The following is a 265860-nucleotide window of genomic DNA, read 5'->3' as shown; positions in this document are numbered from 1 at the left end:
AGCGACATTGCCGCCGAGAGTGACCTCGACGGGGTTGGTCTTGCAAAGGCAGCGGAGCTTGCCTCCAGCGAAGTTGGGGTCGCCCTTGGTGAGGCCGTTGTCGATGAGGGGGTGGAGAGAGGGCGCCATGATGGATGGATCAGGTGTGGATGATTAATCGGAGTATTGAATGGATCGTTTACGGAATAGTGTAATGGAGGACCTTGATGAACTAGAACCTTGATGGCGTGCTGAAGATTATATAAAAAGCGAAGGCCATTCACTTTTAACATCGACTGATGCCCGGCCGGGACGGTGACATCTACCGACAGCTTGGCGGCACGGCTTCCCGAAGGATCCCCGAAAGCGCCGGCTCTGATTCGAAACTCCACGCGTTGCCTTACTTGATTCGACGACTTCCCCGCATTCCGATCTCGTCACTGCGCCGGGCCAAACGTTGATTCCGATCACGCAACGGGGATAAACTTGCCATTTCCGCCTAATTTACTCGACTGCACCAGTTCTGTTGCTGTTGTGAGGGCGCCCAGCCCATCGGGTGTGCACCCGATTTGAGCGTGATGGCGATGATACCCCGCAAAGTTTCAGTCGAAGTAAGTTGCTTCGCCGCAACGCCAACCCCGCCCGCCCGACATATCCCCTTACCCCTCTCCGGGACCAACGGATTGGCATATCGGCGATAGGTTCTTCAAGGACTTGGATTGCTGGCTGGAAAAGCAAATCGGCGTTTAGATTATCGGCCGGACGTTTACGAGTTTTCCGGGACGGTGAAACTGAGAGGAATAGATAGCCTATCGCGTCATTTTAGCGCGGCGGTGTGCAAATGAGTTGACCTACGGGTCGGCGATAAGCCTGCCGGCATTGCGGTGAGAGAAGCCGACGAACGACAACGGTAAGTCTCTCCAGCTGAAATGATGCGATGAAAGCATTCGTGTCAGCTCGAGAAACTACAGACATTCCGAACAAGGCCCGAGGGCTTTGAACTGTCTTCCTTGACACCAGTCATATGACTGTCAGCTCATCACATCTGTTGACAACAATCCGAATATATTGGTGCATTGGCCTATGGCTCGTGTCTGAGAGACCGTCCGCAAGAAGTACAAATTACTTGTCAATCAAGTTATGGCTTTTATTCCCAAAGCATGTAACTGCCATCGCACAAGTTGCTAGAGGGGATGTGAGAATCATGTGACACCATGCAGGCAAGGCAGATCACATTCATCTCAAATATAGGAATTGAAAATGGCTCTTACATCAATGTTAGCTGGAACTCACTTTCGTCTCAATCCTTTAAACAATGTTAGGGTGTCTTTACTCCATCAGCGAACTAAGTCAAAGACACGATGAAAATTGGCTAAACAGACATCCATATCGCAAGCAAGGCTAGAAACTAACTTCCAATTGAGACATACCATCCTGTCTGTTGGTTTTCTTAGGTGACTCTGTAAGAGTAAGGCGCAGTGCTCAGCTACATACGCATCCGTCTGAAGTGTAGTAGTAACTGTACCAATTGGCAATAGTGGAGTGGATCTATTCTCAACCTTTGGGTTCTTGAAACCACATTTAACGTTCTAGGCAAGATAAAAAGGGCTCACAGAGTTTCAGCAGGTAATGCCTTAGTATAACGAGGCACATTGAACACCTGGCTCACTGGACTGGTTAGAACCCGGCCAACCTTGCGGCTTTCTATCCCTCTACAAATGTGGGGGACATTGCTGTAATTACTGGGCAAAAGGAAACCCAAGCTACGTGCAAGCAGGAGGTGGTAAAGGCCTATCGTAATTAGTCACTTATCAATCTAAACCGATGCTTGATTACGCATTGTATGAGCATTGTATGAGAATAGACGATAACTCTGCGAGTATTGCTGTTAAAACAGTAAAGATGATACGTGCTCTACCACTATTATCTTGGTGAAAACATTGTTTTTCACTCTTTGAGTCTATGAAACTCTGGTTAGTCGAGCAAATGTCGAGCAAATGGCAAGCCAATGGCAAGCCAATGCTTTGTGTGTCTCCTTGCAATTGTTCAGAGCCGAGCAGGCGTGCGACAAGTAGTAAGTTGCTGCGAAATCTAGCTGTTCAACTCTGAACTTCAACACTGAAAATGAAGGCGAAAATAATTATGATTTCGTCAGAGATCAATCAATGCAGGAGTTTTACACAGCTGAACGTTGATATGCCCTAAACTTCAGCATAAGGTAGAGCGTACAGCCAAGGTTAGATATCGAGTTGAGATGCGAACTAGAGCGACGCGTCTGCGCATCAATCATTCATGCAAACAAAATGATGGATGACACTAGAACCATCTGCCAATACGTCTTGAAAGTTTAGGTATCAATATCTTCAGGAAATCACATGCTGGTCTGACGGGTTCGGTGCCGTATAAGCTTGATCCCGGCTCCGACGGCGCCCCGGACGGATAGTTGTGGGGTTTTGCCAACGGAAACACGTTGCCAGGCCGCCAAGAGAGTGCGACGGGCCAACTGTCAACCGAGATGTCTTCACCGATTTAGCCCGTGCATCATCACCGATACTAGAACACCATGGTAGTATCCAATAGCGTTGCTAGTGGTAGCGATCGTCTGTGCCATACGATTTGCAACAACAGCAACGATGGCCACCCACGGTGCCACGTAAAGCCATGCATAACCCGATTGGTGACCGCCACTGATCATACCGAGGTTAGAGATCTTCCATAGTTCGGGCGATGGTCTAATGCTGTGCGCGCGGCGTGGTAGATGCACAGAATTTGATAGTGTTGCCCTTCTAGAATGATCGTCGGAACTCTTAGTTGAGGGCTCGCCCAATGAGAACAGCTCCAGCAAGAGTATGAACCCTCCCGACCGAGGCACTCTTCTTTCGCTGACGTTTGCCGTTCGCACTCGCATAAGTTAGTTCCTTGATGTGTGGCTCGATTTCATGTTTCGACAGCTCACTGTCAGTCCGGTGTGACCAACCAGCCGCCGAGATGAATGAGGAAGAAATTGTTAAGACATGCAAGCCCCTGCATGGCATCCCTACGCCAGCTGCAAGATCTACGCCCGTGGCGCGCACGTCCCACCAGAAATGCCTCGGCAGCAAGCCTCCTCAACAGAAAAAATCCTCTGATCGCATCAACGCAGGCAAGACATAAGAGCTTCAAGTCAGCCGGCCTGACCACGCTAGACGCAAACTAGTAAGAAGAAGTATTCTGTCGTGAACATGGCCGAAGAACTCGACATTCTGATCTTGGGCGCTGGCATCTCCGGCGTCAACGCGGCGTACCGCGTGCGGACGGAGCTGCCAGACAGCAGCTTCGCCGTACTCGAAGCTCGTGACGTCGTCGGTGGCACGTGGTCCTACTGGAAGTACCCTGGCTTCCGCTCCGACTCCAACATGACCAACTTTGGGTTCGGGTGGCACCCGTGGCCTCACGACAAGAAGATCATTGAAGGCGCGCCAATCGCTGCGTACATTGAGGATGCGGTCAAGGCACATGGCCTCGACAACCACATCCGCTACCGCCACAAAGTCAAGTCGTCCAGCTGGGACAGCGATGAAGCGAAATGGACGGTGACCTGCGAGACCCCAGAGGGCGAGAAGCAGATCAAGGCCAAGTTCTTGTTCGTATGCTCTGGCTACTACTCGTACGAGAAGGCACTTGAGACACACATTCCTGGCATCGACAACTTCAAGGGCCAAGTCATCCACCCGCAGTGGTGGCCCGAAGACCTCGACTACACCGGCAAGAGAGTTATTATTATTGGCTCCGGCGCGACAACAATGACATTGTTCCCGAACATTGCGAAGACAGCGGGTTCTACCACGATCCTCCAGCGAAGTCCGTCCTATGTGTTCGCACTTGCGGCTGAGTCAGGCTTCGACAAGTCGCTGAAGAGGTTTTTGCCTCTCTTCCTCGCCAACTGGATGGTTTTGTTGAAGGACCTCATTCTCGAGACATTCTTCATCCAGTTTGTCCTAAACTTCCCCGAAGCGGCTAAGAAGTTTCTGAGAATGGATGCGAAGCGTCGCTTACCGAAGGGCTATCCAGTCGACATCCACTTCAAGCCTCGCTATAACCCCTTCCAGCAACGTCTCAATATGTGTCCCGACGGCGATGTCTTCAAGACACTACACCAGCCAAACACCGAGATCGTAACCGACCATATCGACACCGTCACAGCCGACGGCATCCGCACCAAGTCTGGTCGCCATCTCCCTGCCGACATTATCATCACCGCCACGGGTCTGCACGTACAGCTCTTTGGCGGCACCGAAGTCACCGTCGATGGTGTTCCTGTGAAGGTTGGCGAGAAGTACTGCTGGCGAGGATGCATGCTGGACGGAGTGCCCAACGCGGCTGCCATTATTGGCTACGTCACCCAGACCTGGACACCCGGTGCTGACACCGTTACGAGAATCTGTATCCGTGTGATCAAGCAGATGCAAAAGACAGGTGCTGTCTCAGCCACACCGGTACTGTCTGAGGAGGAGAAACGCGACGCCCCCCGACTGCCATGCGTGGACGCTACGTCCAATTACTTCAAGAAGGCACATGGCCGGATGCCTGTGGTGACGAACCAGGGTCCTTGGTATGGACGGAAGAATCTTATTGTGGACAAGCTTGCTCTGTGGTTTGGTAGTGTGACAGTAGGCATGGATTACCGGGTGGCGACGAAGTCCAAAGACATCTAATGTATACACCAATGATGATAAATTCGACGCGTTGTTCAGGGTGGCTACTATTAGGTTGAGCGTAGAACATTCGAGTTAGCTTGACAATGAGGCTCAGTTAACCTTCTTACATCAGACCTTGCAGTGCCTCTTGTTCTAGCGTGCTTTTTGTGTCGATCGTGGGGCTGCGCAATACGACTCTCGATCCTTTTGCGGCAATTCGATGTTGACCCCTGGCCTCCGGATGAGCCGTGGTCTTACCCACAGGTGGGTGCTGGCACCCAACCCTACCCTGGAGGTTTGTTTTGTCGTCAGCACTGGTGTTACCGCAGATCAAGTAAGAATCTGGAACATCTGGGACTTTGGTTGACTTTACTGTGGATGCAGGGACTGTACTGCGGGAGATCTAACCACTTTGGATCCAACGAGGCTGGCTATCCAGGGCAGAGACAAAGTTCTGCCAAGCTTGACGGACAAACCTTCAACGGGTTCTCCAGCATGGGAATTGTGTTCCGTTGCTTGGCTTTCGCAGTTCGATGGCAGACGGAATGGCTTTGGGACAGGAGGAACATCCCGTGCACAGTCACGTTGGCCTGGCTAATTTTGGGACAAGCCCAGACATAAAACGAAACGTAGCAACGGGATCGCGGCAAAAACTCCCGACCAAACCAGTCTCAGGAAGTTTCCAGCACTAGCGACGGGATCGACAGTATCCCGGCGGGAGTTCTCCTGCAAAGAGACCCATTCAATGCAATGTTATGTAGTAAGCCTATTAATTCTCCGATGAACATCTCAACTACAACCACTGGTGAGGCACTGGTGAAGATGGTCGTCCTGCCATCCTGCCGCGTTGCCGTCCTCATCCAAACACAGCTGAACACCGCCTCAACCTTTGTCCTGGACCTGGCAGTCTCGTCTATCTTGAGCCAAATCTGACTTTGGACATGTGACAGCCTCCAACCATGTTGCGTCCGAGCATGCAATGCAAGACATGAGGCTCAGGGCACGGAACTGCCAACCCCCGACAAGTATCGCCTCACCCGATCTTTCCTCCTCACATCATTCCCGTTCCGTGCGGGGGATTCCCACTTTCCGTCCGCCCTACGCGTCCCGCTTAAACCAAACGAGCCTCTTCTCCTCGTTGTTTTCCTGAGCCTCAAAAGCCGAGAGCTTTGCCCCTGACCCCGCCGTTCCACCCCCACGCGAAGCCGTGGTTGCGATTCGTCGCCCACATGAAACTGCAACACAGCAATACTCCCAACCAGGTAAGCCTCGAAGCGTTCGCCAGACCGTGATGTTTCGGATGAAAAGGCTTGCGTTGCCAAGAGACGTCAGTCGACGCCTGCCATTCGATATCCGCTGAGTCGGCTCTCGCGGCACCAGTGCGGCAAACCCGCCTGGTAAACTTTGCCAGAACCCTCCCACCCCATCCGTCCCGATGCGTCTATCTGGCCTGCCCAGACATTGAAATACCCATGCCTCCTCGATAGCTATCTTCTCATCTCGTGCGAACTCCTATCCTGTAGTGTCCAAACTCCGTGTGTGCCGGTCCACTCGATAATCTTCAAATCTTAACTTCCAGAGCTGTGCTCACATCGTTCAACCTACTATCCTTTAATCCTTACGATCACTTACAACCGCCAATATGCGTTTCACCGTCGCCCTCACTACCCTGGCCGCCGCCGCCATCGCCGCGCCCCTCGACTCTCTCGTTGCCCGCCAGGACGACGTCAACGCTATCCTCAACGCCCTCGCTGCCGAGAACCCCGAGGATGCCGAGACTGCAAGGAAGGGTCTGAAGGCTCGCGAGCTTCAGCTCACCCAAGATGCCGAAGAGGAGGAGATCTTTAAGCGCGAGCTCCAGCTTACTCAGGATGCTGAGGAGGAAGAGATCTTCAAGCGCCAGGATGACGTCAACTCCATCCTCAACGCTCTCGCCGCCGAGAACCCTGAGGACGCCGAGACCGCTAGGAAGGGCCTGAAGGCTCGTGAGCTCCAGCTCACCAACGACGAGGAGCAAGAGGAAATTTTCAAGCGCGACGTTCAGCTCACCAACGATGACGAGCAAGAGGAGATCTTTCAGCGTGACGTCCAACTCACGAATGATGATGAGCAGGAGGAAATTTTCAAGCGCGACGTCCAGCTTACCAACGACGATGAGCAGGAGGAGATCTTCAAGCGCGACGTTCAGCTTACCAACGATGACGAGCAGGAGGAGATCTTTAAGCGTGATATTCAGCTCACCAACGACGCAGAGGAGGAGGAGATCTTCTAAATACTTGACTTGGCGAGAAGCCCTGCACTAGAGTGTAGCTTCGCAGTGTGACAGTTTGCATACGCGGTGGAGTCTGTGCCTTTATTCGTAACTATCAGATACGTTAGGATCTGGCAACACGTGTTAATTGAGGACCTCAACATTATGCAATGAAGCATGCTACGCTGTGTTATGCCATGAGGATGTGTCAAGTCGTCTAAGTCGAACCCGGGGAGTCTGACTGAAAATATCGGGCGGTACCGAACACAAGCTGCGGCTAATATCGCAGCCTTCAATATTATTTAAGAATTGGGAAAAGACATATCGAGATTGGGTATCAGTCCATCCACCAACGGTCGCGTCTTCTTGCTAAACGTAAATACAAATATGCATCATCAATCGCTACATCAGGTAGTGGTAGTCATTACAAACAACGTGCTCACCATGTCTCGGCGGAGCGACGCGTGAGCCGTACCCAAAAGTCTCGAGCGACAAAGAAAATCGCACTGAGCGTCTTGATGGGCTTCTCGGGGTTCATAACAGTAAAGTCGTATCTCCGTAGCAGCTAAAGTCATGTGAGCCACCGTTGATCAAAGTCCTTGTATCGAGAGCTTACCTCAACGAAAACCTTGTTCAGTTCCATCATGGCAATCGACTTTCCCAGGCATGAGTACTTGCCGTGGCCAAAGTGCGTGTCAACGGCGGCATTCATTTGCTTCAGCTCCTCTTCACTCGCCGAAAGCCACCGCTCAGGGCGGAAGACATCGGCGTCAGGGCCCCAAACCCACTGTGACCGACCAACACCGAAAAAGTTCTGCCCGATTTGTGTGCCGGCGGGAACGTAGTAGCCGTTGAGCACGTCGCCGCCTTCAGGTGCCTGCTTGAACCCCAAGCCTGTAACAGGGGGATAAAATCGCAGCCCTTCGCGAATGACGGCTTGGAGGTACGGAAGCTTAAGAGCTTCGGAGTTGGTGATGGGAGAGCTGATTGAGCCCGCCGCTATGGCGCCGTCGATTTCCCGCTGAAGTCTGCGGTAGGCGACGGGATTATTTACCAAGCATAGTAAAGTCATGCGCATCGCTTGTGCGGCAGAATTGGTGCCGGCAATCCTTTGGAGATGTTAGTTAAGATGCCCCGGATGTCTTTGTGGGTTTGCATTACATATGGATGTAGACGATCTGAATGAGCTCGTCCAGGTTGAGGCCCTGATTGATGAAGGCCTGCATCATGTCCTTCTGGGGCTTCGCTCCAGGCTGTAGTCTCATTTCGGCATAGTTCTTAGCGAAACTGCAGCACGTCAGTCAGTGTCCAGTCTACGTGAACATGGAGGTTGTGCGACTCACCCCATCAAACGCCCAAACCCGATTTGATCATTCTCTGTAGGCAACATCAAACGGAATGGCCACTTGTGAACAAGTCGACCGAGCCATGGAAGCACAGAGACGACGTTCATGATGGGTAGTGACGACTCGTTGATCTCGATGTACCGAAACAGATCCCTGTCCTCTGCAAGGAACCCGAACGCGCCGCCAAAAGAAATGTCCCCAATAGCGTCTAACGCAAAGTACTGCGTCTTCTCAGCGAGATCCAGCGGTCGGAACTCGGCATCGGTAGAGACATAATGCTGGTCAATCAATTGTACGAAATTCATGAGCTGGCGGTCGATGCCTGTCTCGAAGCCAAAACCCTCGTTTTCCTTTGCAGCATACTATCGATCTCGAGAGTCAGCTACTGACATAACTAGCAGTAGGGTGAGGTGCAGCGCCCCCGCTTCGCTTCGCTGTAGCATGTTTGAGAGACATCGATAGAAGAGGATGACTTACGGCCGGTGCCATGCGCGCCCTCATGGCCTTATGTTCCTCTTCATCCCGCATGGAGACGACATTATCAACGCCGGGGGTGATGCGGCCGGAATCGTAGAAATCGCCTTTGGTGTACGGCGAGCGGACGGCCGACATCTTGCGCAGTGAGTCGGGGTCAGTGCATAACAGCTCGTTTGGGCCGATGCGCGCTAGGGGTCCTGCGATGGTGTTGATCAGCGTCTGTTGTTGGCATGGTCTTTTTGCTTGTGTACGTTCCAAGCCATTGAATCCGAGGTCCCGTCCTTCGCAAAAGGTGTCCATGAAATGGAAACTTGGACATAATGCTTACCATATTTCCTAGCAACATCATTCAAGTGCTCGTGGTAAGTCCCTCCAACTGCCTTCTTCAACTGCCACAAGACCGAAACCGATGCCAGGAAAGGGCCGGGGATCTTTCTCAGCCGATACCATGATCGGAACTCCCACACCAGAAATGCGACGAATATTGGCAGTCCAATCAATTTGATCAGCAACCCCGAGGAGTCGGGATACCACGCGCGGCCAACGGTGGAGGACAGGATGCCGGTCATCTTTCCTCGCGACCCGCCCGACTTCAATCTACCCGCCCTGGTCGTTTCGCCCGTAAGACTCGCTGTGCCGCTTGCTGGCGGGCTTGGCTCGCCGCCGTGGCACGTCGCACAGGGTTCAGCGACACGAAGGAGGCAAGAAGCAAGTGTTTCTGTTGGTGCTGTCAAAAACGCATGTCGCTCTTTCGATCCGCCCCGGATGTTCTCGCTTCGACTCGCCTCGTTCCGCTCCCGTTCTCGATTACCGTCCGGCTGGGAATTGATGTCTCGAAAGCCAATGATGCCGGTCGTCAGTTTGCGTCTCTCGGTGTTGTGTCTCTTTCGATATGATCGAGCTGTTGTTTCGTCGCGGCGTTATTCCCCGGTTCTATTTTGTCATTTCTCGTTGTTTCGTTGACCCGACAGGTTGGTAACGAAACGGGGAATGTGAGGCACAGTAGGGCGGCGGTGAAGAATGGTCCCAGTCCCAGAGCCTCGGGATCAGAAAGCAAACACAAGAAATTGGCCCGTGAGCGAGCTGAAGATGACAGCATCAAGGCACAAGCTAATGGAAGGTTTTGGGGACGAGCTTCATTTATGACCGCGCACGCAAGATTAACTGTACTCTCAAGACGCAGAATCATGGCTGAGCCGGGGACAAGCCTGGTCCGGCTGGGGATGCCGCTAGGTAACGCTAGGTGAAGGACGTGGTTGTGTGGATGACAGGATGTAGTGCTGGCTAAGGGTCTTCTACCACCTCGGCCTGGTGACTGACTTATTACTGCGTCTAACGCACGCAAGGAAGCTAACATCCTGGAGGTTTAGGTGGTGGTCGGCCGAAGCCAGCTCATGGTTAGGGGAAGGATGAGACGGGACGGCGGCCTGGACCGGCCTGGTCCAAGGGTGGCTTTACAGACAGGATATGTTTGGATCAAGCACTGAAATGGTGACTTCACGCCAGTCATTCCCACCACGTTCTTTGTTCAAGATGATGACTGTCCTGCTGCTCAAAACCAATCATCTGGAACAGAACAGCCAAGTGAGAGAAAGCTAGCCCCAAGTAATCACACAGCCACCAGTCCTTCGTATGCACGTTGACAATGCAATCCATCGGAGAGAGCTCCCATCTACGGCGCCACTTTTCGCTCACCGGCCGTCCCATCTCGTCCCAAAAGGTGAATAGGATTTCCCAAAGTGCTTCCTCGGGTCTCACCTTCGGGTCCCCCCTCTTCTAGTCACAGAATTACCATGCTTTCTGCAGACCCAAAGGTTGCAGCGACTCGACTAGTTCATCCCGACCCTAGGCTTGTTCCATGCACTGGTGCATTGACGAGTACGCTAACGAGTGCGCCGGCGCGCGTCCCATGTCTGCCACCCTCGACTCTCCAATCACGGCGGTTCGGCCAGCGGATTCAGGTGACGGCCGGTCTTTCAAATGCCACCGTGTGTCCCGCTTTGTCACCGACTGCACGGCGTTGCGCCGTGGGTTGTGGAACCTGTGTCACTGAAAATCAGGAACGCAATTATTTACACTTTGTCCAGCTCAATCTTGTGTGGGCTCGATGTTCGGCAAATGCAGACTTCAGACTGGCTTCTTGATGTTCGCATGACCAATGACGCCGCACTTCCACACGGTCGACAGACAGATCGCAATCGTCTTTTATTGAAATTGCTAAGAACAATCATTAGCTTGGAGGAGTTAGACTGGACAAGGCGAGAATTACAGGAAGCACGAGAAGCATAACCATAGTCTCAGAAACTAGCACTAGCTAAAAATGAAGGTATCACCGCCAACCCGACGACAGCATATCATCAAAAGCTTCAAAACAGCAAAAAGATGGACGAACAGGGAATCGAACCCTGGACCACTCACATGCTAAGCGAGTATTATACCACTAAACCATTCGCCCAAGAGGATGATTTCGCCCGGACTTGAACCGGAGACCTTCAGTGAACCAGGCGAGGATCCAGAGGACCTCGATCTGTTAGACTGACGTGATAACCAACTACACCACGAAACCATGTTATTTGATGACTCATCCGGAGCGGAAACGATAGTTGAAGGTTGCGTGTGGTGAATGAAGGGCATCGTGAAGCGAGGGGCGGAGTGGGACGCTGGGTGGACGATGATGGATCCGGAAACCATCCCGAAGTTGTGGGACTGGGAAATTCTAGACGGGCCCATCTATCCGTAGCAGCGGGTTGCAACCCTGAAACGACACAGGGACCGAGGAGACAAGAAAAGTTCAGAGGCATCGTGTAAATGAATTGAAACTTTTGGCAGTAATCATCCTCCCATATGTACTAAGCAGTCGTAACACATTGTTCATCAAATAACCGGTCTAGTTCCCACGCCATGTAGCCTCGATGATGACGAAGAAGGACAACGGGATCGCCTCCAACCGAGTTACTTCAAATCTCTCATCTGCCCTCTTGAACATACCCTTCCATGCATCAACGTGTCTCTCCTTGGTACCAAAGAGTCCCATCATTCTCAAATCAGTGGAGGTGCCCATCTGTTGAATCGATCTAGGCATCGACGCAGCGACAGCAGCGCTCTCCTCAACGGTGCCCTGCTTGCCGACATAGTCGATGAGAAGGACCTTGGAGCCCGGGCGCAATGCCGGCGTAAGGCCCTGGATGATCTTGATGGACTCGGCATCGGGCCAGTCGTGGAGGATCAGCTTGATCATGTACACGTCCGCCTGGAGGGTTTGAGGCTCAAAGAAGCTGTGGGGCTGGAAGCTCACACGGCCCTTCAGCTCCTCTGGGATGTTCTTATCGAAAGAAGATTGGCACTCTGGGAGATCCTGGACCGTAATCTTGAGGTTGGGGAAAGACTTGGCCAGAACGAAACTGTCGTGACCTCCGGAACCGCCGAGCTAGTGCTATGTTAGTTTACACGGTCAAGATGAAGGTTCAAGAAGGTGACTTACATCAACCACACTGAGGTCGCCAGCGTTACCCCAGTCGTACGCGCCCCTGACCATGCCCTCAAGCTGGAAGATCTCTTTGATGTAGTTCATCCACTTGACGAATGTCCTCATGCGGTATCCCTTCTTCTCGCCCTCGCCGTCCTCCTCCATCATCTCCCAGGAGGTCTTGTAGCCCTTGGAGAACTCGCCTCTCTGCCACATGCCAAAGGCAGTCTCGTTCATGTCTTCCTTGAGCTCTTTCTTGCCCCGCTGGTACTTGTCCAGCGCGTAAGGAAGGAACACCATCGGCGGGCCGGCATCGTTCATGATGTTGAAGACGAGTCCGTGGAGGCCCTCATTCTGGGCAACAGCTGCGGACCGCGAAGTGTGTCTCACCCGAGTGGTGAGAGGCTTGCCTGGTTCCGTCTCCTCAAAGATTCGGAGGGTATAGGCATGCTCCAGAAGGCGGTGGACAACCTCCTCGGGCAGGTCGACATGCTTGGCAATATCGGCGTAGGACGCGTCGCCGTTGAGGGGGACGGCCGACCAAAAGTCGAAGTAGTTAATGGCGTTGAGTGCTGCGCCGTCAGGGCCATACTGTTAAATAATATGTTATTCATGTTGTTTCAATCTTCAGGAATCGTCTCTCAGGGATGGCGTGACTTACGTTGTGGGCAAAGTTGAAAACACTCTCACTAGGACCCTCGACCAGATACGACAGGTCCTTCAAGGTATCAATCAACCTCTGTCGAAGCAAGAAAGCCTCTGACGTCAGACCACTGTAGCTTCGCACACTATCCGCGGCAAGAGTAGGCTCGGGGATCTTGTTGTCGCCCAGGAACTTGGTGAAGTCGGCTGAGAGCTGGCCAATCTGGGCTGCGAGCTCGTTGATAGTAGGCTGTGGTGACGCCATTTTGGGAAAAAGAAGAACAGGAGGGGTATCTGGAAAAGCAGAGAAATCGAGATGGAACGGGAGATAGATCGTTAGTCCACGGCACTTGAACACAGCCGGGGGATCCGTCCCTTATTTACCCGTCTGTCATCTGTCATGATTTGGCCAAGGCGACCTGGCCAAGACGGCCTGCGCCTCTTGTCTACATTGTCTGTACCTGCCCGTAAGGGTTCGCCGCTGTCGGACTGAATCACGCCTTTACCCCTCCAGCTCGTTAGGTAATTCCTCCGAGTCTACATGCGGTGATCGAGTCTCAGGTGCCGGCACGTTGTCTTGTGTGACGGGGAATGCCACGCATCCTGCAGATCAGATAAGATTATCTTATCCATCTTGAAGACATCTTCAGTGAGCTACCCCTCCTCGCCAAGCCTCTAAGTCATTGAGTTGAAGAAAAAGTACCGTCTGACCTTGATGCCATACGAGACACCGAAGTCATCGTATTGGCGGGCCGGCAGGCATCCCGCCGGCTAGCTCCATTTCGGCCCCGTTGGCCCCGTACTGTCTGTATTAGACTCTATGGGGTCGGTGGCCGAGGACCGATGGTCAGTGTTACGTTGGCAATGAACCAGTCGCCTGTTCCGGTTTAGCGAAGGGTAAAGGTGGTCCATAGTAACCTTCCCGTAAGACTGGCTGTTCTTGCAACCTATTGATAGCTTGCGATAGGCTAGGGTGCGTCATTTTCTCCAACGTACTCTATGCAGGTGGCCACCAAAGGATGTAAGATGATGTAGGTATCAGGCGCCGAGTCCCTCTGGATTCGCTGAATTTCGGTAGTTTCCGCGCGCTGTGCGTCTAGCTGGAGGCGGGACAGAAGCCGCCGGCTACCGCCCCAGTCCGACTTTGACGTGAGTCGTATGAATGGCACATCTCGAATTTAAACTTAATCATCAATCTTAACCAGATTGTTGGGTGTTCGTTCGGAATGTGGGAGGTCGATTACCCCAGACAGCCGAATTCCGAACTTAGCAGCCATGCGTCTTCTTTCGTGGTGTAAAGTGGTTGGCTCATTATGAAGTGAAGGGTTCTTTGTCGCATGAGAATCCCGTAAAGCAACGCCAGATCGGAATGGTGGTCAGCGCTGTCAGTCACCATGAAACAGCAAACTTTGGGCGCTCCTCAACCCAATGCTCCACAAATCTTTTCTTGGCTTATTCGTGTGGATGGGAAATCTTGATGTCGGCGGTAAAGTATCCCAAAGAGTGAAAGAGCGAGAGATATATTCGTTCGTTGGGGCCATTCCCCGCTCAACGTTGCTCCGCCCGTCGCACTCTGACAGAAATCTGTCCATCATCGTTCCAGCAATCCTTTCGACAAGAACAGGGCGGACTACGGGGGAAGACAGTTGTCCGCCAAATGCCCGAGAGAAAGCGTAACCGCAGCCGCCAGCCCACCAACTGTCATCCGTCCTAATTCCCCGGCAGCTTTGTTGACGGCGGAGCTCACCTGAAGAACTTCACGACAGGTTCTAGGCGAAAATCTATCGGTGTCACTTTCTACAAGGCAAGTTCTCATCGTGAAAACATGGGGCTGGAATCCGTGATTGTACCAAACCCACCTCAGGCCCCATTAAAATGTAACGACACCACATGGCCTGACCCTAAATCCGGATAGCATGCGGATAGCAACGGCCAAAAGCTGGGGCTAGAGTTGGTTTACATGCTATCTATCCTATCAGGTATTGCGACAGCCAAGTTATTCAGACATGGTAATCCATCAGAATGGAACATGATTGCTTGCTTTACCGCTCAGAGTGCCCACTTGTCAGCAAACATAGCTGGGTCCTTTTGTTATTGCGACATACAAGTTAATTAGACAACAAAACTGTCACGCACACACGCCAAGTACAAGCTGCCTCAACTAGGTTAGTGTGCTTGCCGCTACAGCCCGCGATCACCTCATTCGGCGGCATCATGTACCCCCGGTACGACTGCGCAGTTGAACCCCTCGTCTAGTAAGAGTCAGCAACGCACAATACGAGACTTATGCATTTCACGTAGCAACTGACTGTATTCGTATTTACGATGGAGTGGGGCATTTGTCAAGAACAAAAATGCCATGACAGCGTATATGTACGCAGTCAACTTATTTGAATTTTCTTGTTCGTAATCTTCCTTCGTTGCCTTTTGCGGTCGTCAACTTACGAACGACGCCCAAGGAAGATCCTGCGCCTCGAATTGAAGGACAGGTAGCCCAAGTCACATGACCGTCGCTCACATCCGGTGATGCGGCATGTCTACTCGTGCCAAGTGGGCAGACATTCCTGGTTGGCGGCCTTTGCCGCTGCCCATCACGGCTCCGACACTGAATGTCACCGGCGAACGATGCGAGCGGATCAAGATTGCCGAGCGCTAACCGCGTGGTTAGCATCGAAGCCCGCTGCGACAGCACCGCGTCGGCCCGCACCTCTTCCATGATCGCCCATTTTCGGTATCGCATTTTGGACATATCAAAAAGATGGTGTCGCCGCCACTCGTCCGGTTCTTGCTAATTCTGTACTCCCAGTTTCTGTCATCTTGGACTGAAGATGGCTGCTGAGTGTCAGGTATCGCGGTATCTAGGCCATCCCAGCTTCGGTCAGACAACAATCTGGATAATTTGCCATCTCAATGTTCTGAAACACCCCACGAAACCATGCGAGCTCCAACACGCAGTCTCGCACTCTAATACGAATACCATCCCCCCAATCAGGTGCCCGTGCAGCGAAGCTTTGTGTGCCAGATCCGTCATCTGTGCTGTCGTGGTGATTTGTGTTTGCGTCGTGTCGTTCGCCTCGTATTCTCCTTCGAAGGTGATTCTTAAATCTATCGCAAGACTACCTGCGTTGTCGCGAAAATATCACCTCCAGTAGGACTTGTATCGCAGCACGCATATCGGCACCTCGACGGTTATATCTGGTCTGGAAACCAGACCTTCATTCGTGCTAGCTGCTTCTTTCGACTTCTCTCCAGCCGACGACATACTCGAAACCTCGACATGGCGATCGGTAGCACGGGCAAGGCCCTCATCGGGATAGGAGCGCTTCTAGTAGTTCTCAACACCGTTTTCGTTGGCCTGCGACTCTACACCCGAGTAGCCATCGCAAGGACCTTCAAGCCAAACGATGGGTTGCTATTAACCGCATGGGTGTGTACTCCAATTCTCTTTGCGCAAAGCTGATCTAACCTCGAGCCCGTTCGCAGGCCGCGTTTGGAGCGCTCTACGGTCTAGCGATTATGGGAGTCTTGGGTGGCATCGGTGGATCACTTGCGGACGCTTTCAGCAATGGCACAAGTGGAATCACTCAGGCACTCAAGGCGTTATTCTTCCTGGAAATCATCTATGTCGTCCTCACCTCAGCCATGAAGGGCAGTATTGCGATGACGTTCATCCATCTGTCGCGCTCAAAGGTTCTCAACATTCTCTTCTGGACTTCCATCGGCATGGACGTAGCCATCAGTCTCGCCTTCATCATTTACCTGCTTGTCCAATGCAAGCCGATCGACAAGGCGTGGAATTTGCTCGACCCTTCCGTAAAGGGAGAGTGCTTGCCGCTTGTCGGACAGCTGTACATGGGCTACGCATTGTCCATCGTCACAGCAATCTTGGATATCCTGCTTATGGTGTCCCCGTTCATCATGATGAGAGGCAGAGGCCTGAACTCGAGGCTGAAGATGTACATCTATGGCATCTTTGGTTTGGGAATTCTGTAAGTTCTCCCCAACGTTTATGCTGTTGCGCCTGCTAATATAATGTCCAGCGCGACAATCGCGAACGTCATCCGCTTGATCGCACTTATCAAACTGAAGGGCTCCGATGACCAGCTTCGTATGTGTTCCCCCTTACTCCCCAAGCCCTCTGAATGAAACTCATGAGTATCACAGTGGACGCGGCGCCTGTATTCACCTGGTCTGCCATCGAAGTAAGCATCGGTATCATCATTGCCGGATTGATCGAGCTCGGCCCGCTTGCCGCCAAGTACGGAGTCAAGGGATTCGAGTCATTTGCCCCATCAAAGCCTATCAGTGACGACTATGAAATGTCCACTGGGAAATTGTAACTGCAATGAGACAACCCGGTCGACCGGCAGTAATTTGAGATGCAGGAACGAGTGGGCAACAAAAGAATTTGCCTTGGGTGATGTTCTCTGGAAGGACACCCTATGATGATCACAGTCGCGAAAACACAGGCGCAAGATAGTCAACCTCCTGTTGAGCATGCATTTTTAGCAATACCACATAGTTGCACCAGTTTGTAGATAGTCAGTTGTTGACTGAGTGCAAAAATGTCATTGACGAGCATTGAGAATACCTGCTTACATGTGCCCTCACGAATATGTTTGGAACGCAAGATATTACGGGATTGCCGTTAACAAGATGAACTATGTATGAAAGCAATACACCCTCATCATTTGTGATCAAGTCCACACAGATGGGATTGTAAGTGCAACTCGTCGCGGTAGTATCGTTCTTCACGGTGGACATCTACGGCTGGCTTCGCCCGTTGTTTCCTTCCGCCAAGTTTTCAGTACTCCGGCCTGCCTTCACTTCCTCTCTCCATGTCAATCGCTCCGTCTTGGTCACTCCAGGGCCCTTGTAAACGCTGCCATAAAGTCCGGAAGCCCAGGCAGCACCATCCTTTGCCTTCTGACTCTTGCTGTTCTTGAACTTCCTTCTATACCACTTGCCATACGAGAGAAGGTAGTACAGCCTGAAACAAAGCAATGCGAACTTGTCATGCTCAAGGTCCTCCGGATAGTCAGCACCCATGTCCACAGCGGCAGCAATGCCAGACATGATGGCGATCTCGTGAGCATTGACCAACGTCCATGAACCTGCAAAGCGAATACGCCTCTTGGCCTGAAGGAACATAATCCAGGGCACGACGAAAGCGTAATGGGTCCATGAGTGGCAGAGCTGGTGCCACCAATCGCTGCGGATGATCTTGTCCTTGTTGATCTGGTCGTCGGTCCAGTGCTTCCGGTCGCGGTTCTTGTTCAGATAGATCGTTTGGAAAACGTGCTGCTCAAAAGGAACCTTTTCGGGGAACTGAGACTGATAATTGGTAGTGTCGAAACACATCTCCAGCTTGGAGAGGTCGTCGTCGTACATGCGGATGTAATACATGGGCCTGAAGTCGTCCTTTGCATACTCCAGACGCGAGGATTGATCAACCTCACGCTTGTTTCCGAGAGCCTTGACCGCCTTGGACTCATCGTAGAAGTTTTCATAGTACTTCTTCATGTAATCGGCATCGTTGTGGGTGATGGTGATGTCGTCGGAGAACGTCGCGGCCCCCAAGACCTTGCGTTCGCGCCAGGATGAAGTCTTGCCCAGGATTTTCTTCGCAGTGTCGGCGAGGACGCACATTACGATGTCGTCGTAGTGCTCCTCGGACTCCGGTGCATCTGGATCACCTCCATTGGGGTTATGGCCGTCCTTGACTGGAGTGCGAGGCTTCGTCTTAACCAGCACCCCGCGCTTGTTTCGGTGTACGATCTCGGTGAGTTCAGTTGACAGGCGAACAGTGACTCCACGGCTTTCGAGGTCCTTCTTCCAAGTCTGGTAAAAGTCGCTGAAGTTCGGGAAGACAACCATGGGAGGGAGGTTCGAGGCGACGCTGTGCTTGTCGGGAGGGTACCACATGCCGTAGGTTGGCGAAGTGCAGAGTCGTTCTAACATGATGGCAGGCACCTCCGGCGTAGCATTGCCCGTTCCGAGAAACAAGGCCGTCATTGGCAGACCGATAACATTTGTGAACTCGTCGGAGAACCGGAAGAGCTTGAAGAGGATCTTCAGCGGCATCAAGGCGAAGAAGACCTCGAACCAGCGCATGAACTTGAGCATGAAGGCGAGCCTCTGGACTTCTTTCTGGTGCTTGACCATGAACTCGGTGGGAAAAACGTTCGACCAAAACTTCTCGTCTTTGCCGAAGGAAACCTGGAGCTTCACCGGGTCGGCGTGGTAGCCCTGTCGGGCGAACATGGTCAGCGTGTGGTGGAAGATGTAGCTTCCACCCTGGACTCCTTGATTGAACCAGCTCGCGCCATGTCGCTCCTTGTCGAGAGGGATCGAGAAAGCCTGTCCGCCGCAATAGTCGACCGAGTCGATCAGGGTAACGTCGAACTTGTCGGGGTGGTTCGAAAGATGGTATGCCGTCGACATGCTACACGCTGTGAGCATTCATCCGATCTCGCTCTCGAGCTAATGGTCACCTACCCAGCTGCGCCAGCGCCAACAACAAGGACCCTCTTGCGCCCATCTTTGCCAGTGTTTCCGTTCTGCGCCATGTTTTCGGAACCGTTCTGCTCAAGATCACGGTCGAATGTTTGGGTTGCCATGAAAATGAGGAGAGGAAAGGCTGTGCTCCCTTGCTTTGAAGAGCTCTCTCTTCTGCAGCATGGATGCCCCCCGGAATGCTGGAAGCTCAAATATGGGCTGAGACCCGTGTCACTTCGCGTGTCTATGACGCTGTGACATTGAGTTTTGATGAGGTCATCCCCCGCCGACCCTCTTTGTCCACTAAATTAGCTGATGGCCGCCTACAGATTAGCGATTGGGCCGGGAGATCACCCCTCGATGATCGGAACTAGTGGGGGTTTTTCGTCTTAGTGGGCGAACTAAAGAGCGCGTCTCTGCCACGCGACGCTCGAGACGACTGTTCTCTCGTTCGATGTGGCTGCTTTGCACCGATGAATGACTTCTTGTATCCATATTAATACTTCAATTGTGTTTATCAATGCAATTGGATATTGATTGATACTATCTATCTCCACAAACGAACAACTGACACTCAGGTCAACGAAATGCGGTCCGAGTTCGCTCTGCAGCACTTGTCACGACAGCTAATGCCGATGACAACATCACAACTTGGAAGCCTTCTCGAATCTGACAATTTGACGATTGTCCGTCTTTGTATTCCACCAAGGCCAGAATGGCATGCTCTCACGACTGACCGTGTCCGTAAACGTGGGCTTCCTCTTCTCCAAAAAGCTCTCCACCCCCTCAATGTTGTCGTTCGTTCCAGCCATCTGGACGAATATTCTGGAATCCAAGATGTGCGCCTCCTCGGGTGTTGGAGGACAGTAGACCATCATATCATGCATCATCTTCGTACTAACCAAGGACGTGTTCTCCGCAATGTCCTCCGCCAACTTGAGTGCGTACTCGACTGTGTGTTGAGGCGTGGGAAGCAACTTTGAGAATAGTCCATTGACGAGTGGATCGGTGACTGGATACACATTTCCAGTGGTCGTGACGTGGCTCGCCTTGGACAGTCCGATGAGCTTGGGCAGGAAGAAGGCGCTGCACGACTCGAGGACCAAGCCACGACGAGCAAACGGAAAGCCGACTTTGGCACCCTCCCAAGCAACCCGGATGGCGGCAGGAAGAGACATGGTGAGGCCTACACCCACGGCCGACCCATTGAAAGCCACAATCGTGGGCTTCTTACAGTTTGAGATGGCCAATGCGAGTCGTCCGCCCCTGATGCAAGTTCGTCTTGGTTAACCACGTGTCAGTGCTCATGCCCTGCTGAATACTTACCAGTCTCTAAACTCATTCATGGTGTCCTCGGTCTCCTTCAAAGCGACCATACCCATAAACCCAACATCTAAATCTGCCCCAGCAGAGAAAGCCTTGCCTTCGCCCGTCAGAACTATCGCCCGTACTCTGTCATCTTCGCTGACTGTGTTGAAGAAGGACTCGAGGGTGAGAAACATGTCCAGTGTCATGGCATTGTATTTCTCAGGGCGGTTAAGCATCACCACGACCACTTTCGTTGCCGTTGGTGAGTTGGTTGGAACATGAGAAAATGATATGTTGTCATGGCTGATGGAAGTGTACGAAGTAGGGGGCTGGCTAGCTTTGGTGTCCATGTTGATGAATATTTGCTTGCAAAATACAAGGTGCAGAGGAAAAGAGAGATGCTAAAGATAACGCAAGTTTTGAATGGCATTCCGACCTCAAGCTATTTCTTGATGTTATGCCTGTTGTAGCTGACCTCGGTACCACCGGAATCGGGGTTGAATAATAATCAGTCTGCGCAACCAGTGTCGTCGCATGCCGACGGGACTGAAGACCAACTACCCCGCATCTTGGACTGCATTTCAACGTTCGTTTAACACAGAAGGACTTGCCAGACAATGAATCGGATTTATTCCCGGGATTGTTGGTAGCATAAATTGCCGACTTCCTGTAGTCGAATTCTGTGAATAGTAAACACCCCAGCCCCGTGCCTCGGTCTTCGTCCATCTGGCTGTTGAGCAAGCTACATATTTACCTTATTGCAATAACAGCCTTGAACCCTAAGCATCTGATGAGACACCCAGAGCCTTCTACAATGAAGAATGGAAGTATGCCGTGTCCAAAGTTGCAACTGTGGGAGTTGACTTGGGATTTCGGAAGCGTTGCTCCAACAGCGAGTCTGAAGTTCCTAACCTCGATGCATCTTCGGGGATTGGAAAGTTTGAAAGGCATGCTAATTCAGGACTCACCAAAACGCGACAGGGAGGTGCACATTCCAGTCCTCCTGATCACAAGCCACGGTGGAAGTAGGATGTTGGGAAGGCTGCGGCTGAAGTTCAGCCAAATATCGCCAAGATAAGCATGACGTAGGCAGGCTCTCCCTTACACGGGCACTCTATGAAGCATCAATTACATGACGCAAATAGATCATGTCTCGTAACAAACAATTGAAGGGGATGTAAGCGTGAAGAAAAAGCGTGACAACATGCCTGTCTTAGTCTTACTCGCCTATCCCCCCTTTCCCTCTCGTAACCTATCTAGAACAACAATCTCTTCATCTGCACATCTCCTGGTAGTCATAGGTGCAGGTTCATTATTCTCATTGCCCTGTAGAATGGACGCCGCTCAGCTCTTTCGTCGGGAACCTGCCAACCCGAACTGCGTCAAGGGGTGCCTAGAACCGCCCGATGAACTGGAGCCTAATCCAGATGTCGGGGGTGTTGGGGTAAGTTGTGATCAATGTGAAAGACATCCATGTCCCAAGACTGACGATGGCTCCGTTTTTCAGGTAGTGATTGGATTTCTGGGGACTGCATGGCTTGTGGTGATCCTGGCAACGCTTCGGTACTGCCTTGTCTTTGACCCTGCCACCGATCCACTTGAAAATCCAGACCGAGACTTACAATACGGCAAAAGGCATATTTGGAAATCAAATGTTATTGATGTGAAAACGATTGCCATGTTTGCAGGTCTTAGGAAAAGGCTTGGTCACCACTCGCGTTCACGCTGGACAATGGCTTTCAACAAGGTAGTTTCACTGTTTCGCCATCCGGTCTCCAATAGTGATGTTCAAGATCGGCGCTAAATAAACTTATTGAACAGATATTTCTCAGCATGTGCGACATACAGCTTCTAACCGGCCTGGGGATTCTTCTTAGCGGTTTCTTTCTTCCCTTCTAACTTTTCTTCCGCAGTTTGCCGCCTAGAGGCGCACCTTATTAACTGCCGTATAACTCTCACGGGGAAATATTCGAGGGCTAAGATAGCCTAAGTTAGAGAAACCTCTATAGCTACCTATAGAGGTATATAAAAAGAGCGTGAATTACTAGGGGGTAAGTATTGTTACGAGCGGGTCAGGGCAACCAACTGTGGCACAAAGCAAAAGCTTCGATAATGACAAATCCGTTGTCATTGTCCCCTGTTCTGTACTATATAGTTACGAGCCTACAGTGACCAACTGTAGCGGTCGTAACAAGTATCTCCCTCTTTACGCTACTATAACCTATTACTCTTTTAATATTAAAATATTATTACTATACTATATCGATACTATCTATTACTACTTTAAAAGTAGTAATAGTTTCTTTATAATTGCTTAAAAGAACTAAAATAAAATATATAGATTTTTATATATATAACTTAATCCCCTAGTATAAAACTCAATAATATATTAAATATACTACTACTTTCTACTAGTATACCTTAATAAAATAATATATTATTAAACTAAGGTATAAAGATATTTTAAATATATTAAAATAAACTTTAAGATGAATAAGTTATATAATATTAATTGTATTAAGCGTCTTAATTATTAAAGTATAGTACCTTATTAAAGGAACTTAAAGATATATATATAATCGCTATATGTTACGGTCAGCTATCCGACAGTAGGGTCTGCTAACAGAAGCTGGGGATTGAGACGTAATAACAGTACACTTGGTCGTGGTCTGGGTCGTAGGTTGTAGGCTGTAGTAGATCGGTCTTCAGAGGCTAAGGTGATCAGTCTTAGACTCAACAAGTAATTCGCAGTGAAGGTAAGCTGAGAGTATCCGTGAGGATGAATACTAAGTTGATTGCTGAAGAGCTATGGAAGTCTGACCATGAGCCAGGCTCAGGGTCATACTATATACAAGTCTAATTCCGAACATGTTCCTTTGTACCTTGGGTCGATCTGGATCATTCTGATCCAGAATGATCGTTCGGCCCCCAAGTCGTGTTGGATCATATTGATCCAATATGATCGTTATCTTATCGTCACGTGACTTGGACCATAGTTCTTCCGTTTACCGAGTGAGTCCCTGTTGTTCCCGTGATCCTGCAGTACAAATGTCCTGTCCTAGCCGCCCGACGCCCGAGTGGGTCGGTTAACTGTTATCCATGCATAACGGGTCGTAACACTATAGCGTGGTAGCAGTTAATAGGGGCGGTTAGATATATAGGGGGTAGTTAGAGTAAGGGGGACTTCTTATATATCCTTAACGTTAGTTATACAAAAATTCACAAAAGAATTCTTCACAAAATGATTCTTAGCGGTTTCATCAGTCTCTCATGTTACATGTCGGCGTACCACTGGAAACTGATCAGCTACTTGGCCTGGTTTTCGAATCTAACACACGCGGCTTGCCTGTCAGCTCTTCGGACTCATCTTTATCGTAATAAAACGGAGCGCAACTACAGAATGGTATTGATGGCCGTACTTCTAGCCGCATTGATCACGGCCATGGTACCTACGAGTTATTTCAACTGGGACACTCCCTGGGAAAGTACAGCAAGCGTGCCATCTTCGAATGCCAGGTGCTTTTTCAGCCAAAACAACGCGCAAGCCGTGTGGAATTCTCGTATATGCAAAGATGAACGATACTCAGTTACACTTGCAGATGGCTACAGATGTATTCATCCTAGCGGAGTCGAACCCATCACTGCAACCAACTCGTACGAGTCGTCTATGATATCAATTGGCCTATTGATTTTGAACTCTGTCAGCCGATATATTAAGATGTTCCGCACACTATCGGAGATCACGAAGGACACGATCAGAGGAAGGGTAGCCCGTTGGTCAGCGCACTGTCTCACTGCCACTGCAAAGGCTCACCGACGCTTTGGAAATACGCCGCCCAAAAGAAGACTGCTGGCAATCTTAAGGCCCTTAGACTTGATGATTTCCTCTTACTTGGTGACGAAGCTATATTTGGAGATAATGTGGTCTGAGTTAGCTGACGTGAGTGGCGCTCATGTTTCCCACTCATGTATATCGCCTAACATGTAAGATGTATAGCTGTTCTGGCTTCTAATATCCTTGCTCTGGGGAACAGTCCGCCTATTGATGGCACGCGGTTCAGTTAAGACCAACGACTCAGAAAACCAATGGAGTTTCGGGCAGATCTTACCTGTTTTCCTTCTTTTAGGGCCCTTGGCGACAATCGGCGTGTCCATACTCGTTGCGACACAGACCCAGAAAGAAGTTCAAAAACGAGAACATGGCAGAGGATTAGATCGTCAAGTCATAACCCTGTTAACGGCTTACAGAAATGGTAAGGCCTCACATTTCCTTCTTTCGAGATCACAAGGACAGACGTTGATGAGAACACAGAGATTTTGACAAGGCAAACGACTGGCCCAGACGTTCTAAGTCGAATATCAAGAATAATACGAGAGATCGAATCGAAAGAAACCGCAAGTGAAGAATCCTCAACATCGAACCAGAACAGCCTGCAAGAAGTCCCACTGAACGATTTGTGGCAATCTCGCGGGAAGAGGGGACCTCAACAAGGTAACATCCCATTACCTTGGGACGGATCGTTAACCATAAGCGTGGGAAGTGAAGGCGAGATCGTGACACTTTTGAATCAAGCCACTTACATGAGGTTCGGACATGTGGATGTGCGAAATTCGTTGTCTCTCTACTTTTCGCAGTCGCGTTGGCTGACGAGCGTCATGTGGATCATGTGTCTGCATCTGTTCTTCTTGGTAGTGACGGGTTTTGTGTCGCTGCTCTTCTACAAACCGTCAAATATTCTGAAGCAAGCGGCCATTTGTGCTTTTTTTGTACAGCCTATCAATGCTTTTGTTGCGGTAACCTTGGGCCTCAACATCGACGACCGGCGAATTTCAAAGCTTCCGTCTGAAACTTGTGGGTATCTTGTTGTTCACAACCCTCTCGGCCTGGAGCATCATCACAGTACTTTCCTTTCTGATGCGGTTCGGATGGAGATGGTACTACGCCGCAGCACATTTCGTCGTTATTCTGATGCAATTTGTCTTCCTGGGTTGGAAATAGTCAACGTTGCCAATGACATCCCAGTGGGTTTCATTCTCAAGAATCAAACTAGAATACAACAGTGTTTTGGTTGCTGATCTCTGTCGTCAGAGACGCTCGAGAAATATCGATCAGAGATGCGTGGGGAATATGGAGACACAAACCTCTTTGCCAGTCCCAGGGGTGGGAAAAAGTTCTGAGTAGGGACTTCCTTGGACAACCTCGGAAGAACGATTAATCGAGTCATCTCAAGGCACTGAACTTGGACGCGGAGAGATAAAATCATGTTCCCCGGGAACCAACAGTGTCGCCGACTATTCGAACCCCGTCAAGATGGAGAAAACCCGCAATCATGCGAGACGACATAGTCCCCGCGCAAGTTTTCTCATTCCCAAAGCCTAGAACAGGAAATGATGGACCACGCCCAAAGATAGACACGCACGAATGCAACCTCCTAAGCGAAACATCCGAAAGCGCTCTGCATATGCAACGGAATCCCCGACCAAGCCTGCAGATCCGGTCCAGAATCCCCAAGCAGCAACCCGTATTTCCACGTGCGCTCGCCAAACATGGCCTTCTAGAATCCCATAATCCCAAATATCCGGGTCCAAGCAAGCTCACCGCTAGACGGTTCGTGGAATTCGCTCCAGCATCCCCCAACACCACATGGCGCAGCCCCAACAGCCCCCGACAAACATGTCAACGACCCTGGTGTTTGCTACTCGGGGGCGTCTCAGCCGGCTGGTGAACGGCCATGCACAATGCTTTGCCGAGCCTATTCAATGTTGCTATCCTTCCCGATCGGGAAAATGCACCCAGCAACCACCAAGAGCTGTTACCCACCCCCCATTGGCCGGTGACTTTCACCGAACAGACTGCACGGCATGGCTTGATATCACCTCGCTACACAAACCAATGAAGGCCCCCTGCAGGTTTCTTATTCAACTCCTCGACAATGAGAAGGCTCTCTTCAGCTGTTACACAGCACACTCGGGATACAACGCTGTTGGGTGACGGATCTCCCGCCCGTCCTGGACCCTTGTTTCTGAATGCCTATTTCTTGTGCTTTCAAAGAGTCCAAAATGTCGCGAGCTCCCGTCTTCCGTGGTCGTCCTATCCCATCACCCATCCAACTTGTCCGATAGTCAACCATGGATCATCCCGAGACGAAGAAGCCTCACGACGAGGAAGCCGTCCACGTCCGTGAACATGGGCCCTCCTCCCTCGACTCGGACAGCACCCACCTCGACGAAATCGACCAAGACTGCCTCCCCGATGGCTACTTCCGCAGCAAGTTCTTCCTCGGCTCCATGACGGCCATCGGCCTCGGCCTCCTCGCCGGCGTCTGCGGCTTCGCCTACGCGGCCCCGATCCTCACCGTCATCAACGCAGACATCGGACCGGTACGTCTTCCTCTCCCCCCTTTTGCTCCTATCTTCAACCTCACTAACACCCCATCGCAGGACCCAAACATCGTCTGGGCAGCCCTCGTCTACACCCTCACCTCAGCCGTCTGCCTGACCATCATCGGCCGCGTGACCGACATCTTCGGCCGGCGCCCCGTCTTCATCGCCGGCGCCGCCCTCGGCGTCATCGGCAGCATCGTCGCCGCCACCGCGACCTCGGTCAACATGTTCATCGGCGGCACCACCATCATCGGCATCGCCGCCTCCACCCAGCTCTCCTTCTACTACGTCGTCGGCGAGCTCGTCCCCATGAAGTACCGCCTCGCCGCCAACGCCGTCTGCTACGTCTTCTGCATCCCCGGCTCCGGCTTCGCCCCCGTCATTGCCCAGGCCTTCGTTCAGTACCACCCCCACATCGGCTGGCGCGGCTGCTACTACGTCCTCATCGCCATCAACGCCGCCTCCCTCGCCTGCTGGGTCCTCTTCTACCACCCGCCCACCTTCAAGATGAAGCACGGCGCCCACGCCCGCATCTGGTCCTACGTCCGCGCCTTCGACTACCCGGGCGCCCTGCTCTACACCGGCGGCCTGCTCGTCCTCATGCTCGGCCTCAACTGGGGCGGCGTCGTCTACCCCTGGTCCTCCGCGAGCGTCATCGCCACCATCGTCGTCGGCGTCGCCGCCCTCGCCGCCTTCGTCGGCTGGGAATCCCTCGCCGCCCTCCGCGAGCCCTTCGTGCCCATGCGCTACTTCCGCAACCTCGGCTGGGTCGCCTCCGCCATCCTCTCCGGCCTCGCCGCCAGCGTCTACTTCGCCTTCGCCCTCGTCTGGCCGCAGATGGTCGCCGTCCTCTACGCCGACCCGATCAACCGCCCCTTCTTCGGGCCCCTCCTCTCCTCCTTCGTCGCCCTCTTCACCCTCGTCGGCCAGATCGTCGGCGGCTTCTCCGGGAAGTACATCGGCCGCCTCAAGTGGCAGTGCGTGATCACCGCCTTCCTCGGCGGCGTCTGCTTCGCCTCCGTCGCGACCTGCGGGCCCGACACGCCCACCCGCGCCACCGTCCTCGTCTGCTTCGGCGTCCTCCTCGTCGGCTGGGTCGAGGGCCTCTCCATCTCCATCACCACCCTCGCCGCGCCGGACCAGCTCAACCTCGGCGGCGCGAGCGGCATGGCCGGCAGCATCCGCTTCCTCATCAGCGCCGTGGGTTCGTCCGTCTACAACGTCATCTTGAGCAACCGCCTCGCCGAGACGGTGCCCGCGCGCGTGCCCGCCGCCGTCGTGGGCGCGGGGCTGCCCGAGGCGAGCGTGGCCGACTTCATCGCCGGGTTCGCGACGGGGGAGTTTGGGGGCGTGAAGGGGCTGACGGATGCGATTCAGGCGGTGGGCACGAGAGCGTACCAGGAGGCTAGCGCGGACGCGTTCAGGACTGTGTTCTTTGCGAATATTGGGTTTTCTGTTGTCGCGGTTGCGTGTGCGCTGTGTCTGCCTGATGTGGATAAGTATCTGACGAGCAAGGTTGCGGCGACGCTTCATCAGGGGAGGGATGAGAAGAAGATGGCGGGGGAGAAGGAGGCTTGAGGGAGCTGATTGGATGTTCGTCTTCGTTACATCAAGTAGCCTGCAGTAAACCAACAGATAGTAGAACCGGCATCGAGACTGCGGTATCTATCGTATCCCGGTCTCATCCCGAGTCCGCCTTACATCTCCTTACTCTTGAACTTACTGAACCTAAGCCTTACTGTAGTTCCACTGAACTGTTGTCTCGTCGCCGCCTTGTTGGTTGTCTCCACGATAAGGCTGACCTAGGACGTACAGACACAAAAACCCCATCAGCCACCCCCATAAGCTGACGACGATCCTCCCGCCCCCATACAGGGTCCATCACATGCCGTTGAACCGAAGTCCTGGGTTCCGCCAGATGTCCACTCGGATGAACGCCGATGGCACCCCAAAAGTGCTCGGTACCTGCCTCGTAAGCCGGGAGAGAGAGACGAACCGCAGCCTCAGCAGCTGTCGTAAGCAGGCAGCAGCATGCGAATTGAGTAAGATACCATGTCAGAATGCTCACAAATGAGAATATTCAGAATTTTCAAGCAGTAGTGAGATTTGTGGACATGTCCGACACCGCCACGCTTGGCTGTGATGGAAATCAGTCTCAATCCTCGAGCTGACTCCATCTGATGTAGACGAAGCTGAACATTTGAGACGAAGAGATGTCGAATGACGTGAGTGCCACTCTTTCGATCTATTCCTGATACGAGAAGAATGCAAGTTTGCAAATGCTTGAAACATATTCTGCGATGCGTCCCGCATGCACGTCGGCCCTTGGCAGCGCGGGCTGACCCAGCTTGACCGATGCTCGGATGCTCCGACCTCCACCTCCGGCGACCGATAATCTTGGCCCTCCCCCTCTCAAAGCTCCTCAAACACAGGTCCCGTCTCCGAAGCCAACTTGGCAGCAACGGCATTCAACCAAGCCCCCAGCCTCACGCCCGCGCGCCCGATAACCTCGTCGACGACCTCCCACGTCTGGTCGTAGTACCCCTCGCTCAAGTCGTGCGCCTTGAGCCACTGCAGGCCGGGCTTCAGCACGTGAGAGCAGACGAAGGCGTTGGACTCGGTCGCCCAGCCGAGGGCACAGGTGCCCGTCGCGAGGTCGACGCACTGCCCGGATGTGGCATTAACGCCGGAGGCCGCATGCCGGGAGAAGAGGTCGGCCGCCCAGGAGGCGGCGGCGGCCTTCTCCTGCGGGATGGAGAGGTGCGGGGCCAGGCCGCGGATGCGGTGGGGGATCTGGGTGTCCCAGACGGAGTGGAGGGACATGGGGCCGGTGCAGCGGCCGTTGGAGGGCTGGCGGCGCCAGCAGACGGGGCGGATGTCGTTGCCGCCGCGGAGGAGGCCCGTTGCGTGCAGGGGCTGGTGGATGTCGCCGAGGAAGTGGATGACGAACATTGTGGCGTTTTTGCGGTTGATGAGAGGGAGGGAGGTGTCGAGGATTTGGGCCGTCTGGCGGGTTGATTAGCTACTGAGATACGGTTACATGAGATGGAGACGGACGTAGTTTTGGATGGCGGAGATGACGCAGCCGCTGGAGGGACAGTCTTGGGGGTATTTCATCCCGCATAGGTTGGGAGGATCATCGCGGGGATCTGGTGAGTGTGAGTTGAAGATGTTCAAGCTGGAGCTGGTGATAAGAGGTATCTATCATTGCTCACTGATGTAGTGGTATTTGCTCGCCCAGCCCATGTGGCCTCTTAGGGTATCGGCCCAGGTTGCGGCATCCGAGATGTCGTAGTTGCGGTCGTTGGCGAGGAGCTTGCCGACCAGTGCAGCAGCTTCATCCGTGAGATACTTCTCGGCGAGATAGCCAACTGTGCGGTGGCCAACGTTGCCCCATGAGAGGACCGAGGGAACGGCGCAGGCCAGCAGCGCCGTGGACAGACGCATTTTGATGCAGTGTGAGGATCTGGCCTAGGTGGTGATAGTGTAGACGTTGTTGTTGGTGTTCACGTCGGAGAAGGTGAAGGTGAAGTCGTTGAGGCTGTGAGATTCTTATCAGGAGGCCGTGTTGTACCACGGTTCTGCGACACTCTAACTGTTTGCATCGTGCTTCTGGCGTGTCACTGGCTCACTGGATGAGGCACCTGAGAAAGAGTGGCTGCCATCTGATGTGGCGTCGCGCTCGGGGACTTCCGTAGCTGAGCAACCGCCGAGGCGCTATGATTGGAGGCTGCACGGCAGGGCTGAGACGCCTTGAGCTGGGGGCTTGCTTGAGGCGTGCTGAAGCTCCAGCTGTGGGAGCTCTCTCCTTCTGTAAGGATAGCTGAGCTTCACTCGTGAGCTCCAAGCTGAGGGTGCTGAAATGGCATTGCAGCCCCTTGGTGTGCTTGGTCGAGGTGCCCGCCATTGGGATTTGAGACCACCCACTCACTTACAGCCAGCCAGCCGCTCACCGAGAATGTCGGGATAGACATGACGTCCCGATCGGCGCAGTCGGTGGTAATGATTGTCGGGGTGAGCTCACCGAGCACCTCGAATCTTGATCTTGCCCTGAATTGCCCTGAAACCAACGGCTGCCGACGTCGGATGCCCGCTGATGGATCTTTTCCAACCCTGAGCAATCCCGTACGTAAGGCCAAAACCTGAACGGATTTCGGGGTTTATTTTTTCAAACAAAGATCTTTTGTGCATTGTAGCATCTTGATGAAATGAGGAGGGGTCCAGCTCGACATGGGCTGCTGCAGACCATGTTCATCACATCGGTTGAGCATGATCATGTCTCACAATCCCCATCACGAATGAATCACAAGAGTGAAGCTCGGAATGCGCATGCCGTGCCCTGAGCTGAGAGCTCAGAGCTGCGAGCTGCGAGCTCCCCGCGGGGGGGGAACGGACGGCCGCCGCGCCAGTGGATTTTGGCGGCAGCTTAACGGTGCCGTAGAAGCCTTGGCAGTGCTTAGCTGGGTCCTTGCAGCTTCTCATATGGTTCAGCTGTCCAAAAGTGGCGCTGCTGTTTGGTGGTGACGTGACGATTCAGGGTTGGCGGCCACACTTTTCCAAAAGTACCTGATACTTGAGAGAACATCATGATTGTCGCGATTTCCAGGATTGGCAGCGCCGTGTCTGCTGCTGTAGGGGGTTCCCTGAGTCCATCAACACCTAAAAAAGAAGGCCACACAAACAGCGACTGCCCGAGTCAAGCTGTGTGCTCCCCGTGATGAACCAGCCAGTCAATATTGACGCCCAAATTGCGATGAGATAGTGCATCCGAGCCCTCAGATAGCCCGCTTGAGCCTCTAGGGAAATCCAAGGGCAGATCAACCTCGCTGTAATTTGCGGTCCCCAGGGGCTGGCCTGGCCTGTAGCCATCCACGGACAGCGCGAGATTCCCCTGCTCACCACGTTGTTGTCTGCCGCCCAACGCGGTAGCGAATAGAACCCGGCAAGCTCCCCACTGAGGCAGATACCTGTTGCGATAAATAGCCGAGGCCTGATAAGGACCCAGGATCAGATAAGGCACCTTTGCGATATGGATACCTTGCTGCTGACACAGCTCGCCTTATCGTGAGAGGCCCGTCAACCTTGCATGCGACTCTGCGACAGTTTGCAATCACCAACTCAAATCGGACTTACTGTCACGAGTCGACGGACCCGTCTGCGCGGATTCGACGCCCTAGAGACAGCCCATCGAATCACACCGATCCGCACAGACACCGTGTTTGTCTGCTGAAGAGTGGCTGAAGAAGCCAAGCTGAGTGCAAGCAAGCAACGAGGAAACAAACACGACGCCACCAATATGGCCGAGGAACACTTCAGACCGGCGCTGATTGTCGTTGATTTCCAAGAGGATTTCTGCCCACCTGTAAGTAGACAACTTCAACGAATCCAAACCGTAATCATGGTTCTAGGCCCAGCCGGCAATGATCGTCAAAGAAATGGAGGAATAATCCGCGCACATGACTGACACCATGGAGCATGGCTCACTCGCTGTCACCAACGGTCGCGATATCCATACCGTCGTCAACGCCTTGTTGAAGCTGCCGTTCGTCGCCAAGATAGCCACCAAGGATTGGCACCCCACAGATCACATCTCCTTCGCCTCCAATCACCCAGGAAAGCAGCCGTTTGTTGACTCCATCGCCATTGTCAACCCGCGAAACAGCGCCGAGACGTATCACACCCGTCTGTGGCCGGTGCACTGCGTCCAGGGTACGCCCGGTGCGGAACTGGTACCGGAGCTGGATGCCTCGGCCGTCGACACCGTCATTGAGAAGGGCCAGATGAAGGAGATGGAGATGTACAGCGCCTTCTACGACCCCTTCCAGTCGTCCAGGGTCGCCGACAGCGGGCTTGCGGGGGCACTGAAAGGAAAGGGCGTCACAGACGTATTCGTTGTCGGATTGGCTGGCGACTACTGCGTCAAATTCACAGCGCTGGATGCGAGCAAGGAAGGCTTCCGGACCTTCATCGTCGAGGAGGGAACCAAGCCGGTGGACGCAGAGAAATGGGACGACTGCAAGAGCGAATTGGAGGCCAGCGGGGTGAGGATTGTCAGTGTGGAGGGGCCGGAGGTCCGAAGGGTTGGCACGGCAGGACGGGGATGAGGGGCCGAGAAATTGTCGTTCCTTTGAGCGTCGTCTCATGGGACGAGGCCAGAAGGTGGCATTCCCGCCCCGTCCGTTGGTGCAGGGCGGGCCAAGCGCAATAGTCTCCGTTTCCTGTTCTGCACCTGGAACGCGATCAAAGTATCCTTCCGTACGGGCTCCGTGTGCGGCATCGTGTTTCAAGCACTCTTGTTGGTCTTTGGGTTTCTGACAGTCCGTCAGCATGGTCTGCTAGCGTGTGTTTGCTCTATGCGCTTGCTTGGATGCAGCCCTACCCTGACGAATAGGTGCCTGTAAAGACTCGATCGAGATAGGGTAAACGGCATAGCAAGCTAGTTTGCTGGCCCAAAGATTAACAGTTTCTCCCGCAGTGTGTTTTTGACAGCTGACTCTATGTTCCATGAATACCGTCTCCCAGGTCAGCCCGGCCAGCAGCTCCAGAGCCCCTCCGCGGGAGCATTGGCCATTGATAGTCGCAGCGAGAGCCCAGAGGGTATCCGTTCTGAGGAAAGCAGAAGAGTGGCTTCGACTGGGATTTCACAGCAAACCAGTGACAGCAGACAGGGACCTGCTGCGCCGCAGACGTGGTAAGGTGTGCTTGGGTATCAGCGCATTGCGAGGGTTCCGTGGCCCCGCGACGCTGGAGGTGCGGCAGTGGGAAAGCGAGGGGCCTTTGGCTGGTCCATGCGGTGGATGGAAGAAGACGGGGAAGAAAAATAGGAGATCGCCAGGGGTTGGCTGCAGAGATCTGATGTTGGCGGGCGTCCCATTGGCAGGCGATTGGCAACGGCGACGAATGCAGGCTCACACGGGCTCACCGCCGGGCAGTACCCGCAGTCCCGCAGACGTCGAGAGTCAAGACACTGCTTCATCGGTGATGCCCTGGTGCGTTGTGGTTGAGGAAAAGGGCCGGGCGGAGGGGTACGGCGTCGGATTGAGTGGGCGATGGGCAGCGGAGGTCGACGAAAAGACCAGGGACCCGGCGTGTCAGATCAGGTCTGCGAGGCAAGCGCGGGAGAGCGGGTGAAGCAATCAGTTCTTTTGTGATGTTCCCAGTCCCCAGGTGGATAGATTGGGACAGAGGGCCATGTCGATGAGGGACATCTGGGGGAGACGGGGCAGGGAGGGCATGAAGCAGCAAACCGACCGAAGCAAGTCAGCATGGGACAGCTGGACATGGGTGTAAGCCATGATGGTGCGTGCAGGCAGGTGCTGAAAGAAAGTCAGCGTCTCATTTCTCGGTGGAGGACGGGATTCGACAGAAGGAGTTGGGGGCGGGAGAACCCGAAATCCGGTGATGATGACTTTTGGTTCAGGACGGGAATGAAGAACTGGAAGCGAGACAGCTGCATGTCAGAAATTATTATGGAAGGACGATGGAAGACGGCACGGCACAGCACAGCAATGGATCGTAGTTGCCATTGCTGTTACAGGCAGTTGTGGATACAATCGCACTTGCCAGCAGAAAAGAAAAAGGCACAGCACAGCGGGTCAGTCCAGGCAGGGCCAGACCCACTGCAATTCCACGAAAGGTCGGCTGGGATTGGCTCAATCACGTCAATGTAACCCCGGTGTAAATCCGGGTGCAATGGGTTCCATTGGCTTCGGGCAGTTCATTCCCAGCGTCAGCCAGCACAAGGGAAGAAGCACAGGAAGGAAGGACCCAGAGAACACACCTCAGCAGGGGAATAAGCACTCCACCCGGTACGGACACCAGCTCCTGCAGTCGCAGTTGCAGTTGCAGTTACAGTTGCTGGCAGGCAGGGCAGGCAGTTGCAACTTCACCTCCAACCTATGCTCCTGCTGGTTCGCCTGCCGGAGCCGACACCGAAAAGAACCCAGATCAGAATCTGTTTGGGAAAGAATCGAACCGCCCTTAGTTTCTTTCTCTTCTGCTGCAGAAACGGACCTGCACCCTTGGACCCTTCTCGAAGACCGCCCGTCGTCTCGCCGGATGGGACCCTGCCTTACCGCCGTCCCTGCTGCGTCTGTGGTGTCATGATAACTAACGGACTCCATATCAGATACACGACTGAGAGTTGCCGCACACCGCAGGGCCGCCGACCGACCGCAGCAGGTCCCGTGTCTGTGTCTGTGTCTGTGTTCCGTTACGCGGCGTTGGCGGTGCTCTTGGTATCCGTAGTTAGTTCTTGGTTAAAGCAGGTAGTTCTCGGTGGTTTGAGGCTTTGAGCAGTCCAGTGATGCAGGTGCCGAATCATCGAGGTCCCTTATCGGACTGGCACGAGATAAGATAGACGAGCTATCGCCCACGGGTCACCACCAATCCGGCGCCAATGCTCAGGGACCAAGCTACAAAAACATGGAGGAGGGGCAGACACCATCATCTAAGAGGCCGAGAAGCAAACAAACTACACGATTTAGGCAGGATGCTACAGTGTGGCGGTCCTCGAGCCATTGTGCTAGACCGATTGTTCTTCCACCCACCCGGTACCTAATCCTTTGGTTCGTCCATTTCATAGAGAGGGAGCAATAAAAGTTCATTGGACGAGACGCGACGCGCCATCTGTGCGGCGCTGCAGCTGCGGTAGCCCCCCTGTGACACATGCACTACTGTCTGCCTGTTAGCCCTTTGGGGGCGCTCCAATACCTTATGCTAAGAAGGCACAGTGACGCCTAGCTTCCGCCTGGCCTTTCCAGATAGCGCAAAAGGCACCTTAGCGGGTGACGACAGACATGCCGGGGCAGATGCGACAGCCCAACGTCTGCCCAGCCGCCCCAGCCCGAGCAGAGACATGAAGGACGCAGTAGGTAATACGCAACAGGAACATCGGTGTTGTTATCAGCTTCCTTTGCGCTGACTACCTAGATGCTGACTACCTTGCCAAAGATATTGCAGACTTCTAATGTCAGAAATGGCGGCCAAAGACGAGCTGGGTGGGACCCTTGTTGGCTGAGCTGTTTGCACAGGCTACGGCGTTGGGGGGAAGTTGACACACAGCCCTTCTTACCGAATAAGGTAAGGCGTCGCAGAGGCACCGCGGTACATGAGGGGCGGACCATGATCGGTAAATTTGCCATTGCTGGGCAATCCACGTCAAATTCTTTTTTTTTCTTTTTTTTTTTTTCCCTCTCCTGCGTCTCCTTTTTGGGTGAGAGACGAGGGAAATCATCATCATCGGCCACAAACCTGCCTGCTGCTCCCCCCCAGTGTCCCCGTCCAGCCCAACGCATGTTGCTGGGATTAGCATCACTCAATTTCGTCCCGTGTGGAGCTGCTTGTACTTTGTCTGCCACGGTAAATTCCCGCTGCGAACGGGTACCTCAATTTTGCTCTTCGCGGCCGGTACCAATTCCAGGCCTCTCTCTGGTCCTGGCTCTCGTTCTTGGTTCTCTTTCCCTCTCTTCTTTCGGTGTCTCCTGTCTGTTGCAATACAAAAGTACTTCGTACCTGGATACCTTGGACCTAGAAAGACAAGCATCCGGGTGTCAGCAACTCTGTTTTCTTGCTCTGTCTCCGACTGCCGCCTCCTGGCATCTTTAAACGTGCTGCTCCCGCCCTCCTTCGTGAACGTCTTAGTGCTTGCTCCTTTCCTCCAACATCACGACCTATCCTTCCCGCCACCGACAACAACTGGCCTTTTATCCCTTGGCCTGTAATCTACATATCTGAAGGGTCAGCAGCGGCGTCAGCATCATCACCAACGGCACTAAGAGCCTCTCTTAGTCTCTGTGTGTCCCAGTCCAAGACAACCTAGGACTTGAACAACACCATACACGCACCCTGGCCTCCGACCCCCCCTCTCGACCCGTTCCGACCCAGCAGCAGGCTCCATATCTACAAGTAAAAAGGTACTTGGCCGCCGTTGCATCGCGAGGGTCTTGTTTCGCTCCTCGTCCTCCCTCCCTCAGCTTTCCCCTACGCTACTCGCAGTCAGTCCCGTCCTCTTCAACAGGAAACCGGCGCTGCGCATAGTAACCCACTCCTCCGAATTTGAGCACTTCAACAGCTCCTTGCGACTTCGGCTCTCCGCAACCACCGACCAGCCTCGATCTCCGACCGGATTCTCGACTAATAATTTTTCAAATTTTCGGCCTGCCCTGTAGCCTTCCTTCTTCCTCTCTCAACATCGACTTTTCTCACGAAAAGTTGTTGTGTGCGCGCATAATCCTTGAGGCACTAAGCTGCACGTTTGAACACGAAAGACGTCAACGGCGCCTCTCTGCTCCGTCGACTGGAACAGGTACGTACGATGCGCAACTCTCGACCCCTCCAACCCAATTGGCATTACAGTTGCAATTGCAGCTGCAGTTGCAGCGCATCCCGCACCGCTCCGTACCGTACCGCAGAGCATCCTGTAGTAGTACCTACCTTACCTACACCGCAGGCGATGCTGCACTGGACGAGAGCTTAGCACCACACAATCAATAAGCCGCGCCGCCAAACCTAGCCCAAAATTTCCTCATTCCAATCCAATCGCCCGCTTCCCGCTTCCTCCCCCAAGCCACCCCTTTCGCGACTTTTTCGCGCACTCAACAACGGCCCTGAGCTCCGTTTCCAACTCTCGTCGAGGCGTCAATTGCTAACTGTCCGACCCAGACTCTTGCTTCAGACCCTTTGATCCGATCTTCGAACCCCAAATGACTTCCTAATCGTTACGGCTGCATTCACCGCTCCATTCGCCATGATATCTTCATCGCTTCTCCCCAGCCGATTCCGGGGCGAGCAGCCTGCCGCCCAGGCCGCTGCTCCCTCCTGGCTCAACAAGAAGCTCACGCCCGGCCTCAAGTTCCTCTCAAAGGTCGCCTGCTCCCACCCGATCCACACCGTCGTCATCGTCGCCGTCCTCGCCAGCACTTCCTACGTAGGACTTCTGCAGGAGAGCCTGTTCGATGCTACAATCAGTGTCCGCTCCGCCGACTGGTCCTCCCTCACTGAGGGCAGTCGCCGTCTGCAAGCCGGCCCCGAGACTGCCTGGAAATGGCAAAATGTCGAGCCCGAGGCCACTGTCGCCAAGGACGTCGACCACCTCGCCCTCCTGACCCTTGTCTTCCCCGAGTCTCAGTCTCCCGAGTCCGTCAACACCGCCCCGCGCACCCACGCCGTCCCGATCCCCCAGAACCTGTCCGTCACATCGCTGCCGCAGACCTCCAACTCCCTGACGAGCTACTCCCAGGACAGCGCCCTCGCCTTCGCTGTCCCCTACTCTCAGGCTCCCGAGTTCCTCTCTCTCGCCCAAGAGATCCCCGATGCCTCTAGCGACGAGACCCAGACTACTGTCCACGGGAAGGAGAAGAAGATGTGGATCATGAAGGCCGCCAAGGTCCACACCCGCAACAGCCTCGTCCAGTGGGTTCGCAATGGCTGGACCGAGTTCATCGACCTGCTGAAGAATGCCGAGGCTCTGGACATCATCATCATGGTCCTCGGCTACCTCTCCATGCACCTGACCTTCGTCTCCCTGTTCCTCTCGATGCGTCGCATGGGCTCCAACTTCTGGCTCTTCACCAACGTCCTCTTCTCCTCGGTTTTCGCCTTCCTCTTCGGTCTGTTGGTCACCACCAAGCTCGGCGTTCCCATCACCATGGTTCTGCTGTCCGAGGGTCTGCCTTTCCTGGTTGTCACCATTGGCTTCGAGAAGAACATCGTCCTCACCCGTGCCGTTCTCTCCCACGCCATTGAGCACCGCAAGCCCAAGGACAACAAGGAGGACAAAAAGTCCAAGAAGTCCGAGGTCTCGTCCCCCAACGTTATCCAGTACGCTGTGCAGGCCGCCATCAAGGAGAAGGGCTACGACATTGTCAAGGACTACGCCATTGAGATTGCTGTGCTCATCATCGGCGCCGCCTCTGGTGTCCAGGGCGGTCTCCAGCAGTTCTGCTTCCTCGCTGCCTGGATCTTGTTCTTCGACTGCATCCTGCTCTTCTCCTTCTACACGGCAATTTTGAGCATTAAGCTGGAGATCAACCGCATCAAGCGCCACGTGCAGATGCGCCGCGCCCTCGAGGACGACGGTGTCAGCCGCCGCGTTGCCGAAAACGTGGCCCAGAGCAACGATTGGGCTGATTTCAACGGAAAGGCCCCCAAGGAGGCTTCTTTGTTCGGCAAGCAGATGAAGAGCAGCAATGTCCCCAAGTTCAAGGTCCTCATGGTCACCGGATTCATCCTGATCAACGTCATCAACATCTGCACCATCCCGTTCCGCAGCTCCAGCTCTCTCCCGAGCCTGTCTTCTTTGACCGGTGGTCTTAGCGCCGTTGTGACCGCCCCTCCTGTCGACCCTTTCAAGGTTGCCTCCAATGGTCTTGACGCTATCCTGGAGTCGGCCAAGGCCAATGAGCGCCAGACAGTCGTCACTGTCCTCACCCCCATCAAGTACGAGCTCGAGTACCCCTCAATCCACTACGCCCTGCCTTCTCCCGCCAGCAAGTCCGGCTCCAGAGACGACGACGAGTATGACCACTTTGAGAGCTACGGCGTCGGTGGCCGCATGGTCGGCAGCATCCTGAAGAGTCTGGAGGACCCCGTTCTCTCCAAGTGGATCGTCGTTGCCCTCGCCATGAGTGTTGCTCTGAACGGCTACCTTTTCAACGCCGCTCGCTGGGGTATCAAGGACCCCAATGTCCCCGACCACCAGATCGATCCCAAGGAGCTGGCCAAGGCTGAGAAGTTTAACGATACCGACTCGGCCACCCTGCCCCTTGGCGAGTACATTCCCGAGACGCCCAAGCCCGCAACTCCGGCACTGTCGGACGATGAGTCTGAGCTGTCCATGACCAAGGCCAGCACCCCCGAGCCTCGCACCATTGCCGAGCTGCAGAAGATGATCGACGAGAAGCGTGTCCACGAAATGAGCGACCAGGAGGTCGTCGGCATGTCTCTCCGCGGCAAGATTCCAGGTTACTCTCTCGAGCGCGCTCTCAAGGACCACACCCGTGCCGTCAAGATCCGCCGCAGCATCATCTCCCGTACCAACGCCACTTCCGACCTCACTGGCAGCCTCGAGCGCTCCAAACTTCCCTACGCCGGCTACAACTGGGAGCGTGTCTTCGGTGCCTGCTGTGAGAACGTCATCGGTTACCTGCCCCTCCCTGTCGGTGTCGCTGGTCCTCTCGTTATTGACGGGCAGAGCTACTTCATCCCCATGGCCACCACTGAGGGCGTCTTGGTCGCCAGTACCAGTCGTGGCTGCAAGGCTATCAACTCTGGCGGCGGTGCTGTTACTGTTCTGACCGCCGACGGCATGACCCGCGGACCCTGTGTTGCTTTCGAGACTCTCGAGCGTGCTGGTGCGGCCAAGATCTGGCTTGACTCTGACGCTGGTCAGTCCACCATGAAGAAGGCGTTTAACTCTACCAGTAACTTTGCTCGTCTGCAGTCCATGAAGACTGCTCTTGCTGGCACCAACCTGTACATCCGCTTCAAGACCACCACCGGCGATGCCATGGGCATGAACATGATTTCCAAGGGTGTCGAGCATGCCCTCTCCGTCATGGCTTCCGAGGGTTTTGAGGACATGAGCATCGTTTCTGTTTCTGGTAACTACTGCACGGACAAGAAGGCTGCCGCCATTAACTGGATCGACGGACGTGGAAAGAGCGTCGTCGCCGAGGCTATCATCCCTGGCGATGTCGTCAAGAGCGTGCTGAAGAGCGACGTCGACACCCTGGTCGAGCTCAACGTTAACAAGAACCTCATTGGATCAGCCATGGCCGGTTCCATTGGTGGATTCAACGCCCACGCTGCCAACATTGTCGCCGCCATCTTCCTTGCCACCGGTCAAGATCCCGCCCAGGTTGTCGAGAGTGCCAACTGCATCACTGTCATGAAGAAGTAAGTAAAACAGCCATTGCAATTTATCGCCAGTTGCTAACAGGTCCCTAGCCTCCGCGGATCCCTCCAGATCTCTGTCTCCATGCCCTCTCTCGAAGTCGGTACCCTCGGCGGTGGCACTATCCTTGAGCCCCAGAGCGCCATGCTTGACATGCTTGGTGTCCGTGGCCCCCACCCCACGAGCCCTGGCGAGAACGCCCGCCGCCTCGCCCGTGTTATCGCTGCTGGTGTCTTGGCCGGTGAGCTGTCGCTTTGCAGTGCCTTGGCGGCCGGCCACTTGGTCAGGGCTCACATGCAGCACAACCGTTCCGCTCCTCCGACGAGGACTAACACTCCCGCTCCCAGCGGAACGATGACGCCTGTCGGTCTGGCCATGACCAGCGCCGTCGAGAAGGCCAGCAAAGTGAGCGCCGCCGCCGCCGAGCGATCGCGCCGTTAAACACTTGTCTTGCTGTATATACGCAATTAGCATGATATAATTACGGAGTTTTGGGGATAGAGTAACATCACATGGCGACTGATACACCATTTTCGCATTCGCTGCATTGCGTTTCAGTGATTGGAGGAGGAGGAAGCCCAGCACCCGAGTACGAGGTGCGCTGGTAAGACCAGCATGTATTTAGAGTCAGATACAAAAGAGTTTTTATGTCTCGTAAGCGTGTTTTGCTGCTTGTGATTTCTTCGTTTGCGCCACACTTCTGCCTTGATGTGTGGCTGACGGTTGCTTAGTCATTGTAGCCTTTATACGTCCTTCCACATCACTTCTTCGCACGCTCTGAAGGAGTCTACGAACACCAGGTACGATCAACTTCAATTTGTGGTCGTGCAGCTGCGTACAAACTTCGGCAGGTATGTTCATCTCGACAAGGGTGTTTCCAATGTCGTCAGGGTCCAGACCACCTTCGCTCAGCGGCATCATCCCCCGGCGCCTGAGCCGATCTCCCCGCCCCGGTTCTGCCTAGCGATGTCCTTTTCTCCACGCCCTGATTCGCTGTAGGCATCTTTCGTCCGTTGGCTAGGCCGCCGAAGGTGAGGCTACCGGGCCGCCAGTCTGGGTCGCGGGGAACGGCACGCAGGATTCAAGGCAGCGCAGGCAGCAACAGCCCCGTCTCTGGACCGTGCCGCAGAGGTCAGTCCCCGAAACAGGCAGATTCCCCAAAGAACGATGTCGGATATCGAATTCTGTTGATCCTTCTGATATCATTTTGAGTCACAGCACCCTGGGACATGGCGTATCTGATGCGGTTGCGGCAGCCAGTGACTCTTTGCTCGTCCGAGCGGGGTACGACTGCCTGCATCTAGGACTTTTATGCCTAGCCCCTGAGGCTCAACTTTGTTTACCTTGGTATCTTCCAACTACAAGATCAGAGGGCCGTTTGCTGGTATAAGAATGTCTTCGTCAAACTTCGTTGAGGGAAGGAATTGCACCAACGAATCTATTCCTAGAGAGTACCGAATACCGTTGCGCCATCCTGCAGCACTTCCAATAGAACCAATAGCACGTGGAACAGCATATCCAACAGCACGTCCAGCCATGGCTCGCACCAAGCAAACCGCTCGCAGAAGCACCCAAGATGAGCCCATCGACGAGGAGGATCAGAACGAGATCAACGGCACTCTCACTGAGGAAGAAAAGAAGCGCCGCGAGGAACTCGAGAAGGCTCCCATGCAGATCGAGCTGAAGCATCTCGAGAAGCGATGGACCAAGAAGGGCCGGGCGTATATCGCCGAGCCTAAGGAGGATGAAGATGTCCCTGAGGAGAAGACCAACTGGTATGAAAAGTACGCTCTTTGCGTAAGTATCCATTTCCTTGAATACAGCGGCTTGGTGTTGACGTGGCCAGATCACCCGCGAGTACAACATGCAAAACGAGTTCGTCTGCCGCACATCCCTCGAAGTCAACTCTCCCTCGCTCAAGACCATCCTCAAGGACGTCATCGGTGGCATATACCCGGGCCAGTCCTACATGACGTCCGACATCTCCGTCGCCTTCCCCCCTCGCAGTCTCTACCACTATCGTGACGACCTCGCCGCCGCGGGCAACGACCTCGACCCCGACTCCGAAGGCGCCCGCCACCTCCCCCTCCTCCTCGCCTTCATCGACGAGCACTTCGCCGACACCATCAAGAACACCACCAACCTCCTCGGCCAGCGGCTCATCAGCTACGAGTACCTCTGGACCATCTTCCGCCCGGGATGCCTCGTCTACGCCACCCGCCTCAGCCAGGCCCGCGCCTACAAGCTCCGCTCGTACGACTACGTCTGCGGCCAGTGCCCCGGCCTCCGCCTCGGCGTCGAGTACGTGGACTTCGACGGCGACGACTTCGGTACCCGTTTCGAGTACCTCCAGATCCCCGCGTTCCAGGGCGCCGTCGAGGTCGCCGCGCTCAACGCCATGCCGCTCGCGCACCACCCCTCTCCCGAGGCCGTCACGGCCCTCCTCACGCACCGCGGCCGCCGCTTCGAGGCCCTCGCGGGCCAGAACTTCCGCGAGTACAAGGGCGTCGCGCTCGACGAGCGCATGCGCCGGTACAACATCGACGGCCGCGTCATGGTCGACGCGCAGACGCACCACCGCATCAACGCCGACGCCGCCTTCACCGTCACCGCGTTCCCCAAGACCGCCGGGCAGAAGCGCAAGCAGGCGCTCGACAGCGACGAGATGGACCTCGTCCCGCGCGAGACGCCCGCCGACAAGTTCGCCCCGCTGACGGACGAGCAGGCGCTGCTGGCGGCCCCGACGGTGCGCGGGTTCAGCTTCGCGGAGAAGCGCTTCTTCGACTTCTTTGTCGACAAGATTCGTGACATCGAGTGGAACACGCAGTGCTTCGAGCAGCTCGTCCTGCCAGAGACCCAGAAGGAGCTCGTGCAGGCGCTCGTGGCCGAGCACACGGCGCGCGCGACGGCGGGGGCCGAGTTCGACGACATCGTCAAGGGGAAGGGCAAGGGCCTGATCCTGGTGCTGCACGGCCCGCCAGGCGTGGGCAAGACGCTGACGGCGGAGTGCGTGGCCGAGTTCAGCCGGCGGCCGTTGTACATTGTGTCCTCGGGCGACCTGGGCACGTCGGCGGAGGCGCTGGACGAGAAGCTGGGGCAGACGCTTGATCTGGCGTCGACGTGGAAGGCGGTGCTGCTCATCGACGAGGCGGATGTGTTCCTCGAGCGGCGGTCGCTGCATGATTTGGGAAGGAACAGCCTTGTGTCGATTTTCCTGCGCACGCTGGAGTATTACTCGGGCATCCTGTTCATGACGACGAACCGCGTGCGGACGTTTGACGATGCGTTCAAGAGCCGGATCCACGTGCCGCTCAAGTATGACGATCTGCCCAAGGAGAGCCGGCTGAAGGTGTGGAAGAACTTTCTGGCGGGCGTCGAGGGAGGGGTGGAGGTGGACGAGGAGGGGTACGAGAGGCTTGCGGAGGGAAACCTCAATGGGCGGCAGATTAAGAATGTGGTGCGCACGGCGAAGAGCCTGGCGGCGCATAAGAAGCGGAAGCTGGATGTCGGGCAGCTGTTGCAGGTTGTGGATATCCAGATGACGTTTGAGAGGGAGCTGGGGGATGGGGGTGTCGATGAGGTTGAGCGGTAGATGTGTTTGTGGGTTTTCAAGTCGATGTGATAAAGTAAACGAATGCCATTTGATTTGAACTTGGCCACTCGTAATCAGGTCTGAGAGTTGACCTTACAATATTTGACTTATGCTTCGTGTGTAAGTCGGGCATGAAGAGGCCGTTGACAAGCCCTCCACCCAAGACGCTCGTCTTCACAGCTCCTGTAAAAGCTAAGTGCTCACGTCACCCAGATGAGACGGCCGCCATATCTCTTGTGTTGGGAACGATCTGGATTTCCGGCAATTACCCTGCTGATACCATACGATCGACATTAAAATCTTCCAGGCGAAAAGCATCCGTAGTAACTGACAATGAAGTATCTTTATCTGCCGGGAGTGTTACTTCCAGGCTTCTGGTCACAGTATTTAAATGTCAGACAGTGGAAACGTAGCATGGCCAATTTCAAACGTCAGGTGGACCGGCCCGTCTCCTCATGGTCGATGGTTGCATGTGTGTTGAAGACTCGGCACAGAGCAGACAAAAGAGTTTCATGCATCCCTGATGATCTTGCTGTGGCTCAAATTGGAAGGAACCTATCGCCCCAGCTCGTGTTGGAAGCTACGCCGCAGCACCTGCCCCTTCCTCCAACGTCCATCCCACGGCCCCGCCCCGGCAAAAGCGGGTCTCTCACCCACCACCGCCGCCCGATCGAAACTCATTCAATCAAAATCGTCACCAAACGCATTTCATTGTAAAATGAAGCAAAATGAAAAGAATCAGTCGCCGGATGAGGCAAACGGAACGTGACAAGAGTGGGATTCGAACCCACGCCAATTTCTTGACTAGCACCTGAAGCTAGCGCCTTAGACCGCTCGGCCATCTTGCCTGTTGAGAACTGCAATCAAAAGTCCATACATGAAGCGTAGGTCAATGAGGAAGAGCGACAATGGCTACGTTTCGCCTCCCTGAGTCGTCCGGCTATCTCAATTCAGACCGCTGATTGTAGCTGCTGCGTCTGATATATATTGCGGACATTGCTACTTATGATTGAATAGTGAGCTCGACCCGCGGCGGGTAGTAGAAAACCAGCATGCTGAGCACCCACCTAAGGGCGTCGAAACTCCCCAACCTGCCGGTGCCCCTTTTCCCTTTTCGTTTCTTTCATACTTTCAGTTGAGACTGATGGGCTCTGAATACCGGTTATGAAGATCGTAAACCGCCTTGAACTGTTATAGAAGACATCGGCATGCCCTGAAGGCGTCTGAAGGTTCGAGGCTATCTGTACAAAGAAGCTAGCGTAAACGGACGCAAGTCAAATATGGTGCTCGAAGAAAATAGCTCTCAACCGAGCCATTAAAACTCTGCATCAAAGATATACAATGGGCTTCAAGCTATTCTGCGCCTCCGCTCCCGATATTTCGTTATTTTCCACGACTTTCTACATTTTCCCGAAAGCCAGCTCGGAGTCTGAGATGAGTATTCTCTCCGCTAAAGCCACGCTTTCTGGGCAAGCCTTTGGGATAGGAATTTTCATTCAGATCCATTAACCTGGAGAAGATGACCGCCTTGACTCATCAAAACACATCGGTGATGTGTCATGCTCAAGTAGCGGCCGACGTTCCTCCCGAGAGCCCGCACTTACAGCATGGTAAGCTCGGCTGTTGCGGAATTTAGCTTAGCCACAAGCCTCGCAATACTCCCGGGCTGATCTCAACTGTTCATTGCAATGACCTTGGCTTTCGGCTCAGTTTACCACCTGAATGCATGGGGTATCGGAGTGGCCTCGTTCTCTGGATAGACATGATCGGGCTGGAACTCACGGGAGAGGGCCTGTCAACTCCACGGCCTGGCTACCCGATTGCACTGTGGCACATTCAGCTATGAGCGAATAGGTTTCTTATTTCCGAAGGCCTTTGAGATGGCATGGCTTCGTTGTGAGTTCGAATTGTCAGCTATCGCTTGGACAGGACGATAGTTCAAGCCGCAACACCTTCTACCAGCCAGTCAAGTCAGCTACGGATACCAAGATAGTAACTTCGGAATTTCTCGAATATGTGCAATATTGTCAGGGCAAAATAAGCTACCTATTCAACGTCAGAAGAATATCCTAAAACTCCCCGAGCCAACCAATTACGACGCCATTAAGCCCAGCTCTTCCGACGAAACATTTCCTAAGAGTACGAAATGTACAACCCATTCTCGGCATCATCCTGCATAAACACCCGCCCATCTTGTCCGTTATTGAAGTTGACCGCCAGCTCCACGACGATCCTCTCCTGGCACTTGACACTCGGGCCGCCGTGCGTCGCGGGGGCGGAGAACTCAGGCTGGTCCCAGAAGGTGAAATCCATTCCCGGGACGAACTCGCTGCCCTCCTGGAACGGTGCAATCGTCGTGGGGTTGATCAGCACGTCGCTGCCGGTGGTCCACGTCGGGAAGCCCTCGGACTTGAGCTGGCGCGAGGAGACGAGGCCGTTGCCATCGACGCGGAAGACGCGGTTTTCGATCGGGCCCTGGCGCCAACCGAGCGAGCAAGTCTTGGCTGACGGCGGGATGCCGGTGAAGACGACGACCTGGCGGGTAATATTGGTGTGAAGGTCGAGATGAGGGACGTTGTCCGTGGGGTGGTTGGGTTGGTTGGCGGACTGGTAGACGTTGAAGTGTTGGGGATGGGCGATCAAACCCGGGGTCGCGGTTGACGCGCTGGGCGGGACAGAGGTTTGGGAGCATTCGCGAGGTGCGGAGGGTAGGGACGCAGCAAGAGAGATGATGCCGGCCAGGGCGAGGAGGAGCTTGGAAGACATCTTGAAGCGGTGAAGAAACTTGGAGGAGGTTGCACTAGGCGGGTTGAAGAAGGATATAATGCGGTGAAACTCTGGCGTGGGACAAGGCGGTACCGTAGCGTGTGTAACGATGAGATGCTGGTGATGGAAAATGTGAATACGTGTCGGAAAACAGCTACCACTTTATGTCTACTGGGCATTGACATGAAAATGGCCGAGACATCCATGCTAGCCCCGGGACTGCTGTACCCAGCGGGGCTGGCGCAAGGCTTCTGTTGGCATCAAAATCTCACGATCGGCCTCAGCTCCGGGCCCAGGCTTAGCACTGACAGCTTTCAGCAGGGCTTGAACAGCCTCGACCCATGACAAGCCCGCCAAGGGTTCCGCAGCATTCAAGACTGAACTAAACTCTCAGTCAAATAAGCATAAACATAAGCGTCCGTCAATGTTACTAGACTCCGCCTCGCAGAAGCTCCAGATGAACCGCACGAGAATCCGACGACTCGCAGCTGAACCCGGTTGTGCACGTGTGGGACAGGAAGCTAAAGGCATGTACGGGGCTCAGCGAGAGTGGTAAATGAAGTGCGATCAGGATTGGGGTCTAAATTTAGTCGCTGGCATTTGCGGGGGAAGGATCTACAGGACGGCTTGTTGGGAGGCTGAGGCTTACACAGGTTGGTCAGGGTGGATGCAGTCTTGGCTCGAGTCCGAGGTGCGTAAGCAAGACAAATGTGCATGAGTTATATGAATGATCTAGCCTGATACTATGAGCAATCTAAGCTGGGGACAAAATCTTAAGGCCTGCTCACCCTGCTGATCCCAACCTTCACCTAAGACATCACTTCATGTCCTTAGTTCAACTGACGACCCTCAAATTTGCAATTAAAGTAGACGAGGCACTCGTCAGAAAAATAGAGCGTGCTGTTTCCATATGTGCCCTTCTCCTCAACGCTGGCTAGATTCTGCAGACATCACCGCAAGCACTATATCGGTCCTGTCTCTATTTCCGAGAAGTCATGGTTGGTCCAGGTCTTTTCAGAAACCACACCGACTCGGCACTTGGTGCCATCGGAAAAGAGTGCATCCCTTCCTCTTTCCCAAAGGCCTTCCTTTTGGACATTTCAGAACATACATCAAGATCATAGAGTTAATGAAACCGTTTCAACGTGCCATGGTTTCCAAAGGAGAGGCTCAGCCGTTGAGCCAATCAGTGGTTCTCGGCATGCCGAGCCTCCACCTCGGGGAGTGTTGACTCCCCGATCCACCAGCAGCACCTCGAGTCTGGTAATTGATGAACATACTTCCACAGACAAGAGGCGTCGGCATGCCCCGATGATTTTCAGGGTGTCGGGGAGCTTCTGCACAATGATACTGGCGAGTATTGATCATCACCTTTCCGTGCCGGGAGGCGAAATGCTTGTGCTCCTTAAGTACTAGGTAGTTCCGGTCCTGCGAACAACGAATTTGTTCAAGTCACGCAATAGCTTCTCTCTCTCTTAAAAATCGCATCGTCCATTCTTGTCAACCTCCCTTACGCCCATTCGCTTTGGGTAACGCCACGCAAAAATGAGGCTCCTCTCTCCAAAGACAATACTGCCCAGCCAAGCGGTTGGAACCTTCGTCTTCATTCTTCTCCTCGCATGGCTGGTTGGAAAGTTCGTGAAGGTGATACAGTTCAAGAAGCGATACCGTTTGCCCAACCCGGTTCCCGGATTACCAATCATTGGGAATGCCCATCAAATCCCACGAGACCTTCCATACCTATTTTTCCAAGACTTGGCGAAGAAGTATGGCGAAATGTAAGAAGCTCAAGTGTGACTACTGAGCGATCAGTAACGTCGAAAGCACTTACAAGAAGTTGCCACTGACCATGGACCCTAAATTTAGGTTCACAATCAACATCGGAGGGACGAACTGGCTATGTCTCAACTCCACACGAACTGTCCACGAGCTCCTGGACAAGAGGGCAGCCATCTACTCCTCAAGAATGAATCTCCCAATGGCTTACGACCTCGTATCCCGCGGCAAACGAACCCTGCTAATGCCCTACGGAGACTTGTGGCGTCGAGAGCGCAAGGTGATGCATCAAATCCTCAATGCTACACAGCGCAACATATTCGAGCCATTCCAAGACCTAGAGTCAAAGGCTTTGCTACTCAACTACCTCGAACGTCCAGAAGAATGGTGGAAGAGCCACGGGGCCTTTTCCGGCTCGGTCATTATGAGCGTCGTCTTTGGACGCCGAGCCGGCGTTGATGATGCCAACTTGAGCGACTCTCTTGCCGTGTCTGAAGAGTTTGTCGAGTATCTCATGCCCGGCCGCGCGATCGTCGACCATTTTCCTTTCCTCGCCGACATCCCATGGTTCAAAGCTCTGCAGCCGTGGCGATGGTATGGCGACGACTTGTATAAGCGTACTCGCGCGTGAGACTCCCATCCAGACTCGTTAATTCACAATCACTCATCAACGTACAGGGTATACAAGCGAGAGCTGGATCAACTTCGCGAACGGCGAGCACAGGGCAAGCAGCGGGACTGCTTCATGACGGAATTCCTCGAGAAGGAGCACGATTCGGACTTCACTGAGGACGAGTTTCTGTTCATGGCAGGCGCCCTCATGGAAGCCGGCACGGACACCACTCGCGCATCCTTGGACCAATGTGTGGCCGCCGCCGCATTGTGGCCCGATTGGATTGATCGTGCCCGCGAACAGCTGGATGAAGTATGCGGTGCTAACGCTGAGCGATTGCCGACCGCTCAGGACATGCCGAACTTGCCAATTGTCAAAGGCGCGGTGAAGGAGAGTGTTCGATGGAAGTAAGTAAAGTGCCAAAAATAGTCTCTTGAAGCCTTCGATTGTTACACGAGACGTATTACTGACGGATGTCAATGTCAGGCCGACAATTGCTGAAACGGGAATCCCGCACGCTTTGATGCGGGACGACGAGTTCGAAGGATACAAGATCCCGGCGGGAACGATAGTGACATACAATCAATGGGCGATTGCAAATTCCACGGACGAGTACGAGCAGCCGGAGAGATTTTGGCCAGAACGATTCATCAACGAAGATCTTGACAAGCCCGTCAAGGGACATCTCGGATTCGGCGCGGGTAAGAAGCCATTTTCATCTTGGCAAAGTCCATCGGTTCCGTCTTGGCTAAATCTTAATTGTCATGCAGGGAGACGACTTTGTGTTGGCTATAATGTAGCCATAACCAATCTGCACATCTCATTAGCACGCCTGGTCTACTGTTTCGACATTCTGCCGGTACCTGGCGCGAAGATCGATACCTCACAGTCACCCAAGGTGACGAAGCATGGTCCGTCGTTCCAGGTGAAGATCAAGGTCCGAAGTGAGTCTCATCGAAAACTTATTGAAAGAGAGTGCCGCAGAGCAGCTATTTAGCAGTAAACGGCTATTTAAATTGATAGTAGCACCATTCCGGGTAGCATGGGTAGGCGTCAGTCTTTTGGGAATATCAGTCCAGGAGTCAGAGGCTTTTCTCGGCTGGGGGCTGGGATCTATCATATGTATCGTTAAGTATGATAGATGATGAACACATCCTACATGTGTGTATGGCCTACTACGTTTTCTTTCACATCTAGATATGGCTCCCACCAAAGGCGGAGATCTGGTACGTAACGGAGAGACGGTTATGCAAAAGGCCGTGTTCTCGGGCTTCGTTGCTGCCCGCGAAGCCGCTTACAAGACGCTGATGAGGGGCCGTTCCCCACATCGTTGGTGATCGACAGCGGGCCGCAGTTTCGACTTCGCTTGTCCGTCTGATTCAGCCCCTTTTGTCTATTCGTATGAAAGTCAACTTAGGTACTTCGTTCTAGAGGTACGAATTGTGCCTTTTGGTGCATGTCGCTTAGTTGGACTTATTACAACGGCAACGTCATATCGTGAGTTGTCCCCATGGAGGTCTACCATAAGACGATGGCTTTTCATACCTAATGTTGATTGTCTCAAGGCAATGAGAGTACTCGGGAAGTTCAACGCGAAGATGACGACAACTCACTGACCTGACACAGTGCTGTCTAGTAGAAGGTATTAAACAGGGCATATCGAAAACGGAAAGCATCGTTGTGATGGAAAGCCGAAAGCGGATCCTGCTTGAAAAGGACGTGGATGACGGTGATGGTCGCCCGGTTGCCAAGAGAAGGCAACTATCCCGCCGACCGCCTCGAGCATCACAGGCGTGTGATTCTTGCGCAACATCTAAAGTCAGATGCGACGATCAAAGGAGTTGCCGACGGTGTCTACGGAAAGGCATTGAGTGCATCAGAAGCGCTGGGCCATTTTGCGTTGCCGATGATCGGCGTGAGCTTGCAAAAAATGACGACTATCCTCTCGTCCCTTCGAGAACCGTTTCGCCAGCCACGACCGTCGTGGCTGAAAAATCTGCTTTGGAATTAGACATCGGGCAGGGCTCATGGGTAGACGACTCGTTCCTATTCAATGATTTCCTGACCTCATTTGGAGCGCCTGACGTCTTTGGGATCGATTCATCCATGCTGTCTTCGCTTGCCCCTATGCTGGCCCCAAGTTCTCCGATGAACCTACAAAAAGAAACGCGGCCATCGTTACTCATTGGGTCTAGTGAACAGAGTGTGGTCTCTGATGAGGCGACCAAAGTCTATGACAACACACTGGGTAACTGGAAGCCGGCGCATGGAGCCTCTTCCAGAACAGAGAGTCTTTTCATATCGGTCACGGAACAGGCGTCTATGGTTGGTCAGATGGGGAATTATGATCTGTCGTCATCAAATCATCATCTGACCGCGGAGAAACGAGACCAAATTGTGTATCTGGTTCAGAAGCATTCCGCAAATCCCCCCTGTTTGGTGGCAGAAACTTCGTTCCCGTCAGCAGCAATTCTCGGAGAGATGCTCCAAATATTTCTGTCTAGACAGCAGGACGACATTGTCGGAATGATTCATCTTCCCACCTTCAATGTCGCTAACTGCGACCCTCTGCTCCTCGCTGCCATAATATCGGCCGGCGCTGCCTTTTCAACTCATTCTTTGGCAAACGAATTTGGATTTGCGTTGATGGATGTGGTAAGGGTGGTTCTGATGGATTCTGTGAGTTGGTCCGGTAGCCTCTTCGCTCTCAAGTTTCTCACAGTGTCCCAGGGTGACCGAGACAACGCAATTACCCGCAGCCTGCCATTCATCCAGGCCATGACTTTGGTGTGCGAATCCGCACTCTGGAGTGGAGACCAGCGAAAGACTGAGATGTCTGATGCTACTTCGGCTATTCTTGCGTCGGTACGAAGAAGCTAATGGTGATGGATTGCTCATGACCTTTCGATGCTAATCGACAAACTCTAGATACTACGCCATAGCAAGCGATTGTTTCGTGTATCTTACAAGTCGGTCACGCCATCCGTGAACAGGGACGAAGAAGATTTGCACCTTTCATGGATTGAATGGACGAATCAAGAGTCCTGCAAGAGGTAATTAAATTCCCTTGCTGTAATCTGGCTGTATTGTGATTTGGCTAACCTGATCTAGAGCTGTCCATCGGTTTTACCTGCAATGTATACCACGAAGCGCCTTCAGGAACACACCCTCTCCGGTACCCAGCCACGACATGACCGTTCCACTGCCGCATATCTCCAAGCTCTGGCTTGCAGAATCTGCCGAGAAGTGGAGCATCACATATAGTGAGGTGTTGAATGGAGGCCCGGAAGACCAGAAAGGCTTGAGTCTCTCAAGGTGTCTCTCTGATGTTTCTGTTCTCAAGAGGTTGCCACCGTCATTTGACTTTAACTTTGCGGTCTCGATGGCCTCAGGCTCTGTGATACCGACCTTGGTCGAAGCTCGCACGCGTTACCTTGCTACGAACATCGCGTGCCGGACAGACTGGGCCCGTGGCATTCCAGATACTTGGGAAATCACAACAGCAGACTTGAGAACTTTCAATGATGTTCGCTATATCCTCAAGTCAGAGCCAGACGCAAGCCATGCTCTCGCGTCGTTCTACTTCGAATACAGCGAGTTCTGCGCATCTGCACCCATGCCCATGGTGGATGCTCTGCTAGGAAACGAGAGCTACTGGTCGTCTCGCGAGGCGTTCGAGCAATTGAGAAGCTGGGCAGGAACTCAACAAGCTAGGCGTGCGACTTGGCATTCGGGGCAGATTCTCCGAGTTGTAAGACGGCTTTCGCCGAAGGATAGGGCAGACTTTCACGCCTTTGCATGTTACCAGGCCATGTTGAGCTTGTGGGTCTACAACTTGTATCAGACGTGCCCTGCGTCAATGACAGGTGGCGAAGCACAATCTGCTGAGGACGAGCTGAGGATACAGATTGATGGAGAAGAGACGATCAAATCTCAGCGATGGATCAGTTACGGTAATGGAAAGCCGTACATCTCAAGTGTTGCGGGAATTATCGAGAACGATTGTAGGAGCACCAACAATAACGTTGCAGGAACAAGAAGCTATGAAGGTGAAGAAGGATTACTGGTTTCTGCGTTGGAGAGGGTACGGAGTCTTTTCGCATCGGAAGTCACAGGAAGACAATTCCCAATCTTGAAGCATACATGTAGGATTTTGCAAGCTCTAGGGGCTTTTAAGCGGGACCAAAAATGAACGTTCCTATCCATCGGAACTATATTAGGTAACTGAACTAATATTCTGTCATTTTCTCCTCGTTGTTACTGTCAGTAAATACTTAGAACTATGATGGCTTCCGCAGCGTGAAGCGAGGTGGCGGGGTGAGAATCAAGCTTTCCGCCCAGTCTAAGGCAGGTGGCAATGACATTGGAGTTTCGTACCTCCCGAATTGCACTTGACTATCTGTCGGGCTGAAAGACTGGAGTAGGTGCCTGCTCATCCAGGAGAGGCTCCTGCTTTGTTTCAACCTCCAGACACGGCCTTCTTGTTCTACCTTAAGCAGGAGGAGGTGGGTCGGCGACTGCCTTTTGACAGTATGCGCCTTCCCGTAATGAAAGCTTCAATGCAGAAAGTGCAAGACCGAACAAACGAAGAAGGAAGCAATAGGAAGCCGACTTCTCTGGGTATTTGTTTCAACCTCTTCTCCCCCGGCCACATCCTCAAACCTCCCACTTCCAACATCACCCAACCTCAATCAACACCAAACTTGCCTCATTGCCACCACTTCTTCCCTACTACCCCACACAAACGAACCCCAAGATCCAAGGAATTGCACACAATGGCTGCCACCGACAAGGAAACCATCAAGAACCTCGCCGAGAACGGTCACATCATCACGGCCAAGGAGGTTGCCGACATCGACAAGGCCGAGAAGGCCTTGACCGGCAATGACCACACCGTCAAGAACGGTCTTGCTGGTAAGATGCCTCCCTTTTGTTGCTAATTGCCTTTTCTAGTTCTTTGCTGACGTCTAATCCCAGCCACTGCTCAAAGCATGCACGACAAGCAGCAGACATTCCTGAAGACGGAAGCCGATCTCAAGAGAAAGCCCGAGTCGGACATCACGAAAGACGATGCTAAGGAGCTCCAGACTGCTGAAGTATGTTTGCATCCCCGAACTTGTCGTTTGGGACCTGCTGACGTTGGCTCCAACAGGCTCGCCTTCTTGGCCATCGCCCTCCCGCCGGCTCGGCCGCTGCTACTTTCCAGTCCATCGCGGACAAGAACGAAGCTGCTCATCAACGCGAGGACGCTTCCATCGAAGGCAGGAAGGAGACCGCCGTCAAGGCCGATCAGAATGCCTCGACCAACGAGAAGGAGGATGCCCCTGCCAAGGACTCTGGCGTCTCTGAGAAGAAGGAGGCTGCTACTCCCCATCAGGATGAAGTTGTTTCTGCCAAGTCGGACCCTTCTACTGCTAAGATAACTGACTCCTTCGAGAAGAAAGACGATGCCACTGTCTCCGAGGCTACGGAGATCACCAAGAAGAAGACCGAGATCACCAAGGAGATGGACGAAATCATCAAGAAGAAGGACGAGATCGCCAAGGAGATGAAAGAGGTCGAGAAGAGGATGGACGAGATCCTCGACTCTTAGGAGACCGGCTCGCAGGATTCCCACCCTTGAGGGGTCATGCATGGATGTCAGGACGTGAGCATATAATATTGGTGGGATGTTTACCGCAGTATGTCTTTCGACAATGTCCCCGCTCGTCAGGAGACGCAGAGCCTTTTTAGATGTGCAAACGTGGACACGTTGGCACAGGTAGTCATAATCAGCTCCAAGTTTAGAGAAATGCACTCCCCATGCTAGTGATAGGCGATTCTGACGCACGATGATAGACAGGGTTTCTTCATGCGGTGTTCTAACTTGATACTTGGACCACGAGCTTCTCGCCCTTGACTTCGCCACTTTGCAACATTTCAAGCGCTTTGATGACCCCCTCGAAACCACCACTCACCTCTTTGATGGGCTGCGTCTCCAGCTGTTTGCTTTCCAACAACGACTGCACTTCTCCAGCCCACCGCGCAGCAACATCGTGGAGTTCAAAGTTCGCCTTCCGCGAGTATGTCGGATGGCCCAAGTCAACGTCGTACCCAAGTGCCTCAAACCCCATGACTGCCTTCGACTTGACAGCGCGCCTTGTTCGCCATTGCTCGGGGCAATCTTCAAGGCATGCGTATCTCGCTCCGACCCTGGCCAGCGCGCTGTAACAAATAGCGGCAGACTCGGCATCCGTGATGCAATCAAGTGCGTGCTTAATTGGCATCCCACCAGCAAGGGTCTGGATTGATTTGGCACAGTCTTGCGAGGTGTACGAAGCTGTGCCGATGGCACCGTACTTCTTGACGAGTGGTGCTGATTTATCGGAACAAACAGCGATTGGTGCATAGCCCGATCTGTCTGAGGTGAGTTTCTGCCTATCTGCAAGGGACTGATCTTAACCTACTGCTTCAGCATTTGTATAGCCATGATGCCCGTCGCCGTAGCACCGCCGTAAACCAACACAGGACTCGGCTTCTCTGCGGGACGCGACGGCAGTCCCTTCAGATTCAGTGCCTCTGGGTCTGAGATGGCCAGACATGCCGTACACCATCCGATAGACCCTAATGCCGCCGCCTGCGTATCGCTCCACCCGTCCGGCACTCTGATCGTATGCCGCGAATCCGCGACAACGTATTGCGCAAAGGCACCGTTTGAAGAGTTGTCAGGGCGGTAAGGGAAGTCAGCGCCGCAGACCCGGACACCGGAGGGCACGATGGACGATGAGCCTGCGACTTCGACGATCCCGCTAAAGTCGCACCCTACTGTGTTGCCTTCCATGAAGAAGTGGGTGACCATCTTGTAGTCTGTGGGATTGAGGCCCACGGCGAGGACGCGGATGAGAACATGGTATGGCGTTGGTAGTTCTGGGATGGGCTTGGAGGTGCTGACGGCTAGACGGAGACCGGATTCTCTGGATGCTGCTTGCGACTGGATTACTGCAGTCTGGGTCTTTGGTAGTGCCATCTTGCTGCGGAGGACGTTTGCGTTATGGGTGAGTTCTAGGCTTCGGATTCAAATTGCCAAAATGCCCGTCTAGCCATATAACCTAGTGGCCGGAATCAATCTCGAACGATAAAGAACGCTGTAACATCGAGCAAGGCGACAGATCCCTGCTCCTCAGACTCCCAGTGGTTTCCGAATTAGGAAACCGGCACCGAACCCCGCCTCCGAATGGCGGCTTGCGACTCGGGGCCGGACATCGTCCCACGCAGTAGCCGGAGACGGGTATCTGAAGAATGCGATGCCTGAACCTTAAGGTTCGGATGGACTACTTGGCCTCTGGCGTGTGTTGCAAAGACTGGTGTTGTGGCTAGCAGACCACATTTACTGCCATTTTCTGGAAGTTGCTCCCTCCCAGCACTCTGGATCGGCTTGAACCTTCATGCAGGTCATCATTCGGCAAAGTTTCTGTCACTGTTGAACCTCAACTTTGCTCTCATCTGAACTCTCCTGGGGACGGGACTGCGACGAGAAGCCGCAAGAATGCTGGCTGAAGTCACACTCGGGCTTTCATGGCCCATACTAGGCGCTGTCATCGCCGGACTAGTGAGCTATCCTGCCACGGCGAACGTAGAAGAAAGAGCTGACACATGAGGCAGACCTTCGTCTACCTCGTGGTACTCCGACCCATCTACAATGTCTACTTCCACCCTCTCCGCAAATACCCAGGCCCGAAACTATGGGCAGCTTCCGTCCTCCCATGGGGCTTTTCCTTCATGGCCGGCAACATGCACAACAGCCTGATGGACATCCACACAAAGTACGGCCCCATCGTCCGCGTCGGGCCCAACGAGCTCTCCTACGCGATCCCCGAGGCGTGGGACGACGTCTACGGCCGCTACCGCGCTGGCAAGCGCAAGGAGAACCAGAAGCCGTCGTGGTACCTCAGCAAAGATGCCAACGACATCCTCGGCGCCGCGACAGGCGACCACGGGCGCATGCGCAAGATCCTGAGCAATGGCTTCACCACCAACGCCATGTTGGAGCAGGAGCCGGCCATCGCGGGATACGTCGACCTGTTGATCCTGCGCCTGAAAGAACGGGCTGAGGACGGCAAGGCCGCGATCGATCTGTGGCAGTGGTTCGTGTACTGCCTGTTCGACGTCACGGGCGACTTGGCGTTTGGCGAGCCGTTTGGATGTATGCGGGAGTCGATGATGCACCCTTGGATCTCGTTTGTGCTGAGCAACATCAAGTTGACATACATTATTCTGCTGTGCACGCGTATCCCGTTCTTCTTTTTCTTTGCCCCTGTGTTGGCGACGATCAAGTTGGTGAGGGAGTACGCGCAGCACCGTAAAGTCTTGAGGGAGACGGTCGATCGGAGGCTTGCGCTGAATGTGGAGAGGCCTGATCTGGTGCAGGTCATGCTCACTCAAAAAGATGGCTTGGTATGACTGGGCCCCCCTTCGACAACCCTATCCTTCTGTAGACGTGCTAATTATTTGATAGAAAATGTCACAGGAAGAGATCTACAGTAACGCTGTCACCTTAACCCTCGCAGGTGCGGAGACGACGGCAAGCGCCCTCTCAGGAATCATGTACATGCTGGCGTCATACCCGGAGGTCAAGGCCAAGCTCATGAAGGAACTGCAAGACACATTCAAGAGCGAAGATGAGATTAACATGCGAAGCGCCATGCAGCTACGTTACCTGGCTGCCGTCATCGACGAGACGTTCCGGTACCACCCTCCCGGTCCGAATGCATTGTGGCGGACGACGCCTCCCGAGGGAAACTGGATTCTTGGGGACTTTATTCCGGGAAACGTGAGTTGACACAATGTGTAAATCTGAGGTAAGGCTTCCTGCTGATAACTATCGTAGACAATTGTGGGCATCCCGCATCGCGTCATGTACCGCAGCGAAGCCAATTTCAAGCGTGCCGACGAGTTCATCCCCGAGCGATGGCTCGCCGACAGCAAGACTTCCGAGTTCTCCACCGACCGGCGAGAAGGGTTCCACCCGTTCTCGTACGGTCCTCGCAACTGTATTGGGTTGAAGTGAGTATCGCCCAACCTTTTCGAGTGCGGGACGCTTGCTGACTGAACGGTTAGCCTCGCTAACGCTGAGATGCGTTTCATCCTGGCACGTGTTTTGTGGAATTTCGATGTTGAGGTTACGCAGCAGAGCCGAGGTTGGATGGACAAGCAACGGTCGTATCTCATGTGGGAGAAGGGCGGGCTGTATATGTACTTGAAGCCGAAGTATTCGGGTTCTAGTGCATCTTCATAGGTTGACAGACTGGATAGCATGCATTCGTGACAGCCTCACTTTTGCGAGAAACGCCCCATGCAATTAACCCTATGTCATCTGGAGTTAGCCTCATTCGAAACCCGAGGCAAGCTGACTGGACTGAACTGGTCCGCGCGCCTTCATGCTGATGAGACAACAGACGAGTAACAGAGGTGTCTGCGTACCCTGCATCCGGTGGGAATATTTCTCTAGAGTAGATGACATGGAGTAGGGAACAAAACAAAAGTAGACCACAGACGAGTTGGTGTCTACAACGAGAGAAGCTCGTCCGTTCACCCGCCCCCACTGGCCTATACGCTTCTGTCTGAACTTTCTTGCGGGTTATTATCTGATGTGTCTTGACTCAGCCCTTCAATCACAGGCGTGGAGCAGATATAGAGTACGCAGTAATTAGGAAGGAATCGGCATCCACAAAAGTACCGTGAGAAACCAATCCAAAGACCAACCTTAGGAGGCAGGGGGGGAGGGGCGTACCACGTGTTTCTGTGGAGGGGGAATTAGTGTCTGAGAGGGGTGCATTCGCCTCTGACATGCGATCACAGGCTTGAATACTTCCCAATGAGAGGAAATGGTAGACCAAATATACTTTGGTTCAAAGTCAAAGTCAGGCAAACCTGTTCCTACGAAGTGAGGGGCGGTATCCGACGGCCCCGACGCCGTCGGATTCTTCATGGCTATTCCCCGACTCTACTTGAGCTAGGAATCCCTCAATCCAATGATCTCCAAGGAGGCATTAATCCGTTCAGCCTTCTTCTGGGAACAATTGCTCTTAAAAATGCCTGTTATCAGGGGTATACATGCCCGGTGCGGAGTTGCGAAGTCGCTCCGCACCGAAGTAATCGGAAGGTGTCTCCGGTGCAGATCCCGTTCGGACTAATCCCGCTCAGACCAAAGTCTGCTCATCGGCATCCCGCTCCCACGAGGTTCCCGAACGATTTCTTAACCACTGATACGCATTTTCCAATCCCTAAATTGGGTTATGTCCCCCGCGCCACGTGTCGTAGGTTTGCTACCTTAGAACGACAGACCAATGTTCGTGGTGTAACGACAAAATAAGCTTTTGAGTCGCGTGGATGAGCTGGTGAATTTGTCACAATGTAATGGAACCGAGTCATTGGCATGCGGAAGTGTGCGCCCGGTAGTTGTTTACACATCGAATGAAAGTACGAATTCCTGACGAGGATGAAACAGTCAAAAGAAGCTGCGAATCACGTGCGCAATGCCCCCCCTGGATTCTTGGGGGGTATGTTCACTCGACAACTTCCCATCCATTTCATGATAGAAATTCTGCCATGCGACAATGGACGAATCCCCTGCGGTTGCTTGTTGTGGTCGTGAGTCCAGTGTAGTCGTCGGGTTTTCCCTTTCACGACGATGTACGGGAACCTCACCCGTGCTGGCGAATTTCCCTCTCATTACACCGACGAGGGTTTGCCGTTTGAAAATCGCAAAAGCACAATCGTAGGCGTCATTGCGTCTGGCTTGGTATAAATCTCCGCAAAATATGTCGTTGCGACTTGCTGCTGACAATTGTTCATAGGTTGTGGCTTGGTTTTGCGTGGGCCTAAGAATATTTGTGAGAGTGCGGATCGTACGAGCACCTGGTTGGGATGATGCCGTCGTCTTGCTAGCATTAGTACTACTTCTATTCTATCATGGCAATCATGGGTGCTGACTACCACACAGCTTGCCGGTTCAGCCAGCGCGATAGGACTTGCTCTGGGTATTCGATGCGATGTTTGTGCCCTTCAGCAGTACTCAAGACTAACAGAGCAGCAGGAACAAACTACGGCCTAGGACATCCTTTTAGAGAAGTCCCCGACAGCGACAGAGAGATGTTCTTTCTCGTGAGCGGTGCCCATTGGTTCCCATGCAGGCGCAATAGAACGACTTAGGCTCACACTTGGAGCAGTTATTTTACATGTCCAACGCGTCATTTTCCACCTCAAACGCTCTGGTTAAACTGTCGATTCTATTACAGTACCTACGATTGTTCAAAGACCGCATGCGAAATCTTAGAGTTGCAACAACGGTGCTGATTATCATCGTCTCGATCTGGGGCTTCGCTTTCTCCTTCATGGCATGGTTCCCATGCTTCCCAGTCCAGCAGTTCTATCGCCTAGGCTCAGAATCGAACTGTTACGGATACGGCTCCACTAACTCGATGGAAGTTTACAACGTAGTCGTGTCATCTAATGCGACGAATATGGCTTTGGACTTTATCATTCTTGTCCTGCCTATCCCTCTCTTGTTTAGCGACGATACTATTCGACGGACAAAACTAGGGCTGATGGGGTTATTGTTCATCGGGGCATTGTAAGCGCATGCGAAGAATCCGACTACGTGCTGTTACAGGTGTTCATTGGGGCTTGGGTACTAATGTGGCAACTAGAATCAATGTCATAGCAGGAGGACGCATCGTTGCCAACAGGTCAACATCAGACCGAGAGCCCGATCCAACAAAATCATTCCCGACGATCATACTATTGGGAGAAACCGAGAATCGATTGTCACTGGCGTTGGCGTCAATCCCAGTTTTTTGGCCCGTCGTCACCAACACATGGAACAACTTTATTTACGTTACGCGCGAGGTCAAGGTTGAGAGTACGTCAAGGGACTTTTCGAATCAATTGGAATTGGGTCGAATCAGCCCGAGAGATTATCACGGTGGGATGGCACGAATTACTACGGAAGACGAGACGACGGAGGCCGGACTTCGACATCCTGGGCGACTTGGCGAAATGGACCGATACGTCAGGCAGCTGATCAGTCCGTTTGCCGAGAATCAGAAGGATGACTCTACTACTCTGACAACGGAACTTAACCGTAGCTTCACAGAGGAGTTGGAAGGGCATAATCTGGACTTTGAGACCATGCCGGAGATGGCTAGATCCAGGGGACCATCGATGAATGTCGAGTCACGGGGTCCTCCAATAGGGGCTGGTGGACAAAAGGCGGGGCATGACCGGTTCAACGTACATAACACAGAGAATGTTTGAATTCCAGTATTCATTCAAGGACGACTGCTCATTGCATTGGTGGGCGACAACTCGACTCATCTTAGGTGATTTGGGAGGCAGGACGAACGGCGATGCCTCAAATCCATTGTTTATAAAGGGATTACCATACGTCAAGGTCAAAGTATCTACAGCCATCCAGATGTTTGAGTCTTCAACCACGGAAGCAGAACATCAAGGAGTCCCTGCAGGTTTTCAGGGAACAACGCGTGTGATGCGTCCTCGACGAATACCACTGTAGAACGATCACCCGCCAGCCCAGTGGTGTAGTTCCATTGGTCTTCCGCTCTCCACGGGTCCAACTTTGCAATGACATCCAGGATCTGTGTGTTGTTTCCTCCAAGGGTGCTGACGCCAGTGCCTGAGACAGAGCCGACGGCTTCGGGGAACCATCCCGACAACCAGACTGACGCGTTGTGGCCAGGGGCAAAGTAGCCCAGTTCCAGTGCCGCAAGTCTTTCCTCAACAGGGTTGCTGTAGTTGCTGGCGATCGTCGCCGTGGCAGCAATCGTGGCGTTAGTGTTGATTCCGGTGTTGATGCATGCCAATACGATCGCGGGCACCTTCTCCGGAAAGGTAGCGGCCATGTGCTTCGTGACCCTCTGGCCAGCGGCGTGACCGAGAACTACGGCCTTTCCATTGCCGAAAGTGTCAATGACCGAAACAACGTCGGCGCCGAGCTCATCCCAGGTCGTCTTGATAGGGCCGGTAGATTCGCCCATGCCTCGGGGTTGGGGGCGGAGGACTCGGTAGCCGGCTTCGGCAAGCGCGGCGGAGAACTCATGAAAGTCCTCGATACTGTCGCGAGCGTATGATGGCCAGACAAGCAATGATGGGCCCTCTCCTTCGACGAGAACCTGGATGGTGTTGTTCGAAGAGCCGGTGAGATACTCCGTGGTGTACGTGGCTGAGGCCAAGGCCGGCAGCGCGGCGAGAGCCAATGTGTTTTTGAAGTACATTGCGAGAGATGTTGTTTCCTGCTAAGTCGGTATTACCAAGCCTTCAGATTTAATGATTGATGAAATGGCCATGTATAGGTAGCCAAAACTGGGGAAACGAGTGTCTGGAGAGTTCAAAGCTCAAGCTGTCGAAATCGGATAGAGGTGTCGTCTGATCCTCTGTTGCAGCCGGTAGGCGCGACGATATAAACACATGTTGTCAAAAGGGGACGCCTCCTTTTCCAACGAACGTCTGATCAAGGCCATGAAGCCTCATATGGGCCCTCTAGATGTCTTACGAATCGGATTCGTCCTATGCTGGGAACGCCATAAAACAAAGTTCAGCGATGTCTTGGCATCGTTCCGCGGTGGCGGCACACCCGAACCTGCGGGCCCGGCACTTGGTCGTTTCCTTGGTAGAAACATGCTTTCTAATTGTGACAGGGGCCGTAGCTATTCGACGAACCTGCAATGAAGACTGGTCCTTACCATGGTCCAGAGCCATTGTGGCAGCCAGACCATGTGGCAGGCAGAGAAACCAGCAAAACCTGCCGTCTCCCTTTCTCATTTTCAACTGATTTCGTAGCAGACGAAAGAGGAAGGGAGAATGACAACCATCTAAAAACACAGAGCGTGATGGCTACACCAGATTCCATGTTGCATATGCTCGTGAGCTTGATTGCTGCCACAGCAGCACCTCAAGGACCAACGACGTGGTCATTCTTGGCCTCAATCAGACGCTATCTGAGGCTCACGCAATCGATGAATAAAGTACCCGTACAAACAGAGTAGAAGCATGCTTTTCCTCTATCCCCCACAATCCGGATGGAAGCAATTAAGCTCTCACTGCGTATTTGAACTACGGCCGCCCGCGTGGGCGGCCGGCTTGGCAATCCAACATGGCGGAAATTTCGGCCAAAAAAGGGCGAGGTTCTCCCGAAGCCGTCTTTAGGGGTCGACAGCACGACTCGCACACGCGTATGGTACCGTGGATACAGGGGGCCATAACCCGTGAGTGTAGTGTAACTGAGTCAAAATAATGTCAAACAGCACTACAGTCACTGACATAACCACGACAGCCCAATGATGTGACTTGGAATTGAGATTAGTTAACGAGGGTCGTTCGTAAGCCTCCATCAAAGTTCGGCGGAGCAGTGACTACGCCATCGTCGTCTCCCCAGGGAGAAATGACCGATGGGTAGACTGCGAGATTGTCGAGAAACCTTTCACGGACCTATGTTCGATCCCTCACCTGCAGTTGCAAATGTCCGGGGCCCAGTGAATCCCAAAATTGCGTTGCGTGATGCTGGTCGCGGAGGCTCCTCCAGCATAATTCTTCAGGCATTGCACGGCGTAGGCATGGTAATGGGTTGCATTGGTCAACTCGTGGCATGGAAGCTCCGGACATCAGACGTTTGGCGGACTGGTTCTCCGACGAGAGTTGCCGCTTCTTGGGCCAAGGAGCTTTTCGAGTTTGGTTCATGACACGAAAAGGACGCGAGTAAAGAAGCAGAAGCATCTGAAAAGAGTAGATCAATGGAATGACTACACACACAAAAGTGAGCCCAGGGTAATCAGAATCCATGGCGGAGAACTTCGATCGGTCTAAAGCCGACTCCCATCCCGTCTCCTGTTTTTAAGGTTTTGATCCACCGAAGCACCCTGGCCCCGAGGCCGGTCGGTCTCGGTTTCCCAAATGGGTTGCTTTTCCTCGAGCATCAGCATCACCGCCTGGATTATTGAATTGCGATAGAATATGTCTCATTTTGGGGTGAGATTGAAAGAAACTAGCAGGACCATCTCCTACGACCCAGTTCAATCGCCATGACGACGAACAAACCCGCTGCCCGTCCGCCTCTGCCTCCCTTTTTATCGTTCTCCAGCATCATAACTCAGACATGGCCACCGAAACCAAGTTTTACTGAAAAAGACATTCCGGATCTGTCAGGCAAGGTAGCTTCCAACAGCATAACCAACTTTAGCCGACATAGAATGGCTCGCTGATTGGTTCAAAGGTCTACATTGTCACGGGCTCTAATACTGGAGTAGGCAAGGAGGTCGCCCAGATCCTTTACTCTAAGAATGCCAAAGTCTACGTTGCTGCTCGATCTGAGGTCAAAGCAACACAAGCCATAGAAGATATCAAGAAGAAATGGCCTGAGAGCAAAGGTGATCTGGTGTTCTTGTATTTTGACCTCGCCGACCTTTCCACCATCAAGCCTGCCGTTCAGAAGTTTACCTCCCAAGAGAGCAAGCTTCACGTGCTTTTCAACAATGCCGCAGTTCAAGCACTCAAGAACAGCGACGGCTCGATCAAGACTGCACAAGGCCATGAGCTTCATCTCGGCGTCAACGTCCTTGGGGTGTTCCTTTTCACCAAGCTCTTGACGCCCATTTTAGCCTCCACGGCGAAGATCGAGCCGCCGAACTCAGTCCGCGTAGTCTGGGTTTCTTCGATGGGAACGGAAGTTGTCGGCGAGAAGTCCCATGGAATTTCCCTGGACTACCTCAATTACTGGCCGTCCCTAATGGCTTTGGAAAGGTATGGAATCAGCAAAGCTGGCAACTGGCTGCATGGAGTGGAGTTTGCAAGACGCCATCAGGAGGATGGCATCGTTAGCGTGCCTTGTAATCCTGGGCATCTCAACTCTGACCTTTACCGGGACGGAGGTTTCCTGTTCAAAAGCTTGATCAAGACTTTGGTTCTTCAGCCCCCTATCTTTGGTGCTTACACAGAGTTGTTTTCCGGGCTGTCGCCTAGCATCACGATGAAGGAAAGTGGAAAATGGGGTAAGTTCCATGAGAAGATGTGAAGCTTTACTGCAATGCTGACGTATTTCTAGTGGTCCCACGGGGTCGTTTGTATCCAATCCGCCCAGACTTGGAAGATGCAACGAAGACCGAACAGGAAGGGGGCAATGGACACGCGAAAAGGTTTTGGGAATGGACTGAAGAGCAGGTACACGACTTCTATTAGATCATGAGATAATGGTGTATGACTGAAGATAGCCACGAAGTTTTGTCAATGATCATGAATACAGATAATTGTGCGCACGGAAGCTGTGCTCGTGTTCCTATAGTTTCGCCACGCAACTGAAATTGTCGAATAACTACGTTATGTTCCTCTTCACACCATAATGTCTCATCAATTAAGGACAGGATCATAAAGTCGTTCAAAAGTATGGTCACAAGACCAGCTTTCATGTTGGAATGTTCAATCTTCAATGCGGGAAGAGTAGAGACAATCCTCGGCTGAGGCTTCCAATGCATGTTGAAAGTAGCTGGAGAGCCACACATAAGTTCTAATCTGTGGCGTTAGGGCGTACCGATCGGTCGGTCCATTGGCTGGCCACCACATGCCGACTCAATATTATCGGTGACGGTTTCCTATTCGAGATGTTTCACTAGTAACGTCATGCCGGCCGAAGGAGACTGGAAACTCGGGGACTTTCGGGCAACTGCCATCCACAGACACCACGGAAGAGCTCCGGAGCGACCAGCAAATCATAGGTCGGCAGCGGGCAGTTCAGCGCCCATCTCCGATTCAGGATTGCTGGATGTATGACTGAACCTCAATACCCTCCATCGTCTCGTCCAAAGTCTTTGGATAGAGTTACCACTTCTGCCTCTTGAGTTAGACTTCCCGCTGCTTGACGGGACTTGCATCAAAACCTTCCTGTCCTCCGAAAGACTTTTGATACGCACCAACAATGAACTCCAAAACGATACCCAACGAACCAATCGCCATAGTTGGCAGTGCCTGTCACTTTGCTGGCGATGCGAGCTCTCCTTCGAAACTGTGGGAGCTACTCCGAAACCCTCGCGATGCCCGCCGAGAAATCCCAGAGAGCAGGTTCAGCGCCAAAGGCTTTTTCCACGAAAACAACTCTCACCATGGCCGCTCTAACGTTATGCACTCGTACTTTCTTGAGGAAGACCCAAAAGTCTTTGACGCAGAATTCTTCGGTATCAACCCTATCGAAGCTCGGGCTATGGATCCCCAGCAACGAATGCTGCTTGAGACCGTCTACGAAGCTATCGAATCCGGTGGTATGACGATCGAGGGCTTGAGAGGTAGTGACACAGCCGTTTACGCTGGTGTTATGTGTGGAGATTACGAAGCTATGCTACTCCGCGATCTGGATGAAGCACCAACCTACTTTGCGGTGGGAACCTCGAGGGCGGTGCTCTCTAACCGCATCTCATACTTCTTCGACTGGCATGGTGCCTCAGTCACGACAGATACAGCATGTTCCTCTAGTTTAGTTGCGGTACACAACGCGGTCCAAACACTCAGGTCAGGAGACTCGCACATGGCTGTGGCTTGCGGTTCGAATCTCATTCTTGGCCCCGAGATGTTTGTGGTCGAGAGCAAGGTCAAGATGTTATCTCCCGATGGTCTTGGTCGGATGTGGGACAAGGACGCCAACGGCTACGCCCGTGGAGATGGCGTGGCGGCCGTCGTGCTGAAAACGCTAAGCGCTGCGCTCGCAGACAATGACCACATCGAAGGCATCATTCGGGAGACCGGCTTGAATCAGGACGGTGCAACAGCTGGCTTGACCATGCCGAGTGCCACTGCCCAGAGAGATTTGATTCAGAAAACCTACGCCAAGGCTGGGCTTGATCTTACCGTCCCCGGAGACAGACCTCAGTATTTTGAAGCTCACGGAACTGGCACTCCGGCTGGCGGTAAGTGCATAATGTTCATTGCTGGCGGAGAGTTTTGCTAATAAAGATGATAGATCCTGTCGAAGCCGAAGCTATCAGTTCAGCCTTCTTCCCCGATAGCCCAGACACCGCAAAAACAACTTCAGCCAGCTCTCCGTTATATGTCGGCTCCATCAAAACCGTGCTCGGCCACACGGAGGGCACTGCTGGCGTAGCAGCCATCCTCAAGGCAACACTGGCGCTCCAAAACTCTACGATTCCGCCAAACCTCTTGTTCAACAACTTGAACCCCTCAGTCGCGCCATTCTATGACAACCTTGAAATTGTCAAGACCGCGCAGTCGTGGCCTCAGTTGGCCAGCTCCCAACCGAGGCGAGCGAGTGTCAACAGCTTCGGCTTTGGAGGCGCCAATGCCCATGCCATTCTTGAGAGCTATCAACATCCGGCGGAAAGATCTGAAATTGTCGCCGCCAGTGGACCCTTCACCCCTTTCACGTTCTCCGCTGCTTCAGAAGAGGCACTCCGTGCCAACCTAGCATCGTATCTTCACCATCTTGACACCCATTCCGACATCAACCCCCATGACTTGGCATACACACTGAGGGAGCGTCGTTCCGTTTTCCCCTATCGCACCGCCTTTCCCGCAGCCTCAATCGCCGATCTCAGGACTAAGATCCAGACCCGACTAGATGAGAAGGAGACGCCCCTCGGAATCAAGACGCTAACAAGACCCTCTGCTAAATCATCAAAAATACTCGGCATTTTCACTGGCCAAGGCGCCCAGTACGCTCGCATGGGTGCTGCGTTGATCGAACAGTCATCTTACGCCAGGAGAATCATTCAGGAGCTGGAGACGCATTTGGCCCAGCTTCCAGCCGAAGACCAGCCGACTTGGTCTCTTGAGAAGGAGCTTCTCGCTGACCCCTCAACAACTCGACTTAACGAAGCCGCAATTTCTCAGCCACTTTGTACTGCAGTCCAGATCATGCTGGTAGACCTCCTCCGTTCTGGGAATATCCATTTTGATGCTGTGGTAGGCCACTCCAGTGGCGAGATCTCTGCCGCATATGCTGCCGGATTTCTTAGTGCCCGCGACGCAATTTATATCGCGTACTATCGAGGGCTGCACTGCAAGCATGCAGCAAGCCCGAATGGGAACATCAAGGGAGCAATGCTGGCAGCAGGCACTTCGATGGAAGATGCCTTGGAGCTGTGCGAGGACCCGGACTTTGACGGCCGCATTACCGTCGCTGCGTGCAATTCCGTGTCAAGCGTTACCATCTCAGGAGACGAAGACGCCATCGAGGAATTGGAGCTTATTCTGAGCGACGAGAAGAAATTCAATCGACGACTCAGAGTTGACCAAGCATACCACTCGCGACACATGGCTCCATGCTTCGATTCTTATGTGGATTCCCTTCGACGTGCCGGGGTCAAGGCACAGACGCCACCGTCATCGCGGTGCATTTGGTACTCCAGTGTCCATGATGGCAAACCCGTCGAGCTGTCTGCCGACTTGAGTCATATCTATTGGGCACAAAACATGACAAGACCGGTTCTCTTCTCGCAAGCCATCACAGCCGCAGTCTCAGCAAGTTCAGACGCCATTTTTGATGTTGCGCTTGAAGTCGGACCCCATCCCGCTCTCAAGGGACCTGCTGGACAGAACATTCAAGACGCCTTGCAGCAAGCCATCCCTTATCATGGATCTCTGAGTCGCAGTCAAGATGCTGTCGAGTCCTTCTCAACATGTCTGGGCTTCTTGTGGTCAAGGCTGGGAGGATCAGTGAGCCTTCAACGTTGCGAGATTGCGATGTTGTCAGAGAATCCCCAGTTCCGTGTCCTCAAGGGTCTTCCAACCTATCAGTGGAAGCATGAGACACAATACTGGCACGAGTCTCGAAGATCGCGTCGTATTCGTCTTCGCGAAGAGCCGTTCCATCCTCTGCTCGGGGATATTTCACCCGACAGCTCTCCGCACACCATGCGCTGGAAGAATATCTTGAAGCCAAGCGAGATCCCCTGGCTTGAAGGTCACCAGGTACAAGGCCAAATTGTGTTCCCCGCCGCTGGCTACGTGAGCACTGCTCTCGAAGCCGCTAGAACTGTCGCCGGTGACCAAAGCATTCGCCTGATCGAGCTTGAGGATTTCTACATTCGTCAAGGTTTCCCATTTGAGAGTTATGATGCGGGCGTCGAAGTACATGTTGAACTTTCACAGATTTCCAAATCCCAATCAGACTTCATCACCGCTTTCTTCACCTACTCCGCTGCTCTTGGCGGCGAGGAACTCTCGTTGGTAGCCGACGGAGAACTAAAGGTGTTATTGGGCGAGGCATCTGGGAGCTTACTGCCCCAGAGAAAGCCAACGCCCCCGCACTTGATCAATGTCGAGTCAACTCGTCTCTACAACTTCATGGAGAGCCTGGAATACAACTTCAGTGGCCCTTTCCGTTCCCTCATTGGACTCAGAAGAAAGCTCGGGCGAGCTTGCTGCGTCGCCAAGCGAGCGACGACTCCCGACTCGAAGGTGTTGCTGTTCCACCCGGTCGAACTGGATGCTGCCATACAGTCAGTCAGTCTGGCTTACAGCTACCCGGGCGATGAACAGTTGCGAATCCTCCATATGCCCACGAGCATCGGCAAGATCCGGGTCAATCCCTCAGTCTTGGCCTGTCAACAGCACCAGGAGAATGTGGCCATTGACTCGACATGCAACCGCGAAGATCGGTCTCAGCCAGGGGCTGGATTCTCGGGCAACTTTGACATTTTTTTCGATGGTTCTCCAAACGTTGCGGTCCAGCTTGATCAGGTCAAGTTCAAACCTGTGAGATCGGCCGCTAGCGACGACCGTAATGTCTTCTACAAGACTCATTTCGTCCCCACGACTCCAGATGGAGACCTTGCCGCTGAGGGCATTCCAGTCACCCAGGCAGACACGGATCTTCTATGGGTTCTTAGCCGGATTGCTGCGTTCTATCTCAGAAGGTTCGATGAAGATGTTCCAGAAGATTCTCCGGCTAGATCAGAAAGTCCATCATGTCACTATCTCAACTATGCTCGGCACATGACGGATCTTCTGAAGAAGGGTGACCACAAGTATGGTCGGAAGGAGTGGCTAACTGACACTCGCGAGGACGTGGTAGCCGAGATTGAATCCAAAGGGTATGCAAATCCGTCGCATCTTATCAGTGAGGTTGCTAACAAAATAACTTCAGTGTCGCTGACAACTCCGTTGTCAAAATCATGCGTCTTGCGGGCGAAACCATGCCTAAGGTTTTCAGAGGAGAGACCACCATGCTTGAGCATTTCCGCACTTCGGGACTCTTGGATGAGTATTACGCACATGGCTTTGGCACTATGCAGTCATCGATGTGGCTCAGCGGCATCGTCAAGCAACTCACAGATCGGCGCCCGCATCTGAACCTGCTCGAGATCGGTAAGCCGACATCTTTTCAACCCTTATCACGTTACGGAGCTGACACCCAGACTATAGGCGCCGGAACTGGTGGTGCAACCAAGAACATCCTGCGAACCATTGGTCACAGTTTCGGCAGCTACACATTCACAGACATCTCGTCCAGCTTTTTTGAGAACGCGGCCGAAGCATTCGAGGAATGGAGTAACCAGATGATTTTCAAAGTCTGCGATGCCGAGAACGACCCTGTCCAGCAAGGATTTGTTGAAGGCTCCTATGACGTGGTCATCGCATACCTTGTAGTTCACGCCACAGCCAAGCTCGACGAGACCATGCGAAACCTGCGAAAGCTTCTCAAGCTCGGCGGCTTCCTTCTCATCGGCGAGGGAAGCAACGAAGGACCCATGCAAGCCGGTGCCAGTTTCATCTTTGGCCCTCTCTCTGGATGGTGGAGAGGAGTAGATGAAGGCCGAACTCTCACCCCCTTCATCAACATTCTTGAGTGGAGCGATATCCTGAAGCGAACTGGATTCTCCGGCATCGACACCATGTCGCCTCCACTTCTTCTCGATACCTTCGGTACCATCCTCTTCGTATCGCAAGCTGTCGATGACCGCGTTGGTCTCATTAGACAGCCGCTATCCTCGGCACAGGATCTACTGCAAGAGAAGCAACTCATCCTGATCGGCGGCCAGACAGGCCCTGTAGCCCACGTCTCACAAGAGATCAACAATCTTCTCGCACCTCTGTTCGGCAATGTTCGTCACTTCAAGGCCCTGGAGGATGTAGATGACAGTATCTTGGAGCCCAATGCACTCATTTTGAGTTTGACAGAGCTCGATTTCCCCGTCTTCAAGGACATTAGCCCCGAGAGATGGGCCGCCTTCAGAAGACTCTTTGAGGGAGAGAAGACTATGCTCTGGATCACCAGCGGTCGCCTTGACCACGAGCCCTACACCAACATGACGGTCGGTTTCGGTCGCTCTGCTGTACATGAGGAGGAAGATCTTCGTCTACAGTTCCTTGACATTCCCGATGCCAACAAGGCCGATCCGCAAGCCATTGCCGAGAATCTCATTCGCCTCTCTGCGAAGCATTTGGAAAGCGGTGATGTTCTCCATACTATGGAGCCCGAAATCATCATGGATGGCAAGGGCCGTCAGCTTGTTCCGAGATTGCGGCCCATTCACGACGCCAACGATCGACTGAACTCTGTCCAGCGACCCATCCTGCACCAAGTTGATGTGGATGGCTCGCCGGTTGAGTTGAAGTGGGAGAACGAATATTTCGTCCGCCAATTGTCCAGATTCGAAACCGTCCCTGATCCCAGGCAGTAAGTGTTTTCGTGTTGGATTCTCATAATTTCTCAGGCTTAAAGCTAACCTGGAAAACCACAGATCTGGTCTCATCGAGCTCAAGACCACACGTGCTATTCTTTCGGCAGTGAGAACCCCGATCGGTCATCTATTCCTCGCCATTGGCCTTGACGAAGACGGTACTCGGTATCTCACACTCGTGCCATCTTTGACCTCCGTAATGCAAGTTGCGAGGGAGGCGGTGGTACTCTACAAGTTCCCCGACTTGACAGATGAAGCTGTCCTCACTCTCACCGCAGCCCATCTCGTCAGCAGAGCAATCATTGACCCTCTTTTCTACGGCCAAAAGGCGCTCACACACAATCCATCTGCGGCTCTCGCAAAGGCCATCTCTAATCAGGCGTCTCAGACTGGCGTGGAGGTGATCTTTACCACGGATGCTGACGTCGCTGTGCCGAGTCCGTCCTCTTGGATCAGATTGCCTCGTTATGTTGGCCGGTCTGGAATCAGCCGTCTGATTCCTAGCGACATTGCCTGCTTTTCTGCCCTCTCTCATCGCGAGTCTGAGAATGAGCGAACGATAGGGTCTGTCCTATCACCCCACTGTCGCAAGGAGAGCACGAAGACGATCTTCTCTCCCAATGCCGTCGACTCAAGTCGGCACCCGCCCGCAGTCTTACAGCAGCTCCTTCAGAAGGCCATTGGTTACGTCCAAAGTCAACAATACGATCACATTGATGACTTGATCAATCTCGACAGCTTGACAAATGGGGAACCCCCCGAGAACCCGTTGTCAATCATTGACTGGCCAGCCAGCACCTCAGTCCCCGCGAAAGTCACTCGGTTCGACGTCAAACCACTTTTTAAAGGCGACAGGACGTACTGGATCTGCGGTCTTTCGGGTGCTCTGGGCATCTCACTATGCGACTGGATGATTGACCGAGGTCTGAAGTACCTCGTCTTGACGAGCCGTAACCCGAGGATTGAGCCCGCTTGGATCGAAGATCATGCACGAAACGGTGTTACTGTCAAGATTATTTCATGGTAAGTGTTTTCTTTCTGATGTGAAAAATCCGAGATCTCATTGATGACACGATTTCTAGTGATGTGACCGACGAGAAGGCTCTTCGCGCCGTACACCAAACCATCGTCGACACCCTCCCGCCCATCGTTGGAGTTCTCAACGGAGCCATGGTCCTGAGAGATGTTTCCGTTCGCAACATGGCCTTTGACCAGGTAACGGACGTCATCAGACCCAAGGTCCTTGGAAGTATCCATCTCGACAACATATTCCACGACGTGAACCTCGACTTCTTCGTGCTCTTGTCCTCGATCAACTGCGTCATTGGAAACGTCGGCCAGGCCAACTATGCTGCAGCCAACATGGGCATGTGTGGCGTTGCCGCCAATCGTAGGAAGCGCAGCCTTGCTTCCACCGTCATCAACGTTGGTGCCGTGATTGGAGCGGGCTACATCACCGAGTCAGACCGTCAACTCGATGTCACAGTTGCGAAGATGGCCATGGTCCACTTGTCTGAGGATGACTTCCACCAAATCTTCGCCGAGGCTATCGACGCCGGCAACCCTGACTCGCCCAATGGCCCCGAGATCTCGACTGGTCTTCTTGACATATCTCCCGACGCCGCCAACATCCCCAAGTGGTATTCCAACCCAATGTTTGCCCACTTCATCGTCCATCAGACCACGAGCAATGATGGCAAGAAGCAGCAGACAAAGGCCGCATCGATCCAGGACCGTCTCCAGGAGTGTCAGTCTGATGCCGACGTCCTTCGAGTAATTCAGGGTAAGTCCATTCACACACTTTGAAACTTGCGATAGAACTGACGCAGTGATCTAGAGTCGTTTTCTGCTCAATTGCGTTCCATCTTGCAGATATCGACACCCGACGATGACTTGATGGTCATGCGCAGCGTCAATCTCGGCCTGGACTCACTCGTCTCGGTCGATATCCGGTCTTGGTTCTTGAAGAACTTCCAAGTCTCGATCCCAGTGCTGAAGATCATGTCCAACGACTCTGAGATGGGCACGCTGGCTAAGATCGCCGCTGGAGGCATTCCTTCCAACTTGATTCCCCAAGTTGCGCGGGATGGCGCAGTCACTCCCAATGATGGGAACACCAGTGACACAAATACCACTATCGCGACACCGCCGACCGAGAGCAGTCCTGAGCCTACGTCGCCCTCCACTTCCATCACCACACCTGGAAGCGATTCCTCGGACAAGGGCGATGCAACTGTTCAGGGGATCGACTGGGAAGCCGAGATGTCGCCACCATTTGGCATCATCCCATTCCCAAGTATGAATCCTCCGAAAAAGCAACCCAGCGTTATTCTCCTCACCGGAAGCAGCGGTCTTCTTGGACACCATCTCCTCAACCGGCTTTTGGAACGGCCATCAATCACGAAGATCATCTGCGTCGCAGTCCGTCGGCTTTCAGAACGACTTGAAAAGGGACGATTGCCACCTGCTTCCGACCGCATCGTCTACTACGAGGGTGACTTACAGCTTCCCCGCTTTGGCCTCACCGAAGAGCAGGAGACTTCAATCTTTTGGGAGGTTGACGCCGTAATCCACAACGGCTCCGACACATCCCATCTCAAGTACTACTCAGCTGTCAAGCAAACCAACGTTGAGTCCACCCGGTATTTGGTACGCAAGTGCCTGCCACGCATGATTCCGATCCACTACGTTTCTTCCGTGGGAGTCTGCTTGCTGTACGGCCAAGACGAGTTCCCCGAGGTTTCGGCCACAGCAAGTGGGATCAAACCTTCGCCCGATGGCACTCATGGCTACATGTGCTGCAAATGGGTATGCGAGGGTCTTCTCGAGAAAGTCAACGCCTTATATGGCCTCAAGATTTGGATCCAACGGCCTTCTACCATCATACGCGCCGGTGATGACGCCAGTGTCGCGGAGGCAGAGTTCGACTGGGTGAACGCTCTTCTTCACTACTCCCATCGCATCAAAGCCGTACCTAAGGCAAACCACAACAAGGGAGCTTTTGACCTCGTCCGCGTTGAGAGCGTCTGTTCTGACATCATCCGGGAGCTGCTCCGTGCTGAACCGAGACAAGGTAATGGGGTCTCATACTTCAACAACGTGGGCGATATTGTTATTCCCATGGACAGGATGAATGAGATTGGGAAGCACAATGGTGTTGAAGCATCGTATGAAGTCTTGTCAATGGAGGAATGGGCTCGGAGAGCTATTGATTCAGGACTGCATCCCGCCGTTGCTGCACTGATTGAGACATTTGATGAGCCAGGGGAAGCACACTACCCCAGGCTGTTGAAGATTAGGGAGTAAGGGTATGGGGCAATGATAGCTTGAAGATCAGTGTCAGGTGTAACCACAGGCGTCATTTGAGAGTAGCACCTCTCATCATGTACTGTGTTAGATTTCTTTTCCCTGAATTTGAGCGTCAAAACTGCATCACCTCTGCGATGATTATCGCAATTGCCTTATCATCATAGAAAACTGGATGCAAGGTCTCATTTAATTGAATGAACAAGCCGTCAATTGTGGAAGTTGATCGTTTAATTCTGCCGCTAAGTGTCTAGAATCCGCTTGACATGAACGATAGCTTCCTTCAGTGATGCTAGTGAAGCCGCAAAATGTGTTCTATTCTCAGCGCCCGCTGCCTGATCCATGGCCCCAAAGCAATTCAAAACACTCGATAGTGAGGCTTGATCTATACCACCATGCAGTAGGCCATCATGATACTCATCTCGTTTACCCGAGATCCTCAGCTCGAGAGGTAGGCCAAGTGTCTTCTCAATGGTCTCAAACTGATGTTCGATTGTTTGTACAAGTATCTTCGTCTGTAGTGTGCCTTGTTGGACGACGAACCCTCCGAGCTGAAGCCCTGGTAGAGTTTGGGGATCTCTTGATGTGGCGGATTGGGATGTCGAGGTTGGTCCCTTTTTGAGTTGATCGTAAAGATCGAGTAGCAAGCTGTCGAAGATGGCTATGATCCGTGCATAACACGCCAGCAGATTGAGAATACAGGTAAAACTTGGCGAAGGAAAGGAACTCCCTTGCCCAGCCATGTCGCTCCGTCTAATGTTACATTGGAAAATGGTGAGAAATTCAGACGTGCTGCAGAGGGCATTGCCGAAAGCATTTGGATCGGCCTGTCGGTTGGTGGAAACGGGGCTGGTCTTGTCGGCGACTGGTTGGTCCCTTTCATGGGGGTGTTGTTCCGCCTTCTTGTACACCTCCATTTGTTTACACAAATCAACGCTGAGTTGTGACAGTCGAAGGTCGCATTGAGCCCAGGACAAGGCCTCAGACTCCTTGCGAAAGTCCTTGGGCTCTTCTATAGCAGTAGTAGACTCAAGTGCGGCTATGAAATCGCCTTCCTCGTTGTGCAACAGAGGTGGATCATGGATTTGACCATCTCCAATATCCATGTGATAGTCTAGATCAATTGGCTGCGGAAGGGACAGCAGCGCTTCCGACTCCACGTACGAACTAGCGAGGTCGTCCAAGTCGAAGTGGTGGTTGGCGAGTGAGTGCAAGTCATCAATGTCTTTGGGCAACAGCCCGCCAAAGTACGAGGCTCTCGGACTCGGGTCCAGTGACGTGCCGGACCTTGTCTCGGCGGTGGACTGCGATCCGGAGGATCCAGGCGGCGATGGATCGGTCGGTTGGTACCTTATCCCACCGGCGCGGGCCGTCTTAGAAATACTGCTCCGTCTCCCCAAGACGTCATGACAAGAACGCCCTAAGGGCTGCGTGTAGCCGGTGACGCAAGGAACTCCCGCTCGAATACATCGATCGCAGTGTTGTGTATCATCTACTCGGACTGGGCAGCGTAGTTTCTGTTTTCGGCATCGGTCGCATGCGGAGCGCTTTTGGGTTGAAAAGAAGGAAGCGGACGGGTTCGTTGGGGCCATGGATTCTATTCAACTTCTGCGAAAGTTAGCCTGAGACTCGGTGTGAATGCCCTGCAGCAAATGGTTTAGATCACACTGCATTGTCGACGTACAAACTGCAAACTTCCAACAAACCAACCATGGAGATTATCCCGAGCCTCAAAGAGGAAACTGGACCCTGATCTACGTTATAAAAATACACTTGGTTGGCAGACCGTTTTCATCCGTACTCCGTTCAGTACGAATACCCGAGCACAGCAACGCAACTCGGCAAGATAGCCGTTGTGGGGGCTCTGGGGTCGCTGTGGCAGAGGCCGCTGAAGGAGCGGTGTGTAAGCGAGTTGCGCCATTCATTGAGTCTTTGCTACCGTGGCATCTACAGGCGGGCTGCGAAGCTGTTGAAACCGTTCCACGTAGGATCTGATGGGTCTGCTGCAACTGTACGGCAGGTTTCTCCAGATTGATTCTAGGACTACGAGAGGCTCATGGTAAGTTGGGCAAGTGTAAGTCAACAACTAGATGGGCACTCATGGTTAACCTTGTTCTCTCAGCCCCTCATCTGCGTCTGATCGTCTTCAAACTTCGAGAGATTGTGGAGGATTGTGGTAAACAGCGCATTTGAGAATCCCATGCTCGCAGGCGCCGTTGCATAAGGGTCTCAACGCCAAGTCAAGGCCTGAAAAGCACTGAACAGTTGGCAAAGGGCCCAGTTTCCAGGCCCCATCTCGCCTGTCTGTGGGCAGGGAACATCCCCCGCTCAATGTGACGATGCGCTGAAGATAAGGTTTAGGCCCATTTTGACGGCAACGAGACGACCCGTGTGAGGCGACTTGACCCAATAAGCGCCAGAATGGATATAAGCTGAGTTTGCCATGGAAACTTTAAGCAACACCATGAGTAGCCAGCTTCCGCTCACTAAGCGGACAGTTGCGTTGACGATTGCTGCATTACGCAGAATGAGGCAAGAGAGAGTTCAACGCCGCAGACGAAGACTTGGAAAACGAGATCGCGGACGGACGCGGACGGAGAAACCCAGGCCTGAGGCGGCTGGTTGACCGCCGTAGGCGCCGAAGCCGCCGATACCTCGGTTTCGTATTTCAGAAATGGGAGATCTGATATCCGTGAAGTCCGTCTTGGCCCCGAGCTCTCACGCATAACTGCTATCACTCTGAAGTTATCTCTTTTCTCAAGGTGTTCTACAGCTTCCCTTGAGTCTTCATCCTGGCCATGGCTCCAGTTAAGCCAATCATTGGCGGGGGCCTTTTCTTGTCCAAAGACAACTGGACCCCCGCCGCCCTCAAGTCATGCCTCGAAGATCTCCGTGTGAGGGGTGTGACTGAGATTGACGTCGCACAAGGTTACGGTGACAGCGAAGAGCTCCTCGGTGAAGCTCGAGCTGGAGAAAGCTTCAACATCGCCACGAAAATTCCTGGCATCATGGACCCTGGCTCGCTGCGCAAAGACCAAGTAATTCAGCGGACTCAAGCATCATTGAAGAAGCTCAATATCAAGCAAATCGACATTCTTTACCTCCACTCCCCTGATCCTACTATTCCCATCGAGGAGACTCTCTCAGGCATCCAACAGCTTTTCGAAGATGGAGCTTTTTGGCGCTTCGGCGTTTCCAATCACACGGCCGAAGAGGTGCAGAGAATCTACGACCATCAGAAATCCCAAGGCTGGGTTCTTCCAACCGTCTACCAGGGGAACTATAATCCCTTAACCCGAAGTTTTGAGAGGACCTTGTTTCCAACATTACGCAAACTTGGCATCTCCTTTTACGCTTATAGTCCTACGGCTGGAGGCTTCTTAGCAAAGACGAAGCAACAAGTCATGGACGGTGCTGGACGATTCGGAAAAGAGGGAGGTGCTCAGGGCTTCTTCTACAACGAGATGTACAACAAGCCGTCGATGTTGGATGCGTTGACAGCTTGGAATGAGATCGCACAGGACGCGGGTGTCTCTGGATATGATCTAGCCACTCGATGGGTAGCTTTCAGTTCTGCTCTCGATCCAGCACATGAAGATGGTATCGTAATGGGTGCAAGCAGTGTACCTCAGTTGGACGATAATCTCGTCGGCTTGAAGAAAGGGCCCCTGCCTGCGGCAATTGTCAGCCGTATTAACAGGGTTTGGGATAAGGTATCGCATGAGGCACCTGTGGTCGACATTCCTTTTATCACAAGTACCGGCATGAAGTATGCAAGCCAAATCGCGGCATAGTAGACATTTTATAGAAATTTCACCCGCTCCATATGAAGACAACTTCATCCAAAGCAAGGCTCATCAACTCTTTCAAAGAGTCTTGTGTTCAGCGAGTAGCTCCACAAACTGCCCGATTTTGCGTTTCCGTGTCTCTGGCCTCTTCGTCGTCTTGATCCTCCACAGAAATGAGTATCTCTGTGTCTTGTTGAGCGCATCAAAGAATTTTCTAGCCTTGTCGTTTACTTCCAACGCCGTCTGAAAATCCAGTGGTACCTCCATCACGCTGGCTGAAGAGTATGCCCTGTCCCAGCGACCGTCCGCTTTCGCTGTATCGATCTCAACCTGGCCTGACTGTTGCATACGACAAGCCTCAATCAACTTAGCAACCTTGTCCACGTTTCTCTTGGACCAAAGACTTTTCTTCCGACGAGGCGTAAACCTCTGGACGAAGTGTCTTTCATCATAAGACTTGCGTTGGCCGTCGATCCACCCGAAGCATAATGCAATGTCAAGCGCCTCGTCATAGGTTACAGTCGGTATATTCGAGTTCTTCTTGGCAATTTGAACCCACAGGCCAGATGAGATAGCATAATTTTCTGCCAGCCATGTTTCCCATTTGGATTGGTTTACGAAGCGCAAGGTTGGGATAGAGGCTGGAGTCGATGAAATCATGGACCCGGGTGGACCGGGTGATGATTGACGTGCGTCTTCACTTTGTTTCCTCGTAGACGATCTTGTTTGTCTGCTCATGTTCAAGCTGGAGTTGGATGTGAACGGGGTGGCGCCTGGTGATCGGACGACGTGGTTACCGTGAGATAACGTCAACTGAGACGATACCTTGAGGCAAAAAAACGGGACTTCGAGAAGCACAGACTTCTCGGGGAAAGAATCAGCGGAGACTATCTTCCGAATGCAGCGGTGAAGGCCCATGGACGAGCTCACCCGGTCACGGTTGAAGCCAGACGGTGAATCAGGTTGATGTTGTTGACGGTAGGAACTTGAGATCGCTAGGCAACCGCGGGATCTCCCCCAGGGCCGCGTGAAGGATTGCGCTAATAGTCTCAATGCGGGGCGCTTCGACCGGGCGTCCGTTTTTGGGGTTCAGTACCCGCTAGTCGAGGACTCGATGTTTCTAATTTTAGCGCTGACATCGTGAAAGACTTCTTCGATCAAGAATGCTCACCGAGCATGATTGTTGTTTTGGCCGCTCAAGCTGTGACGAGACTTATATGCGTCCCCTTTGCTCATGTTCATATCTTGAGAGGACCTGCAGACATAGCCAGCTCAAGTCAACTGTGAGACAATTCCATTGCCAAATGTGATCAAAAATTACCTCCGGTTCCAAAATAATACACTTGAACTGTTTTGGAAAGATTTATATTAGTCTACAACCGGAAATACGATCCTTGGGAAACAAACGTGTTTCAAATTTGCTGTCGGCATGTCTCCCTCACCAGACTGTAGATCGCAACGCACCTCCTTGCTGCTATTATTCGGCATTGACTTGTTGGTCGTTTGCACCGTTATAACGCTTCCCCAAATGGCTCAGATGTGGCGGATCTGACCATGCATTAGGACCAGAAACGTGAACAGAGTCTTAATCCGGGGTCTATGCCACTCTCAGGGGGAATAGGCGTGGTGATGTCCTACGAACAAGTCCAAGTTGCTCCCGGTGTTACGGGCTCTCCACATGGAACCCGAAAGTCCACAGAAACGCCGAAATGCTTGTCGAGTTCTGCGGTAGATGCGTTCTTTCTTGACTGGTTCTGCAAAACCTCTTGCCTCTTGTTTCATGAGCATAGTGTGATGGCTTTGTCGTATCTTCGGCACACCCAGACACTTCCTAGATGGGCTACGAAACGTCTAGGGAGAAAACTCATAGGTCATAATGACCCTGACGTAGCGACTGGCAGTTACTTACACCCTATGAGATAACTTCCTTGAGAAAGGAAGATGCTTAAGTTCCAATTGCCCGGTACAGTTAGGCGCAATCCAGCTCATTGAAATCATTTTCTTTTCGGAAACACCTCATCCCACGATCATGAAATATTGTAGTAGCATACCGGGGAGTTCCGGATGAGACGTCGCGTACAAAAAGTCCATTGTGAATGCTTTGATGCATATGACGGCACATGCAGCCCGGAAATCTCGTGTCAATGATACCTCAGCATGGTTTGATCAATGTGTTAGAACCAGGGCAGAATGAGGAGAGTTCTGCACATTCACAGTCATCGCAGGCCGAGGTGTCACATCAGTGAGCGTCACCAAGCACTATGAACGCATTTGCAAGGTAAAGAATGACATGCCATTGGCTCCGGAAATTCCGCTTTCCTTTGCAACCTATGTACTTGAATTATCACACCGATTCGACCCCCGTGATTACCATTATAGCTGATATCTCTAAACACCAGAGTCGTACTGGATCAGGTCAACGCTGGCAACGTAGTTGGACCAGTTGGTGCAGGTCTTGTTAAGCGCGTCACTGTCGTACTCAATCTCGGACTCGCGCTCAATAATTTGCACAGCGAAGCCCTCGGACGTGTGCCAGGCGATGTGGCAATGGCACAACCAAGCCTAGGAGACATAATTAGCAAGAAACTCGGCAAGTAAAGTGCACGGAATGACTTACACCAGGGTTGTTGGTGGGGAAAGCAATGACCATGTAACCACTAGCAGGCAGCATGGCGACGTCTCTTCTCGGGGCGTTGACAAGAGTCAGACGGTCGGTCTGATCGAGGTCGAAGTTACCGTAGCCAGCGTCCAGGAGCCAGAAGTCATGGCCGTGAAGATGCATGGGGTGATCCTGCGCGAAGGGAGAGTGGATGACCATGTAGACCCACTCGTTCACCTGAGGGAAGCGGATGGCGTTCTGCTTGGACAACCAAGTCTCGTTCTTCTGGGAGAGCTGGAGAGCGGTGGGGTACTCCCACTGGGTGTGCATGGAAGTCTTGTTCATGGTCCAGAGGAGGGCGTTGTCTTGAACCATGACACCGACGTTCTCATCGGTTGAGATGTACTCGGAAGAAACGTTGATAGCGAGGTGGGGAATGAGGTTGGAGGACAGCTCGTCAGCGCAAGAGTCGTCGTAGCTGTAGGCAGAGGTGGTGGGCTCGGAGGTGGAGGAGTTGGAGTAGCGGACGATACCCTTGACATCGTCGACAGCATCAGACTCGGAGCAGGCCTCCTGAGCAATAGCGCGGATCCAGAAGTCGCCGTCGGTCAGGTCCTTGCCCTCGACAATGATGTCGTAACGCTGACCCATGCCGATGCTGAGCTGGGTGGCGTTGTAGGGGACAATGGGGACGAAGTCGTTGGCAATGACCTCCATGGTGTGGTTGTCAATCATGAATCGGAAGTGGTTGTCAGCAGCGGCGTTGACAAGACGCAGGCGATACTTCTTGCCAGCCTCGAAGACAGTCTCGAAGCGGGATCCCATGGTGTCGTTGTAGGTGTTGGTTCCGTTGATGAGACCGTTGACCGCAGTCGGCGGGCCACCGGTGGCAGCGTGAGAAACGAGCTCATCAGCAGTTTGCTGAGATCGGTTAGTCCATGCCCTTGAATGGAGTTTGGAGCCATCAGTCACTTACGTGGTACCAGTCGTTCAGGAAGAGATGGCCGAGATCGACATCATAGTTAGCAGTGGCGGGGCCGTTGATAGTGATACCGCCGAAGACGCCGTCCCAAGCCTGAACGTAGAAGTGAGAGTGGTACCAGCCGGTGCCATACTCAACAGCGCGCCACTTGTAGGTGTAGGTGTCTCCGGGGGCGATGGGGCATTGGGTGATGCTGGGAACGCCATCCATCTGGTCGGTGTAGTTCTGACGAATGCCGTGGAAGTGAAGACCAGTTCCGTTGGTTTGGAGGGAGTTTGTCAGGTGAACAACTTTACGCGGATGTCATTAGCCTCCGTAAGATGCAAGTTCTTTGCTATGAGTTACTACTTACTGACGGTGTCACCCCAGTCGGCGATGATGGTGGGTCCGGGGAAGGATCCGTTGATCAACTGCACGGGCATCTCGTAGCCGTCAGGGGAAGCAGTGGTGTTTTCAATGTTGAACCAGTACTCTCTGACAACACCCGTGTCGGGAACATTCTCGTAGTAGTTGGTCGTCAGATCGTAACCAGGAAGCCAGCACTGGCGACTAGTAGGGCTGTTGACACAGGTGCTGTCATCGCCAGATGAGGCCGCGCCGCTGGTAGGGGTTTGACCCCCGGTTGTAGTTTGGCCACCGGTAGTGGCTTGACCTCCATTGGTAGTCTGGCCGTCGGTAGAGGTCTGGGGAGAGGTTGCGGCAACAGGGGCAGTCTCGGCTTGAGACACTGAGTTTCCTTTGCTTCCACAGTCGCGACGGGCGACATGGTGAAGCTCAGAAGGGGCAGCGGCAACGCCAGCAATGGCGGCAACTGCCCAGGTAGCGAATGTTTTGGCGGAAACCATTATGGACTACGAACGGTTGGAAGTAAGAAACAAAGTTAAAGACAGACTAATGGCATGAAGCCAAAAACGAATGACAAAGCGTGCCGAAGTAAGCAACAGCAAACACAGGAAAGGGCGCATCAACGGTTGATAAGTAAATGCATCTCACGGGCAACCCGATTTCATTCCACCTCGTGATGTAATGGGAACCGCACTCTGCGATAACTAATGACGGCAACTTCCGCCGGAAACCCTTTCTTCTCCCACAGCATCCCACAACATCGCGGTGAGTTTCCCTGTCTATCAAACGGAATGTGGTGGAAAGATCATGAGGCTGATTGATTCGGTTGCTTTAAAGCCATCGGGAGCGGGAAAATCCCTGTTCACAGCAGTGTTTTGCGCCCGAACACATAGCGATCTAATCTTACAGGTCCCGCTTAGGAACAATGCCTTGCCATTGTTAGTCTAGAACGGCAAAATCAAGCTGGACAACGGCTAACGGCAGGAAGCTTGTCGACCTTGGCGTATGTTTAAGCCTCAAGCAACCCGGGGGCTTAGGGATTAGAGTGCGTTGACAAGCACACTTGCAGGGGTTATCGGTGTTGCATCCACGGAGGTTCATGACGAAAGGGGGTTGCGCGTACTTTAAACTTGGGACGATCGACACGAAGCATAGCACTGCACTATCGCCAGCCCCGAAAGTGGAGGTAGTCCGAAGACGGCTCCAATTATTCAAGGACAACTCCATTCGTCCAGGATTTAGCACTCTAACCAAGGATTCAAATGCAAGATGTTTCCTTAAAAAGACCTTCCAACGGCTTCTCCCGCGTTTTCGGGCCTGTGCTGTAGGCTAAATCGCACGAGAAGCTCCATCTTGCTCGCAACTGCCCCTCATCTGGAATTTTAGCGTCGAATCCACCACGGTTGGTAACATCGTATTGTGGGGGATTCAGTAGGGTTGATAGGCTTTGTGGGTTGATTACCGACGCTTGTTTTTACATGCAAGTGAGTTGTTGGATAGACTTAAGTTAAGGTATGTAATGGCTCTGCATCCGGACTGGATGGACTCGGTTTGTTTCGGTCAACGGCCATTACCCTCGTTTGCCATTGCTTTCCAGTCGTTCATTCAGTCGTTATCGCGCACCAATAATCACGATGTATCTTTCCAAGACCGCAGTCTTTAGCCTGTTGCAGGCCGGTCTCACCTGTGCCGCTGCCATTTCCTCCACTATTGAGAAGAGAAAGGCTGAGACTAATGCCACCTTGGTTGCGTACGGCACTAACTCTTCGTCGTGGCCTATCGCCTATGGAATTGATGATGGTAAGCACTGCACGCGCATAGTCATCTAGTGTTGCACGGTTCCATTGCTAACAGCCGATTTCCAGGATACCTTTACATCACTCAAACTCCCGACAACTCGTCCGCCAACCTTGAGCCCATGCTTTGGAACCTCCCTTCCATCACCGGCCAGAACTGGAAGGTCAACGGAACTTTCGTCAACGGCACTTCTGCTGGATACCTCAGTATCACCGACAGCGAGGACCGTGCCATGGGTCTGACCTCTGAGGTTCCTGTGGTTAGCGTCAACCAAAGCACCTACGGTTGGGCATTGTTCGCTACCCAGCTTGTCTACAACAACAACTCGGAGCTTCAGGCTCAGTTCTGGGCCAAGCCAACCGACACCCAAGATATCTACCTTTTGTTCTGGAACGAAGACCAGACTGTCTCTGAAGGCAGCTTCCCCGTGGTGGTTAAGGGTGTGGAGGACTCTTGAGTCAGAAAGTTCACAGAAAATATTGTTGATGGGTTTAGGTGGACCTTTCTCTTCCGGATCTAACAGGAAAGAATTCTGGAGCTTTGGGACAGATACAGACATTAATGGTGATTCGCACTAATTCCGATTGCATTTTGCCATGCACGGTGTAACTTTTTGTCACTCTTGCATGTCATAAATGTCGGTACCTGGATGAATGTTTTGCTTTAAAGTGCGCTGGTCCAATTTCCATCCAAACTTTCACACATGTATATTGACTCGGAAACACTCATGTACAGAAAGGTTGAGCAACTTACCTAGTTATGGGCAAATGTAATCTGCACGGAAGTGACCTTGTGTGAAGGGTGTTGTAGCTCTGCTCCTGTAGTGCGTGGTGCGCTACCAAGGGGTTGCACGCCGAGACGTATCATGGTCTTTTCACCTGCTGCCTAAATCTTCTGGGACTCTCAAGATGTACGACCAGCAGAGCCAGCCTGGTTAAAACCTTTGAAAAAGGGGGTTCGTATTTAGGGTTCGGTACCCGAAGCCAATCAGCGCCAGCGCTGAACCCCAAACATCACCTTGTGGTAAGGAGCTAGCTGGCTAACCATTGTGTTTCTGCACCATTCCTTCAGATTCATAGGCCATACATGGAAGGCCATCGGAGATCGACTTTTCACCCATCCATGGATATTTAAATCGCCTCTCGAGGCCCAACTCTTCCAAACCTCGTTCTGTTTCTTTCATCTCAATCTCATCCAACTTCAGCTCAAAGCTATCCACATTTCCAACCCCACAGCAGTACACAGTTGAATGTACTAGAGCGACTCTGTTTTCTGAGGACTCACTCATATGCTCACTGCGTTTCCTGTCAGTATTACCCCGTCATTGTTATTGACTGTCGTTGTACTAGTTGTCCTTATCGTCATTCTCGTCGTTGGCTTTATCGACGTTGCCTCTGAATCCCGACGGTGGCCTTCGATGAAGACAGAAACTGCTCAGATTAGAGCTGCGCTGACGCTGGAAAGGCTTTAGGTCACCCAATTTCAGAATGTCTTCCGCGGTTACTCTTCGGGCGCTCACCCAGCAGGTTTCTGCTGCCATCTCTGCCACAAAGGACCTGGCCGTTGGCACGTTCGCCATCGGCGGCGAGATTCCTATCGAGCAGCCTCAAGCCGAAAAGAACGAGGACAAGGTCAAGGTGCCATCTGCCCCTGTCGTACTTCGATGGGACAATCCGTCGGATCATCCCGGTCCCAATCGCGTCTCTTTCCCAATCACCTCAGATGTTGATGCCAGGGGATTCGACCATCTGCTCAAAGTTTCTGAAAAGGCCACGTTCGGTTTGAATGGGCGACATGAATTCGATGAGACTTATCGTAAGGCGCAGAAGCTTGGTGCTGATGATTTCTGTACTACATTCTCCCCGTACGAGACAGGCATCGTCGATGTTGTTAGCCAGGTCCTTCTCCCTAGTATACAGACGGCCGAAGACTCGCGGTCTATCCGCGCTGAGTTGTATAATATGAATGTGAGTACACGGTAGCCAGGGCAGACCTCGAAGTACCTGACTAACCCAATCAAAGATCTACTCGGGACCATCGGGCAAGTTCAAAGCACACGTCGATACCCCTCGTTCGAGCTACCAGATAGGCTCACTTGTCGTGTGTCTTCCTATGAACCACGAGGGCGGAGAGCTCGCTGTCAGGCATGATGAGAGAACCGAGGCTTTTGACTGGGCCAAGAAGTCAGGAGAGTCCTCAATCCAGTGGGCAGCCTTCTACAGCGATTGTGAGCACGAGGTATTCGAGGTGAAGTCCGGCCACAGGGTTACGCTCACATACAATCTTTAAGCGACTCCTGGAAATGGAGCTCTGGCCGGTCAACCGTCTGCTTTCAATCCTGCCTCACTGTCGCTCTACAGCCAGGTCAAGGCCATGGTCACATCCGAGAAGTTTCGGGCCAAACACAGAATATTCGGGGTCTACAGCACACATGCCTATCCCCATACCGAGGAGGAGCACGGCCTTCCATTCTGCCTCAAAGGAATTGACATGGCGCTCTACGAAATCTTCACGAGCCTGGGTTTGGAGGTTCATTTGTGTGCCATTCTCGAAAGGCCTATGCACTCGTGGAGGGAGACAGCCTTGGATGACGGGGAGTTTTCAGATGGCGAAGATGTTGATACCGTCACTGACAGCCGTAGTGAGACCGAGTCTGATCACAGTAGCGAGGAAGACGATTATTATGATCCCGAGAGAGTCGTCGGACATATTGCTAGACTTTATGCCAGCGATTGCACGGTAGATGACGAGGGGAGGACAACGGTCCAGGAGCTTATTGAATGCACAATAGGCTCAGGATGGGACAAGGAAAAGATTGTGTGGTTGAATAAGAACAACGGCGAGTCCAGACTCCAAGTGTCTTACGTTGCGGTAAGTTGCTCAAGTCACTGTGTGATATTGACTTTATACTGACACCTCCAGTATGGAAATGAGCCGTCCTCGGGGCAGATCTATTCCTACTTCGCGATGGTTGTCGAGGTCCCGCGTAAGAGGGCCATCGACGGCGACGACAAGGCAACTCACAAGCGGGTACGCGAAGACTAGTGCCACTGCACCGACAGGCGACCATAGAGTTCATCTATTGACTCGCTCGTATTGTTCTGTCGTATTCGGCTGTAGCCTTTAAGTGCCATCACCATCCTCAGCTCGTTTCGTCTTCGTCCTCGATCTAGCTGTGATTCCAGTTGTGTTTGGCACTAAGGAATTACACCCGCGCGAACGGGTACCACAAGGCAACCGCCCATCTATAGCAAGTTTTAGTTCAAAGAAGTAAATAAAATAGTCATGCCTCAAAGGCTCAAGGTTTTAGAAACATGAAGGAATTGGCATGGAATGGTTGGGTCTGCTTGCTGTACGGGACTTGTGGGTATCAAATGATGATAGCATTTGCTTTAGTACAACAAGTAAGGTCTTTCATTTAGTCTTCCATAGTTCCTCAATGCGTTCATGTGTGCTTGGCCACTGGTATTCGTTTTCCATCTTTCGGGCGGTTTACGATTGTTAACTCCAAGTTGAGGCCTAGCATAGTGCATCACGGGTCTGTCTATTGGATTCGTGACCTCAATCCAAATGCAACGGTGTCGCCGTCTATGATAAGTCAGGGTTCTGCCGGCATTCATATGCCCTTGGGAGGCTCATTCTAAAACGATGCAAAGCAGCACATGCGATATAATCTGCGTACCTACCCAAGTCTTTACGACCAATTAAGCGACGGAAATGCATTTTTTCGCGTTGGCGGTTCAGTGTTCAAATTTCTAATGTGAAAATGCGTGTGCTCAATTTCTCCACAATCTTGTCCGCATCAAACATGAGCCCCCGCATATGCTCGTGCACTCTCTGTGGCTGGGCCATCGTCGATGCACCTGGCAACGTATCCTGGTTGAATCAGTTCCGTGGTCGTGAGTGCGTTGGTCTTTCTTGCTCGGTGGGAGGCTGACTTTACTCAAGTCTCGAACAACCCACAAGGAATTATTCTTACGGGTGTTGGCTTATACGATGATCCGGGAAGTGGCGCCTTCATTGCCCCTGTCGACCCTAACAGTCGATGGGATGACTCCGGCTATGATAGTCCCGAGGACGACCAATTTGGCGCAATGAGCCAGGGTGAAGTTAATGGACGACGTGGATTTGTTTTCCACGAAGCTTGCTGGGATCTCTTGTAGAAGGCTTTTCATCCAGAAGAAGTGCCACTGTCCAGACTATTCCACGTCTGCGAATCGCTTCCATTCCCAGCGGATGGTGTGAGTATCAACTGGGGCCACGACTACGAGGGGCCGGTTCTCATTGATAACGAACACCATTTCCCATGGGAGGACCGATTCTCCGATCGAGAGTACATGGAGCCCGATCTTGTCCTCACAACGAACCCATACGACGTCCCAGAGATACAGAATCTGCTGATCGAAGACCCCGAATCGCCTCCAAGCTCAACATTATCGGTCTCTGGATCAACGACGCCAGGACGAGATGTCTTTTTTGCACTTCCAGAAGAGCTCCGGTCAGTGATCGCCATGTATCTGCCGACAGTGGATGTCTTGAACCTTCGCTTAGCCTCACGTGCGTTCTGGACCATGTTCAATAATCAACAGTTTTGGGCATCGAGATTCAGACATTCTTCAGACCGCTCATGGCTCTTTGAGGCTCGTCGCAGCACGGAGACTCAAGATTGGAGATGGTTGCATCGCCGAACGAACAATCTGCGTAGAGACTTTGGCCTACAAAACAGAGCTCGTGTTTGGAATCTAGCCCAGAAGCTTGTGGATGTTCTGGATTTCCGTTGGGTCGAGATTGGCGTCAATTATTCTCCATGCTCTGACCAGCGTATAGAAGTTTCTGGCGAGATGTGGGAGCAGCCGGTTGCAGGTTACTCTCTATTCGACAAGGGCTGTCGTCTCTTCGAAAGGCACCGGGTGACTATCCCTGAAAACTTATCGCAAATTTCTGTCTGTTCCCTTCTGTTGGGAGACATCAGTTACGTCACTGGACTCAAATTTACCAATGCTGCAGGCGATATCTGTCAGATTGGCTACTGGACCGCGTCTGAGCAATCTGTGGAAACTTCAGGCCTCCGCGGCTTCAAGTTGGCCGTGGGATCAAGGGGTATTCAAGCTTTGCAGGGCATTTCTTCAAAATCTTCAACCTCTCCCTGGATTGGCTGTCCGGAAAGGTCACCCAAGACGCTGCGTTTAGACATGGGTGACCGCGCTGCTGACCTGGACATTGGATTCGATGTAAGTGCAACGAATTGCCAAGTTGCTGCCCATATTTGCTAACTTTAAAGGGCTGCAAAATTGTCAGCCTATCTGTCTATTGTCAGTCTTCGTCGCCCAATAGAACGGCACAGGATGGAAACAGGCTGCGAAATTTGGGAATGTGGTATCCTGATGTACCGGAACAAACCCTCTGCTTGAACGAAGCGTCGTTTCCTCCGAGGGAGCATTATTTGAGCGGATACAAACCTTTATTTTGGACTTCATTCGGTGGCCCAGGTGGCATTTACCTTCGAAATCTCACCCGTCTCAGCGTCATCTGGGGTGGCGGCGGCATACGTCGCATCGACTTCGCATACGACGTTCCAGTCCCTTCGGAACATCGAACATTCGGATGCCAAGCGCCGGGAGAGTGGACAAAAGCCATCGACTTCGCGATCGACGGAGCTGGAGGCGAATTCATCAAAACTGTCGAGTTGCTCCATCATTACCCCGATGAAGGTTACCCTTGGCTGGTTAAAGAAGGGACTGTGGTGGCATTTAAGGTTGGTTACTCACAGTCATCTTCTTGTCACTTTATCAGGACTAACTCTGAACGAATGACATGAAGGCGACCACAAATCGGGAGAGATCATGTTTCTTCTCATTCCATTCTGATCCACCAAGCAGTCTACCTTGCCTAATTACCGCGTCTCCTGGAACAGTTATTACAGGGTTCTACGGAAGTCAGGTCAGTACACATCTAATCATGTCGACCGCCACGTGGGATGCAGTAAATGATAGCCAGACCATGGTAGCGTCCTCATGACGGTAGTGGCATTACAGCCTTAGGGGTCATCTCGGAAGCGATTCAGGGAATGTGAGGGCTGGTTGATGTGTCCCCACAATCATAGGACTTGTGTTTCCCTCGATGGACTTTAAAAATAACCGACCTTGTGATCCGCTTGGAAGACATCCACATTTCTGGTCTAGGAAGGGCAGAAAAGAGTGCCATCAAATAATGAACATTGTCTCCATGGAGGCTTCGAGGGTTTCAGGGTAGATGTTGGGTGTATTTAGAGCGTCTTCAGAGTCTTTAAATAAGTCTTTCCGATAACATACATCACTAAAGAGTATACATCCAGCCTTCCATACCCTCATTCTGCCGATGACCTGCCTTGGCAGCTTTATTGCATCGCCAAAGGTGAATGTCCATGATGACGATCATCAGAATACTCACCATGGAAATGGCGAAGGTTGTCCAAATGCCGGTCTTGATTCAGAAAAGTCAGCAACCTCAAATATTCTGGAGATGTCGCGTCATAAGCTCGAACTTACCGTATAATGAGGACTCTCCTTTGCCATGAATGCCGTGCTCGCGATAATCCCACCAACGCCACCACCAATGAGACATGTCGCTGAAGCAACTGCGCGTTTTGAGTGTGACGTGATATTGTTTGCTTGGAATGTGAGCACACCAGGAACACAAAACTGCAAGAACCCAATACCTGGAGCAAAGGTTAGACACCATACCATACGTCAGCAATGAATCACTTACCAAGAAAAGCTCCAAAGTATCGAGCACCATTTGCCTTCCCATAGACAGTTATCAACATGCCGACAGCCGTCAGAGCCTGATGCACTGCAATAATCGGGCCGCGCATCTTATACCGGTCACCAAGCCAGCCCGAAATGTAGGCCATGATGGCAGCTAGTACGTACGGCGGGGCAGATAGCAGCTGAGCCTGGGTGCTGCTGAAGCCCATGCCGTTGCGGAGAATGATGGGTAGAAAGTAGGAGTAAGCGTAACCGGGCAATGTCGAGGCCATGAGGTTGAACGCCCAAAAATACAACCGCCAGTCCTTAAGATGGTGTAAAATCTTTGCCCCATCAATCTTGTCCTCCTCGGCATCTCCCCGGTCTTGGTTAATGCGGGCGATGATGAACTCTTGTTCAGCTGGCTTCAAGAACTTTCCAGCTTGCGTGGGGAAGTCGATGATGGTGAACCAGCCGATGGCGCAGACGACGACAGTAATGGCGCCCTCGATGATGAAGATCCCTGGCCAACTCTGTCAGCATTACCTTAAGAACATCGCGCAGGACTGGGGCACTAACAGCTCCATCCGTTGAGTCCTCCCTTGCCCTTTAAAAGAGTCAAGACATATGCGAAAATGGCAGAAAAGCCACCTGTGATGACGGACAGAATCCAAAACCCAGATAATCTCTTTCCGACTTCAAAACGAGTGTACCAGCAGGTGATGAGATATGTGCATCCCGGAAGAAAACCAGCTTCTAGAACTCCCAGCAAAGCACGGCAGAGGGCCATCATACCCCAGCTCTTTGTGAAGCCCATGCCGATAAGCACAGCACCAAAGCCAACGCCAAGGAAAGACAGCCAATTTGCTGGACCGGCTTTCGGGAGGATAAGGTTCTGCATGAATCGTCAATGAGGATCGGTTGGACTTGTTAGGGTCGTGGCATACGCTAGGAATCTCGAAGATACTGGTAGAGTTCTGTCAGTACAAGTCTTCCCTCTAGTCTTGAAGACCGAAACATAGATTCATCGAGTGACTTACATGTATGCAACAAAGAAGACCATGACAATGACTGTGTACCGATTTCCCACCGCCAGTCCTAGATCCTCCTGCATGCCCGCAACAAGTGCTAGACCAAGATTTGTTCGGTCAATTAGCGAGATCGAGTACATGATGCCTAGGATCGGGAGAAGTCGCAGGTCGATCCGTCGGCTTCCCAGATGTTACTATTTTCCCTCGAGTTAGGCAGCCGTAACCGACTCACATGATTTTATTCTGCTCCTCGAGGCTTAGACCGCTAATAACACCAACATCTTGGCCTTTGATGTTCTCAACATGGGCGGAGTCGTGGATCTTCTCGTCGATGCCGTAAGTGCCAGACTCCTCTCGACGAAGGTCGTGGGATGCTTCACGATGGTCCATGGTAAGTAACACTTGATGATTTTCGAATCACTCGGCACTGGACTTCACCGTGTTGCTACGATCCCATCAAACTGCACTCTGTGAAAAGCGTCGATCCCTCTCTTCTTAAATACCCGCAGGGATAGTCATGGGCCACATGCGCCAAGTCCATTACCTCCAATCCAGAACCCATCATGACATGTTCTCAACAACACACAATAGACCTAAGACCAAAGCAGCCGCCAAATAAGCGACTATCCATTCCCAATCCCCCGGTGATGTTGCGCTAGGAGGCAAACCGGCATGCGGGGTAATCCGGGGTAGTGCGGGTAGGGGAGTCTCTTTTCCCAGCCCCGAGCCCGGCGACCAGGACCCTCGCGTGGCTCTCCCAAGCAGACGGCGAATTGGTGGACGCCCGCGGCGGGAGTGGAGCTCGGACAACGCCACTGAGTCAGGGCGCAAGAGTCAGAGTCGTCGACTCTGGCGCCATGTGTCAGTAGCCTGGCGCCCCCGACTCCGATCCTTTCCCCTCGCAACGTGGGACACCCATCAAGCTGCACTATTCCACTACTCACGCTAAGGCTGGACGCAGGCCAAGAGTTCGCGAACCTCCTACTCGGTAAAGCAAACCCGGAGAATTGGCTGGCCAATTATGAAGGTTATATGGAAGACGTCTGGATCGTGGGGTTGCGTCTTGAAGGGGTTGGCGTGGAGAGCCGCGTCACGAGCACAGTTATTCGCGTATTTCGACGACCCGTTGGAGTGCCATGAAGTATCAATCGGGTCCATCTCGGATATGCAGCATGGCGCTGTCAACGTGCATGGTAAGCTCCCCGCAATGTCACCAAACTCCACACCGTCAGTTGTTGTTGTTGTTGTGAATTTGTGGGCATCTCCCCATGGGGTACTATGATCGAGATAGAAGTCGCTGCATTTAAATATCCATGGATGCCTCAGAGGAGCATAGTAAGATGATTGATTCAGAAGGGGGCGTTCTCTCATTGTTTCGTATCGGATACGAATTAATATGATGATGCTCCTGTGCTTCTTCCTGACCGTAATAGGCCAAACGGTACTCGGTGCTCCGGCAGTCAATCACGATTCTCGCCCCAAGCTTGCCTGCGACAAGGTCACGATACCACAACTCGATGGCTTAACAGTGACCTCAGCTCAGAGTGTGGAAGTTCACAACTACACTCTCCCGTCTAATCCGTCTGGAACACAGGCCAGCTTTTGCAACTACACTCTTACACTCAACCATGACGGTGCGAACGACGTGGTCTTCGTCAGCATTTGGCTCCCACTCGACAACTGGAACGGTCGCTTCCTCGCAACAGGTGGAGGAGGTCTCGCTGCTGGCACTTTCGCCTCTGCCTTGACGGATCCAGTGTCGAAAGGTTACGCCGCCGGCTCGACTGATGCGGGTTTGACTTTGAATCACACGATTGATCCTAACTCCGGAGAATGGGCCTTGAACCCCGACCGTAGCATCAACACCGCCCTCATTGAAAACTTCGCGACTCGTTCCATTCATGAGATGACTCTCATAGGCAAGGCAGCCGTCAAGTCGTTCTATGGCACCGATCCTCAGCACTCCTACTACAGTGGCTGCTCTCAAGGTGGCAGGCAAGGCTACTTCGCCGCGCAGTACAGCCCGGAAGACTTTGATGGCATCTTGGCTAACGCGCCTGCCATCAATACGCCCCAAGTATCTCCTGGAGACTTTTGGCCTTCGGTGGTAATGGGAAACATTGCCGCTCCGCCTCAATGCATTTTCCAGACATATCAAGCGGCGATAATTGCTGAATGTGATCCTTTGGATGGTGCTGCGGATGGTCTCATCTCGGCCCCCGAAAAGTGCAACTTCGACACCAGCAAACTCGTTGGCAAGGAGATCAACTGCACTGATACGAGCGGAGGTGTCTCGATCACCGAGGCCTACGCCGAGGTTGTTGCAAAGACTCTCGAGGGTGCCACAACCACGTCTGGAGAGTTTTTGTGGTATGGCAACCCTCCCGGCGCGCCGTTCAGCGGGCTTGCCAACACCAAGACTGAAAATGGCGTGACCGTTCCCGTCCCATTCGCCCCCGCGGAAGCTTGGATGCGTTACTTTGTCGCCCAGAATCCAGATCTCGACACCGCGTCCCTGACGTTTGCGGAGTTTGAGGACATCTTCCAACAGTCTGTCGACAAGTACATCGAGCCTTTCGGTACTGACGCACCCGACCTGACGGCATTCAAGAAAGCCGGCGGCAAGTTGTTGACGTGGCACGGCATGGCTGATCCGCTCATCGCTCATCCGGGAACGACGCTCTACTGGGACCGACTGCAAAAGAAGATGGGAGGCACGGAAGGCCTCAACGAGTTTTATCGGGTCTTCCTTGCGCCCGGGGCCGGCCATTGCGGTGGCGGATACGGGCCCGTCCCCGTTGATCCTTTGTCTGTTCTGGTAGGCTGGGTTGAACAGGGCAAAGTGCCTGACACGATGTTTGCAACCACGACTCAAGATGGCGTTGACACGACCCGAAATCTGTGCCCCTATCCGCAGTCTCTCAGATACAAAGGAGAGGGGGACTTGGAAGATGCAGCTAGCTTTGTCTGCGAGAAGTGAAAACCCAGTGATTCGACGATAATGTTTAGCTAGTAAACATGAGATTAAGTCTAAACGCTAGTAAGCTCATTCAATTCACGGATGGCACATGCCAAGTCGATTCTTACTCGAAGACTGCATCGGTATGGCTTCGTTTTCATGAACGTGATACGCTAGGTCGTAACAGGTGGCCAGATGCCCAATCTTGGAAGGTTGTCAAGGCCATCATGTCCATGTCAGAACTTCTCCTGCTCCTTGGCGAACTGCCGACTTCCAGCTCCTCGACTAGTCCGCCCTTCCGAGACACATTCACCCTGCCCTCCATCCATCCCAAAGATCTTGGAATTTCTTGGTACGCCGGGATATCAGCATACATCTCTGGGAAGTGACTGAAGAAATCCGCGGACATGGTCCACGAGTTGATGTCCCTAATCCTGTCTTCGAACTCTGGCGACACGGTGTATCGCCCGGTCTCTACGTTTCGTCTGTAGCAATCGCGGAACTCAAAGGGCCACATGATTCGGAAGCTGTTAGCAAACACCTTCCAGAACAGGTTCGAGCAGTACTGGTGTTGCGCAAATACGAAGCGTTCTCGGACTCCTGGCCTGTTTATGTTTAGAAACACCGACAAAGTTGGCTTTTGTCCATGATGCACCAACCCGTGTCCCGAGCTTTAACACTTACCAAACAAAGAAGTCTATTGCTGAAGAGTGAGGCAGCGACTGCGATGGCCTTATGATTGTTGTTAGGATGTTCGTTCATATCGTTGGCAAGAGCAACATTAGACGACGTACCTGCTAAGATACCACGCGGGCAGCTTGGCGCACTGCTCGACTGTAGGCTCCGCTTGATACCGTAGGAGTCGGTGCATAAGTCTCAGGATAGCCAGCCGTTCAGTATCCGCGCAGTTGCGGAACTGGAGGCTGTCGGTCCGCCTCAACTTCTTCCAAAGCGGCGGTAACTTGCCAGACCGCTCAACGGCGTCCCAGCCTTCCAGGATGACGCGTACTGGAATATCGTCGCTCATCTCGTCTTCCATGTCGAGCACATTCCTGGGCAGCATCTCGCGACCGCCAAGAGCCTCGTTTGCACTTCGCCAGATACTCGAGCCCGCCGGCAGACCGGGACTTCCGGGATCCTGTCTTGAGGCTAAACACTCACAGGCCGAATCAGGCTCGGGCACAATGACGCCGTCGCCCTGCCCAGCCGAGGGAGCTGGGGGGGAGTCGGGGAAGGTTTCGAGATTGGGGTCCCCTGTCAATGGGAAAGATGTTGGAGCTGAGAGACCGCTGGAGAACTCCGATGCCGTTGTGATGAGGTGACCGGCTGTACCAGACGCCGGGAGGCCCCAGGTCATTGCGGCATCGCCAGGGGCGAACGCGCCCAGGTTACTATCCTCTCCAACGTCCATAGCGAGTGAATCGGAGGCGGCATGGTCCTCAGACCAAGGTTGACAGTTGGAGGTCGCATTGAGCAGTCGGGATGCCTGGTCAGTGGAGGTGGTGCCATCTGCCTTCTCCCCTTCCCTATAGACCTGGATGGACGTTTCAATCGAGGAGAGCACCTTGGCCAGGTTGTCCTTCTGTCTCGTCATGTCGGAAAGTTGATTCATCAGGCTGGCGATCCTACCGCTGGACTCTTGCTCGCTCATGGCCTGAATCGTAGCCTCGAGGTAAGCGATGCGATTCCTATTCCTCTCACGTGCTGCACGCTGAGCGCGTCTGTCGAGTTCCCGCTTCTTTGCACGACGTGACGCAGCATCATCAATCACGGGGATGGGCGTTGCCGAACTGATCTGTTGTGTGGCCATCGTCTTGATTGCAATAGAGAGTACACGATGCAGGCTACGAGCATATTACGATGAGGTTACAATGGGACGAAGGTGGTTGAACGACGCAGCCTTAGAGTTGAGAGGATCCCACTTGCGGGGAATCGGGCTTAACGGGGCCACGTTCAATCCGGGGAGACAGGGGGAATGCGGGGAAGACCCCGGCAAATGTTGGGGTTAGTCATCACGGCACAGGTCAGAGTCTACGAGATGAATTAGTCCCAAGCGAGAAGATGATCTAAGAGGCCATCCAGCTTGGCGCATAGTTGATTTGCTGAAGGCATCAATTTGCGCTAGCCGATGGTGGGAAGCCAACAGAGCGGGAGCCGACTGTGGCGAGAGGGGAACCGGAACATGTTGAGTATTTGTATGAAAGCCCAGGGGATTCAGTCAGTCAGTTAATGTGAGTTCCTGACTAGCTGCAGCGAACACATGAGAAGTTGGGAAACGGAGGGTTTTCTATTCACCTAAACGGTACTAGACATTACGTGTCGGATTATGCCAGATCCCTCTGTGCAGGCCACATCCCGTTGGGTTTCCCGATGGAGGGCGAGGTCTTCTTACTGTTCTCAGGTGTAAGGCGGCCTTCCATCAGGGATGGCCCATTCACTTGAGCCCCAAGGTTGCCAGCGTTTACTTTGACTTCAGATGTTCGGACGTCTGTAGGTCTGTCAGTGTCATTTGGGATAGTGAAACGCAAATAGCATGTCATGTTCGCCCGCAGTTATTTTAAGCTTCAACCTCACAAGTGATCACGCAAGTGAAAGTTAACGCAGTGCACGCACACACGGTAGATGTTGGCTAGGGGGAAGGGCCAAGTCTTGCTCTGCTCTTGGTGTCACCAGCAGCATCAAAAAAACACATTTTTTGACGATTCAAAAAAGCGAATGATTGTGAAAATTCCCAAGTGGATGCACAATCGCCGTTCCCACTCTGAGCATGACCTTGGCGATGATGCACGGATTCAAATCGCGAAAACGACACACACACCAGCCACACGAGCGGAGGCCACAGGCGGAGTACCGAAGTTTCGCACCAGGTTTCACCAACACCGGCATCACAGGCCCGGATTGATTTCAAAATGCGGTAGGACAGGGCCGTTGGCTGTCGCCTCACCCGGCAACACCACGAAGAACCCATCGACATGTCAAAACTCCCTGAAAGGCTGACTTCCACGAGCCGAACAGCATATCGCTACCTCGGAACAGCCGCCATCGGTAGTTCTCTCCGTGGTGGTTTGAACATGGAATCGTCTGAGAATGGTGTCCCTTTTCACGAGGCAGTGCAGCCCTGTTTCTGAAGTGAAGCAAGCCATTAATCTGAATCCAAGCCTGGACTCACGACAGGACTTGTGGAAACGGGCGTGTGGCATCGGAGAGAAAGTTCAGCAGAACTAATCCTCCGGGGTTTGATCGTCACGTTATCTCACTTAGACGTGGAGATGAATTACCAGATGAAGACCAAGAGAACTTATGATGTGGTCGCAGCTTTGTTCCAACAGGTATCTACAGACGGCTCTAGGACATGGTGAGGGTTTTAGTTTCGCCGCCACGCCCATGTGCCACTGGACTTTTCCGTGTAAATCAAATACTTCAAATCAGACTCCGTGATATCCCTGTCTATACTCGGGTAGAGCAGATTAGTTGAAGCTGTCTGAGGCTCACGAGAGCATGGCAGCTCCCCGTCGCTCTGCAGGTGTCTCTTCACAAACTGATTTGCCTCAAACCATGTTTCTGTGTAGCCTCTCGAGGCACTTCAGGCCCATCTAAGTGATTACAAACCGTTCCATCATCACGTTCCATCAGCTGGAGCGGCTCGAGTTGAGGCAGTGCATGTCGTCTAACCACTCAGTCTTGGCGACTCATCCCTTTTATTCAGATACTGTCAATTGTGACTTGTCATGGCGATCCGCAATCCTCTCGATGGGCTTGTAGCGTGACATTGGCGCCACAAAAATGTTGGGGAGCCCAGTCTGGTGGCTAGAACTGGAAAGAATAACGTGGGAACAGAACGGAACGTCTAACACATTGCCAGTGGCTGTGGCGATCTTCGACGATGCGCGTGTGAGAACCGGCCAGGTTTGTGAATAAGCATTTCATGGCAGACATGGATGCAGACAATCAAGATAATCTTGTCAATCTCCCTGCCCATCACAAACGGCCGACGGTGATCGCCCGCCTGGCCCATGTGCTGGCAATCGCTGCAGGGGTGGCAGGCACTCATCATTGCACCCGCTGCTATTCAGCATCCCTCGCAAGAGGCCTAGTGAGCCCGACTCAAGGTTTCGCAAAGCTCTTAGCTGTGATGAATTTGTGTGAGGGATTTTCTGTAACTTTCCCATTACTCCCAAAGTGACAGTTCAAGGCGGGAGGCCGGAGAATGATGTTGTTGGTCTGAAGGAAATGGCACCACGAAATATCACTAGGTTGTGTTGGATGCACAGCTTCTTTCTCTGAGACATCAATAGATAGCCAGTCTACCGGGTCCTCATGAATCGTTCACATTTCTAGATGCGAACCGCTCGCAATTTTGTCATCGTTCGTCACCCACAAACCTTGGGCTACGGTGGTGGTGCACAGAGTTGGCATGCAGAGTTGACAAACTGATCTTTCAGATGATCGCGACGGATGAATCAGGCTCATTCACCCACGAACCTGACTCTAGAGTATTCGGGTTCTCAAACTTCCTGTTCCAGGCATGTGGTCCTGGGGGGCGAGACGATCCGTGTGCTGGGCTAAGACGATAGATCACTAACAGATGATGTGGTTAGACGCCACTGCGATCTGTTAGTGGGGTATTCACACCAAAGAGAAACTAGATGAAACAGGTTTGTCGACTTTTAAAATAATCGTCCGATGACATCTTGGATTTTCTCCCAGGTTCACTGCTGTGCAATGTCACCCTCTCTTGGCACACATCTGCGACTTGGTGTGACAGCGCGCTCAGCCACTCGCGTGGATCACAGTTCGCTCTTCGCTTGCTACAGCAGAGTGAAGCTATTCCGGGTAGACCTGGCTCCGCGTCTGAAACGGTTCCTCCTCCAGCCAACTCTCCTCTTCCCGCCCTCGTCTGTCATTAGTGCTGCAACTGCACGGCCGAGTCCCAGCTGTCCAACGTCGACTGCAAGTCACCGGCACCCCTGTGCCAGGATCAATCATCTTCCAACACCGACCTCGGCACGCGTTCCCTGTCCCTCTCCGATCTACCTACTGCGGTACTCTCATCGAGCGGATACTCCCCTCAGCCCCCAACCAACCATGTCCCGATTTCTCATCATTATCGACATCACAGACAGACAACTCCCCGCACACCTTGTTTGAGAATGGCGCCGTTCTAGTCCACCGCTGCCGTCTCTCTGAGGGACGGGACCTGAGCGCATATCCCCGCGGGCCGCCGCAACGCTGACATGAATAAGCTTGTCCACTAGCCCAGGCCTTATCGACCTGTGTCCAGTCTGTAGCCCCTACTAGAATCGGACTATCTTGGCGATCGCTTCCGAGCACTTTTCCATCCCCTCTTCAGTCCGGGTCGTCTCGACTTTGTGATCTAATTTTGGACCTGCAGGCTTTTTCGAAGCTTGTCACAGCGCCGTTTCTCTCGCCCGGCCCCAAGTCGTAGAACTACAACGATGTTATCCGTTTAGCCACCAAGTGGCCTTGCCCCCGTCCCTGACCAGGCTCTGTGAACACCTTTCCCGTCCGCAGTCTCAAGCCTCAACCCCGGCTCGAGATGACTTTGCCCCCCGTAGCATCGATGCAACTTCCATGTCGCTCATCCATTGCCTTCTCAAACGGGCCCCTGCACGCGATCGCCCAGAGGCCTGGCCTTGTTCTCTCCTCTGCGCATCAAGAGTCCGGTGAGACACAAGTTCAGCCGACTGATCAAGTGGAGCATCACGCAACCACACTTGTCGGGGAGCAATGTATATCTAGACCGAGGCCTTTCGTCCCTTCTCATGATTCGGAACTTTCTCTTCAACCTTTTATTCACTTCTCATCTCGTCCTTTTCTTATTTCAGTCTACAGTGTAGGCTTCCTTTCTTTCTTCTTACTGACAGGCTTGATGCCTCAGAAGAATCTTTTCCTTTACAAATATTAGTATCCGTCTGTTTATATTGTAGTTTCTCCACATGCCTAACCCTCTCTCATGGCGGCAAGCCGCCGTGGCAGCACTGCTGTTCAACGCAGCCGTGACTGCTAATTACGATACTCGAAACGCTGAAGCCTCGAAGGATACCAAGCGGGATTTGGATACGGGCTCAGTGAAGCATGGACGCTTCGATGTGAGGAACATGGTTCAGAAGTTGAACGTTGACAGTGTTCTGTCGGCGCTTGGAAGCAACAAGGCGCAGGGTATGTCTACATACCTCGAACAATTTGAGCGATTCGTTAACTAAGTCAACAAGATGCGTCTCCGAACTTGACTCCGCTGGCCGCCGAGGGTGCTGCTGCTCCTGTGCCGCAACCCCCAGCGAATGGAGCACCCCCAGCTCCTCCGGCCAACGCGCCGCCTCCTCCGGATCCGAACGCTGCTCCTCCTCCACCACCACCGGCTGCGAGCGGTGCTCCTCCTCCTCCTCCAGCTGGAGCACTACCGCCCCCTCCGGATCCGAACGCCGCTCCTCCTCCGCCCCCTCCGGCTAACGGTGCACCACCACCTCCTCCTCCGGCCAACGGTGCGCCGCCACCACCGCCTCCCGGAGCCAGTGGTGCTCCCCCTCCTCCTCCGGCTGGGGCACCGCCTCCGCCTCCCCCAGCTGGGGCACCACCGCCGCCTCCTCCAGATGCGCCTCCGCCGCCCGACCCGAACGCTCCTCCGCCACCGCCCCCTGATGGTGGACCGCCGCCGCCTCCCCCCGATGGTGGACCACCACCTCCTCCTGACGGAGGGCCACCACCGCCACCACCCGATGGAGGACCGCCACCACCTCCTCCCGATGGTGGTCCACCACCGCCGCCTCCCGATGGAGCGCCGCCACCACCTCCTCCTGATGGACTTGGACCTCCTCCTCCCCCTCCCGATGGACTTGGCCCCCCTCCCCCGCCACCTGAAGCTGCTCCGGCGGCAAACGGCGCTGCTCCTCAACCCCTGGCTGTCCCGGCTGTCGGTGCGCCTCCGCCACCCCCGGGTCTTGCTGCCAACGCCACGGCTCCCCCTCCTCCTCCTCCTGGAAAGGGCAAGGACGACGCGGGCAAGAAGGCGAGAGATGACGCCAAGAAGAAGGCCGACGATGCCAAGAAGGCTGCTGATGCTGCGAGAGGAGCTGCGGGTCCCGGCGCCGCCGCGGCCAATGGAACAGCTGTTGGTCCTGACGGGAAGAAATTGAAGGGAAAGAAGGGCAAGAAGGGCAAGGCTGATCTCGGCCCCGGTGCTCTAGCAGGCAACGGCACTGCCGCAGCTCCTCCGCCTCCTCCTGGAAAGGGCAAGGACGATGCTGGCAAAAAGGCACGAGATGATGCAAAGAAGAAGGCAGATGAGGCGAAGAAGGCAGCGGATGCTGCCAGAGGAGCGGCTGGTCCCGGTGCTGCTGCCGGCAATGGTACAGCCGCAGTCGGCCCTGACGGGAAGAAGAAGAAGGGAAAGAAGGGCAAGAAGGGCAAGGCTGACCTCGCCCCCGGAGCTCTGCTCGGAAATGGTACCGCAGCGGCAGCTCCACCGCCTCCTCCGGATGCCGAACTTGACCCCGAGGCTAAGAAGAAGGCAAAGGAGGCCAAGGAGAACGGGCTGGACGCAGCTTCCGGTCCTGCTGAAGAGGCGGCGTTGGGAGGTCCTCCACCACCGCCTCCTGAAGGCGAGGAAGACCCTGAGGCGAAGAAGAAAGCCAAGGAGGCGAAGGAGGCTGCTGGGGCTGGGGCAGTAGCCGCAGGACTGGAGGCTCGGAAGTTCAATGGAAACGGACGTCTTGGTCGGCGAATCGGTAAAACCGACAACATCGACCGACGCCGGGTTCGTGAAATCAAGCGGCGGAACCTCATGGGCAATTGGGGATGGTGACCACTGCCAGGGATGCTTTGCCTCGCGTGTGCGAGTGTGTGTACCTACGTTACACAGATCTACGGATTGCTCTGGGCGGGTAAAATTGTCGAGATTTCTTTTTCATTATCCTGTTTACTTCAAGGGACCTCTCCAATCAACATGACTGTCTGCGACAGCATCACATATTGAAGTCCGCTCGCATACGGATTTGACGGACCGAAAGCGTTGAGTTTCCGGCAACCATAAGTAAACAAGTATATCCATTTCAAAAAACAAAGAAAAAAACGAAAAAGTAAAAGTTCCGTCCCATCTATGACTTGGAAATGCCGAGAGAAAGGCGTCGGATTCTGTGCATTTCCCGAGACGCAAAAGGTGCGGCATCTGATTTGACAGAGAACTGCTTTAGACTTCCCGTCTGATCACGAACGCATGAAACTCAACTATTTCTGGACCACCCCTTAGCTGCGTCCGGCGCACCGTTTCGCTGAACGGATGGCGCATTCTTCCCGTCATATGACTCGATGACTTTCTGGATTAGGCATTGTTCGAAACGGTAGACCAACACGATTCTGCCGAGGGACATGATTACAGTGGCCTAGCACGCTGGACGATCGGACTGAGCATCTGAGCTCGGCTGTTAATTCCCCGCAGACTGCATGTTTCTGTGGCCGTCATTTACATCAAAGCTTTTCATCAGATCATTATGTATCTTGCTCTTAAAATAGTGGCCTGAAGTAGCGATGATACTGTCTGTGTTGATGGTCGGCATTTACTGACATCAACGGAGCCAATGCGCGCTGGTGAAGGTCGGCAGAAAGGGACGCCGAGAGATTGACAGCCTCTTACTGCATCGTTCCGGGCTTCGGGCATACTGAAAGAGTTGGCGCACCTGAATTAGTCTCCAGAATGCGCCATGGATTATGCCGCACGAACATCTATCGGTACCACTTGAAAGCCCGTCTACCCTGCTGCTCTCATCGGCTTTGACGTCTACAGCAAGTCCAAATACACTCCTCTGCACGACAGTTAAGGTTTGCGAATCTTTGCCGCTGCAAATCATTCGCTTCGATGTTGCCTTTAGTACCGTCGCAGACGGCCAGGCAATGGATGGCTATCCAAGCCGTGCGGTGCGAGATGGTGGGAGGAGTAGCGTCAGTCCTGCCAGGGCCGTGACCACTACGAGAACCTACGAAGAAAAGGTTGCAGTCGCCAAGTATGCCCTGAAATAACGAGCTGCTTCAGAATTTTGAGCGGCATTGACTAGCTGTCATTCTTGTTTCCTTCGTATGTCCAAGTCACGGGACAATAAGCATACTTGTTCCGAAACAGGCATCACGTTCATATTTACTTCCGGACTCAAATTAGCCACGAGAGTTCATCTCATTGTGAAAGTGGTTAATGGTCGGGGAGGCTCCCCCCAAATAGCCCGCAAGCTATGATCGTGGACAGGACCACTGGCAGTAATTGTTGCGTTTGACGCTACGGGTATTTCCCCTTTTCGCTTGTAAAGGCAGCTCCTCACAGCCTTTGAATGAGTGCCACCAAGGCGCTAAACCACGGGCTTACGGAACGAAGATCTTCATGACATTCTTCAGCTTGCCTCTGTTTCGGTATGGATGTAAATACATGGAGCATGAGAACGATGCCCCGCGACAGCAGCTACATGTAGTGATGGTATTGTTTGTAATCCTGCTGCGCCTTCTGGGTCTGACAATACAGGGGATAGAAACGGTCGCGTGTTGCAGGACGGTGGCAGGTGTTCTTTTCAGGCCCAAAGCCACTGGGCAGAATCCACTCAGTTGACTGGGTCGGCGAAGAGCCGACAATCGTTCGCCGGCCGACATACAGCGAGTGACTCGTACAGGCTCGCATATGACAGAAGATCGATAAGTACCCTATCCTGTGACAGATTCATCCTCCCCCCAATCTAATCATGGCCAGAAAGGTTGCATTCTCATGATAATTGTCAAACCAATGCTTAACGAAAGCTGGTGGCGAGTCCTCGCCGGGTAGATCTCTCAGACTAACGTTTTCCGCCCCTGTCGTTTAAGACAAAGTTTCGACCCGATGGGAAAGGTGACCACTAGAGTTCTAGCGGGGAGTTCTGTCGTTGGTGGCATGGTGACTCAAATCCGGGAAGAGGGCCCCCATTTCCAAAATGCTAGCGAGGCAACACTTCTAAAGCCCGACACCAAGCTCGAAAGTGGAGGCGGCAACAAACCGATGACTTTGAACCTTTCTGCTAGGCAAGCCACTGTATGATAGCAGTCATTTGCGAAGTTGTAGGCATCAAGGCAGGTCAACAACAGGTTCTTCGGTCGCGAGATGAGGTAAATGTGCTTGCTCGATGAAATAAAGACATGATGGCGCACGCTACATAGGTAACTTGATGACATTCCCAGTGTTGGGTTCACGGCGCAGACCGTTTACCTCACAATACAGGAGTGAAAGCACTTCGAGGATGAAATGAATCGAGTTGCAATGGAGTTCCTATCAGTATTTTATCCTAATAAGCTTCACTATCTCGGGCTCTCAAATCCGAGCATCAACTGCCATCCAAAGCATAAGATATGCACCTGGCGATGAGGATAAAAGAGCTAGGCAGCCGCGTGAACGTTCCTTCTCGACTGGTTCGTCGGTGTGGCGCAAAAAAGAGGGGCTACGAAGCTCGAGAGTGTGAGCTTTCCAGCCAAAGTTTCGCCTGGCCCCGGTGCCAATTCCGGAATCCGACCCGAAATGCCGCTCCACTCCGCCGGTTGGCCGGGGAGTGGCCCCGGATTTGGCCCCACTCCATCTATCCCGGAGTTTAGCCGGAGTAGCACGGGATACTGGATCCACAATGAAGCATGCCGAGGCCGACATTTACCCGACATCGTCATGGCCATCACAAACCCCGACGCGTCCATAAAGAAAGACTAAGGGCGGAAGATCCTAGGCGATTCATCAGTCGTCGTAGATACTGTATCTTACTGCTACACGATATGGCCACTATCACACAGCAAGAGCCCGTTGTCACGGAGTCTTACGAGCTCGCAGACTCCTCGAAGCAAAACCCCGCGGTGGACGACGCGCCACCACAGCCACTCGGCGAAGGCAAGCTTGACAATCAGACCCTTCTGAAGCTCATCGCCGCCGGTTTCGCGTTCTTTGTATCCGGTGTCAACGATGGCAGTGTCGGACCTCTACTCCCGTACATGATTCGTGACTACAACATCAGTACAGCTGTTGTCTCCATCATGTTTGTCTAACCCCCTCTCCACATTACTTCTTTTCATCAACACCTTCTAACCGATGGGAAACAGCTATGGTGCAAACTTTCTCGGATGGTTTCTTGCGGCCCTCACGAATACACATCTCCGGCAAGTATTCGACCTCGGTGGCCTCCTCGCATTCGGCGCCTTCTTCCAGCTTGTGGCACATGCACTTCGTGTATGGAAGCCTCCTTTTCCCTTCTTTGCGGTCACCTTTTGGCTAGTCTGCTTGGGTCAAGCATACCAAGATGCCGGCGCCAACGCATATGTTGCCAGTGTCAAGGCTGCCCATCGATGGCTAGCCTTCATACACGCCCTCTATATGGCCGGCTGCCTCGTTGCGCCCTTTGTGGCGACTCCCATCGCATCAGCTGGAGAAACGTCGAAGTGGTACCTCTTTTACAGCTTCCCAATATGCATAGGTGCCCTTAACCTGGCCTTGACCTGCTTCGCCTTTAGGGACACGATTAAGCTCGGCCGGAAGAAAGACGTCCCCCCATTTGGCACCTCAGAAACGCCCCTCGGATCGGACTCGGAGGAGACAAAGACACCGACTCAACTCATGAAGATGGTGCTCTGCACCAAAGCCCTCTGGGCTGTTAGCCTGTTTTTCTTCTTCCTTCTCGGAGCCTCCATCACAGCTGGTGGGTGGATCGTCGAGTATCTCGTTGAGATTCGAGATGGCAACATCGGGCAAATGGGCTATGTGCCAGCCGGCTTCAGCGGTGGAGCAATGCTGGGTCGACTGCTGCTAGCGGAACCGACATACAGGTTTGGAGAGCGAAGAATGATTCTGGTTTATGTGGTTCTATGCGTTGCCTTTCAATTGGTCTTCTGGCTGTGAGTAAGCTCAGGCTTTTCCTAGGACCAAGGTGCTGATTTGCATCGTAGTGTTCCCAATATCATTGCGGCCTCTGTAGCCATCTGTTTCTTCGGCTTCTTTTCCGGCCCCTTCTTTGCGACAGTAAGTGTTCGTACCCAAACTCTGTCGGTGTTGCTGATATTAACCTTGTCTTCCGCAGGGAATTTCCGTCGGCTCCAAACTCTTCCCGCCCGAACTTCAATCAACAGCACTGTCATTTGTATTCGTCTTTGGGCAGATTGGTGGCTCTCTCTTCCCTGTGATTACTGGTGTTCTGGCGTCGCGCGTAGGGGTGAGTGTTCTACAGCCGGTTCTGGTGGCATTGATTGCCGGAACCGGGGTCAGTTGGCTTTTAGTTCCTAAGCCAAAGGATTCCACCAACACCGCGCTACACCAGGAGTAATAGGGAGAAGAAGATCGGAGAAGGGTTCCATATGGGTGTGCTGAAGAAAGGCTTCTCTGAACAAGGTTTACCGTAGCTTTCGCAATCAAGAGCCATCACCCGCTGTCTAGGGAAGTGTCAACTAGCTACCTCAATCCAATACCTTGTACAGTTCAATCCATCGCACAACACCTACATATGGTCACTGTTACGTTCCGGACTAGAGAAGAAGTAAAATTGACTCGACACGTGTCTTTGTATATAGGTACGTGTTGAAAGCTACTATCAATGAAAGAAGCCATTTAACATACAAGATGGGTAGCGACAGATATCTCGCAATCGTTACGTGATAAAATCATAAAACATACATCAGTCATCGTTCGTTACATACGGTCCATGGTTCTCAACGTTACTTAGTCTGGCTCCAGTCGAGGTCGTAGTAGATATCGATATCCTTGATTTTGAAAATAGCATTGGACTTCGGGGGTCCAACACTCCAGCCCTTATCACCATTGGACCAGTTGTTGAAGATCCAAGGCCCGGCAGCGCTGGGGACGTCACTTTGCGTCTCCCAGATAAGAGAGCCGTCAATGTAGAACCGGACAAAAACCTCAGTCCAGTCGATGCGGTACTCATGCTCGGTGCTTGTGGGGCTAGCTGGTGGGGTGACGCCTTTGTACGTGCTTGAGCCATCGCCGTTGGCATCCTGGTTAGTGAAGTGGATCTTGCGAACGCCGTTGTTGCTCAGGGAGGAAGCGTCAGAGAGCCACTCGATGTCTGTCTCCTGGGTGTCATTGTGATAGAAGAACATTCCTAAGACCAGGTCAGCTATTCTACCCTGGAAGCAAAGGTCAACGTGAGTTCTTAGATAGCGAGCACATACCATTGCAAACACCAGCCGGTTCGGAGAGAATTGCAACTGTGCGAACAGAAGCATACAAGATTCTGTCTTCAGTCGTCGCAACCTCTCCACCCGTGTAAGGCATCGATTTCTGTGGTCCAGGGACCTTGAGCTGCAGGTAGCCCCCTGCGACATTGACGTTGCTCGTCGTGTATTGATGGGTCCCCTCGCCCACGGTATAAACGCTGGTGTAAAGCCCATCGGGAAGCTTAGTGGCGCCCGTGAAGTTGAAGAACAAGTTGTAAGCAAATCTGGCGTCTTCATTGATAACATAAGAGTTGTCGACGAAAGTGGGCTTGGGGGAGCGAACAAGACCTAGCACAGGGCTAGCTGCTAGAACGCTGGCAATAAGAACGGAGGAGATCATGATGTGATGTGTGATAGTAGAGGCTATGAGTTGAATTGGAAATGATATGAGAGTCTGAGATGAGTCAGAGGTTAAGGAACATGAATTATGCGCAGCGGAAACGCTGGATTTATATTCGTCTATGATGATTCTTAGCCGCCTTCAGTCTCGATATCTAGATCTCCAGCGTCGGGGTCGATCGGCCGAGCCATTCGTGGAAGAAGAGTCTTGACTTCCATGTCTTGCCCTCACCGTTCTCACTGCGCATGACAGATTCCTGGACACCACCTTTTGAAAGTCGGTTGCGCAAATGATGATGCAAGGGAGAGGCTGCCCAGCTTGAGGGTTGGTCAATGTGGGATCACGCTTGATCATGCTCAGATTTCCGAGTGGCACCATAGCGACTTTGCCAAATCTAGACCTTCCCGTGTGGAGTATTACGTACTTGATGATCACTTCCCAGCTACGCCCGATGTTGTATTGTTTTAGGGGTTCAATCCAAGGGTCGCTAGTCGGGACTTTGGAATCGTAAAATTGTCTCGGGAACGTTGCATCGCGGTAAAACATCTCGGGCTAGACCGTCAATTCCTACAATTGTCCCCGTTCAAGGGAGTGTGAGTGAGTCTAGAACATAAGCATGTACCGTGAAGCTTAACCATTACCGTTGCCACTACCAAGAATTCTTCCACGAAGTGAGACATCGCGACCCCCTTCTCCTCTGACTAAGGTTTACGCAGGGAGGGGGATGACGCATCCCACCAAAATTGTCACCTTCTAGGTTGCTCGTTGTTGAAAAGGGGAAGATTTGACGTCGAATCAATCCCTGTGGACGGGATCTCCGTAGGCTGCACCCTGCTCCCAATATCACAGGAAAGCAGCAAAAGTCTCACATCGTCACGCGGCGGCTTAAAAGGGAACTTACTCTGTGCTGATCAGTCACAATGGAGTAATCGACATTCAAAAGAGGTTAATGAACCAATGCAGGTGGTAGCTAAGAATTGAAGTAGAAAGGAAAAGAAACCCTTATGTGAATACACTGACGAAACCTGACCAATTGCTATGACATGTATTCTAAAGTGGCAGACGGTGATTGACGCTGGATCAAAGTGGGTGTCCAAAGTTGTCGTGGCTGCCTTGAGATCCTACGTAGGAAACGCGGAAAGAGGCCTAAGTAAGATGCATTTCGATGCCCTGGGACTGGATTAATATCAGGTCCATGCGATCGGCGTCAGTGACGGGGATTCCCAAGACCCTTACAATGACAATTCAAACCGGGTAGAAGCTTCGCTTTCCAATAACCCGCAGCATTCATTTAAGCCCTAAACCTACGTATAACATTGGGACAATCTCCTATTCATTCATATAGTAAGCCTTGCTGATGTCAGTGACGTTGAAGGCAACCGACCAGTCTTGCATCGCTCGGAAACTGCTTGACTGTTCTACAAGTGTTGGGTCTGGCAGTGTATTTCTAGGACGTCATAATAACCCAAGTCCAAGTGAATTGTTCATCGGTTTGCTGACATACACTCTCAAGGTCCATTCGGATGGGTCACGCCGTTGGCGGTGTGGCTTGCACTGTTCACGAGCGGCTGTCGGTTGTCGCGATGTTGACAGCCTAGCATAATTAGGTGCAACAGAACAGCCACCACAAAAGCCCACTTCTCACATGAGACGTACGCACCTAGATCGAGTTTGCAGATGCTTGAAAAATTTTCTCGTCATCTCACGTCCCAAGTGCAAAGTCTTCGGGTGTTTTCGGTGAACGAAGGTGGCAGTAGACAAGGCAACTAGGAGATCCCGAATGTGTAAAAAAGGCATCCATCGCAACCATCAACGTTGAAGGTGAAAGTGTAAAAATTTGGTCCAAGCCCCTCTTACAGCTGGACTTGGCGTCGTCGCGAAGCTGATGTTGGAGGGAGCCGGCCAGTCGGCTGACCCCTTTCAGCCACCTCAGTAAAAGCCACCAGCACACAAGGCTATAGGATTCAAGGGGTGTTAACTCTTTACACCCACTCTGTCGTCCTTTGCACCATAGCCACCCCGGCTGCGGAAGAAAAACGTGCACATTCTTGGTGTAACGCCGCGTTCTTCACCGAGCCACCTTGGATAGGCCTCCGAGTCGAAACCTCGGGGTCTTGATAAATCCACCTTGCCCCTCCGACTGGCTCCTCGACTACCAATCGCTTTATTCAAACATTATTGTTTGTCAAGAAAACGCCAAATCTTTCCTCGTCAAGAATCTCTTGAATTGACACCACAGCCTAGAAATGGACCACTTCAGGCGTATTAATGGGTATACACGGGGCGGAGGCACCAACGCGACTAGCAACAATACCAAAGAACAACGCCTCAACGTTTCATCGCAAGCCATGCCCGACAATGCAACAGTATACTACAGTGCATCTGAAGGAAGTACGGACGATGAGTCCACTTCTGAATCTGACCTAGACGACGAAGACTTTCGTCTCTTAGGCGAAGGTTCAGCAAGTTTCATAGCCCCTTCTGCAGAGTCCTCCACTGGATCTCGGGTATGGGACACGACGGGCAACAACACCTCTTTAGAGACTCTTGCCACGACATGCACCGAAGCTTCCGAACCGCTCCAGCAAAAGTTTGTCTTGATTCCAGAGAGGCTCGACGTATTTCAATACCAAGTTCCCTCGTCTCAAGGTAGTAGTGCACCAGCACTACCGACTGAGGAACCCCTATTCCCGTGTGTCAATCTAGGCCACAGGAAGGATATACCGCTGCCGCCTTCACTGCAGCCTGGGGAGCCCACCCAAGTGTCTCAAAAACATGGCCCGCCAGCTACGCAACGCCGATCCACCGCAGATAAACGACGACGGCACAGAACATCCTCTCGAAGGGCTTCGAACATTGCCAGCAAGCGCTCGGCCATCAGTCTAGCTCACAGGACTGCCGGCCCTGAAGTTATCAAAACTGCCTTGACCAAGGCTTGTAAAAAGCCAAGTCCGAGCTCGACCCTCGTCGAAGCCCTCGTGTCTCTCGTGACTGAGCGAGGGCTGCAATCAACTTCGTTCTACAAGCAACCGATTTTGGACTGTGTCAAGCTTGCCACCAAGAAGCACAACAAGTGTCTCCGAATAATACTTGAGGCACTAGGGTCCGATAAGAAGCGTATGCTCGACAAGATCCAGAGATCAGACGGCAACTTGCTTCGGCTCATCCTTACCAGGACAGACCGGGAGCCTCTTACGAGATACAATGTCAAAGCAATGGAGATGCTTCTAAACGCAGGGGTTGACCCCAACGACACGGCGAATGGGACTAGACCAGCACTATTGCATCAGGCAGTTGATGTGGGGGTCTCCAGAGCTGTTAGCCTCCTATTGAGTTGGGGCGCCGATCCTCAAATTAGAAATAGCGCAGGACTGAATGCCCTCGACCTTGCCAAGCAGTGTGCTAGGAATGTGGATGGGGCCGAAGACGAATGTCAGAAGATGGATCGCGAGAAAATCTTGACGCACCTGATGTCTATCACGTCGTAGTTGGGGGCTGTCTTCGTGTGGAGACCAGCGGGGCTTGCGGCACAAAGTAAGGGCAGATTGGCAGATACTCGATTAGAATGATTCACAAAACGAAGGTTTAGTAAGCGTAGAGTTGACAGTTTCGTTTAATCACAGTTTTGCTACAGAATTCTCAATCCAATTTGAAAAGACCTGACATCTAGTCCCAAGGGCCTTGTGATCAATGTATTGACCATCTCTTGCCTGCCTCTTACATGACGTTAAGTTTGAAATTGACGCTTCTTGATATGAACTACCAAGGTCGGCTTCTTCCAGATCGTCCATGACTTATGCTCTGAGTACGGCGTTGTCCACTTCAGAGACGATTTGTCAAGGGTCATGTCGAATTCCCAAAGCAACCTAGCCATGATGACTCGCATCTCGTTGTACGCCAGATGTTTGCCCACACAGTTGCGAGGACCGTAGGAAAATGGTTGGATCGCGTCTCGCTTGTCTGCGTGGAATGGAGAGGCAGGATCTTGAGCAACCTCGGGAAGCCATCTTTCTGGAATGAAAGACTCCGGCTGAGCGAAGTTTGACTCGGATAGACCGGCAGATGAATGGTGCACACCAACACAGGTCTATTCATCCATTGATAATCTTGTTAGATCTGTTCATAAACGTAAATGTCTTCGAGCGAATGACTTACATGGGGAGGAAGATAGTAGTCTTCCACATAGATTCTCTCTCCTGTATCAGGAACCATTCTTTCGTTCACTGACGGGACAGGAGGATACAACCGGAATGTCTCGTTGAGCACAGCAAGCAAGTAGGGCAGGCGTGCGGTTGCGTTGGTGAAGTTGATCTCCGCGGCCGATTGAAATGCGCTCCGCACCTCAGTGACAGCTCTCTTGTAAGCTTCAGGGGTTGAAAGAAGGTAGAAGGTAGCAGCTGTCATGAGCGTTGCTGTAGTATCGCTACCAGCCACAAAAATGGTGTTGGCATTGGTGATGATCTCCTCCATGGAGTTGATCAGTTTCTCGTCCTTCCCACGGAGCAAGCCTTGCATAAAGTCTCTGCGGTCCAACTCCCCATCGATGTCGATTCTGCGCTGGACCGCAGACCGTGTGTAGGTAAACATGTCGCGGAAACCCTTCTCGGCATCTCTCGCGATAATCGGCATCACGATCCACCGCAAGGGGCCGAGGAGGCTGTTGAGTTCAAACAGCTTCTTCGCCCGTTCAATGAATAATAGAACATGCGTTACAACATAGTGGAGCTCGTTGTTGTCAAGGCCGCCGAGTGACTCGCCGAAGGTCAAGTCCCCAACGATGTCGAAGGATGCGATATGGAACCATCTGCCCATCTCAGTTGGCATGCGAGACTCCGCTACATCTGACAACCTCCATACCAACTTGTCTACATATTCGTAGATGAGTGGTTCTTGCTCGGCCAATGCTTTGGGTGAAAAGGCGTGCGAAACTCCGCGGCGGATGCGGGCGTGGTTGGCGTCGTCGGCAAATAGAATGTTAGATTGGGGCTCAAGTTGTTCCGAGCTGTTGTACTTCGGAAATTGTCCGTGTTTGTGGCCATAGATGGTTTTCCAGGCTTCACTGGTGGTAAAGGTGATATGGTCTGGGCTCCAGCGAACTGCGTTGCCATACTTGCGATGGAGTTGTCGAAGTTCTTGGTCAATTGTCCCGAGCAGAATCTTAATCTTTGGAATGATCGGTATGATGACCCAAAGCTTGGGCCCCGGCACCCGATGTAGAGGCGAGAAGTAGGCCTGATATATGCCGCGGCCGAGATGGAAAAGTAGCCACAAGCAAGTGGCAGATATGAGGATTTGGGGGATGGCACCGATGCCCAGCGGAACGTATGACGCCAATGTCATATTGAAGATAAGGAATCGTATTTATTGATTTGAATCGAGAAACTTCATTGGTCATAACATGAGATGTTTCGGTCACGTCGCTTTATATCTTCAGATATCTTGTACGCAACTGATTTACGGACTTTGAAGCGTGCGCGCTTGACCCACCACAGGGACATCGTCAACGTCAACAGGTCTCAAATTTCCAAAAGCGGAAATCGAAGTACCGAGACTCACGGCGTTTATAGAGTTTTGTTCCCGCTTTCCGGGATATGTTCATGGGCGTACGGCTCAATGTAGGGGGAGACGGAGGTGTCCGCCCTAGGGCGCCGGAACGGTCCGTGACATTTTCTCGGAGTTCCTCGGACTTGATGTAACAGCAAGCGGACGGCGGGTCGATCAGCCGTCCGCCCGCAGGTCATCGAATCGGAGTTAGAACATATCATCCCCCGTAATCCCGATTCGAATAAGCGGCCGGAAATTTGCGACTTGGGAGCGACGTCGATCTGTCTTACTGATCCTTACCGCCTTGGCGTCACGTTCATCTGGCCGCAAGACAGGTAGATGAACAGTGCGGGATCGTACAGCGCAGTTCTTCCTCGGCTGCACACTATCCAAGAGGATTTTCTTGGCTAAACGTCTCCCCCTACATTGTACGTGGTAGGCCTGAACGGCGCCTCAATCCACCACATTTCAGCATGACCGACGAAGGGAATTGGGAGAGAGGCATTCCATTAATCGACGGAAGAAAGCTGCACAGACTATGCCGGAATTTAGAAAGACCCTCATCATGCTGACCCCCATAGCTTTTGTAAAGCACCGTCTTTGCCATACACTGGATCAAACTTAGGTAGCGGAATCTGGCTGATTCCCTGTCGGGTTTCCTCATCAACTGGAGTGTTTCCTATCGAACTTCGCCAGTGTGGGGCTCCCTTCAATCCAGTTAGCTAAGCAATTGACGTGTAAGATCGGACATCATATTACCGAAACAAAAAGCGAGATGTAACGGAAGTTCCCATCATGATCCAGAGATGAGTGGCCTGTTCCTGCAGGCTGTACCACGACATCACCAGCAGAAACCCGAAGGCGTAAACCTCTACTTGACCTGACGTCAACCCCATTGCAAACAGCAGCCTCAGGGGCGGCTTCGACGTCTGCTTCGCTGTCGCCCATGGCAAGCCCCAACAGAAATGTTGATGTGCCACTCAGAATTGCTGGCGAATTATTGTTAGCAGTTGTAGTCAATGGCACATTTGAGCGCCAGTAAGTGACTGGACCAACGGTAGATGCTACTTACCATAGCACTCGTGTACGTTGGGATGAAAGTGTCTTTTCGACACAGGACCCCAGACCGGGCCCTAGAGAGTGCAGTGTGTTAGTCACTAAACCACCATTCCTTGTACTCGGAAGACCTTACAAATCGTTCCCATCCTCCATGCTTGGTCAAAAGTTCCGAAGCAATTTGTTCGGTGACATCAGGCGGTAGAACATTTCGGTAAACTAGGTAGGGCAGGTCATTATTTGGACAGAACTTCGTCTGTGCCAGAACGTAACACTCTGGACTCTGAATAGCCATGCCTACGGGCATATTGAGGGTTTGCAATGCTTTATGAGCGGTATTTGCTGAAATTCGTCATCAACTGAATCTCAGCGAAAAAGACTTGTGCTGACGATCAAATGATTCGAAGGAGAAAGATCCAGACCTGAACGAGGTGCAGACAGCATCTCTAATAGAAGTCCAGTGAACTGTTTCTGAAGCACATTCTTATATCCGGTGGGTCGCGTGAACATCGGGGAGTGTCGGCCGCCAAGCAATGACGTTGAACGTTGGTGAGAAATTTCCTATCTTGGACAGAACCCGAAGGCAGACAGCAATACGCACAGCTTGCTGATTCTAGCTCTCGTGTCTACATCTTGATTGTAACTTGATTCCCACTTATGATCTTTAAATCCTTCAATCGGTTCTGTGATATACGACGAGGGAATTGAGTGCTGGAAGAGCCAGAGCATATTTATGGCAAAGGCAATACCAATGTGAGGAAGACTTTCAACTGTGATTGTGTAGCTTCTGCCTTTGGCCAGTGACATACTTTCCCCGTCATTGGGTTATTGCGTAGTTCAATCTGGATGTTTTGACACGCACTTCACCTGAATTAAAGAACTACGAATGGTGGTTGTAAACTTCTCTTAAGTTATCGTAGGGGGAAAGGAAGTATTGGTTTGTAACATAATCGAAGAAGTCAATAAAAAAAACTATCCAGCTGTAGAAGAGAAACAAGAGTGACTGAACAGCCAAGTGCCAAAGAATCCTAGTGTTCAGAGTTATGCATCCTGAAATGTTCCGCCAGGAAAGAGGATTCCACCATGTGTTACTCATGAATACCGAAGGACTTGACCGTGACAGCCCCGCCCCGAGCGAGTGTAGCGTAGTTGAAAACTCCGTATCGATACCCCAAAAAGTGAAGAATGCCGTTATTGACTTGCTGGTGAGGTTCTCCCAATGATTGAAAGGTGACACCATTGGTGCTGTACGAGAACCGGCCTTCTTCGTTGTAGAGCGAGTTGACACCAACTTCTAGGCGAAGCCACACCGACCCACCGCTGATTTCAGCACTCTCAATCTCCTCTCCTTTGTTGACCGTATGCCAACCGTCATCAGGAACCATCATGATATTGTTTACCATCGCAACCTTCGTTCTGTCACCATCTTTGACAACCCCGATCCACGCGGCTGCGTAGCGGAAGAGGACGAGGCCCGCTCTATCGCCGTCGGCCATCTGAGAGTAGTCGAGCTCAATGGTGGCTGTTGAGACGGGCCCCAGGATACGATGTGTGATAGTGTTCCGAGCGCGGAAAAAGTCATCTGTGACAGTGGCAGTGCGAAGCTCGAGCCCATTGTTGATGGTCCATGCCGTGTTGTCTGGGTTATGATTCCATTCGTACTGGGGTCCTAAGGTCTCGAAGTTGTCGGTGCCGGTGATGGGCTTGACTGGACGCTCAGGTAGAGGAAGCGGGTAGGTGGACGCCCATTGATTGTCAACGAACTCAACATGGGGCCAGCCCTCCTCGTCCCAGTAGATGGGAGCAAGAACTGGAATACGCCCGCCGGGATATGCTTCGAGATGGGCAATGTAGTGCCAAGCACCGTCAGGCGTGCTCACAATGGCGCCTTGATGGGGGTTGCCGGCGCCAGGAACGGGATTTCCGTTGCTTTGGAGAACCCATCTCCACTCGTAAGGCCCAAACGGTCCAACTGTAGACTTGAGGACGATCTGGCTTGGGACTGGTTTGACGATCCATAGGTACCAAGCTCCGTTCCGCTTGTAGAATCGAGCTCCTTCGATGTATCCCAGTTCCTCGGTTGATTCGAAGACAACTTCATCCCGGACGACTTGGAGACCATCGTCGCTCAGTTGAGCCACAGAAATGTTCGTATGGCCGTGCGCCACATACATTTTGTCGTTATCATCGATCAGCATACCAGCATCGTAAAGACACTGGCTGATGGTAGAGCTCTGAGTCCATGGTCCTTCAACTGTAGGAGCTGTGTAGACGTAGGTATTGCCGTCGCCCACAATACAGCCACCCCAGTAGAAAGTGTCTGTGCTCTTTTGATAGTTGAAAAATGATGCAAAGATGCCTTGGTTGTAACGCGAGCCGGACTCCAGATTGAAGGCCTCAGTAGTTTGAAAGTCGAGGTTTGGAACGGAGTGAGAGAGATATTCCCAATTCACTAGATCGTATGACCGAAGAATGACTGCTCCGGGAGAGTACTGAAAGGTCGAGGCCGAGTAGTAATAAGCATCGCCAATCCGAATGAGGTCAATATCTGGGAGATCCTGCCAGATAATGGGATTGGTGTAATTTGTCTGAGCGAAGACCCAAGAGCAAAAGAGACCGAGAACCAAGTGCAGCCACATTGTGAGACTATGAAGGAAAATAGTGCTTGTGCCATTCGATACGGACCTCCATATTCAGGGTATCGACTTTATGATTTATACGTGAATGAAAGTTTGCATTTGTCTATTGCCTATTCAAATACTCTCGTGATTCCTGTAGCTGACAATATCGGGGATGTTACGGTGACTGCTACGGTAGTAGTAGTCGACGTGAAGAAAAGGTCCGGTGGAGATGCTATCAATAACGCATAGTACGCGCGATCTGACAGGCCCTATCCGGTGGAGAAGTTCTCGGCATACGCAGGCTTCATCAGAAACTCATCGATCGGTGTTGGAATGATCAAGAAGGTTGCAAGCCTATTCGCTGATAATTGTGGCGTCATCACCGGGACCCGATCCGATATTGCTCTTCCGGGGGCCGGCTACCCCGGACGGCTGATCGACATTGCTCCGGTGGGGGTGGGCGGCCGGCCGTTGTCATCGAATGCAACAACCGCCACATTGGTATTGGTGCGTTTGACTACGGCCCGGGAGGCTATCGAGAGTCAGCCGACCTTTTGAAAATCTGTCTTTCTCATGATGTCTTGGCCAGGCCATGACTATATTAGCATATTAATGCTGCACGCAACCGCAACATTTTCGAGACTAGCATTGCCACAACAGGTGGCTTGCCAAACGATCCGCTTACGTTTACCAGCATCTCTTCTTGGAAGTCATTGCCATGTCTAGACTTTTCTCTCTGGTGGTTACACTGGTGGGCCTCGTCAACTGTGCAGCCGTTGAACGAAGATGGTCAGCAGATGCAGTTGCCCCCGTTGACCTTGCCATCAACAGGGGCTCACCGCAGCATCTCGCAAGCGGTATTATCTATGGAATACCCGATGTCCCCAATCAAATTCCTGATCATTTTTATACGGACATTGGCCTTCACTGGTTCCGGGCTGGTGGTGGTCAAATGACTGAGCCCAACCGTGGCTGGTCCTGGGGCGATGCTGAGATGGAAAAGAGATGGGAATCGACGCTCAGCAACTACAGAACTGTCCGCAAGTACAACGGAAAGTTTCAGCTTCTGCTTCATGACCTCTGGGGCACTGACTTTACCGACGAGTCTATGGAGTGGCCGGTGACAACGGCGACTGGACCGACTTTGACCGCTTTCTGGACATTATTATTAGCAGGATCGTTGACAACGATATGCTGCCGGGATTGTACATCGACATCTGGAATGAGCCTGAATGGGGCTTCTGGAAGAGACCTCAAGCGCAGTGGCTTCACTTGTTCGGTCGGACTACAAACAGATTTCGGTATGTTAGCACAGATCTTTCAAGTCATTGGTTAATAGCTCACACGGAAAGGTCGGATGCCCGTCTTGGAGGAGTCCAAATGATTGGTCCCTCTCTTTCACTGCCACCCACAGAAGAAAACACATGGTGGTCTAACTTCCTATCTTATGTCGCTGCGAACGACTCCGTGCCGGACTTATACACCTGGCACCACATTGAGGCACTTGATAACCCCGCCAATGACCTTCAGAACAGCTTGGTCACTTTCAGCAACATGCGATCTGCCGCCGGTGCTCCAGAGAAACCCATCAACATCAACGAGTACCTCAACCTTGCCGATGAACTCAACCCAGCGACAACAGTGTGGCACCTGTCCCGATTTGAAAGATACGATACTTCGGGTCTGCGCTCCAATTGGCGTGGAGGTCCAGATGGTTCTCATCTACGTGATTTCCTGGTCAGTCTCATATGGCGAGACAATGAGAACCTCCCGTACCACCCAAATGGTGACTGGCAGGCACTGAAGTACTACAACCTTAATATGACCGGTTATTGAGCCGGTACAACTGGTTCTGAAGACCGAATATTCGATGTTTACGCCACGGTCGGGAATGACAAAGTACGTGCCCTTGCTGGGGTGCGGGTCAAGACGGGCACCTGGGCCCTGACTTTTAAGAACCTCAGTGCTGTGGGCCTGCCCCCGGCCGGGGAACTGAAGATCCAGACTTGGGGGTTTACCTACGAGATCCCCGAAGCCGAGTTGGATGCTCCTACGGACCGCGGCATTGCCACCCACTCTTACACGAACGACGAGATCACCATAGCGATTTACCAGACGGAGGAAAATTGGAAAACTGCGTGGGCATTCGAGTTTCTGGTCTAGCGTGAACTCACACAGAGAATACATGTTGGAGTTTAGTGCAGGGAAATCATTCACGTTCTTTGGTGCAGCAGCAATGTGGGAGTTTAAGTATGAGACGCAAGACAGCAAGTATCCAGTTGTGAAGGGATGGCGATGCTAGGGCAAAGTAACTGCGCTATATTGGGTACATCTCGCTCAATCCGACCGCCATATATCATGGCTTACAGGCGCGAGTTTAGCGAGTCAGCGGTCGGGCAGGGAGCATCTCGTGGGCTTTTAGTCCCTACAATACCAGCTCAGGGGCTTTTACTCACTCCCATGGTTAATATAATAAGCCTGCGGCTAAAAGTAATACCCACTTAGCTCGTCTTAGATTTCCGAGAACAAATTCAAAACGGCCTCTTTGAAAAGCTTAGTCGGCTTGTTTTAGGTAGAAAGTTCCATTGGGCAGAACACTGCCGTCTTCAGCTAGATGCTATCAGTTATTTGTCTGTATATTTCGTGATCAGAACTCCCATAGCTGCGCGACGTCTGAAGTATTATTTTCTGTGATCCATATCTAGGTGACAGGAAGGATTGGTCGCTGGTAGTGCCACAGATGTTAAGGGGATAACTGCGGCACTACGCTGAAGCTCACTCCGTCAATTGTGTTGACTCTAATGCGACTGCCTGTACTTATCCTGAAGCCAACATTTGCGCGGCCGTAGGAGATACCTTAAGAGGCGTAACCATGTCTTTCACGGAAATTTGATGGTAGTTTGGAAAGTCTTTTCCATATTCTTATTTTACTTCTTTCTAGAAGTAGATAAATCGGGTGATTGAAGCTTCTGGGAACCTTGACTGTGGAGGGATCAGCCCTCTATTTCAGCGGGCTTAGCAAATATGAGCCGCCAACGCGCCTAAGTCCACACTGTCGGTTAGTTTGTCTCGCTGATTTACTGGCTACGCAAGCATCGCTTAGATCCTCGTATGCATGCTGCTCGAGCTGACCCTGTTTAACAAGAAAAGTCTTCTTTGCACCAGTGCCAACTGCATAAATAAATGACCAGGCTGCTCATCAGAATTTGTCCTCCGCACCTACTTTTCACTATTCAAGATTCCTTTTCATCTAAGCAAACTCCCTAGAAATCAACTCAAAATGCAGCTCCTTTCTACCTTCGTCGTGGTGGCTTCGTTCGCATCGATGTTCGCACTGGCTACGCCTGCCCCTATCAACATCGATAAGTGCAGTAACATTAAAGTAGCTACATGCTGCGCTGGCTATGCTAAGAGCGGAGACTGTTGCAAGAACCCCGGAGATTTCAATTGCTAAGTGAGCTTTTCATGCTAATCCCCCACCCGACAAACCGCTAACAAAGCAAGGCCTCGTAACCCTCCGGAACTCCATCGATGACCACGCGCCTGCTACTTGAAGACCATCTGACATTGTCGCCGATTGTGTACGACGCAAAGAAATAACATCTCTGGACATCGTTTTTGGTAGCCATTTGGGTGGCGACGAGCTTCCTGTAGTCAGGTCGGTCAATAGCAATGTTTACTTAGTATGTTTATCTGTACGAGGTCTTGTACATGTACTCAAAGCTGTGGCTCCAGCGATGCGCACTTGTCATTATCACACAGGTTCGTTATCAACATCAACCTCGTATCCACGCTGAACCGATGGGGACGAACCGTGTCTTAACTAAAGTTTAGCGACGGAGCACGGAAAACATGGCCATTGGGAACTTTAGCGGGCGTGCATACATGTATTCAACCCAAACTGCTGTTATGGGCCCATGTGAACGAACAATCACATCATTCGTTACTAGCTTACTTGAATATAGTATCACGAAGACTGTGATGAAATGTTCTCCAAGCAGTGTACCTCGCGTGCATTCTGTTTTAGGCATCTAGATCTTCGCTTATGACAGCAGCGCCAAACCGTGCATCCGGTCCACGGAGCCGTCTTATCAGCGGGCTGCGGGGTCGCACTTTGGGGCGATCGGTTCTTATCTACTCATATCCAGTAGTTTTTCGTAACTTCTGTTTTGGACATGATCGCGAGTGCTTTTGACGCTTTGTAACCTGTTCAGAAAAGATTCACTGCGCGATGTCGAATCGTGTCTTGCAAGACCCCGGACTCCCGGCCCGTCAACCCACGGCTTCATACTGGCAACAGCCGCTTCACAGCGGCCTCAGCGGCATACAATCCACCTCGCTCCCCACAAACCGAGATGTCGTTATCATCGGGTCCGGCATCACCGCCTGTAGCGTCGCGCGCGAACTACTTCAATCTCAGAGAGATCTTACTTTGACGGTTCTCGAAGCCCGCGAGGTTTGTTCTGGCGCAACGGGTCGCAATGGTGGGCGAATTAACTGCGTAGCAGTCTTGGACTACGACAAGTATTACCAGAAGTTCGGCAAGGAAGCCGCGGCGAAGATTGTTCGGTTTGAGCTCGCTCACTTTGATGGAATTCTGGCAGCAGCAAAAGAGCTTGGGCACGAGGACTTCGAAAAGTCTGAGGTCAGGGAAGTCGGAACTTGTGCGGCTGTGTTCGAAGATGAGCAGTTGGCAGATCTCAAGCAGAAGCTGGCCAACTTTGAAGCAGCATTTCCGGATCTTCAAGGGCGATGGAGGATCGCAGAACAGAAGGAAGCCATAGAGGTGAGATTTCTGTTGTCAATTTTTCATTCCAGTAATAACACTGCTAAATTCTCGGTAGACGTTTAAAATCCCCAACGCAAAAGGAGCTCTCGTCGGCCGAGCTGGAGCTGCATGGCCTTACCGGCTTATCACGAGCATCTGGGCGTCTCTCTTGACGAGCCATAGCATCAGCCTGACCATCGAATCCAACACTCCGGCCATGAATATCCGAAGAGTCGAAGCGAACGCGGATCACCCGTACGCCATCAGCACCCCTCGCGGCATAGTCCGCGCGCGGCATATCTTTCACTGTACCGAAGGCCACGCTAGTCACTTGATACCTGGTCTTCGTGGTATCATTGTTCCGCGTAGAGGGGAGATGACGGTCCAGACTCCCGGCAGCCAATTTCATCAGAAGGACGGAGCCTATTCTTGGAGCTTTTATTTTCCCTATGGTTTCGATTACCTCACCCAAAATGCCCGATCTGGAGAGTTATTCGTGGGCGGCGGCGATGTCGGAGGGGAAGAGGCCTTGATGCAACCTCTTGGTATGGGCTCGGACGCAGAGGAGATCATTACCGCGAAGGCCCATCTCGCAGGCGTTCTTGGTGTTGTGTTTGGCCAGGAGAATACGGGGGATCCGCCAAAGATGCGTGCTTCGTGGACCGGTATAATGGCTAATACACTGGACGGCGTACCGCTAGTAGGAATGCTTCCTCAGGCAGCTCTGGACCGTACTGCGGGCGATAGAAACTCCGCGGAGTGGATTTGTGCTGGTTACGGAGGATATGGCATGGTCAACGCGTGGCTATGTGGACGAGCTGTGGTGAAGATGTTCTCAGGCGAGGATGTGCGGGATTGGTTTCCCGGTGAATATGTCATGAGTTCCGAGAGGATGGGACGATTGCAAGAGAAGCTGGAGAAGGTGAAGGGTTCCCAAATGCATCTCAAGGCATTGCTCTGAAAGTTACAAGCATCGTTAGGATCATAGGTCATATTGCTGGTCTAGTCTCAGAATCTCAGTCGAGGACTGCGAAGCATCGTTGGTGGCGGTCAGGTGTGCTCGCATAGTTTCAAGTTGTGAAGGACTAGGGTCAAGTGGAAGCAGACCATCGCAGGAGCCGAGTGGAAATTGTATAGAACGCCCCAAGAACTGCAACGGGCATTCAAAAGTTACATAATTGATGTCGTTCTAATACAGCAAATGAACCTTGTTTTGGGTGTGCAGTCATAGTATCAGTCCAATATTGACAAGCCATAAGCCGGGAGGAGGATGGTCTCAATCTTGCCGCTTTTGGTCATTTGCCGAGGTGCGTTATCTGCAGGATGCTAGGTCAGGATACCGTGCAATCGAATCCACTCCCATGCGACTGTCATCTTGGTGTTTATCAGATATGGACATCCAGTTGCGTCTTCGATTGGTCCGCTACAGTGATGTCGATGCGATCTTGACGTTGTATGGGGTTTTGAAGATGGGAAAACCCCGCCATTTTGAGTATCATCATATCAAGCAGGTCACTCGGTCTTTGTCGCGGGTAAAAGGGGATAATCTGCAAACCCCTTTTATCCCACTGAAATACCCAGCGGAGCTAACCGTCACATTTCACTTGGTTTAACTCGCGCTTGTAGTCGTTCACAGAGGATTCTCGCCCGAATCATCTCACATATCGACTGAGATGAGCGCCAACTACTCTCGCATAAGATTTACCCAAATTTCGCATCCGAAGATTCGCTTGGATTTCTCCCTTGACCGCCGGGACCAGAAACCACCTCGTTTCTCTTCAGGGGTTGCGAAGACCTGCAATGGGAAAGGGCAACCGAAAAGTCGATTCGGGTGTCAAGAATGCAAACGACGAAATGTCAAATGTGACGAGACCTATCCTGTCTGCCGGCGATGTCAGAACCGAGGCGCGGTATGTTTGATGCCGACCAGGAAGAAGACATGGACTATGGAGCTTCCTTGGCTCGTCACACCAAGCAGTTCAAGGGCAGGCGAAATGACTGCGAGCCATTGCAGGTCAACAATCTACAGTAACAATCACTCCAGGCAACTTCAATACTGGTTCGAACAGGCTTGTCATATCATGGTGTTGGACCCGGAGATGAATCCCATGGGTCTTCCAATCTTGAAATATCTCAATGAGACGCCATCTCTTCTGCATGCCATCCAAAGCCTGAGCGCGGCTCACGAGAACTACTACCGGTCCCAGAGTATGGAAGAGAGTCTCCTGGAACGACAAGCCGCGCTTAGTCTCTTCCAACAAGAACTTCATAGCTCTCGAAGGCCTCCAGTTTCCGCCTTCCTGACAGTCTACACACTCGGCATTTCTTCCCCATGGATCGAGAACTGCATGGGAAAGGAACATTTAGCAGGCGGTCGTGCCATGATTGAGATAATGCTAGCTTCAGACGGCTTGAAAGACGAACTATCCCAGTTCGTGTTTGGCGCTTTCATCTACTGGGATATGGCATGTTCGTTCCTCTTGGACCCTCAGGAGCAGCAGCCCTTGAATACACCGCAAATATTCAACGCAATCCAATCGCTCGGAGACACATATCATTGCATTGCCGGCTACGCGATCGAAATGTTCTATCTGATCGGGACCTTGGGTCGTTACTGTCGAGGCGTTATCGACAGTCAAGGTCGAGATCTCGTTTTAGAGGCCACCTTGGAAGAGCAAATGATCAGTTGGACTCCACGGCAAGACAGCCCGATGCTATATAGTATGGCGGATGCTTTTAGGAAACACGCGCGCATAATGCTTTACCGCATTTGTCACCGTCGAGTCATCAGCGCTTGCAGCCACGTGGACCAGGCGGCGGATTGCACCGACGAAACTGAGCACACCATTTCCCGTTATGCCTCCGACATCGTGCACAGTCTGGGACAAATGCCCATCACTAATCCTTATCTGAACCTTCAGTCCATCCCGCTGATGACAGCAGGGTCGGAGTTAGGCATGGAGAAGGTGGAGTTACGAAACGAAGTAAAACAACGTTTCAAGGCTATCTACTCGTTAAATCGCATACCAGCTAACTTGAGGGCCATCGAGTTACTGGAGGAGCTGTGGACACTTCGCGCCGCCGGAATAAAGATGTCATGGGTGGCACTTCTCTTGCAAAAGAATTGTCTCCACAAGTTCACCTTAGGATAGTACCTCAACAGGCGGGACATGCTGCGATACGTGGGATGCTTCATTCGACTGAAAGGCTAGCTCTGTATCAATCAAATGATCCTGAAATCTGACAGATTGTCGCTGAAGGACTTTGCCACTTGCTCCCGATATGATTTGAGTCCGCCAAACCAAAATCTAGATGCGACAGGCTTTCCTGGGATGTTCGCACCGAAGATCCAAGAATTGGTCTCTTTGAATAAGCTCCCCTCTGAGACTTCTTCACACTTGAACCCCCACTCATCTTCTGCCTCCTCTTTCACCTCTATGGCCACAGAGCCACTATTGCCATTGGCCTTTCTAGCCTCCTCAGCACGCTTGATCACACCAAGCATCAGTTCACCAGACGCTTCTACGGCGGATGGAATGTTGCAGAACGGTCCTTGTGGGCCATTGATCATGAACATGTTCGGGAAGTGAGAACAGCAAACGCTCATGTAGCTGTGAGCACCACCAACCCAATGATCCTTCATGGTCCGACCGTTACGGCCACGTATAAGAAGCCTGGTGTAGCTACCATCGATAGCATCGAAACCGGTCGCGAAGACGATCAAATCGACCTCATGTTCGACATCGTCAGATGTACGAATACCCTTTGGCGTGAGAGCCACAATCTCCGTTTCTCTCAGATCGACCACGTCCACATTCTCACGATTGAATTGTTCGTAGTATCCAGAGTCACAAAGCGGCCGTCGAGCGTACCGGTTCGTAGGCGTCAGCTTCCGAGCCTTGACGGGATCCTTGACAATTTCCGCAATCTTCTTCCGTACGAAGCGACACGCTTCCTCGTTTGCCTCGACATTTGTGGTGATGTCACCGAAACCGCCAAACATGAATCGGAAGCCGTTTCCTTGCTGCCAGAGCTTCTCAAAGACCCTCTCGCGATCTTCAGGGCTTACGGACAAACAAGGTACTGTCGACTCCTGGAACCCGAAAGCGGTGCTAGACTCTCGTGTCTGCGCCCAGATGTCGTCGTAATTCTGGTTGATGCGTTGGCGGTACTCGGGACTTACAGGCTTATTTCCCGCAGGCACAGAATACTGAGGCGTGCGCTGGAATACGGTGAGGGATGCAGCTTGGGGCGCAACAGCGGTTACGATCTGAGTTCCCGTTGATCCAGTCCCAACGACTGCAACACGTTTTTTTCTGTATTCTGCATCGGCATCCCAATCATGGGAATGCACTGTAGTGCCTTTGAATGTGTCGGTTCCAGGGATGTCGGGAAGATTTGGACGGGATAAGAGTCCCAAGGCGGTAACAAGGTAGCGAGCTTCGAACGTCTCGCCGGTGCTGACTTCCACCAGCCAGACATTCTTGGTCTCATCGAAGGTGGCAGAACGCATCTCGGTATTGAATTGCATATATCTGCGGAGGTCATGCTTCAAGACCACGTGGCGGAGGTACGCTAGGATCTCCGGCTGGGTAACGTAGTGGTTCGGCCAAGGGTACGTCATCAAGGCTTCCTTATCCCATGGGAAGCGATACAAATAGCTTTCCGTATCCGACTTGGCCCCAGGATAGGTGTTGAAATGCCAGGTGCCGCCAACATCGCTGGCAAGATCGATGAGCTTGAGGTTGGAGAGGCCAATGGCGCGCAGATGATAGAGGCTATGAATGCCGCCCAATCCGGCCCCGATGATAAGCGCGTCGACTTGTTGTTTCGCCATGATGAGTTAAAGTTGACTCCTTAGGGGTCTTGTTACAGTGGAGCACGCAAAATATGTAGCAGGAGAGATGCAAAGAGGTTATCGGGCAGAGGTACTTCAACTTCAATTCGTGAGGTAACTCCTTGCACGCATATTTGTACCCTAGATTCAATGATCTCGTGGGATCTTCCGTTACCCGCCTCAATCATCACATACGATATCCGACATGCTTTCAGCTACACGGGCTATTCAGCTCAATCAACGTTCAGGATCCTCGGACCTCGTGTCGATGTCGGGTTATCGCAAACGAGCCTAATCTGGATTTCTCGGCCATCCAATCGAAGAGGATAGATAAACATGGCTTCGTGTCTCACAAGACTATCAATTGAAACAAGTGGCATAATGACGTGTTGCCCGTTTGGGACAATACGCGAGATATGTGTGGGTTACATTCACTCTTTTCGCTGCCGAACCGTTGTGAAAAACAGCTGCAAGTTGAGATACGAAGGGGCTTAGACGCGGAGTTTCCAATTTCAGAATGTAGGCGAAGTGCTTCCGTCTCTAATGGCAATGTGTATTGCATGTTTACTGAGTACTTCTAGCAGCGATGATGGACTCAAGGAATATGCCACCAAAACACTGCACGCCGGTTCGCCTGTGGTTGCTATTGCGTTGGGACAGGGACGTCACCAAGATGGCACAAATTGACATCGAATAAAATACCACCGCTGCTGTCGAGCTGTTATTCATTTGAAGTTGTGCCGCGGGTTGAGTCACGTTAATGAGATGGATTTTATAATATCGTCGTTTCCTCCACAAATGAATGACCTAAAACGATCCCTGCTACCCTCCAACTAGTTACAGGCGTGAATCATGAGGAACATCTCCAGTTTGCATGATGGTGTCCGCCACGATCATCTCCGCCGCTCTCTCCCCCATAGCCAGAACCGTCAACATGAGATTAATCGTGGGAATAAGCGGGAAAACTCCCGCATCTGCAATCCGGAGCATCTGAATGCCCTTGACCCTGAGCTCCGAATCAACTACTGCCAACGGATCCGTTTGAATGTTTCCCATCTTGGTCGTGCCACACGGATGGAAAACCGTGTTTCCCGCCTTTCGACCATATTCCGAAAGTTCCTTGTCGCTCTGAATAGCCGGGCCAGGCGCAAACTCCCGCTTGATCCACCCCTTAAATGGCGACTCCTCCGCAATCTTCCGTGCAGCCTTCAACCCCCACACAACGGACGCCTCATCGTAGCCCTCTGGGTCCGTGAAGTATCGGAAGTCGATAGCCGGCTTCTCCTTCGGATCCGCGGACTTGAGGTAAATCTTACCTCGCGATCGAGACCGCGGAATGTTAGGGACGACGCTGAACAGCGTCTTGGGCTGCTCTGAAGTATAACCCAGCCGCTTCAGATTGGTGTCAAAAGGAACGGTGAAGATGTGCATCATCATGTCTGGCAACGTGCCATCGTCCCCTGCAGCGTTTGCCGGCTCGCGGCGGACAAGAACGGCGGCATCGGAATGCATCGCTGTCTGCGGGGGGATCTCCTCATTCATCTCCCAGGCGATGATCGTCTCCGGGTGGTCCATGAGGTTCTTGCCAACGCCGGGGATATCTCTCACAACGGGGATACCCACCGTTTCTAGGTCCTCCCTTGGCCCGAGGCCGGATAAGAGCATGAGTCTGGGCGTATCGATGCTTCCAGCGCAGAGGATCGTCTCGCCCTTCGCGGAGACGGTGATTCGCTGCCCTGACTGCAGTGTAACATCAACTCCAGCAGCAGTATCCTTCACGACATTGATCTTGTTGACCCATGCATTGGTCAGGATCTTCAAATTAGGTCGCTTCTCGTCTTTTTTGATGATCGGATGGATGTATGCCACACTCGCGCTGGACCTATGGCCATTGTCGGGGTCGTAAGTGACTGGCAGGTATCCAACAGCTCCGGCGGTCATTCTGGCAGATGACACAACTTCCGAGTTGAAGTCTTCAGTTACAGGAATGCCCAGGGCCATTGAGGCGGACTCGATCCAGTCGTTGACAAGGGGGTTACGCTGACCGTCTGGGATCCGGTTGATGGTGTTTCGCAGTTTCTTGACAAGTCGCGTGAAAGTCTCGAAAGACCAGCCTTCCGCGCCTGCTTCGGCCCATTTTTTGCAATCGTACTCCCAAGGGTGCATTGCGATACCGCCGTTGTGGCTCGAGCAACCGCCCAGGACCTTCGCTCGCGAGTGAACAATGTGACTATTGCCTGTGGAGCGCAAGTCAGAAATCAATTCCACGTTTTGAGGTTAGCAAGGGGGCATTCTCACCAAATTCTTGTTCTGTCGAAGTGTAGTTATAGTCATAATCGCCACCTAGCAGGTTGAGCAGATTCTTGAGCTGCAAGATGTTCTCGTCCTGCCAGTCGCTGGGACCAGCTTCGATAACAATGATTCGCTCGTTAGGGAGCTCTTCTGCGAGTCTAGACGCAATAACACAGCCAGCCGTGCCGCCACCGACAATCACGAAATCGTATTCGACCTCATTCGCGCCCAGGGTGTTCGTGATGACCATTTTGTTGGCGGGTTTGTTGTTTATGATAGAGTCAGAAGCAGCGTGTAATGTACGGAATGTTGATAATGAATTAGACCCCGCCTCGATGAGATAAGCTGTGCTGCGCTGCGTACTTGTACTCATGTCTCCTGTTTGTAGATTTAAGAAGCTTTCAACAGGAATCCAAGTCTTGCTTGGTTACATCACTGTATTCTTCCATCCAAACCGTCTGGCCTCATCATGTTGCCTCCGTCCCGAGATGTCAAAATCCGCGCGTTAAACATGATCTGCATCTAGCACGCATGAGTGGAAAGCGGAATGCCGGAAAACCTCGGGTTTCTCGCTCTTCGTCCATTTTGGGCATGGAGTTAAGCGCGTATTCGATGAACAACATCAGCCATTACTGACTGTTTCTATCTACCCCACACAAGCTCGGTTTCGCTTTCCTGGAACTTGCAACATTACATACTATCGATGATATGTCCGCGCTTATCACCTCGGAAAAAGTCTGGATCGGGCAAGTATGGCACAAGATAGGACTACGTAAGATATGATAGCCCAGTGGGCAGCCCATGGCATTTGATAGCAGACGTTATCACAAGTGATCATGGTAGCTTGATATTGTCGCTAAATTTGTCCCTAGAGAACGCGTAGCACACCAATAATACTGCGGCAATGTTAAAGTCAAAGCCAAGCCATCTCTCGTTCACTCGGGCTCAAACATTCTCAGACTTATTTTCCGCACTTTTCATATCACTTTGGTATGGCAAGCCGATCCACACTAACTTCACCACACAGGTTCCCAAGGACATTCAGGACATCAATATGTCAACCCTCAAAGACATGGAGAAGGCAGCCCGAACTCAGAGTGGTATTGAAGTGACCGGAGAGTCGCAGTCCATCGACCTCCCAGTTGCTGAGGACGGCCACATAGACAGGCCTTTCACGACATGGACCGCTATCGGAATCGCCCATTCAATCACCAACACGGCCATGGGAATACTTCTCACTGTGGGAACGACTATCCCATTTGGCGGCGCCCCGTTATCCTTCTTCGGCTTCATTCTCATGGCCTTGGTAGGATTGAGCACAGCCACCAGCCTAGCGGAGCTTGCTTCCGCCATTCCACATCCTGGTGGGCAGTACGTCTGGGTGGCCCGTCTGTCTCCAGCAAGTCCACGAAGGTTCCTGTCGTATGCGACCGCAATAGCAAGCTGGGCCGGCGCGGTCTGCACAGGGGCATCAGTCTGTCTTACTGTACCTCAGGTCACGCTGGCCATGGTAGCGATGACCAGGCCTGACTTCGAATACAAGCCTTGGATGGGATTTGTAGGGTACCACATCGTCAACATTCTGACAGCCTCTGTCAGCTGTTTCGAGCGGATTCTTCCCCAGCTAGGAAGCGGGTGTCTCATCTTCACGGTCCTCTCGATCCTGGCTATCGTGGTCAGCCTTTTTGCAGGTTCGACGAAACGAGTGACCTCGGAGCAATTCTTCACAGACTACTACAACATTTCTGGCTGGCCCAAAGGCGTTGCATTCCTCATTGGTATCAACGGCCTGAACTGGAGCTTCTCCTGTCTGGACGCAGTGGTCCACATTGCCGAGGAAATCCCTCAGCCAAGCAAAAATATCCCTAAGGCACTGATGTGGACGATTGTCGTGGGCTTCACTACCGGCATGCTTACTATCCTGGCACTGTACATCAACATCACCGACATGGAGACCCAAACAGATTTTCTGACAGTCGTGTATTACATCTTTCGGCAGAACAAACACGCCGCATTCGGTCTCCAGTTCCTTGTTCTTGTTTCTACCACAGGGGCCATGTTTGGCATTCAGACTTGGCAATCTAGGCTGGCCTGGGCTTTCGCACGAAACAGAGGGTTTCCTTTTCAGTCTTACCTCCGCAGGGTGGTACCGTCACCATTCAACACCCCGGTCTGGGCTATCTTGTGGTCAGCATGCTGGACGGCGCTGCTGAGCTTCGTGTACCTTGCGTCCGAAACGGCCTTTTCTTCCCTTATTTCGTGCGGAATTTTACTGCAATACCTCAGCTATGCTGTTCCCCTCGTCTTGCTCCTTTGTCATGGGCGGCCAAACTTTGCCCACGGTCCCTTCTGGTTTTCCAAGCTTGGTTGTCTTGCAAACTTCGTTACCCTGGCTTGGACCGCGGTCGCTCTTGTCGTGTACTGTTTCCCTTACTATCTGCCCGTCAGCGCTGCGGAGATGAACTACACTTCTGTCATCTTGGTCCTGATCGGGCTTTACATCATTGCGTATTGGGTGCTTTGGGGCAGCAAGGAGTTTGTTTTACCGGAAGTTGAGGGTACTTCGTAGTCATTCTGGTCACTCGCACATTGAGACATGCGTCCATCAGAAGCTACGAATGAGGATATCCGAAAGGACGTATGCGGTTAATGTTGACACGATTATTATTCTTCTTGTGATCCTTATTGTCGTCTTCCTCCCCGTCGTCTCTCCACGCATTACTACTTTATCATACCATTACTATCCACCTGAATAGCCTGCAGTATCAGTTCGAATAGGAAACATTTTATTGTAATGGGAAGTTTGCACTGTTCCACAGCTCACCGTCCGGGTAAATGTAATAATGCTCGTTGCAAGGGGGCTGTCCAAGGCACCAACTCAGACCTTCGTCAGCCCAACAAACACACAAGTCACACCAAAGGGATGTCGTAGCTCTTTCAAGTTGTGACATGAACCTATTCAAAGTCCGTTCGATACAGTGAATTCCATCCGCCGAGTATACTTAAAAGGCACTGTCAGCTCAATGACTCGATTCCTGATTGTGTTCTATCCATCGCCCATCTCTGTCCTTTGCAATGTATCTCTCGCTGGCCACCCTGGTTCTAACCCTTAGCGCTGCTGTTTCCGCTTCCCCGACCCCATTGTCATCCGGCTTGGAAGACATCGCCAGACGCGTTCCGTACAGTTAGTTGATTTGTTTCTTTTCTCAAACTCTATCACTAAGATAAATCCGGCACTATCCCAAGAGGCGTCTCCGTGCTGCTTCTGACCATGTCCTAATTTATATATCACCCCCAAACAGATACCTGCAAGCTCGACATCACGGAGATTAGAACCTGCGAACCGCAAGACCGAAACCTCTACACGCGCTTCAGACTCGAAGGCCCCAACCAAGTCCTCTGGCACGAGACGCCCCAACTATCGGCTCCAGGCCTATCGATCAACCCCTCAAAACCCCTCGAGCTGAAGGAGGCAGGCATGCAGTACATTCTGAAAATCACCGGTCGCCATGACAAGGACGACGTTGAGTTCAAATATGGCCTCTTGACCTGGACGACGGAGTCGACGTCGGGGTTCGCCAAGTGTAGAGGTGTGACGGCTGATGACTGGAACAAGGGGGGCAGCCACTGCCGAACTGATGTAAGTCGTGGACTCTGAAGGGCCGAAATGACATGGGAGGTGTGCTAACGTTTGGGTATAGTCGAGGCAGTTCCAGTGCGAGTTCGCCTGCTAAACTCTGACATGACCTCGCAGGTGGTCTGGTCGTTGTTCATTTCCTTCTCGGGAGAAGGACCAGCTACTTTCTCACGTCCTCTCCCGCTGCCATGCTGTTTGAGTACCGAGCAGTAGGGCTTTCACAACTACAAGTACGGCTGCAAACGCATGTCATTTGGTATTACTAGAAATCATACCTTGAATAGTACTGCATTGATTGAAACGCTTCTCGGTTTCCTCGTACTTCCAAATAAGTCTCCCTTTATTTGTGTCTGCAATCCTTAGCTGAGAAAGAAAGACACATGTAGATCAGATGAAATGAAGGGACCAGCGCATGGATATTCAAGCTTCTCCAGACCATGACCCTCTAAGCCGAACCTTGTCGTCCAAAAAGCCGGGGATCCCACCCCTCCTGGCACACGTCCCCGCCGGACCCAATATCCCGAGATGCCGGGTATCTCGTACTCGCGCACTCCTATTGGACATCTCTACCTCAAACACGATTAATCCCGCTCGCGGCTCAGCAGGCTAGATAGGTAATATGGGATCAGGGGTTTCCATTTGGCTAAAACCGCAGCGCGGGTGAAAGGGTATGGCCCAAGCGGACAAACCGTTCGGACGACTTTGTTCCGTTTCATCATAAAAAGGCCACGATGCTCCCGCTCTTGGCTTTGCGGGAGTTGAGACGAGAGACTCAGTTACGTGCACGTATGCAATCATGAGGTCTATCTTGCTGGCCATCGTGTGGGCGGCGTCTGCTCTCGCCGTCCCGACGGGCGAGGGTTTGCGAGAACGGCAGGATGATGACCACTGGGTTGTGACATGGACGTCCATGACGCAGGAGGTTGAACCAGGCAACCTGCCGCCTTCGCCATTTGTGAGAAGCATATCATCGCCTCCGAAGTCACAAAATGGATGTACTGACGAGATCAGAATGGGGGAAGCGCACAATTTCGCGATGCAACTCTCCGCCAGACCTTTCACACCTCCATCGGTGCATCGCGGCTGCGCGTCCAGCTGTCCAATACCTTTGGAGGCTCAGATCTCCCCATCACAGCAGCATCGCTGGCCTTGCCTCTAGATGGCGCTGCGGGGGTTCCCGGCATCGACACCAAGACTCTCAAAGGTCTTACCTTCTCCGGCTCGCCGTCGGTGACGATCAAGCAGGGAGCAGTGGTCTACTCAGACCCCATCGACTTCACTGTTGCGGCGCAGACTAACATCGCTCTGAGCTTGTACACCCAGCAGGGCCAGTCCGGGAGCAAGATCACAGGACATCCGGGCAGCCGCACGACGTCGTGGATGCAGAGCGGGAACCAGGTGAATGCGTCTTCGGTGACGGGCGCGAGTACGAAGCACTGGTACTTCGCCAGCGCAGTGGAAGCATGGGCGCCGAAGAACACTTCGGCAATGATCATCCTCGGAGATAGCATCTCTGACGGACGAGGGAGCGATGACGACAGGAACAACCGGTAACTTACATCTCCCCATTGGAATATGAGTGCGTGACTGACACCAGCCCAGATGGCCCGACCTCGTCCTTGCGCGCCTGCAAAAGGAGGGCCTAGCCAACATCGCCGTCGCAAACCAAGCAGCAGGCGGCAACGCGGTGCTCCAAGGCGGTCTGGGACCTCCGCTCCTCACGCGCTACAACCGCGACGCCCTCTCCCAGCAAGGGGTGAAGTACGTCTTCATCTTTGAAGGCGTAAACGACATCGGACCCAGCGCGACGGACTCTGCGACCCAGCAGCGGCTCGGCGACAGCCTAATCAGCGCGTACAAGCAGATCGTCGCCGACTGTAAGAAGGCGGGCCTCGTGACCATCGGTGCGACGATCACGCCGTTTGCGGGTAGCGGGCAGTCGTACTCGAACCCGGCGCGGGAGCAGACGCGGCAGAGGGTCAACGAGTGGATTCTGGAGAACGGGACGTTTGACCATGTCGTGGACTTTGCTTCGTTCATCGGGGACGGTGACCATCTGAAGGCGCAGTTTGATGGAGGCGATCATTTGCACCCTAATGTACCTGGGTACCAAGAGCTGGCCAATAAGTTCCCGGTGGAAATCCTCAGGAAATGAGGCTCGGGTGCCATTGGGAGGTGCCCACGGAGCAGGGCATGCTAGTAGTTTACGTATGGAATAAAGCGGCCAGGCTGAGCGATGCCGTGTCCTCTTCAAACACCAGTCAGTGGAACACGGGCGTCCCGGTCCTAGCTTACGGGTGATTGAATCTTGAGCGCGGGAGCCATTCAACGCAACGGTCGCAGAACGTGAGCGCGGTAGGCGATGCCATACGCCCCGGCTAATGACGGCCGCGCGGCTCGGTGAGCACAAGACAAGACGAATTAGTGCATTTGTTGATCAGCAAGGCGGAATCACGCTTGGCGTCTGGCACCTGAGGGGAAGCAGCGCCTGACCTTCACAGTCGGCTGACGAAAATGATGAATAGCCTGTTGTAAGCCATAAGACAAGTATGAGAGCCATAAAACTTGAAAGGTCTCCGTGAATTTTGAAACAGTTGAGCATTCATTGGGGTAAAGAACCTCTGTTGGCACAGAGTATGCATCACTAGGGAGTGGCGTGGACACTCTCCAAGCAATTCGCCGACCGCCGTGTATTCTTTTCACGGCCCCTTCACGGACAGGCACCGACGGGTACATATGAGTGAGAGGGACATCATCACTTCAAGGGTCGGTGTGATGCACGATGACTGGGATTCGGACCTGGACGGTCCAAAAGGGTATGCCGATGCCCCGCGGGAGAAATGGAGCCTCCAAGATGATTATGCAGGCTCTCCCAATGGGCGGAACAACTCGAAGCTTCTCTGAACACAATATCCTCCCTACGGGATGCTCGGCGGGCAGTGGTGCCGTCATCGTCATGGCGCATGGTGCAAGGGAGCAATCTCTTTACCTTCGAGGCAGAGACACGTTCAGCCGTCCGAGAAGAGCGGCGGAGAATGCCACACCACCAAAGAATAGGCGATAACATGTTGTTCACCGGTCTTTTGTGCCTGCTAGGGTTCGGGATTGTGTCCGCCGTTCTTTGCGGCGAGGGCGCGAACAGGTTGGAGTCAGTTGACCTGAGCCCCAATGCAAAGGCTGCCGGGTGAGTGATCTAAGCCCGGCTGTTGTAATGGCTGGAGGGGCATATGCTCACGAAAAGAGAAGTCAGATAGCCATGATCATAACCCTGTCGTATGTCTTTGCACTCGTTACAGTCGTACCGTGTCTGTCAATATGCATTCCCCATATTTGGGAATTTTTCGTTCTTCTCGTCTGCCTGGAAGGGTTTGGAAGCGGGGCATATGTCGTTGCAGTAACCAGAACCAACGTGGACAAGGGCTCCTGCGATGAGTACCTCATGTCTGTTGATACCTGTTGGAGCGGATTACGGATGGTGACGACAGGCGGTGTATTCCGCATACTGCTTCTGTGAGTCAACCGCGTCCCGATACCGTATGATTTTGCTGATGCCAAGGCAGTCCACTGGGGATTATCATAGGAACCGGTTATTGGATGCGTTTCAAAAAGGAGAGGGTTGTCACCTTTCACGGTATCGCCCACAGGGGGAGGTCGGTAGCGCGAAGCAATTGAGAGTGCGGCCGGTAGTCAGAGAGATCCTTCACAGTGGAGGTTAAAGTTCCTTGGCTCTGGTAAGGCAACCAGTCTATCAGCGGTGAAGACCCGAAGGTATGGTTGTAGGGACGGGAATATCTGCCCACGTCAGGATTAATGACCCAGCTGGATGGTTCGGAGGAGCGGGCACGACGGGAGGAATCTGGGATCATGATCCCGGCTCCATAGGCGTAAGGGTTACCAACCGAATCGCTGCACAAATCCCGGGCGCAGACTGTTATACCCAGATGCAGCGGTCGGGAACGAGGGAATGAACAGGTTCAAATCCCGAAAGGTGTCTTGGATGAGTTGGCTGTCACCTCGAGCCCAGAAACATGCAGCCGGAAATTAGGGCCCCAATAAATTGTCGGCAGCATGCGTTGTGATAGATGCATGGTGGTCCAGGAAAGGGAAATGATTGCCTACGAGGTGACACTCGAGCCCCGTCTTCGCATCACTCTGTCAAGTTGCCCTCGAAAAATTTGGTTCTTCTTCCCAAAATTACTTCTTCGCGAGCAAGAAGACGCAAGCGAGCAGGTTTCTCGAATGTTTGCTGGGGTCCAGCAGCAGGTAGCCGTGGCGCTGGGAGCGATTCTCAGCCAAATGGCAACCTCCAGGGCAAGGCAACCGGCCTAAAAATGGACAGAAAGGCTCGCTATGACGAGAAAAGCAAAGATGCAGCAAAGACACAGCCGGGGTGCCAGGTCTAGCCCTGTAGCCGCTGTTCCGCGATGCAAGCCGCATGGAACCGTAGCTGCATCCTACCGCCCAACAATTGGTTCCGGGCTGTTGGATCCCCAGGGACCCACCCCCGTCGTATCATTGCTGTCTTGCCGAGGGATGCAGGAGGCTCACACCGGATGGCAGATAAAGGAGACAATGTTGCTTTTTCTTCGCTGGTGTCGTTTCTTGCATGCGCCTCCCTGACGCCGGGAAGCGGGATCCCAGAGGTGTGGTTTGGATTTCCCCAGCGTGGTCGCCTTCCTGGGTCGCGGGCGACGGGCTGTTGTGAAAAGCCAGAAGAATGCACAAGATCCTCCCTCGTTCCACAAGATTGTGCCACTGCGGTCTTTGTGCGATTGTTTCTTTTCCTTTCGACCTCGAGCCTCGTGTCCTTGCCCGAGTCCTCTTCGCAACTACCTTCGTGCGGTGATTGTTTCTTCAACATTGTCATTCCTGAGGCTCGGTCGGGCGCAGTTATTCGTGGCTTCAATGGCAACGGCCGTTCCAGACATTCTGCCCAACCCAGACGTCGACCACTGGGGTATCGGAGTATTATTTGAGGAAGATGGGTCGGACTGCCGTCGATGTGGGAGCCGCTCCCCAGGACGGTCAAGTATCAGCCTTGAGACTAAAGAGGCAGTCGTGGCCTCTCCACGGTAGGCCTGGAACTGCCAGATCACTCTACCGACGTGTGCTGATCATGATTCAGCCCCGAAATCGAAGCAAAATCGTCTCCATTCCGTCGGTCAGGGGCACCATCGCCTGAGTCTCCTCGTAGCATTAGGTCGATGACTGACGACATTGCGGGACTGCAGAAGCAGGTGGGCGATGTCGAACAAGAGGACGCAGCAATGCCAAGAACACCTCTGGCCGACCCTAGCAGTGATATATCAACATCACCAACGTGCGCTGGGCCAATGAGCTCGTATTTGACACGACCAGAGGCCCATGAGAAAAGAGCCTTATCCTTGCGTGTGGATGACGACGCTGAGGACGTTTCCGATTGCGAAGGCTCTGTTCTCATAGGATTGAAGACGCTTCCCGGAGTCCATAGAGCACGAAAGAGAAGTCATTCGCCAATATTCGGCATACCCAGGCCAAAGTCGCCAGGCATGCCGGATGCCCTGGAACGGTACCTTGCATCGACAGCCTCTGATGAGGGTCAGCCAGTCCAAGACCCGACTGAAGTAGCCAGGCCAATCTCGCAAAAGGGTTTAGTAGATCGCCTGGGTCCATCGGACATCGAAGGGGACTCCTCAGAGCCTCTGCAAGCTGTTCCTGCAACAGGGAATGAACCACATCCAGTCGAAAGAGACCCAGCTGAGCCAGCCATAGTCGAACCAGCCATAGTCGAACCAGCCATAGTCGAACCAGCCATAGTCGAACCAGCCGTAATCGAACCAGCCGTAATCGAACCTGCTCCAGTTGACCCGGTTCCAAACAGTCCGGCGTTAGCTCCTGCACTCTCCGGAGAGGAAGCGATTGCCAATCCACCGGAAGAACAATGGGATCCTTTTGCAGACCGATGGGATAGACCAATATCTGTTGATTCAGACCAAGGTCCCGGCGGTGACTCGGGCGTGGAAGACATGGAGGCGAGCGAGATCTATGCTCGACTGTTAGTTCCCAGTCCTTGGCAACGATTGATCCCATGCTAACTCTGTGCAGGGCGGCAAACCGAAGGGCCCGAGAGGCGAACATGATTAGATCTCATGAAATGCCTCGAATACCTAGAGCTCGAGTAGAAAGAAAAAAGAGGTTACGAGCTCGAGAATGAAGCGTGGTAACTGGCGAGGAATGGCGGCATTTGGTGCGCGGCGCTGCTTGGGGGTGCCGGCGCTGGAGGCAGCTCCTACTGGAGATATGGGTGATGAGGGTTGATGAAACACCGGGGATGTGAAATTTATCCAGAAAAAATCATGAGAAGCCAAGGAATCCATCGAAGAACGCGACAAATTGAATCAAAATCGACATTAGGAAGAGATGTGATATGGTGCAAAACAAGAGTTGAAGTCCAACGGCTGTAATTAAGCTGGGGCAGGAGTTTGATCTTCAGGAGGCCCCTTCCCGGGAAGGAGCACCTGGGCACTGTTCAGGTACCCCACCAACTGAACTTTAAAAGAGCTCGCCTATCGTAGTCGGGCTGCTTATCAACACCTTATCGGCCGAGCAGCGCCTATCTCTTATCGCCTGTTGTCGCTGCCAGCCTAGAGCCATTGGGTTGCCTTGAGGTACCTTCACCACTGGTCAATCGCAGCTTCGTTTCCCACCCACGCAACGAAGCATCGTCGACGGTCGCAAGCCGCCTCCCTCGTCCCCCGACCGCGACACCACCGCCATGCCCATGGCGCCGTGCGAGCTCGAGCTCCATGTATAGCCGCGAAAACAAGATCATGCGCAAACTCCTCGGCAAAGTCACTGCCGACAGCAGCACCGACACAAGCCATACCATCGGCATCACCAGCGCGCCTCAGTTCCAGACCTCCTACCGCCCCAGCGCCTCCCAGAACGCCGTCTACTCCGCCGGCGTGCCCATTCTATGCCTCGATACTTCTCCCGACCATCGGACTGCCATTATCGCCGGCCGACATGTTCTCAAGACCGTCGTCTTGGACGGCCTGTCCATTAGCGAGGGCGTCGATGTCCGCGGCGCCATCACGGCTCAGTCGGCCTCGAGCAAAGGTGCTTCAAGCTCCCTGATGGCCGACCAGCTTTCGATACGAGACGTGAAATGGCATGGCGATTCCACGATATTCACAGCTTGCGCCAACGGCAACATCTTTTCCTACGATCTGGCGCGAATTGCGACGGGCGGCACTCCCCTGGAGTTTGTCCAGACGAGGGAGGATTCGCGTCAGGTGAACTCGCTGGACATTAATCCACATCGCCGGACGACTTTACTATCGGGGAGCCAGGATGGAATGGTGCGCTATTTCGACATTCGCGCCCCGGTCCAGAGTCGCTCCGGCGGCTTCACCTACAGTCCTAGAGGCGCCTACAAGTGCAACGCAGATGGCGTTCGCCAGGTCAAGTGGTCGCCCAAGGACGGCTTCTACTTCGCCTGCGGAACAGAGTCTGGTGTGGTTCTGAAGTGGGATGTGCGCAAGATCGCGCAGCCTCTGCTCAAGATTCCTGCACACGACAAGGCCTGCACTTCGATATCCTGGCATCCCGACGGCAACCATCTGATCAGCGGCGGCTGGGACAGCAAATGCGCCGTCTGGGACATGTCCAAGAACGCGGACAAGAGACAAAAGCCTCGCTGGCTCATTTATACCCCTGCGCCTGTGTCTGCCGTGGCCTGGAGACCTGGTCTCTGGTCTGCGAGCGCCCAAGGGAAACGTGCCGCTCAAGTCGCTGTGTCATATGATGACGGCAGCCACAAGCGATACGGAATCAACAGCGTTCACATCTGGGACCTGGCGAGACCCTCAATGCCGTACAAGGAAATCGATCGCTTTGATTACTCGCCATCATGCCTATTGTGGCAGAATCAAGATCTCCTGTGGACTGTCGGTAATGATGGTTTATTCAACCAATGCGACGTCGCATTCGCCCCCAAGGTGCTGGACCGACAGTCCGTATCCAGCATGGCTTTGTCTGCGCGAGGCGATGCGGTCATGTTTCTCGACGAGCGACCACATCATCGCCCTCGACCACCAGTCATCCACCATCAACAGCAGAGCATTGTGCCGCCGAGAACTTCCTATAGTTCGAGTCCTACCACTCCCATGCTCAGCATCAGTCGCAGCGACTCGGAAGAGGACGTCGTCGGAAGCTTTCTGGGTCCTCGACGAAGGATAGGCAGGAAGCGAAGACACAGCCTAAGGTCAATTCCTGTTCTGAGTACCACGCCGCCCTCTGGTCCAAGCCTGGGCGACGACGCGATCCTGGGCTTGGAAGCAGCGATCAAAGTCACGGGCACCTACAAGACACAGCAGTCAATGGCCGTCGGTCACATTCCGGCAGCAGCCAGAGTTGACGTGTACCAGTTTCTCTCGAGTTACTACCTGGAGACCATTGAGCGGGAGCTTCCTTACGTTACGGGGGGGAAGTCTTTGGCGAAGAGGGTCTCCTCCATCATGGAGCATTATGCCCGTGCAGCAGAACAAGTCAACCAATTCCGTCTGGCACAGACATGGAGAATCCTCGCATACTCGGTGAATCTGCTATTGAACAGGAGAGCGGAGTATCATCTACAGCTTCGACTGGGCCATTTCCAGAAGAGGCCATCCTTGCCAAAGATCAAAGACATCCCAAAGGTCAAGGTCCCAAGATCGTTGGGCGTCGTCGTGGAGATGAACGGCGAGGACACGCCCAGACGGCCTTCCAGCGCCGTCATCTCAAATAGCGTTGATAGCAGGTCGCTGGGCCCACGATCGCTGCTGTCTGAGGAAATCGAGAGTACATCCAACGTCACTACGCCCATCGCCCGGGCCATTAACGAAGAGAACGCAGAACAGGGGGCATCTCGATCGGATTCACGTCTACCGCCCGTCATGGAGTCGGATGGCTTTGCTTTGCCCCCTGCTGCTCACAGTACGTTCCACAACAGTCCTCGCAGGCGACTGGATTCGGTCCCTTTGTCTGTCACAAGCCATCACAGCGACCAGACACAGGTCTCTAGCACAGATGGATACGACTTTTATGATACTGACGCCCTCGCTCAAGCTATAGATGTGCCCGAGCCAAAACAAAAGGAGCAAATGCCCTTGGACTACGGCCCCCGCACCCCAAATAGCCGCCGAACCGCCCTGAGGCACAACTCGGACGACAGCTTTGCCCAGATGTTCTCCATGTCTGAGAGCAGCAGGCAGACATCGGGGCTCGCGTCGTCTTCTGAGGGGGGCGTCTCGGCTAAATCTATCACAAGTTACCCCGTGCAAATGCAGAAGCAGACTGTTGACGAGCAGGGCGAATATGAAAGTCGTATCCGTGGGAAGGAGATTGAGGACTCACCAGAACATGGCGCGTTGGCAGAGCTAAATGCGCCTGTAGAGAGCACGCCGAAAGACTCGCCAGAGGAGATATTCATGATCTCCCAGACCACTCTGGCATCCGACACCGCTACTGACGACCTATCACAATCCCAAGTCAACTCCCTCCCACCAACATATGAGGACCTCGCCCCTCTCCATGTCGGTGTTTCTTCTTCAACCCCGCCAAAACCTAATCCAACCCTCCAACACGACCCGACCCCGTCGATCCTCGAATCCGACTACCTACCCTGGCCAGAGGACCCTTCGTACCCGCACCCCCTCGCCTCCAAAGAAACCCCCGAAACCTCACCGCCCCTCAACCCCTATACACTCCTCACCCGCGCGCTCGACTTCGAAACCCGCACATCGGCCCTCAACGCGTCGGCAATGGTTCTCCTCCTCAAGCCTCTCATGCCAGACTCCGTCATCGACCCCTTCCGCGCAACCTCGATCCTCCGCCAACACCACTCCCGCCTCATGGGCATGAAACTCTTCATCGAAGCAGCCCTCCTCCGCAAACTCTGCGTCCGGGGCTGGCCCGAAGGTATCCCGGACTGGGGCGCAAACTACACCTCCATCTTCGGCACCGCCCAGCAGGGCGTCAAAGGCGGCTTCATCTGCCCCTCGTGCCGCAAGCCCCGCGAGCTCGACCCCAAGCTCGGCTCCAAGGCCCTCTGGAAATGCGAACGCTGCCGCGTCGCCATGGCTCCCTGCGCCGTCTGCGGCCACCGCGAGACCACCGCCACCGTCCTCCCCATCCCCGACAGCGCCTCCCCCCAGAAGCAACAGGACCCCGTCATGAGCACGTGGTGGTACTGCCCCGGCTGCGCCCACGGCGGCCACGCCACCTGTCTGCAGTCCTGGCACGCGCCCTCCGACGACGGGAGCACCCGCTACGAGCTCAGCGACGGCTGCTGTCCCCTCGACGGCTGCGGCCACGCCTGTCTTCCCGGAAAATGGGGCGACGAGAAGTCCGCCGCGCGCGCGGACGAGGTCGGTCGCGCGGCCGTCGAGAAGGCGCGGCTGGGCGGCGTCGGTGGTGGAGGCGGCGGCAGCGTCGCGGGGAGCAAACCGCAGAGCCCCGTGATCCAGCCCAACGTGCGCGGAGACAAGGATGAGGTGCCGCAGAGCCGGGCCGTCGAGAGTGTGCGCGAGGCGTTGGCGGGGGGGCCGCCTGGGGCTGGCATTCTGAGCTCGAGCCCCGGGACGAGGCAGGGCGAGAGGGAGAGGCGGAAGAGCGTCAAATTCGTCCCGACGGAGCGCTAGTGGCGCGTCGATCTGCGAGTTTTTCGCTCCTTGTAGGGGGTTATGTGAAGATACTGTACGATGGTGTGTTTAGCGAAGTGTTTTGAGAGTTACAGCGTTGCGTCTTTCGGAGCACTGGCGTCGGGTTCCCATCTTTGGAAACGGGACGATGAAAGAAGATGATTTGCCGCAGACGTAGAAGAGGGTCATGTACGAGTATTAAACATTATTAAGGCGAACGCCGCCGGGTATCTCGACAATTGAAACCAGGTAATTATCCCACCCTCCTTTCTTTTCTGGTGTTGTAACTTTTGGTTTCCTCCATCATTTCAAATCCCAACGTTTTCTCTCATACCCTTGGTACGAAGTGACAATTTCATCTGTCCCTCATCAAACGGTAGACCTGCAGGTGAAAAAGAGGGAAGCTCCGGCGAGGCGGCGTCATCCCTCGCAGCCAGGGCCTTCCGGAGCTCATCGCGTTGGCGGCTGAGGTACTCGCTGTCGTTGCTACCGCGGCGACTCCCGTCGCCAATGCTGCTCGTGTCCCCGTCGCCTCCCCTGACGGAGGATGCCGTGCGTCCTGAAAAGCGGCCAGCCCAGAGGCCGCGAACGCCGCCTACCTTGCGACCGGGCAGCTCGTCGGTGCCGGCGCTGCATACGTAAAGGAGGTATTTGAGGTTGGGCAGCGTCTGGCGTATGTCTGGGACTTTGAGGCCCTGGGTGGCGCAGAGGGCTTCGATGTTCTTGTTGAGGAGGAACCAGCCATAGTCGAAGCGGTAGTGGGCTGCTGTTGACCCTCCGCGCGGAATGTAGAGTGGGAAGTCGCGCTGTCTGGCGGCTTGAGCGGAGTTGAGGTCGGTCAGGAGGGAGATGTCGTCTCGGATGGAGGAGCGCGAGGCGAAGGGTGTGATGGGGTACGGCAAAGGGACGCAGAGGTAGTACTGCAAGTGGTCTGTGAGGCTTGCAACGTAGCCGAGGGCGGCGGACAAAAGATCATCATCCGCGCCCCGGGACGCAGATGTGTCGTACTCTGAATTAGGGAGCGGCAAACCCGCGACTTGGAAGTTGAGAGGACCGCCGGAGGGGGTTGGAAGGATCTGATAGATGTGTGCCAGGTCGGAGCATATGCGACGTCGCTGCCCGCGTATCTGGCCTTGGGTGTCAGAAAGCAGGGCCTTGGAGGCGGCAAGGTGCTCCGTCGCGTTGGCCACGTCCTTCTCTGCCTTATCCTGGAGGGAACGCCCGTTCGCAATTGCTTCTCTGCGCGCCTTTAGCGACTCCCGTAGCTCTTCGCGGCGCTTCTCGGACGCTTTGAGGGCACGCTGCTCTGCCGCCACGTATTTGCGCGCCAATTTCACCTTCTCTTCGGCCGCGGGAGCCTCATCGTGGGGTATTGTTTCGAGTATATCGTTAATCTGGGAGGTGATCTGTTCCTGAGTGGCAATAGCATCCTGGATGGAGTTGTCGAGCGTCGCGAGCTTCATGAGGGCATTGTAGGAAGATGTATGGAGCGGCGGAAGGTCTTTGGGATGCGCCGGCTTTCCCAAGACATCCAACGAGTACACGCCGTCGGCCAGGTGAAAGATAAGGGCATTGGGAGGGAATTTGTGGTTCTGAAGGCTGCCGATGAAGTGTAGACTTCGGAGGTCGATAATATCTTCGAGAAGCAACGTCCACGAGGTTCGCTTGGCCCAAATCTTTATCGTAAAGACTGGTGCTCTGGTCACAGAGGCTCCGTGATGGTTCAAATCGAAGAATTGAAAATTGAAATTCTGTGTGCTCACGTTAGCTTGACGACGTAGGCGTGGTTCCGAGGCTGCTCACAGTCGCGTGCTCCTTCAGCTCAGAGATGTAGACAGGCTCCTCCTCGTCCTCGCAGTGCAGGGAAAAGAACACGTCGGCAGCTCTACCGTCGACAGTCAATTGCAACATGCGCTGCCTCGTCAGAGGACTGGCCTGAGCGAGGGCGGTGCTCCTGCGCCGTGGCGCCTTGGGGCGAATGTTGTCGCTCGAGAGAGCATGGTGGAGATGAGGGGTATCGCGAAGAGCTTCGATCTTGGCGGGCGTCGCATTTAGAAGGGTGTCGTCGATGGTACGGCCTCGGGGTCGGACGAAGCTGAGGTTTCGGAGATAGATGCCGCGGAGGTGACGAAGCTTGCGGTTCTGGGAGAGGAGGAGGGGGCGAGATTCGGGCGGAGGCATCGTGAGGGAATGGCTTGGCTCAATTCATGGCGCTTCTTTGAGGAGGCAGGGGTGGGCGTCGTTTCTTTGGCGAGCTCATGTGTCGCAGGGATACTTGGAATAGCCGCCAGACAGGGTTGTGCTGTGAACAAAGGCAAGCCGTGCTCACCGAAGGTATCGTGACGTGGTGATTGTTTGGAGATTTCAGGTGAACTGACGACACTGGAGGTTACAGAGAGCTAGCTGCCCGCGGTCACTGCTGACAACACAAACGGGTAGCAGCAGGAGCAGCAGAAGCAGCAGGAGCAGGAGCACAGGCACCTGCCTCAGTTGGGTGCAGGAGCTCCTGACGCTTGGACTCAAATTGGCTTCGTCCCCCGCCCCACCACAGCATCGTCATCGCTCATGAACCGGATTATGTAATCGAAGAGCCCAGCAGAACGAACAGTACTTATGAACTGTCTAAGCCACAGGTCATTCAATTTTGATTATGTCGAATCCTCATACAACTTATAAGTGTCAGGCTTTCAAATTTTTAATTCTGTTTCTCAAATAAGTTCAGGTCCCAAACTGCAACTCACCCACCAGTGAAATAAGACGCCTCATAAACACACCGTCGATATCTAATGTAGTTATGTAAAAGCTGACACATTTTCTAAACATCGAGGTCGGACACAGTGAAGCTTGTTGAATCGATGAGCGTGGAGAGGAGAAGGGAGCTATCACTCGAGGCTGGAATTGATCCTTCTGATTGTGAATCTGAAGTGAGAATTGGTGACAGTGTTTCGGACGAAATGAACGACGTCGAGGTAGCTGTTATCGAAATTGTCGAGGAAGAAAGGGTCGCTAGGTCATCAAGCGGCACTGTGGGTGAAGACGAGGAATCCGTTGACAATGTTGATAAGTCTGTAGTCGTCGATGGGTCTGTTGTAGATATCAATGTTTCATCTGAGGGAATTGGTAGAGTAGAGGGCAAGTCAGAGATGTTCGAGGACGTCGATGTGAAAATGTCGTTAAACGAAGTAGATGCTCACTCAGGTGTATAAGCGGAAGCCACGGTAGTCGATTCTACGGTAGACGATTCCACAGAAGACGGGTCTTCGGCAGAGAATTTCACCGTTGGGGATACCTCAGATGAAGAGAAGTCCGACGAAGTATGCGCTTCAGATACGGTGGAGGATATTTCAGTTCAGGGGACGAGGTTGAGGCAGACGACATTTATGATACTGTAGTCACGGACAAGGTTGGCTATATTTGAGATGATGGGAATGCCTCAAATAGGTAGGCGAAAGTTCGGATGAGATCTGTGAGATTTCCGATGAGGGAATCACGGCTTCCGGTGTGGCTGCTGGAGTTTCCGACAAGGTGTTTGAGATATTTGATCAAGAAGGGGAGGTTTCGGCCGCAGTAGATGAAGTTTCCGTCAGGATAGCTGAAACCTCCGATGTAGTCGATGGAATCTCTGACGAAGTAGAGGAGTCTTCAGTAGATGGAGGCAATATCCCCGGCATATCAGATGAAGTTTCTGATGAAGCAGAACATTCCTCAATTGAAGTGATGATGTCGAATACAGACGAGGGCATTCCCAATGAAATAATGGCAGAGAGCTCCCCCAGAACGCGGGTGACGGCGCGGATGGTCTCCGCAACCTGGAGGTGTTCCAAAGGACGGAAACGTACAGTTGGAAACCATTATTTAGATCCTGTAGTGCTCCATGCACAGCATGAAGTCCTGCTGAAAGGGAGAACAAGCTTTCAGCATACATCAACTCAACTCAACCACGGGCGGTTGAAATTTTGAAGGTCTACTGTGTAAAGATAAGACCACGAAGACAAAACTGATCTCTGGTTGTTTGACTCCGTCCCGCATCTAATCCCCGCTCCGGACCCCAACAACTCGGCTGATCCCTGGCCAAGCGGCCCCGTCAACCTCCGCCTCCGATCACCCCGCCCGGAGCTTGAAAGTGTCTGAGCGTCGCAGTTGGGGTGTCCTTGTTGTTTCACTAGCTTATGTGCGAAGAAAACAAGCTATCCCAATTCCACGTCATCGATAAACCTTACTGCTCAACCATTCGGGGAAAAGAAGATGCGCCAAGGGTCCTTTCTCCGTTGGGATGGCAAGCAGGCAAACAGACATTAATTCGCTGGTCCGTCTCACCATTGAGCCGCAACACCCTAGACGAACCGTCTCGTATGGCTCGCGTCGTCCCGTCTTCGGTCTAGAGGATTCTTGAAGGGGCTGAGTGAATCGCCGAGCCACTCACAACTAAGCTTCTGGGGCGCAGAACACCTCGCTGGCGTACGTCACTGAACATGAATGCTGTGATTCCGCGGGCGTTTGGCTACATGCCGGGGAAAATTAAAACTCCCCATCTTCCCCTCGCGCGAGACAAAGAACTTCCCCGTTGGACTATCGATCATGCCTGGAACATCAAGTTGCTGAACGTCAAAGACAATTGGTTGCCGAAGAAGAGCGATGGAACCGACGACAGAGCCTCAGCACTTTCTCCTGCTCGACCGGGACCATGTAGAAGACGCCATTATAGTCAATCTCGCAAAACGCGGCGATATAACCCCGCTCTACAGCATCAGCCACAACTCCAAAATGACAAAGATGGAGATTCGGAGAATAAAATGCGACGCCATGTCCACCGAGCACCGACCCATCGGCACCGTTAAGCTTCGCACGATACCACCTCGAATCGACCTCAGCGTCCGTGGCGTCGCCTTCAAAATGGCCCGCAAACACCCCCTGTCGAGCACGCTCGGGTTCCGCTTCCTGGGCGCCGGCGAGATGTGCTGGGAGCAGAACAAGAAGGGCAGGGGCATGCGGCTCGTCGACTTCAACGGCAAAATCCAGGCCCATTTCCGTCCGAGAATGCACGTGGCCAGCCACGTTAATACCGCCTCAGCCGCCGGCGGTGGGGGCGGGGGCGGGGAAGACGAGAAGAGCGGCCGGAGTAGTCCGGGGCACAAGCCCGGGTGGGGACCCGGCTTCGAGCTGCATGCGACGAAGCTTGCGGACCTGGACCTGGACCTGATAGTCACGACGGGCTTGGCGGCGGCAGAGTATCGTCGGCAGTTGGATGACGACTGGGACCAGGCCGCGGGCGAGGAGCTGGACAAGGCGCGAGGCGGAAGCTGAGATTTCGTGGGGTCAAGTTCATTACTCATTAACTCTGTTTGAGTTTTCGTTGATGTTGTTTCTATAATACGCCAAAGCTGAAACAACAGGTATTTGACGGATCGGGCTGATATTGCCGCCCAGATCTAATGAAGTCCCGATTCGCCGACGCTTACATGCCTATCAGAGTCAAGAATGATGTTGCGATATGCTCTCATGATCCGTAGCAGCCAATTATATCCTGCCATTCACGTTCTTCTGCCACTTTTTCTTCACACATTTTACGTTTTGTAGTTCCACGTCAGCCCGTACGTCCACTTCGTTCCCCCTCGTTATTAGGAATGGGCGCTTCCCGTCGGCCTGTGCGGCCATTTCGTCTTCGATGGCGATGGGCGTTGACGGAAGCTCCGGCCCCATCGGTGTTTCGGGAATTTCGTGGAACTTGTCTTTGTTGTGGTGCAAGATGGATCGCTTTGAGGGCGAAGTGCTGATGGTCTTCGTAGTAGCCCTGTTCGTGGTGAAGAGTCGTGGCACCTTCTGTAACAACGGCCGGAGTGCTGGGAGACTCGCGCAAAGAATGGCGCAGAATTCTTCAATGATGGACCAAATGACGATGTCGACATTGTCCCAAGTGGTATCAAATGTGCTGGAAAACATGACGAGATATTTGAGTCTAACCATGGTCGTGATGCATGCACTGTGCGTTGTTAGTCGGCGTTCAGCTTCCAGCATGGTGCGTCCTCTCAACTTACAAAGAGCCCAGACTGAACATTAAGCCTAACGCAATTTTCTTGCGGATATTGAGCTGAAGCTTGTACAGCTCGGGTATCGGTAGAACCAAAATTACGAGATCCTCAACGATACTGAATACCGCCCCCGCGTACCCAATGGCTGTGACATCCAAGCATTTACGGTTCGAGTTGCTTCTGTCCCATATGGAAGAAATTGGCGTGCATTGAAAGACGATAGTGAGCAAAAAGATCAGGCCGTGCAGTAGCAGAAACATGATAAAGTACCGGACCGTGAGTTGGAACCATTTCGCCGGGAAGATGCGCGAGAAGAAGAGAAGGATCGAGATCTTCGCAAAGACCTGGATGAGGATGTAGATCTGCTGGACGGCGTAGAACAGCTTGATGAGTTTCTCGCCGGAGACGGGGTCGACGTTCCAGTAATGGGTTCCGAACCCTAGATCGGCGCTCGCAATCTCGATCCCGGCTAGGGCAGCTAGAAGAATCTGACCCCTCGTCAGCCTCAAGTTCGTCCAGTTAATGATGAATTCTTCTACGAACTCACCGTTGCGAATATCGCCGTCCAGTCATCCCACCACAGGCGACGAGTGATCATCCATCTCGAAAAGCATCGTAGCGCAACAGCTGGGAAGGTAATAACCGACAGGGCGATGGCGATGGTCTTGACTTCTTGACTTCTCGACTCTTTCGGGTACGCGGCGCAGAGACTGCCCAGAAGTTCCGCAGCGGCTAAGCAAGTTAATTCATCATTCATGTACAGATCATCTCTTGAGCCGGGTTAACTAACATATCTGGTCCTTGAAGTTGCAGCTAAGTTGCACGCACGTCGATAAATCCGACTGAAGATCGACATTCGGACATAGGCACTCCGAGACGGTCGCAACCGAAGTCAAGTTGCAATTTCCCTTCGTGATGGTTTGGGTGAGGCATGGAAGCTATCGTGGTTCTGGTCAGCCCTACCATTTGATCGGAGAATATTGGTCGTGGTCCACGGCGGGAATGCAGGGAACGATGCAGGGAAGCAAGCAAACAGGCACTTACAGAACAACTGGGGACCTGGGAGAGCAAACCCGTAATGCTCTGCGCCTCAACTACCGAGATCAAGAACCATAAAAGAGACATTGACAGCAGCAGCCATCGGCCATGCTGCCGCTGTCTCGCATTCCTGATCATCGCCTAGATATCTCGAGTGAAAGCATGCGCGAAGAACAACAAATCGACATGGGGAAACATCAAAAACCGCGAAAGGTCCAAAGTGAAGAGACGAGGGGGGGGGGGGATGGCAGGCAAGAAGTAATGGAATCCACTTCCCACGACGACGACCCAGGGGGGGTCGAAATTCCGCCCGCAACGACCCTGCTGGAAATGAACGAACCACACCTTGTCTGCCCGGCTGCCGCTGAACGACGAAGAAGAAACGCAACGCAGTGGGCAGCATTGTGCCCCTCCGACTTGGTCTATGGTGTCCATGGTGTGTAGCCAAGACCGTAGGCAAGTAGACGAGACGCACCGCCCACCGGCGCAATGTGCAGCAGCTGTGTGATATGGCACACACACAGGCATACCGCATTCCACAATTACCCACACACACACTTACACCAACCAGCTGCCAGCATCGTGCTGTGCGTCTTCTCTGCTCCTGCAGTGCACCATCTAACACCGACGCGGCAGACTTCCGGGCGATATTAGCCAACAGGGCTAGTCGGCCGAAGGACCACCAGGAGGAACATGCAGGGAATCCACATGGCGCCAGCTCTCCCTGACACACGCTTCTGCATGAACCCTGTACCGGCGATGGTTTAGGACCAAGAAGCAAGCTGTCAGTGCGTCTAGAAACAGCTGTGTTCTATTGGATGTGGGACGCTGCTCGACTGGTGGTGTCCCCCTCCCGCATGTCGACCTGCTCTAATTGTCTGTAGACGAGGAAGACCAGCCGAAGAGGCTGCTTCAAACGACCTCAACTGCAACCTTGGGATACGAAAATGTGTCGGCTAAGGGACGGGAGGTGGTATTGGGGTCGGGTTGGGGGCGATGAATCGGGAAGATGTTCCCGGTGATGGGCGGGAATAGGGCCCTGTCAGTGCGGGGGGCCGATCAATCACTAACGACATGCCAAAATAGGCGTTCCACCCTTCTCTATCTCTCTTTTTCTCCGCCCTCCCTGCTCTGCTCTGCTTCCTGGTCAGTGTGGTGCTGGAAGAAGAGCGATCTGCTCGGGTCCTTGCGCATTTGCTATCTCATCTCAGCCAGGGGCAGCTCGTTGCTGACTGGCCGCCGACTTGAGACTAGAACCATCAACGCCACATCGGCAACGGCTACGGATCGAGCCAAGTCTGAACTGCACGAGGTCTGACCGAGGTGCTGAAGAACAATCCACATGACTCGGAGGCCAGGGGGGGAGGGCAAAATACCCAGGTCTGGAGCGACAGCCTGGTCTGTCATTGTCATGTTGGGTCAAAAAGAGGAAACAAAAGGCGCGTAGGATCGTCCATCAAACCCCTTCAGGATTCGGATCCCTGGACTTAATTCTCCATGTTCTACATGCGTTGGATGATGCAAAATCCATTATCAAGCAGCGCAGCCCAGGCCATGGACAATGCAGAAAATGGGCTTTTCGAAGGTTTCCCGCGACGACGGGAAGGGCTGACCTCCTCTACGTGTTCCATTCATTCCAGAAACCCCCCTTGGGCTTAAAGTCAAACAACAGCGCAAGCGAGGCGCGCATCTTCTCTGCGTGGCTCTCTCCCCGACCCTCCAAGACGCCCTAAAAATGAGCCGAACGACATCAAACCATGGCCGAACTCTGTTCGTTCGACGGCACACCGGCGCTACAAAACTACTAGCGTAAGGGTCTCCCGCCGCCTGGATCAGCCGACGACGCAATGGTCGTTGAAGAATTTCTGGAATTAGTCCTGGGGGCGTTCAGCATCCGCATCGTGCCTGCATGTTCCATCCGCGCGCTAGAATGCCCAGGTGTCGCAGGAACACTAAGAGACAAACGGCAGGATAGAGTTTTTCTCTGCTTCCAAGAAGCTTCTCCCGTTCCGTGTTTTTCGCCCCCTCAAAGTGCAGCATACCTTGATTCTTCGAGTCGTCGTTCCCGTCGTGCCGGGCGCAAATGCACGTCACGACAGGAGGATCGGATACCGGGTTGTCTCCTCGAGGGCATTCGCAGCCGAAAAAGGCTGAATAGTAATCCGTCCGCGCTTCGACTGTCCATTTACATCCTCTCTTTGGCTGAACCGTTCCATTTAACCTTTGACCAGTGTGATAGATGAAGCATGGGGTTTCAGAAACCTCCCATAACGAGGCGGCGGAAACTCCGCGTCTGACGGAAGATGTCTCTGTCAGCGAGGTCCAGGCCAGTCTTCTTCCCAGAATTTTCCCCATGCAGCTGAGCTTCTTCGTAAATAAGCTGCGGACTCCTTGCTACGAGATTGTTTGATCGTCGAGCGGCCGCGGAAATCTTTCCGGGCTGAGAGAAACGAGGGACTTCCTGCTTGCTTAACACCACAAATGCTGTATCGGCAGTATTCCATCACGCGGCTTGAACGAAGCGGCACCAAAGATTGCTCCAAGCTGGTCTCGCGAAATGTTTCTTGAGCTATCAACATGCCATACTGTAATTTTGCTGATTTCTTTCACCTCGCCTGCAGCCTTAGTTTCAGCCGCAGCCCTACCAATCACGCCTGGCGATTCAAGATACTCAGATGACCCTCGTTTCTCAACCTGTCAAATGTCTCCAGACAATTCTTGCTAGTCGGAGTCCGCGGATCCGCAACGGTTAAGCAGGCAACAGAGTCATCGCAAACTCAAGCTTGTTCGTCCGCTATCCCTATCTCTACTCCTATCCCGCCTGACATTCCGCGGTTCAGCATCACCCGCAAACGCCCCGACCACAAGATGGTCAGACACACGACCCAAAAAGGCCGGGCGTTGGACCACTTCAGCAGGAGGCCAGACCGCGCGTGGGAACGTGCCGCCCCCCTCGAGATCGAGAAGCTTCGAAGATCACCCCACGACTGATCTCAGGCCTGATCTGAGAAGCAAACTTTGACGTCCTCGGGGTCCTGAAGCGCCCGATGGGTTTTGTTCGGAAACGTATTGCCCTTCACGGACTACTTCCGTTGGCACGCGGATAAAGCGGGTGAATTTTTACCAACGGATGCATAGAAGGCCATACCGTGTTCCACCGGACGTCCCACCGGAACTTTCCCCGGCTCATAGACATCACATTCATGGTGTGGTCCGTGAGCTCCACAACGGGAAGTCTTCGGCGCCGGTTGCCTCTCGGCCGGGGAGCCGATCACCTACATGGAAGCGCCCGGATGTATACCACGGCGAGACAAGGTCTGCAGTGCTGTCTGACTCATTTTATTGCTGATGTTGCACCCAAAGCTCGATCGATGAGGCCGTTGGAAGTGGTATTTGTTTTCTAGTGTCCCATTCTAAACATTCCGCTTCGTTGATCCATCTGGACTTACATGTTCGTCCATTACCAACATTCCTTTAAACTCCATCGCTAAATCATTCGGAAATCTAATACCGCGCGGAAACGTAGGAAATAGGCGCACACCATGATTACATGGCGATTCCTAGAACTTGATCTGCCTTGGACGACTGTGGACCCCTATTGAAAGTACGCCCATACATGTCAACGCGAGAGCTGTTGAAACTCATGTCATGGCGCCGATGGTATTGTTTAACGGGGGGTGGAGGCATGAAGCCCGGCATGCTGAAAGGCAATGGACCAGGCGGGGCAACGGGAAGGCGGGCTTGACTCTGGCGTTCGTGGCGTTCCTTCTTCTCCCTGAGGCCGCGTTCGGCCTGCTCGAGCTTGAGCCAGTGGAATTCCGATACCGTCGTCGTCTCTACCGGCTGGTCCTTCCACGGCGTGGCCATCGGCCGGATGACTCGGGGAGCTACGGCACGGTTGTGAGTGGGCTTGCCGGGCCACACGGTATATCTTGCCGACCTTCCGCGTTTCTTGCGAGGCTTTACGAGGTCATCGTCGAAGTTCTTCCTTCGATGGGCGCATCTTGTGAAGAAAGGGACGATCGGCGGTATCGAAATACAGACGATGGCGATGGTGCACTCGGCAATGGAGCACAGAACCCAGCTGACCCAGTTGTCTATGAGAATTCGGAGTCAGTATCTGAAGGTGCGATGCAGTTGACTCAGGGTCTAGGCAAACCACTTACACGTGACATCCACCTCTTCGAGAGTTTGTAAGAAAACAAGCTTAACTATAATGGCAGCACACGCACTGAGAATCCGTCAGCGTCCGTCACATTAAGGTTTACGATGAGCAACTTACAGTCCAGCAAAGACAAAGAGAATAGTGAGCGCAATTTTCATCGTCGTTGACAATTTTTTCAACCTCCAGAAATACGGCAAAGGTGCGGTGCAAAGCAAAACATCAATGGCAATACCGATCGCCGTGCTGACTTTCAAGAAGTCGAAGAAGGGGTAGCAAGACGCGCCGCCGATTGTGGTGTCCCAAGCCGCTGAGATCGGCTTGCATTGAAAGATTACGGCAAACACGGACGCAACAGCGAAGCCGCCAGTGAGACCTGCGGCGCCGTACATCGCATATCGCATGGTGTTGTTGGTGATGTATCTGAGAAAGGAACATATAGCTGAAAGTCTGGCGAAGGCGATTGCACAAGGATACAACGTATTCTCGATGAACATAATCTAAGACAGGTCAGCTTCATGGGCCCGTAAATATTGACAGCTAAGTTGAGGCATTTACCATCGTGAGATTTCTTGTGTTCTCTGGGAGAGCCTCGAGATCAAGATTCCAATAGTGTTGTCCCAATCCCCAATCCATCGCTGACGGTATGATCGTTAGCGTTGAAGGTTTCCCGTGGCACACCAGCGACATACCTATGGGTAAAAGCGAGCAAATGCCGAAGGTAAAGAGTGCCGCGATGATAACCAGCACATCGTCGCTAAAGAAGTTCCTTGTGACCGTGCAGCGGACGATGACTCGAACCGGTAGGAACAAGCCAACAAGAACAAACGCCGTCAAGTTCACTGCCCATATTACCGTCACCAAATTCGACTTGTCAGTAACCTCCCCATTCGTGTTGATCGGCGTGGTGCCGTTGAAAGTGATGTTGGATAAGTGGACCAGCTGCGGCCCGTTTCCGTATTCGAGTTTCATGCTGGGCGTAGGCAAATGTTCATCGTCGTATAAGCCAAGTCGTCGGTAGAGTTGAATAATAATCGATAGTCAATATATGTTAGTAATAGCGAAAGGAAATGGAATAGAATTACGAAACAAAAGAAGATTCCAGAGTCAAGGAAAACGTGTTCACCGAGCGAAAGTACGCCGCGTGACGGGAGGGCGCCGGCATTTCTAGACTTCTTGTTTTCTCGGGTTTTGATATGACATCAAACAACAGAAGCCACGCGGTTTCACGAGTGATGAAAAAGTGTATGTGCTCCTTGACGCGCCATGAAGGATATACCGCCGAGTCGCCGCGTCAACGGGAGCTAGTCGTAGCACTGAAGCTATGATTCCGAACAGCTGCAGATGCGCGTGCGTTCTCGTGAATCCTTCGCGCCATGGGAGCTTTCCAAATGCCCTCAGAGTGGTCTGGGCTCTTATCTTTCCATGTTTTTGTATTTCCTTGCGGCTGCGAGCTCGTTATGCAAGATGCAAACGCGAGATCGCGATGACGGCCGCTGCATCTCGCCTAGACAGATGCCAGCGCAAGCGATGACCGTTCACATCGTGGAAGACGCCGGTCAGCTCAGATGAAGTGCCACAGAGAGACTCGGTCTGAAATTAGCAATTTTAAAGAAACGGCTGCTTGTAGCTCGGCGAGATTGAACTCTAAAATCACTTAGTCGTGGGGGATCCTAGGCTAGTACCTGGCTAAGGCGCGTGCATTGATGGTTTAGCTCGCATTTCTTCCCCAAGTACGGCTCACCTGACGACGCCAGAGCGTCTAAAAGTGGTGTTTGGAGACGAAATTTGCACGTGGAAGGCCCGTTTACATGAGCTTTGGCTGATAACAAGTGCCGCGCAGGATGATGATCTACACGGGCGCGCTTTTGACGCGTCGGCAATTCATGCTCGTAGGGCTCTGACTACATAGGGATAATTCATGGTGTATGGTGGATGCAAGGTGTGTTTCTGAAATTCCCGATGAGACGATGAAACTTGCCATTTAGAAACAACTATCCTTGAAACGAAGATCTCATGATAAGGCCGAAAAGGAAATGTCCAGGGGTTGGATGAAAGTCCCCAGACTGGCCTAGGCACCATTGACGTGTTTTTAGTGCCGCAAATGCACATCGATTCTGACGATGATCAGGAAAGATTCCATAGCCGGGCCAGCTTCTGACGCAGCGATGTTGAATACGTCGCGCTAGTCTGGTCCTGCACATTGAAAGATCTCCTATTGAGAAGTCATCAGAGTTGCGATGAATCTCGAAGCATGCTGATCTATCAATCTAATCGTATTCTGTGATATCTATCCTCGTTGCTGGCCCACGATCGGCATACTGCTTCATCAAACTCCACGGAGATTGGTCCTAATACGTTGGTGGTTGTGTATTAAATCAAGACGCACATAAGTGAGAAGGAGCATCACTACCAGCTTTCTAGCGGAGAAAGCCCAATATCGGCGAAGTATTTGTTCACCTCACTGGTTGTGTTGTCCCACATTCCCCTGATTTGCTTTTCGTCCTTTGACACTGGATGAGGCTTCACAATTTCTCCAAACGGCTCCAGGTATTTCCCCTTGAAGCTTTGGGAGTTGTCGCGGACCGTCTTCGCAGTAGCTGCGAACAACGGTGTCACGGTACCTTGATCAACCGTCAGGAATGATGAGATTCTGAAGAGTGAGAACACGGAACCGCCAATCTCCTTGCAGCCGTCGCTGTCCACGCCACCGGGGTGGACTGAAATGGAGAGGATGGGTACCCCCTGCTCATCCATTAAACGCTGCAGCTCCTGCGCGAACAGCAGGTTGGCAACCTTGGCAGCCCCATATCGAATCATGTCCACCTTGAAGATGTGCCGGCTAGCGAGTCTCCAGTGCAGTGGGTAGTAGGGGACTGGCTCCTTCAGGAAAGACGAAGAGTCGAAGACAAATTTGTAGTTTTGCGGGAACATGGCATAGTTGACGTTGGAGCTGAGGGTTATGATTCGTACGTCAGAATTCTTTTCCTTCGTGGCGTTCTTGAGGAGCGGCAGTATGCTGTTTGTGAAGACGAAATGGCCAACATGGCTTGACGGGTGTCAGTGTATGGTAACGGCAAAGATGACCTGTCGGTTGTTGCTTACCAGACCGCCATGTGCCATTCCCAACCAGCGCCCGCCGTCTCCGTTGAAGCAGTGCAAACGCCAGCATTATTAACTGTGAAAACGCTGTCAGATTAGGCATATCCCCGGCCACGCGAGGGGAGGAGGGTCAGCCCACTCAGTATATCCACCTTCTTCTCCTTCTGTTTCAATTCTTCAGCGGCTGCTCTAACGCTTTTCAAGTTCGACAGGTCAAAGGGTAGCCATATCACTTGATCCTGGTCGAGTTCCGGGTTGCTGATTCGGATGGCTTGCCGGGCCTGCTCCGCCTTGTCCTCCGTCCTTGCCGTGAAGTACACTCTCGCACCGTGGAGAGCAAGGTACTTGACGGACGAAAGACCAATGCCTGAACTGGGACAAGTCAGATCCCGTGACGCTCAGTGACACGCATGAGTCGACCAACTTACTTCGCGCCAGTCACCACTACGACCTTTCCCTGAAGGTCCGGCATGTCAGTCGACGGGTTCCATGTGTCAGGCATGTTGGAAGCGAAAGTGAATCAGGTTAGTACAGGGACTTCGATTGTGGGGGTGGAGTGAGGTAGGAAACGTGGAATAAGGTGATCCGAAGATCGAAACTGTTGAGCAAAATAAAATCATTTTGTATTTATTTCTTTCTTGTACAGAGTACTTGTAACATCAATGCCATTGATGCCGCGCAACTTGATCCATCGTGAGTCGGGATTCTTGAAGATGCATTTTCAATCTCGGAGAGAAAGGCACAAAGTCTTTCCGATATCAGGTAATCAGTCAAGCCGGTCAGACCAGAATAAGAGGGCCAGTCAGACCCCTTGTCGTCAATAGCGACCATACCCTTTTAGGATACTGCTGTTGTCCAATGATTGACCCTTGTCGTCATCCAACAGTACTAGTTTGCCAAGACCGTCCGGAGTCGGGATGATTGCACAAAGAACCGACAAAAGACGCCAATTGGCCAGCCTGATGTTTTCGTCTCCGCTGAGTCCACATGCCGCCCCGTTCCGTCGGACACGGCGCCAGAGAGCAAGGGAGGGGCAACAATTGAGGGGATGTAAGGGATGTGGATGCTCGTCGTTGGTTTCCACCGACCACCAACAACACCAGGCAACGCAGCAAGCTTCGTGTTTTTTGCTTTCCCAACAGTGTGAGCTCAATTTGCCGCAGAAGTCCCCTTTTTTTCTCCCCTCGACCATCATCTCAGTCGTTCGCCGCACGCCCCCTCCTCACCGGTTCTATCGTGTTGGGCTTGTTGGAACTTGGATTTTGTTTTTTTTAACCCGTACCTCGAAGGCCAAGCAAGCAAGGACCTCTGTGCCACCACACACATTATCCCGAATAGGCATATGCGCTGCTAGCAGTCGCCTGATTCTTCCAACAGCGTGTCACTTTCCGACTGTCGTCCTCTCACGGAAGCACTCTCGTTATCCTGAACCCGCTCCCTCGGGTCCCCAAGGAAGCTGACCGTTACCGGGACCCCTCTTTCGTCCACCTCTCGTCCAGTCAGGTGGCCTCAAATCTCTCATTGCCGAGGGGACGCCTCTGTGAACGAGGTCGTGCGCACGGAGGAAGGAGAGTCAGAAGAGCCAGGGTTTGCTCCAAGGGGCGTGTTTGTTTTGTTTCCTCGGAACACTGGGACCGGCCCCCATCGTTACGCCGGACATGTCGCCGAAGCAGAAGGCCAGCGACGCGGCGCCGGGGAAGCCGTTCATTTTTTGCCAGATCTCGCACCCTGATGAGCAGAACTCGTCCGTCTGGAAAAGGAAGGTCAGGTCCCATGCGGCCAAGAACCCGCAGGCGAGGCGTCTCGCACGAGGCAGCAACGGCTACCTCTATAATGGAACCCAGGTCCTCAGAGCACTGGAGCCACGACATGCCATGTTGGCCTCTCGGTCAGGGCCATCGGCCGGCCCATTTTGGGCACCGGGACCCGTCACGCTGCTGGACGCTGGGGACAGAGACCCCTTCAACGTGTCCAAGGTAAAGAGCAGTAGCTTCGAAAAGGAGCTGTGCAAAATTTGTAAGTGATTGGTTACCGACAGTCTGGGTCCAGGGGTGTTCTCACACACACGCGAGAGGTGTCTGTACTTTTTCAGATGCACCTTATCCATCATCCCACATATTACACACCCTGGATGCCTGTCTTACATCCCATTCATGCAAGGACAGAATGCTAACTCACACTGTTCAGTCATAGAAGAAAACGTATTAAGCCGGATAGGACAAGCACCTGGCATGGGCCTTGACATTTCCCCTGCAAAGGCCAAGCGGTTTTGGACTGCCGTATCTCAGCACTGGATCCGGCAGGCAAACACAGACATTGGCATGTTTGCCAGTGTGTGCCTCTTCTCATGTCGGCATATATACCTCAAAATGGGTGCTACACACCCTGAAATATTGGAGACTCACGCAGAGATGTATAAAATCGCACTTCGCGAGAATCTCACAAGGTGTATGGCGGTGAACATGAGGGATAAGAATATCCCCGACGACACGATAACCAAGATGATGGCGCTAATATCCGACGACGTAAGTCTTTCCGACAAGTCAGTTATCACATGCGGTGCCACTGACAGTGATATGCAAGACATTATTAGGGAACATGGAACGGGCTCTCCAGGATATGGAGTCCGCCGCAGACCTCGTGAACCTGCGAGTTGGGTGGGTAGATGACACACAGCGGCCAGAGCGCGACCGTACTTTGGGGGGTCTGGAGATAGTTTTTTCGAACACAAGTGATGCGGAAGGGGCCCTGGGTGGCGTTGTCTTTGGAAGCGATGGCCAACCATCTACCCGGAAGTCCGCATCGAAGTCGAGACAGAAGCAATTGATTTTTCACGTTGGCAGGCAAGGATGATGAGACATGGATGTCAAAGTATCTGATTATGTTTATAATGATATATGTCTATGAGTTTTCAACTGTTCAATCCCGCAAAGCTTCATCTGCTATCTCTGCGCCCTGCACTGCCGTTATGAGCTCACACCCTGTGGGTACGTGAACAGACCCTTGGGGTCGTATTGAGCCTTGATAGACTTCAAGCGAGGCAGGTTGGCTCCGTAGTACTGGTTCTGCGCGTCGGCGTTGCTGAGCTGGGAATCGGCGTAATTGGCGTAGCGGCCCCAGCTGCCGGCGACAAGCTTATTTGAGACGGCGGCCATCCAGTTCTGCATAAAGCCAACGCCTTGGGCGGCGTTGGTTGGGTATGCGGAGCCGGAAGACGAGTCGTAGAACTGCCACAAGAGCAACTTATCCCGATGAGGGTAAGCTGTCGAGGACGCATCGATCTGAGCAGTCTTGGAGTTCTTGCCGCCGTGGACGTCAATCAAGATGAACCAGCCGCGGTTGACCGACTTAGCCTTGCTAGACAGGTAGTCGACGAAGGCCTTGAATCCATCCTTTGGTACCTCCTTGGTGATTAGGCTTGATGCATAGAAGGTGTCGGTCTATCCAACAGGAGATGGGTTAGCACACTGTGCCTTAAAAGGAAGCATAAGACATGCAACGCCGAACTTACAGCACTCTGTGGACCCGTAACGTCAAGGGGGTCGCCGCCGTAGTGCTCCAACTGGCCAATCCAGTCCGTCTGCTGGACGGCGGCGGTGTCAATGTCGATGTTGACAGGATTGAGCAAGACTGACAGTGCGTCGCGGGTCTGGTCCTCGTCGCCGAAATAGAGGCCGTTGATGTGCACGCCGTCGAGGTTCACGGCGGCCTGCATGTTCATCTCGGCGGGCATGTCGTTGGCGGCGTACTTTTGGAAGGCGACAAGGATGTTGACGAGCTGGTTGTTCTTGTTGTAGGGGACAGGGACCGAGAAGGTGGTGACGACATCGGGCGCCTGGAAGGTGTTGAACTTGAACTCGGTCACGATGCCGAAAGACGACCCGGCTCCGCGTAGGGCCCAGAACAGATCGGCGTTCTGCGTGGTCGAGGCCTTCACAATCTTGCCGCTGGCAACGACAACGGTCGCTTCGATGATCCAATCAAGGGCCAGACCATACCCATGCGAAGACAGCCCTGATCGGCCCAATTAGCGAATGTCGAAATATGACGTAGGGGAGAAGCAATGTTTGCGACTTACCGTATCCGCCGTGCAAAGCGTGCCCGGAAACTCCGACTCTGACCGGGACAATCTCTCATCAGCTTTCTTCTTCTTATTCGAAGGGGCCTGCGTGTGGAGAAACTTACCCGGGGCAACTGCCGTGCGAGATCGCGCGTCCGCCTTGGTTGAACAGTTCGGTTGCGACGTGACCGAGACGAGCACCAGCCTGGACGACGGCGGTGTTATCGGATTGAAGGGTAACAGCATACATCATGTCGAGCTGCACCACGACGTGGCCGTTCTCGCCGCCGAATCCGGACGACGAGTAGCTGTGGCCGCCGCCCCTGCCGGTGACCTTGTACCCGTACTGAGATCCACATTTCACGGCCGCCTGGACGTGGCTCGGATCGGTCGCGACCACGATGATGGCCGGGGTGAAAGCGATGCGGGTGTTGTACGGTGAAGACTGGGTAGACCAATCCCCGGAAGATTGTGTGCTGATTGGTGCCTTGGCGGCGTTGAGACACCCTTGGAGGGTGTTTTTCGATACTTTGCTACTGGTGCTGACATCTTGAGGCAGCGGGTTGGCTGCGCACAAGGGAATGGCGGCGGTCGCCAAGTAGAGAAAGACTGAGGACCGCATGGTGGATTAGTAGATTAAAGATAGTATATAGGGTTTTAAAGAATGGACCCTATTAGACTTGATTGATTGATAGAAAGAAAGCCCAACATATTGAGATTCTTCACGTTGTTTATATTGTTCCCATTCATCCCGCGGAACGAGCTGTCGGGTCGCCTGTCTGTTCGCTGTTGCCCGGAGCCGGTTGCTTTCCAGCCGCCATCCTCCGGAGATTCCTAGCATGACCGCCACTTTGTCTTTCAAAATTTCGTATTGAAAGAGCGATCGACCCCGGCTGTGTAATCCACATGCGCCCAGTAAACGAGGTTTGGGCTGACCCGTGCTCAAAGGCGCAGAGACTAGGGCCCAGTTGTGAGTCGGTGGCTCAAGATCGCGTGTTCGAGGTTTGGACGCGAAGGGCTTAGCTCGGTCGGGGATCTACGAGCGAGCCTAAAAACATACTAAGGCCGGACCAAACCGCTGGTAAAAGACCCCTTATTCAACCGCAACAGGATTCAGACCTCTTTTGAGGCGGATATCCAAGCTTTCCAGGCTTGAGATCACTCTTCAGCCGTAGTCTATGCCAAGCAAGCTTAAACAAAGCTCGTCCAAGTGATGACTGCTTTCGCCCAACCCCACGACCATTACCTTCCTGATCGCGATCAGAACACAAAGAGTAGCCGGAAAATGTGTCTGACAAGTAAACTACATCTCTTGCGAGAATTTCTGAAACAAGTGGAAAGCTTCTGCCAGCAAGCCCAGCAAGCCATAAGCACGGGCGGAGAGGACTGGCCAATCGTTACGATATCGTTCCTGCAGAACGATAAAGCTCGCAGGAGAGGTGTCAGACTCGGCTCATTGAATTTCAGTGAGCTCCAGGGCTCGATACTGCTGAGCCCAGTTATGAACGGCGCGTTATACGAGAGCGCCATAAGCGGAAGAAGAGCCTATTATACTAACGGGAATCCACAATTCCCGTATACCACATTGCTTACATGCAGAGCAATACAGTCTCATATTTGAGCTAACTGGGCATGGCCGGCAACTAGATAGTTAGCCTCTTGCTTATGCCTTTCCGACCAGTTACGTCACCTGTCAATATTGGGAATACGGGCCAGATCAATTTACGTTAATACGACAGTTGCATTCTTTGTCGGCGAATCATCTCTTCAACGAGACTTCGCCATGATTGCAGTCTTTAGCAGCCTACCTGCAATCAATAAACGTACCCTTTGCCCAGCCGGGCATTATGACAACATGTCATCACAAACACACGTACACGAGTTGTGTATGATCATTTATTACTTGGTAACGCCGCTTTTTGAAGTCCAGGAGTATCTTTTCGTTGATCATGACTCTAATTTGTATTTAGCTTGAACCCCTTTTACCTCCTCATTGAAGTCTCTCTTAATCGTATTCTAAGCGCCAGCTAAGGGATATACGTTGCGTAATTAGTGAACGTTTCGTCGGCCCTCAACTTCTCCATGTCCTCGTCTCGTACACAAATAGCCAGCGCAACATCGCCATCGGGCGTCTTCGGCATCAAGTACATGAGGCTCTCCACGGGCGTGAACTGCGGCCTCTTCACACACTCGGGTTTGCCGAGGCCGAGGCCGAAATCGTTCTTGTACAAGTCCATCTTGACCCACGAGCTGAAGAAGATATCCTTGTAAGGTTCAGATGATCCCGTAAAGGAGAAGACACTCTTGTCCGCGGATCGGTCCAGCACCGTTGCGAAGGCACGAAATTTGTTGACCACCATCTGTGGGTCGGCGGAAGATCGGAAGGCGGATGCAACCTCGCCTAAGGGTGCTTCTATGAGCTTCTTGAGATTGACAGAATTGTAGGTCATGCTTTGGCAGAGCCCAGGAAAGGTCTGCGGCACATTGAGGAACTTGCGAATGTCGATGGCCCGCGCAAACTTGACTTCATCCTCGTTATTGAGACGAGGAGCGCGAATTCGTGATACCGATTGCCAAATGAAGGCGGTGACTGCATCGTCAGTGCTGACGAATCCTGACTTTATCGTCTTCATAGCGAGGCTCTTGAGAGATGAGAGCGAGCTGGCTGGGAAGTTGAAGTAGGCCCATCCACACTTTGGCGGGTCCGCGGGAGCTCCCCCGACGGGTTCCGTTTTACGGAAGGCTGCAACTTCAGAATCGGGGATGTCGTGGTCAAACAAGGGAATGATGTTGTGCTTCGGCATGTTGCCAGTGGTGATCTCCTCGGCGGTGAATGGCTCATTGCGGCATGCCTTCGATACCAAGTGAATGATCTGAGTCTGACCGATACCATCTAATGTCTGATGCTGACCCAGAAACGTGAGAATAACGCCACCACGGATGAATGTGGCTTGCGTGATGAAGACAGGTTCTGGCTCTGAGGCTAGTGCGGGGTCGATGGGTAGGGTCGGCCGGGGCGCAACGACGCTCTCATCGAGCATTCTGAAGGGAAAGTTGGCTTCCTTGAGACCCTGCATGGTTGGTGCTGAAGGGTCGCTCCGAAGGTCTTTGATGACCAGGGGTGGTGTTTCCTTCAACGGTCGAATCTTGAAGACACCAGTGTTGCCTTCACTGGCGCCTTCGTTGACGACTTGGCCTGCGATCCATGGGAAGTTCTCGGCTAGTCTCTTGAGTCCATCTTCAAGAGTTCCGGTGATTTTCGGGTACAGAGAGTCGTCGTCGACTGCAAAGCAGATTGCGATTTGGGTGTAGATGTTGAGCCCTGACTGCTGGCCCTCGACCGGCTCGTCCATAATTGGGGACTTGGTTTGGGTGATGATTGTGGTTGTAATTAGGACGGCTTCTGCCAATTCAAATGAATCTGCCAAAATCCCGGACGATGCTGGCTTTCCCAGAGGCGATGCGCGTCGGAAGTAGACAGGCGGTTGGAGGTTGAAAGAAGTGAAGTCGTTTTGTATTGAGTCCAGTTGAGATGTCAACCAGAAGGCGCTACCACATCAAGCAGGGTCGACCCTGGAAAATGGGCCTAACGCTGTAAAAGGTAGCTGCAGCCCAGCCATCCAAGCTTATGATTGACTCACCTGTCAGCTTGTTCATGATGACTCATAATTGCTCACTCCAATCTGACATACACCGGTTGATATGGGGCAAAAGCGCATGTGCATGATTGGAAAATGAACATGTCAATTTGCAAAGGCCAAGAAGAGATGTCTTCGTCGACTCGGGTCGGATTGAAGGTGATATGCTCAGGAACAGCTCCGTGAGCTGAACAGCTGTGCCGCATTAATCCATGAACCGCTCCGGGGTTCGAATCCTTCTGTGAGACACAAGACTCGCCCTGCGAAAATTCAACGGAAGGCTGCTGTGCCCGTAAGACGTTATCCGCTACTCTGAGCCTGCCCAGTCGTCTTAGCCCCAAGTTCCACGGTGCGTTGGAGCCCCGGCGCCGATGTGGGCGCTTCCGGGCGGCGGTGCATCGGTGTCAAAACCGCCGATGTCTTTTTGAGATTACGGCCGGCGAGTTGAGAGTCTTTCCGGGTTGAGTCTACAAGTTCTAGTATTTAGATCTCAAGCCTCTGCATATTGTGCATCTACAAACAGCACACATCGGCACACACTGCGAATGCAAGCCATCTCTTCTAGAACAGTTTATTCTGGCATACAAAACCAAAATATTGACATAACAGACACTGTCAACGACACAACAATCATCAAATGGCTGAAATACAGGGCACTTGCGATGCCAGATTCGAAGAACTTCGCACTCATCTGAAGCATCTCGTTGACTCTGGCGAAGAAGTCGGCGCCGCGATCGCCGTCAACCTCGACGGCCAAGATGTTGTGGATATTTGGGGTGGTTACGCCGACAAAGAGAACAACCAACCCTGGAGCAGGGACACCATCGTCAACATCTTCTCCACGACGAAGAACGTCCTGAGTCTCGCCATTCTCGTCCTCATCGACCGCAAAGTCTTCTCAATCTACGACAAAGTCTGCAAATTCTGGCCAGAGTTCGCCGCTAATGGGAAAGAGAACATTGAGATCCGCCATATCCTCTCGCACACATCTGGAGTCTCAGGCTGGGACGCCGGCCGTCCCCTTTCATTTGAGGAGATCTCCAACTTGGACGAGGCCAACGCCAAACTTGCCGCACAAGCGCCTTGGTGGACACCGGGCTCGGCTTCCGGCTATCATACCTGGACTTTCGGCCATCTTCTCGGCGAAATTGTACGTCGTGCAACCGGGAAGGCACTCCAGGAATTTGTGATGGAGGAGATTGTGGCGCCTCTTGGGGCGGACTTCCAATTCGGTGTTGCGGAGCGCGACCTGCCACGAACATCGGACGTCATCCCGGCTCCTCTTCCCAAGCTTCCTCCCGGTGTTGGCCCTCAACCTGGCTCAATAACCTTTAGAACAATGAATCCAATGCCTTTCCCGTCAAACTTTGCCAATGGCGCATCATGGCGTCAAGGCCATGTTCTGTCAGCGAGTGGACACACCAATGCCCGAGCTCTTGCGCGGATTCTTTCAGCCATCAGTCTTGGTGGGAGCGTCGACGGGAAGAAGTTTTTTTCGGAAGAGACGATTGACAAAATATTCGACGAGCAGTCGAATGGAGTTGATTTAGTCACCAACATGCCTCTTCGTTTCGGTGTTGGGTACGGAATTACTGGTGACGGCAACACAGCCGTAACCGAGTGGCTGCCGAACGGACGTGTCTGCTTCTGGGGAGGAATGGGCGGCTCTTTCGCTGTCATGGACCTGGACAGGAAACTGACCATTACATATGTCATGAACAAGATGTCAATGACGGGACTAGGTAATGACGCGTTCAAGGAATATGCGAAGATCATCTACAAGGCACTGGATCAGGCATAAGTGATGAAAGCCAATGTTTGAAATTGATCAAGCCCTCATATTTCTTAGTAAGACTTCTACTTGCTTCTCTACCAAACGCACTGAAAAGTTGATCAAAATAATTCAACGTCTCTTGAAATGAGCCATTTCCACATGGAAAGCTTCTTCCATTATGTGTACGCATATTTCTCTGCGTATGTGTCGCCGGAGGCTCTGAAAGTAGAAAGAAGAAAAACGTGAAGCTCAGAGGCGGTCGTCCCCATGCCACATCTCCAGATGCGTCCCGCCAATGGTAGGAGGCGCGATGCTTTCCAGACGGTGAAACTGCAACTCCAACCACAGCTCAAGGAAGCGGTTCGATCTCATCTTGAACCAGCCAAAGTACTGCTGGGGCACACGGCTGCGGTCTCGACCGACGTGTCGCGAGGCCACATAGTCTGCCTGGACGCACTTGATCCAAAAGTCCCCGGTGGCGATGTCGGTCAGCACCTCGCCGTCGGCGACGAAGAACATCTGTCTTAGAGCCCAGCACGCGTTCGAAAGTGCCTTGCCCGTGCGGACATTCTCGGCGTGGACTTGACGGAGTTGATCCAAGTCGGCTCCCTGGAGCGTTTCGGCGTCAGAGTGGACGCTGAGACGGAACAGCGACATCAGCTTCTTTGCTGCCTCGACTTCTTCCTCGTTCTCATTGGCGTATCGGCCTTGGATCTGGAGGCGTACGTGGGTACGGACATCTTCCACGAGTGACTCCCAGGCCCTGTCCGAGTCGGGGCCGCCGTAGGCGGTGCGGTAAATGTTGAATCCCCATTCCTTGTAGTCATGGCCTAGATTCTCGTTTGGGTCGTCGATCTGGTCATCCGGAACTTCGAGCAGGGAAGTGAGCAGGTCTGGGAAGAGGGGAGGGTCATCCATAGTCGGAGATACCAGCACAACTTTTCTTTGTTTTTAAATAAAAAAATAAAAAAAAAGAAGACAGATAATAATGGCAAAAGGAGTCGGCTGATGATGCGTTTTCCCCCTTTTTTTCTTCGGGTATGTTGGTTGGTGGATGTTGAAAGTCGGATATAGGAATGCACCGCTAAGGTGTACGTATCTTGTATCTTGGCCCTTAAGGAAACAATTTAGAGTGAGGCGAGCCGCTGGAGGAATTAGGATTTGAATCAGTACTAGATAGCCACTATCTTGGCCCAATTTTGGTCTCGCAGCTCTGTCCATCAAATCATCAATAACCTCATAGTGTGGTGAATACGCCGAAGTCTCAAGGAATTCCGGTGTCATGCATAAGGTCACATGATTGAACACAACCACTGCCAGCACACGTTGATTTGATGGGTCGCTCTGACAATCTTATCAAACACAACCCACCGCGGCCTCAACTCTATTGACTGCACGTCAACTCCCAGTCTCCGAAACAGCTTAATCATAGTATTTATCATACAGCAAGAATGCCAGTGTCCGAAGAAGTCACAAAACAACTGCTTGACGGCATCCCGTCCCGCGTGCGGGGGCCGGGCGGCGCAATCGCCGTGCTCAAAGACGGCAAGCTCATCGGGCAACGGGTCTGGGGCTACGCCGACCTCGTCCGCAAGATCCCCATGACCGCCGAAACTCTACTGCCAATCTGCTCAATCTCAAAACAGATGCTATGCGCTCTCATGTACGATTTGGAGCACAATCCACCCGCCAGCTTGGCCGACAAGGGTGACGTCAAAGCGAAGTTCTCGGACAAGATGACAGCACTTCTGCATCCAAACTTGACCCGTGACGGAGCCCTGACGATTGACCATTTGGCCAACAACCAGTCGGGCATCCGGGATTACTGGGCTCTAAGCGTGCTATGGGGAGCCCAGCCGGAGGACCGCTTCTCGATAGCGGACCACAGCAAGCTCATGATTGAGCGACTCCAGTCCTTCCACTTCGAGCCCGGTATGGAGTACTCATATGCCAACACAAATTTCCACATCTTGGGCCGAATCGTGGAACAAGTGACTGGAGATTCGATCGCCTCGTTGCTTGAACAACGCATCTTTGGCCCGGCAGAGATGAAGACCGCACAGCTCGCGGCCGATACTGCACAGCTGCCACCTCCGTGTATCGGATACGAAGGAGATGAGCAGCGCGGGTTCTTCCCTGCTGACAACAACATCGAGTGGGCTGGCGATGCCGGCGTTGTTGCCTCGCTTAACGATATGATTGCGTACGAGCAATACTTGGACCGCATCTCAACCGAGCAGGGTAGTTGGTACGAAGCGGCTTTGAAGCAGCCGTTGTACAAAGACGGGACGCCTGCAGGTTATGCTCAAGGGCTGGGCCACGGCAAGATCGAAAACGTCAAAGTAGTCGGCCACAGCGGCGCATTGCGCGGTTTCCGTCTCTACCGAGTTCATGCTCCTGAAGAACGGATCTCCGTTATCGTCTTGCTCAACCACGAGGGCGGCTCAGCAGCGCCAGCCGAGGAAATCATCCGAGGCCTGCTTGATTTGAAGAAATCAGATCCTGCCCCGGTTGATGCAGACTCGAGCTGGTTCGGCACGTTCCTCGACGAGCAGACGCAGCTCGCCATCACCGTGTCCCAAGGCGCGAAGGGCAAGGTCAACATTTCCTACGCCGGGTCCGCGGAGGCGATCAACCTCAAGGATCCGAAGCACGCCGAGTCGCCTGGGATGGTGGCCAGGATTGATGGAAACCAACTCAAGATTCATCGTGTCAAGGAGAATCGGGCCCTGAAGGCGTCCCGCATCTTGCAAGGAGGGACGGTTGATTACTCTGCGTTTGAGGGCGACTTTTACTGCGCTGAGATCGATTCGATGTTCCATTGCCGAAACGAAGGCGGGATGCTTTTTGGTTCATTCAACGGCTATCTGGGACACAGTCCAGCTCATCTTATGAAATACATCGGACAGGACGTCTGGTTGATGTCGTGTCCGCGCGGGATGGACGCACCGGCCCCCGGCGATTGGACTGTCGTGTTCCATCGTGTAGATGACGGTTCTGTATCAGGTGCTACCTTCGGTTGCTGGCTCGCTAGAAAGCTGGTGTTTACCAAGCCTGTAGATATTCCGCGGAGATAACAGCTCTTGATTTTCTTCTCTATAGGTCTAGACAATGTGCATGCACAACACCCTGACGAGTGGTCTCTTTGTGTGAAGTCATTGCGACCCTTTGCAAAACTCTATGATTCCATGATCAATGTTAAATCAACGTCCATAAACAAAGACTTTGAGATCTATGCTTCTTTGTGCGCTTTGCTCGTCTAACCCAAAGTCTCGTTGTCTCGCAACTGATTCTCTGTTCTTTCCCAAGTATTATGATGGAAAGATGCATGCTTTATCTTTTCAGTTGCTTGCATACCCAAACGACTATTATAAAACCTGGATGAACCTGGATGCATCGCCTTCTGACAGGAACCTTCTGGCCATTACCAACCAGCTGACAGACTACAGATTTACCCATTCGAGCAACACGGAGATCATCAGACTAACGTATCCCTAGAACCAGACAATACCTGACATCAACAACAATCATGTGCCAACAGCTAGAAGAGCTCCTCGTCTGCTGCTCCTCTGTCTGCCGCTCAGAGGAGCACGGCATCCGCCTACCCCTTCTCCGCCTTATTCCTACACCGGATGCTTTCTACGTCCTCTGTCAAAAGGCCAGCCAGATGGGCTACCGCCCAGACGCCAACTGCCTAGGCCGCCTGGTCTTGAGCCAGCGTCCCGATCAATGCCCCGATTATCGCGCAGCCCCCGACGCCAAGACCAACAACATCCTCTCATGGACCGCATCGCGAGATATTATGACACGATCCAACTTCCCAACCCACATCCACTGCGCCGCCTGCTTAGGTATCGGTCACGGCGGCGTGGTTAACATCCAGCCAGCCTACATGCAACCAATTGGCCAGACAGGTGCGATGCCGCTTCATATCACCATGAACGTCACTGGGGTCCGCAATCGTTGGATCCGAGGTGAGTGGACTTGTTGCTCCAAGGGCGAGTGTCAGCCCGGAAACCTCTGTGAGTATCGTGCCGCCGCTGTTATTGCGGCTATGCAACAGAATGAACTCGCTCGAGAGCGCGCACGAGCCGAAGAGCAGGCTCGGCAGGAAGCTGCTCTCGCTCTCTTGAGCTTAAGTCAAACTGGTATTATTTTCCCTACCCAAGCACCTCGCCCTCCCCAAGCTTCTCAACCTGCCCCTCCAGAGCCGGCAGTTGATCTAGAGGATGGCATGGATTTTGAATATGACATCCCGCGCGCGGATTCTCCGTCGCCTGCTAATGATGTAGTTGATGATGATGCTAACCAAGCACAGACTGACAACGGCGAGGGATCTTCTTCAGATGTACAGCCCAAACCATTTGGTGTCGCCGAGAATGGCGAGGTTATCTACGATTGCATTGTAGTTCGAGACCCTTGCATGAATGGTTGTGAGAAGTGTAATTTTGGGAGAAATAAGCGTCGCCGTCAGTAATTCATGTTGACAACTTATTTCGGTGCTGGACATAAACCTCGCGGGCAAGTAGGCCATGGAAAGGTTTGTCTTTTTGCATTCTTTTATCGATTCAATAAGTTCATCTCAATTCCATCTGAACAAGAAGAAATTTTACATGTCTGCGGAGTAGCTTCGGGGAGATAAGGACCGGACGCTTAACGCGCGTTGCAGTGCTAGAGAACTCAAAAGATTAAACGGGCGTCTGAACTATCGCGGTTGCAAAATATCAACCATGTATGTAGCTTTGACATTTACTAGGTCTGGTCCCCTCTAAATTGGGGGCATCCTGAGATCGAGGAGGTGGTTGAGGTGACATCGGCGTTGCATGCGACGGTTCTCCCCATTGTGTTTGATTCGAGAAGTAGGGGCTTTTGTTTCATGGCGACGACGACGATGACGACGCTTGCGATCGGCAATACCAGGTGCGAAGCACGTATGAGAATTGGGTACGCGGACTTCTAATCGAGCGGTCTGGTGGTCTCAAAGATGCATGTTGATGTTGAAAATAGGCCCTCACGAGATGCCATCGCAACTCATGGCCAAGAAATCATCATTAAACCGTCACCCGCGTGTTTGACGTCAGATGACCGGGAGGGCCGGATAGAGGGTGCCGATGGTGGACCGGTACCGATGCGCTGGCGGGGCCCTGGTCGGTTTTTTGCTGCGGAGGACATGAGCTTGATCGCAGCGATCACTGAAGGACGGCTTCTTAGGCGACGTCAGTATGTCTCTACGTTGCGGTGGAGGGTTGATCGCCCTTAGCGGCAGATCTCATGATGTCAAGGCCCGAAAATGGTTTCTTGCAGTCTGCAGAGTTGGAAGAGAGAAAGTCATGGGACAGACTGAGGATGTCATCAGGAAAAGCTCTTCCTTTCCGAACTGCAGTTCATCTGGTCAACCCTGAACAAACGAGACCCAAGCTTTCATGCGCTGGAACGCTAGAATAAACATGCAGTGCTGACAGCTGAGCCCCCTTTTCTCGGCAAATGCTCTTGTGGGTGCATGGTTTGTGCCTGCTGCCTGGCTGACGAAATGTAAAAAAAGACAGACGCAACAGTTCTCATTAAGGGAGCAGGAATGAACAAGGGACTGTCCGGTAGAGGGCTGCTCTGCTGCATTTCCATCTCATGTCGGGGTGTTCATGCGCCATATTGTGGCAGCGGCAGCGGCTTCGGGCGGCGCACAGAAATGGTGTTCGCGTGGGCGCAGGGGCACTCAGGGAGCGGGCCGAGTGAACTCACGCACGCTGGACATTCTGCTCTTAGCATTGCGCTTAATGTTGAGTTTTGCCATCAACTATTCCCGATGGCCGATATCACTGGAGCGGCAAGTTGCGAGAAAGCTCCATCATCCCCCATGTTCTCCTTTACGCCCGGCTACACCGACTCTCGTCCGCAGCCTCGTGACGAAGAGACGAGAAGGCAGTCGCGGGATTAAACTGCGCTTCCTGTGCCTCCTGGGCGCCTCGGTCCAGCCACCTTGGCAAACTGCCGGCAGCCCGCTACGCGGCCCGTCGCAGCCATTGGCACCGTTACCTGCTTAGGGTTGTTCTGCAGGTATCATTGCTAGCTACGGTGGACGACGCGGTAAGGGAGAGACTAGGAGAATAAGCCCGTCCAACGGCTTTTGATCGTCCTGATCACGTTGGCCGACGCAGCATTTGCTTCATCGTGGTGGTGTGGGAGCGAGGAGCAGTTCCATTCATGACAGGCCTTGTCCTTGAACCCCTTGGCACGTCGGTGGGGCCAAGACGATGGGTCATTTTTTCTCTGTCCCTCGCGTACTTTTCGTTCGTTCAATGCGACCAATCGACTCCGTTCCAGCTGGATCCGTCGTCTCCCATTGGCGTTTGCCCTCAGCATGTCAGCATTTCCCACGAGGAAGCTGATGTCTGCCTGGCATTGACCCTTTGGAAATTGCCCGTTCATGTTGGTTGCGAGTGGGGAGAGCGACTGGGCTGAGTATGAGCCCGAGGCATGCCCTGGGCTAGACTGGGCTGTCATGACCTTGTCACTCCGTTGGCGTTCGGCCTTCGTGGGCGTATCCGCACCCGTCCGTTCGAAATGGCGAGCGCAACAGCTCCGACGCTATATGAAGCTGCCACCCACCCCTCTTGAGGCGCCTGTTGCCATGATGTCTCTCTTGTGTTATTGTGTGTCTGTCTTTCGTCCTGCTCCCGGCTGTCATTATGAGGTTCTCCATCGCCAGTGCCGTCGCCTTCGCTGCCTCGCTGGCCCTCGCCGCTGACTCTCTCAATTACACGGGGGCCGCCGCGGGGCAGGTCATCAAGGACGGCGTCGAGCTGCGCATCCTGCCCGTCGGCGACTCTGTCACCGTGGGGTATCTCAGCACCGATGGGAATGGCTACAGGTTGAAATTGCAAGAAAATCTGTCTGGTGAGTTCAATTCTCTTCACTCACTCACATGAGAGCCGTGTCTAACCTTTCCCAGCCAATGACGTCGTCTTTGCCGGAACTGAATCCTCTGGCAACATGACTGATCCGTACTTTGTAAGTCAGCAATGCATCTCCCGCTTCACCGATATTTCATATTTGCTTACCATAATCAAGGCTGCTTGGTCTGGAAAAACGATCCAGTACATTGCGGATAACGTCCCTCCATCCCTGACGCAGCGCCCAAACGTCATCCTGCTCCACGCCGGCACCAATGACATGAACCCGAACCCCGACATCTCCACCGAAGGCAACGACCCTGCCGCCGCCGCCGCACGGCTCGGAGCCCTCATTGACCAGATGCTCGAGGCCTGCCCGGATGCCACCGTTCTTGTCGCGCAGATCATCAACACCTGCGTTGCAGACCAGCGGCCCCAGACCGAAGTTTTCCAGGGACTCATCCCGGATATTGTCGAGCAGCGACAGAATGCTAGCAAGCACGTTCTTGCTGTTGATTTTGCGGCGCTAGGCGACGGCATCCTACGTTCAGACTGCATTCATCCCTCAGATGAGGGATATCGCACCATGGGAGACTATTGGTACGATTTCATTACGCAAATCCCCAAGGATTGGATCACTCAGCCGGTCGGAGACGACCCTGACAGATCCGCCGATGCAGCGTCGGCCAAGAACGTCACAAGCTCCAGCGGCGCCAATGGCATTTTCCAGGATAATTGGATGCTTGTTTTAATAGCTCAAGTATTGTTAACTATAAACGTAATATATAATTGAGTTAAACTTGACATGAAGTTGGTCCAACGGTTGTGCGATGAAGATGGTGAAGTCGTGAGCCGCTAGCAGTTAGTGTCTTTCTCAACACTAGAGTTGCCCATGAGTGAATTGACCTCTCATTTAAACGAGAGAAGACCTTGTATGTCTCAGTATGAAGGAGAACTTAGTCGATTCGACTTTTGTCCGCACTTCTAGGGATTACAATCCTATTTGTACTAAACGGGGCTATTCGACCTAGGCATAACGTCGATTTTATCTCAGGCCGTTCTCTCACTGACATGAGGCATGGGCTCACAACGTATCTCACAATAAAAAGCCACCGCGATCAAAGAGTTGATCATGTCGTCCAATAACACATCTTAGCATTATTAGTGATAAGTACAAACCATCATCAACACGTACTAAGTCTCACTATCGGGAGGTGAATCAATCAAACGCAAGCATGCGCCTAACGGATCTTATCCAACTGAAGCTTCTCCTCATACCCCGCCAGATACAAGCCGCGTCCACGCAAATCCCTTCTCTCATCCAATCCGCAACTGAACGCAGACTCGTGGTCTAAAGCAATCAGCCAGGCCTGGAACAAGTCGCGATGGTTCCGACCCCGCCTTCTTGATCGATGAGATGCTACCGTTGTTGTCTGGTCATCCTTGCCACCACGGCTCGGGGGCCATCATCGATGCGGGGCTACTCACCGTGCACTTGGTGATGGTGTCCCTGAGACTTTCGCCGGCGACCGTGAACCCCTCAGTCGGGCATTCGGATGACGTTGGACTGTCACATGCCCCTCAAATTATGAAAACTCAATGAGAATATATCAGTTGAGGTTCGCCCTCTGCCTAGCCTTGCCACAGTGCACACGTCTGTCATTCAGTAAGACTTCTGAGGTTCACACTACTACCATCAGCTATAACCAAGAATACCGTTGTTGAAAATTTCACAATGTCGAACAGAAAGGATCACGGTCTGAAGCAGCATGGACTGTCGGATGACGCTGTGGAGGCTGGGCACGACTTCATCCACGACGCTGAGGTAGAGGAGGAGAGGGTGAGTTTGATCCTGTATGTCTTCCCTGTGGCGACAGCATGCTGAATGTGCTTGTCCAGAGACACAGCGGTGACGCGGCCGCGATGCCTTCTATGGCCTCTACCATGGAGCAGGCCAAGAAGAAGGTCGGATTGGAGGCATCAAAAATTGCGGAGCACCTTCCTGGCAAAGATAAACTGGACAAGAAAGCTTGACAGACCATGGCCATATCGTGTTCATGCAGTTGCTCTTTTTAGATATGTCGCAAAAGGCGTTCCGTCACAAAAACCAAATTGGCCAAGGACGAGTCCGTTCATGCCGCGCGGGAATTTCATGGGAAACGCTTCTTTTTCAAATGGTCTAGGTTTGTGCTTGGAAGTCCTTGAGTTTGGGATTATTGGTATCTCGGGTGAATATAATTATCATACGCTTGGCCACTTGTAGTTCAGCCACGTCTCCAGAGTCGAGTTCCACGCTCCGCTGCCGAGTTGAACGTGAACCCACGCGTCCACAAAGTGTTTCCACACAATGTCCCTCGGGATGGCATATCCAAGCTCCTCAAAGTTGAACGGCGCATCCGGGTTGGCGATGCAGAGCTGGCCCTCGTGGAGCTTCACCTGCAACTCGACCTCAATAAGATCCGAGATCATCGCGTCCGCAGTGCCGCCCAGCACCGCCTGGTAGACCGCGTTGTTGTCCTCCACCAGCACAATCTCGGCGTTCTTCAGGTTCGCGCGGTCAAAGGCCTCATTGGTGCCGCCAGGGTTGACGGCGACCTTGACACCGGCCTGGTCCAGAGTCGCGAGGTCGGTGTACTTGTCTGCGTCGGCGCAGCGGATGCAAGCCGTCTTGCCGACGCGTTGGATCGCTGTTGAGAAGAAGGCAGTCTTGGCTCGCGCGAGGGTGAGGCTGACGCCGCCCATTGCGATGTCGAATTTTCCTGCGGCCAGGTCGGATGTGATGTTGGCCCATACAGTCTTGATCAGGCGCGGCGGACTGGGGAGGCCGAGAGCGTTGGAGAGAGACTGCGCTGCGTCGATGTCGGCGCCGATGTACGTTGTGTTGATTGCGGTGGTATTTGGCAGAGTGGTCTGGTTTGTGACAAGATACGTGAAGGGCTTGTAATCTCCTGTCGTTCCGACATTGATGTATCCACGGGCGAGGATGGTGTCGAGCAGAGACGTGATGTTGCCGTAGGCAAGTGGCTCAGTGAGCTGTTGCGCACCGGCGCAGATGCCGAGGGCTGTTGCGAGCACGACGGGTGTCTTCATGATGACTTTCGTGATGCTTGACCAGATGAGAAATTATGAACCATCCGCCGAAGAGAGAGATTCCATCGCGGGCTCGTCTCTTTTTATTGTTCTGTCTCCAGGCCGATCCCGGGGCCCCGCAACCTCATTTCCCGGCAGTGGACCCTTATCATGGAATTGGAGTCTGCTCTCGATATCGGGGATTCTTCCATTGGTCAATTGGATAAGTCAATTGGCGCCAAGGTCGCTAGCTGGACTGGCGTACGAGTCCCGGTCTTGACTGAATCATGAAAGTTTGCCGTTCAGTGAGCTTGCGATGAACGATTATCCGGGGCAACGGGAACGTCACTGAGATGCTGCACGTGTTGTTGCATTCGTCACACTCCTTGCTTTGAGACTCACATGCATCTTGTCAATCAAGGGCCCACTATTCAGCAAGGGTTTCCAGATTGTCGGGTCTGTTCCATTTCGAGATGAACATCATCGGTCTTAGACTAAGTGAGTCATTATCAGTCCACGGGTGCATATTTTTGTCGTTGCTTATCGTGATCAGGTAAAGATCTGGCTTGTGTCGGCTCTTTTGTCTTGCTGGGACGATTGTTGTTTCTGCAGCCAAGGGGCATAAGCCCTGGTCTTTGATACTGGTCGTCCCACCTCGCGCGGACCTGCTGATTTTGGCCATGGCGACATCCTGACTGCCACACTCTGTCAGTTCTGGGCGCGCTGTTGCCTAATCACAAACACACTGGTCGGCTACACTTCCTACCGAAACTCACCATCAACACTTACTTAAGAACACAAGTCCGCAAAGAAGTCAACAGAATCATGAGAATCAAATTCTCGGCTAAACAGTCAATATCTTGACCACCACGCTCACTTGAAATGTCGGACCAAACGCACGTAGTTGTTAGCTTTTCCCCGGGGCCTGGTAACTATGAGTCCTACATAAAAGAGATTCTGTGCTTGCAGTACAACCGTGAAGTGAGTACACGTCTGATCACGCACCTACGCAGGGCAATGCTGACGAGAAAAGGTCACTGAAGTTGTGCCTCTCCGCCATAATAATGCCAGAGTCTACAGAATCAGTCTAAACGAAGCGCAACAAGCTCCGACGCCATTCAGTAAGCGCTTCGGTGCCTCTCCCCTGCCGCCCTGTGCCACAAAGATCATCATGCGCTTCTCCGATCCAGCGTCGATGTTGAACGAGGAGATCCGCGTGCAGAACGAAGTCGCGGTAATGTCTCTTGCAAGAGAGGCTTTGAAGCACCATGATCCTTCCCTCGTACCCGAAGTCTATGGCTGGCGCCCCTTTTCCGAAGGGGTTAGATGGACTCTCATCGAATTCAAACAAGGTGTTCCTCTGGGCGATAAGTTCCACACGCTTGACAGCGAGAAAAAGAGAGATCTGTTGCGGCATATTGCCCAAGTCTTCAAACATATTCAGAAACATAAGCTGCCTGAGTCTGTCAGAACCTTCGGTGGCCTCAACTTTGGCCCTGATGGAAGCTTGATTGGTGGTCCCACACCTATTGCAGGTGGCGGACCCTGCACGACACTGTCTGATCTCTACCAAGAATACTTCAAGACTCAGATTGGGTTTGCTGATAAGTGTGACATTGTCCGGGGTTGGGGAGACTCAGATCTGAGAACCCGATTGGATCAGTTTGGCGCCAAGGGTCTGAAATCTCTTGTTAGCAGACTGGAAGCACGACCTACCTTGGTGCATGGTGATTTTGGTACGTGACTTCTTCCACGTCCAGATGGAATGACTCGATCATTTTGCTGATTTGCTATTTAAGACGGAAACAATATCTTATTCGACGAGGCCACAAACAAGCTGACTGCTTTGCTGGACTATGACTTTGGCCACATCGGCTCACAGGCAGATGAATACTTCTACTCATTCCATAGTATCCACGGACTTATGATTCCCCCTTTCACCGGCGATCCGGAAGAAGAACACCTTCGAGACTGTCTTCTAAACGGTTTCACCCAAGAGGATGTGCAGCGAAAATCAGAATCCATTGACTGGATGACCGCCACCATGAGAGACGAAGAATTTACCAAAGCTGGCATGGAGGGACCGTCTGACATCCAAGGCATCGATGATCTTTCTGCTGTGTATTGGTTCATTCAAAACATCAGCCCTCCCATGTTCTTCCTCGAACGATGGAGGGCCAACGCTACCCCTGAGCGAATCGAGATGATCAAGTTGGAGGCTAGAAACAACCTGGAGAAGAACCTGGATCTTTGGGGGTATTAAAGTTGGCACCAATACGTTGACTTCGGGAAATGGGAACTTCATTGTTAGTAGCTAGTCATGTCAGCATTCCTCTTCTCCGGGCTCACGGGGGGCACGTAGCAATCGTCACACTCTATCGCCTATGTAGAAAAGCATATTTACACGTCATGCCTGCGGCGCTTCCCACTTTTAGCCTTGAAATAGCCTCAGCAACATAGCCTGATTGTTAATGAAACTGCCCTTGTTGCGTGGTCCCCAGCTTAGCGAGACTGTATCGTGTTCGAAAGGAGAAGGCCCAAACCTCCGGTAACTATTCCACAGATTCCACAGTTGAGTGGAACACAAAGACCCCTCCATTCGTAGCGTCACCTCGGTGGACTCAATGGAGAAACATCCCTCTCTCTTACTTGCTCCTCAGTTGCGTCAAGCTCGTAGGTCGGCTTCACGCCATTCATCTCAAGCCGCGGCTCCACTGTTTCCAGCTCACTGGCTCGCCTCCTTTGAGAGTCAACGCGGAACCGATGATGCCACTGGTGTCCTTCTTGGGCAGAAACCTGTGTCGAAGGCTGTTCTGGCCGGTCCTTCCTTTTCTTCTTAAAGAAGAAGAAGTGTACTCCGATAACCACAATTGCAATTCCGGCGATGCCACCAAGAACTCCACCCGCTATAGCTCCTGTAGGCACCTCTACAGACGAGCCCTTGTCACCAGACACGTTGGTGCTTGTAGGTGTACTAGCTGAAGTGCTGATAGGCGTAATCGCTGGCGTGCTGGTAGGCGTACTGGTTAGAGTGCTAGTAGTAGAGCACTGAGACATGGAGTTGCCTTTGTAAAGTCCCGTAGCGAGCGCAGTCACCGTAGTTTTTGTGCACAGAAATACCAATCCTTCCGCATCTCCGCTATCTCTGTACACGCCCATATCTTCGGAGCCGCAGCACCAAAGACCGCGTGCACTGTCTGACTTGTTGGTACCCCAAAGGCCCATTCCTGGATCTGGGCACTGATTTACACATGTTAAGCTCGAGTCTCGCGTACGCATGTGCCAGGGAGAAATTATACCTTTGGGTGAGCGTACGCTTGCTGAGTGCAGCTATCCTCGTCTCCAGCTATTTTGTTGAAACAATCAGCCAAACGAAATACAGGATTATTGAAGGCATGAGGGAAGCTCGGTGCCGTTTGGAGTCCTACAAACCTTTGCAGCAGAATTGTCCCTCAAAAGCTTCCACGCCACTGCACACGTAACGGTTGGGACAGCACCGACGTTGCGAACCGTCCAATGTCGAACTGCAATTCTTTTGTGCAAAAGCCGGACACTGCGTGTCGTTGAACCGTACTGACCAGCCACCATCGTAATCACAATCGTCTGCGCATGATACATTTCCGGAGAGAAGAACGAGAGCAAAAACAACGAGAAATGCCCACGTTGTTGAAGGACGAAGACCTCCTAGACGTATACCCCGCGACATTGTAATTGCGCACTCTACGGCAGCTTCATGCGCTATAGAGGATTGAAGAGGAAAGAGTGAAGTTGGAAGGTCCTATTGCGATGGAAAAGAGCGACCGGTCGCATAGAAAAGGCGATGGAAGTAGTACAGGACACAAGGAATGGCGGGGCGGCCGCCAACTTGCCCAACCTCGCATGTCAGCCCTGCGGTGAACAGCATACGACGCCAGTTTGGTATTGATTGGCCGCATTCTCACACGTCCTATCTGCTGTCGCGTGCCAGAATGCGACAATATTGCTTCTTCTGTGCCGCTCAAAAGAGAGCACGTCCAGTTTGTGCAAGCCGTAATGTCGACCAGTACAACGCCAGAACCACGCTGATTTGATAACCTAGCGTCTCGGCTCGGACCAGGGAAATGGAAATGCAGCAAGCGGTCAGCATTTAGCGCAGGCAGCGGGCGCTAGGTATGCGTGGGGGCCGTGGCGTCCTAGGCAGCCGCCACTATCATACTCTTCTTGGTTGAGGTTGGGATGATCGAGGATCCAGGCTGAATTCCACATCCTTTTGTTTTGTTAGGGGGTGGTGAGGCTACTCGAATGTGACATAGATTGACGTCTGACACTGCGGGTCTGGACAACCTAATATGTACTTCGACACTCCCCAGCCTTGTTTTACGAGGAGGATTCGGTGTGTGTGTGGCCCATCTGACCCCAACTGGCCTCCGAGTCCGAAGTGGCCACATGGAGTGTCATCTGATAATCTAACATGCCAAATACACTCGAAACTCAAGGACTATGGGATATGATTAGGGTTATCTGTATTGCTGCGAGCGCCTTTGTCTTCGGTAAGACAATAAACATTGGCTACGATCTTTCGGAGTGACGTTCCACATGCATATTGAATTTTGTGGCGTCAAGAAACTTAAGCAATCTTACACGTGCGCGCCAGTTCTAAAAATGCCCAGGTTCATGGCCTTGAGCAGTCTCTTTCTCGCCAGGCTGCTTGTGCAGTTTTGGAGCATTTAACCCGATGCGGTACGGAAGAGCCAATCTGTTTGTTGCCTCTCACATTGTTCAATGATAAGAGACTGATATCTCGCCCCCTACATGTACGCGTAGGGGGTGTAGGTTTGCATCCCTGTTTCTTGGCAACAAAACACAAACAGGCCGTCGCTATGATCTATTCGTCCACCATGTGTGTGGTATTCATTCATCTCTCTTATTCATCTGATTTGCTTCTTCCACACTCTTCACCGAATTCGGCATGAACCATTCTGCTCGTCAACGGGTTTGGTCACGTGTACATGTCGAACATCGGGATTGCACACGTATTTGAAGACAACGACGCTGAATTTAAAGACCCGCTAACTAAAGTGCTAACTTCTGTTTCTGTGTTATACTTTCAACTGGAAAGTAATCAATCGTAACATCCAATTCTTGCCACCCGACCCAGTTTCGTTCTCCATCGCGGTCAACACGGCTCTCGTCTCGTCATACAAGTCTCGAATTACTACCCTTGTATGCTCCAAGCTGCCTGCCTCCTCCAGCATCTCGCGAATCAGCAGTTTAGTCTCAACCGACAACTTTCCATCATTATTCGATGCCGAGGCAGAACGCGATGCCCGTGCGCTTTGAAGAATGCTGTGCAGCTGGACCTCACCCTGTTCTTCCTCGCGGTGAAGGGCGTGGATCAGCGGCAGTGTGAAACTCCCCTCATCCAGATCGTCGTATGTCGAGAGGCATTCCGACGTGATATCCTGGTAGTCGTCGCGCAGCTGGTAGAGCCTGCCGAGAAGGCTCATCAGTTTGCAGGCGTCAAGATGCTTATTCTGGGTCGCTGAGGCGCGCATCATACGGGAGGCCATGCGAAAGAGCCCGCCAGTCTTTTGCTCTAGATGGCTGTAGTACTCGGGTATCGAGGGCGCCTTGCAATGGAAAGTCCATGCTAGGTCGTGGCTTTGGCCGAGGTGCAGCTGGCCAAGTTCGGACAAGAGGCACGACAAGGCCTCGTCGCCCAGCGGCCGAGCCAGCTCCACGCACTTGATCATGAGATAGCTCGCCGAATTTGTGGTCTGAGCCGTGCCGAAGACGACATGCGCACTCGGACTGCCCCTCCTCACGGGCGAATTGTCTTGGACGTCGTCGAGCATTAGACTGGCGTTGTGCATGATTCGAATAATGGTGCGGATTGTAGCCAGGGCGTCAGGAGGAACGCGGTACCAATTGTCAAGCGCGTCCATCAGCTTGTCACGGGCGCCGCTTGCAGGCCTTGCGGCCGTGTAAAGGTAGGCCGCCAGAATGTCCTTCTCGTCCGACTCGGCAGGCCAAGCGCAGGGCGAGACGGTCAGTAGATCGGCCCTTGTCTCGTGTGATGCCTTGGCCTTCTTCTGGTCGGAACTGGTATCGGCGGGAGTCATGGTGGTATACTCGGTCCGCTGGTTATTCCAGAATGGCCTGAGTCTTCGTGTGCCCAGACAGCTCGAGACCGGAGTGAGAATAATGCCGTCCGACTCAGAGCCATCTACAGGCCTGCTGACCTCGGAAACATCAAGCGGACCTTGGTTCACCTTGCCAATGTCTTCTCGTCTGGGAAGGGGAGCTGCCGGGTCGTATCGGCGCGAGGAAAGGTGCCACAGCGTGTTCCCGGCCATGCACATTTCTATCAGACCGATGTAGTGTGTGATGTGAGGTGCTGGCGAGTACTCAACCATGTAGCTCGCCTTCCTCTCGCAGTACTCGTCCTCGATTCTCGTGATCTCAGACAGCAGAAAGTCCTTGGCGGCATGTTGGTCGAGATCGTACATGGCCATGTAGACCTGCACGGCGCTCATGTTGGATCCGCCTTCTTCGCGCTCAAGGTATGTGGCTGCTTCTTTATCCCACGAACAGTAATCGTGCCACAGAATCATCTGCGTGAAGGCCAGCCAGGTGAGGGGCTCCAGACCTGTGAGCTCCTCGTCGGTGAGGCTAATGTCGCAGCAAAAGAGGATTTGCGACCAAACCGAGTAGGCTCCGGCGTCGTAGTGCCGCACGTGCATGTACGAGTCCAATGTCTTGTGCTCCATGAAGGCGTCCTGCCCGCGAACACTCACAATTCCCTTCCACTTCTCGATGACGAGCTTTCCCAACTGTTCGTTCTGCTCGAGCGCCTCGATGGCGACGCGAGCCTGCATTGTGTTCATTGCGTTGTGCTTGGTGGTATGATCGCTCTGCTTTGACTCAGAACCAAGGAATCGCGCCAATGGTCCGTGGACCTCATCGAACTGTAATAAACAGACATGTTAGTTTTTGGGCCACAAGGAAGGCATTCAGCGAGATTTGAATCTCGACGTACCTGCTCTGGTGTTACAGCATCGTCGGTAAGGTCTGCATGCATCGAGTTAGCGGACCTCTGAAGCATGTCGAGAAAGGTTTGGACCCCTCAGAATCATAAATACTGACCGTCATGACGAAAGAGAAGTTCAGAAAGGTAGGAAATGATATGAAGTCTCTCCGGTATGGCCTCTGGAAACCACAATGCGTTGACATTGCCGCCGATGGGGTTGATGCATCCAACGCTGTCGGCCTTCAACTTCAACCCAGTCGCGTTTTCAAAGTCGTCGCACGCCTCCCAGCACGCCTTGTCGGCCACGTCCACGTGTTTGCTGATTCTCGGGCGGAATTTGGAGGGGTAGGCAGTGTTTTCATACAAAGATGCAGGTACCGGAACCGAGGACTTGTACCGCATCGGACCGCAGTCTTGGTAGTTCATGATTGTTGAGGCCATGGCGGGGAGAGACAAGATGTCGCGAGGCGCATACCACGAAAAATGTCAAAGTTGACGGGTGGAGGAGGAGGCTGAGGTACAATATGATACAGCAAGGTACCGGATATAACCCAACAGGTGAACAGGAGAGTAGTACACTCAATACTGAAAAGACACAGAGGTCTGCAGAGAGGCGTGAGACGAGGTCAACAAGACACTGATAACCTCTCCTGATTGCGAAGGAGGAGACATCGTGGTTTCTAAGTCTCTTGCAGACATATCGGTTTCGATCGACAGACCCCTGGAGTTCATGCTTCAGAGATAAGGAAGCCTGATTGAAGCTCGAGTCATACCGTCTTGAAGGGTTCGCCAAAGCGAAAATTAACACGACGGCAATGCTTCGGAACGCCCGAGATTGACCGTTTCCACCGGCAATACCGCCGTGACTCGCGAACGCGTGACTCGTGAACAGCGCTGGTTCGGTGAGTGCTTTTGGAGCAGAAGGGGGCAAATGTCACCAATTGTAGGCTATGGTTTATTAAACAATGTCTTCTACTCTGCCATTATCTGAGGTTTCAACCAGGTCGAAGGGCATTTTGAAGTTTGTCCAAACATCGACAACATAACCCACCATGACAGTCCTCGGGCTTCTGAGTGAGCGGCTGGCGTCGCTGCTCTTGTCAGTCTGGACAGCGGCACTTATTATTTTGGCCGTGATATTGAAGGCGACATACAACCTCTTCTTCCACCCGCTTCGCTCTTACCCGGGACCTCTCCTTTGGCGAACCTCGAGGTTTCCCTATGTCATCCGCTACACCCAGGGCCAGATCCCATACGACCTGAAGCGCCTGCACGCCAAATACGGGCCCGTGGTGCGAATTGCGCCCGATGAGTTGACATACAACTGCGCCGAAGCCTTTAGAGACATCTATGGACGTAACAAACAGGCCAACGGCGAGACCACGCTCTTCAACAAAGACCCCATCTTATATTCAGCTGTCTTTGCCGAACACAAGGCGCTGATTGATTCGGACGGCGACGAGCACCGGCCGCAGAAGCGGACGCTTGCCTATGCCTTCTCCCATCAGGCCTTGGTTGAGCGGGGCCACATTATCACGGGATGCATTGACAGGATGATCGAGGGCCTGAACGCCCATATTCGGTCGCCCCCGATCTCAGGCGATGGCAGTTCGGCTATAGTCGACATCGGGGCGTGGACCGAGAATGCGCTCTTCGATCTCGGCGGACAACTCACGGTGGGACGCGACCTCAACGCCATCATGTCGCAGGGCACCGTTCACCCCTCGTTGGCGCTCTTCAAGAGGCTTTTTGACTGGGTGCAATGCTATTACCTGCAGTTCCGCCGAAGCCCCAAGATCCTGGTCAACGCCATCGAGGGCATGCCTGGATTCACGGGCTACGACTGCGTGTTGCCGGTCAAGGAGGTCCACGACATGGTCCTCAAAAGAATGGCCGATGAGAAGCATGCTGGCGGAGACAACTCTGGCGACTTTGCTTCCTACCTGATGAGCAGGGCAAAGAGCGAAGGCTTGCAAGACGACAAGGTCTGGATCAACTGTGTGCACTTGATCCTCGGAACCCCAGAAGCTATGCCGTCTTCCATCATCAGCACCATCTACCACTTGTTGACAACGCCCTACGCATACGCCGAAGCCGTAAAAGAGATCCGGGCGGCCTTCAAGTCATCGGATGAAATCACGGCTCAGGATGTTCAGAACCTGCCCTACCTGCTTGCTTGTTTCCGAGAGACGCTGCGCAGACGTCCAACCATCCCCGGAACTCTCACTCGCCAGGTTCCTCCAGCTGGCGCCCAAATTGTAGGTTTCTTGTGTCCTCATCTCTCTCTCTCTTTTCATCTGTGTGTCTAACTCAAACCCCCAGTGCGGCGAGTTCGTCCGAGGAGGCACAATTGTTGGCGTCAACCAGTTCGCAACCTCACGATCAGCCTCCAACTTCTACGACGCCGACTCTTATCGGCCCGAGCGCTGGCTTGATGACAGACCAGCTGAGTTTGAGAACGACGATCGCGATGCATTCAACCCGTTTGGCTACGGTCCCAGGAAATGCATTGCGAGAAATCTAGCCCATCTGACCACCCAGACCTTTCTCGCCAAGCTGCTCTGGGAGTTTGACATGGAGCTCGATGAGTCGTGTCGGAACTGGGATGACCAGGGCCTGTATGTTCTTGCACGGCGGGGTCCGCTGCTGGTGAATTTGACGAAGGCGGCGCATTGATCGTTGGTATATGGGGGGTCGGACAAGTTGGAAAGTCACTCGTTGGACAGAAATGGTGTTTCAGGCAGCTGAAGGCGGAAATTGGAGAAGGTATTGGGTGTGATTCTTGGTAGAGCACTGCTGTTTCGGGCTTAAGGTGTGGTCCTTCTTCATAATTTGCCAAGGGCATCTGGCGGAAATGGGAACGCTTGAAGGGAAATGAATGAAAACGAAGATAGGCAACGGAGAGAATCCAAGGAAGAACGTAGTGATATCCCCACCGTCCTATCACATCTTAAGACCAAACAAAACTGTCTCTCGACGTGCTGCCCCACTCTCGAGCAACCTTCCCGATGCCTCTTACGAAGTAGCACTGCATGCATGCAATCTAATCAGATAGGCCCCATGATCTGATCTAGGCGTCGGGTGGTGATCTTCACCGGGAATGAGGCGGGAGTCTAACTAACGTTGAGCCAAACATGTGGGTAGTTGCTCTGAAGCGGGACCGGCGGCGAACGGTAGTGAGCTGCGGCAAAACTTGACATCGTGATTTGACCGGAACTGATGTTTTTAATCTAGGCCCCCTTGTATGGCTTCTAATTGTGGGTCAGTCGAGCAGATCTGGGGGGGAAGTTCTCAATAACGCGAGGACTTCGGAAGCGCTTAGTTGCAGGAGAACTAGCCAGTGCCGATGGTCTTAATGACGATGCGGCCACAAAGACTGGAGTACCGCGAGGACGCATAGACTCTGTTGGCAGAAGTTCTGCCCAATAGACGAGCCGTGAAGAGCCCAAAAATGATGTAATACTTGTTGCAAGAGACAGCCCGATATGCGACCGCCAGCCCATCAGTGTACGCAGTATGATGGTCGATCAACCTCGGTCCTTGAACAAGCCCCCCCTCTCCGGGCCGAGGCCGGCTCAAAGTCGGGTCAGTACCCGCCGAGGGTCGTCGACCGAACGACCATGACAAGCTTCTCTCCCCGTGGAAAAGACGTGTCCCAAATTTTGCAATGCCTACTTCCAAAGCCAGCCCTTCCCATTGGGAGCATACGCACGGGAACCCATATCTTTTATGTTGTTCTTCACGACTTCCCAAAAGCTCTTCATGACCTCATTCCTCGCCCATCGTTCCATCGAATCTCGATCACGAAAACGCGCAAAGATTCTCGCGCTGATCTCGTCATCCTGCCCGCGCAGCCCCAAGAACGTGAACACGTCGTCGTCGTCCTTCGCCGCTCGACACAACATTTGCAAAGCCCCGAGGACTTCTGCGCGAGCTGCAGAGTCTGTACATCGTATCTGAGTATCTTCCATGATGCCACACTCCGCCCTTCGGCCGCTGCGGTCGAGGAAGCCGCCCGCGACGTCGTAGTGCACGAGGTCTAGGCCCGTCGCCATGACAGGGAGCGCGGCTGGGAGGAATGATGTTGTCATCGTTTCGGACTTCAGGTGCACATCGTAAAGGTCCTCACGTGAGGAGTATATCTCGAAGGCGAAGAGGTAAGGTGTCCGCGATGGGTTGTCAGCGTACTCGAGGGGGAGCCCAAAGTAATACGTGATAGTGTTGGGCTCTTTGGCGAAAACGTAAGTCGCCAGATCATCGTATGCTGCTTGCCACTGTAGTCGTCAGTACATGGTTAAGATAGAGGAGAAATGAGGGCCATACGTCGTCATAGTGGTCCGGAACGATGTTCACGTTCCCGAAGAGAATCAACTTGCCATCCAGCGATGGAACTCGAGGGTTGATCAAGGACTCAGAAGCCATGCTCCGCAATGAAACCGAGAAGAATGGTATTCTAGCGGCTACTTGTTTCTTGTAATACGCATTTAGTGAGCCATTCGTTGCCATACGAGTTCGCAAGAGGCTGCGTCGCCTTATCTAGGACTATCATACACCTGAGACCTGATTTGGCCTCTCATTCAAGATTAAACGTACCTCAACACGCCACTGCTGCTTACACTGCATCAAGCACAAGTCTCAGCTATACAGTCGCTGCCGGCAACCCCGCAGCCGAGAATATGATCTTTTGTTGTAGGTCCAGATCGCCCGGAACAACATAACCGAAATGATATTCATTTCCGGACCAATGCGATGCGTATCAATCGCACAGCCTCCTTCACGGGGAGGGTGGAACAGAAGGATTTGAACATGATGAAAGGCAAAAGAGTGGATTCGCTTCAATAGCAAACTACTGCTGCTACCAAGCTACGAGAAACTTTGTCTATCTCCGACCGGCAGCTCTCTGGATGATCCAGCATGTTGAGAGCCGCGGTGCGCCTCGGGTAGCGCCAGAGTAACATCCGACATTCAACCCCTCAGCGCACCCAACTCGACCTCAATAGGTCGCCCATCGATCGTGTCGATGCCATCGGGGTGCTCTCTAGTATGCACCAGAGCGAAAAAGTCCATGTCTTCGATCTCTTCGTCGGTGAAGTTGGTCAACTGTGTGTGGGATCTCACATCCAGATAGTTCTGGCAGTTCTCGCAGCTGTTGACTTCCCATCGGCTCAGAATAGGCTTGATGTCAATAACCTTCTCAGGCCCCCCGTTCTGTGCTTTTACCCACGTGGAGACGATGAAGGATCCACGAACCTTCGACCGATTGATTCCGCTTACAGTCAGCTTCGGGGCGTTGACCGCGTCGGCTTCCCGAATGGTCGCATTAACCTTCTGCCATTGGGGCTTTGCGTAGTCGTAGCCAAGCTTGACAGTGTCGATTACATCCTGATCTTGTTAGTCATCTGCACAGACCGGACCCAGTATGGATTTATTCACCTTCGAGGTCATCCATCGCTCGGTTCCCGTATTGGGATCTGTCATGGTGAATGGTTCAAGTGGCGTGTCGATGTCAGCCCCCTTGCTACCCTGCATGCCGGGGTCAATGTCGAGATGATCCTTCTGGCCGTGCTGATCCTGCCACTTCCAGAACATGTAGTCAATGAAGCAATGGTGGAAGTAGAAGACGGGGTCGAAGGCTGCCGTCTCATTCTCTCCCATGTCGCCTTGCGAAACTGAATGAACAGATGGGGCACCTGGGACTTGGAAGCCACCAATGGCCAGATGCATAGAGTTGTGAGGCAACTCAAGTGGGACAACAGTAGGAACTTGGGGATTTCCCGCATTCTTCGTATTCCATTCCTGGGCGGAAGCTATGTTGGAGAACACTGTGTAACTCGGTGCGCCCAGGGATTGGCGGTAGTTCTCTGCTACGCCAGGAAAAGACCCAGGTGCGAGCCACTTCCTGATGTTCTCATCCAAAGCTCCGGTGATCGTCTTATGAGGCAGCGCTTCGAGGCTACTGTTCCGGGATTTGACCTCCGCAACCTCCTCAGACGCCACCCTTCCGGAGTAAGGATAACGAACAGTGGTGTAACCAACAGGCTTCGAGTGTGCGGCGTTGCTGCTGTACTTGAGGCCATCCACGGCTTTCTGCATGGTGTAGGAGTACAACGGGTTGTTGATGGTGTCACCGCTTGCAAAGGTGTAGCTCTTGTCTGTGAAAATGGACGGAAGTCCACCTTTCAGAGAGCTCTCAGATGTCTGGTTCCAGTAGGGCAAAGCGAGATGCCCACATCCTGGAGCACTTTGCAGAGCTTTCTCCACGCGCAAAAGGTAGGCTCTGTGCCAAGTTGGGAAAAGTACATTCCCATGAGGGCAGTACATTTTCTGCGAGTTTCCCTCAGGTCCAGGCAAGCCATGGTAGCTGGCGAGAGCGAAGAACGAGTTGGGATCTTCCGGGCTGAGGTTGCCGATGTAGTCGAAAGCTCGAATCAGAGTATCACGCTCCGATTGAGATAGCGTCTCAATATCCTTTCTGACGTGTGACTTAAGCATGGTGGTGACAGTTACAGTTGTAGGTAGGTAATTGAGATGAGGATACGTGAATTAAAGACTAGCTTCAAAACTGCGGTAAATAGTGACAATGAAGTGAATGGAACTGATAGATTTCTGCTTCGCTTTATATCATGGACTTGCGAAGATAAGATCGAGATCTTGGTCTTATCATCCCCTCCGCTGATGACCCCTTACACCTGTGCACAGCAGATATCTCTTAGACATCTAAGGTACGTTTCAGCGGGAAGCTGATAAGCGGCTGGAAGTTATGCAGGATATCATTCCTCAAAGATGTATATGAGGGTACTTTCACCCATAAAAGGTCGACGGTGCTAGGTGTTTGCGTCTAGCATCCATGTTGGAAGATCGGCATGTGAAATGGAAATCTTGTGTGTGTTTCCGATAAGAAAAGCCACTGTCTCAAACGATCGCGGTGATACAGCCGGTGTCGGCGTGCACATGTCGAACCTCACTGTGGTGGTGAGCGAGCGTCATAACCCGATGTCTTAGAATGTCATCGTGCGCAACGTCTTTAACGGTAGAAAACGTGCCGGTTCCTAACGACGGCGAAAAGTCCCTTTTTAGACGAATTCAGAATTACAGGGCATGGGAATGATGCTTCACCACAGAGAACTCCGGATGTCCCAACTCGTGACATTTCTTTCCAAACACCCATGTACTGTACTTTGGCCTGGGTGTTTCTGGTGAAAGCTAGGTTGAGTTGAATGTCTCGGGGGCTAACAGAGAATCGTTCCGAGATGCCTTGGCAGACATGCGATCAACCGTTCGATATGTGACCGGTTCCCCCTCTTCTGCTTCGGGAACCAATGAGAGTAAGGGGTTCACGTTCGTCGAGCGGCTTCCTCACAAAATGCCTCTTGAACCCCTCATTTTTGACGTCATCTTGAGCTCTCACTGATATATTCACGTAGCGTGTTCCGCATTGCGGTGAGGTCAAAAGTGTAACCTTGGAGCCTGGGCTTTCAATAGATCTTGGTGAAATAGAATGCATTTCCACGGCATCGTACGTTCTCAATGCATTAGTTACATGTGTCACTGGCCATTGCAAAACGGAGGGTCGCTTAGGCGGAAGTATTGAGAGGTTCCAGAAATCTTTGAGGGCATTCTTCGAGTTACATTGCCCAATTCGACGTGCGTAGTCCAAAGGCTTTGCGATGAGCATCTACAGAAGAACTCATCTAAACGAGCACTGATTCCTTCTTGAAGGGCAATTGAACGAGAACAACATAAGCTTCACGGTGTCATCGATCACTGACGTTCACGCATCAATATGAGAGTGCGGCTATCCTGGGCTGGGACAAACATCTTGCCATGGGAACACCATGCATGATTTTCCCCACCATTCAGATCTCTTAGACTGGGTGTTTTCAGGTGTAGTGAGCGTCGCTGTTGCTTCGTTGCCCATGTCACTATGTTTCGCCAAGCTGTCGCTTCTCACCGAGGCAGTCTGGCATTGCTCAGCGTCCCACTTCGCCTCGCCAGAAAGCCAATGAGCTGATGCTGGCATTTCAGAGCTTAACCTCCATTTTCTTCTTGGTACCTGGCTTGGACACGGGCCGAACGCTCTTCTGTAAACCGGTCAATATTGTGGAGGCTTGGACGCGTGGACTTCTGAACGGGCTGGGAAGCTGTCTCAGATCGTGCTCGGTGTAGATCTCTAGCATCCGCCCTGAGCAATGAGTACCTGCGCGAATTAAATACTTATCCCAGCCCACCCTGATCTCCTTAGTCCCTGAGACATGGGAGTTATAGCGGCCCCCGCTTCTACCTACAACGTCTGCTTAATTGTATAGAGGGTGATGTAGAGGCTTAGAAGTAGCCCTCTTATTCGCTCGAGGGGATAGCTACTTAACGTTTTCGGCCTCTTCTGCCCTCTCGAGCCCTCACAGCTGCCCTCACTACCTCTCCAGCAGGTGGCTTTGTATTATGGGCACTGAGGGCATTCCTCTATTGGCTGTACCTGGCGGGAACTATAACTCCCATGTCTCGGGGACTAAGGAGATAGGTCTTCCATTCACCATGCACTTGTACTGAAGTAGATGCCTCATGCATATTTCCCTTGGCTCAATAATTAAAAGCCTCCAGTCGCGTAGACCAGTGGGGTGCATCCGAATCCCTCACGTATGAGGAAGGCACAGTGACGCATCGTCTTTCAGCTCTGTCCGCGTCTAACCAAATTAGTCACACGTTTGCACTGCTTAATGATAGTTTTCGTTGTCTTACACGAAACCGGTTACCGGTGTGCCACTGTGCCAACGAAGTCGGTTCGAGTGCTGTCTCCACATTGATCATCGGTCCAACTGAACACTACATGAGACTCCCTGGAGATCGCTGAATCCTATTAGCCAATGCTTCATTTCCTAACCCTGTACCCCTTTAGGCTCTGCGGCTGTACCCGTGCGGTAGGTCGCCCGACATGCGGCCATATGCATTTTATTGTCAAATGGCATGATCTTTGCTGCCCTACACATATTGCCACAGCGACACAAATTGCTCTCAACCACTGCTGGCGTCTGTTTTCACGACTTTCTACGTCTTGGCCTCCTAGAGTCACGGAAAATCGTTTCGATCTAATTCTGCTCCAAGCGGGGTTGTCAACTAACATCGGCAAGGTACGCGCTAGTGGTGCGACAGTATGCAGAGCACCTGAGGTAGGTCGTTATGAACTATGTGACCATGCCCGTTCAAGGTTCGAAGATGCAAGTATGGAAACGGTTGAAATCAACTATAGGTGAGAATCGTAATTGAGGAGCTCTCAGATCAGAGATGAGCTGCAACACTAGCCTGAACTAATGTCAACATCGCCAGATTGGTACCACATTGTCTCAAGGCTGTTGTTGTGAGTGGCACTTCGTATCCATACGGCCCGGCCGTGGATCTGCAGGTTCTTACGACATGACGTGGTGGAAGCTGGCAAGAATGAACTGGGAATGGACGCGGTGGCTTTGAAGCGGCATGCCATGGCAGACGGAAATGCCATCGGCGAGCCATAGCATTCGCAAAATACGGAAAAGAAGGACGTATCAGGATTTGGAGGAATTCTTTATACTTAGAGCTGCATCCCTCACTTCAGCTGCTCTCCCGTGAAAGCCCCATCAACCAGTCTCATCCTTCTGACAAACCTTCATCATGGCATCTTTCAAGACCACCGCTGCGAACGGGTCGTATCCTTACCTCAAAGAAACCCTCAAGGGTTCCAGCAACGGATTCAAGAATCCCACACGTGATGCAGCCACAGTCCCCGAGGATGAATCTCATCAGATCATCTCATCATACTTCATTGGGCCTCGGGCAGAGAACCTGCCATACTTCAAGGAGAACATCGACATCATCTTGAACAACCTCAAGCAAGCCAGATTGGACTATCGCTTTGACAATGACGCAGTCAGTCTGATCTCCAATTCACCCCCTTTCGTACTTTATCTGATACAGGACAGGAATTCATCGACGAGAAAACGCAGGAATCTGCAGCTTTCAAGAGGTCCAAGGACAAGCTCAAAAATGCTGTCGACAAGGCCTCGGAGATTCTTGGCCGATCAAGCATTCCTTTCTGGTCACCTCGGTACCAGGCGCATATGTGAGTAACCATCCATTCGCCCGCCACTTGGATGATTCTCAACAGATTTTATCAGGTGCACTGATATGAGCATGTCCTCACTGCTCGGCTACTTTATGACGATGCTCTACAATCCGAACAATGTCGCGCTTGAAGCAAGTCCTCTTACGACAGTCGCTGAAATTGAGGTCGGAGAGCAGCTCTGCGATCTTTTTGGCTACAACATCAACGAAGATGACACTGAGTCCCCCACAGGCTGGGGTCACGTCACATGCGATGGCACGGTAGCTAATCTCGAATCCATGTGGTAAGAACCCCGTTGATTATTGAATTTCACAAGCTAACATGCGTGGTCTAGGGTCGGTAAGTCATGAATAGTATCTGCCCAATACTTGGCTCATTGACCAACCGCGTCCAAGCTCGAAATCTCAAGTTCTACCCGCTGTCGCTTCGCAAGGCATTTGACGAAGGTCAGAAGCTGGATTTTCTCAAGGATAGCTTCCATGTCGAGACCTGCCAAGGGGAGCGAAAGCTTTTCACCCATCTTTCAACTTGGGAGTTGCTGAACCTCAAGCCGTCTGACGTCCTTGACCTCCCTGATAGACTTTACCAGGAACATGGAATCTCTAACAAGTTCCTCTCTGATCTCATGAACGACTTAACCATTCAGTCCACAGGCAAGGATGATCTGGAAAGGGAGTTTGGTATCGAGAAGCCAGGTCAATACATGCTGTCCAACACTCGACACTACTCATGGCCCAAAGGAGCTGGTAAGTCTTGAATGAAGGAGAAGAACGCTGTGGATACTAATGTGTCTGGACTCTTGCAGCTATCTGCGGCCTGGGTTCCAAGAACGTCGTCGGTATTCCGGTAGATCTGGGAGCACGCCTCGATATTAGCGAGCTAGAGAACCAGCTTTGGGAGAGTCTTGAAAACAAGCAGCCGGTCTACGCAGTTGTGGGAATCATAGGATCGACTGAAGGTATGCTCCCGAAGACCATCTCCTTTCTAATAAACCAGATACTAATCTATTTCATGCAGAGGGTGCCGTCGATAGCCTCAGCAGTATTCTCGCTCTGCGAAAGCAGTTTCAGTCACGAGGCCTCTCATTCCTCGTCCATGCTGATGCCGCGTGGGGTGGATACTTCTGCTCCATGCTGCCGAAAGACTACCGCCCTGGCGATGTCATCAACCTTCCCACTGAGATGGGCGCTACTGATGGGTTCGTGCCTGACGCCAGCCTACGCGCTGAAACTCAGGAAGATTTGTACGCCATGCGCTTTGCTGACTCCATTACTGTTGACCCTCACAAGGCCGGTTACATTCCTTACCCCGCAGGTGGTCTCTGCTATCGCGACAATCGCATGCGTTTCTTGGTGACATGGACAAGTCCCTACCTATCGCGTGGATCGGTCACTAGCATCGGCATCTATGGTGTTGAGGGAAGGTTTGTGGCATTCCAAAACAACGACACCTTTCTTCGAAAGAAGCTAAGACACGGACAGTAAGCCTGGAGCTTCGGCTATGTCAGCCTGGCTCTCCAACAAGACCATTGGTCTTACCCAGGAGGGATACGGCGCCTTGTTGGGAGAGGTCACTTGGACCTGCACTCGGGTATGATCTGCCCTGCCTTCGTGTTTGACGTCGTTCAATGTACTAACTACGATATTCGTGATGCAGCTTTCCGCGGAGTGGGCATCCCTGACCGACGCATCCAGCCCTTTCATCTGTGTACCCTTCAACATGCTTCCGTCTGAGCTTGAGGAGAATGCGACGGAAGACAGAATTGAGGCTGAGAAGAAGCGCATCCGCAATGACATCGTCCTGAAGAGCAACGCAAGCATTATGAACGATGACCAGCACCGACCTGACGACCAGAAGGCTATGAAGCTTATGCGAGCGCTTGGATCTGATTTGAACATCAACGCTTTCTCGTTGAACTTTCGATACGCGGATGGATGCCTCAACGACGACATCGAAGAAGCCAACTACCTCATGCAGAGAGTCGTGGAGACATTCTCAGTCGACAGCCCCACTGATGATCCCACCAAGATTCCTCTGTACCTCACTTCTACCGAGTTCTCAGATGAACTCTACGGGAAGTGCAAGGCAAACTTCGTGAAGCGACTTGGCCTGTCACCGAGCACGCAAGATCTCATGGTCCTGCGGAACGTCGTCATGTCTCCGTTCCCAAGTGACGGCAACTTCACCAACGATCTTGCCGAGGAGTTCAAAAAGGTGGTTGAAGCTGAGACTGAGGTAAGGCGACCTGTCTGGTAGCATCAGTACTTGCTTTGGACTAATATCTCTTCTCAGGTCGTTCGCAAGCGCAACACATTGGCCCCAGACTTCCACAAATTTCTCATCCAGGGAACAGAGAAGATCTACCTCATTCACAGGCCTATGTTCCACGTCGCAAATCATCGACAGCAACTCATCATGTCTGCCAAATTTGATGATCGATCTGAGGCAAAATACGCCGACATGAAGAATTCAAACCCATCGGAGCCCCTCGTTCTCGTGACGAAGCGAAAGGTCATGCTTAAAGACATTGCGGAGAGGGGCGGAAAGTTCGAAGGACAGATTATGACAGAAGATTCGTACGTCCTTTCTAGCACTGCATTGAAGAAGGTACATCATGGTTTAGTCGCTAATAGCACCAACAGAGGTATCGTCATCCAGGATGTCACAGTCACGCTTGGCAAGACGGTTGTGAGTCGACCTTTGAACTCCAAGTGGCGGCTTGAGGAGTATCCGAGCACCTTCATGCCATTTTACCTCTACGGAACCCGTGAGTCTCTCCGGTCAGATGGTATGTACTCGGTTCGCTAATAAGTACCAAAGCAACGGAGGCAAACATCGACCACGTGATCGTCCGCGCTCCGAATACGCAGCTTTCGGCAGGCCGGTGTGACCTCAAGTTCTACAATGAGAATGACATGGACCCCGGAATCTGGAACAAGCCCTTGGTCTTGCTCATCGAAGATGTTCGCGAGGCCCCGATGCAGCCTTTCCCTCCGAATAATGAGATCGGCAGCAAGAATGGCGCGATCGTTGCCTATGACAACTATCATCGCCAGAATGCTTCGAAGAATGCTTCTACGGAGGCCAAAGCTACCCAAAAGAACGGACCAAGAGATTGGTACCAGAACGGTCGCAGCAACTGGTACGGCAATGGCAACAACAATTTTGCAAAACATGTCGTGAATGAAGCACAGAAGAAATATCTGTCCAACATTACTTGTTCGCGGTGCCCAAAGAAGGATGCAAATGGAAACAGCGATGGCGAGGCGAAGGGGCACAACATGGATGACACTCCTGAGCCACACACTAAGGCGAAGGTCCTTACCACGGAGACGCGCAGTGGTGCTGCCAGGGGATCGAATTTCTTCTTCCGTCCGGGGGCGACTTTCAAGGTCGGGGTATGGGAAGACAAGAACAGATCTGACGAGAGTTCGAAGTGGGCTTGCTATGAGCTGGGCAAGTTTGTCGGCCGTGGAACCCTTACTCTTGGCGACAGCGTGTTCGTCGACAGCGAGGCAATGAACTTCGACCCCTTCAAGAGGGTCGAGAAGGTCACAGAGTGGCGCCGGGAGTTCGATCAGATTGGCAAGGAACTGGCTTAGTTACCAGGCGTCGATTGATCTCAGTCTACTATGTAGAGTCTGACACTACTAAGTCTAGGCATCAATGCACAAGCAATGTGCCACATCAATACTTTGCATCCTTACAGTTTGCAACTCCTACTCTGAAAGTTCAACATCGTCAACTTGGCATCGGCTTTGTCCGTGACTTGTTTAACCGGCAGTAACTACAAGCAGATCTTTGAATGTTTTGTTCCATGCTAGAAACGCGAGTTCATGTGTAGAAATCCGTTCCTAGTGCTCTGACGAATATGCCGTTGGTTGCAGTGGAGTTAAACAGGTATTGCTGACTTAACGACAGGGCAGTATTTGACTATGATCTGCCGGCATAAGGTAGCATTTGTTGGAGTCAGGGGCAACGGAGAGGGCGATGGACTGGTAGCTTGGGGGCCAAACTAAGTAACAATGCACGACAATGCAAGCTGCCCAGCACCGATAGACACTAGACATTGGTCGATATTGCTCCGTGAGGTGACCTTGTCAGTTGAGCGAATTGAATCATGCCGATGCTACGGAAGTCGATTTTTCATCTGCTTTGCTGGACTAGTTCTTCCTTACATGTCCTTCTTCCCTTCTAATATTTCTTCCGCAGTTTGCCGCCTGGAGGCGCACCTTGTTGACTGCCGTATGACTCTGACGGGGAAACATGTGGAGGGTCACAGCGTAACCTCTATCTTCCTTGCATGTATTGTCCAAGTTTACGGTATTATCGCTGACGCTGAAATTTGAAGAGTTATCTATGAAGCTACAGTCGGTCCAGTCGACACTTTTCCGGGACACGAACTCTTTTTTTAGATGTCTTTGTGATTCTGAGCGATAGGTAGCAGTGCGGCAAGTCACTTGTTTCTCCAAGGCACTTGGAAGTAGCCTGTCTGGCTTATTAGTGTTCGTTGATTGATGTGTGGAGGCATTGCATTCAATTTTCCCTTACCCATCCCGGTTCCCACAATGTGGTTTGTGGGTAAGGGGGCACTATTCTACACTACGAAGTAGCCCAGCACTGCGGCAGTTGGTTTCGGGGTCGCCGTCACCGCGAGATTTTCTGCTGCTTGAATCATGAGATCTTAACATGACATCCTTGCACAACCCAAGAAATAGAGTTTCGATTGTATTAGGGGCTGTCAATCACATCTGATTTGAGCTTTCGCCCCTGGACTCACTGAATCGTCCCGCAAACCACACTTCGGTCGCATAATGCGAGCAAACAGAGATGAACTATAAAAACCATCTGAACCTTTGACAGCCATGTTCTAGCATTTAGTGCAACCCACAGACACTCGTTTCCCTCGTTTCCAACCATTCAGTCGTTTACGACCAGTCACTCACTTACAACAACCCCAAAGTCATTCAGTACCACCTTCATCATGCAGCTCCCTACTCTTGCCGCTGCTGGCACCCTTATGCTCGTCGCTCTCTCCAAGAGCGTGCTTGCTTGCGATGGCTACCTCTTCTGCCACTGCTACAACTCTGATGGCAAGCCCAACGACGCCGCAACCCAGACAGTCTGCAACCGATACGACACAAAGTTGGCGAAGATGATTGATGCCAACGCCTGGTCTGATGGTGCCAAGGAGTGCCAGTACATTGGACCCGAGGGTGCGAGGATCGGCAAGTACTGGCATCCCTACGGCTACAGCAACTGCCAATGGCGCGAGATGTGCCAGGCTGCTGGAGCCACTGGCACAGACTCTAGCTGCAGGGACACTCCCCCTGTTGGCGGTAAGAGCTACAGCGCCGGAGTTGCCTTCGTCCCGCACAGCTAGATAGGCGACGTTGGATGCTATTCTTGGTCACACTTCTGGACCCTCAAATCGAGTACGGGTCAAGTTTGTGGAGAGAATTTACGTTAGAACAGCTGGTTCTCACATCTGAGGACGGCATTGATACCAAAATAAAAGCGATCTGTTTGTTTCCATATCAACTATTTAAAGTACCACATGACCCAGACGTGATAAGTGACAGCTCCAGTATCATTTGCTCCTTGTAGCAATGTTCTTGCTTCTGCCTTTAAACCCCCCAACCAAGACTATTGGCCTGTCCTTGTGAGCGAGTCAAGTATTTGAATTATTGTTATACAGCATCGTCGCATGACTTGCGTGTCTGGGTTTTCTTACGCTTAATTAGGCACGTGATGTTAATTGGTGAGTTCATAAGCATGAAGGATCTACTTCCTGCTTGCTGATGATAAAGGCATACATACGTAAGTACGTAGAATCCAGTTGTACATGCTTGTTGCCTCATTCCATCTGTATCAGCCTCCTTGTTAGGCCTCCGCTAGTATGCCTTGATCCCAGCAAGTCTCAGCAGATCATCGCTTAACTCTGGCTTCTCAAGAGGTTCGGACCTCCTCTTATCAGTGGTTCCATCAGGGAGAGTGGGCTGGTTTGTTCTCAGAACGATATTGTCGTGGGGCCAATGCGTGGTAGCGAGCCAACGGTTGAAGGCCTCTGCTTTTGCAGCGAGTACTTCTTCTGTCGCAAATGAGGCCGGCGCGTATGAAACATAGACTATGGTCCGAATTCTGTCACTTGATGCCGTAGGTTCCGCGCCAAAGTGGATCAGTCGTGAATCCCAGATGATAAGGTCCCCTGGCTTTGCAATGACTTTGTGCTCACGATAACCTCGCTTCTCAAACCAAGCAATCTGATCAGATGAATATCTGAAAAAGTCTTTTCGCGTCCACTCAGATCGCTCTGTATTCTCTCGGAAGAACTGTTCCGTCACCTTATGTGAACCGGGGTACACGGTCAAGCCTCCATCTTCTGGTCCAGACTCCGATAAGTTCACGATGCCCTGCACACACTGTAGGCCATTTCGGTACGGGCTTTGGTCAACGTGGGGCCACTTCTCACGGGGGACATGGCCGGCCCTTCTCGGGAGTGTGATGTTCAGGGCGTCGAAGGAGACAATAAGCTCGTTGGTTTTCCATATCTTAGAGAAGATGTCGACTACTCCGGGCTCGAGGCGGATGTCCCACATAGACTTTTCGTGAACAACTCCATAGTGATTGAAAGTGTTGATCCCGGAAACGAAGGGCAGATTTTCTGGCGTCCATGTAGAAGGGGATTGTAAGTCGAGTGAGGGGTTGTCGAATGATCTGAGCCAGCCGAAAGCGCGATTTTGGTATTCGACTGCCTTTTCTTGACTTATGATGTCGGGAATGACAGCGAATCCATCTTCTTCGAAACCTTTACGCCACGATTCTTGACCCATTTCGTGTGTGAATGCTGAACACCAAGGTGACGTTCGTCGATAAGTCTCTGTCGTTGATGTGTTGTTGAGTTGAACGCCAGGTGGGAGTGAAGTAGAAGGAACAAAGCTTGACATTTCATGGAACTTCGCCATAGGAGGCTTTGAGGCATATGGCATCATCCGGTGCCTCGCATCACGGAACATGTACCCTCAATTGTGTGCTCCGATAGCCCCCACAAATGATTGCATCGGCACGTATCATCGCTTTGCAAGATCACGACACTGCGAGGTCGGCATTGGTTGCGGTCTGATACGGGTCCCTTCATTATCTGGACTTTCCAGGCATTTTCTAATCTCGCATGACCAATACGTGTAGGCCATCCTGTTTTGGTCAACTACATGTATAGATGGGTTATCCAAGACCACACATTCTTTCTGATTGATCAGTCTAACGCGCATCGCGCTTACATAGATTATGAGATATCTCTTGCAGCGATTGATCGTGAGATATACACGCACGTACTGAGAAGCTTGGATGGGATGGGTTCAATACTCCATCATTGTCCCACCAGAGGCTACTCATGTTTCCATAGCTCCGTATTTACTGCAGGCCTGTTACTTCCATAGCCTTAGGGTTCCCCTATACTTTTGCTACCCTCATCTTCATCACTCGATGTCTCATCTTTGATGTTGAGAGACCTCACGACTACGTAGGTAGGGATAAGTGCTAACCCCCACAGTCCAAAATTGACTCCAACAGCGGCGAGCAAAGGCGCGTGTGTAGAGCTAATACCAGATGCCACGGCACCCCCTGCTGCCTCAACAGCGCGAACAGTTGAAGTAAAGCGGATAACCTCAGCAGGACCTCGGGCCATGTATCCAGCCAGCCAATAGCCATAGTTGTATGCGAGAGCACTGATGGTTTAGTTAGTTTGAGTATCGCTGACAGACTGTACTTAATGAAACACTCACAAGTTCACTTGAAGCAGAATGTAGAGAGCCCAGCCTCGGCCGAAGCCATGGTCAGCCCAGTCCAATGCGGGGGCACGTTGACCATACTCCCGCTGAATCACAGTCGCCCAAATCCAGGTGGCACCAAACAGGGCCATCATACCGAAGTAAGCAAATCTGGCTCTCTGGTTGATAGTGAATCTGGTCCAATCTAGAAAGTGGCCAAAGAAGAAATTGGCCGTGATCTGTGCCAATGCTGAAACCAAGGAAGCAAGAGCTCTTGATCTGACTGAGAAGTAGAGCGAGAGATACGATCCTGCGTATGATAGTAGAAATGTGGCGTAAAAGAAGAAAGGGAAGCTAACATTTAGTCAGTGCTTCCGTTTTTGGTGAGATATCGAGTGAGGGATTGGTAGCCTACACAAGAAGAAAGTCTTTCCGGACCAGAATCTTAGCAACGGCCTTCATCTCAGCAGTCGTCGGAATTTGCTCGGCCTTGGAGACTTTTCTGCCATCTTGACGCTGGACCTTCTCAGGGTGTGAAAGCAGCATGGCAACGAAGGGGCCAAGGCATTCTGTTAGAACAGTTCAAGTCAGAAGATCCTCCAAGACGTATGCATCAATGAACCGGCCGACTCACGCAAGGCCACGAAAACAACATATGTTCTCCAATCTAACTTTCCCGTTGTTTTCCCAGTGGAATCTGAATCCAGTCAGTATCAGGTTTCAATGTGTTGGCGCAGTGCATACTGAAAGCGAGGTTGATGGCACCACCGACGATTGAACCGCCCTAGCATTCGTCAGCAACGACGTTCGCCATTGAGTTGAAATCCTTGGTAAACTCACATTACGGTAGGCAAGCCAATACGCAAGATATCTTCCACGCTTCTGATCTTCGGGGTCTGACGCAAGATGAGTCGGTCAAGACACAGGTTGTAGCACTTCTTTGTGATCGCAACTTACAGCTTATCATGATTGCGCCTTCAGCTGCCCAGAAGATACCTTATTTCTTCGTCAGATTCACAAGACAATAAAAGGTGTGCGTCCACAGCCGTCAAACTGTGAAAAGAAGGTCGGCAGGGAAGAAGATACCTGCTGTGATGCCACAGGCTGCAGACCCTAGATACACAAACCATTCCGTGCCGTATCTGTTGTTCGTGTACAACGACGCTGAGTAAATGGCGCTGGCTTTCGTCAGTAGCCTTCCGAAACACGAAGTAATTAACATCTTACTCACTATCCTGTTGTGCCGAAAATCAAAGCATTTTTCAATCCAATCTTGTTGGCCATTACGCTTCCCATTGAGCAAGTGACAACCATCATAACCCCCAGAACAGCGTTGGCCGACCTATCATTAAGTCAGATCATAACTGCATACAGTATATTCGCTGAAATACGGACATAACAAGGTATGGTGTCTGTTGCCCGCCAGCTCCAGTAGACTGCATGGCATTATACAGCCCAGGCGCAAAGAAGGCACAGAGTCCAATGACTGTGGCCTGGAAGAATACCGTTCTATACCATGTCCGCTTCGTGTGGCTTTGTTCCTCGATGGTGGCGACTTCAGCGTCAGGTGTCGTCTGTGAGGTCTCCTCATGAGGGAGTTGTTTAGGGTTACTCATGATGTTCGGATGGCTGATCTACCCTTTGAGATTTTTTGGTAGACTTGATGAATCGATTGTATGAACCTATAATGCCAGGCGCTGGTCATTGAGAACAAATAAGAATGTCGATTTGTTTTTACGGAGTCTCCAGTCCCCTATCCCGATAGCGGCGCTTTTATCGTGTCGCGATATCCGGTATCATGACGTGCTCAGAAAATCTCCACCACAGCCCTGTCAAAGGATCGCGGTCGCGCTAGAGGAATATTACGGGCTTGCAGGGTAGATGAAACTATTCAGAATGTCTCATATTTCCCGGACGACGAAGATGAAAGATAAGTGAGCGGTTGCAAGACAGTCATCAAAATACGGCCACCGGCGTGAATGACCATATGCTGGAGAGACCTTATTCACTGAACAGTTATAATCTAATCCAACAACGCCAAATGAATAGGTTATATACATCAACGGCCTTCAGCGGCTCAACAGAGACCTGATCGAGTCGACCACACTGTCGTTTAGAGAGCGGTACTTCACACCCAAAATGTCCTTCGACAACCCGGCATCAATACTAGCGTCGGCGGCGGTCACGTCGCTCTCGATGTTTGCAGGGACCTTATCAGCCAGCTCTGGGAAATTATCTCGGGCAATGCGAGCAATCTCAGCGTTGCTGAAGTCACCCGCGTAGAGGAGGAACCGCTTGCCAGCAGCTTCGGGCACAATCAGTGCCTGGACATGAGTGAACGCAGCATCGCGCACATCGACCCACTGAGGAGACCCGGTGGGAGGAATCGAATCCTTCCATTTGCCCTCAATGATATCGACGAACGCCGAGTTGGAAGTATTGATTGAACCAAGGTTGTCAAGATGGTGTACAACCGGTCCGAGGATGAGAGGCGGCAAAATCGTCGACAGGGCGAAGTGTGGCTTCTTATCGTTGACAAAATCCCAGGCTGCCTTCTCTGCGAATGTCTTGCTGGCAAGATATGCGAAGAATGGGTTCGACGAGGCTTCTTCTCGAGTGATCGGGTTCCACATCTCAGGGGTCAAGACCGGAGGGGGCGCCTTGATGTTGACCGCTGCGGCGACGGACGAGGTAATCACAACCCTCTTCACATTTGGGGCATAGGCAGTGACGGCGCTGAGAAGAGATATGGTGCCTCGTATGGCCGGATTAAGCATCTCGGTCTCGGCATCCTTGGACTGGAAGTGGAAAGGGCTTGCAGTGTGTATGACTGCCTCCAGGGTTGGCTCTGCTTGAATAGCCTTGTCGAAAGCGCCATCCACTGTCATATCTGAAATGACAGTGTAAGACAGCTTAAGTTCTGACTTGGGATGAAGAGCCAGGATATCGCGGCCCTTCGCGTCCGATCGGACCGCGACAACGACATCATGACTGCGCAAAAGATGTATCAGTATTCCATCATTTGGCTTTCATAGCGAAGAGAGTGACTGAAACTTACCCGCCATCTAAAAGCAGTGACAGGCATTGGGCTCCCAAAAAGCCGCTGGCGCCCGTGAGGAAGACCTTCATTTCGTCGAAAGTTCAGAGGAATGTTGTATGCGTGATTATGGCGATGAGAATAACTTTCTTATCATATAAATCCGACGGAAGGCTTTTATAGTTGTACTTCTAACGGGTATTGCCAGTGGTTTTGGCGGCATACATCTTTATTTGACGTGGTCCGGACTTAAGTCGCGTCGGGCCCTGAGCAAGTCAACGAAGCTGACGGTTTTGATGGGCCAATATCAGCTTCTGCACTCCATGGGTGGATGTTCGAGAGAACCTAAGACAACGTCGACCCTTATTGGACACTCTGTTCCCTTGAAACAGGGCAGCCCCGGTGCCACACCTGTTATCAAGACCATGACCCATTGTCGAAGGCATATTTCATCCCACCGGCTGCAAGCTGCTGACACCCACGGACCGAGTAACTGATAGCATCAAGACTGTGGATAACGAACGCCAAATTGGCCCCCGCTCAAAACCTTTCCTCGGCTTTTGCTGGAAGTTGAGGGAAATTGACGGAAGTTGAGGCGAGTGCTTAGGAGGTGGGCGATTCTCCAGGGTGAGAGGACGGTCCGCCCTCCATCAGACACATTTTAGGAGGAGAGAAGCAAAATCGTTTTTGAAAACAAGTCAGACTTGAAGAATGACGCTAGGAAACATTCAATACATAAGTACATGTCAGGGTGTATGCGGACTAGGCTCGTCCACCGCCTCTGCAGCCTGCCTTGTAGACCGCTTTGGACTGCCCTCGAGACTCCTGGCATGGATGTGCTCTGAATGCAAGCTAGCTGATCCATCCGGCCTGCCGAAAATAAAGACGCGGAAGAACTGTCGGGTGGTCGGTATGCATGCCGTGAAAACACCCACGCAAAGCTCAATGTCCGACCATATAGCAATTTGAAGCGAACCCACTGTTATCTAAGTTAGCAAGAATGACGAGATACTGGGGTTGAGTCAATTACCTGTGAAATTGTGTGTTCCTTGATGGTAGTCGACAAGATGCTTCAGCCTGATGGTGCTAGCTGCTGTGAGACTGCGGTGGGAGGATCGAAGTTAGCAAAAACCAGTTCACTTTGGAGACTTCACTCGAGCCACTTACAAAAGCCCCAAGCTGAACATGAACATAAGCCCAAACTTCTTGCTCCACTTCATGTTCAAGCCCAGAATCTGAGCGAGAGGTAGTATGAGCATCCAAATATCCAGTCCAACTTGGATCGCCGAGTAGACCATCGCAATGATGACAACGTCCATGCATGTACCCAGACTTTCGGAGTCGCGTCGCCAAGCCGTCCAAGCAAGGTGGATTGGTCGACATTGGAATATTCCGAGGAGAAGAAACGTGACGCCGATTGCCAGGTTGAACGCTTGTGTTCCCCAAAGGACTACTCGAAACCGCTCGCCAGGGAAGATTCGTAGATACATGAAGAGAATGGACGCCTTGAGAAACGCTATGGTGCTGTAATATAGAGCTTGTGTAATGTAAAAGTTCTGGTTCGTGTTAGATATTGCATCATGTACTGGGAAACAGCCACTCGCCTTGAAATACTCTGTGATTTGATCAACAGTCAAAGACCACATGTCTTGACCAGCACCGTTCTTTCCCGCTAGAGGAAGATGTTAGCTTTTGAGAATATTACAGCAGTTTTCTGGGAGCACGGCTATTTACCATTTGCATTCAACGGGACGAACGCAATGAGGAAACACTGCGCCCGAGAGTCAGATGCGGTAAGATTACTAGATCAGCTTACTCACAAACGTAGCTACGATCATCAAATCGTCGGCACCCCATACGGAGACACGTGAAAACTTGACGACCATCCGGGTGATTATTGACAGAGTAGGCAGCACGAAAAACATGACCAGCCGAGGAACTACTGTCGAGGTGAAATCATTTTCTACTGAAAACCCACACTCGTACCATGTGTAGTTCTGCGTGGCTATCGGGTCTTATTAATGGCTTCTAGCTGAGGAGGAGATTTCCTTACCTAGGGCGTCGATTGGCAAGCAGTGATTGAGAACGCAATCTTCCACAAAATCGATGTAGTTCGGATCTTGGCACAGACACGTCTGATTCGACGTAGGACAGGCTGTCCTGTTCAAACCTTCGGCGATGCATGGTTGCTATCATTCAGTCAGTTACAGGTCGAAGGCCGAAAGGTAGAGTCGCGTAGGCTTTCATACAGCACATGTCGGGACGGTTTCTATCGACGATGCCTGGGTAGCTACGACCCCGAGGAACGGGAGGAGCCATGTGATGATGCGCGTGGAACGCATCGCGATGACTAGGGAGTCGTGGCCTAGAAGCTTTAGCTCAAAGACCCCGTCGATCAAGAAAGAGTCAAAGCTTTAATCAGCGAAAGCGCATTGACAGGCCGAGTGCGAAGTTCGCGGTTGACTGAAATGCGATGAAGAGGTGGTTAGATGACCGGGCCGAGATTGTTTTGATGCCGATTGCTTTCAAGTTCTGGCTAGACCGATGATGTCTCAAGTAGCTGACATGGGAGGCGCCTGAAATTAGCGGAATTCTTTGAAGGGAAAAAGGGTTGGAGGACCGGAGAGGGCCTAGCGCCTATTAATGTCCTGCAATGAAATTTCTGTTTGCGGTCAGCAGACTTCTTCGAAATGGCTGAATTTTATGTCTTAGATCAAAGAGGTCGCGATTGAAATGTCATCAGGGTCCATGTCCCAGAGCTTGTTCAATGCCCCGTGTTAAGATCAGGCCGAGGCCCACTTTCCCGGGATATCCACTCTGGAACCGGACAGGACCCGATCTCCGGCCGGAACAGATTTGTACGTACTCGTTTCAGCCGGTGCTGCTCCAGAAGATTCGCAATTTGGAACTACGTGGAATCTAAGGGAACTTTCTCCGTATACTTACTGGGTGGCCTGCCGAGTACGCCAAGCTGCGCATCGATGAGTGCTCGCTGAGATGGTGGTCTCCCCCAGGCAACGAGCTGACAAGAAGCTCGTCATACCATAATCTTCGCATCGCGCTTCTTCTACTACTTCTTTTTCTATTTCTTACTTGAGGTTTGAGACGGCGGTGAAGAACACGGTGCTCGTGGACTCTCCAACCCGACGATGTGGCTTAGGAAGTTGGGGCATCTAGCGGTGGCTTCTGCCACGTCGGTTGTGCTGGGGCGCTGTCCGATGACGCGAAGCAGTCAGTGAAAACACCGCGCGAAAACCATGCCTCTGCATCATTTGATCAAGTTCTGCCGAAGAAAACTTGCAGAAAAAATCTTCAAGCTACACAGAAAGTGCAAAATTGCGGAAAAGTCTGCCAGCTCGAGAGAGGCAACCGGAAGCCTTAATAGCTGAGGACCAAAAAAGTAGATTTAATCGTGCTAAGCCTTGTTCTAGGATAGCTTGGCACCATAAATTCTATTGGTCATGGAGGATGGCAGCCAGTCGGGTGACCTTTTAAGTGAGCAAAACTCACCAGCGGATAAGGCTGCAGGATCCAAGGTGTGCCATTCCTCTACACCATCTTTCTCTCAACTGGCGGCCCCCAAAGCCAGGTGAAGGCAGACTCTGTAGCTAATTGGGGTTTCACAGCATTCTCACCGAGAAATAGTGGAAGGCCTCCTAGTAAGTGTGATCCCGCTGCTCCGCCGTCCAACAGTTGTAGATGCGGAGCACATATAATCGACATGTTTTCCTCTAAGTGGTCGAGGAAGCTACCAATCAGTCGAAATCCGCCAAAACCACACCTCATTGGCACGTAGATAGTCTTCTGAACAAATCACTTGCCCATTTTTTTCTTACAAAATCGATTGATGTCCTCCAACAGGTTATCTGAATGGCTCTTCGGCCGCGGGGACGGAGGCCCGGCCCGTCCTGATAGAAACCAACCCGAAGGCCCACATCATCCGCACAACCCACTCAATTATCCTGTTCAGGATGACCGTCGACCAGATTCGTTTAACCAGGACGATCAAGACTTCGCCGACAACCTCAGTTATCATCGACTTAGACCTGACGAAGGCCATTCTCCCCACCGTCCGAGAAGATTTCATTACAATGGTGGACGAGATCTTCCAGGAACATACCCAGACTCTCAATCTAGTGACTACCGACATGGCCACAACTTAGACGATGATTCGGACTCTCTAGCACTATTTGGGAGCTCCAGAAGCACCAGTTCCTACTTGCCGTCGACTATTTCAACCGGCTGGTCGCACAATGGAAACTCGGATGTTGGTCTAACACCAACAACGAGTGACGACGGATCTGGGCCATTTAACGACATAATTCCAGTCAACAGAGCTCACAGAGGGGGCAGATACATCGTACAGTACCGGTCATCCTCTGCGCATCCGCACACGGCTGGCCGGGAGATCGGTAGCCGGCTGTTCTACCCCGAGCTCGAAGCCTCTGAAGTTCCAGCTGTGCTGCTTGGTCCTGTAGAGCTTCCTGTTGCGGAGCGGCAGCCAGCTCATTGGCACTCTCAACCTCAGCAACAGAGTCCAGAATCTCCCATCAACTTCGACCTAACACAGCCGCCTCTTCCAACGCCCCGGGTCTATGAGCTGCCGGCAAATCCATACGTTCCAGGGCCTTGCAATCTACCCCCTCCGCCAATAGTGCCTTCAAGACCAACCCAACGTGGCCCTATCCCCCAACCGGCAGACATTTCTTGGGAAAGCTTGTCATCGGCCGAGAAGCCCGAAGCCGATCTCGCGCTTGGATTCAAAATCTGGTCACAAGGTTCTCGCGAGAAGCTTGAGAAACAATTGAAGAAGGGATGCAAGAACGAAAAGGTCAAAGAGGTTCTTGATATCCTCAAGAACAGCGCCTCGAAGTTCAAGCAACACTCTTCGCTCTTCGAGTCGCCTATTCAGGAGTGTCTGAAAGCCCCGAGCGATAAGCGCAACAAGTGCCTCCTCGGTCTCGTTATTGCGATGCAAGAGGAGGGCCATAAACTCAAATCAATCGGCAAATCAGCCGGAGACACTGTCTTGACGAAGCTTCTATCCATCCGCAGAACATCGACTTTTCAGCAGCAAATCAACGCTCTCAATTTCCTTCTGAAGCAGGGACCTAAATCCCTGGTTAATAAGCGCGACGCCCAGGGCTGCAGCCCTCTCGATTACGCTGTTTTGTCCGGGAACGCCGGAGCAGTCGCGCTTCTGCTTCAGTATCAAGCTGATCCAATGAGCCAAAACCGGTCGCAGAAAAGTGCGCGCGACATCGCCATGGAGAGTGCTTCTCGCTTAACTCAGGACGGTAGCGAACTCATGATCAACAACCACGCACACATCATGAGTCTCCTATTCAGGGATGGGCAGCCTTGCACGAGAGCTCGTGAGGACTAAAGCGCAAAAGGGTGGAGCCGTTCCGCAAGACCTTTTCGCGTTGGATGTTACGTTTAGCCAGAGAGGTACAGTTGTTGAAATGGCCTTGAGGTGGGGTTAGGCATTAGACGCGGATAAAAGGGTGTTTTCATTGGTTTGTGTAGATCGCAACGTGATCGATAAATCCTAGATAGACTGTCATTTTCTATAGAACTGTATAGCTGATAGATCACTGTTCATTAAGAACCATGTCCTTCCTACGTTTCAACGGTAATGTTTGGAAAGAGAATGGCGTAAAGAGTGAGGTGAAGTGGAACACCTCTCGCAATGCAGGCCATGGGGCTGTGTTGCTGGTCAGTTTATTTCGAGTACGGGAATAAGTCTACCGACTCTTTTCCCAAACAGGCGACGGAAAAGGTAGAGACGGATACGTTGGTAATCCTATTCCATCCTTGCGTTAGAGTCACATCGGCAGGCAGATTCCGGGGAAGGATTCGCGGGGTGCGGGGGGAGACGCGGAGTTACAAGCGAAGATCTGGCGAAGTCACACCAGCGGAGAGCAGTATTAGACTGCCATGGCAGACTCAGATGAATACGAACGTTCTCAACATCGTCATTCACAAACTTCTTTCAAAGTAACACGGGCCGTGTAAAGTTGGAAACTAACGTTTGCACATATGGGAGGTCCCAAGGCACTCCGATGCCACCATGGCAACACAAAGCAGGCTCTTCTCGCCTCCATCGGTATTAGTATGGGAGGGTCAGTGATTCTCGGGTCCTTCTCAAACTCCGTCCAGCTCACGTAACAGTTTACTCTACGGCCTTGACACCGGCATTATAGCAACAACAATCGGTCAGTCCACCTTCAAAACGTACATGTACGGAGGGTCCCAAGGCTCTCCCGCTCTCGTTGGTGGCATCGTAGCCTCATACTATGCCGGCGGCTGCATCGGCGGCTTGCAGTCCGGCTGGCTGATGGACAAATGGAGCCGTCGATACACTGTCCTCATCGGTGCCGTGGTCAGTATTCTCGGCGCTGCGTTGCAGGCGGCTGCCGTGAACCCGGGCATGATGATTGCGGGACGCATCTTCAGCGGGTGGTCGACGGGTGTTCTGTACTCCGTCACGCCAATCTACCTCGCGGAGATATCTCCGCCTGAGAACCGCGGCTTCTTAGTCGGGCTGAAAGGGCTTACGAATGCGGGCGGCTTTTTCGTTGCTAACTGGATTGGATATGCGGGATCGTTCGCGAGCGGGAATGGGCAGTGGAGAATTCCACTAGCGATGCAAGCACCGCCGGCTGTTGGGCTTGGGTTGCTGGTCTTTGCAATGCCGTTCAGTCCCCGATGGTGTGAGTGGCACCCATCCGCTGGTCATAGCCCTTGCTAATGAGGCATCAAAGTGGTCAAACAAGAGCGGCATGAAGATGCGGTAAAGGTTCTTCGGAGACTCCACGGTGCCCGCGGCGAAGACTTTGTCCAGCACCAGTACGTCGAGATTCGAGACCAGCTCGCACTCGAAGCCGACTTGCGTCGCCAATCGTCGTTGAAGATTCTTTTCACTCGACAGTACGCAAGGCGGATGCTGTTGGCATGTCTCATCGTGAACATGACGAAGCTATCGGGATCTCAGGTCATCCAGAACTACCAGAGCTTGATGTACGCGGCCCTCGGCTTCAAAGGCCAAACGGTTCTTCTCATCGCTGGATGTTATGGTACAATGGGTATCCTAGGACAGATATTCAATCTGATCTGGGTATCAGATACCTGGTCGCGTCGAAAGACAATGTGTACGTCATGCGGCAAAAGTGACTCAAAGACTTAACTGACAAGCACCATAGGTACGGGAACAGCTTCAATCGCGGCCACTCTCATAGTTCTGCTGGCCCTATCAAAGTACTACCCCGACGACCGAAATTTGGCAGGGAGTTCAGCCGGCGTAGCCTTCATCTTCATCTTCTCCTTCTTATACGCCGTCTTCTTCAACAGCACGAACTGGGTGCTGGTCTCGGAAATCTTTCCGCTGCATCTTCGAGGCACTGGGGTCGGGTTTGCCATCTTCACTCAGGCTGTGACTGCCATCTGGCTGAGCCAGGTCTCGCCCACGGCATTTGAAGCGCTAGAGTGGAAGTTCTACTTCATCTTCATAGCCACAAATGTCTCCGCTGGCCTAGCGTACTACTTCTTTCTTCCCGAGACGAATCAACTTAGTCTGGAGCAAATTGCAGCGGTCTTTGGTGACGCGGCGGTGGAGGGAAATCTACGTCAGAAGGATACTATTGACGACAAGACGGAGGCGATTGAGCTTGAGGAAGAACGGAAGTATGAAGCTTGATGCGTGTTTTCGTGAATACTGAAATGGATGGAAACAGAGGTTGAGATAGTTGTGCAATACCGTAGCATCTGGTTTCTTTTACAATCCGAAATCCAATACAAGCTCCGACGTCCTAATCCAATTAAATCCACAAATCCTGGAGCATGTGCCAAACATCACCAGACGAGAGGAAGGTACACAGTATTCTCGATATTCAGCGCTCAGTTGACAGATTTTATTGGTAGTGAGAGTAGTAATATTTCATAGATTTTCAATCGTGGCTGAATTCGAGCATGCAAATATGAAGTCTTGCATCAAATTGTTCCTCGCCACATGATCTTCGGTCTGTATCGTCCGTTCCATAACTCTCTATTTTTTGGCATCTCTCATAAGGTGTACCAGGCAATACTCCCTCTATTTCATCGACTGATAGATTCATTGGCTGCATGTGTGTATTCATCATGCCCCTGGACACTTGACATTCTGCCAATCACGCCCAAGCACGCGTCAGTGAAACCCAACCTGCATGATTGGATGCTGTCGATACCCCATGAGTTATACTGCTTACCTACATTGTAGCGTTAGCTAGATAAGTACCCAATTTCTTACTTGAATAACTGAAAATTAGGAGGAATGGGGATGATCCCGAGCTACCTAGGGAAAATAAGGCTGTGCTTACTTCTTTCATCGTCACCAACATCTCGTCTTTCCCAGTTACGCAATATTTTAGCTTGCGACTATTTGCGACTCTTCTTTGGGCGCAAAATTGTTCGCCAATTATGTCAGATCCTTTTTCAATTGCCTCAGGGGTTGCGGGCATCGTTTCGTTCGGACTTGAAATCGTGAAAGGTCTTTATGTGTACTGCAGCACTCTGAAGGACCAGAGCTCTGACATCGCTCGCATCCACAATAACCTGTCGCACCTTCACCATCTGCTCGAAAATCTGAGGAGACAGCTTGACGTCCGAAAGTTTCGTTCCGACGATATCATTATCTTGGCTTGTATCGAAGGTCGTATATTTCAATGCAAAGAATGCATTGAGGAGCTGAAGAAAGTGGCCGATAAGTTTGAGCGTTCCCAGGTTGATGGTCTCAGGGCTGTTTTGAAAGCAAAAGTGCAACAGGCTACGTACCCTTTTCAGCATGGCATGCTACAGAAGCTTGAGCAAAACGTCGACAGCATCTTCCAGCAGGTGGTTTTCTCGTTGCAGCTACTACAGAACGAGGATACCAGCAGCATTCGCAACCATGTCGAGGACACAAAATATTTGCTTGAATTACATCGGGCAAGCAACGTCAGCCAGGATACTGTCAAATGGCTCAACGCACCAGATGCCACTATAAACTTTAACATAGCTTATGAAAAGTCGCAGACTGGGACGGGCGCTTGGCTTATTAATGGACAGTCCTTCAACACTTGGCTCCAACAAGGGAGCTCGTTTCTATGGCTTTACGGCTTCGCTGGCTATGGTAAATCGATATTGTGCTCCACGGCCATACAACACGTTTTCCAGCACCAGAAATCCAGCCAAGACATCGGTGTTGCCATCTTCTACTTCGCTTTCGACGATACAAGCAAACAAGATGTATCCGCTCTTTTGCGTGCTTTGATTCTACAGTTATCTGGAGAACAGAGCAATAATAAACAACAAAGCAATGATTTCCGTTCCTCACTTCTCTCACGCCTGTACGACAGCTACCGCAACTCGACACCACGAAATCAAGTACTGCTTGACTGCCTGCGCCGGCTATGCCGGTCATTCAAGCATACGTACATTATGATAGATGCCCTTGACGAAAGCCCACGGGACAAGCATCGCCAGGATGTACTAGATGTTTTGACTACGATGCGCAGGTGGGGGGAGCCTGCAATCCATCTATTGGTCACCAGCCGAGACGAAGTCGACATCCGAGACACTCTTGATCCATCACGAGACGAATCCATTGCTGTCAGGAATGTGGCTTCCAACAAGGACATTGCGCTGTATATCACGCAGAGTCTTCGGGATAAACCACAGCTCCGCAAGTGGAAAGGGTTTCATGGACTGATCGAAACCACTTTAACAACCCAGGCAGATGGAGTGTAGGTAATGAAAGCCTTGAGAAATTCCCACTGCTAATGCCATCCAGTTTCAGGTGGGTTGACTGCCAGCTCCGAGAAATCGCTGTCTGCCCTCGAACTGAAGAACATCTTAACAAACTCCTTACTTCGCTACCCCGAACATTGGACGACACCTATGAAAGGATGCTTCTCGCAATACCGCCCGCCTTTCAAGATTACGCCAGGCAGATGCTAATGTTGCTATGCAGCGCTAAGAGACATTTGACCATAGATGAGCTCATCTACGGGATGGCAGTTGATCTCGATTCAATTGATTCAGACACCGACTCAAAAGATGCCGACTCAGACCATGTAGGCTCAGACGACCTCTTTCTCGACGGCCACCGACCGCTGGCAGTTTTTCGAGACAACCGCATGTTGCATGATGCGGATGCTGTTCTCGAAGTTTGTCCTGGTTTCATTGAACACTATGGGTTCCGTGAGGCGAACGAGGAAGAGACGTTATGCGTACGGATCGCGCACTTCTCAGTCCAGGAGTACCTCAAATCTAACCGCATTAAGAAGCGGGAAAATGTTGCTCAATACCACATCCAAGCAAAAGACATAAACACCCAGGCGGCACGAATTTGCTTCGCTATATTGGACAAGTTTGACGAGTCAGCTGCACTACAAGCCCAAGGATTTCCATTTCATATGGTGGATTATTCCTTCGTCTCGCGCATGAAAAGCATGTTCCCTTGGGCGCGTTATGCGGCGAGCTTCTGGCCAGATCACTTCCGGGAAAGCAAAGAGATACCGCCGGAAGCTGTGCGGGCAATGCTTCGGTTTCGCCCCTACGCTTTGAGAATTTCCGCTTTTCATAGACCTGGAGCTCGCTTTGGTTATAATCCTCTTCAATTTGCAACTCATCTCGGGCTTTCCTCGGTGGTGTCCGTCCTACTTGACGAGTCAAACACAGAGATTAACGAAATCGCCGGCGGCACAACAGCGTTGATTGTTGCCGTAAACGCCAGTAATATGCAGCTCGCGCGGTGTTTTCTCGACCGTGATGCCGATGTCAATGGCTACGACGGAGGTGCACTTAAGGCGGCAGCAAAAACGGGCCAGGTAGAGATGGCAAAGCTTTTACTCGATCACGGGGCCGAAATCAATGCTAGGGAAGGGAGTGCACTGTACGCGGCAGCGGTAATGGGTCATCTAGAAATGGCGAAACTTCTTCTCGAACGCGGCGCCGAAGTCAATGCAAGCACCGCTGGAGATCGTGGAGCGATACTGGAATTGGCAATCTACCGGGAGAATTTGGAAATGGCCAAACTTCTCCTCGAGGGCGGTGCTGATGCTAATCTTGTAGTGGATGACAGAGGCCGAACCGCTTTGTGGGCAGCTCTCAAGCCCGTGACAGCTGGGGAGCTTGAGTATGTCCGTTTGCTTCTCGAGTATGGCGCTGAGGTCAACCACTGTAACGATTTGGGCGAGACCGTTCTGCACGAAGCTGCGATTAATCACGAGGACACTGTCCGCTTGCTCCTAGAACATGGCGCGGACATACATATTGCCGACATCTATGATAAAACTGCGCTTCACCGAGCTGCAGAATTTGGCAACGAGAAAGTTGCAGTACTTCTTTTGAAAGAGGGGGCGGATCCAAATACGGTTGATAAGTTTGGTAACACTGCTGTGTCAGCTGCTAAAAGTGACTGTAAGGACTTAGTTACCTTTTTGTCGAATTTCTAAGTACACCGGGGAAACAAATGAAGTGTTGAGTGGCAGTAGATTTGCAGGTCGACCTCGCACCATCTATTATTAACCAAGTCTAATAATGCAACTGCTTGTTCACCACGTTGATCAGAGGCTTTCCTTCATGCATTCTCCCCAGGTTGGTCTCCAAGACGCCCAGCACTCTTTCCCAGTATCCGTTTGTCCTCCAGCTCACATGAGGGGTGATAAAAACATTCGGTGCCTTCCACAGGGGGTGGTCCTTTGGCAGCGGCTCAGGATCCGTCACATCTAAAGCAGCAGCCCTGATCTTGCCAGTCTCAAGCGCCTCGATCAACGCATCTGTTTTTATGAGAGGTCCTCTGGCGATGTTCGAAACAAAAGTCTTCTTCTTGGACAAAATCTCAAGCTGCTCCTTCCCGATGAGTCCAGTTGTTTCTGAAGTTAGTGGCATACCAATGACCAAGAGATCGAGATCTTGAGCGAGGAAGTTGTTGACGGCCTCCTTGGAAGCGCCGTGGAACCACTTTGAAGGGACGAGGCCGTCGGGATCTCCGGTGCCGGGGACGACGTAGCTGTCGTCTTTGCGAGACTCGGGGGTCGCCTTTTCGCTGCGCGTGAAGGCGTACACCTCCATGCCCATGGCCTGCGCAAGTTTTCCGCACTGTCGGCCGATGGCTCCGTAGCCAAGAATGCCCATGCGCAGGCCGACTGAATCCTCAAAGTCGACGGCCATCGGCCCCTCCCAGAAGCCTTGCTTTTGGTTCTCTGAGTAGCGCAGGAAGTGATGCTGGCTGGCGAGCCAGCTGCCGATTACCCACTCAGCAATTTGAGGACTAATTCTTGTATTAACTTATGTTGTCTTCAGCTTCAGCGACGACACTAGTTGTTACTCACGGATGGCATCCATTGGTCGTGCAAAACGGGATATCCGGGTTCTTGTATACCGGGTGGTCGCGCCATTTGTCAGCGCCCGCGGATGTCAACTGCACGAAGCGGACGTTCTTGAGTCTCTCGAGCGACGGGGGGTTGAAGCTGATAATCATGGTGACGCCGTCCCAGACCTCATCGGGAAGCTCGTCCGGCAAGAGGAAACGGCCGTCCGGCAGATGGTTGTTGGCCCAGCGGACCTGAAGGCCGGGGTAGTTTGACTCGACTCTACTGATCCATTCCTCGTTGCGCGGTGATGATAGGAAGACGAGAAGGATGTCGTTGGCCAACGGGCTGTTTTGGGGTGCGAGGTCGCCCATTGTGAAAAAAAGGCTGTTTGCGGAGAAGTCTGTTGCGGGGTTCACGACTGGGTGTTGCCAAGCTGGAGTGGAGGGGGACTTAATGAATATCACCAACTGACCGGGCCGGGTCGACGTTGGAGTTGACGAGACTGAGTTAAGAGACCGGGCCGGCGGGTGTCTGCTTATCGTGGTAGGACGGGCTTGATAGACGCGATTCGAGCCATTTGCCGAAGAAGGTTGCGATAACAAATTGACGCAGTCCGATAGGTGGAGTCGGGCGAGATGGCAGGGATCTGGCTGTCCGGTTGCTTCTCCGCGTGGGTCCGTTTACTCCGCGTCCGTCCCGAGATCGGGAACGATCCCATTGATTGATAAGCCGATCCGGCCTGGGCAACTCGCTCGCATACTCGCTCCAACACCGGGATGGATATATCAAACGGACCATGAGATGTCAGCCAGTAACCTTAAAGACGCCGTTTCATAATCGAATTCAGCGATCTGCCATCTTTCAATGCGTTTCTCGCGCGCCTGGTTAGTGCGCATATCTGGTCTGTCGCCAATTGAGGCACGTACAAATATAATTCCCAAAAGAATTTACCGTCTCCAGACGGACAATATGACCACCTCGTAATTGTGTAGAGAGAGAAGCGAGTTCAATGGTCGACACCGTGTCATATGCGAAAGGTGCGGTCAGGTACGGTCAGGTGGTAGATGTTTGCCAACGACGGGGTCCCGTTTAACAGCTTAATTGATTTTATCCTCCATTGTCTCTGCTGCAGAATTTCTATTTTCCCGCCAACACGCAATCCAAGAAAGCAACAAACAGCTGAACGTAGCAAATCCCCTCCTCATTGGATGCCATTGTGTATGTCATGAAAGGCGGTCGGCAAGTTGTAGTGTGAGAATTGGACCGCCGCTATTCAAGTTGAACTGTCTTAAATGCGAACTTCCGTCGAATGTCTCATTTTAGTCCACAAACTGGATATTCTCAGACTTTATACGATGCTTTTCCGGGCTTATACTATTGGTCGTATGACCAGGCTCGCAGCCACGAGGGCGCTTTCTATCCAAGCACTTGTAAGTCATCAACTTCGATATGTCCACCATGGAAAAACACCAAAGAGACCCCAGCCTATGAAGACGCTGGCGATTGGTATGAGAGGAAAGCCGACGTCGCCCAATCAAGGAGGTCGGACAAAAAGGTCGCGATCGTGACTGGAGCATCGGTATGGAATTTCTGAAATATCTCTCACTTTAGTCCATCGAGGAAATTGACATTATTCGCAGTCAGGGATAGGCGAGGCATTGAGCGGAGATCTAGTGAAGCAGGGTTGGCAGGTCGCAATGGCCGACATCAACACCAACGAAGAACTGCTACAGGAGCTAGGCGGCAACGCGAGCTTCCACAAGATGGACGTTTCCAGCTACGACGAGCAAGCGGAGACTTTCCAGAATGTGTGGAATCAATACGGCAGGATTGATGCGTTGCTGGCGAACGCAGGTGTTCCCGACAGAGGCTCAATCTATATTCTCAACCACAGAGGGTCTGATAAAGTGCCGCCAAAGCCCAACATGGTCTGCACCGATATTAGCTTCAAGGGATTGGTTTACGGCACGCAGTTGGCCATCCATTTAATGCGGAAGAACGTGACCCCTGGAGGTAACATCATTGCGACATCGAGCAATGCGGCTGTCAACCCCCACGAGGCTTCTCCGGAGTATTGCGGCGCTCAAGCTGGCATGATCGGCTTCGTACGCGGGGCATCCCGAGTGCTCAAGATTGTATGTTAAAGACTGGTGTGGATCACGGACATCTTTGACTCATCTAACACGACGACAGAAAGACAACATTCGGATCAACGTTGTCTTGCCTGGCGTCATTCGGACGCCTTTGGTGCCCGCTGGGATGATAGCCGCAGTTCATCCTGAGTGGTAATCAGTAACCTCACAATGCGTCCTTAAGTGCTTTGCTGATAGCATTTTCTAGCATCACTCAACTCTCGACTGTCGTGTCCGCATTCAATAAGTTCTTAGACGATGAGAGTCTCAACGGAGAAGCCCTCGAATGCTCGGCCGAAGATGTGGTCCCTTTGGTGTACGGCAAGTCGACAATGAGTCCAGTGACTGTCTGGGACACGCTTTTCAAGATGACGCATCATGAGGACTCTGGTCTTCCAGAGGCTGTTGCCTAGGCTGCCTATGTTCATTTGAGTCAACTTACAGAGGTGATCATCTTACATACTCAGACGCGGGGCTATTGCTGGTACTGCTTGGGCTAGGTGCACATTTCCATTGCCAAGGTTCTTGGGTTTCCATGCCCAGCGCCACGAGTCTGGTTCACAAGGAAAGACCAAGACTTGGTATCCGGAATCGAGGGCCACATCGCCGTCAGTGTTAGCACAAGTTTCTTATTCCTAATGTCCAAAACATGGGTTCGCGTTTCCACAAAAACCGCACGGCATCGCGAGCGTCCCGTGCACAGCTATGAACGTGTCGATCATGGAGGGTAAAATGTGGGCTTAGTGCCCGTCCGAACGGATGGACGATCCGATGATGTTGAATAAGAAATAGGACGACGGCAGTCTAATGGGATGCATCACTCATCTCCCACGACATTCATTTGGTAATTAGCGCTTTCATTCGCATACTGCGGCTCATGACTTCAGCCAAACCATCAGCAGACCTCCCCCCTGAAATCGCATCAGACAGCACCTTTTAGCAATTACTTGGCAAATCAGACTTCATCCATCCGTCTCGGAAATACAGTTCGCGTCGCTATTGACTCGAGATTCGGCTAAGAACCCGCGGTCACCCACTTCCAGAGCATTCTCAAAACACATTGCGCTCTTTCGAGTTTCCCCCTCACTCTATTCCATCGAAACTAAGGTTTTCCCCAACTTTCAGAGTTACACCACCGCGGACAAGGGCACCCATACGAAACAGCCCAGCGTGCCTGGACTGCAATTCTCCCCTTAATCAATCTGGCGGCCCCCAAATTGCCATTCACGCTGCGCAGTTTTCTTCTGGTCGAATGTTGTCATCCGAACTCGGTGGACCCGATGAGTTAATAAGGCGGGCAGCACTGCCGACGAATCCCTGGGTTTAACATGCGCTCACGTGGATTTCTCGGAGGCAGCGGCTCCGTACCACGTTGAATGGCCAAGAAAAGCTGTCCAAACCCCCGAACTTCCCCAAAACAGCAACGTCCCAGGCACAGGACGGCTCGGCGCCAATGCCCCTCGGCCGTGTTCCCAGCATCATCCCCGCCGGCAGTGCCCCGGCCGCATTGTATCTCACACGGCCGAAAAAGTAACCTCAGAACGCTGGGCGACGGTAAACCAAATAGATCGTCCCGCCATCCTTGGGGATGCCGTCTAAGATGAAGGACCGGCGTGTTTAACCCCGGGGCGACCCTTGAGGCCTTGTTTGACGGCTGCGGCGGAGTTGAGTGTTCGGAATCAGGGCCTTCTCTCCAGCTTGGCGGGATGCAAAGTGTTGTATAAGAGGACGAGGTTGCCCGGTCCAGGGTGAGGGAGGAGGATTGCAGCCCAGCTTCATCGTGCAAAAGCCAGTTACTGATCGCAGGCACGACACTCGTTTTCTCTTCTTCGATACCCAGTCTTACATTGACTTGAACTTTTAAGCATGCTTGCCCACTTCCTCCTCGCCGCGGCTCTGGCGCCGGCCGCGCTCGCCGGACCCGTCAAGGCCCGCCAAGTAGCTTCCTACGACGGAAACCCGCTCGCCGACAGGCAGCTGTTTCCCAACCCTTACTACGCCGATGAGATCAAGAACCTGGCCATCCCCAAGATGACCGGCGACCTCGCCACGAAGGCGGCCAAGGTCGCCGAGGTCCCCTCCTTCGCCTGGCTGTAAGATCCCGTGGCGATGTACTCTCATCTGGACAAGGTCACTAACACCCACATAGCGATACCCGCGAGAAGATCAGCTTGATGAACAGCACCCTTGCTGAGATCCGCAAGCTGAACCAGGGCGGCGCGAACCCTCCTTACGCCGGCACCTACGTTGTTTACAACTTCCCTGACCGGGACTGCTCGGCCAAGGCTTCGGCTGGAGAGCTTGCCATCGCTGATGGTGGTCTGGACAAGTACAAGACGGAGTACATTGACCGTATCGCCGCGCTCGCTAAGGAGTACTCTGACACCCGTATTGTGTTTGTCTATGGTACGTTTCCACCCATAGCTATCCTAACAGAGTATATACTAACGAATTTAACAGAACCCGATGGACTTGCCAACCTCATCACCAACATGGGCGTGCAAAAGTGCTCCCAGGCAGCGGACACCTACAAGGCCGCCACCGACTACGCCTTCAAGACGCTCAACCTCGACAACGTCGCCATCTACGTCGACGCGGGCCACGCCGGCTGGCTCGGCTGGGAAGCCAACCTCCAACCCACCGCCACCCTCTACGCCGACGTGTACAAGAAGGCCGGCTCCCCCAAGGCGGTCCGCGGCCTCGTGACCAACGTCTCCAACTTCAACGGCTGGAACCTGACCTCCGCACCCTCGTACACGACGCCCAACAACAACTACGACGAGAGCAAGTTCCACGCGGCGCTCACGCCGATGCTCAAGACGGCCGGGTACCCCGCCAACTACCTCGTCGACCAGGGCCGCAGCGGCAAGCAGCCCACGGGTCAGCAGATCTGGGGCGACTGGTGCAACGTCAAGGACGCGGGCTTCGGGGCGCGGCCGAAGGTGAAGACGGGGATTGACACGCTGGATGCGATTGTGTGGGTTAAGCCTGGCGGCGAGAGTGACGGCACGAGTAACTCTTCGGCGACGCGTTACGATGAGAAGTGTAGCTCGGGATCTTCGTTTACTCCTGCGCCGGAGGCTGGTACTTGGTTCCAGGAGTACTTTGAGATGTTGATCAAGAACGCCGATCCCGCCTTCTAAGTTTACAGGAAGGTGTTAAATGATTCTTCAATTGGAGATATTTTATTTCATTCTTGGTACATAGATATGAGGAAATGTGGCAGGGTCTTCTATGACTACATAAAAGAAAACCGTCTTGTGAATTATCCTCGTCAAGGTTGTTTTGAGTGAAGCTGGTCAGTGTATCGAGACCAGCACAAGTCTTCAACAACCAAGTTACAGGAGATGCACCTGTTCAACCGTTTAAACACGAGCTGCATGTCTTTCTAAGGAGACCACCATAACACAAGTTGATTCGACTCTTGTCCGGTTTGCCGGGTCTCTTCAGATCTGGTGTTGCAGTCGGCATGTTCGGATGATGCCCATCAACTCTATCGTCAACTCCCAAAGAGCCTCCAACAGACGAAAACCTCCAAAATTGGGAACTTCCTATTCGAGAACCCAGCAGGCTCTTTCGGGCCACGAGCAGACAGAAGCATCGCTGTGAACGGCTCTCCACGCGCCGCGATCTGCTCATCTGTCGACATCGGCTGCGCAAAAAAGGGAGACGGCGGCCCCGCACGCCCCAGCGGAGCGCCTGCAATCTCGCCCCTTTTGGGGGTTGCACCGCCCAAGCCCGGGCCATGGGCGACTCTTCCACCAATCACGGCGAATAGCGGCGCGCCCGTGGATGGGGTACTCAATGTACTGCAAACGAGCCGTGACGAAGACCGTTTTCCTCCCTGTTTGCTTGGTGTGATTTTTGGCCTTTCGGTCTGTCTAGGTTTTGGGATGGGGGGGATGGACGGGCTTCATATAATATGTATGTCGCGCCGGCGCCATCCCACTTGAACTGTCTCTTTTTGGCTCTTGTTCTGGATATTGTCCGAGTCTCTCGTTGGTCTGACTATCGTTTCTCTTCACGTTCTTTCTTCATTTCTACGTTTCTTGTTGATATTCATTTGCTGGTACATATCATTTCAACCCGACCCCTCTTGACAAAATGAAGTCTTTCGCAACCGCTCTTTCTTTCGCAGCCGGCCTGTCCCTGTCCTTTGCCAGCCCTACCTGGCACGTCAGCCGCGGCGCCGCCGTCACCCCGAGACAGGCCAACAGCTCCTCCAAGAGCCTGATCGTCTTGTAAGACACCGCCATGATCATAACACTCTGCATGCCGGCACACAGCTGACCCCAGATCCAGCGGCGACTCCTACTCCACCGTCGGCTTCTGGCCCGGCGGCACCCTCCCCGCCGCCGGCAACCCGCTCGGCAACCCGGCACTGCCCGGCCAGACGACCTCGAGCGGCCTCAACTGGGTCGGCCACCTCACCAGCACCCTCAACACCAGCCAGATCCTCACCTACGACTTCGCCGTCACGGGCGCCACCACCGACAAGGACATCGTCGACACGTACGCGCAGTACTGCGTCGACGACCAGGTCGACCAGTACAAGCAGTACGTCTCCAGCGCGGTCGCCGACAAGGCCAACACGCTCGTCGCCGTGTGGATCGGCATCAACGACGTCGGCGAGCCCTTCTGGGACAAGGAGTCCGCGCCCGTGGCCAAGATCATGGACCGCTACTTCGAGCTGCTGCAGACGCTCGCCGACGACGGGCTGAAGAACTTTGTGCTGCTCTCCGTCCCGCCCTTCTCCGACCAGATCCCCGCCATGATCGGCCAGAGCGAGACCGATTTGCAGCGCCTGCGCGACGACATCAGCTCCTACAACTCCGAGCTCACCACCCGCCTGGCTACCTTCAAGTCTGCTAACAGCGGCGTCAAGGGGCTTGTTTTCGACACCAAGCCTTCTTTTGATACTGTTGTCGAGAACTTTGCGCAATACGGTGCCAAGGACGCGACTTGCTACGGCTCCAGCGACTGCATCTGGGCGGACAACTACCACGCCGGTCTTGCTATCCACAAGCTGCTCGCCCAGAACCTGGTCAAGGGCGTTGCTGAGAACTTTGTCTTCTAAAGGACGATGAGAATGGAACGGAGGAGGCTGTAAGAGGAAGGATAGGATAAAAAAGACGGTTGAATTACACCTTGATGGTGCCTACTTGTCTCTTGCAATGTGATTAGTGGCTGAGCCGTCTGTTTCTGAAACCAATAACGCTCATGATGTTGCACGCATTGTGACACTGGCTGGCGGCCATCTCGGTAAGACGGGCGGGATGAACACGCACAATGAATGACGTTTGCCAATCATGATGTTAAGAGCTCACCGACCCAGGGACCAGAAGCAGTCAAGGGGCCTCAAAACGATCCAATCCTGCAGTCGCCTGACCCCCGTAATCCGGAGAAGCGGCACCCTTGCGTATGAGCGATAAAAGAGTCTGAGATGCCACTTCAACACGCTTACGAGCTACCCGATTGCTTACCTCCCGCAACCCTGCCGATTGGCCAATGGCCCTCGTGAAGGATGGGTGACTTCGCCCGAAATGAACCACCTCGACGGGTCCTCGAAGCTTTGTGGTGGCGGGCGCTAAGCTGCTTTCCGCCCGCCAAGAGGGAATATCTGGGGTGTGGTGTTGCTGTGCCGCAATTCACGAGTCTGCCTAGTCGCCCAAGATATGTTTACCAGCTGATCTGCTGACGGTCCCACGAATGAATCCACGATACTAAGGAACGAGGCGCTTACAGGACACGTCAGAAAAGTCTCAGATGCTGGGCAAGGCATTCTTCTCCTTCGGTTCTTCTAGAAGGCCTGGGGTTTATGCTTAAAAGCAATCGCGTGTCTCCATGAAGTTCATCTGATGTCCGTCAAAACGGTTGGACTTCTAAGAATCATCATTCGACGTCTCACAGCCCCAATCCAACCCCGCATTCCCCAACCCTCATCTACCCCATACTTCATCACCCCACCAGAGAGGTCCCACTGTTAAGCAAACCGGCGATGCCCTCCTTCTTCAAGAGATCCAAGAAGGAGAAGGAGAAAGAGGCAGAGGCAGAGGCCGAAAAGGCCAAAGCGGAGCGCGCCGCCACGCCGCCTCCCACATACGAGGATGCGCAGACCGAGCCGCCCGCATTCGAGGACGAGCCGCCGTCGTTTGAGTCCATCAACGGGTCCAAGGGAGGCGCGCGGCCGCCGCCCACCGAGGCCGAGGTCGCGAATTTGACGGCTGCGTTTTCGTCGCTAAGGCTGGGCACGCAGCGCGATCCGGACGTCGATTCCTGTCTGGCTCATCTGAAGCTTCTGTTTGCTATCCAGACGCTGAAGGAGGAGATTGGGTACACCGATGGACTGTGGGATATCTGGGACACGCGGGCGGGTCCGAAACCGGACAGCGAGGAGGCCGGGTCCAGCAAGAAGTCCGAGGATTACGTCAAGGACGTGCTGGCGAAGCTGCGCGAGAAGCGGTGGGCGGTGTTCTTGGCGCGCGCGGTTGATCGGTACGAGACTTGGTGGATGACGTTGGCCGGGGAGCGGTTGAAAGAGGAGGACATGAAGATCAAGTCGGAGAAGTATCTCGAGTTTCCGGATGGTGGGGATGATTTCCCATGGACTGTGGATATTCTTCCCCCTTTGGGTGAGTTGGATCGCTTTCCTCCCAAACAATATCGTGACTCACAGGTGCAGATGTTCTCATGATCTGGCACGCACACATGCTCAACCCCAGAGCTTTCCTCGAGGATACGATGCGCTACGGGATGAAGACTTTCTGGACAACGGGCATGCCATGGGCTCAAGTCAGCAAGATCATCGATGCCAAGTTCAACTACATCGCCACGGATGCCGCCAAAGCGAACTGGGAAGCCAGCACTGGGCGAGCATGGGATAACGTCGCAGAGCCCATGGCGAAGTACATGGAGTGCCTCGTCTGCAAGGAGACGATAGAAGTTCCATGGACCACCTGCGGCCTTCCCGAGCTGTATAAAGGCGAAGGGTAAGTCCTCCTCAACTCACCCCATCCGTCACCTGCTCACAGCACCCAGTAAACCAGGCCTCGTCGGCAAGGGCTACGGCGATGGAGACTTCTTCCAGCTCTGCACGGCAGGCTGCAACACCATCATCACGCGGCGCTTCCTCTCCGTGGCCAAGATGCTCAGCGACGCAGAGCACTACCTCTCCGACAACTACACTGTCCCCAGCGCCGTTCTCGAGCCCAAGGTCGGCATGCCCATCCCGCAGGCCGACGGGCACGCGCCCCAGGGCCAGACCTTCAGAGAGGCGACATTCCCCAACCGCCTGCTGGGCTTCGGGGTGATTGAGGAGCTGAGGAAACTTGTGCGGCCGGGGCTGCAGAAACCGCCGACCATGGAGAATGTTCGTGATATTATTGCGGCGGCGTTGGAGGACAACGACGCGTACGGACGAATCCAGGAGCTGGACAAGAAGCCGTATAACAAGGTCCTCTCGCGCACGGAGAGAGTGCAGAGCAAGAAGATGATGTCGCGGTACTGGGATAATTACTCCATCTTCGCGCTGGATCTTGTTGGAGCTACGGTGCGACAGGGTGTGTTTGTGGAGAAGATGTACAATGTGAGTTGAACCCCTGACTGAGTTAACACGAACAAGGGTGTTATTTACTGACCATCCTTCTCAGATCGACTGGCTCCACGGTCCCAACCAGCGCGGCACCATGGACCGCCTCCTCCAGAAATACAGCCGCTTCATGCTCATCATGACCGAGAACCCCTACTCCCTCTGCGTCCCGACCCTCGACGTCGACCTCGCGTGGCACACGCACCAGCTGGCCCCGCGGGCGTACTACAAGTTCAGCACCTTCAACTCCGCGACCACGGGGACCAAGGAGGCCAGGTTCATCGATCACAACGACAAGATCGACGAGGAGCGGCTTACGGAGGCGTTTGAGTGGAGCAGCAGGACGTATCTGGACAAGTTCGGGGAGGTGTACTCCGAGTGTGTTTGTGGGTGGTGTGATAGTATGTCAAGAGCCCCTTTTTCTTTGGCACACAGCTTTGAAGTTGACACTTGACAGTTATTCGCACAAACCATACCATCAACGACTCGAGCATCTTTGGACGCACAAAACAACAGAAAAGTAAGCTCCACCCATCTCCCCCTTTCTTCATCTTCGTGGGCTAAAAGTCTAACCCCACACAGCAATCGACAACTTCAACGCCTCCGCGAAGCCCCCCGCTCCAGGCGCGGAAGTCCACATCTCCGCCCACAACGCCGTCCTCTCGAAAGAGAACGGCGGCCGCAAGGCCCTGCGCTACCAGCAGAGGCAGATCTGCAAGCACCGCATGGACGGCGCGTACGAGCGGGCCGCGAAGCGCGCGTCGAAGAAGGGCGTCAAGCTGCCCAAGCCCGAGGAGTACTATAACCACTGGGGCAGCACGTATCACCGCTACGGGCCGAACATGTACCCGGCGCACCTCACCGCGGGCATCTATGTCGCGGCCGACCCGGGGATCATGCATGCCGGGACGGGGAGCTGGGCGGGCTGCGCTCAGGGGTTGTGTGGGAGCAACGACATCGCGGCCGGGGGGTGCGGCGGGCCGGGTGGGTGTTCCACCTCGGATGTAAGTTTCGCAGCCATGGATGGACTTGGAGATTTACTGACTGGGTTGTAGGGAGTATGGGCTGGGAGAACTCCAAACCAGATGGGCGGTACGTCGAGATCTGTTCGAAGAATGTCTGTTGCTGTCGCTAACAGGATGTGTAGGTTGCGGAGCATATGCAGGATCAGTTGTTATGATAAGTGGAGGCGGTTGTGGAGGAGGAGGAGGAGGAGGGTGCGGCGGAGGATCGTAATCGTCGTATGTGTCGGCGTGTTAATCAGTGTTATGTTCAATTCGAAGTTGTTGATTTTCATTATCGCGTTCTAGCATGTGTCAATTCAATTATTGATCGCGCGAAGAAATATCGCTACACACGTCCAAAATAATCATGTCAAAAAGTCAGAACAATTGAACAAAATGCAAAAAAAAAGAATTTCTGAATTGATCAGAGAAAGGTTTTCAAAGAATTTCCAGGCTCGTAGCACCGAAACCGGGTCCCCAGCGCCCGCAGCATTAAAGGCTTTGGAACACAAGAGACCGCTATCCAAAGATGCACATTAGACGGAGGCTCTCACCACATCCGACGTACACCAGTGGTTAAGGTGGTTTTTGCGCAGCGACCGGGAATCGAACAGGAAGAGTCCAATATCTTGGTCAGAGATAACCTGAGGGTATCACCCCCCAGGCAACCGGGCCGCTCTGGTGACAACCAGGCATCACTGTTTGGATAAAGAAGGGTGAGGGGGGCAGCCTCAGGTTGAGAGGGCGAAGGTGAAGTCGAAGGTGAGAAAGGAAGGCAAGTGCTTCCTTCTCAAAACGAGAAGGACTTGACGCGTTTCTGTCTTGACGCGTCGTTGCCGTCGCCGTCGTCCTTGTCTACCCGTCGGGAGTTGCTCATTCACCCACGCTTCACCTACCTAGTCCCTGACGCTGGCTCACCTCCATCTCACCTCTTGCTACCCTTTGACGTCGTTCTTTCCTACCTTAAAAATAATCAGACGAGAAGTAGTGAAAACTTTTCAGATCTTCTCACTTTCCATCGCTTCCACCCACCACTCGCAAACTTCCCCCCCGACAACCACACAACCCACTTCGTCGCCTCACAACTTCACAACACAATCAACCAGCTTACAATCTTGCCTCATCACCTAAACCACGTAAGTCAACGTCTGAATTACTCTTGTCCGTCCTTTCTTCCAGTCTATTCTATTCAGCTTTACGATCAACGTCTCTTATCGATCGCAAAGTGAATCCCGTCCGCGCGCGATGTGACTCTTCCACTATTCAACCCCCATTCTCTCCCACAAATCCAAGACTTGCCTCATTCTGCTTTACTCGCTACTTTCGACAATATCTGACCATACAGTAGAATCCTACACGATGTCTCAGGCTCAAGAGCTCCCTCCCGTCGTCTCTGGCGTCCCCGCCGTCGCCGCCGACAATACCCAGAAGACGGCGACCAAGAAGACCAAGTCCAAGTCCAAGACGCTCAAGAAGATACTGCCTTCCGGCGCAGGCTTCGAGATGTACCGCGACCCCACCAATCAGGAGGTGAAGTACCTTGACGACGAGAACGAGACTATTGCCTTCAAGAACGCTCTGCACGCCGTCACTCCCAACCTCGACACCCGCGCCGTCGACGCCGCCATGGCCGAGCTCTTCGAGAAGGCCACCAAGCTTGCGCCTCACATGGCGGCTACTGATGGCACTGCCGGAACCTTCATCGCCGCCGCCCGCAAGGCCAACTGGACCAAGACCGCTCTGAGGTACATGAAGCCCACTGTCCCGGCCAAGGTCATGATGCGCCTTTACGAGGCGCGCCGCCTCGCCATCAAGTTCTCGGGATACCACCAGCATCCCATCGCCTACAACGAGGAGACTCTTACCGCAAAGGCCATCGACGTCCTTCTCCAAGAGAAGCCTGATGAGAAGCCTGACACCTTCTTTGCCGACTGGACCAACGAGCAGCTCGAGAGAATGATGGGCGAGATCCGCCGTAAGGAGCGCGCCGACTGGGTAAAGGGCAAGGAGGATGATAAGGAGGGTGAACTAATGAGCCCCAAGGAGGCTAGAGAGTTCGCCGAGGCCCAGAAAGCTGCTCAGTCGGAGCTCGAGGATGCCCTTGCCATGAAGATGCGTGGGTTGGGCATCAAGAATGGTGGTGCTGGTTTTCTCTCGCACTAGACAGGACGTCTTTTTCACGGAGACGACCACCTAATGACGACAAGCGACGAACAAGGGCATGGATACGCACAAGGAAAGGGTGTTGGTCGGCTTTGCTCAGTAATGAAGACATCACAAAGAATAGCACCAGGTCTTTATGACTTACCACATCCTTATACACTCTTCTCCATTCTTCTTCATGCCAACAATGAATCTCATTCACTGTCCCTATGAGTCAAAAGCTCAGTTCAAAAGTGCTAAAATGTTGTTCAAGTAGGATGTATTCAAAAGCTCCAAGCATCAGCTACGAAAGTGTACATGTCATCGCCATCATCTGTCCCACAGCTCAACTGAGAATCTCAGTTGGCTCCCAAACAAAGCAGCTCAAAAGGAAAACGCCACCACTCAACGCCAACTCCAAGGGGTATCGAAATGGTTTCTGTTGCTTTCATGTGTCGTTGGAGATTCATCCGTTATTGAGGTGTGTATAGCCTCAGAAAACTTGCTTCCAGGTGCATGAATCTCTCCCCCGTTCATTGCGAAGGCTGTGGAGGGGGAGGCGGGGGTGGTTGAGGGTTCAAGAGGCGATCTTGGACATTGCCCGTGTCGTTGAGGTAGACATCAAGCATGCCCGGTTCACTGCTGTTATATCATTAGCCCCCGAAGCAAGATTTTGCATGGGATCTTTGCCTACCCATTTACGAAGACGTCAAAGTAAGTGTTCTTGTTCATAGTGACAGCTGATGACACGAGGTCTGAAACAGATTGGTGGGCAGCAAAATCGATAGATGCAGAGGGCGAAGAATGCTTGACATGCGATTAATCGGCGACGGGGTTCTCCAACTTTCAGTTACCTTTTCACAATCTCAAGATGAGGTTGAGGGGGTATTTATACTCAAAACTTCCATGATCAGGAACTTCCTCTCGGATATCGTACCCTGCCACGTTTCTCGCTCCATACCACGCAGCTCTCAGCTGGTCACCTGCTCCATCGGAACGCAACTGACACCATTCCCACTTTCACAGCAAAATCCCGACCCCGTATCCGTACCCAATATCACGCCGGAGATCCATTATCAGACCCAGAATCGAGCCGAGGGGGCCACCCCCAAAGCGGGCCAAACCTCATGAGACCCGGCACAATCCACGACAACCCCAAGGCCAAAACAACGAAGCCGACCAACCGGACGCAAATCCCACCCCAAACATGAGGCTCTGCCTGCGGTCATCCTCGCGACTCGGTCGGGCTTCGTCCAGTCGCCGTGACGGACGATTCACCCCGTGCCGTTTTTCGTCTCTCAGCGGGGCCGACGACGCGCGCGCACACGGCGAGCTCATCCAACGACATTCCGAGTTCAGGCTCTACGACACGCCCTCCCCCCTCCCGGGATTCGTCATCGAGAAAGGATGGGCCAGAGATTAAACCGTTTCGTTTTGACTTCTGCCAGACGAAGGTGTGTAGAAACCACCCCTCTCGCTCTCTCGATGAGGACTTTCTCCCCGGTCTTTCTCCCTGGTCAATTTACATGCAGGCTTTGCAGCCAACAGCGCAACATACATAGCGCCCCTCACCAAGGCCCAATCACCCCCACATCCATGCCTCTCTTGCATATGAGACTGCATACAGACTTCGTGGCACCGCTCAGATTTTGCAGTGAAAGTAGAGGCAAGGTTGCTCGCATTGAGGGATGCGGTGTGCGAGCGACTCGCTTGTGGGGGGAATGCAGACAATAGTTTCCAACACATGTGCGTATCATGGAGGTAGCCCGCCGGTCTCGCGTCGTGGATCAGGGTACAACCATGCTCCATCTCTGCGTTCTGCGTGAGATTACAGGTTGAGTGATGCTCGAGAGGAGCTGACGGGGTGGTGTGGTGATGTACATGTAGCTGAAGCTCGCGAGGGAGCTCGTCATTTCTTCAGTGATTTGCGGCAATGCGTGTTGATCAATCTGTGTGATCGAGAGTCCCGCAATGTGGCGTATTGATCTTCGTCTCGGGAGTTGTTCGCGCAATGTTTTTATTCGGGAGCTCGCGATCAATCCCCGAGATGCGTTTTCAGCAGTCAATAAGCTTCGTGTTGTGTTGTTGTTAGATGGGAGGTATTGTGGATAGCATCGCCAAGCATGGCACGGGTAGCAGACCCGAGCTTGGCAGCTCGATGCGGGGAAACAAGCAGCAAACTTCAGGTCATAGCTTCAGCTTGACACGCCAAGACTCATGGGTTGAGTCGTTACCTTACATATAAAGACGCTGTACCTCCGATTACTACTTTGGGTATCGCCTTCGAGGCGTTCAGGTGTAACTAGTTGACCGAACAAACGTCAGTATGGCATGATACGAATCATCCTAGACCACGACACCTCGTAAATACCAACATGCCGCAGGCCACGTAACAACAGCGGTATCAAGATGAACCAGACGATTGGAAGGGTACACGAGCTACGGCCGGGAGATAGGGCAGATGATCGCGTACAGGTTTGACGTACATGTCTGACGAGGATCAGGGGTTGAGGATGGCAGATACGTGCATATTTTATACTACATTACAGGCCTTGTTTCCTGCAGAGCCTCAAAGAAGGATCGTTCCGCATAAGCCTTGCCAATGATTTTCAAGCTCGCTTCTATCGTACATGTAATCGCCACAGCTAGAGTGTCAGCTGAAATCTCCTGAAGTTGGTTCAGACCATCCACTCTGGTTACGCGGAGAGTAAAGTATAGCTTAAGATTTCAACGAGAGATCTTCTGTGTTGGATTGTTACTGTGAGTCTTGGTGCTTCTAGCGCCACAATTTAAGGAGCGTATACGAGGTAATATGGTGAGCAATCAAACTCATCCAAACGCAGTCCAGCAGCTACTCTGTATGTCCTGAGTCCAACCCCAGCTTCCCAGCCAATCGGACAGGAAGAACTAAAACAACACATTGACCCGAAGGTAATCAACACTAGTACTTGAAGATATTTCATCTCCAAAGTGGGGTATCAAACAAGCCCTTACTGCCTCCTCAAAATCTCAAGCCCCCACCAGGCGCATTCAATACCGCCATCCGCCTTGAAGGACAATAGAAGAGGTGCGCATGTTGACTACCAGCGAACGCTGTTTCACTTCTTGCCACCATTCTGAAGCCTATCAGGAACACTAGTGGTGTCCTTGATGTAGATGTCAAGCATCGGGCTCGGCGAAGTACTAGATCGTGGTTAGTGACCGTGATCATACATCTTGATGAAACGGCTTACCTGTCAGCCATGATGTATTTCAAGAGAAGGAAGACAGGACGTGAGTTTTTGAACGAGAGAGTTCGGAATTGTCTTTTATGCAGTATGTGTTTCAAGAAGCCCAGCTTCGATGATGCTTGTGTCGAAAGCTCTACCTTCTGATGGTTACTATTCAGGGGTATTTATAATTTCTGCCCAGAGAATGTAAACAACATCTGCCGATGCATATTAGTGAACATCTTGTTGTCCCTCTCGGCTACTGCTCCCATCTTCACCCATCCATGAGATAGTATCCTCGCTCGTGGGGTCAGCTGGCATGCGCTAGAGTTAGGGTCCCCCTTCACAGCAATCCGACCGCATACTCTAGCCCAACACCCTTGCTCGCGGAGCGAAGGCCAGGAAGCCGATACTCCCTTCCGACCGTCCAGGGATCCCGTATCATCTGCCATGAGAATCTACCCAACCACAGACGATGACAGAGCTCGAGTCTCCAATTATTGAGGCTCTGGGTGGAAATCTCCTTTGTTGGCATGTGAGGTGGCACTCCGCTATCACCTCGGAGTCAACCTTCTTCTTTTGCTTGTCGCCTTCCGTCTGATTTCCGACACCCATCCGTCGTCCGTCATCTGCTCACCCCTGCCTACCGGATGTGGCCACGATGCGCGGGATGGCACTCGGGACGGCATGGGACGGCACGTCCACGACAATGGCGCTTAAACTGTCTAATGTAGACTGTCTCTGATAATCAGGCTCTCGTCACTGTGAACTTTGTTCAGTCCTCGGGTTCGTATACCCATCATACATAGGAACATGGCCCACATCCATCCTGGGAATCCTGGCTGGCGACCGTTTTAGCCAAGGATGCCGAATACATAGTACATGCTGCTCTTGCATGAAGCAACCCCATGGGCCCATATAGATGCATCAGGGTCAAACAAGCCCTCCAATCAGGACCACGTGTGATATAACATTGCAGCTTCCCCGCTCCGCGATGTCTACACACATAGAAGATACTCCGTACGCCACAAGTCTTGCAGCATTGGCACATTGTGCTCGAGGTGGTCGGCGATTAGCCTTACAGGGTAGGAGTTACGGCGTCGGTCTCCCCTAGAGCATCGAAAGGGTTACCCTGGCGTGGCATCGGTCCCCGTTGAGTTCCTTCGGCAGGTGATTGTTTCCGGTTTCGAGCATTCGTCATTTTTGCACTTTGCTGAAGAAAATGATCGGTCTGGGTACCCGAGTGTTCTCTCCCTGTGAGCTTCCTGTAAAGTAACCTTGATCCGCTTCTTTCGGTCATGCTCGGGGCCGTGTTTCCGTCCGTGACGTCGTCCTCGTCGTGGCCGTCGCGAGAATGGCGATGAGGCTTCACCGCCAAAGCCATTGTGTCCCAAACCGAGCTCCGTGAGATAGTCCCCCACGGGGATGAATACACCGGCTGGATTGGTCATCAATTGTAATCAGATGAGGGGTTCCTGGGACGAGAGATTGGCTTCAAGATAGGCACGGATGGCAAAATTGGAGCTATTCATGTCGAGAGAGCGCCGCACACCGTCTCCCATCGGCAGGAGGCGTCATCATGGTCTGATAAACTGTCCACGAGACTATATTTGAGTCGGGATAACACTCAAGTCCGATGCCACGTACGTGGTGATGCGGGACGGGCTGCAAATTGTGTCGACGTGGTGAAATCTTCCGGACGAGGATCAGGGATAAAGAGAGTCATGGACACCAGCATCAAAGACACAGTTCAGCCCATGGGCGCCCTCCCCTAACGGCAAGAAGAGCCTCAAGCCACGCCAGTCAGGAAGCGAGAACGAAATGCTCTTATGCGAAAGGTTACTGACACGTGGGGGGAATAGAGGGGGTTGTTGCTTCAAGATAGCTAGGAAACATCAAAACTTCGCCCAGAATAGCCTCGTGGACAGCGCCCATCAGATTCGTCTAACCAACCAAGCCCCGCGCGGGTGGCTTTAGGTGTCAGATCATCACGACTCGCCATATCTAAGGCCAATGGTTCACCGGCTGCGGGAACGGGTTCGAACCCGAGAAGGGCAAGCAGAACGAACGGTGTGGAGGGATGGGAGATTTGATGAGTGGAGGAAGTGATGAAAAAGGACAAGAGTGGGTTGGGTGATGAGAGAAAGAAGAAGTGAGTGGCCGCCCGGGGTGGATTGGTGTGGAATCACACTCTACATCCGTACACCACCAACACCACCCAAGGCCGGCCCAGGACGCGGCCACGGAGACGTCTGCATCCATGTCCGGTTAGCTGCTGCGTGGCTGCTTCTGAAGAGGCCGCTCCAACAAGATGTGAGTCCAGCGCACACTTTCGCTGTGACCTTCCCAGAATCCCTGGGCCTCTCCCTCCTCGCCTTCCGTCTCTGTAGCCACGGCCCACCAGTCTTTGAGCAGAGCCGCACAGCCGCATCTTTCGGGGTTGAGCGGACACCCCAGATCCTGAAGCTCCTCGAAGTTCGAGGAGCTTAGTTTGCTGTGAAAGTGCAGTCCTTTTGGTGGTGGGTGTGAGGGGGGAAGACCACGAGTCATACCCGGAAAGCAAGGTCGCTTTTGAATAGTACTGTGCAGGAGGCAGTTCGCCTTTTTTGCACATTCGGTTCCTATTTACTGTCGGTCACATCTCATCCTTCCGATCGTTCGGTTTTCAGGTCTTTAATTCAGGAGGAGAGAAGAGAGAAACGTGGAAATGCGAACGGCAACTGTGTGTTGGGGGCGGTGTCGATGCGTAGGGCTGGACTAGGCTGGAACTGCTGACAGTGTTGTTGGTTTCTCCAAGCTGTCAGCAAGATTGCACTTTCGAGAGACTACATCTCTTGAAGAGAACCTCCATCTATTCATCTTTGTCTGTTGAATCTCTAACGTCTGCAAGACAGGAACATCAATCGATAGCGCACGTCCGAAGCCCGTCAGCTCAGATCTTCGACTTCTCCGACTCCTCTCTCGCCCTCTTCGCCTCCTTCTCCGCCCTCAAGACCTCCTCCCGCCCCCGAACCTCGACCTTGCGCGGGCCCTCGCGCGTGAACTTGACTAACACGACCCTCTCCCAGTCGCCCCCGCGCCCCGAGCCCTTGAGCTCCGGCCCCGGCTTATCGATCCCGAGCACGACGCGGTTGTCCTCCTCGCGGATGAACAGGTTATGCGGGCTCATGACCTTGTCCGCCCAGGGGATCTCCGACGTGGGCTGCTTCCTCGCTGCCTCCGACTCAGCCGTCGGGATCCGCTTCAGGAACTCCTTCAGTTGCTCCCGCTGCGCCGCGAAGTGCTCGACGCCGGCCCCGCTTGACGAGCCCTTGCAGAACTGCGCGACGAGGAAGAGCAGGTAATACTGCGGCGGGAAGAGGATAATCTCGCCTTTGTCGGCGCGGGAGAGCCATACGGAGGCGTCGTCGAACTTGGCGGCCGTGTGCTCCACGCCCCCGTCCGGCGTCGGGACGATGATCTCGTGCTCCGCGGCCTCGGCGCCTGTTGAGGCAGAGTGCGGGAGCATGTAGATGTACATCTGCGTTGTGAAGCGTTTGGGAACGTTGGTTGGGGTGACCCATCTCGTGAAGGCCAACAAGCGATCTGTTGCGCTTGTCAGTGAGCTGTTGCATCATCCATTTGCCAGTCAAAGATGGCTATGCTACACTGACGCATTGCCAGCGTATACTTCAGCATGACGATGATGCTTCCAGTTAAGAGGTTGCAGACCACAGCCTTGCAGGATTTGTCGATGTGAGATGAATTGACAGGAAACAGGACCACTTACCAACGTCCGGAACACCCCCAACACTCTCAACCCACTCCCCAAACCTCACCTCATTCCCATGAATCCGCTTCCTCGCAACGTCCCTATCCGCAGATGACAAGTTCACCAGCGCAGCCTCACCCCCCGCCACCGCTCCCTTCCTCGTCGCAAGCAGAATCCCCGTCTCCTCAAAACACTCCCGAATCGCACCAAGCCGATACGCAGGCCCGTCCTCATGCCTCCCCCGCGCCTCGGGCGCAGGAACCTCCCCGTCGTGGAACGCGTCCAAGTTCCCGCCGGGAAAGACATGCGCGGAGGCGAACGACGTAGACGTCTTCACCCGGTGGAGCAGCAGGACCTGGTTCGTCGGCGAGAGGAGGAGGATGCTGGTGCCCGGTTAGCGCGCGCCTGTTGGGTCGGTTTGCGAGGGTTGCGGCGTACCTTGAACTCGGCCGCGGCGCCTGGACCTCCTTCTTCTCCTTTGATGAAGAGGATGCCCGCTTTTGTGACATGATTGCTACGCCCGTCGCGCCTTCGAAATGAAATGTGGCTGTTGTGAGTGGCGGCGTATTCGGACTCGTCGGCCTTCGGGTCGAGCTTCCGGTCGCAATTGAGCGCGAATTCGTGAATCGGATTGAGAGTATTGATGAATTTGACCGCGCGCGAATGCACCGTGAAAATATGAATGTAGACATTAGAAGATCCCCGGGGAACAGCCTGTCCGGCTAGCTCAAAGTCATGAGGTGTGTTGCGGACTAGATCATCGCAGCGGGGTTGTTTGATGTTTTGCCGAGGTTCGGTGAGCGCCCTGTGACCGCGCCCTGCGCCAGTTGAGGAATGCCGTGCGGCGAGCACCGATCGACATCCGGACTTCTTATTTTCAAATCATCATGAATAGTTGGAGTCGAGAGGCACTGAGATCAATATATCAACGTATAAAAGTTTGGTATTGCGCATGTTAAGTGAATGCTAGGCCTCTCCAAAGCTGTGCCTGTGCCTACCCAAGTTACGCCGTGATGAATGCATAAACATGTAGAGGGTATCCTTGCCTCAACTCCAAATCAATATCTCTTCCTCTCGCCTCCTCGCAAGCTCTCGCGCCAAAGACAGCAAACACTCTTGGACTCACACCATTGCTTCACTTCAACCGCGGAGACCTCGCCGTCGTAGCCAACTCTGGACAGCTGACCTGTGTTCAGCCAAGTGGCAAGGTCCTCCAGCACAATAGGGTCATACATCAACATCATCTCATGAAAGGTGGGCTCCTTCGGGTCCGTGGTTGGGGGTGCCGTCGTCACGGCTTCGGTGATGCACTCAAACAGAGCCGCAGACTCCTGGCTCTTTGGCGACGCAGCGAGCGACATCTCCGTATCTTCCGTAATCGATAAGGAAGCATCCACCGGCGGCGGTGACGAGAACATTGGTTCCGGAGATGAGTAGGGCGACGGCGACAGTGACCCTTCAGAGGCCGAATCAGGAATCTCGATAATGTTCTGCGACGCAAGCTTCCTCGCGCGTGACGCCGCCGGCGAAGCTACATCTGGAGTATCTGCAGCTGCCTTGGATTTACCCTTGTTGCTTATCGTGCCGCCGGTGGTTCGTGTCGGCTCAGCGGTTTTCCTCGGCCGTCCGGGTCGCCGTTTGGGAGATGGCGGCGGAGGCTGAGCTGACGGCGGCGGCTCACTGGACGGGATCTCGATGCTCCTCTTTCTCGGGCGACCCCGCGGGCGTTTGGGCGACGACATGAGTTCGATGCTGGGGGTCTTCCTGGGCCGTCCCGGCCCACGTTTAGGTGACACCTCCTGGGATGCTGGCGCAACGTCACTGTTCTTTCTCGGACGGCCCCGCGGGCGTTTGGGTGACACAGCAGCTGCAGCCCTTTGCACCTTGGCAGCTGTCTGTGACTCAGATATCGTCGAGATCATCGGATGGTTCGTGGGGAGGGAAGAAAGAGCTGGTCGCTGCTTACTTTCCCAGCACTGGTCCAATAGAGCAAGCATAGCCGTGCGTCTTTTGACTGGCTTGAACCCGTACGAGGAGATTTCACGTGCGAGCTGGACGTCAGTGTATAGGTCGAATTTGGGTTTGCTGGGTTCTTGGGCAGGTTTGGCTTTGGCAGCAGGCTGTCGTGTTCCTCTGCCAGTTACTGACGGCAACCGCGGCGGCGGCAGGTCAATGTCATCCTCGGAGATGTCCTTCTCGGCTCGGTATGCAGCCTCATGTTCGGGCGCAGGGCTTGGTTCCTTCGGGGCGGGTTGAGCTGCCGCGGGTTGGAGATTTGGTGCCTCCTCTTGGATGCTAGGCAGCTCCCCCACAATCGCTTTTCCGAGAAGATCGTCAATATCAGGAAACGAGTCATCTGATGGGAAGTGATTCGGTATTGATGGCGCCTGCTTGTCCGCGGCCACGTATCCAAATGGATTGGGCCCTTCAGATGTGCCTTCGTTTCCCTGTGGCGTGTCTGCCAAGTTGATGACTTCGAGGTCCAAGACTCGTCCATCTTCGTCTCTTGCACCGACACCCCATAGCTTCTGTCGCGGTTCTGGCTCTACCGCATCACTGTTGATGGGCGTCACGAAGGGGTCGTCCTCCTTTCCTCGCGAGTTTGAGGCTTGGAGAGCTGATTGGAGGTCTCGTAGGAACGTTGGCGAGTGTTCCCGAGCCAGCTGGCTCGAGGTGCCAAAGACATAGTCCTGGTTAGCGGCCTGTCTCAAAGCTGCGGTCGGTGAAAGGAGGACAGGTTCCGGCGGTGGCATCTTTTTCGGCTTCTTGGCCTTGGATGCCCTCTTCTTTCCCTTGCCCTTCGCCTCCTCTGCTTCGACGGCGTTGCTCTCTGGTGCAAGTGCAGATGGATCCTGCTGCTCAGTAGCTTCTGGAACCTTATAAGCAGCTGTGGCTAGCTCAGTGATAGTTCGAGGCTTCTTCCTGGGTGCCTTGGCCTTCGGGGCCGCTCTCTCGGACGGGCCCGTCTTGGCCGTTTCGTTGATAGATACAGTCTCGATCAACTTCCTCTTCCCTAAGACCTGACGCTCATTGTCGGGTGGCTCGACGGAGGGCCGCGCCTGCTCCTCCTCCGGGTGCGCATAGTTCTTGAAAAGATTGTCGAAAGTCTCCTTTGAGGCTATGAGACTTGAGGTCTTATCGGTTGAGGAAAGCAAGTCCACGACCTGTTGATTTGAACCAGCAGCAGTATCGGCAGGTGGTGGTGGTGTCCAATCTCTGCGACGGCGCATGGCCGCCTCCAAATCCAAAGGCCCGTCCGCATCTTTCTTGGTCTTCTTTGGCGGCTTAGGCGCCTCGGCCTCCTGGTCCTGGCCCTGGTCCTCGTCTTTCGGTTTGGCAAAGTGGCGACTGACGGTTTCCTCCTTCTTCTTCCTCGTCGTTCTAGCTTTGGCCGCAGGTTTGGCCTTTGTAGCCTTGGTCTTCTTCTCTTCTTTCTCGGCAGCGTCCTTCAAGTACTTCTTCCACGGTTGGTCGGCCTCGGTTTCCTCCTTCTCCTTGGCGGCCTTCCCAGCTTTGGCTGGTTTTGGAGGCGGTTGGCCTGGCTTCTTCTCCAACACCTTGACACCTCTCTTCCGCTTCGGTTTCGACACCGTCGCGAGGCACACAACAACTGGCTTCTCCTCTTCGGGTAACGGTGGCGGGGGCATGCCAGAGTTTTCGGTCGGGGGTTTAGACGGAGTCGTCAGGTCGATCGTGGAGTGCTCGTGGCGGAGGAAGCTGGATACGCTACTGAAGCTATGGCTTGCATTGTCGGGAATGGCCATTGCCGCGCTGCCACTTCGGAGCGGAGGTCGAGAAGGGTTCTGTGATTTGATCTGGTCGAGAGACGGAAGTCCTGGCGAGGAGGAGGAGAAGCTGTAGGGGTCATGAGGAATGGTCCCGAACGGAGACCCCATCGTGAATCTCGGCAGGCCCAGGGTGATGCGCCGGGCGCATGGTTTCAACACAAGCCGCAGCAGGATGTTTGTTGGGGGTCTGCAGGAGACTATCGTAGTGACTGCAAGGCGTGCGTAGACATTGAAGTCGCCCGTAGTGTCTCAGATGTATTGGTGGTGGCAATGGCGCTTCGAGTTGTCATTCACGCCCTCCTTCAAGAAGCAAAACACACTACGCGCGACACCACTAACACCACTAAACGGGACCGAAGCCCCAGCGGAGCACGTACCAACGCTGCAGCGGGGTGGAGGCCCGAGCGTCCCAAGCGCCCTCGACAACCGCGTCATTGCCGCGCAGTCACCTGACTCAAGCGACACGTGACTGCAGCCCTGCCGCCGGCTCGGCAGGCGCAACCCACCGGACTTTTTGGCAGGAGGCGCCCACACAGTTTTTTGGCAAAATTAAGAAGTCACCCCCACCACGCCTCAGTCTCTTCCCGACGACCACTTCCGCGTAACGCAAAATCACCAACAACTTCTCTAGACAACCCCCCGAACGCCAACCGCAGCAATGGAGAACGACAAGGGCGAGATCGTCGATCTGTAAGCGAACACCAAACTACCCGTCCTCGAGACGCCACGTCACGATGCACCCGCGCGCCGGCAGCCGAATTCTCGTTCTGGAGGAAAGAAGTTCGAGAGGGAAACGAGAGCAGAAGAAGGCGGCATTTTTTTGCGTGGAACCTCTCTCGGCTCCCCTCTCGGACCTCTGCTTCACGATTGAGAATTGGGAGGAAGGCCAGGGATCGCAATGCGACGGAGGATGAATAGGCACAGAGACGGATTTGCTAACATGTTTGCTCCTCCAGCTACGTTCCGCGCAAGTGCAGCGCCACCAACCGCATCATCAAGGCCAAGGACCACGCCTCCGTCCAGATCTCCGTCGCCAAGGTCGACGAGAACGGCCGCGCTGTCCCCGGCGAGAACCACGTCTACGCCCTCTGCGGTTTCGTCCGTGCCATGGGTGAGAGCGACGACGCTTTCAACCGCCTTGCCCAGCGCGATGGCCTCGTCAAGGCCGTCTGGTCCGCCCAGCGATAAATGCTGAGGCTTCGTCCTCGGGGGAGGAAAGGAAATGGTACGTTGTGGACGGGGCTTTGCAGAAGGCTCTCGAGGGATTTTATTGGCGTCCAAAAAGCGAAGCCGGACTCGGACACGGTGACTGACTCTTTTCTCTCAAAAGGTCTAGTCGTTCGGTTCGGTCGGTCTACATGGATCTAGAGTTGGTTGCATGGGACAAAAAATCGCCAATTCGAGGCGTCCGGCTCTCTGAGGAGAGGAAAATGGCATAGGAATGGTTCACGACTACCCAACACAATGAGATTTTCCGCGTTCGAGACAAACAAGAACAAGCCTCTCCCGTCCAGTGACTCTCGTCCTCGTCCTCGTCTACCGCCCCTCGACTGCGAAATTCCTCCCCCGTACCCAATTCCTCGTTCCCGGCTAGCGAAGGATTCTCGTGCCACCCTCGATGGTCTCCCATGGCCGAGGATTCTGGGGCTACCTCGATAGCCTCCATGCCGCAGATCAAAGCATGAGGCCTTGAAAAAGCCGTGGCGGTTAAGGTGTTCGCCATAGTACAGATACGGGTCTCACATGTCTAGGTACCAATTGATTCAATACGATGCCTATCTCTCACCTTGGGTTCGCCATCTTTTCTTGCCTTTGAAATGATGCAGGGCTGTTCTGGCGAATGTTCAGCCGCTTGCTGCCATTCGAATGTTGATGTTTTCCAGAACCCAATCCACGGCTTCCTGTGGGAGGCAGCTGGGGTGCTCCTCACCTCAACCACTGAGCCAGGGTTAACTACAGACAAGCAAAGTCATCGCAAAAGTGAAGCGCATGTGATGCGTGTAATCCTTGATCGCTGTGACGCTAACATCGAACAACATGATCATAACTCTAAACAGCTTTCATCTACCCCGTCATCTACCATCACCACCGCCATCTACAACACATAACGGAAGTTGGGGTTCTCCATATCAGTCAAATCAACACCCTCATCCTCATGCTGAGCGTCAGGCGTCACCGCAGCCGCAGCAGCCGCCTCGTCCCTCTGCTTATTCCTACGCATCAACATCACCCGCAACGAGATGGCGATGCACATCTGCGCAACCGAGCACGCGAGAATGACCTTGCACCCCGTCGGGTACAGCGGCGCCTCCTTGGCCAGGAAAGCATGGGGTCCAATAACGTTTCCGACGCAGTACGCCGTGAAGACGATGGCCGAGGCCGTAATACGCTTCGTGTAACCACCCAAATTCGTCGCCGGCATCTGCAGCGCGAGCACCAGCGACGCGACGAACGAGCCGACAAGGTAGTACCCGAACAGCACGCCGACCTTGTAGTGCGCCCTGTCCAGCTTCCAGATCATGACGCAACCCAGGATGGTCGGGATCAGCCACAGCGCCATCACCGTGGTGCGCTGGTTCTTCAGCTTCGTGGCCGTGTACGCGCCGGACAGGATCCAGAAGACCTGGAACGCGCCCTGCGGGATGCCGAGCGCGGTCGTGAGCAGCGGGTCCGAGACGAGCCCCTTGATGATGAGCTTGCCAAAGTTGGCGACACCGCCGTTGATGACCTCGTTGAGCAGCACGAAGAGCGTCAGCAGCCAGACCTGCGGGTCGAGCACGGCCTCCTTGATCTGGTACCACTGGACCGTCTTGTTGAGCACGCCGGTGCGGGCGAGGCGCGCGCGGCCGACGAGCAGGGCGCGCTCCTCGAGCGAGAAGCGCTTGGCGGTGAGGATGCTGTCGGGCAGGCAGAAGAGCAGCAGGATGCCCCAGAGGACGGTGATGCCGCCGCAGATGAGGAAGACGGCCTTCCACACGGGGAAGGAGTCGATTTGCCCGATGCCGTAGCTGAGGATGCCGCCTAGCATGGAGCCGACACCGTTGCAGCAGTAGAAGATGCCCGCGCGGAAGGGCTGCTCCGATCGGACGTACCTGGAGTTGTGTGTTAGCTAACTATACTCCGGGTTCGGGTGAGATTGGAGTCACTTACCACATGGAAACCATCATCATGAAGCAGGTGGTGATCGGGGCCTCAAAGACTCCCAGGAAGAATCTGCACGCCGCCAGGCCGGGGAAGTTGGAGCACGCGGCCGTGATCATCAACACGGAACCCCACGAGAGCACGCACCCCGCGACGACCTTGCCCATCTGCGTCTTCTGCGCAAGGTAGACCCATGGGTACTCAGCAACCAAGTACGCCAGGTAGAAGATGCTCGCGAACCACGAGTACTGCGTCTGCGTGACGCTGGTGCTGGTAAAGAGGTCGAAGACAGCGGCGTACGACAGCGCCTGCTTGTCGATGTACTGCAGCACGTAGGTGCCGGCGAGCAGGGGCAGGACGATGAGGTCGATCTTGCGGACGAGCTTGCGGTTCTTCTCCTTGTCGTTGACGAGCTCGGCGAGGTACTCCTCGGTGATGTTGTTCTGGTAGAGGAACTCGGCGGAGGCGTCGAGGTGCTGGACCTCGCCGGCGGTCAGCGACTTGGTCGGCTCGAGGCCGTCCTCGGCGGCCTTGATGTCCTTGTCGACGACGTGCGTGTTGTCCGCCATCTTTGCTGTCGTTGTATGTCTCAAAGGACCGATGTGTCTAGCAACAGGAACAACAAGAGGCGTTGAAGTTGACGGCTCAACCTTGGTGACTTCACGGGGAGGGGAGAGGACATGATGTTTTAATGCCCCGTTGCCAATTGGCCATTATCTCGACCCCCCGCAGGTTCACGAGGCCTGGTCTCCGGGGTGCAGTTGATAGACGAGCCCTCTCCCAGATAGTGCAGATAGCCCGGGGAACTGTCAGTCCTACTCTGTCAGTTGAGTAAATCAAACAAGCATCTTATCAGGAACCGGACCCATGCCCACGAAACCCCATAACGGGCTACTTTATCCGCAGTCCTGGGTCTGCCAATGGCTGGTCTGGCTATCGCGGGGAACACGGCCGGGGGCCGCATGAGTCGAGAGGAGGTCGGGGTCTTGCCGACCGGCGCTGATAAACATGATAAGCCCGAAGATCAAGGAGTGCTTCGGACGACAGATCTGAGCCCGAAAGCGCACGTCTTGAGCCGATATCGCTCGGCCGCCCGATCCCCGCGGGAAAACATGGCTTCTCTCCAGCAAACGTCGCGGCATTCCCTACTCATTTAACAATGCTAGTCAACTCAATTGGGAGGGCCTGTCTCCCGTGCGATAGTTGCTGCAACGGCGATCCGGTACATCCATCCGCCGATACCTGATCTAATCATCAACCACACCCACCCCAAGCTTTACCAAGCCCCCGGTTCACCACTCACCTCTCACCCTTGCCCCAACCAAGACACCCATCCAAGACATACACACACACATACATTCCCAAGATGGGCTCCAAGGTTGAGGACCGCCCCTCGGTGACCATCGCGCAGGGCACGGTGGTCGGCGCCGTCGTGACGGAGGCCATCCCGCGGCCGGTCGAGGCCTTCCGCGGCATCCCGTACGCGCAGCCGCCAACCGGCGACCGCCGGTTCCGGCCCCCGGTGAAGGTGGAACCGTCCACGGCGACGATCGACGCCTCCAAGTTCGGCGCCGTCGCCCCGGGCAAGCAGCTCTTCCCCGGCGGCCCAAAGTTCGAGTATAGCGAGGACTGCCTCACGGCCAACGTCTTCCGGCCCCAGGGCGCGGGCAAGAAGGACCTGCTCCCCGTCGGCGTGTACATCCACGGCGGCGCCTTCAACCGCGGCACCGCCATGATGCACAACACGCCCTCGTTCCTCGCCAACTCCGGCCAGGACCTGGTCGCCGTGTCCTTCAACTACCGCATCGGCGCCCTCGGCTTCCTCCCCTCGACGATGAGCTACGAGCAGGGCGCCCTCAACCTCGGCCTCAAGGACCAGCTCCTCCTCCTCGAATGGGTGCGCGACAATATCGCCGCCTTTGGAGGTGACCCCAACAACGTCACCCTCTTCGGAATCTCCGCCGGAGCACACTCCGTAAGCTTCTCGTCTCTCCCCCAACTCCCCCAAAACTGACACCCCTTTCCCGGCAGATCGGCCACATCCTTATGCACGACGAAGGCCAATCCGCCCCCCTCTTCCACAAAGCCATCCTCCAATCCGGCGCCTCCACCTCCCGCGCCGTCCGCCCCTATAGCGCACCCGTCCACGAGGCCCAGTTCGCCGACTTCCTCGCCGCCTGCGCCTGCCCGCCCGGCCTCTCCTCCGCCGACACCTTCGCCTTCCTCCGCGCCGCCCCCACCGAGACCGTCCAGGCCGCCCAGATCGCCGTCTTCGACAAGTACAACCCCTCCCTCCGCTGGGCCTTCCAGCCCGTCGTCGACGGCGACATCATCCCCCGCGCGCCCATGGAGTCCTGGCGCCTGAACAAGTGGCGCAAGGTCCCCATCATGACCGGCTTCAACCGCAACGAGGGCTCCATCTACATCAGCAAAAAGGTCGCCCGCTCCGACGAGTTCACCTCCTTCTTCGCCGACCTGCTGCCCCTCCTCTCCGCCGACGACGTCGCCACCATCGACGCGCTCTACCCGGACCCCCTCACCGTCGCGGACTCGCCGTACAAGGAGCAGCTCGAGGGCACCGGCGCGCAGTACCGCCGGCTGGAAATCGCGTACGGGCAGTACGCCTACGTCGCGCCTGTGCGGCAGACCGCGGAGCTTGCGAGCAAGGCGACCAGCGAGCCGGTGTACCTCTACCAGTGGGGCCTCGAGAGCTCGCTACTGGACCGCGCGCGGCACGGCGAGAACATGTACTACGAGACGTGCGAGCCGAACCGGACGGGCATCTCGGCGGCGCAGAAGGAGCTGTGCCTGACGTACAACGCGTACATCACGAGCTTCATCGCGACGGGCGATCCGAACGCGGTGAGAGGGACTGCCCCGGAGAGGCCTGCGTGGGAGCGGTATAGTGCGGAGGGGACGCCGAAGGCGATGGTGTTTGGGGAGGAGAACAAGGAGCTGATTGGGGGCGAGGCGGGCGTGCCGGCGAGGTTGCATGATGATACCTGGGCGAGGAAGGAGTCGGAGTTTTGGTGGAGTAAGGTGGATGTCTCGCAGCAGTAGGCTGTAGAAGGATAGAAAGAATCAAATCAGTTAAATATGCTTGCTTGGATTTTGGTGCGTGTGAACGTTGATCTTCATCGTTTTGATGTTATCATAGCATTATGTCATGAGAAACAAGGCTCCGTTGACCTTTATGCCTTTTAATCATTCAGTGTCAGTAGTAGTTTTCATTTCACTGATACATGTATTGCAGTCCAACGTCACCTTTCCAAATCTCAAAAGAGGCTTCGAATCTCAATGCCATCCACCACCTCAACCCTACCTCCTCACGACACGATCCCTCCCAAACAGCCGCCCCAAATACCCAACCTTGACCAAAAACGTACCCATCGGCACAAAAGCCAACATCCTAATCTCCCCCCTCCACTTCCCAACTTCCCACAACACCCCCTCCCTGTCTAACGCCACCGCCAGCGCCCCCCCAATGTGGAAAGTCCATCAGCGCGCTCACCAGCACGTACCCCCTGACAACCCTCCTGTCATTGCTGTGCAGCATAATGACCCAGGTGAGCAGGGCAAACCCGAACAGCAGGACGGCGTTCTGCAGCGCCCAGAGGGTTTCTGTAGGCGTGGGCTCGCGCGGGCTGGAGGTCAGCGGCGCGGTGATGGATGAAGGGCTGAGAAGGGGCTGGAGGGCGCCGAAGAGGCAGAGGAGGGGCTCGATGTAGGTGAAGAAGATGCGTGGGATTGGGGGCATGATTTGAGACATTTTGGACTTTTCTTTTTCTGATTGGGTGTTTGGTGTGGTACAAATTGCGTGGTTGTTTGAGCTGGGCGGTAATTATCTGACGAAAATGTATTTCAGAAGTGAGAGAATTTAATGCGCATTTGTATGGCCATATTCTACGTCAAAGAAGAAGACTAGAATGATTATCGTTGCCTAAGATGGCAAATGAGTGAAAGGAAGCCGACACTATGACGTAGAAGGAGCCTGTAGTAGCATATATTGACCTCACGCTTACACTCCTTTTTTTGACCTGATCAAGACATTCGTTTACGTTTTGTAGTTTGTGTGTATACGTAAATGTCCTTCTATGTTTCCCGGAATAAGTAATACGCTTCCATAGTTAATTATATGTATAATAGCTTAAAGCATCCTCCTAACGCTATTTTTATATATTTATGTTAATAGCATTAAAAAAGTAGAATTTATTCAAGAGACTTAAAGTGTTATTTGACTTATTTTTATTTTTTTATTAAAACTTAAGTAATCTTAAGTTATAAAATGTGAAAACGTTTAATTTATTATTATAGATGCCGTCCTTGTTATTTAATGATTTCGTATAGAATCGAAAAGGCTACACTCTTGTTGTGTTATTTAATTAGTGCAGTTCTAATCTTAAATCAGCAACATTTGTATAGCCTTTATAACCCATCACTATCTTGACTTGTTCTTTTCTATAGTTATATCTGTCTGTTTGAGTAAGTGAATGAAGACTGTTGACCTTACTATGCCTGTTGGTCAGTCACAGCTTTTGCACTCGAATCCCGCGCAGAGCACACTTGTGGACTCAGTATCCAGTCTAGCCAACCATCAGATCACAAAATCTAAACGTCTCATGAAACAGGAGATTAGATATCCAAAGAACCAGACTCCTCGTCTAACCGTCTAACCATCTACCAACTCCCAGGCTTGCTAAAACTCCCCGCAACGCCCATCTCCCCCTTCGCCTCCCTGCTCGCCCCCTCCATGCCCACAAGCCTCAACGGCCTATACTCCGCCGTCCACATCTGCTCCCTCACCCACTCGTCCAGCTCCCCGTCCTCCTCGGGGATCCCCTCCTCCGTAGCCACCCCCTCCGCCACCGCCGCCTTGATCACGTTCCGCGCCACCCTCACACTCACATCTCTCACCACATCCACCCCGGGGAGCAGCGGCGCCGTCTGGTCCTCCAGCGCGGGACTCAGCGCCGCGACGCCCTCCACCGCCGCGACGAGCATCTTGTCCGTGACCAGCCGCGCGCGCGACAGCACCGCGCCGAGCCCGATGCCGGGGAACACGACGCTGTTGTTGCACTCCGCGACCTCGATCTCGATTTCCTTGCCGTCGGGGCCCCAGGGGCCTTTGACGGGCTTGAAGGGGGAACCTGTGGCGACGAGGGCTTTGCCGTCGGTCCAGTTGAGGATGTCCTCAGGCACGGCCTCGTGGAGGCGGGTGGGGTTGGAGAGGGGGAGGATGACGGGGCGCTCAACGCCGGCGGCCATGGCGCGGACAATTTCTTCGGTGAAGGCTTTGGGCTTGGTGGACGTGCCGATGAGGACGTTTGGTTTCACCTTCTTGATGACGGACAGGAGGTCTGCGGAGGCGTCGTCCCATTCGGCTGCGTCGCGAGCGAAGCCCTTCTGCGCGGAGGAGAGCTCGCTCGACGTGATCAGGAGTCCGGGCTTATCGATCAGCCTGGAACTTGGTCAGTATTGATCCCATGATGACGAAAGCGTGAAAGAAGGCGTACCAGATCTGCTTGGCGGCGTCTTCCTTGCTGATGCCCCCCTCCGCGGCAATCGCATCCCGCACCTGGTCCGCGATGCCAACGCCCGCCGAGCCGGCCCCGAAGATGACCAGCTTCAGGTCCGAGAGCTTCTGCTTGCTGACGTGCAGCGCCGCCATGATGGCCGCGAGGGTGACGCAGCCCGTCCCCTGCACGTCGTCGTTGAAGCAGGGGATATGCGGGCGGTACTGGTCCAAGATGCGTCTGGCTGTCCACACCGTTAGCCAAATCTCAGAGGGAAAGGAAGAAGAAGAAGCAAAAACACACCATTCGTCAACCCGAAATCCTCAAAGTGGATATACGCCCTCGGATACAGCCTCCGCGCCGCCTTGACGAACTCGCCCACGAAGCGGTCGTACTTGTGCCCGCGCACGCGCTTCTGGCGCAGGCCGAGGTACAGCTCGTCGTCGAGCAGCTCCTGGTTGTCGGTGCCGCAGTCCAGCACGACGGGCAGCGTGCGGTTGGGGTGGATGCCGGCGCAGAGCGTCGTGAGGACGAGCTTGGCGACGGAGATGAGCACGCCGCCGACGCCCTGGTCGCCGATCCCGAGGATCTCCTCGCCGTCTGTCGTCTTCGTTAGCAAACACACCCCCTTTGCGAGTCTCAGGTCAGTAATCACCAGTGACGACGATGTAGTCTATGTCTTCCGGCCTCCCCCACTGCGCCAGGTCATGATACACCCTGTCCACATCATTCACGTTCAAAAAGCACCCATCCGGCCGCCGAAACAACCGCGAGAAGTTCTGGATTGCATCACCTTCAGTCGGCGTGTACACGATGCTGAACATCTCGGGGAGGTGCTCCTGCAGCAGGCGGTAGTACAGCACCTCGTTCTGCTCCTTGAGGGAGGTGAGGAAGGTGTTCTTGGCGAGGTCGTCGTGGCGGCTGGCGTACTGCTCGTAGGCGCGCTTGAGCTGCTGGTCCAGCGTGTGGATGCTCTGCGGAAGCAGGCCGGTGAGGTTGAACTCGCGGCGCTCGTCGTGCGGGAAGGCGGTGCCCTTGTTGAGATAGGGCGTGTTGAGCAGGGCGGCGCCGGTGACGGCGCAGCGGATGGGGCCCGAGGTGCTGAGGGGGAGGTGGGAGAACTTTGAGGGCGGCATTTTGTATGTTTTGTTAGTGTGATGTGTGGTATCGTGAAAGGGAGATGGGAGTGAGACGAGCTTGGGGTCAAGTTGTATTTCAAGACACAGAAACACCACGAGCACATGCAAAGGTTGCGCGATGTACGACGATGTCGAGAAGGATGGAAGCCATCTATTTTCCTTGGCAGGGAACACACGCTAGCTGATAAAGAGCTACGTACTGAAGAAACGAGGGTAAGGTGAGTGTGTGTGTGTTTGGTCGATAAAAGGTGCGGTTCTTGGGCTGACTGCCAAGTGACGTCAAGGCAAGTTCGGTGGTGACATTTCAGCGCCAGCCAGGCGGGAAGTCGGTGCCGGCACGCGCGACGAATCAACGGCGTCGGCGTCGAACTGGGTCCATCAAAGATTGGACGGCATCATCTTGCCGAACGGCGCTTCCCTCGCGTTCGATCTCAAGGACACGATCACAAAAAGAAGACACTCATCACCAAACACGCAATCATTTCACGCATAGTATGTCGGTACGCCTGGAGCCTCGCCCATGTAGGAAACAAGATGGGCATGGACTATGATGGTCCTTTGTTCTGGCAGCGGTTTCAACCAGACGACGCGAAAAAGATCCCATCCCGAAGGACGAGAAAATTCCCACGTCGCCCGCAAAATCCCCGTCCTCTTCAAATCTGCTCCGCAAAACGCGGCGCGGGTAGAAGACCCTCGCAAAAGCGAGAACTCGTAGCGGTGCCCTGGTGTAGGCGCGAGTGACTGGTATGACGCTGCTGTTTTGTGTGTATGTGTAGTGTGATCCCACACGTGATGGAACGACGGGTTTGTGTATAGCATTGAGCCGCAGGCAATGAACATTAATGCCTGTGCTCGTTAACGCTCACTTGAGCTGCGCGAGATGCGCGCTGCCAAATGTTGCTGATGGTGGTTGCGATGGACGAGGAGGAGGTAATGGGTGGAAATTTTCTTCAGGATTGATTTTACGATGGGTAGATTCTGATTACGTAAGACCGGGAAGGGTCTTCGCTGGAAACGGAAAGGAAGGGCGGCAGGATGGCTGCTCCAGCTGGCGGCACTTGGCCACGTCAAACCGTGTTAGTCGGAGCTGGGGTATCCATGAAACTCTAGCCACATGATTTGCACCACGATCTTCAGGAGGGATCATGCAGGGCAGATCAGATAATTAATATCGACAGGCCATGTTCGAACACGCCTTCTCAACGATGACACAAAGCACAGTTCATCTCCGGGTGAGACCAGACAGTTGGAGGAAAACCCTTGAAGCCATTAAAGCTATCGTGAAATACGTCGTCTCGATAACATCCGTGATATTCAAAATCCAAACCCCGACAATGTGTCCTGGGAAGAGGCATATGCCACCGTTCCCCAATAGTAGAACTTCGCTTCTAGTTTGTGACCAGCAAACAGAATGCCGGTTGGGATGATGGATAGGAAAACAGGTATACCCGAACTCCCAAGCAAATAAAATCATACACTCTGGCTCTCAACCTCCAACTCAAATCAGTCCGGCACGGGCAGCCTCGCCGCCGCCATCCTCAACGAGCTCATCCATGCGCCTCTTGCCCTTGCCAATGCCGCCCTCACCAACGCCCATTCTCCTGGCGACGTATCTCTGAGCAACAACGCCGACCGCAAGGCCAAGAAGCTCCTCGATCCACTCGGCAACCCACTCGCGGGGGTCGACACCGCCGCCCTCGACAATCTCACGGATTTCGTCAGGAATCGACTGGTTCAAAGACGCCTGGCCGTCCTCGCCGCTGGCGGGCGTCAACGGGTTAGACGCATCCAACCACTGGATCCACCTTGCGGGGATAGACTGGCTGATGGCCGAGTACTCAATCTCGTGAACAGGGTCCAGGCAGAAGACCGCAAAGCAGACCATCTCATCCGCCTCGTCTACATCGGCCACAGCAGACGCCTCCTTCTCCTTCTCAACAGCCGCAGTTCGCGCAAAGAGGGCAGAGTCTGAGGTCGTGCCAACAGCCTGGATGGCAAGGAACAGGTCGGAGCTGCGCACTGGGTTCTCCTCGCTCAGAGGCTCGGTGGCACGAATCCTGGCCTGCTCCAGTCCGCCGTGGGCTCCAAAGTACTCGTTGGCGTAGCCCTCAGCGCCGGCGCGGCAGAGCTTGGTGCCCTCAGTGAGACCCTTGATCATACCGAGGTCACGCGGGGAGTCGGCCTGCCTCCACCAGGGACCATCTCGCCAGCCGGCGCCGCCGTCGTTGGAGTATCTCCTGCTGGTGTTCTCCTGGCCGCGCTGGATGACCATGAGCTCGCCGCCCTCGACCTGGGACATGACGCGCGAGAAAGTGCCGTAGATCAAGGGGTCGAGGGAGGGGTACCCGACCATGTCGTGGGTGATGTGGATGAGCAGACGTTCGTGGGAGCTGATCGGGGGCGCGAGGGTGTGGAGGATGTTTGTAAAGGTCGGCATGGCCTGCTGGCGAAGGTTGTCGCCTGTGCATACGTTGTCAGTAAAATGGACCGGGCCGATCGAAAACGCCTCTACGCATGCAATGATGCTTCAGTACTTACCCAATGCTCTCAAGCCGCCAACGTTCCCTCGCACCTGCTCAGCCCACTTCTTGGCCTCTTCGTTCTTCTGAATTTCCTTGACCGCAGCTTCGGCCTGCTTCATGGCGGCAGAGGCAGTGGAGAAGACGCTTCCCCACCAGCCACCACCAGCAGCGGGAGCGGCAGCGGCGGCAGAGGACGACGCAGTCGTCTTCTCCGTCTCTTGAAGATCGGAGCTCGTAGCGCTGGGGGTGAAGCTCGCGCGCAAAGAGCGGGCGCTGTCGGTAGACTTGCGAGGGGCAGCAGCCTTGTCGTCAATGGTCGGTGTCGCAGAGCGTCGAGGAGGGCCCTTGGCGGCCGTCTCCTTAATACGGGGCGTGTGCGGGCGGGAAGGCTGCTCGAGGTCCTTTTCGAGCTCGGCGAGGATGTCCTGGTCGGCCATGGCCTTGGAGGCGGCGGTGGTGGGCTTGGGCTTCTTCTCGAGGGACTTCTTGGGAGCGGGAGCCTCACCGCCGATGCCCTCGAAGAGATCGTCGATGTCGTCGCCGCCAGCGGCAGCCTTGGTCTTCTTGGGAGGCATGTTGGTGGTGGTAGTGGTGGTTGTTGGTGTTGTTGTTGATGGAGAGGTAATGCTGCGGGGCAGACGTCACAAGCTATCTGGTACACTACCGCAGGCAGGTAAGACGATTGGCGGTGCTGTGTAAGGCAGCGGAAGGCCCTGGCCCTGGCCCGGAAAGGGCAGGTCGGGGAGCTCGTCCAAGGGATGGATGGATGCTCGGGAAGCTGAGTCAGGGGCCGTATGAAAGGTGAAAAGCTTGAAACAACAGCTCAAGGCAATTGATCTTCTACTGAAAGAAACTCCGAGACTCTTAGCAGCTGAATGAGCTGAATATGGCGTTGCTATTGACTGGTATCAAGGGCAATTCGCTGGTTCGTTGGAGTGAGGAGACTGAGGTGGACGCTGGACCCGACCGACGCCCAGCCAGGCACGTCCATCTGGCAGCTGGAGACGTGCATCATCAGGGACAGGACGTGCGGATGCGCTAGTCCGTATGTGGCATAAAGTCGTTTGGCGAGAGTTCATTGGCCCAGGGCCCCTGTCCTGCGGGTCTGCCTCGACAGACACGGTGCCTGCTGGGTGCAAGTCATAGTGGACAAAGGCGCTAAGAGTTATTATCTTACAGCGCCTAAGGAGATGCGATGGTGCTGGAAGATGCCCTGCTCACTGAGCATGATAACTCTCTCTGCCCAGCGGGATTGATGATTCAATGTGAAGACCATCCTCACCTCCGACCTGTTGATAAATATTTGCTAAACCAGTCTGTTATTTCGCTGCTTAATTGGAGAGAGAGAGACATATGAAAGCCTGTATCATTAAACCAGCTGCTAATTCTAAGAGACCAATGTCCACCATCGTCATCAGCAGTGAGCACGAGGACAGTGAGGTGTCAGGAGGAGAAAAGATACGTACCGCGCATGTACCGTTTTTCGCATGGCCCAGCCGTGGCTTGCTCGGGATCGCATCACCCAATGAGGCAGCTTACCCCATCCCCAGCCAGCCGCTGGCACTCCTTTCCCCAGCAGCGCACTCTCAAGGGGAGTGGCAGCCGGTGGCGCCAGTTGCAGCCAGGGTCGGGGCTGCTGGCAAATTTGGATTTTTGCAAGTGACTGACTGACTGACATAGACTGAGTCCCAGTCCCAGTCCCGACTGAGAAAGAGCAGGCCGCCTCACCTCAGAAGGCTGCCGTACCTTCCATGCCGTGTTAAGGTAAGGTACAAGGCGTATGTACCTTTGCCTGGTAGAACTCTCTGGCGTGAGAGCAGCGCACCTCAGCCGGCAAAAGCATCGCATCAACAAGAAGGGGGTCAGCCATATTCTTCACTTTGGCGTCCCTGATATCCCCCATCTACAATCTCGTCGCCTTCTCAAAAACACAATCGCCAGATTCTGCGTCTCAGCATCTTTACCCGAGAGGCACTCATTTTTAGCCCAGCGACGCGGACGCAGAGCTTTCAGAGCCCGAATTATTTGACCCTTATTACCATTTACTGGCTCAAACCACCTGCCTAAGACCAGCAACAGCAATAGCAGCAAGGCCCAGGCACACGAAAGACCTTACGCACAGCTCACTCCTGTCGCTGTTAGCACTTCTGCCTCGCCTGGCCACCACCACTACCACTACAACTCAACGAGGTACCTCGCCCGACCACTGACTCTCCGCCATCAGCAAGGTACCGCTCTTCACCCGTGCCAACAACCCAGCCAGCCAGCCAGTCGGTCCAGCCAAATCAAGCAGCAAGGGCCCGTCAGTCAAACCACATCACCACTTGCACATCAATCCTGGTTTACCATATTTTTCACCACCGCTGCCGGCCCTTACACCACCGGCAAATCGCCCTCAGACTTATCATCGACACCATCGGGACATTGCGAGACTTCTGCTCGTCTCCGTGAATGGTTTCTTGCCATTCCCCAGCGTCCTGTCGGCTTGCTCTGACCATTTCGCCTACACCCACCCTTTCTCCGCCTGCAACTTAATTCCCCGTCTTATTTTGATTCTACCCACCCCCCGTCACTCCATCATCAACGCTTCTCCCTTCACAAGAAGATGGAGCAGCGACCTCGTGGCGGACGCCCGAATCGGAGAAAGACACTGCCAAATTCAAGTTTTCAATCAGACACCAGCGCCGCCGGCGATTCTCCTTCCACCACAATGACGCGCTCTCCTCCCGCAGTCACTTCTCGCACTCCTCAGACAGCACCTCCCAATCGTCGGGGTGCCAAGCCCATTCCGATGAACAATCCCTTCTCAAGCGTCCGCTCTTCACCAAGCACCGGCCCTGCTGGCCCAGGCAAGGCTCTTAGAAAGAGATCTCGCACCAGCGGATATGACGGCAATGGCAATGAAGAGGATGAGGCCTATCGTAAGGGACCTCACACTCTGCGGAAACGGACAAAGATCGACTACTCGGCTGCAGACTTTGAGGACGAGCTGCCCGAGATTGGACATCCGGCACCGAGAACTGCCACTCGCAAGAAACGAGCTGACAGTGAGGTCGCCGACGATGAGTACTTCACTCCGGCTTCCCAAAAGCGTCGCGCCACCTCCAGAGATTTTTCCGTCGCCAGTCTGCCCGCCGCTCGCCGCCGGACCCCGGCCCGGAAGACTGTCGTCGAGCCTCAGTCTTTTTACTCACACCAGTCAGACGAGGACATCGTCAAGGACACCATCGAGGTCGTCGGCGACTCATCCGATCTCGTGAGCTCCGATGATCATTCGGACCACGATGAGGATGAGAATGACACCTCCGGCCGCATCTCGTTGCCCGAGAACCACGATCCTTCCTCACCAATTCAGCGGAAAACTCAGGAGCCTCGCCACGTCGCTCCCCCAGTCGAGCAGCACATTCTCAACCAAGATGAGCCGCAGCCTGTACAGACGCCGAATCACTCTGCCGTCTCATTTACTGAGGAGATGGACTCGGGCCCGATAATTGCTCACCCTCAACCTATCCGAGTCAACCATGTCTCCATTTTTAACAACACAAGCCCGGCCCGAGAGCCGCAGTCGACTTCTACACGCCGCGACGAGCCTGCCGAAGATTTTTCATTCTACCCCAAGAGAGAAGCCAGCTCTCCCGTCCGGCCAACAGCCACCGCTCCTCACACGGCGGTCGAGCCGGAAGCGGATGAGGCGGCTGCCGGGCCACAGCTGGTTCTCGGCCTCCAGGAAAACTCCGCACCTGCCGTCGCTGCTGACAATTCCGAAACGACCACCAATCCCGTCGTCACCATCAACGATGCTGCTTTCATTGAACAGTCCCCAGAGCCAATTTCTGAGCCTGCTAATGAGCCTACCGTTAACGGCGAAATCGTCAACGGCCATGTCGACGCTGTCGATGATGTTCCGCCGCAGGAGAAGCCTCAAACCCCGGAACCTGCAGCCGAGCCTGAAGTCAAGGTTTCCGAGTCTTTCGCTGCCCAGCCAGTTGAGGATGTGTCAATTCATGACGAGATGGAGGTCGACGCTCCCGAGCAGGAGGCAACCGAAGAGGCGGCCGAGGCAACTGAACCGCAAGACGATGCCCCAGCTGACGAGCCCGACGTTGCCCCAAGTCCCGAGGATATCCCCGAAGAGCCTGAGATCCAGGAGCCGGAGTTCAAGAAGCCCCGCTACCCATGGTCCTACCTAACACCATACATTGAAGGCGAATACGTGACTCACTCCATTTACCCGGTGACCGTCGAAGCCTCTGCGCCAACGTCCAATGCTGATGGACCAGATGCCAATGGTGACGCCGACGCGGATGAGAGTGCAGAGCAAGCCGACGTCCAGCACGCAGATGGCGACGCAGACTACGATGCTACTGCAGATGTTGATGCCGATGCCGAGGAGGCTAACCGCGATGCCGACCAGGAAGACGAGCATCAGCCCGACGGCCAAGGTCCTCAACTATCCCAGGAATCCAGGTACAACTCGGAAGCCCCCACACCTGCGCTTACTCCCCGTCAGGGATCGCCAGCTTTGCCCTCGACGGCCGCCACCGGCTCCAACACGCCAGCTCTTGCTGGACCCAGGCAGCGACTCAGGAAGCAATACCCATTCAAGAAAGTGCGCGACCCTGCCGAGTACATCGAGTTCCTCAAGGACACGAAAAAGCTGTCTTATGAGGAATTGTGGGACCTCTTGGACCAAGTCAATTACAGCCTCTACGCTTGGCAAGAGGAGTACAAGGAATGCACCAAGGTTGTCGACGACCAAGAAAACGCGCAACGTCGTGCGATTCAAGATGCCGCCTTCGAAAAGAAGACTGCCGACCTGGACGCCTTTTCCAAGGTGGAGTCATACATCGAAAAGGACTTTGATGTGCAAGGCTACAGAGCGGGCATTAAAGAAAAGGACGCTGGTGTCCTCGAGCAGCGCTGGCAAGACCGCGTCATGGCCTCCGCATTTGGATTTGAGTACGACCCTCATCCCAACAAGGTTGGAAACCAAGACCCCGACGCTCAAAGAGACGGCGGCGGAGAGGGCAGGCAACTCAGAAGCCAGCCTCAAGCTAGTGCAAAGGCTGCTGAAGGCGACGGTGTTATTGTCTCCGGAAAGCGAACCCGCAACCCACCAAAGTTGTTCGACGGCGTGTTACAGGATGACCGCTCAGCAACTCCTGGAGGGAACAAGCCCGGCCCGAAGAGAAGAGGCAGAGCTGCCGCCGCCGACAAGTACTCCAGCTCATTCCAAGAGGAGCCCGAGCCCGAGCCTGAACCCCACACAATTTCACCAGCGAAGCCCGGTCGCAAGAGAGGCCCTAGAGGCAAGAGGGCAGTCGTTGTCGAGTCCGAACCCAGCACGCCTGTACCGGAGCAAGAAGCCATCGCGCCGCCGCCTCCCGAGCCCGAGACGCAAGATCCTCCCAAGCGCAAGCGTGGCCGTCAACCCAAGCCAAAGCCCGTCGTCGAGGAGCCCGAGCCGGTGGTCGAGGAAGTTACGCCCAAGCGAGGCCGCAAGAGAAAGTCCAACGGCCATGTGCCTATTCCAGAGACTACGGACGAGTCCCGCCCGACATCGTCGTCCTCCAATGCTACCATCTCCGACGACGGATCCACCTACGGCCTGCGCCAGAACAAGCGACCGCGCAACTGGAAAGAGGAGGCCGATGTCGACGAGGAAGCTGAGGAAGTGGTTCAACCGCAGAAGCGCCCTAGAATTCGCCTTAACAGAAAGCAGAGCGCCCCCGAGCTGGCGCCCAAGAAGACCGCGTCGGAGACTATTCTCGAGCACATGCACGACTTCCAGACCCCAACCACGCCCGACACTCCGCAGCTCATCATGTCTTTTAAGCACATTGGCAAAGACAAGTGGACTGTCAAGGGCGCATCCACACCCCGCCAGACCTCTACAGACGTGAGCGAGTACAACGTGTCGACTCCCCGACCTGCGCCGGTATCTGCCCCCGCCTCGGCCAAGTCGTCCGCCCCGCCAAGCCAGGCCGGTGGCGAAGAGAAGGACTACTCCACCATGACCAAGTCGGAGAAGATGTCGGCATCCATGAAGAGTGAGTACACACCACGACGTCACTGTGTCGCAATGGCTAACAGTATTCCAGAACGCTGGCTCAACGGAAGTATGCAAGGAGCCGTCAACAAGAGAAAGGCCACCTTGGCAGCCAAAAAGGCCGCCGCCGCCGCCGCGGAAGCCGCGCAGGCTGCCCAGGCCCAAGTCGCGCAGCAAAAGCAAATGCAGTTCCAGCACCACGCCGGCATCCTGCCCATGCCGCCGCATCACGGCCAGCAGCAGTAAACGAATACAACGAAATACATGACACCGTCGCAAAGACGACGACGACGAACACCCGAGAAGGGCAACGGCAACAAATGCCGCGCATACATCAACAGCATTTGCTTTTAAGAGCATCATTTCCTACATTTTCCGCCCCTTTCCTACTCCTTCCTCGAGAATCAGCATTTTTTATATACCCATTCGCCTGACGACTTTTCATCGCATCCGGATGGGGCGTGTGGGTCGGGCGGGCTTTTCTGCAAAAACACGGTACCTGCATCAATCACCACAAAACCATCGATTTAATCAGCCTTTCGTCACTAGTGTATTTGTGCGTGTATAGCGACGACGGAGGGCAGGGGTGGACAGCGTCTACTTCCTTATCAGAAGCATGGGAAAGCGAGGGCATCCAACTTTTCTTACTGTCGCGTTGGAAAAGAGGGACGAGAAAAAAAGTGATTGGAATTTTATTTTTACTTTTATTTTTTGCATTGCGGACACGCTCCGTGTCCCCACACTGTGGAGGAGGTCACGTCACGTCACCCGTACCGTCGTTTCGGGTTTCTTCCATAGTATTATTCAAATGCTTTTTTGTCGTTATTCTTTCGGCCTATGATTATGGGAATGCTGTGACTTTGTTTCGAGATTGAAATGATGCCAGGGGAGAAGAGGGCTAGGTTGTTTGCTCTCGGTATCAACGAGGACAACGGAGTAGAGGATTACGCGATTCTGTATTGCCGGATACCACTCCAAGGTTCGGTGCTGGCTTTTTATGCCTTGAGATGTGAGAGTCGTCGAAAATGACCTTGATGCTACGTGTTGATGCTTTAGTGATGCCTGCAAGCCCTGAGCCTTGGTGGTGATGAGGACTCAACGCGCGTCTCCCGCGGGGTGTCTATAAAGTACGCGATGAGTATCGTAGATGGTAGCATCATCGATCCTGGCCCTCCCTCGCATAGGACCGAATGTACTGGCTTGAACGGCGCAGTGTGTCGCATCGTCGTGGGATTGTCGAACACCCCGAGCCGTGACGTCTTTGCTCCCGGGGATTTCCATCCTCATTGGCGGCGCTCTCTGTCATCCTTGATCAGATATTATTCATCAGACATCCCTCATGGATTTTTTGGCTTGGAGTCGATGCGTATCTCGATGGTGTGACAGAGGGTGGCCACGAGGATGGCCACGAGGATGTGGCCTTGCTATTGGAACAGTCTACATCTCAGTCTTTGATTAGCCATGCTGAGAAATGCGACCTCATTGCCGTTGCTGTTCAGTGGGAGAACAGTCATGTACTTCTTATAACAATCTATTATCGCGAACTTCAAGGAGGTAGGCGCGTGGTGTGTTCCGTGGGGGATATAAAGTCTCGCAGCCGGGCCAGATGTTCGCAAAGCCACGGCAATAGTGCATCATCCCTCCGATTTCCAATTGTTGTTGGCACGGTATGCTCTGGTGACAGACCGGTCATGGTGCTCACGGCGTTTCCGAAGAAGATTTGGGCGAGCGAGCCTTTTGCTGCCGGTGAAGCTGAAGTGAGGTGGTCTCTTGGGGCGAATACCTGGATGACGACGGCGCTCGGGAGCGTGGTGGGTGTTTGCCAGCAGAGCTCTTGTAGTAGCCAGTCTTTTTGGACGGTTTGATGGTGGTGTGAGATGTACTTTGATGTCCGACTAACCCTTTGGAATATGGTTGATTGTATTCGCTGTTGGTGGGAGAAAATCCTTGGACGCGAAAGGGTGTCTTATACCGCTGGGCGAGAACTGGGCCAGATCAATTCCCTTTCCAAGAGATTGACTCCCTATAAATGCTCGTTATCCGATGAATGAAATATCCATATAATAATGCAGCTGGTTGTTCCGTCAGGGTTATTGGTTCTCGAACGTGTAGGTCCCACCTGGGAACGCACTTCGCCATGTCGACGATGGCTGAGGTGCCCGATTCCAACCCAAGCTCACTCAGTACCTGTTTATTCACCACCACATAATTATGGGACAGTCCAGATACAGGCTGGCGATATGTCTGATGGTGACGATAGCGACGAAGTAGATGACTACCTCCCTCGACCTCTCCAACTTCACCAAGGAGGGACACGCCTCGACAGGGACTTCTCTTCCGTATCACCCCAGAGACGATCTAGGAAGTAGTTCCCTACAGATCCTTCAATTCTTGCAGATCTGGCATTACGTGACCCAGGCAACTTTTATAGCAGTTCTCGCGCGATCCACAGACACCAGGGTCGTGGCCGTCGTTCTTGGCCGTGGCACATCGAGGTGACTCTTGGGTGTATGTTGCTATACAGCTGTGAACTTCAAGGAGGCAAGTAGGCTCGGCAATGTATGTGAGGATAGGTATAAAGTCTCATGGATGTCCAGATGTTTGCATTCCCCACCAACAAATTACTCTTCCTTCACATCAAAGGGAGTCTCTGATCAAGACGATATCTCCTTGAGAACTATGACAACCTTTGCGATGTGTAATCGCGTCCCTACTATAGGTTTTGGGAGATATATGTAGCTGTTTCAACCGCATATGGGTCATCCCCAGAGCATTCGGGGCTAATACTCAGAAGACCGCGATGTTGAGAGCAGGAACCTCGCAACCGTACTCCGCCTGGAGTCTGGCAGTAAACATAACCATTCCCTTCCTCGATTCAATCATACCACCGAATTACTGCAGCATCCAAATACTTGGATGCGGCCGTACAACCGGACACATTCGCTGTTGCCGCGGAAAACAATTTCCCAGCCGCAGGGCTCGTTTTATACCCCTCTCACCCAAGGTTTTGCTGGGAAACTTCCTCCCGTGGATGAATAATACTTGTATAAGAATACGTCCTCATACTCATGAAGGCTGATACAGCGACAATGACTTGATGGATTGTAATGTGTGGTCTGTTCAGATCTGTGAAGGTGTACCGGCGTCTGAGCATGCACCCCGCCATGCCGACGATGGTATCTCAGCGCATACGCGTTGGAATTGGTTTATTTTCTGGCTATTCGCTCAGGAATGACTTTAGGATGGTACTGGCGCGGACCGGTGCTGTCGCTGGGCAGACGGTGGCGAGGTAGGGGGGTGAAGAACCACCTCCCTAGACCTCTCCCATCGCAATGAGATGGCACAAATGCATTCGTCACTCGCCTAGTCATAATCGACGAGGTACATTATCTTCTTTGAGATTTTGCATTGTGTCGGATGTCGAAAGCTTATATAGAAGCTCTGGCAAGATCCACGCGGAAACCCGGATGGTTGTCGTCGTTCGTGTCCTACAACATCACAGGTCAGGCGGGAAGAGCCCTTGAGTGATGGGTCTGGGGACATCTTGACGAGCGTAACTTACTCATAAAGCCGTATCTCGGCAGGATTAGTGTCAACTCAGCAATAATAGGCTTGAAACACCGCGTTCTCCGAAGATATGCTATGTCCGTAGTGCCCCAGAACAACATTGAGTAACCCTATGAAGCACGCTCTCCCATAAGAGTCATTCTAGTAGTTTTCAAACACGACTGAGGAGTATCGTTTGTGAATAAACAACAGTAGGGGACGGCGGCGGACGACTTCATGCATCCACCTTGGAGAGCCCCGCCACTCGACGCGCTGAGATGATGTGAGTCTTGGTGAACAAGTGCCTACGACGCAACCCGCCTCCTAGATTCTACTTGGAACAATCTCTGGAATCGTTACATTACCCCAGGTCATTCGGAGTTGCAATTCTTGCTTAAGGCTCTGAGAGTGGCCAGTGGTTTGCCATTATATAGCCGTCGTGAGATCCAGCTCTCCTGGCTCCTCGTTGCTGGTCATCGATCACCGACGACAATTGTTGGTGGATAGTAAGCCAACACAGAGGCAGTTTGAATCGGAAAGCAGTGATGGCCAATGAAATGAAGCTGTCGATTCTCGTACCATGATGTATCGTGGCGAGCATCGAAAGCAGAGGCCCAGTCTGGGTCATTGACACGTCATGCCTCCCTATAAAAATAGTATCAACAAGATAGTAGCTTCCGGGCGTCAGAACCAATTTGAGCTTTATCCAGCAAAAGACTAATGCGACTTACATGTCTAAACAAGATGCGCACCGTGATGGAGTATTCCGCACCACAGGAAGGGAGGTGACCAAGCTCAACCCGTGGAAGTGATGCATCTTGTGAATAAGGGCGGACGACGAATAGATGATAGAAAACATAAGGAAATGAAGGAAGATGAAGAATGAACAGCATGTGAGCTGCGTCATTAGGGAAGGTTGGTGCACGGAGCCTGACTCCAGTTCACCACGACGTATGTCACGATGTGGTCCTGGCAAGCTTGTCTGATTTCTGGTTGGTCCCATTGTCTTTCGTATTAACATGAAGACTCATGCTGTTTATCATATAAACTTGCAAGCTGTCGATGTGCTTTGGTGTGAGATAGCCATTCAACGACACCCACAACGTGGAGTCTCTTCCAATGGATGGGACCCTTTTAAGGTCCCCCGTTGAGTCTCAGGATGACCTGTGCATCAGATTACGTCGGCTTTCAGAGATACTTGACCCTCCATCGAGAAACATCACATATTTCTTTTCTGATTGAATAGATCGACAGAGACGGCGGCGAGGAAGGAAGCCTGACTTCGGTCCCGAGGGGTGACCCTGCTCTGCCGTCACCCTCGGTCGATAACTGAAGCGGGGTAAGGAATAGTAGCGGCTATCTTCCTGAAAGACGCACAGTTCAGCCAAATACATTGTTCCGTTGTGGAAGTCTTGAAATCGCTGATCTACAACCGCTTTATACGCCCACAGCAAAGCAACCATGAGCCCTCC

At 53.1% G+C, this 265860-nt stretch overlaps 88 protein-coding genes across 88 annotated transcripts in view; 48 read left to right on the top strand and 40 right to left on the bottom strand.

Annotated features, from left to right (window-relative positions):
* CGGC5_v012928 (putative glutathione-dependent formaldehyde-activating enzyme) overlaps nt 1–129 on the bottom strand; it is a gene marked incomplete at both ends in the record, with an annotated part of 576 nt that extends 447 nt beyond the window's left edge. Inside the window, one exon of the mRNA XM_032036499.1 lies at nt 1–129. This exon is cut by the window's left edge and continues 447 nt beyond it. Within this exon, the coding sequence (XP_031884449.1) occupies nt 1–129 (129 nt within the window).
* A 3071-nt stretch (nt 130–3200) lies between these two features.
* On the top strand, nt 3201–4673 carry ethA-0 (FAD-containing monooxygenase EthA; the record flags this gene model as incomplete). Its single annotated transcript, XM_032036500.1, has 1 exon — nt 3201–4673. One exon carries the CDS (start codon nt 3201–3203, stop codon nt 4671–4673), a length of 1473 nt encoding a protein of 490 aa, XP_031884450.1.
* Nucleotides 4674–6297: 1624 nt separating this feature from the next.
* CGGC5_v012926 (uncharacterized protein) lies at nt 6298–6927 on the top strand (the record flags this gene model as incomplete). The annotated part of the gene is made up of 1 exon (XM_032036501.1): nt 6298–6927. One exon carries the CDS (start codon nt 6298–6300, stop codon nt 6925–6927), a length of 630 nt encoding a protein of 209 aa, XP_031884451.1.
* A 418-nt stretch (nt 6928–7345) lies between these two features.
* lolP1-2 (Cytochrome P450 monooxygenase lolP1) lies at nt 7346–9298 on the bottom strand (the record flags this gene model as incomplete). Its single annotated transcript, XM_032036502.1, has 6 exons — nt 7346–7471; nt 7523–8015; nt 8068–8193; nt 8250–8614; nt 8730–8926; nt 9058–9298. The coding sequence occupies 6 exons, from the start codon at nt 9296–9298 to the stop codon at nt 7346–7348; spliced, it is 1548 nt and encodes a 515-aa protein (XP_031884452.1).
* Nucleotides 9299–11616: 2318 nt separating this feature from the next.
* AMT9 (O-methyltransferase AMT9) lies at nt 11617–13102 on the bottom strand (the record flags this gene model as incomplete). Its single annotated transcript, XM_032036503.1, has 3 exons — nt 11617–12156; nt 12211–12786; nt 12857–13102. The coding sequence occupies 3 exons, from the start codon at nt 13100–13102 to the stop codon at nt 11617–11619; spliced, it is 1362 nt and encodes a 453-aa protein (XP_031884456.1).
* Nucleotides 13103–16114: 3012 nt separating this feature from the next.
* CGGC5_v012923 (uncharacterized protein) lies at nt 16115–17177 on the top strand (the record flags this gene model as incomplete). Its single annotated transcript, XM_032036504.1, has 4 exons — nt 16115–16264; nt 16321–16826; nt 16878–16945; nt 17002–17177. 4 exons carry the CDS (start codon nt 16115–16117, stop codon nt 17175–17177), a joined length of 900 nt encoding a protein of 299 aa, XP_031884457.1.
* A 424-nt stretch (nt 17178–17601) lies between these two features.
* On the bottom strand, nt 17602–19457 carry CGGC5_v012922 (uncharacterized protein; the record flags this gene model as incomplete). The annotated part of the gene is made up of 2 exons (XM_032036506.1): nt 17602–19282; nt 19336–19457. 2 exons carry the CDS (start codon nt 19455–19457, stop codon nt 17602–17604), a joined length of 1803 nt encoding a protein of 600 aa, XP_031884672.1.
* A 522-nt stretch (nt 19458–19979) lies between these two features.
* On the bottom strand, nt 19980–20993 carry AFT3-1-0 (Enoyl-CoA hydratase AFT3-1; the record flags this gene model as incomplete). The annotated part of the gene is made up of 2 exons (XM_032036507.1): nt 19980–20601; nt 20662–20993. The coding sequence occupies 2 exons, from the start codon at nt 20991–20993 to the stop codon at nt 19980–19982; spliced, it is 954 nt and encodes a 317-aa protein (XP_031884588.1).
* A 5779-nt stretch (nt 20994–26772) lies between these two features.
* Nucleotides 26773–28605, top strand: CGGC5_v012920 (Trichothecene efflux pump TRI12; the record flags this gene model as incomplete). The annotated part of the gene is made up of 2 exons (XM_032036508.1): nt 26773–27024; nt 27085–28605. The coding sequence occupies 2 exons, from the start codon at nt 26773–26775 to the stop codon at nt 28603–28605; spliced, it is 1773 nt and encodes a 590-aa protein (XP_031884673.1).
* Nucleotides 28606–29439: 834 nt separating this feature from the next.
* On the bottom strand, nt 29440–30474 carry nucS-1 (Nuclease S1; the record flags this gene model as incomplete). The annotated part of the gene is made up of 3 exons (XM_032036509.1): nt 29440–30033; nt 30085–30176; nt 30243–30474. 3 exons carry the CDS (start codon nt 30472–30474, stop codon nt 29440–29442), a joined length of 918 nt encoding a protein of 305 aa, XP_031884448.1.
* Nucleotides 30475–32323: 1849 nt separating this feature from the next.
* Nucleotides 32324–33131, top strand: pnc1 (Nicotinamidase; the record flags this gene model as incomplete). Its single annotated transcript, XM_032036510.2, has 2 exons — nt 32324–32389; nt 32502–33131. The coding sequence occupies 2 exons, from the start codon at nt 32324–32326 to the stop codon at nt 33129–33131; spliced, it is 696 nt and encodes a 231-aa protein (XP_031884447.2).
* Nucleotides 33132–37774: 4643 nt separating this feature from the next.
* Nucleotides 37775–41362, top strand: HMGR (3-hydroxy-3-methylglutaryl-coenzyme A reductase; the record flags this gene model as incomplete). The annotated part of the gene is made up of 2 exons (XM_032036511.1): nt 37775–40923; nt 40975–41362. 2 exons carry the CDS (start codon nt 37775–37777, stop codon nt 41360–41362), a joined length of 3537 nt encoding a protein of 1178 aa, XP_031884446.1.
* Nucleotides 41363–42457: 1095 nt separating this feature from the next.
* On the top strand, nt 42458–44513 carry ATAD3B-1 (ATPase family AAA domain-containing protein 3B; the record flags this gene model as incomplete). Its single annotated transcript, XM_032036512.1, has 2 exons — nt 42458–42718; nt 42768–44513. The coding sequence occupies 2 exons, from the start codon at nt 42458–42460 to the stop codon at nt 44511–44513; spliced, it is 2007 nt and encodes a 668-aa protein (XP_031884587.1).
* A 2133-nt stretch (nt 44514–46646) lies between these two features.
* Nucleotides 46647–47279, bottom strand: CGGC5_v012915 (uncharacterized protein; the record flags this gene model as incomplete). Its single annotated transcript, XM_032036513.1, has 1 exon — nt 46647–47279. The coding sequence occupies one exon, from the start codon at nt 47277–47279 to the stop codon at nt 46647–46649; it is 633 nt and encodes a 210-aa protein (XP_031884586.1).
* Nucleotides 47280–48824: 1545 nt separating this feature from the next.
* patI-0 (Cytochrome P450 monooxygenase patI) lies at nt 48825–51005 on the top strand (the record flags this gene model as incomplete). Its single annotated transcript, XM_066152773.1, has 6 exons — nt 48825–49057; nt 49092–49682; nt 49734–50075; nt 50155–50369; nt 50469–50612; nt 50866–51005. The coding sequence occupies 6 exons, from the start codon at nt 48825–48827 to the stop codon at nt 51003–51005; spliced, it is 1665 nt and encodes a 554-aa protein (XP_066008048.1).
* A 1144-nt stretch (nt 51006–52149) lies between these two features.
* On the top strand, nt 52150–53715 carry CGGC5_v012913 (uncharacterized protein; the record flags this gene model as incomplete). The annotated part of the gene is made up of 5 exons (XM_032036515.1): nt 52150–52347; nt 52399–52533; nt 52597–52721; nt 52780–53634; nt 53700–53715. The coding sequence occupies 5 exons, from the start codon at nt 52150–52152 to the stop codon at nt 53713–53715; spliced, it is 1329 nt and encodes a 442-aa protein (XP_031884444.1).
* A 728-nt stretch (nt 53716–54443) lies between these two features.
* On the top strand, nt 54444–55261 carry CGGC5_v012912 (uncharacterized protein; the record flags this gene model as incomplete). Its single annotated transcript, XM_032036517.1, has 3 exons — nt 54444–54582; nt 54646–54764; nt 54821–55261. 3 exons carry the CDS (start codon nt 54444–54446, stop codon nt 55259–55261), a joined length of 699 nt encoding a protein of 232 aa, XP_031884432.1.
* Nucleotides 55262–55529: 268 nt separating this feature from the next.
* On the bottom strand, nt 55530–56674 carry ccsC-1 (Trans-enoyl reductase ccsC; the record flags this gene model as incomplete). The annotated part of the gene is made up of 2 exons (XM_032036518.1): nt 55530–56064; nt 56115–56674. The coding sequence occupies 2 exons, from the start codon at nt 56672–56674 to the stop codon at nt 55530–55532; spliced, it is 1095 nt and encodes a 364-aa protein (XP_031884433.1).
* A 519-nt stretch (nt 56675–57193) lies between these two features.
* Nucleotides 57194–58942, top strand: hpm1-0 (Cytochrome P450 monooxygenase hmp1; the record flags this gene model as incomplete). Its single annotated transcript, XM_032036519.1, has 5 exons — nt 57194–57256; nt 57310–58101; nt 58163–58477; nt 58535–58710; nt 58765–58942. The coding sequence occupies 5 exons, from the start codon at nt 57194–57196 to the stop codon at nt 58940–58942; spliced, it is 1524 nt and encodes a 507-aa protein (XP_031884430.1).
* A 1395-nt stretch (nt 58943–60337) lies between these two features.
* Nucleotides 60338–61962, top strand: CGGC5_v012909 (uncharacterized protein; the record flags this gene model as incomplete). Its single annotated transcript, XM_066152772.1, has 6 exons — nt 60338–60448; nt 60504–60599; nt 60650–60686; nt 60743–60810; nt 60876–61279; nt 61356–61962. 6 exons carry the CDS (start codon nt 60338–60340, stop codon nt 61960–61962), a joined length of 1323 nt encoding a protein of 440 aa, XP_066007922.1.
* Nucleotides 61963–62108: 146 nt separating this feature from the next.
* On the bottom strand, nt 62109–62939 carry EPHX2-0 (Bifunctional epoxide hydrolase 2; the record flags this gene model as incomplete). Its single annotated transcript, XM_032036520.1, has 1 exon — nt 62109–62939. The coding sequence occupies one exon, from the start codon at nt 62937–62939 to the stop codon at nt 62109–62111; it is 831 nt and encodes a 276-aa protein (XP_031884431.1).
* Nucleotides 62940–64742: 1803 nt separating this feature from the next.
* On the top strand, nt 64743–65895 carry CGGC5_v012907 (putative oxidoreductase; the record flags this gene model as incomplete). Its single annotated transcript, XM_032036521.1, has 3 exons — nt 64743–64871; nt 64934–65708; nt 65762–65895. The coding sequence occupies 3 exons, from the start codon at nt 64743–64745 to the stop codon at nt 65893–65895; spliced, it is 1038 nt and encodes a 345-aa protein (XP_031884605.1).
* A 733-nt stretch (nt 65896–66628) lies between these two features.
* On the top strand, nt 66629–75650 carry ccsA-3 (Polyketide synthase-nonribosomal peptide synthetase; the record flags this gene model as incomplete). The annotated part of the gene is made up of 7 exons (XM_066152771.1): nt 66629–67610; nt 67664–70754; nt 70808–71028; nt 71086–72340; nt 72405–73367; nt 73427–74127; nt 74182–75650. 7 exons carry the CDS (start codon nt 66629–66631, stop codon nt 75648–75650), a joined length of 8682 nt encoding a protein of 2893 aa, XP_066007923.1.
* A 2798-nt stretch (nt 75651–78448) lies between these two features.
* On the top strand, nt 78449–79444 carry sirO-0 (Oxidoreductase sirO; the record flags this gene model as incomplete). Its single annotated transcript, XM_032036523.1, has 1 exon — nt 78449–79444. One exon carries the CDS (start codon nt 78449–78451, stop codon nt 79442–79444), a length of 996 nt encoding a protein of 331 aa, XP_031884428.1.
* Nucleotides 79445–81826: 2382 nt separating this feature from the next.
* Nucleotides 81827–83864, bottom strand: Laccase-7 (Laccase; the record flags this gene model as incomplete). Its single annotated transcript, XM_032036525.1, has 4 exons — nt 81827–82000; nt 82056–82958; nt 83014–83309; nt 83372–83864. 4 exons carry the CDS (start codon nt 83862–83864, stop codon nt 81827–81829), a joined length of 1866 nt encoding a protein of 621 aa, XP_031884481.1.
* A 1134-nt stretch (nt 83865–84998) lies between these two features.
* Nucleotides 84999–85618, top strand: CGGC5_v012903 (uncharacterized protein; the record flags this gene model as incomplete). The annotated part of the gene is made up of 2 exons (XM_032036526.1): nt 84999–85164; nt 85230–85618. 2 exons carry the CDS (start codon nt 84999–85001, stop codon nt 85616–85618), a joined length of 555 nt encoding a protein of 184 aa, XP_031884482.1.
* Nucleotides 85619–86648: 1030 nt separating this feature from the next.
* CGGC5_v012902 (uncharacterized protein) lies at nt 86649–88206 on the top strand (the record flags this gene model as incomplete). The annotated part of the gene is made up of 4 exons (XM_066152770.1): nt 86649–87128; nt 87184–87388; nt 87452–88032; nt 88084–88206. The coding sequence occupies 4 exons, from the start codon at nt 86649–86651 to the stop codon at nt 88204–88206; spliced, it is 1389 nt and encodes a 462-aa protein (XP_066007924.1).
* Nucleotides 88207–91476: 3270 nt separating this feature from the next.
* CGGC5_v012901 (putative transporter) lies at nt 91477–93307 on the bottom strand (the record flags this gene model as incomplete). Its single annotated transcript, XM_032036530.1, has 7 exons — nt 91477–91623; nt 91689–91858; nt 91909–92409; nt 92466–92781; nt 92834–92852; nt 92927–93097; nt 93150–93307. The coding sequence occupies 7 exons, from the start codon at nt 93305–93307 to the stop codon at nt 91477–91479; spliced, it is 1482 nt and encodes a 493-aa protein (XP_031884634.1).
* A 1006-nt stretch (nt 93308–94313) lies between these two features.
* Nucleotides 94314–95897, top strand: CGGC5_v012900 (putative feruloyl esterase; the record flags this gene model as incomplete). Its single annotated transcript, XM_032036531.2, has 1 exon — nt 94314–95897. The coding sequence occupies one exon, from the start codon at nt 94314–94316 to the stop codon at nt 95895–95897; it is 1584 nt and encodes a 527-aa protein (XP_031884633.2).
* Nucleotides 95898–96033: 136 nt separating this feature from the next.
* On the bottom strand, nt 96034–97686 carry CGGC5_v012899 (uncharacterized protein; the record flags this gene model as incomplete). The annotated part of the gene is made up of 3 exons (XM_032036532.1): nt 96034–96481; nt 96561–96608; nt 96671–97686. The coding sequence occupies 3 exons, from the start codon at nt 97684–97686 to the stop codon at nt 96034–96036; spliced, it is 1512 nt and encodes a 503-aa protein (XP_031884458.1).
* An 8975-nt stretch (nt 97687–106661) lies between these two features.
* Nucleotides 106662–108196, top strand: CGGC5_v012898 (Bypass of stop codon protein 6; the record flags this gene model as incomplete). The annotated part of the gene is made up of 4 exons (XM_066152769.1): nt 106662–106918; nt 106983–107771; nt 107823–107901; nt 107954–108196. The coding sequence occupies 4 exons, from the start codon at nt 106662–106664 to the stop codon at nt 108194–108196; spliced, it is 1368 nt and encodes a 455-aa protein (XP_066007878.1).
* A 388-nt stretch (nt 108197–108584) lies between these two features.
* Nucleotides 108585–109443, bottom strand: CGGC5_v012897 (uncharacterized protein; the record flags this gene model as incomplete). The annotated part of the gene is made up of 2 exons (XM_032036535.1): nt 108585–108988; nt 109059–109443. The coding sequence occupies 2 exons, from the start codon at nt 109441–109443 to the stop codon at nt 108585–108587; spliced, it is 789 nt and encodes a 262-aa protein (XP_031884439.1).
* Nucleotides 109444–113170: 3727 nt separating this feature from the next.
* dtxS2 (Cytochrome P450 monooxygenase dtxS2) lies at nt 113171–114783 on the bottom strand (the record flags this gene model as incomplete). The annotated part of the gene is made up of 2 exons (XM_032036537.1): nt 113171–113530; nt 113599–114783. The coding sequence occupies 2 exons, from the start codon at nt 114781–114783 to the stop codon at nt 113171–113173; spliced, it is 1545 nt and encodes a 514-aa protein (XP_031884485.1).
* Nucleotides 114784–117131: 2348 nt separating this feature from the next.
* XYLO-0 (putative beta-xylosidase) lies at nt 117132–118682 on the bottom strand (the record flags this gene model as incomplete). Its single annotated transcript, XM_032036539.1, has 1 exon — nt 117132–118682. The coding sequence occupies one exon, from the start codon at nt 118680–118682 to the stop codon at nt 117132–117134; it is 1551 nt and encodes a 516-aa protein (XP_031884589.1).
* A 700-nt stretch (nt 118683–119382) lies between these two features.
* Nucleotides 119383–120827, top strand: CGGC5_v012894 (uncharacterized protein; the record flags this gene model as incomplete). Its single annotated transcript, XM_032036540.1, has 4 exons — nt 119383–119777; nt 119840–119965; nt 120017–120450; nt 120523–120827. The coding sequence occupies 4 exons, from the start codon at nt 119383–119385 to the stop codon at nt 120825–120827; spliced, it is 1260 nt and encodes a 419-aa protein (XP_031884590.1).
* A 2068-nt stretch (nt 120828–122895) lies between these two features.
* CGGC5_v012893 (uncharacterized protein) lies at nt 122896–124393 on the top strand (the record flags this gene model as incomplete). The annotated part of the gene is made up of 2 exons (XM_032036542.1): nt 122896–123450; nt 123509–124393. 2 exons carry the CDS (start codon nt 122896–122898, stop codon nt 124391–124393), a joined length of 1440 nt encoding a protein of 479 aa, XP_031884382.1.
* Nucleotides 124394–125513: 1120 nt separating this feature from the next.
* On the top strand, nt 125514–126584 carry CGGC5_v012892 (uncharacterized protein; the record flags this gene model as incomplete). Its single annotated transcript, XM_032036543.2, has 1 exon — nt 125514–126584. The coding sequence occupies one exon, from the start codon at nt 125514–125516 to the stop codon at nt 126582–126584; it is 1071 nt and encodes a 356-aa protein (XP_031884595.2).
* Nucleotides 126585–126655: 71 nt separating this feature from the next.
* CHMO-0 (Cyclohexanone 1,2-monooxygenase) lies at nt 126656–128269 on the bottom strand (the record flags this gene model as incomplete). Its single annotated transcript, XM_032036544.1, has 1 exon — nt 126656–128269. One exon carries the CDS (start codon nt 128267–128269, stop codon nt 126656–126658), a length of 1614 nt encoding a protein of 537 aa, XP_031884597.1.
* An 837-nt stretch (nt 128270–129106) lies between these two features.
* On the bottom strand, nt 129107–130811 carry codA-0 (Choline oxidase; the record flags this gene model as incomplete). Its single annotated transcript, XM_032036545.1, has 2 exons — nt 129107–130506; nt 130568–130811. The coding sequence occupies 2 exons, from the start codon at nt 130809–130811 to the stop codon at nt 129107–129109; spliced, it is 1644 nt and encodes a 547-aa protein (XP_031884383.1).
* Nucleotides 130812–131465: 654 nt separating this feature from the next.
* Nucleotides 131466–133130, top strand: swnT-1 (Swainsonine transporter swnT; the record flags this gene model as incomplete). Its single annotated transcript, XM_032036546.2, has 1 exon — nt 131466–133130. The coding sequence occupies one exon, from the start codon at nt 131466–131468 to the stop codon at nt 133128–133130; it is 1665 nt and encodes a 554-aa protein (XP_031884384.2).
* Nucleotides 133131–133636: 506 nt separating this feature from the next.
* On the top strand, nt 133637–134295 carry CGGC5_v012888 (uncharacterized protein; the record flags this gene model as incomplete). The annotated part of the gene is made up of 3 exons (XM_032036547.1): nt 133637–133745; nt 133864–134201; nt 134263–134295. 3 exons carry the CDS (start codon nt 133637–133639, stop codon nt 134293–134295), a joined length of 480 nt encoding a protein of 159 aa, XP_031884486.1.
* A 699-nt stretch (nt 134296–134994) lies between these two features.
* On the top strand, nt 134995–136353 carry CGGC5_v012887 (uncharacterized protein; the record flags this gene model as incomplete). The annotated part of the gene is made up of 3 exons (XM_032036548.1): nt 134995–135153; nt 135210–135748; nt 135801–136353. 3 exons carry the CDS (start codon nt 134995–134997, stop codon nt 136351–136353), a joined length of 1251 nt encoding a protein of 416 aa, XP_031884487.1.
* Nucleotides 136354–137263: 910 nt separating this feature from the next.
* On the top strand, nt 137264–137870 carry CGGC5_v012886 (uncharacterized protein; the record flags this gene model as incomplete). The annotated part of the gene is made up of 4 exons (XM_066152768.1): nt 137264–137382; nt 137445–137471; nt 137601–137708; nt 137759–137870. The coding sequence occupies 4 exons, from the start codon at nt 137264–137266 to the stop codon at nt 137868–137870; spliced, it is 366 nt and encodes a 121-aa protein (XP_066008017.1).
* A 3137-nt stretch (nt 137871–141007) lies between these two features.
* Nucleotides 141008–144859, top strand: CGGC5_v012885 (putative WD repeat-containing protein; the record flags this gene model as incomplete). Its single annotated transcript, XM_066152767.1, has 2 exons — nt 141008–143153; nt 143292–144859. The coding sequence occupies 2 exons, from the start codon at nt 141008–141010 to the stop codon at nt 144857–144859; spliced, it is 3714 nt and encodes a 1237-aa protein (XP_066008016.1).
* A 308-nt stretch (nt 144860–145167) lies between these two features.
* On the bottom strand, nt 145168–147040 carry Uvrag (UV radiation resistance associated protein; the record flags this gene model as incomplete). Its single annotated transcript, XM_032036553.1, has 2 exons — nt 145168–146610; nt 146663–147040. The coding sequence occupies 2 exons, from the start codon at nt 147038–147040 to the stop codon at nt 145168–145170; spliced, it is 1821 nt and encodes a 606-aa protein (XP_031884601.1).
* Nucleotides 147041–149494: 2454 nt separating this feature from the next.
* CGGC5_v012883 (uncharacterized protein) lies at nt 149495–150163 on the top strand (the record flags this gene model as incomplete). The annotated part of the gene is made up of 1 exon (XM_032036555.1): nt 149495–150163. One exon carries the CDS (start codon nt 149495–149497, stop codon nt 150161–150163), a length of 669 nt encoding a protein of 222 aa, XP_031884407.1.
* A 213-nt stretch (nt 150164–150376) lies between these two features.
* On the bottom strand, nt 150377–152013 carry SAT4-7 (Satratoxin biosynthesis SC1 cluster protein 4; the record flags this gene model as incomplete). Its single annotated transcript, XM_032036556.1, has 5 exons — nt 150377–150839; nt 150895–151376; nt 151436–151620; nt 151679–151826; nt 151933–152013. The coding sequence occupies 5 exons, from the start codon at nt 152011–152013 to the stop codon at nt 150377–150379; spliced, it is 1359 nt and encodes a 452-aa protein (XP_031884461.1).
* A 3459-nt stretch (nt 152014–155472) lies between these two features.
* On the bottom strand, nt 155473–157060 carry CGGC5_v012881 (uncharacterized protein; the record flags this gene model as incomplete). The annotated part of the gene is made up of 5 exons (XM_032036558.1): nt 155473–156023; nt 156093–156157; nt 156209–156588; nt 156647–156726; nt 156781–157060. The coding sequence occupies 5 exons, from the start codon at nt 157058–157060 to the stop codon at nt 155473–155475; spliced, it is 1356 nt and encodes a 451-aa protein (XP_031884628.1).
* A 1437-nt stretch (nt 157061–158497) lies between these two features.
* Nucleotides 158498–159692, bottom strand: CGGC5_v012880 (putative oxidoreductase; the record flags this gene model as incomplete). The annotated part of the gene is made up of 4 exons (XM_032036559.1): nt 158498–159137; nt 159194–159266; nt 159330–159562; nt 159619–159692. 4 exons carry the CDS (start codon nt 159690–159692, stop codon nt 158498–158500), a joined length of 1020 nt encoding a protein of 339 aa, XP_031884627.1.
* A 1156-nt stretch (nt 159693–160848) lies between these two features.
* CGGC5_v012879 (uncharacterized protein) lies at nt 160849–162043 on the top strand (the record flags this gene model as incomplete). The annotated part of the gene is made up of 4 exons (XM_066152766.1): nt 160849–161206; nt 161378–161521; nt 161600–161715; nt 161774–162043. 4 exons carry the CDS (start codon nt 160849–160851, stop codon nt 162041–162043), a joined length of 888 nt encoding a protein of 295 aa, XP_066007856.1.
* A 113-nt stretch (nt 162044–162156) lies between these two features.
* sorD-0 (FAD-linked oxidoreductase sorD) lies at nt 162157–163872 on the bottom strand (the record flags this gene model as incomplete). The annotated part of the gene is made up of 4 exons (XM_032036562.1): nt 162157–162630; nt 162702–163204; nt 163269–163306; nt 163376–163872. 4 exons carry the CDS (start codon nt 163870–163872, stop codon nt 162157–162159), a joined length of 1512 nt encoding a protein of 503 aa, XP_031884671.1.
* A 1405-nt stretch (nt 163873–165277) lies between these two features.
* Nucleotides 165278–166603, bottom strand: CGGC5_v012877 (Trichothecene 3-O-acetyltransferase TRI101; the record flags this gene model as incomplete). Its single annotated transcript, XM_032036563.1, has 1 exon — nt 165278–166603. One exon carries the CDS (start codon nt 166601–166603, stop codon nt 165278–165280), a length of 1326 nt encoding a protein of 441 aa, XP_031884614.1.
* A 922-nt stretch (nt 166604–167525) lies between these two features.
* lact-2-0 (Beta-lactamase domain-containing protein 2) lies at nt 167526–168689 on the top strand (the record flags this gene model as incomplete). The annotated part of the gene is made up of 1 exon (XM_032036564.1): nt 167526–168689. The coding sequence occupies one exon, from the start codon at nt 167526–167528 to the stop codon at nt 168687–168689; it is 1164 nt and encodes a 387-aa protein (XP_031884615.1).
* Nucleotides 168690–168911: 222 nt separating this feature from the next.
* Nucleotides 168912–169580, bottom strand: CGGC5_v012875 (uncharacterized protein; the record flags this gene model as incomplete). The annotated part of the gene is made up of 1 exon (XM_066152765.1): nt 168912–169580. One exon carries the CDS (start codon nt 169578–169580, stop codon nt 168912–168914), a length of 669 nt encoding a protein of 222 aa, XP_066007855.1.
* Nucleotides 169581–170113: 533 nt separating this feature from the next.
* dap (D-aminopeptidase) lies at nt 170114–171739 on the top strand (the record flags this gene model as incomplete). Its single annotated transcript, XM_032036567.1, has 1 exon — nt 170114–171739. One exon carries the CDS (start codon nt 170114–170116, stop codon nt 171737–171739), a length of 1626 nt encoding a protein of 541 aa, XP_031884617.1.
* Nucleotides 171740–172191: 452 nt separating this feature from the next.
* On the top strand, nt 172192–173139 carry CGGC5_v012873 (uncharacterized protein; the record flags this gene model as incomplete). The annotated part of the gene is made up of 1 exon (XM_032036568.1): nt 172192–173139. One exon carries the CDS (start codon nt 172192–172194, stop codon nt 173137–173139), a length of 948 nt encoding a protein of 315 aa, XP_031884618.1.
* Nucleotides 173140–175348: 2209 nt separating this feature from the next.
* Nucleotides 175349–176345, top strand: CGGC5_v012872 (uncharacterized protein; the record flags this gene model as incomplete). Its single annotated transcript, XM_032036569.1, has 3 exons — nt 175349–175556; nt 175612–175670; nt 175731–176345. 3 exons carry the CDS (start codon nt 175349–175351, stop codon nt 176343–176345), a joined length of 882 nt encoding a protein of 293 aa, XP_031884476.1.
* A 942-nt stretch (nt 176346–177287) lies between these two features.
* On the top strand, nt 177288–177586 carry CGGC5_v012871 (uncharacterized protein; the record flags this gene model as incomplete). The annotated part of the gene is made up of 2 exons (XM_032036570.1): nt 177288–177392; nt 177452–177586. 2 exons carry the CDS (start codon nt 177288–177290, stop codon nt 177584–177586), a joined length of 240 nt encoding a protein of 79 aa, XP_031884477.1.
* A 207-nt stretch (nt 177587–177793) lies between these two features.
* On the bottom strand, nt 177794–178642 carry pheC (Cyclohexadienyl dehydratase; the record flags this gene model as incomplete). Its single annotated transcript, XM_032036572.1, has 1 exon — nt 177794–178642. The coding sequence occupies one exon, from the start codon at nt 178640–178642 to the stop codon at nt 177794–177796; it is 849 nt and encodes a 282-aa protein (XP_031884577.1).
* Nucleotides 178643–179503: 861 nt separating this feature from the next.
* Nucleotides 179504–180884, top strand: CGGC5_v012869 (uncharacterized protein; the record flags this gene model as incomplete). The annotated part of the gene is made up of 3 exons (XM_032036573.1): nt 179504–179602; nt 179655–180357; nt 180421–180884. 3 exons carry the CDS (start codon nt 179504–179506, stop codon nt 180882–180884), a joined length of 1266 nt encoding a protein of 421 aa, XP_031884576.1.
* A 344-nt stretch (nt 180885–181228) lies between these two features.
* CGGC5_v012868 (uncharacterized protein) lies at nt 181229–182209 on the bottom strand (the record flags this gene model as incomplete). Its single annotated transcript, XM_032036574.1, has 4 exons — nt 181229–181861; nt 181921–181967; nt 182054–182091; nt 182196–182209. 4 exons carry the CDS (start codon nt 182207–182209, stop codon nt 181229–181231), a joined length of 732 nt encoding a protein of 243 aa, XP_031884575.1.
* Nucleotides 182210–183699: 1490 nt separating this feature from the next.
* Nucleotides 183700–186071, bottom strand: CGGC5_v012867 (Ophiobolin F synthase; the record flags this gene model as incomplete). Its single annotated transcript, XM_032036575.1, has 3 exons — nt 183700–185568; nt 185640–185671; nt 185747–186071. 3 exons carry the CDS (start codon nt 186069–186071, stop codon nt 183700–183702), a joined length of 2226 nt encoding a protein of 741 aa, XP_031884574.1.
* Nucleotides 186072–186682: 611 nt separating this feature from the next.
* On the top strand, nt 186683–188306 carry aclL-1 (Cytochrome P450 monooxygenase aclL; the record flags this gene model as incomplete). The annotated part of the gene is made up of 2 exons (XM_032036576.1): nt 186683–187888; nt 187953–188306. 2 exons carry the CDS (start codon nt 186683–186685, stop codon nt 188304–188306), a joined length of 1560 nt encoding a protein of 519 aa, XP_031884581.1.
* Nucleotides 188307–189301: 995 nt separating this feature from the next.
* On the bottom strand, nt 189302–190052 carry CGGC5_v012865 (uncharacterized protein; the record flags this gene model as incomplete). Its single annotated transcript, XM_032036577.1, has 2 exons — nt 189302–189904; nt 189954–190052. The coding sequence occupies 2 exons, from the start codon at nt 190050–190052 to the stop codon at nt 189302–189304; spliced, it is 702 nt and encodes a 233-aa protein (XP_031884580.1).
* Nucleotides 190053–190595: 543 nt separating this feature from the next.
* On the bottom strand, nt 190596–192122 carry melO (Tyrosinase; the record flags this gene model as incomplete). The annotated part of the gene is made up of 2 exons (XM_032036578.1): nt 190596–191012; nt 191064–192122. 2 exons carry the CDS (start codon nt 192120–192122, stop codon nt 190596–190598), a joined length of 1476 nt encoding a protein of 491 aa, XP_031884579.1.
* A 3150-nt stretch (nt 192123–195272) lies between these two features.
* On the top strand, nt 195273–199325 carry mfnA (putative L-tyrosine/L-aspartate decarboxylase; the record flags this gene model as incomplete). Its single annotated transcript, XM_066152764.1, has 12 exons — nt 195273–195527; nt 195581–195720; nt 195776–196006; nt 196058–196062; nt 196119–196469; nt 196529–196681; nt 196741–197146; nt 197205–197313; nt 197380–197958; nt 198016–198299; nt 198366–198490; nt 198544–199325. 12 exons carry the CDS (start codon nt 195273–195275, stop codon nt 199323–199325), a joined length of 3420 nt encoding a protein of 1139 aa, XP_066007984.1.
* Nucleotides 199326–200707: 1382 nt separating this feature from the next.
* CGGC5_v012862 (uncharacterized protein) lies at nt 200708–201106 on the top strand (the record flags this gene model as incomplete). The annotated part of the gene is made up of 1 exon (XM_032036580.1): nt 200708–201106. The coding sequence occupies one exon, from the start codon at nt 200708–200710 to the stop codon at nt 201104–201106; it is 399 nt and encodes a 132-aa protein (XP_031884562.1).
* Nucleotides 201107–201617: 511 nt separating this feature from the next.
* Nucleotides 201618–202556, bottom strand: CGGC5_v012861 (uncharacterized protein; the record flags this gene model as incomplete). The annotated part of the gene is made up of 1 exon (XM_032036581.1): nt 201618–202556. The coding sequence occupies one exon, from the start codon at nt 202554–202556 to the stop codon at nt 201618–201620; it is 939 nt and encodes a 312-aa protein (XP_031884561.1).
* A 608-nt stretch (nt 202557–203164) lies between these two features.
* On the bottom strand, nt 203165–205108 carry CGGC5_v012860 (UNC93-like protein; the record flags this gene model as incomplete). The annotated part of the gene is made up of 10 exons (XM_032036584.1): nt 203165–203450; nt 203508–203846; nt 203908–204061; nt 204127–204189; nt 204237–204276; nt 204333–204388; nt 204450–204488; nt 204579–204670; nt 204724–204834; nt 204888–205108. 10 exons carry the CDS (start codon nt 205106–205108, stop codon nt 203165–203167), a joined length of 1401 nt encoding a protein of 466 aa, XP_031884401.1.
* Nucleotides 205109–205561: 453 nt separating this feature from the next.
* On the bottom strand, nt 205562–206621 carry azaE-2 (Ketoreductase azaE; the record flags this gene model as incomplete). The annotated part of the gene is made up of 2 exons (XM_032036585.1): nt 205562–206483; nt 206551–206621. 2 exons carry the CDS (start codon nt 206619–206621, stop codon nt 205562–205564), a joined length of 993 nt encoding a protein of 330 aa, XP_031884402.1.
* A 654-nt stretch (nt 206622–207275) lies between these two features.
* SAT4-8 (Satratoxin biosynthesis SC1 cluster protein 4) lies at nt 207276–208871 on the bottom strand (the record flags this gene model as incomplete). Its single annotated transcript, XM_066152763.1, has 7 exons — nt 207276–207508; nt 207560–207630; nt 207697–208201; nt 208264–208300; nt 208350–208534; nt 208583–208718; nt 208779–208871. 7 exons carry the CDS (start codon nt 208869–208871, stop codon nt 207276–207278), a joined length of 1260 nt encoding a protein of 419 aa, XP_066007959.1.
* A 1119-nt stretch (nt 208872–209990) lies between these two features.
* Nucleotides 209991–211915, top strand: CGGC5_v012857 (uncharacterized protein; the record flags this gene model as incomplete). Its single annotated transcript, XM_032036587.2, has 5 exons — nt 209991–210065; nt 210156–210188; nt 210459–210665; nt 210733–210796; nt 210858–211915. 5 exons carry the CDS (start codon nt 209991–209993, stop codon nt 211913–211915), a joined length of 1437 nt encoding a protein of 478 aa, XP_031884404.2.
* A 656-nt stretch (nt 211916–212571) lies between these two features.
* HGT1-1 (High-affinity glucose transporter) lies at nt 212572–214228 on the top strand (the record flags this gene model as incomplete). Its single annotated transcript, XM_032036588.1, has 4 exons — nt 212572–212654; nt 212704–213245; nt 213297–213683; nt 213735–214228. The coding sequence occupies 4 exons, from the start codon at nt 212572–212574 to the stop codon at nt 214226–214228; spliced, it is 1506 nt and encodes a 501-aa protein (XP_031884399.1).
* Nucleotides 214229–214986: 758 nt separating this feature from the next.
* CGGC5_v012855 (Ankyrin repeat domain-containing protein 50) lies at nt 214987–218003 on the top strand (the record flags this gene model as incomplete). Its single annotated transcript, XM_066152762.1, has 2 exons — nt 214987–216290; nt 216518–218003. 2 exons carry the CDS (start codon nt 214987–214989, stop codon nt 218001–218003), a joined length of 2790 nt encoding a protein of 929 aa, XP_066007860.1.
* Nucleotides 218004–218082: 79 nt separating this feature from the next.
* ddh-2 (D-2-hydroxyacid dehydrogenase) lies at nt 218083–219235 on the bottom strand (the record flags this gene model as incomplete). Its single annotated transcript, XM_032036590.1, has 2 exons — nt 218083–218821; nt 218883–219235. The coding sequence occupies 2 exons, from the start codon at nt 219233–219235 to the stop codon at nt 218083–218085; spliced, it is 1092 nt and encodes a 363-aa protein (XP_031884623.1).
* Nucleotides 219236–220561: 1326 nt separating this feature from the next.
* Nucleotides 220562–221409, top strand: CGGC5_v012853 (15-hydroxyprostaglandin dehydrogenase; the record flags this gene model as incomplete). The annotated part of the gene is made up of 3 exons (XM_032036591.1): nt 220562–220999; nt 221058–221149; nt 221205–221409. The coding sequence occupies 3 exons, from the start codon at nt 220562–220564 to the stop codon at nt 221407–221409; spliced, it is 735 nt and encodes a 244-aa protein (XP_031884647.1).
* A 1453-nt stretch (nt 221410–222862) lies between these two features.
* CEL6A (1,4-beta-D-glucan cellobiohydrolase CEL6A) lies at nt 222863–224139 on the top strand (the record flags this gene model as incomplete). Its single annotated transcript, XM_032036592.1, has 3 exons — nt 222863–223089; nt 223146–223402; nt 223457–224139. 3 exons carry the CDS (start codon nt 222863–222865, stop codon nt 224137–224139), a joined length of 1167 nt encoding a protein of 388 aa, XP_031884644.1.
* A 961-nt stretch (nt 224140–225100) lies between these two features.
* Nucleotides 225101–226073, top strand: aes1-0 (Acetylesterase; the record flags this gene model as incomplete). Its single annotated transcript, XM_032036593.1, has 2 exons — nt 225101–225237; nt 225299–226073. 2 exons carry the CDS (start codon nt 225101–225103, stop codon nt 226071–226073), a joined length of 912 nt encoding a protein of 303 aa, XP_031884646.1.
* Nucleotides 226074–226994: 921 nt separating this feature from the next.
* Nucleotides 226995–231751, top strand: CGGC5_v012850 (uncharacterized protein; the record flags this gene model as incomplete). Its single annotated transcript, XM_032036597.1, has 10 exons — nt 226995–227628; nt 227679–227985; nt 228035–228581; nt 228646–228985; nt 229042–229104; nt 229167–229588; nt 229640–229676; nt 229732–229767; nt 230695–230724; nt 230937–231751. The coding sequence occupies 10 exons, from the start codon at nt 226995–226997 to the stop codon at nt 231749–231751; spliced, it is 3231 nt and encodes a 1076-aa protein (XP_031884520.1).
* A 6120-nt stretch (nt 231752–237871) lies between these two features.
* Nucleotides 237872–239199, bottom strand: ndx-7 (putative nudix hydrolase 7; the record flags this gene model as incomplete). Its single annotated transcript, XM_032036600.1, has 3 exons — nt 237872–238524; nt 238709–239073; nt 239129–239199. 3 exons carry the CDS (start codon nt 239197–239199, stop codon nt 237872–237874), a joined length of 1089 nt encoding a protein of 362 aa, XP_031884659.1.
* Nucleotides 239200–239748: 549 nt separating this feature from the next.
* Nucleotides 239749–242586, bottom strand: SLX4 (Structure-specific endonuclease subunit SLX4; the record flags this gene model as incomplete). Its single annotated transcript, XM_032036601.1, has 1 exon — nt 239749–242586. One exon carries the CDS (start codon nt 242584–242586, stop codon nt 239749–239751), a length of 2838 nt encoding a protein of 945 aa, XP_031884662.1.
* A 550-nt stretch (nt 242587–243136) lies between these two features.
* crp-7 (40S ribosomal protein eS21) lies at nt 243137–243666 on the top strand (the record flags this gene model as incomplete). The annotated part of the gene is made up of 2 exons (XM_032036602.1): nt 243137–243168; nt 243435–243666. The coding sequence occupies 2 exons, from the start codon at nt 243137–243139 to the stop codon at nt 243664–243666; spliced, it is 264 nt and encodes an 87-aa protein (XP_031884661.1).
* Nucleotides 243667–244573: 907 nt separating this feature from the next.
* On the bottom strand, nt 244574–246188 carry CGGC5_v012846 (putative transporter; the record flags this gene model as incomplete). Its single annotated transcript, XM_032036603.1, has 2 exons — nt 244574–245570; nt 245629–246188. The coding sequence occupies 2 exons, from the start codon at nt 246186–246188 to the stop codon at nt 244574–244576; spliced, it is 1557 nt and encodes a 518-aa protein (XP_031884521.1).
* Nucleotides 246189–246985: 797 nt separating this feature from the next.
* LIP4-1 (Lipase 4) lies at nt 246986–248679 on the top strand (the record flags this gene model as incomplete). Its single annotated transcript, XM_032036604.1, has 2 exons — nt 246986–247594; nt 247651–248679. The coding sequence occupies 2 exons, from the start codon at nt 246986–246988 to the stop codon at nt 248677–248679; spliced, it is 1638 nt and encodes a 545-aa protein (XP_031884663.1).
* A 349-nt stretch (nt 248680–249028) lies between these two features.
* On the bottom strand, nt 249029–249388 carry CGGC5_v012844 (uncharacterized protein; the record flags this gene model as incomplete). The annotated part of the gene is made up of 1 exon (XM_032036605.2): nt 249029–249388. One exon carries the CDS (start codon nt 249386–249388, stop codon nt 249029–249031), a length of 360 nt encoding a protein of 119 aa, XP_031884665.2.
* A 908-nt stretch (nt 249389–250296) lies between these two features.
* CGGC5_v012843 (NAD-dependent malic enzyme) lies at nt 250297–252268 on the bottom strand (the record flags this gene model as incomplete). The annotated part of the gene is made up of 4 exons (XM_032036606.1): nt 250297–251077; nt 251133–251376; nt 251436–251732; nt 251788–252268. 4 exons carry the CDS (start codon nt 252266–252268, stop codon nt 250297–250299), a joined length of 1803 nt encoding a protein of 600 aa, XP_031884664.1.
* Nucleotides 252269–253769: 1501 nt separating this feature from the next.
* Nucleotides 253770–255368, bottom strand: CGGC5_v012842 (Maintenance of telomere capping protein 1; the record flags this gene model as incomplete). Its single annotated transcript, XM_032036608.1, has 2 exons — nt 253770–254731; nt 254810–255368. 2 exons carry the CDS (start codon nt 255366–255368, stop codon nt 253770–253772), a joined length of 1521 nt encoding a protein of 506 aa, XP_031884510.1.
* Nucleotides 255369–257503: 2135 nt separating this feature from the next.
* On the top strand, nt 257504–261088 carry CGGC5_v012841 (uncharacterized protein; the record flags this gene model as incomplete). Its single annotated transcript, XM_032036609.1, has 2 exons — nt 257504–260843; nt 260895–261088. 2 exons carry the CDS (start codon nt 257504–257506, stop codon nt 261086–261088), a joined length of 3534 nt encoding a protein of 1177 aa, XP_031884511.1.
* Between the last annotated feature and the right edge of the window lie 4772 nt (nt 261089–265860).

The sequence above is a fragment of the Colletotrichum fructicola genome (assembly GCF_000319635.2).
Source record: "Colletotrichum fructicola Nara gc5 chromosome Unknown KSG_Nara_v1_contig07, whole genome shotgun sequence".
NCBI lineage: Eukaryota > Fungi > Ascomycota > Sordariomycetes > Glomerellales > Glomerellaceae > Colletotrichum > Colletotrichum fructicola.
The sequence above is the reverse complement of the archived record's forward strand: the minus strand, read 5'-3'. Positions and strand labels throughout refer to the sequence as shown.